The 233,127-nt window shown below is 48.8% G+C and overlaps 32 protein-coding genes and 1 long non-coding RNA gene across 67 annotated transcripts in view; 16 read left to right on the forward strand and 17 right to left on the reverse strand.

Moving 5' to 3' along the window:
- Positions 1-11,467, reverse strand: part of vipr2 (vasoactive intestinal peptide receptor 2) — a 13,937-nt gene extending 2,470 nt beyond the window's left edge. Inside the window, exons 1-12 of one of the 2 annotated variants that reach the window (XM_077623982.1) lie at positions 11,196-11,467; positions 9,513-9,612; positions 9,331-9,438; positions 9,157-9,254; positions 7,334-7,431; positions 6,951-7,243; positions 6,821-6,881; positions 6,685-6,754; positions 5,764-5,855; positions 5,552-5,690; positions 3,355-3,396; positions 3,087-3,282 (exon numbers count right to left, since the gene is read on the reverse strand). In XM_077623982.1, the coding sequence (XP_077480108.1) occupies positions 3,106-3,282; positions 3,355-3,396; positions 5,552-5,690; positions 5,764-5,855; positions 6,685-6,754; positions 6,821-6,881; positions 6,951-7,243; positions 7,334-7,431; positions 9,157-9,254; positions 9,331-9,438; positions 9,513-9,612; positions 11,196-11,243 (1,326 nt within the window). In that variant the 5' untranslated portion in view covers positions 11,244-11,467 and the 3' untranslated portion in view covers positions 3,087-3,105. Of the gene's footprint in view, positions 1-2,273; positions 3,283-3,354; positions 3,397-5,551; positions 5,691-5,763; positions 5,856-6,684; positions 6,755-6,820; positions 6,882-6,950; positions 7,244-7,333; positions 7,432-9,156; positions 9,255-9,330; positions 9,439-9,512; positions 9,613-11,195 lie in introns of those variants that run through there. The other variant, XM_077623981.1, reaches the window with a different exon arrangement.
- Positions 1,310-2,275, forward strand: LOC144091551 (uncharacterized). 2 transcript variants are annotated; one of them, XM_077623984.1, is made up of 4 exons: positions 1,310-1,430; positions 1,500-1,608; positions 1,695-1,769; positions 1,861-2,275. In XM_077623984.1, exons 1-4 carry the CDS (start codon positions 1,349-1,351, stop codon positions 1,958-1,960), a joined length of 366 nt encoding a protein of 121 aa, XP_077480110.1. In that variant the 5' UTR covers positions 1,310-1,348; the 3' UTR covers positions 1,961-2,275. The 2 variants fall into 2 exon arrangements, with proteins under 2 accessions (XP_077480110.1, XP_077480111.1); XM_077623985.1 differs by having other exon boundaries at positions 1,318-1,430; positions 1,503-1,608.
- A 1,384-nt stretch (positions 11,468-12,851) lies between the features above and the next one.
- LOC144091552 (disco-interacting protein 2 homolog C-like) lies at positions 12,852-30,488 on the reverse strand. Its single transcript, XM_077623986.1, has 37 exons — positions 30,088-30,488; positions 27,445-27,516; positions 26,992-27,096; positions 25,940-26,065; positions 25,612-25,893; positions 24,966-25,088; positions 24,748-24,894; positions 24,455-24,574; positions 24,143-24,340; positions 23,984-24,075; positions 23,145-23,255; positions 22,823-23,056; positions 22,642-22,744; positions 22,502-22,566; positions 21,532-21,625; positions 21,333-21,452; positions 20,286-20,400; positions 20,078-20,217; positions 19,872-20,008; positions 19,588-19,796; positions 18,703-18,817; positions 18,417-18,618; positions 18,238-18,338; positions 18,093-18,173; positions 17,883-18,006; positions 17,683-17,804; positions 17,506-17,617; positions 16,966-17,075; positions 16,763-16,893; positions 16,519-16,687; positions 16,280-16,450; positions 16,060-16,121; positions 15,625-15,682; positions 15,375-15,449; positions 15,121-15,295; positions 14,125-14,248; positions 12,852-14,047 (listed from the first exon to the last, which is right to left on the reverse strand). The coding sequence occupies exons 1-37, from the start codon at positions 30,164-30,166 to the stop codon at positions 13,795-13,797; spliced, it is 4,857 nt and encodes a 1,618-aa protein (XP_077480112.1). The 5' UTR covers positions 30,167-30,488; the 3' UTR covers positions 12,852-13,794.
- Positions 30,489-30,660: 172 nt separating this feature from the next.
- On the reverse strand, positions 30,661-38,816 carry LOC144091553 (uncharacterized). 2 transcript variants are annotated; one of them, XM_077623988.1, is made up of 13 exons: positions 38,584-38,816; positions 38,329-38,356; positions 34,614-36,008; positions 34,303-34,552; positions 34,183-34,231; positions 33,987-34,123; positions 33,761-33,866; positions 33,574-33,682; positions 33,272-33,502; positions 32,955-33,205; positions 32,441-32,510; positions 32,247-32,375; positions 30,661-32,176 (listed from the first exon to the last, which is right to left on the reverse strand). In XM_077623988.1, exons 3-13 carry the CDS (start codon positions 35,952-35,954, stop codon positions 32,117-32,119), a joined length of 2,733 nt encoding a protein of 910 aa, XP_077480114.1. In that variant the 5' UTR covers positions 35,955-36,008; positions 38,329-38,356; positions 38,584-38,816; the 3' UTR covers positions 30,661-32,116. The 2 variants fall into 2 exon arrangements, with proteins under 2 accessions (XP_077480114.1, XP_077480113.1); XM_077623987.1 differs by lacking the exons at positions 38,329-38,356; positions 38,584-38,816 and having other exon boundaries at positions 34,614-36,737.
- Positions 38,817-39,099: 283 nt separating this feature from the next.
- Positions 39,100-57,146, reverse strand: LOC144091621 (gamma-aminobutyric acid receptor subunit rho-3-like). Of its 4 annotated transcripts, none has more exons than XM_077624104.1 (14): positions 56,781-57,146; positions 56,629-56,688; positions 50,303-50,594; positions 46,401-46,521; positions 45,023-45,300; positions 44,506-44,618; positions 42,545-42,612; positions 42,249-42,472; positions 41,416-41,498; positions 41,185-41,322; positions 40,958-41,045; positions 40,030-40,091; positions 39,828-39,959; positions 39,100-39,756 (listed from the first exon to the last, which is right to left on the reverse strand). In XM_077624104.1, the coding sequence occupies exons 4-14, from the start codon at positions 46,467-46,469 to the stop codon at positions 39,155-39,157; spliced, it is 1,857 nt and encodes a 618-aa protein (XP_077480230.1). In that variant the 5' UTR covers positions 46,470-46,521; positions 50,303-50,594; positions 56,629-56,688; positions 56,781-57,146; the 3' UTR covers positions 39,100-39,154. The 4 variants fall into 4 exon arrangements, with proteins under 4 accessions (XP_077480230.1, XP_077480232.1, XP_077480231.1 ...); XM_077624107.1 differs by having other exon boundaries at positions 39,335-39,756; positions 40,958-41,110; positions 56,781-56,842; XM_077624106.1 differs by lacking the exons at positions 50,303-50,594; positions 56,629-56,688; positions 56,781-57,146 and having other exon boundaries at positions 45,023-45,398; positions 46,401-46,519.
- Positions 46,660-52,960, forward strand: LOC144091624 (cell adhesion molecule DSCAML1-like). Of its 4 annotated transcripts, XM_077624112.1 has the most exons (9): positions 46,660-46,798; positions 48,180-48,281; positions 48,435-48,593; positions 50,321-50,572; positions 50,638-50,949; positions 51,174-51,500; positions 51,565-51,669; positions 51,740-51,802; positions 52,249-52,958. In XM_077624112.1, the coding sequence occupies exons 3-9, from the start codon at positions 48,524-48,526 to the stop codon at positions 52,302-52,304; spliced, it is 1,185 nt and encodes a 394-aa protein (XP_077480238.1). In that variant the 5' UTR covers positions 46,660-46,798; positions 48,180-48,281; positions 48,435-48,523; the 3' UTR covers positions 52,305-52,958. The 4 variants fall into 4 exon arrangements, with proteins under 4 accessions (XP_077480238.1, XP_077480237.1, XP_077480235.1 ...); XM_077624111.1 differs by lacking the exon at positions 48,180-48,281; XM_077624109.1 differs by lacking the exons at positions 46,660-46,798; positions 48,180-48,281; positions 48,435-48,593 and adding an exon at positions 49,485-49,799 and having other exon boundaries at positions 52,249-52,960.
- On the forward strand, positions 53,532-57,636 carry LOC144091626 (uncharacterized). The gene is made up of 6 exons (XM_077624113.1): positions 53,532-54,108; positions 54,455-54,772; positions 55,033-55,296; positions 55,586-55,870; positions 57,066-57,207; positions 57,281-57,636. The coding sequence occupies exons 1-6, from the start codon at positions 54,036-54,038 to the stop codon at positions 57,312-57,314; spliced, it is 1,116 nt and encodes a 371-aa protein (XP_077480239.1). The 5' UTR covers positions 53,532-54,035; the 3' UTR covers positions 57,315-57,636.
- Positions 57,637-60,630: 2,994 nt separating this feature from the next.
- LOC144091623 (uncharacterized) lies at positions 60,631-65,012 on the forward strand. The gene is made up of 6 exons (XM_077624108.1): positions 60,631-60,745; positions 61,519-61,830; positions 62,452-62,715; positions 62,822-63,103; positions 63,181-63,311; positions 63,397-65,012. The coding sequence occupies exons 1-6, from the start codon at positions 60,685-60,687 to the stop codon at positions 63,655-63,657; spliced, it is 1,311 nt and encodes a 436-aa protein (XP_077480234.1). The 5' UTR covers positions 60,631-60,684; the 3' UTR covers positions 63,658-65,012.
- An 11,095-nt stretch (positions 65,013-76,107) lies between these two features.
- On the reverse strand, positions 76,108-81,874 carry LOC144092019 (uncharacterized). Of its 3 annotated transcripts, XM_077624773.1 has the most exons (9): positions 81,733-81,874; positions 80,681-80,792; positions 80,505-80,611; positions 79,573-80,441; positions 79,344-79,503; positions 78,235-78,413; positions 78,059-78,151; positions 77,871-77,996; positions 76,108-76,882 (listed from the first exon to the last, which is right to left on the reverse strand). In XM_077624773.1, exons 1-9 carry the CDS (start codon positions 81,840-81,842, stop codon positions 76,464-76,466), a joined length of 2,175 nt encoding a protein of 724 aa, XP_077480899.1. In that variant the 5' UTR covers positions 81,843-81,874; the 3' UTR covers positions 76,108-76,463. The 3 variants fall into 3 exon arrangements, with proteins under 3 accessions (XP_077480899.1, XP_077480898.1, XP_077480900.1); XM_077624772.1 differs by having other exon boundaries at positions 80,505-80,792; XM_077624774.1 differs by having other exon boundaries at positions 80,505-80,858; positions 81,733-81,761.
- Positions 81,875-82,015: 141 nt separating this feature from the next.
- On the forward strand, positions 82,016-87,672 carry pdha1b (pyruvate dehydrogenase E1 subunit alpha 1b). Of its 4 annotated transcripts, XM_077624754.1 has the most exons (13): positions 82,016-82,182; positions 82,659-82,679; positions 83,042-83,218; positions 83,657-83,722; positions 84,257-84,430; positions 84,535-84,661; positions 84,726-84,817; positions 84,882-84,974; positions 85,544-85,699; positions 85,961-86,032; positions 86,119-86,186; positions 86,303-86,411; positions 87,055-87,672. In XM_077624754.1, the coding sequence occupies exons 1-13, from the start codon at positions 82,123-82,125 to the stop codon at positions 87,217-87,219; spliced, it is 1,380 nt and encodes a 459-aa protein (XP_077480880.1). In that variant the 5' UTR covers positions 82,016-82,122; the 3' UTR covers positions 87,220-87,672. The 4 variants fall into 4 exon arrangements, with proteins under 4 accessions (XP_077480880.1, XP_077480882.1, XP_077480881.1 ...); XM_077624756.1 differs by lacking the exon at positions 83,042-83,218; XM_077624755.1 differs by lacking the exon at positions 82,659-82,679.
- A 603-nt stretch (positions 87,673-88,275) lies between these two features.
- rps6ka3b (ribosomal protein S6 kinase, polypeptide 3b) lies at positions 88,276-109,426 on the forward strand. The gene is made up of 22 exons (XM_077624094.1): positions 88,276-88,740; positions 93,571-93,633; positions 99,531-99,647; positions 100,993-101,074; positions 101,146-101,226; positions 102,247-102,326; positions 102,411-102,517; positions 103,241-103,278; positions 103,349-103,491; positions 103,888-103,958; positions 104,034-104,122; positions 104,192-104,256; positions 104,322-104,424; positions 104,490-104,599; positions 105,121-105,246; positions 105,314-105,403; positions 105,466-105,624; positions 105,688-105,849; positions 106,484-106,560; positions 106,638-106,755; positions 108,247-108,387; positions 108,445-109,426. Exons 1-22 carry the CDS (start codon positions 88,678-88,680, stop codon positions 108,565-108,567), a joined length of 2,208 nt encoding a protein of 735 aa, XP_077480220.1. The 5' UTR covers positions 88,276-88,677; the 3' UTR covers positions 108,568-109,426.
- Positions 109,427-110,040: 614 nt separating this feature from the next.
- Positions 110,041-112,320, forward strand: eif1axb (eukaryotic translation initiation factor 1A X-linked b). The gene is made up of 7 exons (XM_077624093.1): positions 110,041-110,239; positions 110,669-110,752; positions 110,823-110,926; positions 111,002-111,052; positions 111,125-111,206; positions 111,366-111,457; positions 111,532-112,320. The coding sequence occupies exons 1-7, from the start codon at positions 110,224-110,226 to the stop codon at positions 111,535-111,537; spliced, it is 435 nt and encodes a 144-aa protein (XP_077480219.1). The 5' UTR covers positions 110,041-110,223; the 3' UTR covers positions 111,538-112,320.
- A 239-nt stretch (positions 112,321-112,559) lies between these two features.
- map7d2b (MAP7 domain containing 2b) lies at positions 112,560-121,675 on the forward strand. Of its 3 annotated transcripts, XM_077624603.1 has the most exons (17): positions 112,560-112,631; positions 112,721-112,795; positions 112,906-113,132; positions 113,840-113,923; positions 114,068-114,228; positions 115,860-115,986; positions 117,192-117,281; positions 117,501-117,676; positions 118,404-118,477; positions 118,560-118,726; positions 118,786-118,924; positions 119,080-119,239; positions 119,312-119,416; positions 119,494-119,557; positions 120,335-120,533; positions 120,611-120,843; positions 120,918-121,675. In XM_077624603.1, exons 3-16 carry the CDS (start codon positions 113,093-113,095, stop codon positions 120,819-120,821), a joined length of 1,797 nt encoding a protein of 598 aa, XP_077480729.1. In that variant the 5' UTR covers positions 112,560-112,631; positions 112,721-112,795; positions 112,906-113,092; the 3' UTR covers positions 120,822-120,843; positions 120,918-121,675. The 3 variants fall into 3 exon arrangements, with proteins under 3 accessions (XP_077480729.1, XP_077480730.1, XP_077480731.1); XM_077624604.1 differs by lacking the exon at positions 117,192-117,281 and having other exon boundaries at positions 112,566-112,795; XM_077624605.1 differs by lacking the exons at positions 112,560-112,631; positions 112,721-112,795; positions 112,906-113,132; ... (1 more) ...; positions 114,068-114,228; positions 117,192-117,281 and having other exon boundaries at positions 115,642-115,986.
- A 466-nt stretch (positions 121,676-122,141) lies between these two features.
- LOC144091742 (uncharacterized) lies at positions 122,142-129,309 on the forward strand. The gene is made up of 10 exons (XM_077624346.1): positions 122,142-122,337; positions 122,553-122,596; positions 122,935-123,549; positions 123,677-124,378; positions 126,947-127,101; positions 127,164-127,284; positions 127,353-127,398; positions 127,471-127,632; positions 128,586-128,697; positions 129,009-129,309. Exons 2-10 carry the CDS (start codon positions 122,562-122,564, stop codon positions 129,020-129,022), a joined length of 1,962 nt encoding a protein of 653 aa, XP_077480472.1. The 5' UTR covers positions 122,142-122,337; positions 122,553-122,561; the 3' UTR covers positions 129,023-129,309.
- Positions 129,247-132,711, reverse strand: lipib (lipase, member Ib). 2 transcript variants are annotated; one of them, XM_077624348.1, is made up of 10 exons: positions 132,634-132,711; positions 131,350-131,756; positions 130,955-131,063; positions 130,790-130,891; positions 130,537-130,626; positions 130,306-130,473; positions 130,129-130,218; positions 129,931-130,039; positions 129,656-129,829; positions 129,247-129,584 (listed from the first exon to the last, which is right to left on the reverse strand). In XM_077624348.1, the coding sequence occupies exons 1-10, from the start codon at positions 132,683-132,685 to the stop codon at positions 129,500-129,502; spliced, it is 1,386 nt and encodes a 461-aa protein (XP_077480474.1). In that variant the 5' UTR covers positions 132,686-132,711; the 3' UTR covers positions 129,247-129,499. The 2 variants fall into 2 exon arrangements, with proteins under 2 accessions (XP_077480474.1, XP_077480473.1); XM_077624347.1 differs by having other exon boundaries at positions 130,306-130,626.
- Positions 132,712-135,212: 2,501 nt separating this feature from the next.
- LOC144091943 (uncharacterized) lies at positions 135,213-137,695 on the forward strand. 2 transcript variants are annotated; one of them, XR_013305933.1, is made up of 4 exons: positions 135,213-135,731; positions 136,905-136,977; positions 137,098-137,198; positions 137,277-137,695. It is a non-coding gene; the product is annotated as an uncharacterized LOC144091943 (long non-coding RNA). The 2 variants fall into 2 exon arrangements; XR_013305932.1 differs by having other exon boundaries at positions 135,216-135,731; positions 137,259-137,695.
- Positions 137,696-139,349: 1,654 nt separating this feature from the next.
- Positions 139,350-141,729, reverse strand: LOC144092141 (uncharacterized). Its single transcript, XM_077624928.1, has 4 exons — positions 141,608-141,729; positions 139,738-139,868; positions 139,591-139,664; positions 139,350-139,489 (listed from the first exon to the last, which is right to left on the reverse strand). The coding sequence occupies exons 1-4, from the start codon at positions 141,650-141,652 to the stop codon at positions 139,350-139,352; spliced, it is 390 nt and encodes a 129-aa protein (XP_077481054.1). The 5' UTR covers positions 141,653-141,729.
- Positions 141,730-143,212: 1,483 nt separating this feature from the next.
- LOC144091800 (putative cationic amino acid transporter) lies at positions 143,213-147,307 on the reverse strand. The gene is made up of 8 exons (XM_077624444.1): positions 147,197-147,307; positions 146,020-146,584; positions 145,725-145,945; positions 145,515-145,661; positions 144,814-145,022; positions 144,538-144,746; positions 144,060-144,473; positions 143,213-143,920 (listed from the first exon to the last, which is right to left on the reverse strand). The coding sequence occupies exons 2-8, from the start codon at positions 146,525-146,527 to the stop codon at positions 143,622-143,624; spliced, it is 2,007 nt and encodes a 668-aa protein (XP_077480570.1). The 5' UTR covers positions 146,528-146,584; positions 147,197-147,307; the 3' UTR covers positions 143,213-143,621.
- A 919-nt stretch (positions 147,308-148,226) lies between these two features.
- Positions 148,227-149,536, reverse strand: rpl22l1 (ribosomal protein L22-like 1). Its single transcript, XM_077624429.1, has 4 exons — positions 149,451-149,536; positions 148,784-148,897; positions 148,511-148,629; positions 148,227-148,420 (listed from the first exon to the last, which is right to left on the reverse strand). The coding sequence occupies exons 1-4, from the start codon at positions 149,457-149,459 to the stop codon at positions 148,276-148,278; spliced, it is 387 nt and encodes a 128-aa protein (XP_077480555.1). The 5' UTR covers positions 149,460-149,536; the 3' UTR covers positions 148,227-148,275.
- A 716-nt stretch (positions 149,537-150,252) lies between these two features.
- LOC144091911 (eukaryotic translation initiation factor 5A-1-like) lies at positions 150,253-153,629 on the reverse strand. 4 transcript variants are annotated; one of them, XM_077624601.1, is made up of 5 exons: positions 153,512-153,629; positions 151,976-152,163; positions 151,535-151,639; positions 151,234-151,365; positions 150,253-151,153 (listed from the first exon to the last, which is right to left on the reverse strand). In XM_077624601.1, the coding sequence occupies exons 2-5, from the start codon at positions 152,141-152,143 to the stop codon at positions 151,088-151,090; spliced, it is 471 nt and encodes a 156-aa protein (XP_077480727.1). In that variant the 5' UTR covers positions 152,144-152,163; positions 153,512-153,629; the 3' UTR covers positions 150,253-151,087. The 4 variants fall into 4 exon arrangements, with proteins under 4 accessions (XP_077480727.1, XP_077480725.1, XP_077480726.1 ...); XM_077624599.1 differs by lacking the exon at positions 153,512-153,629 and adding an exon at positions 152,441-153,490; XM_077624600.1 differs by lacking the exon at positions 153,512-153,629 and adding an exon at positions 152,236-152,383.
- A 495-nt stretch (positions 153,630-154,124) lies between these two features.
- On the reverse strand, positions 154,125-166,919 carry LOC144091937 (TRAF2 and NCK-interacting protein kinase-like). 6 transcript variants are annotated; one of them, XM_077624645.1, is made up of 31 exons: positions 166,544-166,919; positions 165,557-165,622; positions 164,532-164,588; positions 164,326-164,451; positions 164,127-164,237; positions 163,961-164,051; positions 163,746-163,876; positions 163,633-163,687; positions 163,484-163,562; positions 162,734-162,909; positions 162,604-162,670; positions 162,311-162,509; positions 162,097-162,213; positions 161,835-161,921; positions 161,332-161,541; positions 160,362-160,607; positions 159,798-159,914; positions 158,917-159,156; positions 157,823-158,030; positions 157,665-157,750; positions 157,383-157,570; positions 157,232-157,322; positions 157,042-157,144; positions 156,806-156,970; positions 156,122-156,265; positions 155,891-156,025; positions 155,719-155,819; positions 155,497-155,646; positions 155,247-155,406; positions 155,025-155,164; positions 154,125-154,954 (listed from the first exon to the last, which is right to left on the reverse strand). In XM_077624645.1, exons 1-31 carry the CDS (start codon positions 166,598-166,600, stop codon positions 154,871-154,873), a joined length of 3,987 nt encoding a protein of 1,328 aa, XP_077480771.1. In that variant the 5' UTR covers positions 166,601-166,919; the 3' UTR covers positions 154,125-154,870. The 6 variants fall into 6 exon arrangements, with proteins under 6 accessions (XP_077480771.1, XP_077480766.1, XP_077480768.1 ...); XM_077624640.1 differs by lacking the exon at positions 160,362-160,607 and having other exon boundaries at positions 155,247-155,646; positions 166,544-166,916; XM_077624642.1 differs by lacking the exon at positions 160,362-160,607 and having other exon boundaries at positions 157,665-158,030; positions 166,544-166,915.
- A 153-nt stretch (positions 166,920-167,072) lies between these two features.
- LOC144091938 (phospholipase D1-like) lies at positions 167,073-175,657 on the reverse strand. The gene is made up of 25 exons (XM_077624646.1): positions 175,514-175,657; positions 173,169-173,319; positions 172,911-173,071; positions 172,679-172,821; positions 172,509-172,617; positions 172,344-172,409; positions 171,782-171,840; positions 171,614-171,706; positions 171,385-171,537; positions 171,159-171,308; positions 171,006-171,089; positions 170,843-170,924; positions 170,672-170,782; positions 170,236-170,602; positions 169,942-170,082; positions 169,744-169,862; positions 169,570-169,683; positions 169,398-169,508; positions 169,246-169,334; positions 169,054-169,167; positions 168,721-168,770; positions 168,519-168,653; positions 168,291-168,444; positions 168,082-168,199; positions 167,073-168,015 (listed from the first exon to the last, which is right to left on the reverse strand). Exons 2-25 carry the CDS (start codon positions 173,296-173,298, stop codon positions 167,791-167,793), a joined length of 3,078 nt encoding a protein of 1,025 aa, XP_077480772.1. The 5' UTR covers positions 173,299-173,319; positions 175,514-175,657; the 3' UTR covers positions 167,073-167,790.
- Positions 175,658-176,399: 742 nt separating this feature from the next.
- LOC144091939 (acyl-coenzyme A thioesterase 9, mitochondrial-like) lies at positions 176,400-181,731 on the reverse strand. Of its 2 annotated transcripts, XM_077624647.1 has the most exons (16): positions 181,555-181,731; positions 180,954-181,048; positions 180,805-180,831; positions 180,090-180,135; positions 179,570-179,740; positions 179,455-179,492; positions 179,302-179,385; positions 179,126-179,229; positions 178,304-178,377; positions 178,165-178,232; positions 177,989-178,100; positions 177,847-177,937; positions 177,165-177,250; positions 176,994-177,081; positions 176,772-176,922; positions 176,400-176,677 (listed from the first exon to the last, which is right to left on the reverse strand). In XM_077624647.1, the coding sequence occupies exons 1-16, from the start codon at positions 181,566-181,568 to the stop codon at positions 176,622-176,624; spliced, it is 1,305 nt and encodes a 434-aa protein (XP_077480773.1). In that variant the 5' UTR covers positions 181,569-181,731; the 3' UTR covers positions 176,400-176,621. The 2 variants fall into 2 exon arrangements, with proteins under 2 accessions (XP_077480773.1, XP_077480774.1); XM_077624648.1 differs by lacking the exon at positions 180,805-180,831.
- A 723-nt stretch (positions 181,732-182,454) lies between these two features.
- LOC144091940 (diamine acetyltransferase 1-like) lies at positions 182,455-183,993 on the forward strand. Its single transcript, XM_077624650.1, has 6 exons — positions 182,455-182,732; positions 183,175-183,226; positions 183,313-183,393; positions 183,465-183,566; positions 183,632-183,672; positions 183,749-183,993. The coding sequence occupies exons 1-6, from the start codon at positions 182,670-182,672 to the stop codon at positions 183,923-183,925; spliced, it is 516 nt and encodes a 171-aa protein (XP_077480776.1). The 5' UTR covers positions 182,455-182,669; the 3' UTR covers positions 183,926-183,993.
- Positions 183,994-184,845: 852 nt separating this feature from the next.
- On the reverse strand, positions 184,846-186,873 carry apoob (apolipoprotein O, b). The gene is made up of 8 exons (XM_077624563.1): positions 186,749-186,873; positions 186,333-186,398; positions 185,961-186,092; positions 185,701-185,788; positions 185,505-185,600; positions 185,326-185,417; positions 185,145-185,234; positions 184,846-185,080 (listed from the first exon to the last, which is right to left on the reverse strand). The coding sequence occupies exons 1-8, from the start codon at positions 186,764-186,766 to the stop codon at positions 185,027-185,029; spliced, it is 636 nt and encodes a 211-aa protein (XP_077480689.1). The 5' UTR covers positions 186,767-186,873; the 3' UTR covers positions 184,846-185,026.
- Positions 186,874-187,565: 692 nt separating this feature from the next.
- Positions 187,566-191,463, reverse strand: klhl15 (kelch-like family member 15). Of its 3 annotated transcripts, XM_077624508.1 has the most exons (9): positions 191,233-191,463; positions 190,699-190,857; positions 190,438-190,576; positions 190,187-190,375; positions 189,885-190,109; positions 189,601-189,762; positions 189,127-189,527; positions 188,248-188,467; positions 187,566-188,076 (listed from the first exon to the last, which is right to left on the reverse strand). In XM_077624508.1, exons 2-9 carry the CDS (start codon positions 190,716-190,718, stop codon positions 187,708-187,710), a joined length of 1,725 nt encoding a protein of 574 aa, XP_077480634.1. In that variant the 5' UTR covers positions 190,719-190,857; positions 191,233-191,463; the 3' UTR covers positions 187,566-187,707. The 3 variants fall into 3 exon arrangements, with proteins under 3 accessions (XP_077480634.1, XP_077480631.1, XP_077480633.1); XM_077624505.1 differs by having other exon boundaries at positions 187,566-188,467; XM_077624507.1 differs by having other exon boundaries at positions 187,566-188,467; positions 190,699-190,860.
- Positions 191,322-194,877, forward strand: eif2s3 (eukaryotic translation initiation factor 2, subunit 3 gamma). Its single transcript, XM_077624509.1, has 12 exons — positions 191,322-191,887; positions 192,048-192,121; positions 192,419-192,482; positions 192,551-192,678; positions 192,738-192,859; positions 192,930-193,024; positions 193,382-193,540; positions 193,631-193,765; positions 193,839-194,078; positions 194,167-194,336; positions 194,420-194,592; positions 194,667-194,877. Exons 2-12 carry the CDS (start codon positions 192,053-192,055, stop codon positions 194,728-194,730), a joined length of 1,419 nt encoding a protein of 472 aa, XP_077480635.1. The 5' UTR covers positions 191,322-191,887; positions 192,048-192,052; the 3' UTR covers positions 194,731-194,877.
- A 1,979-nt stretch (positions 194,878-196,856) lies between these two features.
- ezh2 (enhancer of zeste 2 polycomb repressive complex 2 subunit) lies at positions 196,857-203,549 on the forward strand. The gene is made up of 20 exons (XM_077624720.1): positions 196,857-196,989; positions 197,069-197,189; positions 197,743-197,866; positions 197,953-198,081; positions 198,151-198,270; positions 198,788-198,908; positions 198,966-199,124; positions 199,193-199,298; positions 199,455-199,618; positions 199,690-199,787; positions 199,846-200,026; positions 200,529-200,695; positions 200,762-200,897; positions 201,028-201,153; positions 201,222-201,400; positions 201,489-201,584; positions 202,217-202,298; positions 202,367-202,447; positions 202,523-202,607; positions 202,937-203,549. The coding sequence occupies exons 3-20, from the start codon at positions 197,750-197,752 to the stop codon at positions 202,995-202,997; spliced, it is 2,208 nt and encodes a 735-aa protein (XP_077480846.1). The 5' UTR covers positions 196,857-196,989; positions 197,069-197,189; positions 197,743-197,749; the 3' UTR covers positions 202,998-203,549.
- Positions 203,550-204,278: 729 nt separating this feature from the next.
- Positions 204,279-210,171, forward strand: LOC144091998 (cullin-1). The gene is made up of 22 exons (XM_077624729.1): positions 204,279-204,465; positions 205,642-206,029; positions 206,122-206,296; positions 206,363-206,530; positions 206,605-206,655; positions 206,715-206,805; positions 206,885-207,048; positions 207,129-207,291; positions 207,364-207,494; positions 207,561-207,668; positions 207,751-207,857; positions 207,990-208,038; positions 208,101-208,232; positions 208,319-208,436; positions 208,514-208,590; positions 208,665-208,783; positions 208,843-208,948; positions 209,039-209,086; positions 209,162-209,244; positions 209,317-209,422; positions 209,500-209,613; positions 209,683-210,171. Exons 2-22 carry the CDS (start codon positions 205,890-205,892, stop codon positions 209,761-209,763), a joined length of 2,331 nt encoding a protein of 776 aa, XP_077480855.1. The 5' UTR covers positions 204,279-204,465; positions 205,642-205,889; the 3' UTR covers positions 209,764-210,171.
- Positions 210,172-210,294: 123 nt separating this feature from the next.
- Positions 210,295-214,621, forward strand: LOC144091999 (uncharacterized). 2 transcript variants are annotated; one of them, XM_077624730.1, is made up of 12 exons: positions 210,295-210,557; positions 211,134-211,555; positions 211,642-211,764; positions 211,955-212,032; positions 212,118-212,286; positions 212,413-212,982; positions 213,061-213,254; positions 213,318-213,462; positions 213,535-213,646; positions 213,712-213,829; positions 213,924-214,131; positions 214,205-214,621. In XM_077624730.1, the coding sequence occupies exons 2-12, from the start codon at positions 211,160-211,162 to the stop codon at positions 214,357-214,359; spliced, it is 2,268 nt and encodes a 755-aa protein (XP_077480856.1). In that variant the 5' UTR covers positions 210,295-210,557; positions 211,134-211,159; the 3' UTR covers positions 214,360-214,621. The 2 variants fall into 2 exon arrangements, with proteins under 2 accessions (XP_077480856.1, XP_077480857.1); XM_077624731.1 differs by lacking the exon at positions 211,955-212,032 and having other exon boundaries at positions 210,296-210,557.
- Positions 214,622-214,661: 40 nt separating this feature from the next.
- riok3 (RIO kinase 3 (yeast)) lies at positions 214,662-218,257 on the reverse strand. The gene is made up of 13 exons (XM_077624738.1): positions 217,886-218,257; positions 217,430-217,557; positions 217,251-217,366; positions 217,083-217,190; positions 216,473-216,582; positions 216,255-216,398; positions 216,068-216,195; positions 215,830-216,012; positions 215,594-215,753; positions 215,447-215,527; positions 215,297-215,386; positions 215,103-215,216; positions 214,662-215,039 (listed from the first exon to the last, which is right to left on the reverse strand). Exons 1-13 carry the CDS (start codon positions 217,919-217,921, stop codon positions 214,890-214,892), a joined length of 1,548 nt encoding a protein of 515 aa, XP_077480864.1. The 5' UTR covers positions 217,922-218,257; the 3' UTR covers positions 214,662-214,889.
- Positions 218,258-219,415: 1,158 nt separating this feature from the next.
- On the forward strand, positions 219,416-229,264 carry unm_hu7910 (un-named hu7910). Of its 5 annotated transcripts, XM_077624733.1 has the most exons (23): positions 220,441-220,639; positions 221,070-221,255; positions 221,371-221,415; positions 221,692-221,760; positions 225,742-225,789; positions 226,029-226,118; positions 226,278-226,316; positions 226,393-226,470; positions 226,537-226,569; positions 226,635-226,673; positions 226,754-226,801; positions 226,861-226,911; positions 227,052-227,194; positions 227,284-227,370; positions 227,442-227,592; positions 227,658-227,794; positions 227,858-227,956; positions 228,034-228,123; positions 228,219-228,356; positions 228,449-228,584; positions 228,656-228,747; positions 228,815-228,948; positions 229,021-229,264. In XM_077624733.1, the coding sequence occupies exons 1-23, from the start codon at positions 220,501-220,503 to the stop codon at positions 229,169-229,171; spliced, it is 2,223 nt and encodes a 740-aa protein (XP_077480859.1). In that variant the 5' UTR covers positions 220,441-220,500; the 3' UTR covers positions 229,172-229,264. The 5 variants fall into 5 exon arrangements, with proteins under 5 accessions (XP_077480860.1, XP_077480862.1, XP_077480863.1 ...); XM_077624734.1 differs by lacking the exons at positions 225,742-225,789; positions 226,029-226,118; positions 226,278-226,316; ... (14 more) ...; positions 228,815-228,948; positions 229,021-229,264 and adding exons at positions 223,416-223,463; positions 224,027-224,074; positions 224,141-224,185; positions 224,442-225,560 and having other exon boundaries at positions 219,416-220,639; XM_077624736.1 differs by lacking the exons at positions 225,742-225,789; positions 226,029-226,118; positions 226,278-226,316; ... (14 more) ...; positions 228,815-228,948; positions 229,021-229,264 and adding exons at positions 223,416-223,463; positions 224,141-224,185; positions 224,442-225,560 and having other exon boundaries at positions 220,374-220,639.
- Positions 229,265-229,442: 178 nt separating this feature from the next.
- On the reverse strand, positions 229,443-232,437 carry LOC144092002 (clavesin-1-like). Its single transcript, XM_077624739.1, has 8 exons — positions 232,142-232,437; positions 231,284-231,535; positions 231,031-231,201; positions 230,837-230,955; positions 230,585-230,759; positions 230,345-230,455; positions 230,040-230,260; positions 229,443-229,950 (listed from the first exon to the last, which is right to left on the reverse strand). The coding sequence occupies exons 2-8, from the start codon at positions 231,422-231,424 to the stop codon at positions 229,872-229,874; spliced, it is 1,017 nt and encodes a 338-aa protein (XP_077480865.1). The 5' UTR covers positions 231,425-231,535; positions 232,142-232,437; the 3' UTR covers positions 229,443-229,871.
- Positions 232,438-233,127: the final 690 nt, after the last annotated feature.

Genomic DNA, 233,127 nt, shown 5'->3' on the forward strand with positions numbered 1-233,127 from the left:
TTGTTTTCAAGACAATCAATGTAATATATTAGCAATTACATATTCAATACTATATTACTAGGACTATACTATGACTATAGTATACTACTACGGCTAAAAAGCTACATAAAATGAGCTATACTTCCTTAAAAATGAACAGGAAGTAACCTCAAAATGCCCCAAAAAACGGAGGTGAATGCTCCAATTTCAGCAAAGAGTTAACATGCCCTTTTCAAGTAAAAACCTTTTTTTGATACAGTGACACCGTTTTAAAATGATATAGCGTTTTTTGGGCGACAACACATTCGGGGAAATAAAATATGGCGATATATTGTCAATCATTGTATTGTGTTGTAATAAAGTTAAAAAAAATGATGCAAGAGTAAACAATAAATGGTAAAAACACATTTTTTTTGCAGTAAGAGGTGATGACAAATGCGGCTTTGACATTGTTTCCGTGCGACGTGTCCGGAAGAAAACGATGATAAGGTGTTAAAAAAAAAAAAGGCGATAAATGACGCATAGCGAATGTGCCTTATCGAGCAAACAAACCCTTTCGCAAGCGCGTGAGTCTTTGTGACTGGACGGCTGAGTAAAGTGACATTTTGACTCAAATTCACAAGTTATTGCCAAGTCATTCCAACGCTTTGGTGGGGTTAAAAACCTTTTTACCGGAAAACCATTTATCTCCTTAAAATGATGAACTTTTTAAGGTTTATTTGAGAAATTTGTGTGCGCCGTGGACGATAGACGTTCAAATTCCTTGAAGCAAATCGACAAACGTTGGCCTGGTTGTCCTCATTTATTGGGTCAAAACTCGTATTTTTTTTAAGCTAAGATGATATTGGGTGAAAAAAGACCTATACAATTGTATTTAATCATATATCCTGTACATAAATTAGCCACAAGCTACGTTTAGCGTAAACAATTGTATTTGATCATATATCCTGTACATAAATTAGCCACAAGCTACGTTTAGCGTAAACAATTGTATTTAATCATATATCCTGTACATAAATTAGCCACAAGCTATGTTTAGCGTAAACAATTGTATTTAATCATATATCCTGTACATAAATTAGCCACGAGCTACGTTTAGCGTAAAAAAAAAAAGAGCTACGAGCTAGCTTCTCTGACTCAAGGCATCTAAAAAAAGAAACCAAAGCGCAACGTGACGTTGGGAAAACCTGATTTGCTACTTCACTTTTAGTCACTGGTCATTTTTGCCGTTCCCCGGAAAAGAAAGCGCCTGACTCAACGTTTTTAACTTCCGCTTTTGGACGCTTTAAAAGCGTCGTGGCGAGCGCTCACTTCTTCACACTTCTTCAACGAGGAACCTACTCTGACCTTCCGAGCGACTCTGAGCGAGATGAACCCTACGGGAATCCTGATGAAGACCTTTTGGGCGGCCGCCGTCTTGGCGGCGCTGTTTCACGGCGCCCTCGGGCAAGGTGAGCGAACCTCTCCGGCGTCCGGCTTGGTCTCGGGGGTTCGGCGTTGACGCCTTTCCCGCGCTTCAGTAGGCAAACCCACCGACTGCTGCAAGACGGTGAACTACAATGAGATCCAAGAGACGGTGATTGGCTACCGAGTGCAGAGGCCATTCCCTCCTTGCGTGGCTGCCATCATGTAAGTGCACCGATGAAAAAAAAAGGGGAGAAACGGCGCCCCCTGGCGAACAGGCGCTCTTATAATCCCATCCGATCCAACGACAGATTCTTAACGGAAAAGGACTTTTACTGCAAGGCGTTGGACGCTCCTTGGATCCTCCCTAAAATCGCGGAAATCAAGTGAGTTCCGCTTCTTCATCTTGGTCAAATCCTCATCCTCATCCTCTTTTTTTTCATCTAATTCTTTCTTTCTTCTTCTTTTTTTGCGCAGCAAAGCCGCTATGCGCCGATCCAGCGCCAAACCCTCGCTGCTTTCCGCCATCACTTCCGGCGCCAAGCCTTCATCATCAACACCTTCATCTTCATCATAATAATCCCTTTGTGGAGAATCTTCATTTTCATTCCTTCCTTTAAATGGAAATGTCGACCCTACCAAGATGGCCGCCCAGTTTGGTCAATCCAATCCTTCTATCGGACCCCACCCTCCCGCTTCAAACGGATTGGACGTCCACGGCGGCCCACCCCGTTAAGATTAAGATAATGAAATTATTTATTGCTTTATTTATCTAAAGGAGATTATATTATTTATTGGTAATTTATTTCGGCGCGCTAACAACGGCGGATTTTATTTATTGACGATGGCGTGCGAAATGCTGGGAAAAAATAAAGAATTGTTCTAAAGTGTTAAAAAATAGAGTGAGTGTTTTTATTCACATTTTTATCTTTGCTCATAATGTTCCTGATATCACAAATATTACAATATTTCAGTACAAACCAGTTCATCCTGGATGCCAACTTCATAGTTCGCTTTTTATACCATATTTTCTTTTTTATAAACAGCAAGCCTATTTTTAAAAATGAATAAAAATTCCTTTTAATGATACTCGTGGAATAGGAAGCATATATTATTCCCTCGATATATTATTACATGTATAAAGTTTTCCAGTATAAGAATGCGTAACATAATAATTCATAGGAAAACATTAAATTGATGTTTTTTTAAATATTTTTTTTTGTTAAATTTTGATGTAATTCCAGTATTAATCACCAGATAGAATTTGGATTAAAGTAGGGGTGTCCAAACTTTAGAAAATTCAAAATTTCATGTCTTAAATCGATGATTGGAATCAAGGGAAAAAAGAAAAATGCTGTTTTTTGACATGTATTTTTTAAATATTGACTCATTGGTTGACACTGAGGACACCAGATGTCCAATCCCCTTTGCCTGGGAGGGTTGGCAGCGATCAGTGCCGACGCTGAGAAATGCAGACTGCATTTAAGCTTCTTGTGCGAGCCCAATTCCGAATTTGGACACCCCGCACTAAAGAAAAATAATTTTATTTTTTATTTTTCTTCAGTTTTGCTGTCTATTTTTGACGAAACCCAAATTAGTTTTTAAAAGTGCCATAAATGTTCGTCACGTGCAAGAATAATTCCCCTAGTGGGCTAATTACGATGTGTTAAAATAGCGCAAAACGTCAAGAAATAAAAGAGTACTTGGAGTAGAAAAATCTTGTCACAGCATAAAGGTCTCCGTCTGCAAGATGGACGCCGCCCGGGAGTTCCTGTGGAACGGGGCCTGGTCCACGGCACCCTCGTGGGCCGGCGGGGCGGCGCCGGGCCGGCACGGGCCGCCATTGGCGTAACGCTTGAGGGAAAAGCTCTTCCAGATCCGGCGGAATTCGCTTTGGACCTGGAGAAGAACAAAAAAATGAATAATAATATCATCTTTACGGTTATTAAATAACTTCCAAATTTGGCTTACCTCGCAATTAAGGAAGCAGTAAAGCACCGCCACGATGAAACCCTGAAAATCATCCAAAATATTAATAAACATTTCATGTGGGCCGGGCCATTTTAGATATCATATTTAGATTTTTTTTTTTAAATTGGATTATAAGAACTGGATCAAAATCCCTAAATATTCAGTTTTTTTATAGATATAAAACTGTTTATTTGAACTTTTTTTTTCTTAGTAAGGGAAAACATCTAATAATCATTTGTTTTTCATTTCAAATGGAAACAATTTTAAAAAAAACATGTTCAATATTAAAGTGGAAAACCGAAAATATTTGTATACATTTATTTTTAGATTTTACAAAATGCTTTTGAACCTAAAAACACCAAAAGAAAAAAAAGAGAAGCACCTGACTGCAATCCACTGATTGCACTCGTAGGACACTAGTATTGTGCAAAGCTTTCCTCTTTAGAAGTTGAAACCAAAGCCTTTTTTTTTTACATTTTGCCCAGCCCTGTTAAATAAATGCCTAGTCTTATGGGATGCTACATCTTCCCTCATATGTCCAATGCTTCAATTTCTTCGAGGCACTCACTCACTCACTCATCAATGGTCAAAAGTTTGCACTTTGATGGCCCATGTTTGAAATAGGTCCCAACAAAAAAGTCTTGAACTGGCTGCTTTGTGTTTTCCAAACCATCCAGCAAAGACACAGCTGACAAAGTTAAATCAACGGGGGTTGGGCAGTTTTTCCTTCAAACTATCCAGCATCGAGCGAGCTGACAATGTTGAACCAGCGGGGGTTGTGCTGCGACAAGCACCTGATTGCAATCCACTGATTGCACTTGCAGGACACTAGTATTGTGGAAAGATTTGCTCTGTCGAGGTTGAAAACAAAGCACTCACTTTTGCATACCTGTCAACCTCTGCCGATAACTGCCCTTATAAATGATTATGATTCCCCTTACAAACAGTTTGTAAGTTTTTTGGGGGGTTTGTAAGGGGAATCATAATCATTTATAAGGGCAGTTATCAGCAGAGGTTGACAGGCATGCTTTTGCCCCTTTTTTTAGTTTGCCTAGTCCTGTTAAATAAATGAGTACAGTATTTTCACGACTATAAGGCGCACTTAAAAGTCTTAATTTTTCTCCAAAATAGACTGGGTGCCTTATAATCCAGTGCGCTTTATATATGGACCAATACTAAAATTGTTATCACGATAAAATCAAATAAATCAGGCGATAGGGTACACTAAAGGTGTCAGACTCGGGTTGGTTCGTGGGCCGCTTTAACGTCAACTTGATTTCACGTGGGCCGGACCATTTTAGATAGAATATTTAGATTTTTTTATTTTTATAAATGGATTAAAAGCCCTGAATGTTCAGTTTTTTTATAAATCTAAAACAATGTTTATTTTAGCTTTTTTTAAAATATATTTTTAGATTTTAATAAATGATTTTTGAACTAAAAACAGAAAAAATGATTAAAAAATTACAATTATTGATTTAAAAAGGGGAAATCAGGAAATTAATCTACATCAGAATCATACAGAATATTCATTTTTTATAGATCTAAAACAATGTTTATTTTAGCTTTTTTAAAAATATATATATTAGATTTTAAAAAATGCTTTTTGAACTAAAAACAGAAAAAATGGATGAAAAAATGACAATGATTGATTTAAAAGGGGGAAAATCAGGAAATGTAATATACATCTATACTCTTCATTTTAATTTGGTCCTAAAACAGAAAGTCGGCACTCATAATTGACTTTCCTGGGCCGCACAAAATGATGCGGCGGGCCAGATTTGGCCCCCGGGCCGCCACTTTGACACCTGTTTTAGATGATGACCTTTTTGGGTTTATTTTAGCTTTTCCTTCCCAAAAAAAACGTTAAAGTGTCAGAAAAAAAATGAAAAAAGTCGACTATTACCTCGACTCATGATGTGTATATTTATTCTGATTTCTACCTATTGATTAAAATAGTGACATACCTGTCAACCTCTGCCAATAACTGCCCTTATAAATGATTATGATTCCCCTTACAAACCCCCCAAAAACCTTACAAACACCGTACGAGTCGTACGGTGTTTGTAAGGTTTTTGGGGGGGTTTGTAAGGGGAATCATAATCATTTATAAGGGCAGTTATCGGCAGAGGTTGACAGGTATGTAGTGAGTAGACATTTTTTGTTGTTGTTGTTGTAAAAATGTAAGTTTCCAGACCTGGAAAGATCCGAGTCCCAGCTCAAAGAAGATCTTGAGCCGCCGCATGGTCTCGTCGCTGGGCTCCATCAGGTAGACGAAGACCACGTGGTGGATCCCGAACAAGGGGATGAGGAGGAGGGTGGACTTGGCCAGACGCCTGCGGCCCAAAAAGAAACCCCGCCCACCGTCAACCGCGGGCCCAAAAAGAGCCAATCAATGGGCCGGCTTACTTGTACTGCGAGCCGTCGTTGCCGCCCACGTCGGCGCAGCGCAGCTTCTGCACCAGGACCCGGATGATGCTGATGAACAGGACAAAGTTCACCTGACAAAAAAAATAAAAATTAGATATACAGTCTTTGCATAGATGACATTATTCTATTCAAATTGTTTCCATCTGTGTACTTTTTTAATGATATATATCTAGTGGACTTTCAGCTATTTCATTTGAGATATATTTATTTCAATTGTTTTTTAACTTGAACTCAAACGATTCATTACCGTATTTTCTCGCATATTAGCCGCACCCTTAAAATTGCCTTCAAATGGTTGAATTTGACAATTTCTCGCATATAAGCCGCCCCCTGATTGACAATTTTCACCCACCTCCATATTCATGGTTTTAAAAGGGAGTACGGATGTGTAACTTTGAAGGGAAACTCTTTTATTTCTGAGATACTGTATACATGGATTTAAAATTCAACATTCCTAAAAGGGTATTGCCTGCATGTAGAAAACTTCAAAATGGAAGTCATGTGAGCAGGACAACCAGGAAGTGTGTCCGTAGCGCTCTAGTTTGTCATCCCGAGGCAAGATGGCGGGCAAAAGTGACTTTTTCCGAAATTTATGCAAGATACGGTTTATATTTTTTTCTTCAATTTCATTCATAGACGTCAAAATAAATGTTGTTTAGCGTTCAAAATCAATGGCAGTGCCGACATGACGTTCCTATTGATGCGTTCGGGACTCGGCTCTCTCACCACCGCTTTCCATATTTTAGCTGAGAGCCATATGCACCCATCAAAAGAGCCACATGTGGCTCCCGAGCCCTGATCTACATCTAATGTAAGGTGACATCTAATGTAAGGTGAATGGAAGCCATTTTTTTTTCAGTTTGGACCCCCGTATTGTAATTCCTTATTTGTTGTACTCACAAGAACGCAGGCCAAAATGGGCCAATCCAGCACCCTCGCAGGGACGGGATTGTCGTTCCTCTCCCAGCACCTGAAATCCACAAAAAGCGCCGGTTCCCGCAAGCTCGGGAAATTCCCAACGCCTCGTCTCGCTCACCACGCGTCGTCCAAGCGAATCCGACACAAGATCCACGCCAGCGTGAAGACGGCCGGGATTCCTGCGGGGGTGGCGAACGGAGGCGTCGTTAACGCCCGAGCGCGACGGGCGCGCCGGCGGCCTGGCTCACCCCAGCCCACCAGCGCGAAGACGGACAGCCTGTCGCGCCCCGGGCGGACCACCAGCAGCAGCGTGTGAAGGTAGAGCGCCTCGGCCAGCAGCCAGAAGAAGTTGGCCATGATGGAGTAGTTGAGGAAGACCAGGCTGCTCCGACAGCCCACCAGCGAAGGTCTGGCGCTGCAGTCCAGCTCGTGGTCCTCGCCGGAGAAGAGCAGGAGATCTTTGGTGAGGACGGCCACGGCCCGAAGCATGAAGGACGCGAACAGGTTGACGTGGATGGAGTTCCTCATGCAGTGAAGCCTCCTACATGGAAAGGAATTGGGGATTGTGTTAAAGGACAACACAGTCCTGCCATAAAAGTGAAAAATTCATTCATGGAGAAAATGTGTGTACCTGAAGAATGCGATGATGACGGTGCTGCTGAGAAGACTGATGAGGGATAAGCTGTGACCCAGCGTGGACACCACCTTCACCACCCTGTAGAACACCAGCTGAACACGTACGCCGTAAATTGGCATCCAAACATCCATCCCATAAAAAGAAACAAAAAAAAATGTCTTCACTCAGTAAAATTAGCACGTTAGCCGAGATGCTCACGACTAGTATCATTGACGCAGATATAGGAAAACATTCATTTTTTTTATGTACCGCTTATCCCAAGGGTGTCAGAGTCGAGTTGGGTCGCGGGCCGCTTTAACGTCAACTTGATTTCACGTGGGCCGGACCATTTTAGATATAATATTTTGATTTTTTTTCTCTCTAAATGGATTAAAAGAACTCGATTAAAAGCCCTGAATATTCAGTTTTTTATAGATCTAAAACAATGTTTATTTTAGCTTTTTTAAAATATATTTTTAGATTTTACAAAATGATTTTTGAACTAAAAACACAGAAAAAAATGACAATTATTGATTTAAAAGTGGGAAAATCAGGAAATTGAATATACATCTATACTCTTCATTTTAATTTGATCCTAAAACAGAAAGTCGGCACTAGTCATTGACTTTCCCGGGCCACACAAAATGATGCGGCGGGCCAGATTTGGCCCCCGGGCCGCCACTTTGACACGTGTGGCTTATCCTCACAAGGTTCGCAAGGGGTGCTGGAGCCTATCCCAGCTGTGGGAGGAAAGTGGAGTACCCGGAGAAAAGCCACGCAGGCAATCCCGGGGAGAAAATGCAAACACAGCACAGTGAGGACCGACCTGGATCTGAAGCATCGACCCCAGAACCGTGAGGGCGATGCGCTGACCACAAAAAGAGCGTTAGCAAAAATCTCTCTAATCCGAGAAGGAAGCAAAATGAGGCGCGGCGCCACGTGAGCTCTCGACCAAGTGTCGCCCGCCTAAGATGCCTCCTTTTTACGAGCCACTTGGCTCCGAGATGTCCATTTTTGGAGACGCCTTGTCTTTTTTTTTGTTTTGGCACGCGGGCCCCGAAGCCACTCGACACGCAGACAAAGTCGCCAGGTCCACCAAACGCTCTCCAGACAGAAAAGGGCCATCGGTGGGTCCGACGGGAAATAAACACGAACTTCCACGGGGATGAAGTCAGGCGCACTTCTGGACAAGATCGCATGCCCGCGTGCGCTGCCGGCACATTGTTTATCGGCGCGGACACCGCAAAGTCGTCTTTCATGTCTTCTTCCTCCTGACGTAAACACCGGGCGGGAAGTGGGCTTTGCTCGCAGATGTGTTGGAACGCACCCAAAACCCGGCCTCGTCACCGCCGCTCTCGTCCACAGACTCCAATTTGCAACGCCATAATACTTCCATATTACCGCGGTACGGTGGTGTCGTGGTTAGCGCGCCAGCCTCGCAGTTCTGAAGTCGAGGGTTCGATCCCAGATCAGTCCTCACTCACTGTGTGGCGTTTTCATTTTCTCCCCAGGCTTTTTTCCAGATACACCATTTTCCACCCAAAAACCATGCATGCTAAGCTAATTGTATGCTAAATTCCCCCGACATGGGTTGTTTGTGTCCTTGTGCCCTACGATTGGCTGGCCGCCGATTCAGGGTATCCCACGCCTGGTGCCCAAAGTCGGCTGGGATAGGCTCCAGCACCCCCGCGACCCTTGTGAGGATGATTGGTACAGAAAATGAATGAAATATATTTTTTAAATTTACTCGGTGCTCATTGGTGATCTAAAAACGTCCTCAAAATGAAGAGAAAGTGAAGAATGTCCTCTAATGAGGCCAAATAATAAAAAGTACCGACCTCGTTGGGTTGCCCGGTGTCGTTGGACGAGCAGGCGGCGGCGATGACCGGGTAGACGTCCGACCAACCTTCCCGCGTGCACTTCCTGCTTAAGTTACCTAAAGGCGCAGAGCATTGAGCTAAAGTTGTGCGAAAGAAGGAGATCGCCGTGCTAGCGGCGTGCTAGCAACTCACCTTTCTTCCCGAACAGGTGCAAGAGGGGGGCGGGGCAAGGCTGGGTGACCACCTCCCCTACCGCCGCGCTTCGCCAACACGAAGCGTTGTCCCACTCGCCGACACACCCTGGAAAAGTATTTTATCTTTCACAGTTTTGACGTCTACGGCCGTCATCGGCGGCGAGCGTGTACGCGTGGCACCTGCGGGGGGTGCCGTGAGCCGCTCCAAACCGTCTCGACACTCCTGGCTGGCTTTTTTCATCTCCCAGGTGAAGTGGCAGAGTGGAAATCGGCCCGACGCCTGACAATCACGGGAGGGAGAAGTCACAAGTTTTAGCATGTTTTTGGGATGTGGGAGGAGAGCAGAGTACCCAGAGAAAACCCACAAAGGCAAGCCGGAGAGCGCCAACCTGGAATCGAACCCTCCACCCCAGAACTACGAGGCGGACACGCTAACCCAAGGGTGTCAAACTCGGGTTGGTTCGCGGGCCACATTAACGTCAACGCCATTTCATGTGGGCCGGACCATTTTAGATATCATATCTAGTTTTTTATTTTTTTTAATTGGATTAAAAGATCTAAAACAATGTTTATTTGAGCTTTTTTTTTCTTAGTAATGCAAAATGTTTTTTAATCATGTTTTTTTTATTTCAAATGGAAACAAAATATTTTTTTGAAGTGGAAAATGGAAAATATTTGTGTATTTATTTTTAGATTTTACAAAATGCTTTTTGAACTAAAAACACAAAAGAAAAAAATGTGATTAGAAATTGCAATGATTGATTATAAAAAGGGGAAAATCAGTAAATTTACTCTTCATTTGAATTTGATCCTAAAACAGAAAGTCGGCACTCATCATTTACTCTCTCGGGCCGCACAAAATGATGCGGCGGGCCAGATTTGGCCCCCGGGCCGCCACTTTGACAGCTATGCGCTAACCACTTTTTTTTTTTTTTAATCTCAGAATGAATTCTTCTTATTAATTAATTATTGATATAAAGCCCGATGACTGACTCGACCAGAATTCCTCAAGATGGAGAGTACAAAAATAAAAGCCCCCATTTACAATGTACCCCTCTTAAAAGAAAATTGTCAAACACAGCTGGGCTATGGAAAAAAAAAAAAAAAAAAAATACCTCCCTCATATTTCCCAGCATTTATCTCCACGCACTTACACACAATGTGCAAAAAAAATGAACAACACTTGAACTGATAAAGTACGTCTGTCAAACCAACTTCACCGATCGCGACCGCATGCTCGTTTGGGAAGGGGTCTGGGGGGGGGGGGGGGGGGGGGGGGAGTATTTACACTAACACTCGCGAGCATTCGACAGCCGTCCGTGTGTTTACCGCCAGCGTAAACACACGCTAGCGCACGTGTGTCAACAAAAACAACTTAAGGGCTAGCAATTTTAACCGCCATTTTTGTGTGCTTTTTGTCCGGAAAGATAACGCGGATGAAATATTAACCACGACATGCTAACACAACTCTGCGTGGGATTGAAAACTTTGGCCTACTTTGGCGTCCAATCTGTTTGAACTGGGAGGGTCTGGCAGCTGCCAAATGAGCTTTTAGCTTAAAATTGTTACAATAAAAGTGTCTGTTTTAGCAAAAACTCACTTTGAAATGTGAAAAAAGTTATTTATCTTTTGTGAAACAGCAAAAAAAATCTTATCAAACGATCGCTGCCATCCCTCCTCGTCCAAATGGATTGGACGTCAATTGCCGGCAACAGTACAAACACATGATCATATTCTGCTAGCCCCCCGCTCTCGATTAAGTGGATTAATTATGATTGTAGTGTGTTTTGCATGAATACGACTCAATTATGAAAATATTTGAGTATATTAATATAATTGCATGAAATAAAAGGCTTTGCTTACCTCATGCAGGAATGGGATGAGCACCAAGATGATGATCTTCATGATCATCTCATCCGTCAACTTCTTTCAATCCAGGCATGTGCTACCACCAAAAACCATAAAAGTCAGTCAAAAATGATTTTCATTAAGAAAAAAAATGTTTTTAGCGGTTTTTGTGGGTGCAGGGGCGCACTGAAGTGGGTACACACGTGAAGAAGGAAAGTAATGAACGACGAGGACTTTTCTGGTCACGCCCATAACAGCCAAGGATACCGCGGCGACCTCTGGTGGATAAAGATGGAACTGTATTTATTTTTCTTTTCACAAAAAACATGAAAAAGCTGAAAGACCCTCGTTCAACTGTTCATAAAAAGTAATAATGTTTAAAATGGGAACAATTATTTTCTTTTTTTCTTGCTTTTGTGAATCAATTTGTAGATTTTAGCCCTTGTAAAAGTATTGAAGTTTATAAGACGATTATTGTATTTTTTTGGAATAAATCCACATTTCCGCAGATTTTAGAAGCAATAAATCAAGTTGAAAATAAAGTTGATTTATGCAAATATTTATGTTTGAATGCATTTCTTAAATACGCCACATTAGCAACATAGCTAAAAAAAGAGCCATATCTTTGAATATACATGATTTGCCATCTTCAAATGTATTCAAACCAATTATGTGACATTGTTGTTTGACCTTTTTAATTAAAAATGTTAAAATATAGCATGTACTTACCCCCAAAGGTCTTGAATTGTTGGAATTTGTATTTCTGGAAACAATTATAATTACTTTCACTCTTTGCCACATCCGCTTGCCTACTTTTAGAACAAACAACAACAACAACAACAACAATCAAGTATGACTTGAAAACAGCGTGTCTTTAGCCAATCAAAGCACTTTATTGCACTTGTATAGTGTGACGAGTGAGCCAATAGGAGACTCTTATAAAAGTGTCATTTTTGTCTTTTGAAGTCATGTGTACAAAACAAGTCACACACATTTGTACCGTACAAAATCAACACTATTTACATACAATACACGCGCAAGCTAGCACACAGACACACACGCGCACCTGATGGGACGTCCCTTTTTGTGGCGCTTTTTCGCCAGCGCGGCCGCTAAACTAGCTGATATGCATAAACAACTCCCCGCCCCCTTTTCCCATAAAGACTCGAGTATGACACATATTGAAAATATTCTACATAATCTGCGTCACAGTCTGCTAACGGCCTCCCGCTAACGGCGCTAAGCGCGCTAACGCCGCCTGTTTCCGGATGGACGGACAATATTCAAGTTCATCTGTAATAAATATTCCTCTTTCATCTGTTGTAGAGTCCAAATAAAATATCTGAGTTAGTGCACATACGACGGCGTAAAGTGTTTCGCAGTGAGATTTCGGAGATTTCTCTGCCGGCGTGATTAGCGAAAATAACAAAAGTGAAAAAAGAAAATTGGGTTTCCGTGATGCGGTACGACATTTTCAAGGTGGCTTTTTTTTCTTTCTTTTTTCTTGTTTTAAAGTCATGCAAAGCGAAATGTTACGATGCTTTTGAAATGGATCAAATGTTGCGCTGAAAACTTTGGCTCTTCTATTGCTACACTTTTAGCTTGGCGGTATCAAACGAGCGCTTCTCAAACTTGAGTTTTTTGGGGGGAAATGACGGCCCACAGTTGAGAAGCACTCACCAAAAAATGGACGGCGCCCTGACCTTTATGGTACCCTGACCTGGGCATCACTCTCGCAACTCCGACCGCTTGTCCTTTTTTTTTCTCTCCCTCTCTGTCTTTGTCTCTGTCTTTGTCCACGGCAAAATCTGGTGGGTAAAACAGTAAAATGGGCGAAATTAATTCCAGTAAATTTCCATGAGAATTGAACGGCGGGAAATTTTCAAAGTTGGAAAACTTCAAACTGGGATTTTGTGCGGTCATTGTTAGACACCCATGCAAAAAAAACGGAAAGAAAAAAAACATAGCTCTCATTACCCGCATGCGAGGGCAGTACAGGACTTGAATTGTTGGCGACGCAAACCCGAAAAAGCACAAAACTGCGGACTTAAAAAAATAGAACGACTTATTAATCCCTTGCTTGAAATGTTTTTGAACTATCTGTCCTCATCTTCAAATTTCTGAAGTCCTATTTTGATCCCGTGGACTGTTTCCAAGTTTGAGATTTCCCGAAATGTGGCACTCTGTGTTCGGATCGGTCGCCATTTTTTTCCCGCGAGTTTTTTTGGGGCTATAAACACAAAATACTAGAAAGGGTCAAAATGACCAGGTTTAAAGTATGACTAATTTTTACGGACATGAAATTTTGGGCGTCAGCCTGAACGCAAAAGACCGTTCGGCGACCCCTCCGAACGCATCACCACGGGTTAAATTCCCACCCAAGCGACGCCGGGTGTCCCTTTTTCACGGATTCAGGCCTTTCACGCATACGTGGGTTTTTTTGAGGGGCGGGGCTGGGGAGAGGGCTGCATATAGGGGCTACTAGACACCTCCTTGCTCTTTTACTTTCCTCTCCATATAGTTTGTTATGTCAATGTACAATATTTATATACCTATATAGTTTTTTTAGTTTAGTTTTGTTTGTTTTTTTACAAGAAGATCCTTCCTCACTGCACTACATGTTGTAGGCCACGTAGATGGGGTCCAGTTGGTCCTGCAGGAATCCGTCGCGCAGGTGCATGCGTTGCTTCTCGCCGCGAGAGTTGATGGGGATGACGCCGATGTCGGTCACCACCACCACGCCCACGATCAGGTAGTGCTCTTCCAGCACCGCCTTGGTCACCATGGGAACCAGGTCCAAGGCCTCCTGCTCGGAGCCCTCCAGCTCCACCACCACCACCAGGAGGTTGGTCCAAGGGAACACGGCGCTGGGGAGGGGGTGGAGTCGGGGTTAGAGCGGCGAGACGGACGGTATGATACGGGACGTGACGGGATTGGACGGTACCACTCCATGATGCTCTTGTGGGCGCGGATGACCGACGTCTCGATGTCGATGGGGTGGTAGCGCATGCCTCGGAGCTCCATGGCTTCCTCCAAGGCGCCCACCACGAACAGGGCGTCGTGCCGCTCTGCGAGAAAAGGAGATTTTATAAACCCGGCAGGCCATTGAGATAAAGATACAAATGAAACTCGAACCAACAGGTGTCAAAGTGGCGGCCCGGGGGCCAAATCTGGCCCATCGCATCATTTTGTGCGGACCGAGTAAGTAAATCATGAGTGCCGACTTTCTATTTTAGGATCAAATTCAAATGAAGATTATAGATGTATATTATATTTCCTGATTTTCCCCTTTTTAGATCAATCATTGCAATTTTTTTATCCATTTTTTGGGGTGTTTTTAGGTCAAAAAGCATTTTGTAAAATCTATAAATAAATATATACAAATATTTTCGGTTTTCCACTTTAATATTGAATATAATTTTTAAAAAAAATGTTTCCAATTGAAATGAAAAACAAATGATTATTAGATATTTTCCCTTACTAAGAAAAAAAAGTTCAAATAAACAGTTTTATATCTATTAAAAAACGGAATATTTAGGGCTTTTGATCCAGTTCTTATAATCCAATTACAAAAAAAAATCGAAATATTATATCTAAAATGGTCCGGCCCACATGAAATCGAGTTGATGTTATTGCGGCCCGTGAACAAACCCGAGTTTGACACCCTTGCTCTAACCGGTGATACGTTTGGAAGCGCTATGGGGACATCTCACAGTGGTTTATGGGGACATCCCATCAGTTAAAGCCTCTACCTTTTTGTGTCGCTATTGTATTATTTGTATTTTGTATTACAGGTGAGGCCTCTTTCTTGGTAGGAGCTAATGAGGGGGGGCAACATAGGGCGCCCATCTTATCTGGCAACTAACTAACTACGATCAGGGGAGCGCGAGTGGGTTCGTTCGTTAAACGGTACAGTTACTCGGAGAGAAAAAAGGCTGACCTCCGTTGGCGTCGGTGAGCTCGGTGCGTTTGAGGAATCCCAGGTAGCCGGTGCGGGCCCAAATGGTCTGCGTGTCCCCGAAGCTGAGGCGCGAATTGAAGTGGTCCGACTGCAGGACCTCTTCGCCGTAGCCGCTGTAGTAGCCGCTGCCGTTGTGGGCGCTGTGCACCCAGATCTGAAAGTGGGGGGAAAAAAACGGAAAAGCCGTTAGCGCGCTGAAAGAAAAAGGAAAATGGCGGTGGATGGAGGAGGACCTCTCCCAGGTGCGAGTCGCCCAGGGGGCCTTTGGTCTCGGGGTTGGCGATGATGATGCGTACTCCAGGGAGGATCTAAAACACACCGATCATCTTCATTTCTACTACAATACTCCTTGAAATGAATAAGGACTAAAAAAATATATGTAATCTGGCTTTATCTTCAATTTTTTTTATCATGATAACATTTTTTTGTCATATCGCCCAGCCTCTAATTCTAAAATAGGATTTCACCCGGGTGTCTTCTCACCTTTCCGGACTCCATCATAGGCAGGCTGTGAGGAGAACCTCTTTCCACCAGACGCACCCTGAAAAAAAAACCATCGGGGTTAGCAGATGTAAAAGGAAACCCTCAGAGAAACGGCCATGCTTCTGTTACACCCTGCATTTAATCTTAAAACCCACGGAGAAATAATCACAACAGTGATACGTTGTTGTTGTTTCTTCAATCCAACTTTACTGTAATCTTATCAACACAAAAACCTGACTACAAAACTCCCGTGCCTCAAGCTATGTGCTAAGACATCAATAATCGAATACAGATATTCTTTAACATGCCACACACTTGCCATATGGATCAAAGGATCAACAATGGAACACCGATACACACATCCAATCCAAACTAGTTGTACATTCTCACCATGCAATCGTTAATAAATCAAACACTCTAGCATGTCACACTGACCTATCGTGGCGGAGAGCCCTCATGTCCACGTAAACCGTGGTGGGGTCCGGTCCTGACGTACCCTGCGCACAATTTAGAAAACAGTCAAGGTGGACAAGTAGATTGAAAAAAGAGAAGATCTTTTTAACTAATTGGCTGCTATTAGACGATTAATAAGGGGAGCCTTGTTCCAACAACGAAAAGCAACCGAATCTGATTATTATTATTTTTTTTTTTTTACCTGCAAGCAGATGGCCAGGTTGACCCTGCATCCAAACGCGGTGCTAACCGAACGCGGGTGCAGTCCCAGATCTTTGAAGAGCTTGGAAAAGGACAGCGTGAGGGACATCCGGGGCCTCTCCTCGGCCACCACCACGCACGCCCGCACCCGAGACAAATCCAGCCCGCGAGCCTGCGCGGGAACACGCGGCGTTGAACCATGCTCGCAACTGGCGCGGAACCGGCGCGGCCGGGACCCACCTTGAGGGTTTCCGTCTGGAGGCCGAGACCTTTGGTGCAGAGCTCCATGACGCTGTAGGAGCAGAAGGTGTCTCGCACCCTCAGCTGGCTGACGGCCAGCAGCCACAGCGCCGGGTTGGACTCCAGCTCCACCGGTGGGATCAGGATGGACTGGTGGCCCGAGTAGACGCTGCGCACGGGTTTGGCGAAAAGGGACGGTTGTTACATCGTACATTGTAGAGTACCTAAAAACTAGAGGTCCGACCTGCAGAGACACCAGAGGACAAATCCGAGACCGCAGTACGGGTCCAGGCAGATGGCGACCTCTCTGGACGGGTACAACTCGCACTGCAGCTTCACCGACCGGCAGAAGGCTCCCACGGCATTGTGGGACATCTGCGAACAGGACGCGGGTGATGCTAGCCGAAACCGGGATCGACGGCGTCCATTACGGTGTCGGTAGCTGACCTGAACGCCGGCGAGCATGCCGGTGGTAGACACGCTGAAGTCCAAATACGCCAAACCGTCCGGATTGGTGGGTTTGTATAAAACCGGGGGCTTCTTCTTTGGCAGGTCGTCTGCGAACACGTACGCGCCATGACCCAAAGGTTTTGCCTATCTATTTACGTACACATACAAAGCTAAAACAAGCTAACTGTGAGTAGGCTAGCCACACATTTGCTAACACAAGGCTGCTATGCTAGCACAATGCTAGCCAAATTCCTTACGTAACCAGCAAATTAAATTATGTTTGATAGATTTGCCCAAATCTGCTACCAATCAGATGCTATGCTAGGCTTAGCGCTGACTTACTTTTTGTGAAATACATCCATTTTTCATCTCTCAAAATTTTCTGCCTCAATTTTCAACAAAAATATTCCATATAAAATAATGTATGGGGACTTTACTAGCTATAAGTGGCTTTTAAGTGTATTCATTTCTAAAACTTGATGAATCGCGGTTGCATCTCGCCACTTTCTGGTGCGAAATTGGCGGCGTTTGGGTTACCGGTGTCGAGGACGGGCGGCCAGTTTCTGATGTCCACGGTGGCCGTGGCCTCTTTGGAGCGCAGCAGCTTGCAAATGACGGCCGTGGTCATGACGCAGGCCGAGTGGCTGACCTGGTGGAGGGCGAATACAGGTTTGAAAGTGCCCCGCAAATGGGAAGGAGCCATACCGCTCGTACCTCGACGATCATCTTGACGGTGGGCAGCGTGGTGGAGATGTTCTGCGGGTGTGGCGGTCGCACCGTGATGGGCACACATCCGGCGTACAAGGAGCCGTAGAAGGCGGCGATGAGGTCGATACCTAAGCGGGGGGGATTTGGGTGTTCAGGGTTTCATTCGGCGGAGGAACAAAAACTGGGTTCGAGGGGGTGACGTGGACCTGGCGGGTAGACCAGAGCCACATGGTCTCCTTCCTGGAGACCGCCTCGTTCCATTAGCAGGGTCGCTACGCGTTCTGCCCGCTTGTGGAGTTGCAGACAAGTCAGGGAGCTGGAGACTGCCCCCTAGTGAACAAAGAGGGAAGAGCAGCTTGTCAACAATAACAAAAAAAAAAAAAAAAAACGGGTCAAGAAAAAACAGATGCTCTCACCCGCGAACTGAGCAGCGTGTAGAGAACGTGATCCGGCGTGGTCTGGGCTCGCCACTGCAGGACCTCCGACAGGAAGAGGAACTGCGAGGAGACCAGTCGTCGGCCAAAAGGTGAAATTCCCGCCCGGCCGGCCTGCGGCGCTTACCTGGTCGTTGTCGTCCGTCTGCCCCAGATCTCGCCCGCTGGCCTGAGCGATGCGTTTCCCCGACACCAAATTTCCCACCATCACGGAGGCGGGGCCGATCTCTGCGGGACACACGGGGGTGAGGCGTGATGTGGAAAACGGCGGCGGCGGCGGCGGGCGACCTGCGATGGTCCCCTAACCTGGTTGCTTCTGGCGCGGTTTGGGCAGATTGGTGACGCAGGTGTGGGGGCACATGAGGACGTTGCAGGGGTGCAGTCCGCCTTCCAGGTACAACTGCTTGATCTCGGACAGGTGGATGCCGCCCAGCGGGGTCTTGGGGAGGGTGTTGGCCGGAACCAGGGATAAGCAGAACACGCCCACGCCGTGGATGCTGTCGATGGCCTGAAATCCGGGACCCGTCGACGGTCGGACCGTATTAGTCTTTTTCTGGATTTGAAATGGATTGCCGTTCATTTATGTGCCTACCTGCAGAACCCGACTCATCCACTGGAAGCTGTCCTCCTCCGTGGAGTCGGGCCGTTGCTCGGCAACCACCACGATCCTCTCGTCCCTCAAGACGGTGACGGAGAAGACGGCTATCCTGGAAGCGAGGAAATACAGAGGACGGCGTTTGTGGCTCCTGTGTGTATTATTTTTCTCAAGTTTGAAGTCTGATCTGCGCCGTACAGGCTGATTTAAAAAAGAATGTCCCTACTCGATGATAAAATATTTGATGAAGGAAAAAGAGCAAATCAATAAAACTAGTATTCTACTAACAGACCACTGGGAAATGTTATCTTTCCTCCTTTGATATGTGATCATAGCCATTTGTCCCATTTTTTAATGGTACCTGAACCCACCACCCTTTGAATTCACAATTGGTTAGATTAGATCACAAGTGTCAAACTGGCGGCCCGGGGGCCAAATCTGGCATCATTTTGTGTGGCCCAGGAAAGTAAATGATGAGTGCCGACTTTCTGTTTTAGGATCAAATTAGAATGAAGAGTATAGATGTATATTAAATTTCCCGATTTTCCCCCTTTTAAATCAATCATTGTCATTTTTTAATCCAATTTTTTCTGTGTTTTTAGTTCAAAAATCATTTTGTAAAACCTAAAAATATATTTAAAAAAAGCTAAAATAAACATTGTTTTAGATCTATAAAAAACGGACTATTCAGGGCTTTTAAACCATTCATAAAAATAAAAAAAGTAAATATTTTATCTAAAATGGTCAGGCCCACATGAAATCAAGTTGACGTTAAAGGGGCCCGCGAACCAACCCGAGTCTGACACCATTGGATTAGATGAAACTATTCATCTTGAGGTCCCATTTTTTGGAATGCTAAGCCCCTCAGGATTAGTAGCTCACCTCCCCCTGTAGACAAACTTCATGGGCTCCACCGCCAAAGCCGTGGCCACGATATCATCGGCGTTGTGCCGGCGCCCGCTGACCATGATGAGTCCATCCATCTTGCCCGTGATGAAGATCAGCCCGCCTGGGCCGATGAAGCCCAGCAGGCCCGTCCGGGCGAAGGCGTACTCGCTCACCAGCCCGCCGCTCCCGCTCACCGGATACACCTGCGAGGGGGGCGGGACCTGTTAAAATAAGCCAACCATGCGCTTTCTCTGCATTTCCTGCCACCGAGGACTCGCCTCGAAGGTGTTCTTGGTCATGCCGGCGAGGCCGTAGTAGGACGTGCCGGTGGCCACGGCGCACACGCACATCTCGCCGATCTCGTCCGTCTGGCACAGCTGGGGGACGCCTTCGGGTTTCACCACGCACACCAGGCCTGGACCAGAAGACTTTCAGAGGGGGCGGGGCGAAATACGGCGGTAGAGCGTCCGCGACGGAAACCGACCTCCCGGCGCCACCGTGCCCACGTCCTGCACGGTCAGGACGGAGAGGCGTTCCTCGGTGTCCACGCGGACCACCCCGTAGCTGAGGCCCTGCATGGAGAGCACGCCGCGGCCCGGCGGTTGACTGCTGTCCTCCACCGGCCTGGGGAGACGCGGGGGTTTTGGGATTTAGTTTTTTTATGGTAAGAGGCTTCTGGGGATGGGCGTTACCTCCTGATGGCGACCGTCAGGGCCTCGGGGGAGCTGGCGCAAGGGCAGATGACCTCCGCTCGCAAGCCCTTGGTCTGAAAGACGTTGAGGAAGGCGTCGCACGACGAGATGGACCCTGGCGAGAGGGAGTTGTCACAAAAGGGAATACTTGATCGTCACGCTGCCGCCGAGGCGGCGAGATGGATGACGGCGTGGAGCGCTTTTGTTCAAATGGAGAATAAATGAGACGGAGCTGTGGTGTTGTAATGGGATAAAAGTTGAAAAAGAGACGGGCTATTTATAGAGCGCAATTATAGCTGGGGGATTGGACTATGACGTTCCATTATGTTAGCTAAAACTAAAGAGTGTCTGGATTTTTTATCACTTTTTATATTCTGCATTTCGTTTTGTTTTTTCTTTAAAGCAAAATGGAAACGACTTAAACCTTTTGATCCTGTTTTTAAGATATCATTTTATTTATTTTCTAAATTTGAGTCTAAACTGTGTTTATCATAAGTTGAGAATGATTTAAAGAATCTAAATGTAAATTTATGGGGAATTGCACATTTTTCATCCTTTTTTTAAATTCTGCATTTTTTAAAAGCAAAATAGATACGACTCAAACATTTTGATGTTTTTAAGATGTAATTTTATTTATTTTCGAAATTACAGTCTCAAATAAGAGATCATTAGAAAATTTCTAATTATTAGAAAACACATTTATGAGGAATTTCAAAATGGTTTTTGCATGATTTTTTTGTTGTCGCAATTTTCAGTCACATTTTACTTAAAAAAGCCTAACAATAACTTGGTAGTTGCATTATTTTGATGAAAAATAACAATGAAACCATTCTGAGCTACATAAAAAACTATTAATTTTTGTGTTCTGATTTCCTTCTAATTAAAAGAAGACTCGATCTAATCTTGATTTTTGGGTCCGATCTTTAAATTGTCACAATTTCATAAACAAAACCGCCTAACCACGTAATTTTTTTGGGGGTATCCTATTTTTTTTTTAAAAGCCAGGGTGGCCTCGATACTTTGGAAGAAGGAGTCGGTCGGTCTTACAAGGATTGGAGCCGTCGGCCACCAGCAGCATTCGCAGGGAGCTCAGGTTGATGTCCTTCTGGTCCTTGTGGGCCACCAGAGCCCAGTGCATGTCCCTGGACTTGACACAAGACACCTTGGCTGCCGGCGGGGGACGGACAAACAGACGGCCAGACGTGAGCGTTTGATTCGCCGGGGTCGAGCGCCTTCCCGAGCTCACCTTTGTACTGGCAGACCTTCTGGATCCACGACAGCGGGTTGACCTTCATCAACGAGTACGGCACGCTGATCACGTGCATCATGTTCATCACGCTCTGCGCACAGCGGCAGATGGAAATCAAATACGGCGGAAAATCACAGCGGACCGGCTTTTTGGGAATCGGATACGTACAACTAAGTGGATGGGAAAGCTTTGTTGAAACCAGATCCCAATTACCGTATTTTCCGTGTGCGGTCGATTGGTCACCGGTCTTTTGGTCGCCGGTCTTTTGGTCACCCCGACCGCGACAACGGGCGACCAAAAGACCGACGACCAAAAGACCGGCGACAAAACAAGGTAAAACAAGACGGTCTACGCATGAATAAAAGCCAACAATGGCCATGAGCAGTTTCACTGAGCGGACGTGTGAGTGTAGAAGAGTTTGTATGTACATGCGTTGTCCCTTTAAGAAGCGACGTCAGTCAGTCGGTCTTCTTAACAAGTTCTCCAACAAAAAACAATAAAAGTCGGGGAAATTTGGAGCTTTTCTTTAGCCTAATAATTACTAGGGCATTAAGTATGACTAAATAGTCATTCGCAGTTTGTATTTAGGGAATTTGAGCAACAATTTAAATGGTAATTATCAATAACCTTCCGGGCGACCAAAAGACCGGCGACGAATCGACCGTGTACCGTATTTTCGGACATATGAGCCGCCTCCGCTTAAAATACATTTTGTTCAGCGTTTTATCTGGTTACATTTTCTCTATTTTGAAATAAATGAACATATCGGCCGGATTTAGTTGCGTTACAGCGTTTGGCCTTTGTCACCTTGCAGTTTCGTGCATGTCAAGTCAAATTTATGCGCATATAAGCCAAGCCGTACCCTCGATTCAGTCATCATATACGGCGTATATGCGAGAAAATACGGTAGTTTTCTGCACGTACAAATTCCCAAGGGCGCTCCTTAGCGTTTTTTTTTTCGCCTTACCGTCAAAATTCCGTGCCACAGGCCCACGTCCTTCTTAAAGTCCAAAACGTTGACGATGGTCTCAGCTGGGGACGGAGAGACGTGTTTTTAGAAACAGTTTTTGCCGCGCTTACGTACGTACGTCGGCACGCGGGTCTCACCCTCGGTGTAGCAGCAGGACTGCGTGAGGGCCTGGCAGTGCGTTAAAAGCGCGATCCGGGTCACCGTCACCCCCAGCACGCTTCCGTCTTTGCAGGTTTTGTACTGGACAAAGGAGACGAAAGTGAGTCCACATTAAAATGATGATCCGGCGGCCTCGCGGTTCGGTTTCCCACGACTCACCTCGATGTAAGCCGTGTCGTTGTTGGCGTCTTTGATGTGAGGGAACCAATCCCTGGGCGGCTTGGACAGGTGCTTGGACTCGGTGACGAACCACAGCAGTTTGGGCCAGCCTTTGAACTGCGGGATCTCCCCCGTGGCGCTCTTGGGGAGCCCCTTGTGACAGGCGTCGCTGGTCAGCGCCACCGTCACGCCGCAGCTACCCAATAGGAATCCGATCTGTTGGCTTCCCGCGTCCTGCGAGACAAGAAAAAAATGATTCACCGTCACTTTCCTGACAGTAAAAATGGCGACGGGCGCTTTTGGAAGCGGCGCGTTTTATTACCTTGCGGCTGAGGGGCACCTCGATGGGAACCGGGACCACCTCGGCCAGCAGGCAGCCGTAGAACGCCACCACGAAGGCCACGGGGTCGTTGTTGGGGAACACCAGCGCCACCTACGGGTAGGACAAGGGTGAAAAACCACCACGAATTGGGGGACGTCATTCATTTTTTTGGCCTACCCGTGTGAATGTGCAAATTGGTTCATTTTTATCATTAGTTTTAATTTAGTCCTTTTTTTCATGAAAAAAAAAACCATTTATTTATTTGTAAATTTGAATTGGGGATTGACAATAATACGTTGGGATGGTGATTTAAAAAATGCATTGAATTGAATGTCTTTATGGTCATTATACAAGTCCAATGAGATTTAAAGGGCACATAATGACGATATGATGTAGAAAAAGGGTGTCAGACTCGGGTTGGTTCGCGGGCCGCATTAACGTCAACTCGATTTTATGTGGGCCGGACCATTTTAGATATATTTAAAAATAATAATAATAAATGGATTAAATAACTGGATTAAAAGCCCGAATATTCAGTTTTTTATAGATCTAAAACAATGTTTATTTTAGCTTTTTAAATATATTTTTAGATTTAAAAAAATATGAATTAAAAACAGAAAAAAATGATTAAAAAATGACAATTATTGATTTAAAAGGGGGAAAATCAGGAAATTTAATATACTTCTATACTCTTCATTTTAATTGGATCCTAAAACAGAAAGTCGGCACTCATAATTATCTTTCTCGGGCCGCACAAAATGATGCGGCGGGCCAGATTTGGCCCCGGGCCGCCACTTTGACACCTGTGATGTAGAATAAAAACGAAACGCGCCACTTACCCTGTCTCCGGGTCGCACCATGGGCTCCTGTTTGCTCCCCAGTTTGTGGAGAATGTTGTAGGCCAGTTTGATACTGCGTGACCAAAGCTTTCCTGGAGGGGGGAAAAAACGGGCACGCAGTGAGCCTCCCGGCCACAAGGGGGAAGCGGGCGCGCCTACCGTAAGTCAGGACGTAAAGGGGCTTGCCCGCCGTGTCCAGGCTGGTGAGGCAGGGGGCTTTCGGGGAGATGGTCCCCCAGCGTTGGAGGGCGGCCTCCAGCGACGGGGGCCAGTTGGTGACCACGCCCAGGGCGTCGCCTCGCACCGGCATCATCTCCGCCCCCTCCGGACGAGGCTGATTGGGGTCCGGCTGTTGGACTGGACGAGACGGGACGGGAAAAGGCATCGTTAGGCAGTCGTTGAGTTAAGGACGCGATTGGACAATTTTGACTCCGGATCCCAAAAGGAATTGTGGGATATCCAACTTGTCACCTTCCAGGAGTTCGTCAAAGTCGTCGACGAAAAACTCCCGCAGCGGCGGCCGGCGAGGTTGCTTGAGCGTGTTGACCAGCTGCTGGATCTTGGCCGACACGCGACTGCTGACCGGTACGCCTGCAAGTGCGGTAAGTCACAAACGAAATACTCAAACGGAGAAGCGAGGTTGAGCTCCATCTAGTGTTCAAGTGGCGAAATGTGACAGAATGTAAGCCGTTTTGCAGCTTCTTTCGGGGGGACATATTGGAATATGTCGTGAGAACGGATGATTTCGACGAGACGAGACGTACCGTCGCCGGTCTCCATGCGCTCGGCGTTTCCGTACTTCTGCGTGTTGCGGGCGATGGTGCCCATGTTGGACATGGGATGGCGCTCCGTGTGGGAGTGGGGCGAGTCCGACGAGTAGCCCCTCACGTCCGGCAGGCCCGAGTGGTTTTCTGCGGGCCGGCGAGGTGGCGTTTGAGTGGGTTTTTTTGTTTGGGTGGGGGCTTTTCGAGCGGCGACATACCGTCAGACTCCAGCGGCGGCGGCCAAAGCATGTCGGAACCGAACTCGCACGAGCGCCGCAGAGATCCTCCGTTCTCGGCTACGCTCAGGGCGCCTTTCCTCTTTAAAGATAGGTGACCGATGCCTGAAATTAAAATAAAATAAAAATTAAAATGTACGTACTAGTTATTGTGACCATATTTGAAAATTGCGCGGTGCTGAAAATGAGAAAATTGTAGCCGTCTTTCTAACTAAGGTACGTACTGGGGTACTCGGATGATTCGCCTAAAGACGTTTCGCCGACGGACGTTTGACAGACGGACAGGTCGCCGAATGGACGTTCCGCCGAACGGAGGTTTCGCCGAAACGGGATTCGCGCGCTCGCACAACGCCGGCGGCGGGCCGGATTAAAAATCCTAACGGGCCGTATATGGCCCGCGGGCCGAGGTTGCAAAACTTGTACACACACGATCCGGGGCAAGCGCGCGAAACCTCAGTTCGGCGGAACGTCCATTCGGCGACCTGTCCGTCTGTCAAACGTCCGTCGGCGAAACGTCTTTAGGCGAATCATCCGGTCACGACGTACTCGAGTGACTTTTACTCAAGTCATGTTATTTCTAAGCAACACTGGCGACCGCCATTTTGTCGGGGGGGGGGGGGGGTCCTACCGTGATGCGAGGGCACCAGGTGCGCCGGCCCCACGTGCGCCAGGTGGGCAAAGTGCGAGATGTGCGCGTGGGCCAGCGAGTCGGCCAACCGCCCGGCGTTGCCGCTGCCGCCGCTCTGCGTGGACGAGGAGGACGAGGACGTGGATCCCGGGTGGGCGGGGCCCAGACCCAGGTGGGACGGGCGCCCCATCCAGTCGTCGCAGGGGCCCGCCTCCTCTTCCTCCTCCTCCTCGTCCTCCCGCTCCGAGCCCGACGAGGAGTCTGAGCACAGGGGCGACAGGCCTAGTGAGGGTCAGCCGGGCGTCGGCCGCCGAGGCCGCGCGCTCACCTGGCGGCGTGTAGGCGTCCACCGAGGTCTGGACCACCAGGGAGCGCCGCTTGGACGGCATGGGGACCGCCACTTTGCGCTCCACGTGGCGGGCCAAAACGGCTTGGACGGCTTCCGTGTGGACGTCTGTCGTGGGGGGAAAAAAACAAGTAAAAAAAATAATAAAACACATAAACGTTCACGTTAAAAAGGGACATGACTCCAAATTAGCGCCAACTTTCAGCTTCCAGTTTAACGTTAAAAAGTGACAATTTTGACCTAAAAAAAAGAGACTACTTTTAAGTTGAAATTTAAGAGCATTCCCGTTAAATAGTGACAACTTTTAGAGGAAAAAATATCAAGTTTAACGTTAAAAAGTGACAACTTTTACCTTTAAAAAAAGACTACTTTTAAGTTGAAATGTAAGAGCATTCCCGTTAAATAGTGACAACTTTCAGATGAAACAAATAGTAAGTTTAATGTTTAAAAGTGACAATTTTGACCTTAAAAAATACTACTTTTAAGTTGAAATGCAACAGGATTCCCATTAAATAGCGACAAATCTCAGATGAAAAAATAGTACGTTTAACGTTAAAAAATGACAAATTTGACCTTAAAAAAAAAGACTATTTTTAAGTTGAAATGCCACAGGTTTCATGTTACATAGCGCCAACTTTTAGGTGAAAAAAAGCAAGTTTAACGTTAAAAAGTGACAACTTTTATCTTTAAAAAAGACTACTTTTAAGTTGAAATGCAACAGGATTCCCATTAAATAGCGACAAAGTTTAACGTAAAAAAATGACAATTTTGACCTTAAAAAAGACTATTTTTAAGTTGAAATGCCACAGGATTCCCGTTAAATAGCGACAACTTTCAGCTACAAAAAAGCCAGTTTATCGTTAAAAAGTGACAAGTTTTAAGCCGAAATGCAAACACTGAGGTTAAAACAAAACAAGTTTCACATAGATGACTGTATTTTGACAATGCTAACATCAAAAGCAACCCGTTTCTGCCAATTTTTACCTACAAAACAATAAAGGAGAAATTGGCTAGAACGTCAACGGCAGCCTTACCTGAGCGGTAGCGTTCGTCTCTGGTTCCCGACGTCCGCCGGCGGTGGAAACGGGCGGCGGAGGGCGGGCCCATGGGAACCCGGTGGGACATGGGACCTTCCATCCCTGCGAAGAGCGCCACCAAAATGGACACGCAAAACACACACCGGGGCACAAACCGCGTGGAATTGGCCAACACCAACACCAACACCAGGAGAGCGCCACGCCAAAACGGAGAAGAAAACAAAAGCAAAATGAAGATGAGGAGTCAGAAAAATGTCATTTTTCTGTTTGCGACGGCTAACGTAAAAAGGTGATCGGCGGTGGAGTAGGCCCAAGCTGAGCTCCGACGTGAGCTTTTTTTTTTTTTTTTTTTAAATGTCTTTTTTTTTGCCGGCGATTGCCAATGGATCGCTCGGAAATTTAGCCCGCCGCTGGCTTTTCAGAGTTTGCTGTGCGAAGCGGCTAAATTACCTCCAGCGTGCGCAACAAACGCTCGGATCAGCTTGGACCTCTTCTTCTCATAACCCTTTTGAGTGATGTCGCCTGCAAACACATACAGAGCGCCTCAGCCCATCAAAGGTGACGATGAAGCATGGAGTTGTAGCCAGAGTATGTTAATGATGTCTCCCCGTTTTGATTAAAGTGTATTAATAATAAACCTATCATACGTTATATCTATTTCAATGTATACAGGCTGATTCAAAAGTGACTCCCTATTTTTAAAATTCTCATATTTGGTATTTATATCTGTTAGCTTCAAATTTGAAAGCCCTGAAACACGAGATTACAAAAAAAATATTCCAATTAAAAGCCAGTATTTTAAAACAGGAGACTTTTAAACCCGCCTGTATACGACTTTTGACCCCAGGGTCCGACTCACGGCGCTAACACGGCTAATTTCCCCCGCTCGTACTCCATTAAACCCGGCGCTCGTCTAATTATCGATCGTCCGACTCCGGCACGACGCAAAAAAGCGCGGCTAATCGCTCAACGGGAGCGGCGCCGACCACGCCACATCCTTCTCGCGTTCCGCGGGGAGAAGCCATCTTCTACCGACGGCGCGGCGGAACGGGGAGGGAGTTGCCTAGCAACGCTCCCGAGATCGGACCACCATCTTGGACGGGAGAAGCGGGCTAATGAGACCTACGAGATGAGACGGGAATGGTCGCCGACCGCCTGTTTAAGCTAGGAGCAAATTGTCGGCTAGCTAAAGATGGACATCTTAATACAAAAATGATGCTGCAAACGATCACAGCAAATATTTTGGCAATTGGTCGCCTCGTGGCTTTCAAGATGAATTTTTAAAGCGGCAACGTCAACGACCACCAACGGACCCCATCAAACTATATCTTTGCGGCCCCCCGGAGCTAACGCGGCGTCACAACAAGCGAGAAGAAGCGTTCTTCCTCTCCATCTTGTTCCGCATCCTCTTTTATTTGATCTCCCCCGATCGCAAAAGGCACGCACACACCCTTAAAGCTCCATGGAAACAAGATCGGCGAGCACGAACTAGCATGCGTCACGCGTCGGGACCTTGGGCCGTCACGCTCACATGCGGGGACCGTTGCGGTCGGACGAGCCATTAGCCGCCGCCGCGTGCGAGCGCTAGATCGGCGTCGGCAGAAAAGCGAGCGGGTCTCGCTGGTGATTCAGTGGGTCAAGACGTGGAGGAGGGTAAAAATAGAACCAGACTTTAGGGGGGGGGGGTGAAAATAATACGGGCGATGGGACGGCGAGGAGGGAAAGGCGGCGCTGACGACGGCGGCGGATGAGGAAGCGGAGAGTGGCGGATGGACGGGGGTGGGCGTCCAATCCGTTTGGAGCGGGAGGGTTTTTGGGGATGGACAGAAGGCCGAATTGTTTACAGTCTTGGAACGGATTGGACGGCTACGAGGAATGGTCGGCGGGATCGAAGGTGTTTAGAAGTTGAGTTGATAGCGAAGGATTGGGAATTGGTTTGGGAGGGGAATTGTCACCGTCGAGAGTTAAGAGAATTAAAAAATATGGCTTTTTATGCCCAATAAAACATTTGAACGGTTAGAAAAATCAGCCAAAAATAGACCTAATATTATGTTAGGGACTATAAACGCCGCCATACTTACTACACTACACGGAATGGACGTCTATAAGCCAATAAGTTGTTATTACATACGTTAAGGCCAATTTATTTCAAGAACTGACCGCCAATCCTCCCAACTCAAACCGATTGGACGCCTCTGGTCCAATCCCAGTCCCCGTGCAACAGGTGATCCAAACTGTGATTTAAACAACTTCCCGACTAAGTCTGAGCCATTTGTTCCAAATCCACCTTCTGGAACGCCTCAAAAGCGGATCCGAACGTGCCCTCCCGGCAACCGGACCGACCGCGAGTGGGCTTAGCGGGCGGCGTGCTTAAGACGCGCACACTTCAAGCGTGAGCTGGATCATCTCCAGCGTTTCTAGGCCGGGATGGGCGCCTATGAATAAAAGATGTCGCTTCCATTATATAAGGCACAAATGTTCCAATGTGAGGCGCTTGCTATGTGTTCGAGCAGCTGTGACTGAGCTCCACATGCATGGGCGCGGAAGGGGGGAGGCATATGGGGGGTGGGTTGAAAAAAAATCTCTCCCCCCCCAGCAGGCCTGGAACGTGGGAAGGCCGAAAAGCTTGCTGCATCGCCGTGGCGTCGAAGCGCGCTCCCGCGCCCGGCGTGCACGCGCGCAGGTACCAGTGTCAACATCTCAAGGTCAAAGCGGAAACGGAAAAGGCGGCCGGGGGGAGATCTGGCGTTAGGATAACAAAAGAGAAGGGGTGGGTGGGTTGTAGTGGGGGGGTTCGATCGCTCTCGGCGGCCGCCCGGCCGAGGCTCGCCGCCTCCGGCTGCTCGGAGCTCGTCGGCCCGGCCTGACAAAACATCTGGGATGGGAGGAGCGGTTTGGGGCGAGGGGGGCGGTTGAGCGAGCGGGAGGGGGGGGTGGGAGGACGGAGGAGCGGGGCGGGGGTGCTAACAATTAAATTCCGTTAGTGTCGGCGTGGATGGCGATGAGATAACAGAGCACTCGAGGTTTGGTCGCGGGTGGGGTTGGCCACGGAGGAAAAGGGGGTGGGGGGGTCGGTCGGTCGTACGCTCTTACCCTCTGACAGCTCCAGCTCCAGCTCGGCCAGGCGGGCTCGAATCTCCAACGGTATCGGCGACGCCTCGCGGTCCGCCATTCCGCCGAAAACACCTTCAGCCTGCCTTTGCCTCCTCTTCGTCGCTTCTTCCTCTCGGTGAAAGGCGCGCGACGACGAGAACAAAAGAAAGAAAGAAGGGGTGGTGCTGGGGTGGGGGGGGAGAGAAGAGTGTCGCCTCTTAGCGGGGGTCGGCCATGGCGTCCGCCCACCTGGAAAGGCTCGGAGGTCCCTCAAGGCTCGCTGGACGGGGGGCCGGTCGCGGTGGCGCTTAACTCGGCGGCGGGGATGGGGAGGATGAGGAGGAAGAGGAGGAGGAGGAGGAGGAGGAGGAGGACGCGGCGGCTGAGCTGAGCTCGCCGAGCTTCGCTGCCGCTTTGCTTTGCTTGGCTCGGCGCTCGGGTCACGTGACGAGGAGCAGGCGTAGGGCGGGGCTGCAGGTACGCGAGGAGCCACAAGAGGGCGCTGCTTCCCACCGCACCTATGCGTAGCAGTGACGTGCGTGGAATGGGCTCGTTCCAAATGGAGACGTATTTGGTCAGCTGTTTGCAACAAACATATGGTTAGTTTTCGCAATAAACCACGGAGAGCACTTATTTTTACTTTCCTAATCGTCGTTTTTCTGCCATGGACGGTGAGAAAGGAGCCAAAAAAAAAGGATTGTTTGTGTCAAAACATTCAAAAAATGATCTGCAGTTTCCTCCAAAATGACACAATTGCCCTTATTGGCTTTAAAGCGTCTATTGCCGTTAGTTGAAACCAAAAAACAAATTGATTATCTGAAAATGTTTGTCAATTCTTAAAAGAAATCAACAAAATTATAGATTTGACATCCATTTCCGTCAATGACAGCCAAATTAGTTCAAGTTATAAACGTAGAGAACCTGGAGAATATTGTCAAAATAATTAAACAACTAGGATAAAAAAAACAGTGTTTATATTTCGAGATGGAACTTACCTGCCCCCTAGTGGACGCTCAGTCAAACTGCAACATTCCTGTTCTGACCCAAATAATAAAGCACACATTTTAAATACGTCACATTTTAGCTCGCAGTTGGGACTGAATAGAGACGAGACGTTTTCCCATCAAAAAGGCACTTATTTAATATTTTTTTTAGCATTAGTATATACAACTTTATAAACTGGCACATACCTGTATTACATTTAAAAAAAAAACAACCCACAACAATCCAAATAGAACAAATTCAAGTAAAACGTAACGAATAAGTGCTCTTTTAAGATCACTTAAATGTTTACAACATCTCAGAACTTTGATTTCAGTGGAAGAAAATGAGTTAAAGTGTCAAATTCCTGCCATGAATTAAACAACCACCTCAAATGGATCGGACGCCTATTGTCGTCAGTCAGCGGCACTTTTTGTACGCCGTATGTATTCGACAAAAAAAGACGTAATCAAAGGGAAAATATACATCTTTGGCTGATTTCATAACCTAAAACCAAAAAAGGGGAAAGTGGAAAAAAGAAAATGGCCCCCACCGTGATGCCTGATTTTACATTCAACAAGTATACATAGCCTGTTGACATAAAAATAAAAACAACAAAATGCCAAATTATTCCAAAGGAATAAAATACAGGCAAAGACAATGTAACTAAATTAAAAATGAAATTAAAGGAAGCATTGAATCGTGTTTGTGTTGATTTGGAAAGCATCTCTAACTATAATTCTTCTCATTCCAATTTTGTCATATCATGAAATTCTTTTGATGCTGTCATTTTCCTAAAAATTTAATATGGATTCCTCCAATGCTTGATACATTTTAAATGTAAATTCAGGGTTTCGAAAGATGAACGCGGTTGAAGAATGAACCGAAATCCCCATTTTGTCCCCTCGCCGAGTTTAACAGCGGGAAAATCAGAACCCCGAAGAAAACCAAACCCCAAAACCCTATAAAAAGGTGAAACCCGACACCAGGTCTACACTAAACCCCACCCACCTCCAGGTGCAAGTTCAGGTGTTACCGTCTTTTCCCTTTACTTCTCTTTAACGGGCGTCTTCTGGCAGATGGCGGCGTAGCTCAGCTTCTGGGAGGCCTGACCAATCAGAAACCGGCATCAAACCGGGCTCGCGAAACCGCCACGGTCAATTCGGAAACGTGTTTACCTCGCCGTCGTGGTCTTCGGCGGCGTCGGGCGAGGATTCGGCGGGCGGAGACGTCTTCTTGGCGTCCAGGGGAGGAAAATTGGACACTCCCAGCTCGATGGGCGTCGGCGGACGAGGCGGCGGTCTCTTCTGTGGGCGGAGCCGATTTGAAGTTAAGGGGGGGGCGGTGGGATGGAGGGTCAGCGGTGACTTACGTTAAGACCTTCGCCGGCATTGGCGGCGGGGTACGGGTTCTCTCGTCTCCTGGGGCCGCCGTTGACAAATCTGCGGTGACATTTTAAAAGCGTGATTTAGCGGGGAGGAAAAAAAACGATTTGATCATTTAGGGGCGGGGTAGGTCAGGGGTGAGAATTGAATGTTTTTTTTGGGTTTATACTGATCAAAGTGGTCCTGATGATGGGTTCTAACTGGGAATTGAACCGAGGCCGGCGGCAGTCGAGCGCACTGACTACCGAGCTACTTTGCTTTTATAGTTTAAATATGTAAATATTGTCACAAATTGGTGACATACCAGATTAAAGCAGCCTCATTGCATTGTTGTTCATTACCAAAACAATTATTTTCTTAATCGTTTTCATTTTATGTTATCATTATTACAAATTAATGAACAAATCGGATGTTTAGCGCCATCAATGAGTTCAATGAGTGCCCGATAAAGGGACTAACATTTGAATGACATCAGAATACTTTCTACCGTGCTTTCGCTACCTTCCTCCCGGCGAATGGGGTGCCGGAGCCGACTTGCCGCCTCGCCTGTGATTCGCCCCCACGCCTCTGGAACCGGACCACGCTCGGCCGGGCCTCCAGTTAGCGCCGACCGCCTCCAAAACGTCCTCCGCCGAATTCTTGTGACTCCTGAATTGATCGGCGCCGCCCGGAGGCCTGGAGGTCCTCCATCTCCGGCGCGGGATCGGAGGTCGGAAGTAAGCCGCCGTCGTCACGCCGTCGGGCTCTAGCGACTGCGGGTGAGATCGGACGGACCGGTTGGGGAAAACATTCCCCGACGGGGAAGGGGCGCGACTCACCTCGCCGCGGTCCGAGTACCCCGATCCGGACCAAGCGGGGTAGGCGAATTCGTAAAGCGGCGGGTAGGCGTCGGGAGGCAAAAAGGAAGTCTGGTAATCGGCGAGGACGTTGGGCGGGCCGAAGCCGTTTGGGGTCACGTGGGACGTGAAGGTGGTGGATTTGGCTTTCATCCTGACCATGATGGGCTTCCCCTGGAACACCCGGACCTCCTCTCGCAGGTACTTGTAGGCCTGTGGCGATAATACGCTATCGGCATCGGGAGCCGAGAACGAGCACGAGCTTCTCGATTCGGCGAGATCACCTGGTAGGCGTCGGCCTCCGACGCGAAGGTGACGAACCAGTTGTCGCTGCTGACGAACTCGCAGCTCAAAAAGTCGGGGAGCTTCTCGACGCTGAGGAGCGCCTCCACCTCCTGTGTGGCCAACTGTTACTTTTCGGGCGGGTAAAGAGCGGCGGGGGAACGGCGAAGCGCTCGGGTGCGGCGGCTTTCCTGGCGAGGGGTGCTGCTGGGGATCTCCCGTAGGATGAGGAGGTATTGGCTGTGGTTGGGACGCACTTTCTGCTGGCACGGTGACATCTGGACCCATGGTAGAGCTGAGGATGAGACAAATTTATCGGGATGAATTGGAACCTGAGATCAAACCCTCGACGCCAGGACACGGCAGAATAAAACATTGTGGGAATCTAGCACACGAGGAAACCAAAGACACCAACTTTGAACGACATCGGCGACCAGCTGCGAATCGGCGCCGAGGACCTTGACGGCGTGGAGGTCGGCCAGCGTCGCTATGGGAACGTACTGCTCATCGTCCATCTGAGACTGCAGGTACGAGTCCTTGGCCAGGTGCTCCCTGCGACGGAAAACGCAAGCTCGCGCCGACGCTCGGTCGAGGAGAAGCGAGAAGCTCACCTGCTCAGGCAAATCTCCAGAACGGACCTCAACTGCTCCACGGCGACACCTGAAATCACAACGGGGTCGTGAGCTCGCACCCAAACCAGGTGAAGAAAACGGGGCGGCCCGGGCGCTGACCGGCGTCCGGTTCCGACGGGGCCGAGTCCCCCGCTGCCAGGTGCTGAGCTTCGCCCTCGGTTGCCAGGTCCGGGCCTACCGGCAGACCTGGGTCTGGAGGGGAACCGCCGCATTCGGGCGAAGGGCGTGGGAAAAAAAGCGAGGGTATTTCAGTGGGCTCATGTTGCAGCTCGTTCGGGATGTGCAGCCACGTGTGTTGCGGGTAGTCGTAGCCGCATCCGGTCCAGACCTCCGCGTCCGGATTCAGGGTCTGCGCAGAAGGGTGTCAATGAGAGGCGGGCTTCTCCGCGGCATAAACGGGCCTTACTTACCACCTGAGGGGGCCCCGCGTGCCAGGCCCACTCGCAGGGACCAGGAGGAGGCAGGACGGTACTGTACGGGAAGGCCCCCAGCAGAACCGCGTCGGGCCGCAGGGCCACCACGGCCGTCTCGTCGGGGGTCGGGAGCCACGCCCGGGGGCCATCCTCAACGCCGGAGACCGCCCAGGCGCGGTACGCCGAGGGGTCGGCGTCTTGTCGCAGAGGATCCGACGCCGTTTCGCCGTCTTCGCCCGCCGTGAAGTGGATCTCGTAGGACGGCATCAGCGCGTGGACGTCCAGCTGGTCCGCTTCCGACGAGACGTCATCAAAAGTTTTGGAATCCTCTTCTGGAGCAGCGGGGGCCATTTGCGCTCGGTCGATCGGAGGTCCGCCCACCGAAGTCCCCGTCCCTTCCATTGGACATTTCGGGCCATCAAAGTCCGTCCCCTCGAACGTTAAGATGTTGGAATCGAGAAGATTTATCAGCGCCGCCTCCGAGTCCGACTCAGGACACCATCCGGGACTCGAATGGTGCGCGGAGACGACCGGCGGACTGACCTCTGTGCTCGGATCTTCAACCTCTAGAGGAGGTTCTAAACTTTCGCCTTCACGGGGGTCGCTCGAGAGGACGGGAGGCGGGGACACTTGTGAAAGAGTCGCGCCGGTGTGGGCTTCTTCGGGATTGCGGCTCGAATGGGAACGAGGGACGTGGTTGAGATGGTCACCGGCCGACCGCGAACTTTGGACGTCTTCGGATCGGTTCTCCTGGAAGGGGGCAAGAGTTTCCTTTGAGGTTTGGATATCTGAAGAGTCGTCTTCGTCCTCCGGTCGAGGAACTTGGACTTCCCCGCACGCCTTTGCGTTCCCGTCACGTCTCGGCCGTGAAGGCTGGTCTTCGGCCTTGTCGGGGTGCTCCCTGACATCTGGTTTTTGAGGTTCTGGAAAGGAATGGATTTCTTTGGGACTTGGATTAACTGCGGTTGAATACTGGAGGTGGTCCAACTGGTTTTCCTGGAAGCTGCCAGGTGTTTCTTTGAAGCTTTGGGCTTCTGGAGATGCACTTGACTCTGTCAGATTTAAATGGGCATCGAGTTGAGAAGAAGAAGACTTCTTCCACGGGATGGGCGAAGTGGACTGTTTTGGCTTTGGCTGGAAGACCTGGTCTTCGGGAAGGCCGCCATTTTCTGTCACTAGGGAACACGTTTCTCCATCCTCGTTCTTCTGCTCGGCCAGGTCCGCTTCGGAACAGAAACGGACTTCTTTGGGACTTTGAAAAACCGGCGAGGACATCGAGTCGTCGTCTTCCGCGTTCGTCAGCGACGGCACGCTGACTTGCGAGCTTCCTCTCGCCATCTGCGCGTCGACCCGAGCGTCGGTCGGTGGCGGCGGCGGCGGCGTGTTGAGAAGCTGCCGAGATAGAAAAGTTAGAGGTGAAGCTGTCCCCGATAGGCCGGGACACGCAGATGTTCCGCCCTGACTGCCTTGGTCGCGTTCAAGGTCGTTGGTGTCAATAGCGCAGATGCTATAAAACCTCCGAGTACGCGCTTGGAAGTCCTGACTCGGCGTTGTGGCGACAATCGACTTTCCGCTTTGGAAGGGAACCCCATCCTGCCCCGAGCTGGATGACAACTCGGAACGGGGGGACGCCTCGGGGGCCCAACAACTCTCCGGCTGAAGAATCTTCTGCGTGAACCACTGCGCTCGGCGCGTGGCGTTCTCCGCGATGTTCTGACGGGCCGGGCTCTGGCTGAGCACCTCCATATAGGGCGCCGGCTCGCCGCTCACGACTGGGCCCGAGGGCGCCGCGGCGTGGCGGATGACAGCCTTCTCCTCCTGGTGAGAACCCCCCACCCGGACATTCTTCTGACCGACGTCCTCTTCTTCTTCTTCTTCATCTTCCAGGCGCACGTGTTGCGCCACGGCGACGGCCTGCCGGCGGACTTCTTCCACGCTGTCGCCGATGAGGTCGGCGCCGGGGTCGCGAAGTAGGCCGCTCCTCTCGCCGGTCCGGGCCGGCGAGGCCTCCTTGCTGAAGCAGCAACCCATCGGGGGACGATTGGACGCAAGAACACGCGGTCTCGCTGGCAGGCGGAAAGGCAAGAGGCTCCGGCGCCACCCCCCGCCCCCGGACCTCACGCCCCAAGCCCCCTCCCTTACCCAGAATAGCACCCGCGAAAGGGCTCATATGTCCCTGCCACTCAACACAACACTCAACGTGTGTGTGTGCACACGGTCCAGTGGGCCCCAATCACAGTGCCGGAATCCCCCTCCCGCTCTTCCCATTATTGGGCTCTCCCCCCCGCTCCCTTTCCCTTCCAGCAAGTCCCACGTCCCCCCCCCCCCCCCCCCCGCTGCGCGTGTGTACATTAGATGTTGGCGGCCGCCGTGTGGAAGTGACCGCCTCCCCAAGTCACGTGACCCGCACGTTTAAAGGTCAAATTGAGTTCGGCTCTAAAAGTTACAAGGTTTCACGAGGGTTTTATCACATTAATTCTCAAATGACACAGAATAATCTTTTTTTTTTCCCTCCCTTCTAAATTTTAATCTAAATTTTGTGCTTGCAGCGTTCGCCTTTCGTCTTTAGTTTTTTTGAGTCAACTGTACAGTTATTAAACTGTAAAGCAGGGGCGGCCAAGTCCAGTCCTCGAGAGCCCTTATCCAGTCTGTTTTCTAGATCTTCCTCCTCCAGCACACCTGAATCAAATGATCAACTCATCAGCAAGCTGTCCAGAAGCTTGATGCCGATCCAGAATATTTGATTCGGGTCTGTTGGTGGCGTGTGCGGTCAATTGGTCGCGGTCTTTTGGTTGCCCCGACCGCAACACCGGGCGACCAAAAGACCGACGACCAAACAAGGTAAAACAACACGGTCTACGCATCGATAAAAGCCAACAATGGCCATGAGCAGTTTCACTGAGCCCACGTGTGAGTGTATAAGAGTTTGTATGTACATGCGTTGTCCCTTTAAGAAGCGACGTCAGTCAGGGTCTTAACAAGTTCTCCAACAAAAAACAATAAAAGTCGGGGAAATTTGGAGCTTTTCTTTAGCCTAATAATGACTAGGGCATTAAGTATGACTAAATAGTCATTCACAGTTTGTATTTAGGGAATTTGAGCAACAATTTAAATGGTAATTATCAATAACCTTTCAGGCGACCAAAAGACCGGCGACCAATCGACCGTGTACCGTTGGTGGAGGGGGATATGCAAAACAGACCGGATAGGGGCTCTCGAGGACCGGACTCGGCCACCCCTGCTGTAAAGCTATCATCTTATTTACCACAAATTGATAACCATGACATGTTCATACTGTACAAACTTGGACAAGTAGACTACTGAGATAAAGACATGCATCTTATGCAACATAATCATGACTACTACTTGTGTACATTCGGGTTAATGTGCATTTTCTTGCCTTGTACTTATGCGTGTGGCCGCCATTTACATTAAATCCATATAATTTCATGTTAATTTCAGTTCTACATAATTAGCACACCGGGCACCAAAGCCCAGTGTTTAGGTTAGTCTAATAGTGACATACATAGGAAAAATGACCTTTTTAAAATTATTTTGGTAAGTCCAAATAAATTATTTGTTTACATGTCAGCAGAAAAAAAAGAGTTCCTTTTTAACCCGACATCATAGATGGTTGAAGTACTCACACTTTGTACTTAGTTGGAGGTACACATTTTCGTGTATAATAAGAGGTTAGTTAAAGAGTACTTACAATTGGCAGGAGTCGAACTTGTAGATATCTTCTCGGATAGAAATGAAGGAAAAACATAAATACATATAAGTACATACACGTAAAAGCTGAATTAAGTACAAAAAACTGTCCTGTGTAGTATGTAATTATATGGTCTTACAAAAAGTTTTTTTCCACAACTATGGGTTGAATTTTGAATAAAAACGTCTTTAGTAGTGCTAGTAGGCTGACAATTTTATGTCGGCAACATGAAAAGGGAAAACTAATTTAGCTCACCTTCGTCTTGCTAGTTAGCCTCGGGAGTTAGCTATCGTCTATTCCGAAAATTAACAACCAACTAAAGTAACGGGAAGCGTTAACTATGTAAACTCAACTTTAACTTTGACATAAACTAGAAATAAACAATTATATGTGGCTATGAAGAAAAGTAGAATAGCGAACTTTTGGCGGTAACGTTACGCGCCTGTGAACTTGCAGTTGGTAATCGACAATGGCGCGCAGGCCCGCGCATGCGCATTAGAGATCGGGTATTGCCATGGCAACAATGCAATTGCCACTTCACGTGCCTGACGAAAAATTGGCAAACATACAAATACAGGTTGGAGTTGAAAAAACATTGAAAATCACTGAATAATTAGAATGTTTCTTTCAGCTTCTTTAAATAAATGACATTTAATACAATTAGTAAGATTGTATACGTTTTGTGGTGCTAAATAATTAAAAAATTGTGACTGTATACATTTATCTTTAATTAATTGTGTCTTATGGGTAATCAAAACAATACGCAATGGGTGACTTATGGAATTGTTTATTTTTATTTTTGTAGCGGCTGTTCACAAAAAAAACATCACATCCAGTTGCAAGAAAAAGTACGAATTACTGCAATTAACTCAATCAGTGAAGGAAGGGAATGAATAAAGCCATCTTTTAAATAGATTGGACGTCTATTGCGTTCAATGGCAGCCAAAAACTTGCAAATAAAATCATTATGAGGGTTATCATACAAATTATTGCAACTGTAAATGACTTGAATCCATTTAAATTCATATATATACAATGAAAAACAAATTGCGGAGATTAGAGCGAGTTTGTGCGCCAGCGGCCTCTTGTGGCGACTGAAAGAATCGCCAAATTCCAAGTTTCCCAGTGGAACCATTTCCATATATCTCAGGAGTAGAAACTCCAGTAGATGGTGTTGAAAAGGAGGTAGGAAAGCGGAAAGGCCAGGCGGGAGTACGAGTCGATCATGTAGCTGTTGCTCAGCAGGAGGTCCACGTTCTCGCGCAGCGACCGCTGCCGCCGCAGCCGCAGCCCCTCCGGGGGGCGGGGCTCCGGGGGCGGGCGCTCCGAGGCCACGCCCTGGCGGGAGAACGGCGTCAGCTCCACGTCGTTGTCGTGGAAGCAGCCGTCGAAGGCCATGGCCCGGCTGGCATCGAACGTGGACGGGAGCTGGGAAAAGCCGCGGAGAGGTTTGCTCGTTTGCCCGCTGGGGGGCGCTATCGTCGGTTCTCGCTCTTCACCTTCCCTCTCCTCATCTTCCTCATCTCCTCCAGAGTGGTGCAGTAGTTGACCGCCGCGTACTCGATGACGGAGAGGAAGACGAAGAGGAAGCTGGTCCACAGGTAGACGTCCACCGCCTTGACGTAGGACACCTGCGAAGGCGGGCGCACGCACGTGATTGACGGCAAGCGGGATGGCGAGAGGGGGGGCGGAGTCGGTCACCTGCGGCATGGACGACGACACGCCGGTGATGATGGTGGACATGGTGAGCACCGTGGTGATACCTGCGCAAAAAACAACACGTCGTACCCATATACCGACATGTTAGCTAGTTTCCAAACGTCGGTTGCCCCACCCAAGATGGCCGCCAGCTAGGCCACATATCCAAGTCAACTTTTAGTTGTCAAAGTGGCAGCCCGGGGGCCAAATCTGGCCCGCCGCATCATTTTGTGTGGCCCGGGAAAGTAAATGATGAGTGCCGACTTTCTGTTTTAGGATCAAATTCAAATGAAGAGTAAGATGTATATTAAATTTCCTGATTTTCCCCCTTTTAAATCAATAATTGTCATTTTTTAATCCATTTTTTCTGTGTTTTTAGTTCAAAAATCATTTTGTAAAATCTAAAAATATATTTTAAAAAAGCTCAAATACACATTGTTTTAGATCTATAAAAAACTGAACATTCAGGGCTTTTAATCTAGTTCTTTTAATCCATTAATATAAAAAAATCTAAATATTATATCTAAAATGGTCCGGCCCACGTGAAATCAAGTTGACGTTAAAGCGACCTGCCAACCAACCCGAGTCTAACACCGCTGGTATAGATGTATATTAAATTTCCTGATTTTCCCCCTTTTAAATCAATCATTGTCATTTTTTAATCCATTTTTTCTGTGTTTTTAGTTCAAAAATCATTTTGTAAAATCAAAAAATATATTTAAAAAAAAGCTCAAATAAACATTGTTTCAGATCTATAAAAACGGAATATTCAGTTCTTTTAATCCATTTATTTAAAAAAAATCGATATATTATATCTAAAATGGTCCGGCCCACGTGAAATCAAGTTCACGTTAAAGCGGCCCGCGAACCACTTGAGCTAGGGTAACCGCTCTAAAAAAAAATTTTGTTTTTGTTTTTAGTCCCCGCCTACCGAGAGAGACGCGGGCCGGCACGGCCCGTCGGTCGATCCAGAAGGAGACCCAAGAGAGGACCACCATCAACATGGTGGGGAAGTAGGTCTGCAGCATGAAGAAGAAGATGTGCCGCCGCAGGAGGAAGTTGATGAAGAGACGGTTGTACCAACCTGACAAAGTCAACGATCAACAATGAAAAAAAGCACATTCCCCTCCCTTTAGGCAATTTTTGGCGGCGGCAGACCTGTGCTGCTGTAGAAAGCCAATCCGCTGGAGGGATGAAAGTGCTCCACGAAGAACTGAGACAAAACCATCTCGTCGGTCCTCAGCGACTCGTTGCCGTTTTTCCAGTAGAGCATCAGGTCGTTCTCGTTGTAGGCATCTGTGAAGCGCAAGGCGCTTTGACGTATTTACCCGGCGAGCGGCGTGGAGGATGGCTTATTTTCATTTTTTTCCGTTTTGCCGCGCATCTCACAGCTTTCCAACTCCAGCGAGCAGTTCTGCGTGTCCAGCGGGAAGCTGCTGAAGTCCATGGAGCACAGAGACGTCACCGTGACCCTGAAAGCACCACGGGTAAAAAGCATTCAGCCGCCGGACCCCGTCCGTCTCGCACCGGGGTGACCTTTACGCGGGGGTTGCCGGGGCGACCGGGAAGCAAATTTTGTTGGGGAAGGATGGGGATTTTGGGGGGGGTCGTGAACTTTAGCTGTCGAGGGTTCGATCCCAGGTTCCGACTTTCCTGCCTAGAGTTTGCGTGTTCTGCATGGGTTTTCTCTGGGAAAACATCTATGCTAGGCTAGCTGTTAGCACACTTTTAAGTATACAAGAGAACATTTGCTAACCTAGCTGTGATTGGTTGTCCTCTGTCTCCCCCATTTCTTAAAATTATATTTATTTTTAAATTTAAGTATACAACCGAACAATTGCTAACGCTAGCTGTGATTGTTTGTGTTCTGTCTCCCCCGTTTTTTTTAAATTATATTTATTTTTACATTCAAGTATACAAGAAAACAATTGCTAACCCTATCTCTGATTGGTTGTCTTGTCTCCCCCATTTTTTAAATTGTATTTATTTTTAAATTTAAGTATACAAGCGAACAATTGCTAACGCTCGCTGTGATTGTTTGTGTTCTGTCTCCCCCATCTTTTTAAATTATATTAATTTTTAAATTTAGGTAGACAAGAGAACAATTGCTAACCCTAGCTCTGATTGGTTGTCCTCTGTCTCCCCCGTTTTTTAAAATGTAGGTGTACAACAGAACATTTGAGGCTCAGAAAGAGCGTTTTTTTTTTGCGGGTACGGCTGACCTGACACTGTAAAGGATATTCCCGTCTGGGTAGACGCGCAGCATGATGTTCTCCATGGTGGTGTCGTGGATGAAGGAACGCTTGGAGTGGGCGAAGAAAACGTCGGGCACCCAAATCTTCTTGACCAGCCGCGAGTCGAAGGTGCGGCTGCGGTTGTTGCGGGACGGGAAGGCCAGACGCTCGTCCTTCCAGTAGTGGCGCAGGTAGAGCGTCATGGTAAAATCCTGGACACACACAAAATAAAAAAGATGGATTGGCTTAAGTTTTGAGGGCCACGCCACGCTTCGGGAACCCACCATGTTGACTTCGGAGATGCTGTCGATGCTCTCCACCTGCACGTCGATGCCCACGGGGATAGCGGCTCCTGGCAATTGGAAAATAAATTCATAACTCCATTATTTGGATTTTTTTTTTTAAATCTACTTTTTAAATTGTCAATTGTCTATTACAAGGGTGTCAGACTCGGCTTGGTTCGCGGGCCGCGTTAACGTCAACTCCATTTCATGTGGGCCGGACCATTTTAGATATAATATTTAGATATTTTTTTTATAAATGGATTAAAAGAACTGGATTAAAAGCCCTGAATATTCCGTTTTTTATAGATCTAAAACAATGTTTATTTGAGCTTTTTTAAAATATATTTCTAGATTTTACAAAATGATTTTTGAACTAAAAACACAGAAAAAATTGATTAAAAAATGACAATGATTGATTTAAAAGGCGGAAAATCTGGAAATTTAATAAACATATATACTCTTCATTTTAATTTAATCCTAAAACAGAAAGTCGGCACTCATCATTGACTTTCCCGGGCCACACAAAATGATGCGGCGGGCCAGATTTGGCCCACGCGCCGCCACTTTGACACATGTGGTCTATTACATTCATTGAATTCAATCAAGGACTTTTACATATTTTTCTTTATATTGACTGACTACTATATAATAGCATTATTGTGCTTATCTGTTGATTGATTTTCAATTTGCTTTCATCATGATACCTTTGTATCAATTGATGCATTTGAGTTTCCTACGGCGAGATTTAATTCCACCTGAGCGTTAGCGTGGCAGCCGCTCGATAAACACTTTGTTTAATGAGGCTGCGAAAAGCTCCCACGGAGGGCGTCGTCACGACGACGGCTACCGGGAAGCGCTGACTCATGCGCTCTTTTCAATGTCGCGTTATTTAGCCAAACAAACTTCCTTCAATATGTATCATTTCTTTGCTTTTTTTAGTAGCAACTTCGACTCGTTAGCTAGCATTGACAACTTTCTTCCAACATGCGGCCTCCTTCATTCATTTTCTGAACCGTTTATCCTCACGAGGCTCACGGGGTGGGGGTGCCGGAGCCTGGCAGGGGACCCCCCAGCCAATCGCAGGGCATGAGTAGACAAACAAGCAATCATTCATTGCTAAATTTAGCCAATTTGTTCAATTAGCTAGCCTAGCATGCATGTTTTTTGGCATCTGGGAGGAAAGTGGAGCACCCGGAGAAAACCCACGCAAGTGAGGACAAACCCTTCCACCTGCAAGCAATCATTCACTGCTACATTTAGCCAATTTGTTCAATTAGCTAGCCTAGCATGCATGTTTTTTGGCATCTGGGAGGAAACTGGAGCACCCGGAGAAAACCCACGCAAGTGAGGACAAACCCTTCCACCTGGAAGCAATCATTCATTGCTAAATTTAGCCAATTTCTTCAATTAGCTAGCCTAGCATGCATGTTTTTTGGCATCTGGGAGGAAAGTGGAGCACCCGGAGAAAACCCACGCAAGTGAGGACCAACCCTTCCACCTGCAAGCAATCATTCATTGCTACATTTAGCCAATTTGTTCAATTAGCTAGCCTAGCATGCATGTTTTTTGGCATCTGGGAGGAAACTGGAGCACCCGGAGAAAACCCGCGCAAGTGAGGACCAACCCTCGACACCAGAATTGCGAGGTTGACTCACTATGCCGTCCAAAAATTCAAGACCAACAACGTTGCAGGGTTTTTTTGGTTTTTTTTTCTCGTAGAATCTTTGTTTAAACGCGGGTGATGCAGGCAGGTGACCCGCGCGTATTTGGTCACGCTTTCCCACGTCACCACTTTTGTTTCCATCTGTTCCGTAGCGGGAATATAATCCAGATTAGGGCGCACGACCCCCCGACTCGCACAATAGCCACACGCGAGAACACGCTATCCTCAAGTGGACGCACGCGCCGCAATCTGGGTCAACGGCGAGCGCTTCGATGCGGCTTTTTTGAGGGTGCGTTACCTCCGAAGCCGGGTCGCATGGCAAAGTCGTGCTCTTCGATGCGGAGGAGCTGCTCGCTTTTGATCAGCAGCGTTTTGGTGCTGTCTTGCCTCTTCAGTTTGTAGTCGATACGTCTGGAAAACAAACGGAGAAAAATCATACTTGGCCTTGGTTGAAAAGTCCCTTTATTATGATTTTTTTAATGAAAAAATGTCGCAAGAGACTAAATATAGATTTGAAAAAAATATGGAGTCCCCAAAAATAGATGCATAATATCCAATTTGAGAGTTTTGCTTACATTTAAAACAATGGGAAGACTATTTTAACTGTTCTACTGGATTAGAGCAGGCAGGGCTATGGCTCCCGAGCCACATCTGGCTACCCATTAACCAGTAAATGAAAATGTCTTCTTTTTGTGAACGCATCCATACATTTGTGAGACTATTCAAGTGTTAAATGAACCCCCAAAAGCAGACATTTGTACATATTTTGACCTGTAAATTGCAAATCTATCTCTCAAGGAATGACCGTGGCTCACCCGCCAAACTTGAACTTGCTCTTCTCGCCCAGGAAGACCTCCTTCTGCCTCCGACGTCCCGAGCCGCGTCCTCCTCCGACCACGGCAGCGACCAGGGCGGCGGCCGTCAAGCAGGTCAAAAGGGCCACCTTCATCTCTCGGTGCGTGGGCCCGCTCCTCTTCCTCTTCCTCTTCCTCTTCTTCTCCTCCTCCTCCTCCTTCTTCTCATCTCCGCCGCATGGTCGCCGTTCCGGTGGCGCCGGTCCGTGGCGGCCTTCCTCTTCTCTCTGGTCCTCTCTCTGATTAAAATCGATATCAAAACGTTTCTCCCCACGATAGAGGAATGACACTAATTCCGCTGAGATAATCCTCTTAAAGCCAGCAATCTTTGGCTAACCTACAAACACACACACACACACATATACACACACACACACATATATATATATATATATACACACATGGGGATTTTGCGCCCAAAAAAATCTAGCACCTGTTCGCACGGCGCCTTCCGCTTTTTCTCGGGCGAAAATGAAAAATTGCGTCCTCGCCGCTAATCCCGCCGATACCTCGGGAGAAATCTAATCCCAAAGGCACGTGCGAATCGGGAGGTGTCATCTCGCCCTGATGGGATGATTAATCTCCATTTTCAATCGGCAAAAGTAATTTTTGGGAAAATGGGAATTGAGCTTGTAGTTGCTGCGTTTGGCCACTAGGAGGACTCCCTAGGAGAGTCATAAAAAGGCAATTTTGCCTGGTTTTCGGGTTTTTCTGGTTTTCGGTGCTGGGTGGGCGTGGCTTGTAAAAATAACATCATTTGGAGAAAAAAAAATTCAATCATTTTAAAATATTGAATTGAAAGTTTGGGCGGTCTGGTGGTTAAGTGGATAATGCATCGGTCTCACAGTTCTGGGGTCCTGGGTTCAAATCCAGGTTGGTCTACCTGTGTGGAGTTCACATGTTGTCCCCGTGGGTTTTCTCCGGTTACTCCGGTTTCCTCCCACATTCCAAAGACATGCATGATGGGCTGATTGGACACTCTAAATTGCCCCTAGCTATGAGTGATTGGTTGCTTGTCTCCTTGTGCCCTGTGATTGGCTGGCTACCAATTCAGGGTCTCCCCCACCTCTGGGCCCAAGTCAGCTGGGATGGGCTCCAGCACCACCTAGTGAAGGTCAGAAAAAAACTGATGCCTTTTTTTAAATTACAGTAATCCCTCGATTATCACGTCTTCACTGTTTCACATTTCTTTCTGCTATTAATTATTAAAAACATTTTTAAAAGTTCATAAAAATATGAAAATTCATGCTGAAACTCGTACGCCACTCTCGCTACTAGGACTAGCAAAAAAAAAGTTATAATAGGGGTGAGCCTACTTTGCGATTTTTGGATTATGTACCTCATTTATTGCTGATCCATCCCAGCCAATAGCATCAAACGTCATCCTCAGAACTCCATCCTTCCCCATTCAAACAGATTGGACGTCCACGGCCGTCAATGGCGGCCACCCGGTTAAAAACCTGAATGAATAAAACGCATTCAAGTTGAATGGGTTAAGCTAACAAGCTCTTTGAAAACAACCCCCCCCCCCCTTGACATTTTAACAAAGTGTTGGCGGGTGCGTCCGCCCGAGCAAGCTCCGCCCATTGGACGTGTGTGCGTGTGCATGTGTGTGCGTGCGAGTGCGGCCGTAGTGAGCAGCCGTGTCATTCTCGAAATAACCTGTTCAGCTAGACAAGCTCCGTCCGTCCGCCGTACTTTTCTTTTTGGGAGCCGGCAACTTCACCTCAACTCTGCGTAAGTTCCCATCATTGTTCATCATCTTCTTCATGTTCTTCTTCTTCTCAGTCAGTCATCTGAGAAGGATGGATGGATGGATTGGTCTTTTTTTTGTTTTTTTGAGAGGCCTCACTCACAAGACTTGTTGAAATAGAATTTGATGCTAATTCAAGATGGCTAACCTGCTAAATGTTGGAAAAGTTGGTTCTTCCGCTTCACTGGATTTACAAGATAAAGATCTGGTCACTCTCTGGTTATAAGAGGTCTGATGACAACGTTGGAATATTTAGTCCTAATCCTTTTTGAGGAACGGGACTAACTGAGGTTCTGTTCTCATCTCAGACTCGATTTGGGTCTTGATTTCATGTAATGAATTGGGGTAAACTCTAGTTGGGGTTATATCCTAGGTTGGACTCCCTAAATTAAGGGTGTCAGACTCGGGTTGGTTCGCGGGCCGCATTAACGTCAACTCGGTTTCATGTGGGCCGGACCATTTTAGATATAATATTCAGATTTTTTTTAAATAAATGGATTAAAAGAACTGGATTAAAATCCCTGAATATTCAGTTTTTTATAGAACTAAAGCAATGTTTATTTTAGCTTTTTTTTAAATATATTTATAGATTTTACAAAATGATTTTTGAACTAAAAACACAGAAAAAATGGATTAAAAAATGACAATGATTGATTTAAAAGGGGGAAATCTGGAAATTTAATATACATCTATACTCTTCATTTGAATTTGATCCTAAAACAGAAAGTCGGCACTCATCATTTACTTCCTCGGGCCGCACAAAATGATGCGTCGGGCCAGATTCGGCCCCCGGGCCGCCACTTTGACACCTGTGCCCTAAAGTCTTCATTCTGAATTCATTATAGTCTTGGCTGCTTTCCTCATTTGAGTGCCGAAAAACCTGGTATATTGGTCTTGTGGCAGTTTCGGTCTTCCCTACTAAAACGAAGCCAGTATCTTGGTGCTGTCTTGGACTGGATTCTCCAAAGACCGGCCATTCCCTTTTTGGAGCAAGTCTCTGTCGGCCCTTGGACTTGGTCCCCCAAACATTCGGTCTCGTTTCCGTTTAAATCTCGATACCGTTCTTGGTTCCCACCCCCCAAAAATGTCTCCATTTAGCACAAGTCTTGGACTGGATTCTTGGTCTGTGATCCCCAATTTCTGGCAATGGGGTCTGGATTGTGGTCACCGTACTACAACATATACTACTCTCAATTCTTAAAAACAATAGCACTCCCGCTCGTACTTGACTTTTTGTCCTCACTCGATTACTCCTGTCAATCAAGAGGACTCGGGGTCGCCAATGTTATCACGTCGGCAGCTGCAAAGTTTACACTTACACTTTCTTTTAACGGATCATCAATCATCGCGCTTAATCTATTTTAGCGTCGGCGCGTGACGGGCTGTCGGCCGGCCGGCGGAGAAACGTCAAAACCGAGAGCGTTTGAAGGAATTCGGCGAGAGGGGCCTCAGATTCTGGGATTTGAGGTGATGAAAAGAAGCCAAATGTCCCCGCTTTCAAACCCGCACGACCACATGTCCCGTCACGTTTACGTCTCCCCGAGTCCGCATCCGCCAGAACCGCTCTGTAATTACGCCTTCCTGCTCTTTTTTTTTCTGGTTTTGTGGGGGACGGAACAGCGCGCAGATCCAAAGGGAAAACCTGAAGAAGGGGAGACCGACCGGTCCGCTAAGAACATGGACTGAAGCTGCCGAGGGAGGGAAAAACCATGTCGGCGTGCTTTTGGATCTGGGCCTGCTTGGCGCTGGGGATCATCGGCGCCGTGGCTATCGTGGCAGGTAGGACACAAAAAGGTCTTTGTCTTTGTCCCCTCGAGGGAAGTGAGCCGATTGGATCACATTTCTGGGTAGAACCTCTTAAAGTTGAGGCCGGTTTAAGAAAAATGGTGACTTTCTGAAGCCATTCTGTACACTTTAGGGTCTTTCATTTAGAATCTGCCATCCGTTTTTTTTCCAGAAGGATTTAGTTTTCATGTAATTAGCACATTTTATAGCATAACCGCTAGTATTTTTCTCCATATTGTTACTTTTCAGCTAAATGATGGTATTTTCATCATCCTAACTCAAGGGTGTCAGACTGGTTCGCGGGCCGCTTTAGTTGATTTCACGTGGGCCGGACCATTTTAGATATAATATTTAGATATATTTTTTTATAATTGGATTAAAAGAACTGGATTAAAAGCCCTGAATATTCCGTTTTTTATAGATCTAAAACAATGTTTATTTGAGCTTTTTTTTATATATTTTTTAGGTTTTACAAAATGATTTTTAAACTAAAAACACAGAAAAAATGGATTAAAAAGTAACAATTATCGATTTAAAAGGGGGAAAATCAGGAAATTCAATATAAATCTATACACTTCATTTGAATTTGATCCTAAAACAGAAAGTCGGCACTCATGATTTACTTTCTCGGGCCACACAAATTAATGCGGCGGGCCAGATTTGGCCCCCGGGCCGCCACTTTGACACCTGTGCCCTAACTGAAATGGAATTATGTTCATTCTTGTTAGTTTTTTAAGAGTTGATCTTCGTTCTTTCAAAATGTAAGTCTAGACTTCCCCAGTTTTCAATATCCACGTCACTTTTTTTTTACCATGACACGTTCAATTTGAAATGTCCAAAATTGTACGTGGCTCCATTTGGTGTCTTGGCTAGCAAATGTCCCAGTCAGGCAGCTGGAACCTGCTGGGACAGGTCACCGGCTCCAAAAAAATGCGCCGGGGGGCTCACGCTGACCCCTTCTTGCTCCGTAAGAGCATGTCGACTCATTAGAGGGTTATTTTTGTTTTGTTTTGGTTTTGCTAACGTGAGCCGCAAGCGAGCCAAGTGAGTCAGCGCTTTGCTAGCGTCTATTCTGCGGAATGACGGGAACGTCCGTGCCGTCCGCTAGCGTGCGACGCCCCGGGATTGGTCGGGGGAGTCGGTTCCTGATTTTACGGCCTCGGGGAGGGCGGACAAAAAGAGGAGTCGTTCGTATGCAAGGTACGCCTTCGCTCTGCTACCGGAAAATATGAGTATGTGCTCCACTTCCTCTTATTGGGGCCAAAGAAATCCCTGGTTATTGTTTGAAAGAAATGTGACGAAGCAAACTGCGATGAGGAAGTCAGGCCCGGAATGCGTGTCACTAACAACTGGGTTGTGAAATTTACAATATCATTGCGTCATGAGTTCGGAAGTCGTAAATCAAGGCAAACAATTACTGTGGTGACGTTCAATGAGACCAAAGGGTGATGCATGTCTCCCTCTTGTGGACAAGAAAATATCGCAGCTGAAATGTGCTCTCTTAAGAGTTGCTAGTGAGGTCCCACTTTGTAGTAGACCATAAAAAAGGTCTCAAATATTAAATATAGAGTCAAATTCAACATTGGTGACCCTTGACCTCTTATTGTACTTGTCTAATGACAATAAAAGGCATTCAGTTCAATTACAGATAGAGGGTGGGGGAAAAAGATAACGTATAATGCTAACTAAACTTTGTTTTGTACCTTGACTTCCCGCTCCAGATGAAACAGTCACCTGCGTGGTGTCGGAGCAGTGCCACCTCCCCTGCACGTTCCCGCCGGCGCCAAACTCCAGCGTCCGCTGGTTCCGACAGGACGTGCTGATGCCGGCCGGGGCGTTCCCGGCCACGGTCGAGGACGGCAACGCCACGCTGGTCCTCGGGGAGGCGGGACTCAAGGACCGCGGCACGTACAGGTGCCACGTGCGCTCGGCGCGGGGGGAGCACGACGCCAGGGTGGTCTTAAAAGTGGAGGGTAGGTTCCAGGTCCTGCGTGTCTACAACAAGAGAGACAAAAGTCAATTCTCAAACCAAAACAAGCGGTATTTTGTCCCGATACTTTTGTAGCGCCAGTCCGAGGTCTGACCCTGGAAGTGTCACGGCTAAGCGGTTACGAGGAGATGAAGTGCACGGTGCGGGACGTGTTTCCGCCGCCCAGAGTCACCTGGGCCACGGAACCGCCCACTTTTGAGGACCTGCGACCGGTCACGCGCATGCTAGCCGACAAACGGGGGCTCTACACGGCCGACAGCAAGCTGAGGGTTCTGAAAGGACAGCCGGAGATCATCTACATCTGCAAAGTCAGCACCTCCTACGGGGGGCCCACGTGGACGTCCTCCTTGCGGCAGAGGGGTAAGAACCAACAAAAACGGTACTTTACTATTTTGGCTGATTGGACGGTAGGAAAGACGCTTCTTGAAATTACCTTATTTTCTCACATATAAGCGTTTCAGCCCATTGCGATCTTCTTCAAATAACACGACCCGGCCCCAGTTCGGATCACGTGATTGGATGGGGGACAACGGGGTCAAGTCTTCCCGTGGTTTTGGCGCTCACTTCTAATCCATCTTTGGCAGCAATAACAGGAAAGGAGGGTCGCGACCTGACCATCCCCTGCTTCGCCCCGCCCTACCTGAACGGCCCCACCCTCCGCTGGAGCTTCTCCAACGGCGAGGACCCGACCTACATCCTGACCTACGACAGCCGCTCGGGCCGGACCGTGTCGGCGCCCTCTTGGGACCGCCACGTGGAGCTAGACGGCTTCCGGGTCCCGTTCGGGGACGGCTCCCTACGCCTGATGGCGCCCCAGCGCGCCCGCCACGAGGGCACCTACAGCTGCGTCTTCGCCATGCCGTACAACACGCACACGGAACGCAGCGACGTGGCCATCCACGCGCCCGACGGTGAGCCACCGGGGGGCGCCAGAGGCCCGGCCCCGGGTCTGACCTTTTGACCCGAACTCCGCAGCCAGTCGTGGCGTGTCGCAGACGTCCCATTGGTGGATCGTGGGCCTGGTGGCGGCCGTGGCGGCCCTGGCGTTAGTGGCCATGGTGGTCTACTTGAAGCTGAGAGGTGGGTCTCGCGTGGGTGGGCGCGTGGGTGGGCGTTCACCTCACAAACTAAGTGTTCAAGTCTGTCGCAGGAAACACGGCCAAGGGTTCGTCGCGTGACGTCGAGGAAGAGACGGAGCTGAATTCGGTCAAAGGTACAAAAACTACGAGAATGCTAAGGTCATACATTTCGCGGCCACTAGATGGTGCTATCGTGTTGAAACTGCCGCAGTTCTAAAGAAGAAATCTAATCTTTTTTTTCAATCAAACTATCTGAATTGAAAAATAATAAACACAACATTGGCAGTGTTAATTATTTTTTTTGTTTTAGCTATTTGATCATAAGAAGCAAAATAAAAATAACAATAGAGAAAATAATATGGATAGTATATCATTAAAAATAAAGTAAGACATTAAAAAATATGATAATTTTTTTGCTATTGTTTTTTTACAAATTAAAATTATGAAAAAATGTAAAATGACTATAGTCGTCCAATCTATTTTGACTGTCAAAACTATAAATTAAGATCATGTGTACTGCATTATTACACCAGAATAATCATACATAATGTATTTTTTAAAATATTTCATGTCTTTTCAGACCCGCCCAGTACGCATTTTCCCGTCAGATGCAACAGCCAATCGGCGCTCTCCTGACTCCACCCCCCCATCACCACACACACACACACACACTGGACTATGTACACACAATTTGTAAAACATAAAGAACTGTAATTGAAGGAATTTGGATTGAAATTCCAGGATAAGAACCTTCTGAACTTTTGGACACAGCTGTTGAATGTTTCCATGTTTTTAGTTTGTTTTTTTAAAACAAATTCCCGTATGAAAAAGTCCCCTTTCGTCACCGTGTTTTCAGCTGTTACCACACAAGGGAGAAATTCAATCCAGATGTTTTTGCGAAAGGAGGCCAAAGTGGAAGGCGTGCCGAGTGGATGCCTTAACTAGGCTCGGAATGTTTTCTTTATGGTCTCTGCCTACGTCACGTGCTCCCTAAGCGTCATCCAGTAGACGAGGCCAGAGACAACAGCAACATTTTCAACTCGTGACGGCTGACCTCGTGTCTTCTCCGTGGGGGACGGCGGGGGCCGGGGAGGGGGGATCCGTCAATGTCAACATCTGACTTTGAGAAGGCCACATTAGCGGCAGAGACAATTGCACTCAGCAAAAACTAAATGGTGTGTCTATAAAATGAGTTGTGCTAGTCATAATATTTGCTACAAAAAATTGCTGCACAAATTTGCTACACAAAATTGCGCACAAATTTGCTACACAAAATTGCAGCACAAATTTGCTACACAAAATTGTGCACCAATTTGCTACAAAAAAATTGCAGCACAAATTTGCTACACAAAATTGCGCACAAATTTGCTACAAAAAATGCCAGACAAATTGGCTACAAAAAATTGCCGCACAAATTTGCTTCACGAAATCGTGCACAAATTTGCTACATAAAATCGTGCACAAATTTGCTGCACAAAATCGTGCACAAGCTTGCTACAAAAAAATTGCTGCAAAAATTTGCTACACAAAATTGCGCACAAATTTGCTACAAAAAATTGCCGCACAAATTTGCTTCACGAAATCGTGCACAAATTTGCTACACAAAATCGTGCCAAAATTTGCTACACAAAATTGCGCACAAATTTGCTACACAAAATCGTGCACAAATTTGCTACACAAAATCGTCCACAAGTTTGCTACAAAAAATTGCTGCACAAATTTGCTACAAAAAAATTGCTGCACAAATTTGCTACAAAATTGCTGCACAAATTTGCTACAAAAAAGTGCTGCACAAATGTGCTACACAAAATTGCGCACAAATTAGGATTTACAATCTCAAATGATCGTTACCATCAGAATGTGTTGGAGTGGAAACAAGAGTTGTCTCTGGCACTAATCTGACTCAATCATTCCCGGAAACGCCAGCTTGCTAATGAAGGAGACGGACAGGTCGAACAAGTCCCCAGATTGAAAGGGAGCCCGACGGGATCTCGAAATATCGCATACTAACAAACGAGCACTCCGGATTCCAATATCCAATAAGAATAAAAATGTTGACACCATTTTTGAGGGAGGATTTGAAAAATCGAGGATCGATTCCAAAAGAAAATGGCCAGCCGGCTTGACGTCCTCAATGAATATTCCTGGGCGCCTTGGAGCAGAGATAACATACATGCGTGCTTGCGTGGGCGGAGTCTAAGGAGAATGCAAGAAGTCCCTCCCCGAAGCAGCTTTCCTGGGCGCTCGCGGACGAGACGGATCCGAGGAAGGTAGAAGCGAGGATTTCCAAACTGGACTCGTTCCGAGTCAAGCGCACGGAACGCGGCTTGACCTGGCGGACTTTTGCTTCTGCTACGACTCGACCGCATGGTGATGAAATCTAGGATGCCTGCGCTGGGCGTGGTGCTCGCCACCTTCTTGTGGAATCTGGCCAATGGAGGTAGGGAACAATTCTTCTTTGTTGTTGTTGTTTTATCCAGATCGGAGTAATATAACTTTTGATAAGTACTCCTTCCATTTGAAAACTGATTTCTACTCCTTGGACTAACGTTCAACTTGTCCCACCTAAGCAACCAAATTCAAAGCACCGCCCATTTTTGGTCGAGTGGTGGACACTCCCTTGAAGTTCTTAAAAAAATCCTTTAAGCCAATAAATGTCTTCACATCCTCCATCTCAAATGACAAAAATCTTCTGCAAATGAGAATGCCATTGATCTCTGACCTCTTGACCTCTTGAAATGGTAAATTACAATTTTTACTCCGGTTTTCATGATTTTTTCTTTTAGATCTTGACGTTTGGTGTCGCTGGAATAGCAGCTGCGTTTTAGAGGTGACCTATCCCGCGGGAGATGATTTGCTGGTTCGCTGGTTGTGGCTGTCCGAGGAGGAAGCGCCGGTTCACGCCTTCTACGCCGAGGCCGACCAGCTGGCCAATCAGGACGGGCGCTTCAGGGGTAGAACCTCCCTGTTCGGGGAGAAGCTACGAGAGGGCAACGCATCTCTGCTGTTGAAGAACGTCGTGGTCGGAGATGAGGGAAGGTACAAGTGCGCCGTGGCCACCTTGGCGGGCCAATCAGAGTTCTTCTTCCAACTCCACGTGGAAGGTGAGTGTCCATTTTGAATTGAATCCGACTAGACTGGGATTTAACTGTGTCTTTTATTTAGAACATTAGCTGAAAAAACTTTCACAAAACATGCAAAATACTACAATACTCCAATAGTACTTTAAATATTTTTGTGACCTGATTCCATTGGCACAATGTATACGGTCAATGGAGAAACAAAATGTCACTGTTAAAACAATGTTTCTATAAATTAAACACATTTTTGTTTGACTTGACTTCCAAGAATTTCCACTTTCCAGCTCCAGTCACCATCCAGATTGAAGAATTTAACGAGGAACTGGTCTGCAGCTCAAGGGAGTCCTTCCCCGAACCCCAACTGACGTGGACCACGCGACCCACGTTGCCCCACGCCCTCCGCGGGAACTTCAAGGTCCTCCAAAACGATAGCACGCTGCTATACGGCGTGGTCGGCAACGTGGCGATCCACGCCGAACGCGACGTGGAATACGTCTGCGACGTCGGCAGTTCCAGGAGCGTCGGCAGGGGGACGTGGAGGAGAACAAGTGAGATGTTCTACTCGCCACACCGGGGGTCCGGGGGTGGTTTGCGTCACAACGGGGGTAAAAGGGACGTTCGAAGAGAGCCCAATCATCGACATGGGGTTTTGGGCGGCTGAAATTGCTCAAATTTGAACGCAAAAAACTCCGCCCAATCCTTTCGGTTGGCGTCAGACTTCCGTACTCCGGAACAGTAGGTGGCGCCAATGCTTATAAACAGCAACACGCTCGCCATTTTGCTTCGGATCGTCGTCGTGTAAACATGGCCTGAATCTGAATTAAATTCCATTTCCAGCTTTGAACATCTCCGACACGTCGAAGAGGATCAGGTGTGCGTCCGTGACCGACGAAAGCGGCCTCGCGTGGACCTTCAACACCAGCGAGCTTATCGCTAGCAGGCGCGCCGGGCAGAAATACGCCGTGGCGGACGCCTGGGCGAAGTACGTGGAGGACCTGTCGGAGGACGGGGGGCTCCACCTGCGTGACCTGACGCCCGACCGTAGCGGAGAATACACGTGCGTTCGGCGTAACGCGTCGCAAACGCGCGTTAACGTCGTTTTCTTAAGGCTGGCGGAGAACGGTGAGATCCAATTAGAGCTGCAGCGATCAATTATTTAATTATTTCAGTCATCTATTAATTCGTTGAGGGATCTAATCACAAATATTTAATGTGTTGACAAAAAAATTTAGGAGATGAAAGGCAAAGAAACAAGTGTTTATGCTTGCAATACCTATTTTTGACCAGCACATTTTGTGGCGCACTTACAAAAAAAGGCTAAATCTACTCAAATCCCAAAATTGGATTAAATCTTGTATATTACAAGAAATACAATTTGTAAATCCCATAAACATATATACTCATCTCACATACACATTCATCTCGCTATATAATGTAGCTAACAGCCAAAAATATAATCAAAAATTCACATTGTGTAATACTAAATGCTTAAACACTACTTACATTTGATACTGCTTTTAACTTATTCTCAAACATATATTTTAAAAGTGTTTTATATAAACTAATTTACTTGTACAACATCTTAAAACTAAGCACATTAACCAGCACTACCTACATTAAGTAGTACGTACTCAAATTCAATCTGCTAGCATTGATAACAATTAGCTAGTCGTAACTAGCGCTAGCTTCGTGCTAATCGCTCATTAGCATGACACGAAAACGTTATTATAACCTTTATAATACTAATAGTCAACACTTCTAGAAACCCAATTGGCTGTCGTGAATTCTAAAACAACAAATAGCTTAGCAAATCAACATATTAGAGCACAATTTTAAATTGTTTAGCATTGAAGCTTCATTTCACAACATGTCATGCTTACCGGAGCCATTATTCGACGACCGAAGCTCTTCACGTCGACATAAAAGCACGCTTCTTTCACCTAGAAAGTTAAAAAATCGTTAGACATCGATATAAATTAAAAACGTATTGATTTATATGATTTTCGGGTTATTATTCGTCCCGGTAGCTTACGTTGCTCATCCAAAATGCTCACGGGAGAAAGCTGGTAAAGGAGTTGTAATACTCCGCGCTGCCACCAGGCGACAGTGTATCTTCCCCTCATAAAAAAATAGATAGTAAAGGCCTTGAGATTACCATCACAACGTCCCTTTAATTAGACAATTAATCCAACAAAATTAAATTGAAATTGGATGGCTCATTTACTCGATCGATTGCTGCAGCTCTGCTTCCAGTGTCACAAAAAAAGAAAAATACTATTTGTCAAAACTGTCATTTCAATGCAATCTTCATTTTCAGGTCATCCCAGAGCGGTGCGCATTGAATTGTGGGTGGTGATAGCGCTGTTAGCGGTGTTTTTACCCTGCATTATTTATTGCGTCCTGAAGAAATGCAAGCGCTGCCAACGTGATCGAAAGCCAAGACGAAGCAGACGAGTCTTGTAAGACTCCATTGTCAAACGTAGACACAAGAAGAACAAGAAGACTTCATTTTCTACCGCTTTACCCCACTAGGTTCACGGGGGGTGCTGGAGCCCATCACACCTGACTTCGGGCCAGAGGCGGTCGGAGGACACCCTGAATTGGTGCCCAGCCAAAGCCAATCGCAGGGCACAAGGAGACAAACAACCAATCACTCGTAGCTAAGGACAATATAAAATCCAATTAGCCTAGCATGCATGTCTTCGTAATGTGGGAGAAAACCAGAGTACCCGTTGAAAACCCAGGCAGGCCCGGGAAGAACATACAAACTCCACACGGGTGGACCGACCTGGATTTGGACCCAGGACCCCAGAGCCGTGAGGCCGACGCGCTAACCGCTCGCTCAAGAGTTTATTTTATTTCCTGCAAATAAATCAAAACAACCCACATGTCTCCAATACGTTGATACGAGTGACGAAGCTGTGCTTCTTGTTGACATTTTAAGTGCTGTCATAAGCCAATACCATCTCAAGTATGTTAAGGAGTGTTTTTAGTGGGCGGAATCTGAGGACGATTAGAGCTGTTTGTCGAGTTTGGGTGCTCGTTTGACACATAAAGAAGATCATGGGGATGTTTTCGGTGGCTTCGCTGCTGGTCGTCTTCTTCTGGCAAACGGTGGTCGCGGGTAAGAAGGAATCCGGCTTTCCTTTCTTCATTGGCCCAAATTCAATTCTTTGTCATTTCTATTTCTTCCTGTTCAACTTTACTCTTTATATTACCTAGGACACTCAGGATTTTAAACTTCTAATGAGATGAGAGGCGGAACAAATCAATGATTGAGACATATGTTGGAAAGACATACATTTCATTTGACTCTTCTTTCATTGGGTGTATTCTACAAACCTGTTTTTAATTGTCACTATGAAAATATGATGAAATTGCAACAAGACTTTTTCCTTATTGAAATGCAGTTTTTTTCAAATATCAAATGTAGTCCATAAGAGTACTCAAAATATGATTTTGAAACACAATAACATTAGAAATAATGTTTAAAAATCTACTTGTATCGTTTGATTTTTTTCACTACGAAATTTCAGCATACTCGAAACAAAAGTATTGTATTATCTGGACTATAAATAGCACATTTATTGACTATCCCGGCTGAAACCGACTTAACTCGTCTGCCATTGACGTGGCTATACGCCCACTCCAATGGAATGAACGTTCCTTCGCCTCCGCCCTCCTACTCCAAATGGATTGGACGTCCGAGTCGTTTTCGGAAGGAATAATACGTCCATGTTTTGCAGACGACCCCGTTTGGTGCCGTTGGAACTCGAACTGCGTCTTAGAGGCAAGCTTCCCTGTGGGAGAAGACGTGGTGGTCCACTGGCGCCACATGTCAGCGGGCGAAGTTTACGTTCACTCGTTCTACGAAAACGCCAACCAGCTGGCCCACCAAAACCAACGCTTCCGGGGGAGAACCTCGCTGTTCAAGGAAAAACTCAAAGAGGGGAACGCGTCTTTGCTACTGAGGAACGTCGTCGTCGGAGATAGCGGGACGTACCAGAGCTACGTGGGAACCGACAGCGAAACCACCTGGTCTACCCTCGAAGTCCACGTTGAAGGTAAACCTGGTCTCACCCCACGTTGGCAGGAAAACTACCTAAAAGCTACCAAAAGGTACCGCAACGCTGTTGTTTCGGTTCCACCAAAACGCAAAAATGCGCTCTAAATGACTCTCTATGATGAGCCTTGTAGCAGTAGCACGTAGCATCATCGTTGTCAAGATTCCTCACCGCGAAGACCCTTCATATAGTTTTTGTCTTTGTGTTATGTTTGCCGTGAAGCTCCAGTCACCGCGATCCAGATCCGACGAGTTAAAGACAACCAACTGCTCTGCAGCTCGGAGGGAATCTACCCTCGACCCCAAATCCGCTGGTTCTTCGGGCCCACGTTGGCACCAGCTCCGGACAGCATCCCCAACGTCTCCCAGCAGGCGGAGACAAAACTTTTCAGCATCAACAGCTTGCTACCCCTGATGGGCGACGGCGAATACGTCTGCGAAGTCAGCGCCTCCAACAGCAGCCAAAGAACCACATGGAGGAAGACAGGTGAGACCATCTCAAGTGGGCTAGTTGATGTATCTGGAAGAAAACCATAAGAATCTAATAGTGAGTCCAAGCTGTGGTTTTTGATCTTCGTTTGCAGTGTGTCCCAAAGAGTGGGTCATCGTTTTAGGGGTGCTGGCATTCGTGCTTGTGGTGTTCATCATCTGTTACGAGCTGAAGGATCGGTGTTGCTGCTGTCGCCGTGAACCGAAGACACGTCAAGGTGAGGGGTGTTCTCAAAGAACCGTTGATAGTGGGACTGGAATGTGAAATACTGAAAAACCAATCATCTTTGAATGGTTGTCTAGAGAGAACGGATGGGGAACAAGCGGAGAAGGATCTTCTGAGAGAAAGGGGGCGACGTCACTCGAGGTGAGTTTTCCAGAGTGCATGGAGAAGTTTGGAACGGGAGATGATGCGGACAACTGGACTGGATGCTACCAGGCCTCAAACAATGGACAGGTCTCCACTCTGTCGGAGAAAAATCCAGCTTCGCTAGCAGAATCTGTTGGAAAAAGGCTTGCCAGTCAGTCACAAAGTGGCGTACGGGAAAAACAATCACAGACCATGCGATGGTCATTTCCATCACGCTAACTTGCACCAGTACGAAGTGAGATGCGAACCGCCGAGCGTGAGCTGTCCAAGGATTGTCAAATTGAAAGGACCTGAAAATGGCTGCAGAGGATCCGGATCGCTTTTTAAAATGACATTATTTGGACTTGTTGTCAGAACTACAAAGATGTTTTCTATGGAAACGGTAATACGCGGTCTCGACTCAATTTATTTTTCAATTCCACAGAACAAAACAAATCAAGGGTGCGTCAATCAAATGACTTTAAAAGAGAAAACGAAAGAAAATCTGAGACGTAAAACCAGTCCGTCCCGTTTATTCGAGGCAAAAAGTGGCGTCCGCATTTTTTGTTCTTAAATACCCGAAAATAGCAACAAAGTTTATATTTAAATTTTCCAATAATTGAAAGACAACACCTTTAATTGTGAACTTGAAGATGATATGCTGCGTAGAATATTAAAAAAAAAAGATATAAAATGACCAGGCACATAAAAACCACAACAATGTCCATCAATAAAATCCAACAAAAAGAAGGACAATCATCACATATAGTTCTATTGGATGACTTTTTATTTTCTGGTTAGTTAGTTTTTCTTGTCTATTTATCAGGGAATGAATAGTTTTGTACATGTATTCAACAAAATCAAATAAAAACATTACGGGTGACAAAGCCGTAATTCATGTTGACATTTTCAGTGCTGTCATAAGACAATGCCATCTCAAATATGTTAAGGAGTGTTTTAGTGGGCGGAGTCTGAGGACAATTACAGCTGATATCTGCTTGACTTTGGGTGCTCGTTTGACACATAAAGAAGATCATGGGGATGTTTTCGGTGGCTTCGCTGCTGGTCGTCTTCTTCTGGCAAACGGTGGTCGCGGGTAAGAAGGAATCTGGCTTTCCTTTCTTCATTGGCCAAATTCAATTCTTTGTCATTTTTATTTCTTCCTCTTCAACTTTACTCTTTATATTACCTAGGACACTTAGGATTTTAAACTTCTAATGAGATGAGAGGCGGAACAAATCAATGATTGAGAGATGTTTGGCATTATGGGAAAAGAAAAAGTGGGGCCTAAAATCAAATACATTTATTTGCATCATTCCTTTTTTAAGTCGGATTCAGAGTGGCTCAAAGACATGCTACTGGAGTAGTACAAGAAATGAGAAAATTCTTCTTTGAGAATCAACTTTGGATTTTTTTAAATAAATCCATACATTTCATTTGACTCTTCTTTCATTGGGTGTATTCTACAAACCTGTTTTTAATTGTCACTATGGAAATATGATGAAATTGAAACAAAACATTTTCCTTATTGAAACGCAGTTTTTCAAATATCTTTTGTAGTATAAGAGTACTCAAAATATGACTTTGAAACACAATAACATTAGAAATAATGTTTAAAAATCTACTTGTATCGTTTGATTTTTTTCACTACGAAATTTCAGCATACTCGAAACAAAAGTATTGTATTATCTGGACTATAAATAGCACATTTATTGACTATCCCAAACCGACTTAACTGGTTGTCCGCCATTGACGTGGCTATACGCCCAGTTCATTTGAATGAACGTTCCTTCGCCGCCGCCCTCCTACTCCAAATGGATTGGACGTCCGAGTCATTTTCGGAAGGAATAATACGTCCATGTTTTGCAGACGTTTGGTGCCGTTGGAACTCGAGCTGCGTCTTAGAGGCAATCTTCCCCGCGGGAGAGCACGTGGTGGTCCAATGGCACCACATGTCAGCGGGGAAAGCCCACGTTCATACGTTCTACGACAACGCCGATCAACTGGCCGACCAGACCCAACGCTTCCGGGGGAGAACCTCGCTGCTCAAGGAAAAACTCAAAGAGGGGAAGGCGTCTTTGCTACTGAGGAACGTCGTCGTCGGAGATAACGGGACGTACGAGTGCTACGTGGCAACCGTCAGCAAAACCACCGAGTCTACCCTCGAAGTCCACGTTGAAGGTAAACCTGGTCTCACCCTACGTTTGCACGAAAACTACCTTAAAGCTGCTGTTGGATCTAATCAATAAACATTCAATAACTTCGAATTAGAGGAAGCACACAGAGTCGGCCATGATGAGTTTTATCTAGCTTCAGCTGAAGGAGGGAGTCAGAGCAGCTAGCGCCAGGAGCGCGTCTATCCTCCAGCCTGACTAGTTTGAACTCCCTGAATCCCCCCAACAGGTCGACCAGTTTTATTGACAAAGGTCATGTGACATAGGTACAAACTTTAGGCGGGAAACTGTGAACAAAGAAATGGGTGTGTCATGGTAGATGACGCGCCCCTAACTCATAGGTGTCACGGACGGAAATTTCCGCTAGCCCATGCAAAATTCTATCCTAGTGACTACACTAAATAAACCTATTGACTAGTAAAAAGCATAAGAATACATTCCATACTCCACAGCTGCCAAAAGGTCGGCGACGCTGTTGTTTCTGGTCCACCGAAACGCAAAAATGCACTCTAAATGACTCGCTATGATGAGCCTCGTAGCAATAGCATGTAGCATCATCGTTGTCAAGATTCCTCACCGCGAAGACCCTTCATATAGTTTTTGTCTTTGTGTTATGTTTGCCGTGAAGCTCCAGTCACCGCGATCCAGATCCGACAAGTTAAAGACAACCAACTGCTCTGCAGCTCGGAGGGAATCTACCCTCGACCCCAAATCCGCTGGTTCTTCGGGCCCGCGTTGGCGCCAGCACCGGACAGCACCACCAACGTCTCCCAGCAGGCGGAGACAAAACTTTTCAGCATCAAAAGCTCGCTCCGCCTGATGGGCAACGGCGAATACGTCTGCGAAGTCAGCGCCTCCAACAGCAGCCGAAGAACCACATGGAGGAAGACAGGTGAGACTTTTTACCTGCTTGCAGACCATCTCAAGCGGGCTAGTTGATGTATCTGGAAGATAGCCATAAAGATCTAATAGTAAGTCCAACGGTTATCTCCTACCAGCTTTGAACATCTCTGACACGTCAAAGAGGATCGAGTGCGCGCCGGTGATCAACGAAAGCGGCCTCGCGTGGACCTTCTACACCAGCGAGGTTATCGCTAGCAGGGACGCCGGGAAGAAATACGTGGCGGACGCCTGGGCGAAGTACGTGGAGGACCTGTCGGAGGACGGGGGGCTCCACCTGCGAGACCTGACGCCTGACCGAAGCGGAGAGTACACTTGCGCTCGGAGCAACGCCACGCAAACGCGCGTGAATTTGGTTTTCTTGCGGGTGACGGAGCACGGTGAGGTGGCGGGGAAGCCGAAAGACTCGGGCACAGATTCGGAATGACGAGCTGTGGTTTTTGATCTTCGTTTGCAGGGTATCCAAAAGCACGGGACTTCCTTTTAGGGGTGCTGGGAGTGCTGGTATGCGTGGCTGTGGTGGTCATCATCAATCGCGCCAAGAAGAATCTTGTCGTCGCTGCCGCCGTGCACCGAAGACATGTCGAGGTGAGGGGTGTTCTCAAAGAACCGTTGATAGTGGGACTTGAATGTGAAATACTGAAAAATCAATCGTCTTTGAATGGTTGTCTAGAGAGAACGGGTGAGGAAAAAGCGGAGATTATTCCTCTGGAGAACTCACCTCGAGTTGAGTTGTCCAGAGAGCACGAAGAAGTTTGGAACGGGAGATGACGCGGACAACCGGACTGGACGCTACCAGGCCTCAAACAATGGACAGTCGTTACCTGTCGGAAAGAAATCCAGCTTCGCTAGCAGAACCTGGTGGGAAAGTGCTTGCCAGTCAATCACAGAGTGCCGTCCGCATTCTTTGTTCTTAAATACCAGAAAGTTGTAACAAAGTTGAAATTTAAATTTTCCAGGTGTGCATGATTTTTAGTCAAAATGCCATCATGACTTTGGAACTTGTGTAAGATAAGATTGTAAGATAAGATGACATAGTCTCTTAGCAATTGCTTGTTCATAGAAGTTCCCCATCTTGTGGAAGGAAGTCTTCTATTAATTCACTTTTTATTTTCTGGTTAGTTTTTCTTGTCTATTTATCAGGGAATGAATAGTTTTGTACAGGTATTCTTATCAAAGCTCCAGCTGTCATAAACCAATGCTATCTCATCTAAGTCAAGGAGTGTTTATAGCGGGGTTGAGTCTGACTCTTGACTCTGACTATAGCTGTGCGTCACTTGAGTATGTGTAGTCATTTAAGGCGTGAAGAAAAAGATCATGAGGACGTCTGCGGTGGCTTCGCTTCTGGTGGTCTTCTTCTTGCAAACGGTGGTCGCGGGTAAGAAGGAATCCGGCTTTCCTTTCTTCATTGGCCCAAATTCAATTCTTTGTCATTTCTATTTCTTCCTGTTCAAGTTTACTCTTTATATTATCAAAATATGACTTAGGACTTTCAACTTGTACTGAGGTGAGAGGCGGAACAAACCAATGATTGAGAGATGTATTGGAAAAAGGGAAAAGATAGAGCGGGGCCTAAAATCAAATAGATTTTTGTATCATTCCATTTCAAGTCGGATTCAAGTGGGACAAAGACATGGTAGTAGAGTATAGTACAAGAAATGAGAAAATTCTTCTTTGAGAATCAACCTTGGATTTTTTAAAATAAATCCATACATTTCATTTGACTCTTCTTTCATTGGGTGTATTCTACAAACCTGTTTTTAATTGTCACTATTGTTAGACGTAAAGTTTTAGCTTCTGACTCCAATTCCTAAAATCTGTCTTATCCCGTCTAACAATTGTGCGTGTTCAGCATCGAAGGAAGACACCAGGGCTTCTCGAATTACTCCACAGATGATTTATTCCTAATAAATTGTTCCATACGGAGCTCCGGGTCTCCCTCCCAAGTAATAAGCCCGCTGAATTTCTCTGGCCCCAGCGAAGGATGAGAGAGACGAATCTCTAAACCCGAGTTTGCCCAGTTATAATAAAACAAAAATGAATGTTCATTTGCTGACAACTGACTATTTTCAACTGTGCATTGTTCCTTATCTCTTTCCTAGCCTCCTTATCTCTGCTGGTTGTAATTCAACCTCTCATGGATCTTTGGACAGACATTGTTGTTTATTGTACAAGCATTATTATAGGGGAACCTTCCGTTTGCGTGGTAATCGAGTTAAAAACAATTGTTTAATCATACAATAATAATATATAAAGATGAAGTAGCTGTAATAAAATATATGAGTACAATATGTCATAGTCTTCATTGGATTATATGGTTAAAATATGTTATAGTCTTCACTATGGAAAAATGATGACATTGCAACAAGACTTTTTCCTTATGTATAATAAATTTCTTTTGGAGTCCATAAGAGTAGTACTCAAAATATGACTTTGAAACACAATAACATTAGAAATAATGTTTAAAAATCTACTTGTATCATTTGATTTTTTTCACTACTAAATTTCAGCATACTCGGAACAAAAGTACCGTATTATCCGGACTATAAATAGGACATTTATTGACTATCCGAAACCGACATAACTGGTTGTCTGCCATTGACGTAGCTACACGTCCAGTCCATTGGAATGAACGTTCCTTTGCCACCGGCCTACCGCTCCAAATGGATTGGACGTTCGAGTCATTTTCGGAAGGAATAATACATCCATGTTTTGCAGACGGCCCCGTTTGGTGCCGTTGGAACTCGAGCTGCGTCTTAGAGGCAAGCTTCCCCGTGGGAGAGGACGTGGTGGTCCACTGGCGCCACATGTCAGCGGGCAAAGTTTACGTTCACTCGTTCTACGAAAACGCCGACCGACTGGACCTCCAGAACCAACGCTTCCGGGGGAGAACCTCGCTGTTCAAGGAAAAACTCAAAGAGGGGAACGCGTCTTTGCTACTGAGGAACGTCGTCGTCGGAGATAGCGGGACGTACCAGTGCTACGTGGGAACCCACATCGAAACCACCTGGTCTAGCTTCGAAGTCCATGTTGAAGGTAAACCTGGTCTCACCCCACGTTGGCAGGAAAACTACCTAAAAGCTACCAAAAGGTACCGCAACGCTGTTGTTTCGGTTCCACCAAAACGCAAAAATGCGCTCTAAATGACTCGCTATGATGAGCCTTGTAGCAGTAGCATGTAGCATCATCGTTGTCAAGATTCCTCACCGGGAAGACCTTCCCTATAGTTTTTGTCTTTGTGTTATGTTTGCCGTGAAGCTCCAGTCACCGCGATCCAGATCCGACAAGTTGAAGACAACCAACTGCTCTGCAGCTCGGAGGGAATCTACCCTCGACCCCAAATCCGCTGGTTCTTCGGGCCCGCGTTGGTGCAAACTCCAGACAGCATCCCCAACGTCTCCCAGCAGGCGGAGACAAAACTTTTCAGCATCAAAAGCTCGCTCCCCCTGATGGGCGGCGGCGAATACGTCTGCGAAGTCAGCGCCTCCAACAGCAGCCAAAGAACCACATGGAGGAAGACAGGTGAGACCATCTCAAGCGGGCTAGTTGATGTATCTGGAAGAAAACCATAAGAATCTAATAGTGAGTCCTAGCTGTGGTTTTTGATCTTTGTTTGCAGGGTCTCCCAAAGTGTGGGAGATCGTTTTTGGGGTGCTGGGAGCACTGGTATCCATGGGTGTGGCAATGATCATCTATTACGCCGTGAAGGATCGGTGTCGCCGCTGCCGCCGTGAACGGAGGACACGTCAAGGTGAGGGGTGTTCTCAAAGAACCGTTGATAGTGGGACTTGAATGCGAATTACTGAAAAATCAATCGTCTTTGAATGGTTGTCTAAATAGAACGGATGAGGGACTTGCAGAGAACGCTCCGCTATGAGAAAAGGCGACGTCACCTCGAGTTGAGTTGTCCAGAGAGCACGAAGAAGTTTGGAATGGGAGATGACGCGGACAACCGGACTGGACGCTACCAGGCCTCAAACAATGGACAGTCGTTACCTGTCGGAAAGAAATCCAGCTTCGCTAGCAGAACCTGGTGGGAAATCGCTTGCCAGTCAATCACAAAGTGGCGTCCGCATTCTTTGTTCTTAAATACCAGAAAGTTGTAACAAAGTTGAAATTCAAATTTTCCAGGTGTGCATGATTTTTAGTCAAAATGCCATCATGACTTTGGAACTTGTGTAAGATAAGATTGTCAGATAAGATGACATAGTCTCTTAGCAATTGCTTGTTCATATTATATCAGTTTTTGTAAGAATAAAAGCATTGTTGTCATGCAAACTTTACCTTGTGAATGGTTGACATGTCAGCATAAACACTTAACTGACTGACACTGATTAATCAATCTTTTCTATCAATTTTTCCCCCTTAGTCAAAATGCATTCGTGACTTTGGAACTTGTTCTTGATCCTCTTCTTGTCAAGCTGTCCAAGCATTGTCAAATTAAAAGGACTTGAAAATGGCTGCAGAGGATCCGGATCGCTTTTTAAAATGACATTATTTGGACTTGTTGTCAAAACTATAAAGATGTTTTCTATGGAAACGCTCATACGCGGTCTCGACTCAATTTTTTTTTCAATTCCCCCCAAAACAAATCAAGGGTGCATCAATCAAATGACTTTAGAAGAGAAAACCAAAGAAAATCTGACACGTAAAACCAGTACGTCCCGTTTATTTGAGGCAAAAAGTGGCGTTCGCATTCTTTGAAATTAAAAAACAGAAAGTAGTAACAAAGTTGAAATTATTATTTTTTCAGGTGTGTGTGATTTTTCTATTTTAGTCAAAATGCTCTAGTGACTTTGGAACTTGTTCTTATCAAATGCTCCAGATGTCATAAACCAATGTTTATAGCGGGGTTGAGTGTGACTCTTGACTCTGACACTATAACTGTGCGTCACTTCAGTTTGGGTTGTCATTTGACAGGTGAAGAAGATCATGGGGATGTTTTCGGTGGCTTCGCTGCTGGTCGTCTTCTTCTGGCAAACGGTGGTCACAGGTAAGAAGGAATCCGGCTTTCCTTTCTTCATTGGCCCAAATTCAATTCTTTGTCATTTCTATTTCTTCCTGTTCAACGTTACTCTTTATATTATCAAAATATGACTCAGGACTTTCAACTTGTACTGAGGTTAGAGGCGGAAAACAAACCAATGATTGAGAGATATATTGCAATATGAGAAAAGACAGACCGGGGCCTAAAATCAAATACATTTTTGTATCATTCCATTTCAAGTCGGATTTATTTTTTTATTGCTTGGAAATAAATCCATAAATTTCATGTGATTCTTCTTTCATTGGGTGTATTCTACAAACCTGTTTTAAATTGTCACTATGGAAATATGATGAAATTCCAACAAGACTCTTTCTTTATTGAAATGCAGTTTTTTTCAAATATCATATGTAGTCCATAAGAGTAATCAAAATATGATTTTGATACACAATAACATTAGAAATATTGTTTAAAAATCTACTTGTATCATTTGATTTTTTTCACTACTAAATTTCAGCATACTCGAAACAAAAGTACCGTATTATCTGGACTATAAATAGCACATTTATTGACTATCCGAACCCGACTTAACTCGTTGTCCGCCATTGACGTGGCTACACGCCCAGTCCATTGGAATGAACGTTCCTTCGCCGCCGCCCTCCTACTCCAAATGGATTGGACGTCCGAGTCATTTCCGGAAAGAATAATACGTCCATGTTTTGCAGACGTTTGGTGCCGTTGGAACTCGAGCTGCGTCTTAGAGGCAAGCTTCCCCGTGGGAGAGGACGTGGTGGTCCACTGGCGCCACATGTCAGCGGGCCAAGTTTACGTTCACTCGTTCTACGACAACGCCGACCAACTGGCCTACCAGAACCAACGCTTCCGGGGGAGAACCTCGCTGTTCAAGGAAAAACTCAGAGAGGGGAAGGCGTCTTTGCAACTGAGGAACGTCGTCGTCGGAGATAACGGGACGTACCAGTGCTACGCGGCAACCGTCAGCAAAACCACCGAGTCTACCTTTGAAGTCCACGTTGAAGGTAAACCTGGTCTCACCCTACGTTGGCAGGAAAACTACCTTAAAGCTACCAAAATGTCGGCTACGTTGTTGTTTCGGTTGCAACGAAACGCAAAAATGCGCTCTAAATGACTCGCTATGATGAGCCTCGTAGCAGTAGTGTTCCGACTCCCCCTTGGTGGTAAGATGTACCAGGGAGTCGCAACTACCACAGCAGAAAAACCCGGCCAATGAGGAGACAGACACACAAGGCAATTGGCATGAAATGATAATTTATTAACAACAAAGTCCACAGAAAACCGGGACTACGGGACAACATAGGGGAAGCAAAAGATACAAATGAACACCCTCAAAATACAGGAAATAAGGCCTAAGGGTGCCACTGTCAGAACTGATGGAATAAAAGTCTAGACACAGAAATAAGCTACATGTATAAGTGCAACAAACTATATGTATACCACGGGTGTCTAAACTTATCTTAAGTCCCCCTATCCAGCCCAAAATAATTAACTTTATCAACATAAATACTCAATATAACAATGAATATCGTACTCACAAATCAGGTGCAGCTGGGGAAAACAAAAATTACTTAACTTTAGACAATTGCTGCCTTCTAAAGAAAAGTAAGGACTCCACTGCCTTAACACCTACATGCAGACAGTTGAGCCCAGAATTGCACAATAGGAGGGTTTAAATAAGGGCAGGATGTGGACCTTGATTGGAGGAGGGATGAGTGGGTAGTCGTTACTGCTGTCTTGGCCTGGGCAGGGCTCTGCAACAGGGGTGGAGCCAGGCAACTGCAAAACAAAACCAAACACACACAAAAAAAACACAACCTACAACATAGTGTATACCCAGGCTGACAGCCGTAACAAGTAGCCTTTAGCATCATCGTTGTCAAGAGTTCCTACCCGGGAAGACCTTTGTTATTGTGGCATTTTTAGCCGTCGCCATGTCAACGACGAGTTTTTATCTTTGTGTTATGTTTGCCGTGAAGCTCCAATCACCGCGATCCAGATCCGACAAGTTGAAGACAACCAACTGCTCTGCAGCTCAGAGGCAATCTACCCTCGACCCCAAATCCGCTGGTTCTCCGGGCCCGCGTTGGCGCCAGCTCCGGACAGCACCACCAACGTCCTCCAGCAGACAGAGACAAAACTTTTCAGCATCAACAGCTTGCTACGCCTGATGGGTGACGGCGAATACGTCTGCAAAGTCAACGCCTCCAACAGCAGCCGAAGAACCGCGTGGAGGAAGACAGGTGAGACCATCTCAAGCGGGCTACTTGATGTATCTGGAAGATAATCATAAGGATCTAATAGTAAGTCCAACGGTTATCTCCTACCAGCTTTGAACATCTCCGACACGTCAAAGAGGATCGAGTGCGCGCCGGTGATCAACGAAAGCGGCCTCGCGTGGACCTTCTACACCAGCGAGGTTATCGCTAGCAGGGACACCGGGAAGAAATACGTGGCGGACGCCTGGGCGACATACGTGGAGGACCTGTCGGAGGATGGGGGGCTCCACCTGCGAGACCTGACACCCGACCGAAGCGGAGAGTACACTTGCGCTCGAAGCAACGCCACGCAAACGCGCATGAATGTGGTTTTCTTGCGGGTGACGGAGCACGGTGAGGTGGCGGGGAAGCCGAAAGACTCGGGCACAGTTTCCGAATGACTAGCTGTGGTTTTTGATCTTCGTTTGCAGGGTATCCCAAAGCGCGGGACATCGTTTTAGGGGTGCTGGGAGCAGTGGGAGCGCTGGGAGCGCTGGTATCCGTGGCTGTGGTGGTCATCATCTATTACAGCCGGACTGGACGCTACCAGGCCTCAAACAATGGACAGGTCTCCACTCTGTTGGAAAAAAATCCAGCTTTGATAGCAGAATTCGGTGGAAAAGAGGAATCGCCCCTGCGTTCACGCGCTCCACGCTCTCCCCCCCGCGCTCTCGCCTCTCTGCCTGACTAGTAATAAACTTATTTCCTTTAAATTGGTCTCTCTCTCTTTCTGTGCCTGCTCCCGAAGCTGTCTTACAGACCTAACACTTGTTCTTGAACCTCCTCTTGTCAAAGACAATCATCGCGGTGTTATGTAAATACTCGGTTTAGCCACAAGACGGCAGTATTTCGCCAAAGCTTGCTTTCAGCACTCGTCCCATCAAAAACGATGTCAATAATTGAAAGACAACACCTTTAATTGTGGACTTAAAGATGTTATGCCGCGTAGAATATTTTAAAAAAAAAAGGAAAGATATAAAAACAATGTCCATCAATGAAATCCAACAAAAAGAAGGAAAATCATCACATATAGTTCTATTGGATCAAATTATGACTGTATTGAATTGCAATAAGAATCATATTAACTATATTTTTGGAAACGTGTGTTTTCTCTTACCAGATGATCCTAATGTCCAGTACTCTGCTGTGAGCAGCTTTGTGTTCTTGCGGTTCTTTGCTGTCGCCGTTCTTTATCCACACTCTTTCCGGCTGCGCTCACATCATCCTGTAAATTCTCATAATTGTAAGCAAGCATCTATCGCAGGGGTGGGGAACCTGTGGCTCGCGAGCAAGACATGTCTATTTTGGTGGGTACATTTGGCCCTCTCCTGACCTGTAAGTTAAGATATGAAACCCGCTGGGGGGGATTCATTAATGACACCCCCTAGAGGGCAGGGCTGTCAAAGCGGTCCTCAAAGGGCCGCAGTGGGTGCAGGTTTTCATTCCAACTCATCAAGAGGATACCTTTTGCAAGTGTAATCAGTTCATTAAAGTCAGGTGTTACTTATTTTGGAAGACACCTGATTGGTTCAAATGTCGGCACTGGATCGATCGGTTGGAACAAAGAGCGGCGGGACCCACTGCGGCCCTCGGCGGAATCGGTTTGAGACCCATGAACTAGGCCCTAGATCAGGGGTTTCGGGAACCTTTTTGAAAGAGAGAGCCATAAACAATTCCTATTTTCCAATGTTATTCCTTGAGAGCCATACTCACAATTTAAAAGTCAAAATACATGAAAATGTGCCCATTTTTTAGTCATTTTACCACTTTTCAAGTACAAAAAGTCTTTGAATTCTTTTGACAACATTGTTACACTGTTGCTAATCAATGAATATCAATGAGTATCAATGAGAGAATAGATGCAGAAGACTCTAATGCAGGGGTCGGGAACCTTTTTGATGGAAAGAGCCATAAACAATTCCTATTTTTTAAATGTTAATCCTTGAGAGCCCTGCTCCGAATTTAAAAGTCAACATACATGAAAATGTGTGCCTTTTTTAGTCACGTCGCCACTTTTAAAGTACAAAATGTCTCTGAATTCTTTTGACAACATTGTTACGTTGTTGCTAATCAATGAGTATCAATGAGAAAATCCATGCAAAAGAGTGTCATGAAGAAAAAAAATGATTATAAGGCGCTGGCTGGGGTAGTGTCAATGCCATAATACCAACGTAACGCTCCTATTCCCGCGCTTTGCCCGTTTAGCCGTGAAGCCGATCACTCCGCCCATGCATGCACAGCTTTTTTTTTCTATGCTGATGAAAGCGCGTCACTGCGGCGGGGGCGTGGCGCTCTGTTCCTATTGGTAGAATGATACGAGGTTAAGAGAGTCCTGAAAAAGTCCATCTTTAAACAGACATTTGAGTTTGGTTTGAATACTTGAACGCGTGTGTGCAGTAGAAGATCATGGGGATGTTTTCGGTGGCTTCGGTGCTGGTCGTCGTCTTCTTGCAAACGGTTGTCGCGGGTAAGAAGGAATCTGGCTTTCCTTTCTTCATTGAGCCAAATTCAATTCTTTGTCATTTCTATTTCTTCCTGTTCAACTTTACTCTTTATATTACCTAGGACACTTAGGATTTTAAACTTCTAATGAAATGAGATGAGAGGCGGAACAAATCAATGATTGAGAGATGTTTGGCATTATAGGAAAAGACAAAGCAGGTACTCGTGTAAAACATGTTTTATCTCTTCTAATTCGACATGTATTGACAAAGTAATGAATAATGAGTGGTTTAATAGTAATAAAATGTGTTTAATAGATTCTATTCTAGTTTTAATAAAGAGCATTTTCATCTTCAGATTACATGCTCTAGCAGCTACTCATCTTTTGAGGATACTAAAGTTGTCTCACATATGACGTCAGCACGTTATTGTACCAATAGGAACAGAGCGCCCCCCCCCCCCCCCCCCCCCTCCTTCCTTTCATCGCAAACTCGTCGGCTTGGAGTGGGTCCACATTGACTTGACCAATTGGGGCGCGTTACTGCGGAAGGGTCTGTTCCTATTGGTAGAATTTCCGTCTCGGTGTGGAACGTGCTGTAATACATCCGTTAACAGTTTGTGTTATTAACACAAAGATGAGTTCGTATGAGTTTGTAGTTTAACGCGTGAAGAAAAAGATCTTGAGGACGTCTGCGGTAACTTCGCTGCTGCTGGTCGTCGTCTTCTTGCAAACGGTGATCGCGGGTAAGAAGGAATCCGGCTTTCCTTTCTTCATACCTGTCAACCTCTGCCGATAACTGCCCTTATAAATGATTATTGATTCCCCTTACAAACCCCCAAAAAACCTTACAAACACCGTACGGTATGTTTCTTCATTGAGCCAAATTCAATTCTTTGTCATTTCTATTTCTTCCTCTTCAACTTTACTCTTTATATTACCTAGGACACTTAGGACGGTTATCTTCTTTATTTCTTCTAATTCGCCATATATTGACAAAGTAATAAATAACGAGTGGTTTAATAGTAATAAAATGTGTTTAATAGAAGTAAAATTAGACGCACTTCGCGGAGGGGAAGGGAACGACATACACACGGAAGCGGGGGCGAGGGTGGCTGTTCGGGGGGACTTTATCCACGGCAGCGCCGCACTCGTGTATCGTCCCGCCATAACTCCCGGGGAAAAAAACCCTGAAAAATGCAACGCTCCGCCCATTCGCCGACATGAAACTCCGCCCAATTTTTGCATTGAACTTCCTGAGAGGGAGTGGCGACCAGAAAGATATTGCCCTTGATATTTCTATGAGCAGCCTCTTGCGTCCGCTGTCTGCCCGTAAATAAAAAAAATGGTCTTGTATCTCAAGATAAATATTTGCCCGAAATTTTACTCGTATGTCAAATTTCTCGTATGTCGGGCCACTCGTATGTCGAGGTACCACTGCACTTGAAATTATGACTTTGAAACACAATAATATTAGACATCATTTTAAAAAATCTTCTTGTATCGTTTGATTTTTTTCACTACTAAATTTCAGCATACTCGAAACGAAAGTACCGTATTATCCGGACTATAAATAGCACATTTATTGACTATCCCGGCTGAAAACGACTTAACTCGTTGTCCGCCATTGACGTGGCTACACGTCCAGTCCATTGGAATGAACGCCGCCCTCCCGCTCCAAATGGATTGGACGTCCGAGTCGTTTTCAGAAGGAATAATACGTCCATGTTTTGCAGACGTTTGGTGCCGTTGGAACTCGAGCTGCGTCTTAGAGGCAAGCTTCCCCGTGGGAGAGGACGTGATGGTCCGATGGCGCCACATGTCAGCGGGCAAACTTTACGTTCACACGTTCTACAACAACGCCGACCAACTGGCCACCCAGACCCAACGCTTCTGGGGGAGAACCTCGCTGTTCAAGGAAAAACTCAAAGAGGGGAACGCGTCTTTGTTACTGAGGAACGTCGTCGTCGGAGATAGCGGGACGTACGAGTGCTATGTGCGAACCGACAGCGAAACCACCTGGTCTACCTTTGAAGTCCACGTTGAAGGTGAGTATGGTCTCACCCTACGTTTGCACGAAAACTACCTTAAAGCTACCAGAAAGTCGGCGACGCTGTTGTTTCTGGTCCACTGAAACGCAAAAATGCGCTCTAAATGACTCGCTATGATGAGCCTCGTAGCAGTAGCATGTAGCATTATTGTTGTCAAGATTCCTCACCGGGAAGACCTTCCCTATAGATTTTGTCTTTGTGTTATGTTTGCCGTGAAGCTCCAGTCACCATGATCCAGATCCGGCAAGTTGAAGACAACAAACTGCTCTGCAGCTCAGAGGGAATCTACCCTCGACCCCAAATCCGCTGGTTCTTCGGGCCCCCATTGGCGCCAGCTCCGGACAGCACCACCAACGTCCTCCAGCAGACAGAGACAAAACTTTTCAGCATCAACAGCTTGCTACGCCTGATGGGTGACGGCGAATACGTCTGCGAAGTCAGCGCCTCCAATAGCAGCCGAAGAACCACGTGGAGGAAGACAGGTGAGACCTTCACCTGCTTGCAGACCGTCTCAAGCGGGCTAGTTGATGTATCTGGAAGATAGCCATAAGAATCTAATAGTGAGTCCTAGCTGTGGTTTTTTATCTTCGTTTGCAGAGTATCCAAAAGCACGGGACATCGTTTTAGGGGTGCTGGGAGTGCTGGTATCCTTGGCTGTGGTGGTCATCATCTATCGCGTCGAGAAGGATCGGTGTCACCGCTGCCGCCGTGAACTGAGGACATGTCAAGGTGAGGGGTGTTCTCAAAGAACCGTTGATAGTGGGACTCGAATGCGAAATACTGAAAAATAAATCATCTTTAGATGGTTGCCTAGAGAGAACGGTTGAGGAACAAGCGGAGAAGATTCCGCTAGGAGAAAAGGCAACGTCACCTCCAGATGAGTTGTCCAGAGAGCACGAAGAAGTTTGGAACGGGAGATGACGCGGACAACCGGACTGGACGCGACCAGGCCTCAAACAATGGACAGTCGTTACCTGTCGGAAAGAAATCCAGCTTCGCTAGCAGAACCTGGTGGGAAATTGTAACAAAAAGAAAGTTGTAACAAAGTTTAAATTCAAAATTTTCAGGTGTGAATGATTATCATTCAAAATGCCATCGTGACTTTGGAACTTGTGTAAGATAAGATTGTAAGATAAGATGACAAAGTCTTTTAGCAATTGCTTGTTCATATAATATATATTATTATTATATTATTCATCAGTTTTTGTGAGAATAAAATAATTGTTGTCATACAAACTTGACGCTGTGAATGGTTGACATGTCAGCATAAACACTTAACTGTCTGACACTGATTAATCAATCTTTTCTATCAATTTTTCCCCCTTAGTCAAAATGCATTCGTGACTTTGAAACTTGTTCTTGAACCTCTTCTTGTCAGACACTCATCGCGGTTCTATGTCAATACTCAGTTTAGCCACAGGGCGGCAGTATTTCACCAAAGCTTGCTTTCAGCACTCTTCCCATCAAAAACTATGTCAATAATTGAAAGACAACCCGTTTAATTGTGGACTTGAAGATTTGTTATGCTGCGTAGAATATAAAAAAAGAAAGATATAAAAAACAACAACAATGTCCATCAATGAAATCCAACAAAAAGAAGGACAATCATCACATGTAGTACTATTGGATCACTTTATTTTCTGGTTAGTTTTTCTTGTCTATTTATCAGGGAATGAATAGTTTTGTACATGTATTCAGCAAAATAAAATAAAAACATCAAGTGTCCGCAAAGGGGGAGGAGCACAAGAACGCCACGTTTAAAAAGAGCCACGCCGTCATTCAACCGAAAAAGCGTCCGAGCACACGTGAAAAGACCGTTTGCTGTCGGTTAGATTTTGGCGTACGTACTAGTATGCTTTTTTTTGTGTCCTCGCTAGTACGACGCTAAGGAAGTAAAAAGTAGTCAGTCGTTAGAAGTAAGACAAACAAATGAGTGGAGCTTTTTTTTTTTTTTTCTATGGCGATGAAAGCGCGTCACTGCGGCGGCGGGGGCGGGGCGCTCTGTTCCGTGTTGTCCACGGTGCGGATGATGACGATCTGCTCCAGACTTTGCGCCGGCGAGGGCGGCGGCCTCAGCTGCTCCACCAGCGCGTGCAGCGTTTCCGAGTTGATGGTGGACACGGCGTCCGCCTCGAAGGCTCCCGCGTCGCCTCGGTCCACGGGGGTGTGGCTCGGCTCCACTTTCAACTCCTGTAGCGTGTCGCTCAGGCCGGCGCCGGCGGCGGCGGCGGCGGCGGCCGAGGCGGACGGACCGCCCCCTTCGCCGTCGACCTGGGGCTCGGCCGGTTCCGGCTCGGAAGGCTCGGCGTCGGGGATGGAGCTCAGGCTTTTGCCGTCTTTGCTCAGCTTGCTCTGCACGAAGGCCACCGGGTGACTGGACGCCAGCATCACCACTGCCAAGAAAAGGCGGTTATCAAAAGCCCAATCACGGTCTTGGCTTCTCCTTGTTGGCTTTATTCTGGGATGTTACTATATGTTCATTAAGCATTTAATAGGTAATGAAGCTATAATTTAATTTGTGCTATACAGACGCTCCCCTACTTACGAACGAAGGAGTTAGGTTCCGAGTGATTGTTCATAAGTTGAATTTGTTTGTAAGTTGATTCAGTGCTATATTTTGTATTATAGTTTATGTTTAAGGCCTATATAAGTATATTGAAAATACTGTCGCTCTGTTTACCTTATAAAGAAATTATTATGCTTACTTGTGCAAATTCTTACGCAGGTGTTTTTGGTTTCCGATCTAATATGAGATTGTTGTGGCAGTTGTTTTTTGACCTTAATGGTGTTATTCGGTTACCGTTAGCTTATGCAATTGTTCGAATCAGATGACCTTAAATGTTTTGATTATGCGCCGACTAAATTGACAGAGGAGGATGCCGTTTCTTTAGAATCATCTTGGACGAGGACGAGTCGGGAGTGATTTTCCTTGCAAGCTGTAGCCAGAGTATGTTAATGATGCCTCCCTGTTTTGATTAAAGTGTATTAATAATAAACCTATCACTCCTACTTTGAGGACAAATTTGTCGACAAAAAAACACCCTAAAAAAGGAGGACGCCTGACAGACATTTATCCAAATTTACGCCACGCTACCAATAAACAAAGTCAGATTTAAATCTGTTCAAAAATGACATTTTGCGCTCGTTTGGTACAAGTTAGAATTCCAGCTTTGTCGCCCTCTTCTGGGACTATCAGCACACTGCAATTACTTAGAACTTTGAAGATTTTAGGCCTGTTAAATATGCCAGCAAATGGATACAATTTTTTTTTACGTAGACCTGGCGTAAAGACTAAACTATAGCAGAGGTTGAAAGATAAACCAAGCAAACTTTAAGTATAAATAAATAGATTTATAGATGAGATAACTGGGGTTAGCTCACCGGCGCGCGCTCTTTCTTTGTGTTGTCGAACTTCTTCGGCGTGCGCCTTCTCCTGGTGTTTGATCATGTTCTTCACGCTGGCGAAGCGATTGCCGCAAAGCAGGCACTGGACGCCGTTGGTTCCGTCTGCGAGGGCAAAAAAAATAAATACATAAAATAAAAAACGGACGTCCGCCCGCCCGACTCACCCGGGTGAAGTCGGCGCATGTGCTTCTTCAGTTCGGACGACGTGACGAAGCTGCTCTCGCACTGCGGCTGGCTGCACTTGTACGGCGTTTCGCCTGGAACGCCAAACGGGGGGCGGGGGGGAACGAATCAGAGGAAGGGGCGGTCCCGTTTCAAGCGTTTGGACGCCACGGCTTACCCGTGTGCTTGCGGGCGTGAGCGATGAGCGAAGACGAGACGGAGAAGGACATGCCGCAGAGGTCGCACTGGTACGGCTTCTCGCCCGTGTGTCGCCGCTTGTGATAGGTCAGCGTGCTGGACTGGGCGAAGGCCTGGCCGCACACGTCGCAAACGTACGGCTTCTCGCCGCTGTGGAGTCTGGAGGGAAACGGGGGAAAAAAAAAAATCAGCGCCGACATTCATATCCTATCAAATGTGTGAGTAACACTACTGTTAGCTTCATGCTAACATGCATTGGGAGACCCATTGTCGCGCTACTGAAAATTAGCTTGAATGGCTTTCTACACATTAACACATTGGGAAGATAAATAAACAAGAAATAGGAGACTACTGTCAACATTCATTGGCAAAAAATAAAATTGAAAAATGTGGGCCGGACCATTTTAGATATATTTAGATTTTTTTAAAAAAATAAATGGATTAACTGAACTGGATTAAAGTCCCTGAATATTCCGTTTTTTTATAGATCTAAAACAATGTCTATTTTAGCTTTTTTAAATATATTTTTAGATTTTACCAAATGATTTTTGAATTAAAAACACAGAAAAAAATGATTAAAAAATGACAATGATTGATTTAAAAGTGGGAAAATCATGAAATTTAATATACATCTATACTTTTCATTTTAATTTGATCCTAAAACAGAAAGTCGGCACTCATGATTGACTTTCCCGGGCCACACAAAATGATGCGGCGGGCCAGATTTTGCCCCCGGGCCGCCACTTTGACACCTGTGCTCTAAGGTGTCCTTTTATTCCTGAAGGGGCAGTTGAATTAATATTTTTTTTAATCTTGTACGTTGCATATTAAAAAAAGACCCTAATTTGTTTTATTACTATGGAACTATGTTTATTTACCTTTTCAAATATTGATTAACATTTGTCATTTTGAATCTGCCATTTAGAAAATTGACCGTAGCGAGGAAGGCTAATTTGAAGCTAATATTTACTTCATATGGGAATAAAAAGTAGTTTTTAGTTTCTACTAGTTGTAAGAAAAAAAATAGTTGAAGAAAAAACAAAGATTGAGCAGCCCTATTGTCAACACCAACGCGGTTGGGCGTCCTACCTGACGTGGATCTTGTAATTGGAAGAGGTGGCGAATTTGAAGCCGCAGCGCTCGCACGTGTACGGCTTCTCCTCGCCGTGGTGCATGCGGCGGTGCGCCACCAGCTGGCACTTCTGCGCAAAACACTTTTCGCAGTCGCCGCAGCTGAACGGCTTCTCTCCTGCGAGGAAGGCGGGTCCGAGGTCAGCGGCGAGAGAGGAGAGCGTGCGGGAACCGGATCCACTCTTACCCGTGTGCGTGCGCAGGTGGGTCTTGAGCTGCGTGGCCTGCCTGAACGTCTTGGAGCAGAAGATGCAGACGAAGGGTTTGAGGCCGGCGTGGATTTGCTCGTGGCGCCGCAGGCTGGCGGCGTCTTTGAACACGCGGTTGCACTCGATGCAGGAGCGCGAGTTGTCCTCGGAGCCGGGCTCCTTCTCCCCGCCCTCCTCCGGGTCCTCGCCGCTCAAGTCGTCCTCGTCGATGTCGTCCTCGGCTTTGCTCCTGCCCCGCCCCCTGCCCCGGCCCCTCCCCCGGCCCCGCCCACGTCCCGCGAAGCGGAGCCGCTTGGCGGGCGGTTCGTCCCGCGAGGGGCTCCAGTCGGCCGACGTGTCGCCGACGTCCCTGGCGCTGGCGTCGGAATCCTCGTGGGGGTCTTCTTCGGTCTTGATGGCGGTCCTACTACCGCCTCGGCCCCCCCGCCCCCTGCCCCGACCTCGCCGACGACCCCGGCCCCTCGCCACGTGGACCGCCGGGAGGGCGGTCTCTCCCGCCGAGTTCCCGGGCTCGGGGAGATCGCAGCCCGGGGTGGCCGAGTCCAAGTCCAAGTCTGGGGTCTGGCTCTCCGGGTCCTCCGGGTTTTCCGGTCCGTCACGCTTTTCCTGATCTTCGGGGGCCTCGTCCACCCATGCGCCCGACACCGAGACGATGGACAACGAGACGGGGGAATGATTGCTGACGGGGGAGTTGGGACTGGGCGAGGAGACGGCCGCTTCTTCTTTCTCCAACTCGGACTGGGACGCCTCGCCGACTTCGGGAAAGTGAGAAATTTCTTCCAGGTACTTGGTGGCGTCCGACATCCCCAGGTAAATGGCGGCTCGGCGGACGGCGCCTTGTCTGGTGCTGAAAACAACAAGGATTTGCCACGTCTTCTCTTGCCGTACGACGACGACAAAAGATTTATACCTGCTCAGGTTCATCTGTCCCGTGTAGACGAATTCCAGGAGCTTCTCCAAGGCGTAGCGGCTGACTTTGTCGGGGTCCAAGGTGGTGACCTCCTGACCCTTCTCGGCCTGCGAGGAGAAGTACTTGCTGAACGCCGCCAGGATGTTGCGGTGCGCCCGGAATTCCACGTCTCGCACCATGATGGTGACGTCGCACAGGAAGTCCATTTCCCGCTGCTGATGCAAACGTTGCAGGAGGAGCTTGCCGTGGTTGGCGCCGTGAGACATTCTTACGATCTGCAATATGTCACTGAGGAAATGTTCAAAACAGCTTTTAGGGGGTTTGACCTCACTACTAGAAGTCCAGTGTATATTTCTGTCAATGGCAGAGAGCAAAATGCGTTAAAATGTTAATTTGGAATAAGCATTTTAATGTAAAGACCACCATATTTGTGACCAAAACATAAACAAGAGTGCAAGACATGACCAAGATAACAGTAAGACCAGGAAGTACGATTTATTTGGTTGAATGTTAGCAACAACGCAATAAACAATCATGTTTTTTTCCCACCCGTTTATTATGTAAATTCACATTAATGAAGCTGAAGTTCTGGTTCTTGACTGCTAGTCCAAGCCTTGAGCAAGACAAAGACCGGTCTTAATGTTAGGTTATACGTATGTATGAAAAAAGTCCCCCTTTTTTAAATAAAGGTTTGTTTATTTTTTTCATGTTATAAGAGTGCACTTATCATTTACGTACACAGTACTACACGTGAACGGTGTTTTGGTTGGGAGTTGACAGCTTATAAGGAGTTTTTGAAAATAAAAGCTAGCGCTTGCTTCCTGAGTAGGCCTCAGACCGAAGCTAATGCTAATAGCCGTGTCGTTGCTCGCTTTTAAAAAAGGCAGTTTTCGATGTAGGACGCTGTGTTGATTTCTTATAATAAAACGTCTCCAGTTCTCAAGTTCCGAGGAAGTTGTACTGCTCGGTGGTCTTGTCGGGCGGCTAAAGTCCAGACGCGGAGGCTAAGCCAGCTCAGACGACAGCAAAAGGCGCGGATAACATTGTGCTCTTATTGCGAAGGATTCACCGATTGTGCCGGCGGTGTCGTGATAAGTTGGTCTAAAATGGATCAAACGATCAAATCGGGGGAAAATTGTGAAATTTCGCATCGTTTATTTGGAGTTGTGGAACTCGCGAGTTGTATTTATAAAAAAGAAAGGAAATAAAAGCAGTAAAGTAGCTGTACCTTGTAGTATTCGTGATGCTCGGCCGTAATCTCGGGATTGTAAAAGATCTCGCGAGACTGGGGTGGCCGTGGAGCATAGTCCAGTTGATGACAAAACAAGTCATGCTCATTTTTAATTGTATTGTAATGATTATTTTATTATTTTACTAAACTAACCAATTCTAAATAAAAAAAACGTTTTTTTTTAACTTCAGGAATGTTAAAAATATAAAGTTATTGTGTTGTTGTTGTTTTTTACTCCTTATGTAGTGTCGCATAAACTCCACACAGCAGGTGGCGGTATGGCACCTTACAAATGCCACCCGAAGAAGAAGACTATTTCCCGCCTCCTCTCAGCAACCAAAAAGTCGCCTTAAATCCTCTTAAAAACTCCCCACGCCGTTTACTATCATGCAGAACATGTTGACTCTCCTCTCCAACGCCCTTCGTCGGATCACCGGCAGGACTGCGGTAAGTTTTCCGACCAGTGTGCTCTCCAAGGGAAGCCTTTTTCGGCTCCAGACGAGCTAATTGTGCTAACTATGCTTGCTGCTGACCTTGTGGGCGCCTAGCTTGAACTCTGCTTATTCCTTGTTTTCCTCCTCATTTCATCAGTTACTGACTTTAATTAGACGTCAATCAAACAGCAACATGACTTTATACTCATTTTTTATCTGGTCAGTTTTGTCGTTAAGATTAACATTCACAATAAGGTACCATAAGCAAGTACTACACATTCCCACGTAAAATAATGACGCTTTCTTGTGGCCTAACTGCGTCTTTCACAACCTCTTTCTCAATAGCTGCGGTATTTCTGGAACTATAGTATAAAATGCTTTGAAAGTAACTTCTCACGTTTGACCAATGTCTTCCCTTCCTTTGTAATGCTCTATTTCTCACAAATTTGTCTCGCTTTTTGTTTGCTTTCACCTTCAACTGCACTCCAGGGAGCCCAAACCGTATCTGAGGTAAGAAGCACCTTCTTTTTGTCACTAATCTTTCCTTTTGGAACATTTTATACTCTCCATTCTAATTATTTTCACTGAAATATTCAACTTTACTGCCGTGAAAGGCTCCCACTGCGATCAGTTGAAAGAAAATGGCCCTGTTTCTTAACTTGGCGATGGAATTTTTTTCTACCTCTCCCCAGGAATTTCCAAGCATTCCAAGAAGCGTACTTGTCTAAATCAGGCCACATCGGTGTAAACACTGGGTCACTGTTCAAATGTTAAATTCTACACGCAGCAGACCTGCCTCCGTTTTTTCCCCTCCCATTTTTGGAAGCTTGGTCTTAAGCGCCCCCTCATTAGTTGGGTCCTCTGCTTCCCAGTTGCTGATCGATCTGTCCGAGTACGTCAGTCTAACCTCGCCGGCGGCCCCCGACTTGGCACGGATGCGGCGGCTGCCCCGCAAACCCCCGCCGCTAGTCGGCGCTACGTCTGGCGTGGCGCCTTTAGCTAGCACGTCGTCCGACACGCCAGTAAGCAGCGGCGATGCCGGCCTCCAGGTCTGCCTCCCCGTTACTAACGTTTTCTGGTGTAAACAAAAAAAAAAAAACTCCTAATCGGGCCCCCCGTGCTTTCCACCGATAATTTACATACCTGTCAACCTCTGCCGATAACTGCCCTTATAAATGATGATTGATTCCCCTTACAAACTCCCCAAAAACCTTACAAACACCGTACGACTCGTACGGTGTTTGTAAGGTTTTTGGGGGGTTTGGAAGGGGAATCAATCATCATTTATAAGGGCAGTTATCGGCAGAGGTTGACGGGTATGAATTTACTAAATCGTCTCATTGGCGTCGACCAGATCTTTGGGATTCGTTTTGGCATGGTCCGTCTCTTAGCGTGACCGGTAACGCTCGTCTTCAATGTGTGGAGCTCGCTAGCTGACCCGTTGGCTTTGTTTACTGGGCTTAGCGTGCTAATTTGTGTCTTCTCAGGCTGCCCGTGTCAGCGTGGCCCGATCTTTCGCCGACTTTACGCCTCAGGTGACCTTGGACGTCAAGGTGAGGTTGAAAACATCTTGATTGTGAATCCGCAAAACTGACCAATCTCTTGTAATCGGCTCTTGCGCAAGGGCGACCAATCATTATCGGGTTGGTTCGCGGGCCGCTTTAATGTCGACTCGATTTCACGTGGGCCGGACCATTTTAGATATAATATTTAGATTTTTTTTAATAAATAGATTAAAAGAACTGGATTAAAATCCCTGAATATTCAGTTTTTTTTATAGATCTAATACAATGTTTATTTTAGCTTTTTATATATATATTTTTAGATTTTACAAAATGATTTTTGAACTAAAAACACAGAAGATTGATTTAAAAGGGAGAAAATCAGGAAATTTAATATACATCTATACTCCATTTTAATTTGATCATAAAACAGAAAGTCGGCACTCATGATTGACTTTCCCGGGCCACACAAAATGATGCGGCGGCCCAGATTTGGCCCCCGGGCCTCCACTTTGACACCTGTAGCAGGTCGCTAGTCGATCTGTAAAATGCTGACAACCTTTTTTTTTTCCTCCCTGCCGCTAGAAATGCGATTTGCACCGATTGGAGGAGGGGCCTCCCGTAAAGGCGGAGCTAACGCGTGAGCAGGGCATGCGGTATTACCGTACCATGCAGACGGTGCGGCGCATGGAACTGAAGGCCGATCAGCTGTACAAGCAGAAGATCATCAGGGGCTTCTGTCACTTATATGACGGACAGGTACTTTTAATTTCCGCTAACTACCACAGCACACCGTCCGTGAATACTGCGCATCATCATTCGACGACCCGTAAAAAAAATTAAATCATTTTCTTGTTGCGCAGGAAGCGTGCGCCGCCGGGATCGAGGCCGCCATCCAACCGAGCGACCACCTGATCACGGCGTACCGCGCGCACGCCTACACGTACACCCGCGGCGTGGCCGTCAGGGAGATCCTGTGCGAGCTGACGGGTAAGGTCCCCCGGTAAAGAAGGCGACCGGTTCGACGCCGCGCCTCAGCCGTGTCGCTGCCCAGGTCGGAGGGGCGGCGTCTCCAAAGGGAAGGGAGGCTCCATGCACATGTACGCGCCGCATTTTTACGGAGGGAACGGCATTGTGGGAGCGCAGGTGAGTGCGCCGGCGTGGCCGTACGGTCGGACGGTTTGGGTTTATTCTGTCTTGTCGCGTTCAGGTTCCGCTCGGTGCGGGAATCGCTTTGGCATGTCAGTACCGAGGCAACAGGCAGTTGTGCGTGACGTTGTACGGCGACGGCGCCGCCAATCAGGTAACGGAACGACGGCTAATCCGTCCCCTCTTTTACTAACCGCCACAACGCTTTACGTTATCTTTTACCTGGGCTAGCGGTGAACGAGTTAAGCCAGGGGTGTCAGACTCGGGTTGGTTGGCGGGCCGCGTTAACGTCAACTCGATTTCATGTGGGCTGTACCATTTTAGATATAATATTTAGATTTTTTTATATATATGGATTAAAAGAAGTGGATTAAAAACCCTGAATATTCAGTTTTTTATAGATCTAAAACAATGTTTATTTTAGCTTTTTTAAAATATATTTTTAGATTTTACAAAATGATTTTTGAACTTAAAACACAGAAAAAATGGATTAAAAAATGACAATTTTTGATTTAAAAGGGGGAAAATCAGGAAATTTAATATACATCTATACTCTTTATTTTAATTTGATCCTAAAACAGAAAGTCGCCACTCATGATTTACTTTCTCGGGCCGCAAAAACTGATGCGGCGGGCCAGATTTGGCCCCCGGGCCGCCACTTTGACACATGTGAGTTAAGCTAATGTTGCCTTTTCATTACACTTTTTTTTTCCCTCCGAACAGGGGCAGCTCTTCGAAGCATTCAACATGGCCGCCCTCTGGAAGCTCCCGTGCATTTTCATCTGCGAGAACAACCAGTACGGCATGGGCACGTCGGCGGAGAGGGCGTCGGCTTGCACCGACTACTACAAACGAGGAGACTACGTACCGGGCATTAGAGTGAGAAACGCGGCAACGTCGTCGTGACATTGTTCGGGGGTCCCGGGGTCGCGGTTCCAGCGAGACCGTGCGCTGGGACCGCCCCCTTGTGGACCCAGAGTAGAACACGACGCCTTCCGTGCGTCCTGGCAGTTACAGGTGTGAGCATTTACCTAGTCGCCTAGTGTTCATGTATGATACTGCGCACAAAATGTAAATAGGATAGAAGAGGCGGCCATTTTGCCCTCGCAACTTCAGCTCTGTTTTTTTTTTTCCGCACAGGTCGACGGGATGGATGTCCTCTGCGTGAGAGAGGCCGTCAAGTTCGCGGCGGACCTCTGCCGAGCCGGGAAGGTAAGCAAGGCCAAATGCCTGATTGAAAAGAAGAAGAAAAAAAGATCCTGTCCTCTGATTGGTTCCTGTAAAACTTTGTCTGAAAGGGTCCAATTGTGATAGAGCTGAAGACGTATCGTTACCACGGGCACAGCATGAGTGACCCTGGTGTCAGGTGAGTCTTTTATTTATTTATTTCAATTTAACTGTAAACTCATGCTTTTCTGTCAATGGCCAAATTTATCATGTACAAGTCTTATTTACCTCTCTGTTATGATGTTTTGTTTGTAGCTACCGTACTCGCCAGGAGATCCAGGAAGTACGAAGCAAGAACGATCCCATCGCATCGTTAAAAGAGCAAATGTTAAACAACAACATGGCGTCCGTGGAGGAATTCAAGGTACGAGCGATTACGTGGTGGTAGATTTCCTTAAATGGACCTAGATCAGGGGTAGGGAACCTGTGGCTCGGGAGCCACATATGGCTCTTTTGATGGGTGCATATGGCTCTCCGCTAACCTGTGGGGTAAAATATGGAAACTATGGAATTATTTTTTTCATTGCACTCTTCTGCATCTCATTGATTAGCAACAACGTAACAATGTTGTCAAAATAATTCAGAGACTTTTTGTACTTTAAAAGTGGTGAAGTGACTAAAAGAGGCACACATTTTCATTTATGTTGACTTTTAAATTCGGAGCATGGCTCTCAAGGATTAACATTTAAAAATATGAATTGTTTATGGCCTATTTCATCAAAAAGGTTCCCGACCCCTGACCTAGATAATGATAAAGCAAATATAAACGATGCTGTTGTAGCGCCAAGATTCCACAAGATGACGCCAGAGTGCACATCCCCTCCAAAGAGGTTTTCCCAAATGCCCACTAGGCAGATTTCAATTGATTTAGAAAGGGAATTGGAAAAAGAACATAACCATTTTGAACTATAACTTTAAATTGGAACGACGAGTGGTCATTGTTTACAAACATTCCAAAATGGCGTTCTCTTCTGAGCTGTGTTATTGACGCATATGGTTCTGATTAGGAAATGGACGTCGCCATCCGTAAGGAAGTGGAGGAGGCGGCGCAGTTCGCCACGGCTGACCCCGAACCACCGTTGGGGGATTTGTGCAACCACATCTTCAAAAATGAGCCCTCGCTAGAGATCCGTGGGACCAATCCCTGGTCAAAGCTCATCTCAGTAGGCTAAAACCGCAACGCAAAATCAGATTCTGACCAGAACTCTTCATGGGACCGAGTCTTGGATCATTTTGACACATTTTTAGTAGCTTTTATTTATTAATATAATTTAATATATTATGATCTTGTTTTCTACTTGAGGTGTGTGCCAGCAAAACGTTTTAACAAGACAAATTATTTAAAGTTTGATGAGACTATTGTGCCGACTGCTGAATACATTGAGGACTGAACTGACTTTATGGAAATAGTACAATATTTTTTCCTCAGATTGTAAGCAATATTTATAATTTTCACCCATGCACCAAAACTTTCTAATGTTTACCAGTTTTCAAACATATTTCAAAATAAGCACTTTATCTTAATGTTGTCGGCTCACTTATCTGTTACAGTAATAGTCTGCTGTACCAGTTTTGTTGTTGTTGTTATGTATGAGATGAAATAAAAGAAAAAGAAAAGATGCGAATGTTTTGAGTGTTTCTTGCTAATTTCTGCTAGCTTGGATATGTTTGGACAGTTGTTCAAGCATTTATCAAATATGATTGATACCCATCTTAAGGTAAGTAGGAAGCTGTGTAATGGTATTATACGTAATTTAAATCCAACATTTTCTTTTTACTAAAATAAGGATTTCGAAATTGCTTCCGCGTGTGCTGTCACCTGACAGCTTGGCTGCTTTTGATTGGACAAATGGAGTGCAACGTCACTATTAGAACGTGACAAGTCACGGGAATAACACGTCATGCGAATCAATAAAAATGTGCCAAATATAAATCTATATTTTAAAAATATCACAAGTACAAAGTAGAAATCATGTTAAAATGTAAATAAAACTACAAGAAGTAAAAAAAAAATCCCCAAAAAGTAACTTTTACTGCACGGGAGCAAATGTAGTTTGGAAAGTTTCAGAGAGATAACAGGAACAAGACCGTTATTAATGTGGTTTAATGAAAGATTAGGAGTTCGACTGTCATTTACAAAGCAGGACAGGTAAGGCGACACCGGCCGCCATATTGGGAAGTACAGGAAGTGAACGTGAGGGCGGGAGCAAGAGAGAGAAAGAGGAAGAGACGACGAGACGAGACCAAAAGGGGGGGGGACGGCGGATAGACAACAGGAGTTGGACGACTATTTCATGTGTCTGTCTTCTCGGAAAAGGAAAAAAAGGGCGTCCTCTTCGCCTTTTCTAAATGTTCGTTCGTCCGTCCGTCCGGTCGCAGGGAGGACGAGAGGGGCGGACTCAGCGCTAGTGCACACCCCCGCGTAGGTCGCCTTCGGTCGGCTCTCGAGCTCCGTGGCGGGTCGGCGCAAAGCGGCAAAGCCAGCCGGAACTAGCTTAACATTTTTTGTTGTTGCCGAGAAGCGAACGAAGGTTGGAAGAGAAAAAGAAGTCGGCCAAGAAGGACGGGACGTTCCGGGACGTTCCGGGTGACCATAAAAGAGAGACAAGTCGAGGCAGAAGGAGGACAAGATGCCGCTGGCTCAGCTGGCGGATCCCTGGCAGAAGATGCCGATAGGGGGGACGACGGGGGAGGTGAGTGAGTCCCCTCAGTGCGCCGGCTTTTAAATCAAAGTTGAGCAACAACGCAAATATAAGCATGAAAATTATTCCCACTTTTCTACACGGGTTAAAAAAGACGGTTTTCATGACAAACTTGGGTCTAATAGTAGGAAAAAAAGACGAATTAGGGCTGGGCGAGTTCACTCATTACGAATTAAGACATTCATTTTTGTGACAGGTCACTTAAAAAGTGTACTAAATACTACTTTTGAATGAAATACTTTACGGAATGCAGTTCATTTTTTTAAAACTATGTATTGAGTAGCTTCTCCAATTGACGGTAATGAACGTCTAATCCATTTGAATTGGGAAATACCTTTTTTTCTATCTCATTATTCAACAGAATGCGATTAATCACCGTTTATCCAATGAAGACGACCATTGCCCAGCCCTAAAAATAACTTTTTTTTGTACTCAATTACTTCCCACAAGCGACCTTGATGACTCACCTGACGAGTGTGTCACTAACACTCTCGCTATTAACCACAATGTCATAACTAGCATGCTACACACTTCCTGATAACCAGTTCGAACAAAGAAAATCATCGGATCCGCGTCGAGACAACAACCCAAAAAAAATGGCCTGGAATTTCTGATGTTGGCGCGAGATCTAAAAAAAAATATTCTGAAAGAACGCCGAGACCTCAAATAATGAGGAACTTATTGCACGACATGGTCAAGATTTATGGTTTTTACATTTTTAATGAGCCTTCTTTTCATGCTTTAACCCTGTCTAGTGGGAGTGACTATTGCTTTCATGCGGAAATTATGATTTATGTTTTTTTTTTTTTGCTGTTACAGGCCACTCCACTCGTCCCAGTTGAAATAAATTGGACGTCTCTGGCCATCAATCGCGTGCGTTTGTTAAAAAAAATCGGGTTTTATAGCATAAAAGCGAAGAAAATCGCAAACAAGCTAGCTCAGGTTGGACTATTTTTTTTAATGAGTTCGTTTACTACAACTAAATATTTCAACATCATTTGTTCGCCAGCTTATTTTGTGGCGTACAATTTGTGGCGCCAAAAATGTTGACGCGAATAACCCGTTCATGTTGGATAACTTTATTTAAATTGGTAAAAAAAAAAAACGACATTTTGGGTATGCCCTTTTTCCCTTCTTGGAATCGGATCTGCAAATTCAGGTTCTCGTCTTCGAATAAGAATCGCCGTTGGTTTGACTAATGGCGTCCGGCGGCCTTAATGGACGCCGGACGTCAATAGAAGCTCACCTCTCTTTTCTATTCCGGGTAATTGCGGCGTTGCGCTCGGGAGCAAAGTGTGGGATGGCTGGGGCGTCTGAGTCAGCGGCTTCCAGTTCTTCAAGTTCTTCAAAAATCTCAGTAACGAGCAGAAGGCGTCTCCGACGCGTGAGTCAGGAAGGAGCTTGCGTAAGCGCCTCCACTTCCTGCGTGGCGGCGTCGCCATCGGGGACCCCCTCGCGCGACCGCTTCCTGCGAGTGGCAGTCGGCAATTTGAGAGAAATTGCGCGGGGGGTGCTTCGGTCTTTGTCCCAGGGGCTCGTTTCCTTCCTGGCGTTTATTCACTTCTTATTACCGTATTGTCCGCACTATAAGGCGCCAGGAAAAAAAAACTATGTTCTCAAAATGCGCATTATACGTGAATCAATACTGGTTAATTATCATATGGAATTCCCTTTAGCACAGCTCCATTTAGTGCACAGGTGTCAAAGTGGCGGCCCGGGGGCCGAATCTGGCCCGCCGCATCATTTTGTGTGGCCCGGGAAAGTCAATGATGAGTGCCGACTTTCTGTTTTAGGATCAAATTCAAATGGAGAGTATAGATGTATGTTAAATTTCCTGATTTTTCCACTTTTAAATCAATAATTGTCATTTTTTAATCCATTTTTTTCTGTGTTTATAGTTCAAAAATAATTTTGTAAAATCTAAAAATATATATAAAAAAACTCAAATAAACATTGTTTTAGATTTATAAAAAAATATATATGAAACAAATTTAAAAATGGGCCGTACATTGACAGTGCGCCTTATAGTGCGGAAAATACCAGTCACTTGTTCAAACTGGCTACCATTGACGGCACGAGACGTCCAATCCCTTTCAATCCCGCAGAAATATGAGCATTTTAATGAGATAAAGCACAACCAATCATCGCTAAGCGCAATTTTGTGTTCAACCAGCTAGCCTAGCATACATGTTTTGGGATGTGGGAAAAAAAACTGAGTACCCGGAAAAAAACCCACACCAGCCTGTGGAGAACGTGTAAACTCCACACTGTGAGTACCCACCTGTGATCGAGCACAGTACCCACCTGGGATCGAACACAGGACCCTAGCACGTCGAGCCGACGCCCTAACCACTTAACCACCGTGCCACTATTGAAACTTTTGCTCATATTTGGGTTGTTTTTATAGCCTGTTGATTTCCTGAATATGTCAGTGTGTCATTGCTTGGAATTGGATTTCCCCCCAAAAAATCGGACAGGATTCATTTAGATATTGAAAGTGTTTTTTGCACAAGACGCAAGCAAGAATGCAGTGAGTCACGTGGACGAGCTCGTACCTGCTCGCGAGTTTCCCACCCGCGTTTCTCTCCACGCCGACTTGGCGGCGGGGAAGGCGCGGTGAACTTTGAGCCCGGCGTCGCCTCCAGGAATCTTGCGCGTTCGTTTTTTTTTATGTTACATGGAGAAAAGGTGACCGTTGGTGTCGGGCCACGTGGAGATAAAAAATCTGAAACAAAATGGCCGTTGAATAGCATGATACGTAGAAGTATAAAAGGGTTGTTTTGCTTAGATGAATCAAAAATATTGATTTTTTTCCCATTGTAACTTTTTAAATTGTGAGATCACCATGAAAAAAGTATTAAAATGCTCAAAATAAAATTAAAAAGCAGCAAATTGTTGATTCATTTGCTAACCATTTAGCTTTCGATTAATCCTGGCAACCCAATCGCTATCATTGATTAAGTTTCACCAACATTTTTTTATTTAGTACACTGATAAATTAATTTCCCTTGTACTGAGACATCTAGTGGCCGTTCTGTGCCATTGCAGCGTCTCCATTCAAAACGCATGTGTAGTAAATGTAAAAATATGTCCTCCTTTTAGTGCTAACTTGTTAGCCTTGATTTTTGGATCAAACGTGGCACGTCCTGAGTCAAAGCGCTGTCGCCATTCTTGGAATTTTTCAGCGTGCCGCGGCCTGCCGCGGGTGTCGTCAACCGGGCCGCCATCTTTGGTGCGTCGCCGTCCGATCCGCCGTGTCGACCTGCTTCTTTTTAAGCGTGATGTCAGCGCGCTTGGCCCACGCGGATTTCTAAGCCGTCATGCTAACGCTTGGATGTCGTCGGAGAGGCCTAGCGGTGTTGTGCTAACAGCTGTTGCCGCCTTATTTCCTTTTACAAAATGATATAATAATAATAATAATAATGCCCAAATGAGTGCCCTGTGGATGAGTGGTTAGTGCCTTGGGCTCACAGGTGTGGGGTCGAGGGCTCGATACCCAAGGTTGGTCCTTATTGTGTGGAGTTTGCATGGGTTTTCTCCAGGTACTCTGCTTTTCTCCCACATTCCAAAACATGCATGCTAGGCTAGAAGGTTGAAGACTATAAAACAAGGGTGTCAGACTTGGGTTGGTTCACGGGTCGCTTTAACGTCAACTTGATTTCACGTGGGCTGGACCATTTTAGATATAATATTTAGATTTTTTTTTTTAAATAAATTGATTAAAAGAATTGGATTAAAAGCCCTGAATATTCTGTTTTTTATAGATCTAAAACAATGTTTATTTGAGCTTTTTTTAAAATATATTTTTAGATTTTACAAAATGATTTTTGAACTAAAAACACAAAAAAAATGATTAAAAAATGACAATGATTGATTTAAAAGGGAGAAAATCGGGAAATTTAATATACATCTATACTCTTCATTTTAATTTGATCCCAAAACAGAAAGTCGGCACTCATGATTTACTTTCCCGGGCCACACAAAATGATGCGGTGGGCCAGATTTGGCCCCCGGGCCGCCACTTTGACACGCGTGCTCTAAATGACGTATGGTTGTCCTTTGTCTTCTTCTGTCCTGCCATTGGCTGCCCAGCAATTCATGGTGTCCGCCCCCTGGTGCCCAAAGTCAGCTGGGATTGGCTACCCCAACCCCCCCCAACCCATTTGAGGATAAAAGTTTAAAAAAAATGGATGAATGAAAAAAAATGAGTTGAATGACTTTTTTGTTTTTTTTTCGGCGGTGGGCTAATTTTTGCATGCTTTTAAAAATATATTTTTAATTTTTTTAAATCATTTTAAAATATTTATATTTATTTTATTTTGTAAATGAACTTAAAAAATCAAATCACACAATCAAAGGGTGACGGATCACGCATTCGACGTGACAAAACGCGGACGATCCGACAAGGGCCGACATACAACCGGGGTTCGAATATTGACTGACGCGGGTTCGACGCGACAATTGGAAACACCTGGGCGGGCAAACGAGACGTCGGGGGTGGGGAAACGACAAGTGAACTCCACGGCTCGGTCGGTCAGTCACGCAGGGTTGAAAAAAACCACAACAAAACCAATCCCTAATAGCAGCATTCAATGTGTACTTATTCTTAATTGCTGTTTTTTTAAAATCCAGAATAAATCACAGGACTCTTTGTATTCAAAACTAAGCCTAAATTCTTATTCTGTATTTCAAATGAAATCAATAAAAGCATATATTCACTATTTTCAGCAAATAAGACAATATTTACCGTTAACAACCCCAAAAATTAGCATAACGCTCATTTGACTAGCGTTAACCTTTGACCTCTGCCTTCCCTCCCAGGATTCCCACAACGACCCCGAGGACTCGGCGGGCGACGACGACGGCGGCGTGACGTCCTGCAACGTGAGTTTGCCGCCCCGGCTTCTTTTTTTCCGTTTCCATTTCAATGCCGAGAAAGGTTCGAGTTGCGTTTGTACGTATTAGTACCCGCGTTTTTTTTTTTTGTCGGCAGCTGCAGGTATGGATTTTTTTGAAAGGCAGAGGAGATGGCTTTATGGATTGGAAGTCTGAGACGAGCTGAGTAGTCATTACGGCGCTCTCTTGGGTCCTTAGCGCTCGCGCAAACGCACTTAGCTACCGGGCCGGCGTGGCGGCTCCGACGGGGGTACGGTTACACCGTTAAATGCTTCGGGTGTGCGCCGCTATCTCTCTTCATGTTTTTCAAGTCACCTTGCGCAGGGAGAATATACGAGGATATAAATAAATACGGGGAGATTTCAAATAGATTGTCTTCCATTGGCGCTGTCCAATCGTCTATGGCACCCAGGCTCCAGCACCCCCACCCCTTCCCACGATCAGAGGAAGGATTGATTAATTATTCAACGGTGGCCTCTTTGCACTCCTAATATGAACGCCTCTCATTTTTCACATTCCGCATTTTTTTTATTTCTAATGGAGGATGTCGCAACTTCCTTTGTGTGTGCGTGCGTGAGTGTCAAGAGGCAAAAACCGCAAAAAATATGTCCAGATGGTCCCACCAGATTAAAACCCATCTGTCACTCACTGCAAAAACACACACACACACACACAACTGGTTCAGGTGTGTACATTGACGCGTATTTCTGTCTTTGGGACGGACGAATAGACTGGTCATTCGACTCAGTGGCGGCCATTCATGGAGCTAGGCGTCCGATCCATTCGGGGTGGGAGGTTGCCAGATAAAATGCAGCGAAATGATTGGACGCCGTTGGAAAGGAACGGGGAAGTTTTGGGTTAAAAGTAATGATTTAGGAGGGAATTATTCCGGTCTCGCTAGCGTGTGTGTGTGTGTGTGTGTGTGCGTGTGTGTGCATTGGTGGTGCCAGGCGGGGAGCGGTGCATTGTGGGCGTAGCCATTGCGAGAGGTCGCGGGGGCGATGATGTAATGCGTTCGACCCCTTTTTCCTCAGCGCGGCGCTCTCCAGGAAGCGACCAATCACAGCCCGCCTACGCAATATCTTTGTCTCTAATCTGCACTCTAAAGTTACACATGCGTGCGCAGGAAGTTGATTTCAAAATATCTAACATTATTATTTATTTTTGGGGAATAACTTTAAAAATTAATAATGACTTTTAAAGGCAGTTTACATTTTGTAACTTTATTTTTAAAAAAAAAATACAGACAAGTAATACATTTTTCAGAGGATTACACTAATTTATCAGCATTCAGACGTTTAGATTTGTTTGAAACATTATGCTTGAAAAAATCTATGATAATTAATAAATAATTCCGGTTAACGATCAATCTCATGGATTTTTTTCCCCCAAGCTTGCTTTTTTTTTAAACTCCAATCCATTTTGAGTGAGCGACCGCGTGAGGCGTGCAGCTGTCCGTCAGTCCGTCCGTCCGCCTTCCTGCGCGGATGTTGTTGCCACGGAAACAATGACAGGACGTGATGAACAGCTGGCACGGGCGCGCGCCAACTCCAAAGCCGGCGCCAGACTTTTCGAATCGGCTCGGTCGGCGTCACGTCGGCGGTCATGAAGACGCTTTTGCTGCACGCTAGGAGACGCCAGGTACAAAGTCCGGTCGTCGTTACGTCTCGTACCGAGGGGGGGCGGGGCCAAGTTGTCGTTTTTTCCCCACCCACTTTTGTAGAACTCGCCGTCGGGACAGATCACTTTATTTTGGACCCCGAAAAGTTAGCGCGTCTATTCCTTCATTTTCTGAACCGCTCATCTTCGCAAAGGTCGCGGGGGGTGCTGGAGTGTATCCTAGCTCAATGGCAGGCAGTTTGAACAAGTGGCTGGTATTTTCCGCACTATAAGGCGCACCTTCAATGTATGGCCCATTTTTAAATTTGTTTCATATATAAGGCGTACCGGACTATACAATGCAGTAGTAGTAGTAGGGGGTATGTTACACGTCCACTAGGTGGCGCTGTAGTCGTAGTGGTTAGAAGTTGTGTTACGCATCCACTAAATCAAGGGTGTCAGACTCGGGTTGGTTCGCGGGCCGCTTTAACGTCAAATTGATTTCACGTGGGCCGGACCATTTTAGATATAATATTGAGATTATTTTTTATAAATGGATTAAAAGAACTGGATTAAAAGCCCTGAATATTCTGTTTCTTTATAGATCTAAAAATATGTTTATTTTAGCTTTTTTATATATATTTTTAGATTTTACAAAATGATTTTTGAACTAAAAACACAGAAAAAATGGATTAAAAAATGACAATGATTGATTTAAAAGGGGGAAAATCAGGAAATTTAATATACATCTATACTCTTCATTTGAATTTGATCCTAAAACAGAAAGTCGGCACTCATCATTGACTTTCCCGGGCCACACAAAATGATGCGGCGGGCCAGATTTGGCCCCCGGGCCGCTACTTTGACACGTGTCCTAGCTAATATCGGACAGTATATGGGGGACACCCTGAACGAATGGCCAGTCAATGGCAGGCCACAATGAGACAAACAACTGATCACTAGGATCAATTTACCATACAATTAGCTTAGCATGCTTATGGGAGGAAAGCAGAGTACCTGGAGAAAACCCACCCAAGCTGGGGAGATCATACCCTAACTCCCACAGATCCACTTTCCCACTTGATGGGGTCTATTCTAATAATAATAGTGACATATTTGAAAAAGAATCATGGAAAATATCATCAAAACCGAAGAAAAAGGACGCCACCTGAGCTTGACCGGTCTCGGGCGCACTTTGCCAAACGCGGGCAGGTCGGCAGGCCGCCGTAATGAGGACAGAGACGATAGGAAAGGCATTGTTGGATTTCCCGTCTGTCCGTCCGTCCGCCATTTTGAATTATTGGACACAATGAAGAGGCCGAAAGAGGCGCAACTAATGAAGTGCTTTGATTGCGCTAACGAGGCGATTCCAAATTACGGCGCCTCGTACGCCGTCCTACGGTCCGTACGCCTTTTGGCGGGTTACCGTGGCGACGCACACCCCCTGACCTCAGATCAGAAAAACCAAAAGGCTCTTTTTTAGTGACAATGCATATTTTCAATTCAGTCTCATCTAAAGCTTTTTTTCAAAATATATTTTCAAATGAATAAACAACAACGTGCCAGCCTCCCCTCCTCCAAAATGGATTGGACAGTGTGTTTTATCACTCTGCAAGTGAGTATTATTTTCCACAGGGGAGGGTGTCTGTTATTTGATCCGCCATGTCCAAGCGAGCGGAAACGCATTAACCTGGCAAATCCCAAATGTGTGCGTGTTAATTTGATTGCGTAAGAGCATTAGAGGTCGCGGATTGTGTGGAATGAATCCGCTCGATCGCCGGGTTTCGCCGCGCCACGCTACGCCATGCGCGCCCGTGCTTTCTTTTTAGCCGATGGAAAGACATTTTTCACTCTGACCGTTTGCGCATTGTTTGGCCGTTCTTTCTCTCCTCGCGCTGGACGGACGCGCAGATTTGCAGGGTGACGACAGGTGCGGGTAATCTAAGAAATGTCACCCAGGGTGCGCGTTTATATTGCGACAGGTGGGAATGGGGAGGTTTCAAACTGGGGCCAAGGTAAAGAGAGAGGCTGCTCATCCAATCACAATAGAGTTGTACATTGACAAGAAATGCCATTGAATTTGACTCTACTCCACTTTTTATTGCTCTACTTGACTCTATTCTACTTTTGTAGTAGTTTACTCTATTCTCCTTAATTATACAGTACTTTATTTTGATCTCAGTTTTGCTCTACTCTCTTTTACTATACAAAACTTCATTTTGTTCTATTTTACGCGACTCTACTTTACTATACCTTACTTCATTTTTCTCTATTTTACTGTACTGTACTATATATTACTTTATTTTGCTCTATTTTACTCGACTCTACTTTACTATATCTTACTTCATTTTTCTCTATTTTACTGTACTCTACTATATATTACTTTATTTAGCTCTATTTTACTCGACTACTATACAGTAATCCCTCGCCAATTCACGGTTCAACTATCGCGGCTTCACTACATTGCAGAGTTTTGTCTGGGCATTCTTATTTTTTATTTTATATTTTATTATTTATTGTTTTAATTTATATATATATATATTATTTTTTTAAGTTCATAAAACTGAAAATTCACGCTGAATGTCGTAACCAGAAGCCACTCTTGCTAATAGGACTCAGCACTGAAGTAAAATAATAATATTTTTTTTTTTTTAATAGGGGGTGACCTTACTTTGCTTTTTTTTCGATTATGGCGGCCATGTCTGATCCACATTAACCGCGATATTCAAGGGATTACTGTACGTTACTTCATTTTGCTCTATTTTACTCCACTCTATGTACTTTACACAACTTTGTGTAACTGTCCTTGACTCTACTCTATTTAACTTTAACCTTACTTTTACTCATTTTACTCTGATCTTAAGTGTCCTATCTGCTCCTATTTGTTGTTGTTGTTGTTGTATTCTGGATATCAAAGGAGGGAGGGGGCTTCATGTACTGGTGGCGTTCACTCATTGGTCAGTCATTGGTCAGTATGTGTGTGTGTGTGTGTGTGTGTGTTAGGGGGAATCTCCAGAATACCTGATGGAAATTCTGGATGGAAGCTTCCAGCTGTGAGTCACAAGGGGAGGAGAGTGCGGGGAATCCCATATTTGGACCCCCCCACCGACCCCTAACACCCACACACACACCAGAACGCGGGCATCCCCTGGCGTAGCTCACACTCAGCCGTCGACCGTCGGCCATGACGCTTGGCGCCGAGCCGTCCCGCTGGCGCTTCTTGGCCGCTCTCCTCCGCCGGCTGAAAGCGCTCCGTCGCTTCCCCGGGGCGGCCGCCAAGAAGGGGGGCGCCGCGGGTGCTTTGGGATCGGCGCCCCGCAGCTGGACCGTGAGTCGGCGAGCACGGCGTGTGTGCGTTTGATTCAAAGCATGAAAAGGACGTCCTTTTTTCCCAGATTCAGATCATTTTATTTCATTTTTTAGTGCTGTATTGGTCCACAACGATCATTTTTGCTTGATTGGACGGCCGAGGGGGTCATTTCTGGGGTCGTGGGTTCGATTCCCGTTCCATCCCGGGCGGGTCCTCGCCGTGTGGAGTTGGCATGTTGTCCCTGGGGCTTGCCTTTGTGGGTTTTCTTGCGTGGGAAGGTGACTTCTTGAATGAGTCGCTCTCTACGGCATTGAACACAACGCTGGCTTTGCACTTTTAATCCCGTGATTAAGAGGTGCGACATGAGCCTCCTGCCCGCCGCCATCTGCGTTCCGACACGCGTGTTTCAAATGTCAACATTCCTCGGCGTTTCCGACGCAGATAAAGAATTCACCGCTGCGCAGACAATCACCGACCTACATGTCATCCACTTTAACAGCAAGGCATGTTCTTTTTAATGATCAGAGCAAAAGAACACATAAATTCAGCTAATTCCACTTCCCCAGAAAACCAAATATTACTTTCTCAGAAGAAAATCGGCATAAGTGTCCAAATCTCAAATAAAGACGCCGAGTGTGAGGGAAGAAGGCGGGAGGAGCGGCGGCAGAAAGACGAGCGAGCGAGAGAGCGAGTCACTGAAAAGAATAGCGCCAAGTGTTCAAAAAGAATCAGTAGCCGGTGCCGCTCCATCCCGTCGCCATGTCGTCGTCGTCGCCGCGCGCCCGGGGTCGCGCCCCCAAACTCCCGAACCCAACGTTCACCCTGAAAATCCAGGTAGGCGCCGTTTAGCGTCTCCGTGACGACCGTCCGTCGTCGAGGCCACGTTTCTTAACTCGCCGCGCTAATGTCAGTGACGGCGATGGACGTCCAATCCGTCTTCCCTCCCTCACGTGACGCTTTTTTCTGTCTTTTTCAGGACGACGTCCCCATCAAGGAGATAAGCATCACTCACCACGTGAAGGAGGGCTGCGACAAGGCCGACCCCCGCCAGTTCGAGCTGCGCAAAGTCCTGGGACAGGGTTCCTTTGGCAAGGTGAGCCCACAAAATAACCCGCAAAATCAACAGGGACTGTCCAGCTATTGGAAAATGGCCGCAAAATGACATAAAACCTTTGTCAAAGTGGCGGCCCGGGGGCCAAATCTGGCCCGCCGCATCATTTTGTGTGGCCCGGGAAAGTCAATGATGAGGGCCGACTTTCTGTTTTAGGATCAAATTCAAATGAAGAGTATGGATGTATATTAAATTTCCTGATTTTTTTCCCCCTTTTAAATCAATAATGGTCATTTTTAATCCATTTTTTCTCTTTTTTTAGTTCAAAAATCATTTTGTAAAATCTAAAAATATATAAAAAAGCTAAAATAAACAGTTTTAGATCTATAAAAAAAACGGAATATTCAGGGCTTTTAATCCAGTTATTTTAATCCTTTTATAAAAAATAATCTAAATATTAAATCTAAAATGGTCCGGCCCACATGAAATCGAGTTGAGTTTCTGTTTTAGGATCAAATTAAAATGAAGAGTATAGATGTATATTACATTTCCTGATTTTCCCTCTTTTACATCAATAATTGCAATTTTTAATCCATTTTTTTCTGTGTTTTTAGTTCAAAAATCATTTTAGAAAATCTAAAAATATATTAAAAAAAAGCTCAAATAAACAGTTTTAGATCTAAAAAAAACCTGAATATTCAGGGCTTTTAATACAGTTCTTTTTAATCCATTTATAAAAAATAATCTAAATATTATATCTAAAATGGTCCGGCCCACATAAAATCGAGTTGATGTTAATGCGGCCCGCAAACCAACCAGAGTCTGACACCCTTGATTTGACATGTGTCAAAGTGGCGGCCCGGGGACCAAATCTGGCCCGCCGCATCATTTTGTGTGGCCCGGGAAAGTAAATCAGGAGGGTCGACTTTTTGTTTTAGGATCAAATTAAAATAAAGAGTATAGATGTATATTAAATTTCCTGGTTTTCCCCCTTTTAAATCAATCATTGTCATTTTTTAATCCATTTTTTTCTGTCTAATCTAAAAATATATTAAAATATTTTCTATTTTCCACTTTAATACGGAACATAATGATTAAAAGAGATTTTCCCTTACTGAGAAAAAAAGCTAAAATAAACACTTTTTTAAATCTATAAAAAAATGGAATATTCAGGACTTTTGATCCAGTTCTAAAAAAAAAATTATCAATAATATATTGGATAAACCTAACATTATATCTAAAATGGTCCGGCCCACATGAAATGGAGTTGACGTTAATGCGGCCCGCCGACCAACCCGAGTCTGACACCCTTGCCATAAAACATGCAATTTATTGGCTTCAATTGTTCATGTCCAGTCCATTTTTTGGAATGACGTGTGTGCTTTAGGTGTTCCTGGTGCGGAAAGTGAGCGGGCCCGATGCCGGACAACTGTACGCCATGAAAGTCCTCAAGAAAGCCACGTTGAAAGGTACGTACGTGGACCAGCGTCCCCCCTGGTTTTGAAGAAAATGCAATTATTTGACCTGAACTGTCTTCCAGTGCGCGACCGAGTCCGGACCAAAATGGAGAGGGACATCCTGGTGGAGGTCAATCACCCCTTCATCGTCAAACTGCACTACGGTACGGATCAAATTCACTTTGATTTCTTCACCGAAAAATAAAATTCAGACAAAAAAACAGTTATCTTAACTTAACGACTCACCGCCATTTCCTCAGCAATATTAAAAAACGAACTTTCAGGTAAATGATTTATTTTCACTTTAATCCAAGGGCACTCACACTTTTTTTTTAGTAATAATAAAAGGTAATGATTAATATCTATGAATGGGCGACCTGGCGGATGAGTGGTTCGCGCATCGGTCGCACGGCTAAAAAAAATGGGGATTTTATTTTGTGCGCTCCATATGATTTGGAGTTTTTTGCTCCAAGATCTACTTTATTTATGTAATCATATACCTAGCATTAGCTTTTTCAGCTTTTTGTGGACATGTCCAATTCATAAGAGCTAAGGAAATCCAAATAGAGGGCGGGATCAAAATCTTATCAACTTGCCATCTACCAATAATATTTTGCCGATCATAGGATAAAATGAGGATAAAATGAATGATTGACTAGCGCACAGGTGTCAAAGTGGCGGCCCGGGGGCCGAATCTGGCCCGCCGCATCATTTTATGCGGCCCGAGAAAGTAAATGATGAGTGCCGACTTTCTGTTTTAGGATCAAATTCAAATGATTATAGATGTACATTACATTTCCTGATTTTCCCCTTAAAAAAAAAAAAAATCCATTTTTTTCTTTTGTCTTTTTAGTTCAAAATGCATGTTGTAAAATCTAAAAATAAATATACAAATATTTTCCGTTTTCCACTTTAAAACAATATTTTGTTTCCATTTGGAAAAAAAAAAAAACATGATTAAAAGACATTTTCCATTACTAAGAAAAAAAACTCAAATAAACATTGTTTTAGTGCTATAAAAACGGACTATTTAGGGCTTTTGATCCAGTTCTTTTAATCAATTTTTAAAAAAATCAAAAAAAATCTAAATATTAGATCTAAAATAGTCCGGCCCACATGAAATGGAGTTAACGTTAATGCGGCCCGCCAACCAACCCGAGTTTGACACCCTCTTTCATCCCCAGCCTTCCAGACGGAGGGGAAGCTCTACTTGATCCTGGACTTCCTGAGGGGCGGAGACCTCTTCACCCGCCTTTCCAAAGAGGTAACCCCCCCCCCAAAAAAATCCTGTCGCTAACATGACTAGCACACGCTGAACAAATGGTCACACTCTCGCTTTTGGCGCCAGGTGATGTTCACCGAGGAGGACGTGAAGTTCTACCTGGCCGAACTGGCGCTGGCTCTGGATCATCTTCACAGTCTGGGCATTATTTACAGAGACCTCAAGCCTGAAAAGTAAGTTTTAGTTTGATTTATTTTAAAAGGCAGCACTTACTCATCAACATATTGATATTCATATTAATGAACATATAAATGTAAATATGGGAGATTGTAGCCAAGGGCTAATTTCCAACTTTAGTCCCTTGTTGAGGTTGAAGATAAACAATGACACATACTAGACACACACACACACACACGCACACTATTTTAGACAGCGTCGTCATGGTAATTTTGTTGGTTAACACCCAAGCTTTAAGATGATTGGCCAAGAAGTTCACGGTATTGTTCACGTATTGCTATTGAGTTCCAGGTATTGGCTAATTTAGCACTCTTTTTGAAGGGAACTACACAGTCACCTCTAGAGCCAGCCCTTGAATTTTTTAATGTTTATTAAAAAAAATATATATATATATATATATTATATTATATTTTATATATTTCTTATTTTATTATATTATATTTTATATATATTTTTTTTATTATATTATATTTTATTTCGTTATTATATTATATTTTATATATATATTATTATATTATATTTTTATTTTTTATTATATTATATTTTATATATTTATATTCATATCAAATATATAATATATTTCTTTTTCTCTTTTATATTATATTTTGATTTTTACCTTTTTTTTACCATATTTTTTTCATGATATTTTTACGTGCACATATTTAAGGGGACAACATATTTTAAAGTATTAAAGGCAAATGCTGATGTCTTGCTTTCAGCATCCTTCTGGACGATGAGGGACACATCAAACTGACAGGTGATTTGCCGCCGTCGGGTGGGCGGATCCGGTGGGCGTGGCTCCAAACTTTGCTTCCGCGTGTGTGAAGACTTCGGCTTGAGCAAGGAGTCCATCGACCACCAGAATAAGGCCTATTCCTTCTGCGGGACGGTGGAGTACATGGCCCCGGAGGTGGTCAACCGGAGGGGGCACACGCACAGCGCCGACTGGTGGTCGTACGGCGTACTGATGGTGAGAGCCCAATAGAACTTTTTTTTTTTCATGGCACGGCTTGAGCCTCCAAATTATTCTTCCGTGTCATTAATACACTTTTTGCACTCCCCAAAAAGAGGTCACTATTTTAATTTCCTTAATTAGATTTTTTTAATTTTGGGGGATAAAAGAACTAAACAATTTGGACACACTTGGTGTCAACAATCCATTTTAGTTCAGATAAGAATGACTCTTTTGATCTCTAAGCCTGGAGGTATGTCATTGTATAACATGGAATTAGATGTTTACTATTGTTATTTTACCATATTTTTTTGGCTATAAGTCGCAGTTATCAAAAAAAAAGTAGCACTTCTGTTCTTGAAAATACGGCGGCTAACGCCACGTCGCCCCCGTCCGCCCTTGTCGTCCTCGTAGTTCGAGATGCTGACGGGAACGCTGCCGTTTCAAGGCAAAGACCGCAAAGAGACCATGACCATGATCCTCAAGTGAGTCCACCACGCCCACCTGCAAGATGGCCGACGTCTCGCTACCGTTCGCGCCACATCCGCGTGTTTTTGCAGGGCCAAGCTGGGGATGCCGCAGTTTTTGAGTTCGGAAGCCCAGAGTCTCCTCAGGAACCTCTTCAAGCGCAACCCCAGCAACAGATTAGGTCAGCGACCGATCCTTTCCTCCGCCGGAGCCCCGTCGCTCATTTTTTTCCTCTCTCGCGTGTGGAAAGGCGCCGGTCCGGACAGCGTGGAGGAGATCAAACGCCATCCGTTCTTCAGCACCATCGACTGGAATGTGCGTTCTCGCCTTGACCTTTTCCATCCGCCGTCGTGACTCATTGGCCGACTTCCTCCCCGCAGAAACTCTTCCGCAGGGAGCTCCCGCCTCCCTTCAAACCGGCGGCGGGACGACCCGACGACACCTTCTACTTTGACCCGGAGTTCACCGCCAAAACGCCTCGCGGTCAGTGCGCCCGCCCCCTCCGGCCGTGACGCATCCGACTCACGGGTTTCATTTCCGCGAGTCAGATTCTCCGGGAGTCCCGCCGAGTGCCAACGCCCATCAGCTCTTCAGAGGATTCAGTTTTGTGGCCATAACGGAAGAAGAAACGCAACCGGCGCCTAATACCATTGTTCAGGTACGCCCAAACTGACTTAGCCGCTGTGAAAATGGCCAACTGTTCCCAAAACATAGCCGTAAAATTAGCGAGATTGAAAAAATAAATCAATTCAACCTCTTTAAATTCCTATGAACGCTAAGCTAACGGCTCGCGGCGCTCTCACTAGCGTAGCGGCATCGTCGACTTTAAAAGTCGGCTTGAGAAATATAAAAGATCTTTAGAAAGTCCCATAATTCGAATAAACTCAAAGCTAACGGCTAGCTAGCATCACACTAAATGTCTGTATTTAGCCTAGCCCACAAGTGTCAAAGTGGCGGCCCGGGGGCCAAATCTGGCCCGCCGCATCATTTTGTGCGGCCCGAGAAAGTAAATGATGAGTGCCGATTTTCTGTTTTCGGATCAAATTAAAATGAAGAGTATAGATGTGCATGCTAGCATCATAGCTTGGCCTCGGCACTGGCGACTCTGAACGAATCCATAATTTGGACAGAAAAATGACTTTTTCAGCTATCCTGACCCATCAAATTTGTGCCCTGCAGCAACTCCACAGAAGTTCGTCCCATTTTGGCGACGCCTACGACGTAAAAGAAGAAATCGGCGTGGGTTCCTACTCCATCTGCAAGCGCTGCGTCCACAAGGGCACCGGCATGGACTACGCCGTAAAGGTGGGAGCGCCGGAGCCCCGTTTTGGCCACGCCTCTCAACATGTCGCGCCCTCCATTTTTCGTCCAGATCATCAACAAAGCCAAACGGGACCCCACGGAGGAGGTGGAGATCCTGCTCCGATACGGCCAGCACCCCAACATCATCACCCTCAAAGACGTGAGTGACGACGGGCGGGCGCGGTCGCCATCAACGTCCTCTCATGGCCACGCCCGCCCCAGGTGTACGACGACGGCCGCTCGGTATTCCTGGTCACGGAGTTGATGAACGGCGGAGAGCTGCTGGATAAAATCCTCCGCCAGAAGTTCTTCTCCGAGCGAGAAGCCAGCGCCGTCCTCTTCACCGTCACCAAGACCTTGGAGTACCTCCACGTGCAGGGGGTGCGTAGGGCGAGAAAGGCGGGGCCAAAATGAAGTCCATTCGAGTCATTGTTTTTGCGGCAGGTGGTCCACCGAGACCTGAAGCCCAGCAACATCCTCTACGTGGACGAGAGCGGGAACGCCGAATCCATCCGGGTTTGCGACTTCGGCTTCGCCAAACAGCTGAGAGCGGAGAACGGCTTGCTCATGACGCCGTGCTACACGGCTAACTTTGTCGCTCCCGAGGTAAGTGGTAAGCAGGTGAAAATGGAAAATATCTCATCTGTTTAGTGGTCCTTCCACAAGCGCTACATCAGGGGTGTCAAACTTGGGTTGGTTCGCGGCCCGCATTAACGTCAACTCCATTTCATGTGGGCCGGACCATTTTAGATATTATATTTAGATTTTTTTAAATTAGATTAAAAGCCCTAAAAAGTCAGTTTTTATAGATCTAAAGCAATGTTTATTTGAGCTTTTTTTTCTTTGTAATGGAAAAATTATTTTAATAATTTTTCATTTCAAATTGATTTTTTTTTTAATTATGTTCAATATTAAAGTGGAAAACGGAAAATATCTATATATTTATTTTTAGATTTTACAAAATGCTTTTTGAACTAAAAACACAAAAGAAAAAAATGGATTAAAAAATTGCAATGATTGATTTAAAAGGGGGAAATCAGGAAATGTAATGTACATCTATAACCATTTTAATTTGATCCTAAAACAGAAAGTCGGCACTCATCATTTACTTTCTCGGGCCGCACAAAATGATGCCGTGGGCCAGATTTGGCCCCCGGGCTGCCACTTTGACACCCCTGCGCTACATCAAACAGCACGTTGCCGTCAGACAATTGATATTTCTGGCATTTCACCCTCGCAGGTTCTAAAGAAGCAAGGTTACGACGCCGCCTGCGACATCTGGAGCCTCGGGGTGCTCCTCTACACCATGCTGACGGGGTAAGCTAACGGCGACGCGCTCTTTGGGCGGGTTTCGGCCAAATCGTTCATCTCTTTGTCCCTTTTTTTTTGGACAGTTTCACTCCATTCGCCAACGGCCCCGAAGACACGCCGGAAGAGATCTTGGCCCGAATCGGTAGCGGCAAATTCTCACTCTCCGGCGGATATTGGAACTCGGTGTCCGCGGAGGCTAAGGTGCGTTAAGCTAACAGGCATACTTATACTTAGTCAGTCTACGCGAGGATGGATAAGTATGGGACAATCCAATGATTGCATGTGTAGGACACTAGTATTGTGGAAAGGCTTGCTCTTTATGAAATCTTACATTTTGTGGAATCGTTTGGAAGGAAAGCCTAGTCTTATGGGATGTTATGCCTTTATATCAAATCAAAAGCCTTTATTGTCATCATACACAGCTGCGTATATAACCAAATGGGTGAAATATCATTCATCAGGGCGCTCTTAAATGGGTGAAAATTGTCAAAAGTTTGCACTTTGATGGCCCACGTTTGAAATAGGTCCAAAAAAAAGTCTTGAATTGGCTCTTAACAGTTTAGATTTGCAAAGGTGACAAAGGCACATACATAGGTGAAAAAGTTGAATGGACAGGGGTTGGGCCACTGTAGGAGGGAGGGAGGGAGGGAGGCAGGGAGGCAGGGAGGGAGGGAGGCAGGGAGGCAGGGAGGGAGGCAGGGAGGGAGGGGGGGAGGTAGGGGAGAGAGCAGCTTTCCGTTCAAGTCATCCAGCAGCGACAGGGCTGACAAACTTTGAAGCGACGGGGGTTGGGCCCAAACAAGAAGCACCTGACGCCAATCCACTGATTGCACTTGTGACACACTAGTATTGTGGAAAGCTTGCTCTTTAGGAAAAGCTACATTTTGTGGAATCGTTTGAAATGAAAGCCTAGTCTTATGGGATGTTATGCCTTTATATCAAATCAAAAGCCTTTATTGTCATCATACACAGCTGTGTATAACGAAATGAGTGAAATATCATTCATGAGGGCGCTCTTAAATGAGTCAAAATGGTCAAAAGTTTGCACTTTGATGGCCCACGTTTGAAATAGGTCCAAAAAAGTCTTGGACTGGCTCTTGACAGTTTATACCAGGCAAAGTTGAATCGACGGGGGTTGGGCCGGTGTCGGTGGGGGTAGCGTTTGGTTCAAGCCATCCAGCACCGACTGAGCTGACAAACTTGAACCACACTTGTGTCCAAGTGGCGGCCCGGGGGCCAAATCTGGCCCGCCGCATCATTTTGTGCGGCCCAGGAAAGTCAATGATGAGTGCCAACTTTCTGTTTTAAGATCAAATTAAAATGAAGAGTATATATGTATATTAAATGTCCTGATTTTCCCTGATTAAATCAATCATTGTCATTTTTTAATCCATTTTTTTCTGTGTTTTTAGTTCAAAAATCATTTTGTAAAAATCTAAAAAATATATTTTAAAAAAGCTAAAATAAACATTGTTTTAGATCTATAAAAAACGGAATATTCAGGGCTTTTAATCCAGTTCTTTTAATCCATTTATATTAAAAAAAAAATCTAAGTATTATATCTAAAATGGTCTGGCGCCCACGTGAAATCAAGTTGACGTTAAAACGGCCCGCGAACCAACCCGAGTCTGACACCCTTGGTATAGGACGTAGCCTAATGCTAGCACGTTGCTATTTGTGGCCCCCATTTAGGACCTGGTCTCAAAAATGCTCCACGTGGACCCTCACCAGCGACTGACGGCGGGCCAGGTCCTGCGCCACCCATGGGTGACGCACCGAGACCAGCTGCCAAAATACACGCTCAACAGACACGACGCGCCACACCTGGTTAAGGTGGGTAACGGGTTTTGACCCTTGACCTCTCGTCTTGATTGTAATAATCTTCCCCAGGGAGCCATGGCGGCCACGTACTCGGCCCTCAACAGGAACGTGCCGCCCGTCCTGGAGCCGGTGGGGTGCTCGACGTTGGCGCAGCGGAGGGGGGTGAAGAAGCTAACTTCCACGGCCCTGTGACCTCACGCCCCGCCCCGAACCCTCGCCTCCCGTCAACTCTGACCTCTCTCTGACCTTAGACAGACTACTGATGAAATCTAGGAAGCGCTGACCCCCCAAAAAAGGAGCACACGGGGACCGCCCGCCCCACGCCGTCCCTCCCGCGCAGTTGATGGACCGTTGATGGCGCAACTTGTGCATTTTTTGCTTTGGACAATCAAAACGGGAAGCGTGTACATAAAGCTATCCGTAGGATATTTGATCGTAAAAACACGACAAAACCGGCAGAAGCATTTAAGCACATAGTCTTCGATTTTGACGGCCGCGTATGAAAAATACGCAGAAAATATACGTTTAGGCCGCCAGGTGCGCTGTTTGTCCTGTTTTATTACTGATGGACTCCAGTTTAAGAACACTGATTTATGCAAAAAAACAATAGTCGGCACAAGGTGACGTCGTCGTAATGATTAACTTCCATTCATAACTGGCAAAAAAAAAATAACGTACTTCCTCGCCGTCACAAAGGAATTTCGTCCGCGAACGGGAATTGTAAATAAAAACAGCTCAGGTTTATACTCGTCCAGCACGAGGCACTGGGAAATGTCAGCTACGTTAGCATGTAGCATGAAAATAAAAAGTAAGAGAGCCGCTTGGTTTGCGCTTAGCTTTTAGCGACCGCTTTGATTGGAAATGTGTCGGGTGGGAATTTGTGGTCGTACAGCTTTTGGGAACAAGGAATGTAAAAGAAATGCTTTTTTTTTCTGTATTTTTTCCCTTTTTTCTTCTGCTCTTCCTCAGTCCGTCACATGTGACACAACCTCTTGTTTCGTTTTATACCTGCAGGGAGACTTTTTATGAAAATAAAATGATATTAAGTTAATGCTTTTCTCCAATTGTCATATTTTACACGAAAGGAAGTATCATGTTTCAATCTTTGACATGAATGTACGTACATTGGACTGGTTTAAATCTGGCAAGCAATACCGTGTCTTACCGCTAGAGGGCAGTCGCACCGGTGTATACCAATAGCTCAACTTTTGATGTTTCGAAAAACAAAATATTTTGACATAAATTCTGCATAATTATATTACAACTGAGATCATTTTATAGCCATAAGAGATTGTAATAAAATATTTTGTTGATTATTTATTTAATACATTTTGTCATCACTGAATTATTATAGAGAATCGCATTTTCAATCGAAAATTCTTTAATTTTCAAAATTTAAAAATGTCTTTCTTTTAAACCATATATAAATGGGATTTGTAGTTAAAAACTATATTTGACCTAATTTACATACACTGTTGTGACATTATTTTAGTCAGTCTTCAAATGTTATATATTTTTACTCGTATTATTTAAAATTTAAAGCTTTTGTATTCGTGAACCGCTTTTATTTTGGAACTACGTGACGCACTTTGTGAGTCATCACTGAAAGGTCGCATTAAATGTGTCACGACTGTAAACAAAAATGTTTAAATAAAGTTATTTGAAAACCTTTCTACGCATGTGCAGAATCTAGCTAGTTACTCGGTAATCGTGCTAACAGCCAGCTCACAGCTTTCACTTCTCTCACTCTAGTTAACCTCTAAACGTCTTTTTTTTCTGACAATTATAAATAACTTGTGAATTCCGTTTTTACTCAACGGGATTATCGTCACAGAAACTTGAGGGAATATGCCCAAAAATAAAGGTAAGTACGTGTTTTTGTGTCGAAGCCCGCCGCCGGAGCAAACACTGAAACGTGACGAGAGGTGCTAAAGCTAGCTAGCTTTGCGCAATTTCAGTATTGTTTTGTCGATGGCTGGCCATCACCAACTAATGTCACTTTTAAAGAAAGACTGACTAGCGGTTAGAGGCCAATTTTAACGCCGATTTGGGAACGGTGCCGCTCGATTTCGGCTTTGGGAGTTCCACCACACCCGCTTTGGCCCAGCTTGACTTGTTTTATTTTAAGCCCCAACTTGGTGATTTGCTACGTGTATAGTGAATTGAAATGATGTTATCACTAGTAAACGTCCAATTCATCGGAAGTGGGAGACTTCATTGAAATGAATTGGTCGTTTGGCGCCGTCAATGGAAGACAATCAGCTAACATCGGACTTTGTTCTCATGTTTCCAGGTAAGGGAGGAAAGAATCGGCGGCGTGGAAAGAATGAGAACGAATCTGAGAAGAGAGAATTGGTCTTTAAAGAGGACGGCCAGGGTGAGATCCAGGTTCTACGGCGGTACCGAGCCAAAATGGACCCCCGTGACATTTTTTGTGTTTCCCGCAGAATACGCGCAGGTGCTGAAAATGCTGGGGAACGGACGCCTGGAGGCCTTGTGCTTTGACGGCTCCAAGCGGCTCTGCCACATCCGAGGAAAGCTCCGGAAAAAGGTAGCGAGATAGCTAGCGCCGAGTCGGCGGGTCGGCCAGTTCAACGCTTCTTTTTTTTTTTTTTTGCTCCTGCAGGTGTGGATAAACGCGTCGGACATTATCTTGGTCGGGCTGAGAGATTACCAGGTGAGCGAGGAAGCCCTTTTTTCTGTTGTCGTCAGAGATTTTGCCTGACTTTTTGTTTTTGTCTGGTCGTAGGACAACAAGGCCGACGTTATCCTCAAGTACAACGCGGACGAAGCTCGCAGCCTGAAAGCTTACGGCGAGCTGCCCGAGCACGGTGAGAAGATACGCGGCGGCAAAGCGGCCCGCATTTGTTGTTGTTGTTCATTTTTGTCACTAAAATAGCCATGTTTTACTCTCAATTCAACCCATTCAAACGCTCCAAAAATGATGCTGCGTGGGTTTGTATTTTTATTTGTCTTTTTTTTTGTCCTAGCCAAAATCAACGAGACTGACACTTTCGGAAACGGAGATGAGGACGAGATCCTGTTCGATGATATTGGAGATGATGATGAAGATATTGATGAAGTAAGTTTATTTTTTTTATTTTTTATGTAATTGTCATCGCCTTAAATTTGCTCTTTTTTTTACCCCCCTTTCAGATTTGAAGACCCGCCACACATCCACACACGTTTACCCAACGGGGATATTTTGAGCCGACATTTTATAAAATCCCATATCTTCATTTTCAGTCCGTAGACGTGTCTGTCAAATGCGACCACGCGCTCGCAAAATAATGAGGAAAAAAAACAACCTCTTTTGTTCCCACAGAAAAGTTGATTCAACATTTTTCTTCCTACGTTTAAGTGGAAGCGGGCGTGACTCCAGAAACATTAAGTCCTTTTAAAAAAAGTGTATTTATATTGATTTCACGTCGGGTGGCTTTTGAGGACTTCAGAATCTTTGGATTCTCCAATAAACAAATGAATCATTTTTTTTTTAAATTACTTTGCTTTTGATGTGCAAATGTGGTGACCAGTTATCTTTCTGCTGTGAATTTAAATGGTTTTATTGCTAATAGACATTACATTAGACATCTATCCAAGTCAATTCAACTTATTTTTAGGTCTGTTAAGTTTATGATGCAGTAGAAATGTATTCTTAGAAAATACAAATATATGGAACTAGCGATAAAAAATATTTTACACTAGAAATGGTATCTAAAACCAAATTTAATAAATTGCATTCTTTTGTTACATACAAATAAAACCTAAACAGAATGTACATCTGATATACCTATTTTTAGGTCTCCTATTCTTTTGCTTGTTTTGCCCTGTTGGGAAGTCTGCACTGCTTTCAAATCAGTTTCGAAAGTAGCTGTAATTGACGATTAAAATGTACAATATGTGACGGCTGCTTGTCTAATAATAAATAAAAAAAACTACCATCAACGAGTTTGTTTTTCAGTTTAAAATAGCAGAGAGGTGCACAGATTTCTTACTGTCTATAAATAGACGTTTATTTTTATTTTCGTTGACCATCTTTCAAATCACGTCGAAATCTTGCCAAGTCACGCCCCACGTGACCTGACGTCATCAATGCGCCGCCAGGCTCATTGTTTGCTGGCCGACGTCGTCACGCCCCACATGGCCTGACGTCATCAATCCGCCGCCAGGCTCATTGTTTGCTGGCGGACGTCGTCACGTGCGCGACGGCCGGAGCAGGACCGAAACACGTGAACAGCTAAATAAATAAATAAAACGTGTGTTGTCATTCATACGACAATATTTTTGCCGTTTTATTATTATTCATAATGTTATGTTTGATATTGTCAAATATAAATATATTTAGGGTCGGGTGACCGGTGATATAATTGTCGAACGAATATGCAAAAGATACAGCAACAATGACGTCTGAATAATTAAGGTAGGGAATAAGACGTTTTGTGGGGGCGGTAAAGATCAATTTGTGATACTATGGTGTTTCGCGTATTGTTATTTTGACCTATTTCTGTCTTGTTTTTGTCGTGTGTTTAGTATGGGATGCTAGGCTTAATTGGAGCTAGCAAGGTGATGAGTGAACAGACCGGAAGTCTCTCGCTCCGCCTCCCTCCCTTTCCCTCGCTCTCATCCTCCTTCTCCTCCTCCTCCTCATCATCATCAGTCTTACATCCTGAGTCATCTACTACCGAAGTGACTTGGATTGGTTCGGTCTCACCTCATCATGACCCAAGTGGTTCCGACTCATCCTTCACCTTTGACAGGTTATTTTTTTCCTTCATTTTCCTTCATTTTAGCTGAATTTCAAATTAAATTATGGACATTTGTTTGAGCATTCATTCAATATGTACTATTAAACCCATTGTCATCACTACTATGGCAATTTTAGTCTACCGGAAGGACTACAACATGATACTTGTGAGGCAAAACTGTGCACTTGGTAAACATGTGTATAACCATATTGGATTTTGTGTACACTACATATGAATTTGCAATACTGTATGTATTTTTTTGCATGTTTAATAAGCGTTTGTGGAAAGAATATAGCGATCGATTGGCTGAGTGCCATCGGACCTCTTAGGAGAACCAGTATCATCTAATGGGGCTAGCTTAAATTGCAGAAGAAATGAGCTAAAAATACATCCCACTGACCAGAAATTCAGATGATACGGTGCCAAACTCATTTTTGTCTCATCCAATGTCGTAGTTGATGAACTCATTTAAATCCACACCAGACAGATTTAAACAAACCAAGATTGGGCACTCATTTCATTTTTTCAATGCTACCCAATGCGCTAACTTTGATTGACAGGTGAATAATTTCATATTTTGTAAGCAATGACGGTAGCGACTAAAGCGGTGGTCACGTTTTCCTCTCCAGCTTATGTTCTATATTTACACCCCCCCCCCCCTTTCTATCCTTCCCGCCAAGTGAATCACGTTCTGTTCTTCCGCCCCAAAAATCATACAGCTCTGGCCCCGCCTCCCTCGGCCCCGTCGACCAATAGGAAGGCGTCTCCTTGCCGGTCGCCGTCCAGTCAAAGGAATCTCACAGGTCAGTTTTTGACACTTTCAAATAGGGATGTCAAACGTATTTTTTGTAGTAATGAAAGTTTGCATTGGAAGTTATTTCATATCATTTGATGCACAGCGTTAATGAACGCAAATATGACATAACAACGAACACGTGTTGCGGCAGAGCTGTCCGAAGCGGTAAAGGACAAAGATCGTCGCGTTGAGCAACGGCTGGAGCGTCATGGCGAGGAACGGGGGCGCAAAATGGCGGCGCATAAGCGAAAGGAGCAACAGCGCCGCCTAGCTGCAGAGGAAAAGCGACGGCAGCATAAGGAAGCCGACAAGGTCAGAGGTCATTCTGAATTTTCCTTTATTCATTTATTTATTTCTTATCAGTCACCCTTAACTGTTTGATTACCGTTGACGGCGATAGACGTCCAATCTATTTTGACTGACAGGTTAATTCTAGTTTAAATATGTTCAAAAGCATGCATCCTGAAAAAAGTCTCAAAATACAAAAAAAAACAATTATATTGAATAAGGTAACCAAAAAATATTACAATTATTTAAAAATAGAAAACAAATGGACGTCTAGAATCCTCAACGGTGACGAAAGAGTTACATTTTGCGGGTCAATGAAAATGAGGGCGTCGACATGGTTCATCAATGAGAATTTAATTGCGGCGAGGAAGCCATCAATGATTGGGGCGGAGCTTCTTCTTGACTCTAAAATGTCTGTTTGCGTTTGGCCGTGCAGTTAACAACGCCCCCAGGGCAGTCTGGCTCCCCGGGTAGCGTCTGTTATTGATTTAGCGCCTCCGTTCGCAAGCTAACATCCCCCCCCCCCCAAGTCATTGACGTAATGATCGGTCACCGGGGCGAGCGATGACATCAGCGTGTCGCGTGGGGTTTACGGGAAATGCGAGGGTTAATGGTGAGTGCTTCTTATTTATTTTGTGTTGCAATGTTGGTTCATCTGATCCCACTTTGAAGGGATTGGACGTCTAGGCCCGTCAATGGCAGACAATGAGTTAATTACAGGTGCTTTGTCATTGAACAAATCATGTTTTTAAAATCAGTTGAGGAATAAGGTAGCTAGGACATTATTTTCGACTTTGTCTGTTCCAACATGGCCGCCCTGGGCCAATTTGTTACCGTATTACTGCTAGAAATGGACTTGTCTGTATTCACGATAACTCGAGAAGAAAGAAAGGATGGTCAAATTTGCAGATTATTTTTGTTATAGGAAACTTAAGAGGCTTCTGGATTTAAGGGTAATGGGGTCAAAGGTCATAGGGATTTTGTAATTAGCTGATAGTTAGAATTTGCTGGACGATGAGAAGGTCAAAAGTCGCCGAGGTCAAAATAGGGCTTTGAGTTTGACAGCTTAGGATGCGTGCTCCTTTAATTTGTTGAATTGTTTTTTTATTGTTCTAAATAATTGTGAAAAATAGGGTTTTATTGGAATTGAAATTGATGATTGACTTTAAATTTAATTCAATTTGTACATTCAGTTGTAAAAAAAATTGTTGTTTGACATTTTGGGTTCTGAAGCAAGGGAGTGGTCACTTTACCAAATATGGTCATGCTTTACATTTGGCTGCTTAGGCCAAAGTCTTCGTTTTAATGTGAGTTAGGGTCACATGACCAAACGCCTCCATAGGAGGATGTTGCTTGAATATCAGCTGAAGGGAGGAAGGTAAGGTGGGGGGAGGGGCGAGGCAAAAAAAAGGAGGAGGGGAGAGAAAGACGGCGAGCGAGCGAGCGAGGGAGGGAGGGAGCGAGGTGTGTCGTGGCGCTCTCTTACCCCCCCGCCAAATCGGAGCAGCGAGAAGGCGGCGAAAGGGCGAGGCCGCAGCTCGGATGCGGTTACCATGGCGCGGCCGTATCCCTGCGCATCGCCGGGCGTGCGACGCCGTAGCGACGGATCAGTGAGGGAGTGTCTTTTCTTCCCCGTGTCCGAACGCAACGAGCAGGAACGGCTGGAGGCTTCGGTCCGGCGGAGAGGCGGCGGCGAGCGAGGCGGCGGAGGAGAGGCGCGGGACCGCCGCGACGGCAGGCCCAAGCGATGGACCTGGGGGGGGCCGCCCGACGGAGCCGAAGGTGAGCCGAGGGGGGAGACAAAGACTTTGAATCCGCGTCCTTTTAGCCACAGGTGTGCGCGCAGGCCCGAAACAAACCCAAATCTTTTGACATTCGATCCGTCTGGACCGGTCCAACGGATTGAACGTCCATCGCCGTCAATGGCGGCCGCCGTTCATTCGGGGGAATTCTATTCGAGCCGAATGGATAGTAGGATGGGTGTCGACGCGTGTGCCGAGTCGGGGTGCCGGAAACCCGATTGTGCTAAAATGACGTGTATTTATGGCAAAAAAACAGCACGTTTTTTAAAGTAACTGCACCCGCGCGTCACCTTGAACGCGGCACGCGGCGATCTGCCTTGGTTTTTTTTCGCGTGGCGTCCCGCCGCCGCAGTGTCAATAATTGATCGGCGGGCCGTCCCGGCCGGGGCTGACCTGGGATCGGACCCACCCAAACGTTAGCTTCACTGCGGCGCCGCTGCGGTCGCCATTACGGGAGGGGGACGGACGGGGGGCACAGAAAGAATTGCGTCGCAGGCTTCCCGTTTCCATTTGCCGTTGGCCTAGGGGACCGAAGCGGACGTTTTTTGAGCCACGTAAACAACGCGGCCTTTCGGGAAAGGGAGTTGTGACGTCAAGGTGTGGCGACGATGTCATCGTCACAGCCGCCATTTTGAAAAACTCATTCAGTGTTCCCCATTGAAATGAATTGGACATCTATCACTGTCAATATCACTTCAATAGACTTAAATTCTATGATATATATATATATATATATATATATATATATATATATGTGTTTATATGTATATATATGTATATATATATATGTATGTATATATATGTGTATATATATATATATATATATATATATATATATTCATTTAGATATAGACTAAAATTCTAAACTGTTTTAAAACATCCATCTCATAAAATATTTCATAGATGATGACAATTGAATTTGACTTTATCACCAGCCCTTGACTTTTTCTTAAATCATTTTTTAAATCCTTTATATTTTCTAAATGTCATGCTTTAACATGCCAAGTTTCTCTCATTAGAGCGTTTGTTCATTATCTTCAACTTTATTGACCACGACCCGAACGAGGAAAATGGCTGACTTGCACGCTGAAGGCGGAAGCGCTTCCCTTTTCCCATTTCCCCCGAACGCTTCAGCAGCTAACCACGCCCCCGTAACGCTTTTTTTGCTTCCTACCCGTCGACCAGGTAACAATAAGACCCCGCCTTGCCACGCCCTCGGCTCCGCTCCGCCCAACCATCTCCCCGCTGCTCCCGGCGCCGGCCAATCCCGTGACGGTACAGATCACCTGACTTTGTGTGCCCCGCCCCGCCCCGCCCCGCCGCTGCCAGCTTTGCATGTTTTTCACCACGTGTGTGTTTGCACGTCCTCGTAAACCGCTTTGAAGCAAATGTTCCACCATCCCATAATGAAGCGAACCTGTGGTAACGTGGTGACGCCGCGACGTCTTTACGTCCCCTCGCTGACGCTCTCTTGGCTTTTTTTCTCCGGCTCAGCACGCGAGTTCCTGGCCCCGCCCAACCCGTCGGACGAACCAATGAGCAAGCAGCTTTCCAGCTCCTCCTCCGACCTGCACTCCGCCTCCCACCGGGATAGACCCCACCCGACTGCGTCCAATCGCAGGAGCATCGCCGCCTTCCCTGACGAGACGTCTCCGGCCAAAACGCCGACGGTTAGCAAGCACGCAAATTTCATATTTCTCTATTTGTTACCAAAATTGACCAACAAAAAAAATCCCACCGCCACATTCAATGGGACATATTCGCTTCACATTTTCTCAGCCAAAATAGACCAAAAAAAATCTCTTTACCTCAATTTTTATATACTTCCTCTAAATATTTGACTCAGTCATTCATAAGTGCTTTCCCATTTTAACCAAAATAACCAATTTTGACCGCCATTGACATATTTAATGTCAATCGTTCATATAATGTATTCACGTTCCATTCAAACCACACGTTCCCATTTGACCATACTCCCAAAGTCGTCCACATTATTTCACATTTTGTTGCAAAGCGGGACTATTTTTGCAGAAAAACACCTCATATTTTTCAACATTTGACTCAAATAATTGCCACTTTTTGGAAGAAACCCATTTCTAGGTTTCCACATAGTATCAAAAAAAACAATTGTCAGTATTTTTGAAGAAAACTACTCATACTCATACACAATGTTCCCTCTAAGCTGCGCGCGTGCGCAATTGCGCACTACTCTCGTCTTCTCAAATCATATGGAGCGCACAAAATAAAATAATTTTTTTTTAGCTGTGAGACCGACGCGCGAACCACTCATCCGCCAGGCCGCCCATTCATATATATGAATCATTACATTTAATTATGACTAAATCATTTATGTGTAGTAGACATGCATATGACTAAATTGGCCACCACCACCACCAGGGCGAGGTTCCCCGCACGCCTGTTCGCAGTTCGTCCTTCCGAGCCAACGGGAAAGGTCCGGCTACACCCAAAAGGTACCCACGCACAAATCCAGCCGTTTGCCCGCTCTTCGACGCCCAAAAAAATCCCCCCAAATGACGTGAGATTCTGCATCAGAATGCGAGCCAGCCGGAGTCGCGCCCAGTCGCCGTGCTCGCCCGGTCAGTACCCGCCTTCCCCGATCCGGCAGAGGGCCGGCACGCCGGGCGACGAGAAGAAGCCCGCCAGATCGGAGGCCCCCGACAAGAAGATGTCCAAGTCCGCCAGCCGGGAGTTGTGCGCAGGTGAGAGCCGGAAAACCGATCCAAGTTGACGTCACCAGGCGGACCAACGCCCGTTTCAGAGTCTCCGGGGACGCCCACCGGCCGCAGCCCGGGGGGCACCACGGACGCCGAGGAGGCGTCGCGTCTGCTCGCCGAGCGCCGGCGTCTGGCTCGGCTACAGAAGGAGCAGGAGGAGCGGCGACGGCAGGAGGAAGAATTGTGAGTAGTGTGGAGGGTTATTTCAAAATAATCTTAGGCCAGGAAAAGTAATCTGTTCTAGACCGACCCCTGATTGGTCCAATGGGGTCACATGATTATAGTGGCGACTTCTCAGTGTCCCCCAAAAACTCTACCGTTGCCTCCCCCTCCTCCAGGCTGAGGGCCGAGGAGGAGCGCGAGCGACAGCGGGAGGCCCGGGAGCTGCAGGAGAGAGCGGCCCGCCAAGCCGAGGAGGAGAAGAAGAGCCGAGAGGAGGAGGAACGCCGGCAGAAGGAGCAGCGATGGAAGGACATGCAGGATCAGCTGGACAAGGATGTCCGTCTCCTCTCGGCGATCGTCCAAAAGGAGGCCGGCCGTCCACTTGACTTGACTTTTCTGCCCCCGCAGAGAGAGGAGGCCTTCCAGCGAGCTCAGAAAGAAGCCGAGAGAAAGAGGAGGGAGCGCGAGCGCCTCCACATCCAGGAGGAGCAGGAGAGGAGGGAGAGGAAGAAGGTGAGCAACAGCCGACAGCCGCTTTCTTCTTCTTCTTCTTTTTCTTCCTCCTGCAACCTTTTTTCTTGCCTTTGCAGAGGATCGAAGAAATCATGAGAAGGACCCGCAAGAGTGACGTGGAAGCCCCACTCGGCGCAGCAGGTACCGCCGCCGCCGCCATGTTCGGCTTTTGCGGGTAAATGTTGGGCGCGTAATTCAATTCAAATCCAAGAATATTGGCGCTTTTCTACCTTAGTCAAATGAATATTTTCTTTGCTTAGATACACACACACATTCACTATTTTTCTATAGATCTTTTCCATTTGACCATTCATTTAATTCCACGCAAATCTGAACATACAATCATGAACATCCAGAATAAAAAGATCTACTAAAAAATAATTAAGGATGGAAATCAAATATTTGCTATTAAGAGGCAAAAAAAAGAGGATTTGGACAACTCCGGTCAACAAAGTAACCAAAGCATTCCTCGACCACCAAAATAATCGTCATTTGGTCGATGATCTGACCGGCAATCGATGAATTGTCCTAGCTAACACATACCTGTCAACCTCTGCCGATAACTGCCCTTATAAATGATTATTGATTCCCCTTACAACCCCCCAAAAAACCTTACAAACACCGTACGACTCGTACGGTGTTTGTAAGGTTTTTTGGGGGGTTTGTAAGGGGAATCATAATCATTTATAAGGGCAGTTATCGGCAGAGGTTGACAGGTATGCTAACATCACGTAACCCCAAATGAAGAAGATGGCCTTAGCTAGCGAGAGAAGGTCCTTCCTTCCTTCCTTCCTTCCCCGCAGTGTGACTCAGCAGACTTGCGAAATGTTTGAAACAGCGCCCTCTACTAGCCTGCAACAGTACTATCTCAGGGAAAACCGTCTGAAAACCGACCCTCGCGGGCACTGCCGTTGTCAGCGTGCGACGGTGGCCCCGAGATGGTGGCGCTAGCCCCGGAGGAGGACGTGGAGGATGAGGAGGAGGAGGAGGAAGAGGAGGTGGTGGACACCGTGGACACCCCCGCTCCGTCCGAACCCCCCGCCATCCTGCTGGGACCGCTGGACAACAGAGGCTGCGTGGACGAACTGTCGGACGGCGTCCAGTCCATGGACGTCAGGTGAGAACCTCGCTCGACCCAAGACGGTCCCGTCCCCCCAGACCGTCCCGCCTTCCCGTAAGTCCCGCGTCCGTCAGTCCCGTGTCCAGGGACGAGCCGGCCAGCGCTCAGGAGTTCTCGCCGGTGGCGGACGGGCCCGAAGGACCGGGCGGGCCGGAGCCGGCGACTCGGGCCTTCCCCAAATTGCCGGCGGGAAGCGGCTTGGGCGACCTCAACGAGAACCTCCTCATCCAAGCGTACGACGGCGTCGAGTCCACCGCGCTTATTCGCGGACAGGTGGACGTGTGACGCCGCCTTTTGAGAGACGCGGGTACGACGGCCTGTCGATCGATCACGTCTCGCTTCACCTATCTTGACGGCTCATTTTCTCTCTTTTTTTTTTAGGAAACTCGCATCCTCGGCTCGTCGACCGTCGGCGGCAGTCCGAAACCAGCTGAACCGCTCACCGCGCTCCAACTTGATCGACACCCTTAAGACATGTCAAAATAGCCACGCCTCATCTCCACATTGACGCCACACTCACTCTAATCTCGACGGGCGGAATTAGCGATTCCGTCAGCGCACGTAACGAGCTCCGGGTTCCGATTAGCGACGGGTCACCCGAGGCTCTCCGAGGGGTCGCGGAAGCTTCCCACGCTAAAGAAGAGGGAGTGGCTTCCCGCCACCGTGTAAATAGCTTAAATGGACGCAAAACGGACACGCTAGCGGTCGCGCCCGTAGTTTGGTCACCCCGTGGTTTCCGCGCCTTGGTTTTCTTGATTCGTAGCCCGTAGCATACGTTTTGCCGAAGAGCGCGAGGCACTCGCTTTCCAGCCAGCCGCAAAAAAAACGTCTGTTTTGGCCGAGCGTCAATGCGTGTAGTTGTAAGACACTGACTAACCATGCTAGCCGCGCTGTGTAGTCGTGCGCACTATTATTACTCCGTAGCCCACGTTCACTCTGGTTCTGTCACCCGCGGGCACCCCCGAGGCCGAGGCCTTCCACCTCGACCGGTCACGTCACGTCACGTCCTCCGCAGCGGCGACGGTCTTTAGCTGGGAGTCAACATTAAGGCCACTCGCAGCCTGGTTGAATATATCATTATAAATGTGATGCATGGATTACTGCTGAATAAGATCAATAAAGTTCATGAAAATATTCAATGCGTGCCTGCGTGTCTGTTTACGACGCCATTTCATCTCGGGTTCCAAATCCCTTATTGTCGCCGCCCACGTTGTGGTTACGGTTTCATTGTAAAGGCAATTTTTTTTGGGCAATTCTAAAGATATTTAACTCATGCGGCTGCCATGGACGGAGTCAGACGTCTAATGCATTTCAATGAAATGACACGTGGGCCAGCGGTACTGCTAATCTGTCTATTTATGTCCAAACAAATTGATAATCTATCGTAGTGTCAACGAGATCAATCATAGTATAAAAGTTTATTTTTTAAAAGGGAAGGAAAAACTCTAAAATCACCAAAGAACAGCCCAATTGTTTTGTTTTGAGCTGACGTTACAAGTGTGGAACTTTCCCACTCCATACCAGATGGTGGCGCTAACGTATGTGTCCATAAAAAAAGGCGAAGAAGAAGATTGCTAATAGAAGAAGAAGAAGTGATTATTTTTTTTTTCCCCCTCGTCGAAGCTAAAGCGCGTTTTCGGCCATTCGCGAATAGCATCAACAAAACCGACTTTAGCGTGTACTTGTGTGCGTGTGTTAATAAATAGGACTTTCAGTTCAATTCCTCGAGTCTTATATTGTGATTTTTGTGTGTTTGTTGTACTTTAACCGCTCTAAACGGTGGACGTCGCGGAAGACGCAGGTGAGTGGCTCTGATGCTAGTTAGCTTTAGCTAGCGCATCTTTTCAATGTTTTTTTTAGCGATTTCGACGGATTTCTTTTCAACGCAATGCAAATGCTCAAGCGACCCACGACTTTGCACAACCATTAAAAGCGTTTGATTCAATTCAGCAGTTGTAACAATTTCATCTTTACGGAATCGATTCGTCTGACTTAACTTGTTCTGACTTTTCGAAGGGTGCCGAAATGTCGAGACAGACGTCTCCGTCGCCTCAAAACAGGTAAAAACACACTTTTGGAAACATTTATACTAGTCCTTCCAGGTTGTCTTTGTATTTTTTATATCTTATATATGTATTTCTTGTGTATTCTGTACGTTTTGAGTCGTTGTTTGGAAATTAATTAATTCAAAGTAGACCGACGTTGCTGCAAAGTTATATACATATATATATTTTTATTCTGGTATAAAATGCAGATTTTTGACGCATTTTTACAAGCTTGCGTGAATATATTGAACGTATATATTTTCTTTACTATTAATTGAAATGGAAACTAAATGTGGTTTGTTTGTTTTCCCCAAATATTCCACGTTCTCACCGATGCCGTTTTTGTTGTCCAGGAGAATCCCGTGGAATGAATTTGGACCCTACAGACCCAAGCCAGGACCGGACACGACCGCCCAGGACTGGAAGCTCAACTCCCGAGACGATCATCGCGGGTTTGGTGAGGACGCGGTCTCGGAAGGTCAGAGAAGACCCTCGACACACAATAACGATTGGCGTCAGTGCGATCGGGAGGGCGCTTCTCGTCGGCGCCCGTCGCCTCAACGCGACGCGTCCAACCACCGCGTCCCGAGAGGCTCCCCCCACCGGGACGGCGGATTTGACGGCGCGGGACCCCGGAAAGGATTCCTCCAAGATTTCCAGAGTTTCAACAGTCGAGCCAGGCAGCCAAGTTCTCCCCTGAGGTTCCCCAGGGAGGAGCTCACCTTGGCCCCCGACCATCTCCCGCGGGAGGCGCAGGGCCGGGGGCGGGACGGGGACGGGTGGGGCCGAGGGAGGTCCCGGGACGCCAGCCCCGCCGTCAGGTACGGCGAGCAAAAAGGAAGCAGGAGAGAAAGGAACCCGACGGGCCCGGACAGAAGCAGACACAGAGAAGATGTCCAGCAAAGAGACGACGTTCGGCCCCTCTTAAAGAGCTCCAGAAGAGAAACGGACGCCCACCGTCACAGCGGGTAAATTCGGGGCAGGCCGCAAACCTCCGGAAGTCTCCGGAAAACTCATTTTCTTTCTGCTGACCTTTTTTTCTTTCCTCCTTTTCCCGCATTTTGACGCTGACGACATGTCCTCTTGCCGTCGCAGGTTCAGACGGGACGGCAAGGACTACGGAGATCCGCGCTTCTCCACGGCGGACGGAAACGGCGGACCCCCTCGCCCCTTTGAGCGCGCTAAGGGGATAGCCGAAGACCGCAAAGGGCCGCCCCCGCTCTTGCCCGAGCGCGACAACGGAGAAATGCGGGGCCCGGAACCGCGGCGGCGACCCGATCATTTCTGGACGTCCGAGAACAGGCGGGATTCCCGCGAAGATTCCAGAAAGCGGCGTTTTCCAAATCACTGGGGGGACGGCCCCGAGCGCAAGAGGAGCCCACCGCCGCCGCGAGAACCGCCGGATGGCGCCAGATTGGAACGGCGAGACGGCGGCCCCAGGGGAAAGGGCGGTCCTCCGGCGAGCGGAGGCGGGGTCGAGCGCCACGGGATCTTCGCCAAGAACCGCCCCGACTTTCAGCAATCCTCTCGAGGATACCCCAACGTTCCCCGCGAGGCGCCCGCGGCGGCGTACGGAAGCCAAAGGGAAGCTCGCTACGGGGAAGAAGCCCGTTGGCGAGACGGCAATCGACGCGTGGAGCGGGCCGGGCCCGCCGCGTCTGACGGGCGCCAGTCGCCGCAAAAGGACGGCACCCGGCTGCGCCCGTGGGAGGAGCCAAGCCCCGAAAACATGACCGTGGTGGCCAAGGAAAAGCTCACCATCAAAGTGGACAGGAGCCGGCCCATCCGGAACGCAAGGTAAGGTATTCCCATTGGTCAGGAGAAAAGTCGCCGCCTCCTTTTCCCAAGACCGGCTAGCGAGCGGAGAAGAAGGGCCGTTAGCGCTTTAGGAAAAGTTAGGAGCCCAAGAGACCCCATGGCAACACCTCAATAATCTTCTCCGGGAGACAACGGGTGGAAGATTCACTTCTCGTACCCATCTCGATTTTCTGCATTTTTGCACCGATTTCCAGAGCTCCTCCCCCTGGACGGGATGGGAATTCCATTGGCGCGCTTGCTAGCAGGGGGCGGGGTTTTTAGCTTACGGTTTCGGGCCGTTTAGAATTGTTCCCGTCTTCTGTGGAATGGAATTTCGACCACAGTGGAAGAAGAAGAAATGGAAGCCTGCCAGTGGAAAATGAAGAAGACATGTCCGGTAAAGGAGATCAACTTCCCGGATCAAGTGGCATCCTCGTCAAGGTCATCCTTTGTGGCTAGAATTTTCCACGGGACGAAAGGCCGAGAAAGGCCGAGAAGCAGAATACGAAGGTTGTCGCACGACCATGTGGAGGAGGAGGAGCTAAATTGAAGAGTGGGAAGGAACATCTCTTGATCATCGGAAGCAACGCTGGGGATGTTCAGCCATGCTCAGGAACCCGGACGCAGTCACAGATGGAACCGTCCTGCTCTGAAAAATGGGTGCTAAGCCACATCATGGAGATCATTTCTCCGAGGGACTTGCAAGCCTCCCCAAATCCACATTTTGCAAAAGAGCACGGAAGGCCCGCCAAAGCACCCATCCGTCGACGTCATCCATTCGACCGCCCGATTGAGCCAAGTGGATGGGAAAAAAATCGATTGAAGAAGAAACGGTTCACAACGTCAAAGACACCACTCAAACCCAACACTCACTTTCCCAGCTTTTCTTCATTTCAACGTACGCTATCAAACATCTGAAGATGCCATCCCCAACTGGTCCTTGAGCAAGAAAATAGGAGGTGGACGTGAACGGTGGGACCACGCTTCGAGCGTTGAAGATGATTCCGGGAGGACGCATCATCGCCGCCGTTGACGTGACCAAAATGGCGGACGGCGACCTCCACAGACCAAGACCACTTAATGGAAGACCCGAGATGTCGTAGGAGTTGAGAAGTCTTGACCCAACGTCACGTTGTCGACGTCCGTCACCGCCATGGACACCGTCAAGAGGCGGGAAAGTTGGAGGAAGCGACCTCGCTGCCGTTCGACGTTCCCTAATCGCGCCAAAGACTGGAAGTGACGTCCAAATAGTTTCACGACGGCATTTCTATTCCCCTCCAGGAAAAAGTGACATCGCCATCACCACCAAAATCAGAAAGAGTAGGAGGGGCTTGGAAGAAGTTGGACGAAACAGGGCGTGACAACGCCACCATTGGAGTGTGTTGACTCCGGAAGATGAGACGATAGAAGGAAGTTGGCGTCGGCCCAGAGCGGCCATTTTACCTCAGATGTGGATGTTCCATCTTGGGCCACGATCAACGGGAATAACTCGCGAGACGAGACGCCACTGTCACGGCAGACGCCACCGTCTCGGGCGAGCATCCCTCGAGTGTTACTTGACCCCAATGATTTTTTTTTTCCCCTGCTTGAGAAAACCCCCATGACACCCACCCAGTGTGTGGTTTTTCAGGAGGCCCGACTTCATTTCATCTTCATCCTGGTGGCTCCAGAAATGACCTGAAATGACCTCGACCAGGCGGAAACATTGTCAAATCGCAACGCTCTTTCTAAGGAAACGCAACCCCGACATTTTTGCGGCTTTTTTGTGTCATTTGCTCCATTAACGTTGACTGCGATAGACGTCTAATTCATTTGGACTGGGAGGGCCTGGCAACTTTTTTTTAAAAAACAAAGCTGGCCATAGTCATTCATTTGCATCGTAGATAATAATGTCGGTATTTTATGTACCGTATTTTCACGACTATAAAGCGCACTTAAAAGTCTTAAATTTTCTCCAAACTAGACGGCGCCTTATAATCCAGTGTGCTTTATATAGGGGGGAAAAAATTAAAATGTGTCATTCATTGAGGGTGCGCCTTATAATGCAGTGCGCCTTATAGTCGTGAAAATACGGTATTTAAACTTTCCCAATATGATTTACCATCGACAAAAAGCAAACATTTTGGCTTGATTTAATTAAAATTCCTTAATTTTTTTTCAAACAAACCAATTAAAATCTTTTTTTTTTCTATTCAATAAATATTATAGTATTTCTGCCTTAATTGTTACATCTCATTTAAAAATATATCCATAGGAAAAAAACACCTAAATATTCTGTTTACATTTTTAAACCTTGATTTAAAGTAGACCTGATCCTTTACGACTTTTTTAGCAAAACATTTTAATAAAATTCTCTTTGGATTTCAATGTAAATCTGAAAGAAAAACAAGGCCGAATTCAGTACATTTTCAACGCCATCCCTCCCAGGTCAAATTGTCGGTCCCCTTCGCCGGCACTGAACGACTACAAGTTTGTTTTGAACGTCTTTACTTAAAAGCTGTGGAAATGTTTTATTTTGAGTGCTTCCTCCAGGCTTGACCCGCCCTCACCCGCCGTCTTCCCCCTCAGCCCGCCGTGTTACTCGGCCGCCCGCCAGCTGTCCCTGGACCTGGTCAACGTGGGCCGCCGCCCGGATGCCCCGCCTCCCCCGACCTCCGGGAGCCACGCGGAGGGGAGCGCCGTCTTTGCGCAGGAAATCATCACGCTGGTGCACGGCGTCAAAGGTTGGCACCGGTCCTCGTACCCCTTGACGGGAAATGTGACTGGTCCTCGGTTCTTCCCGCAGGCCTCTACTTTAAAGGCCAAGATTTGACGTTGGACCGACGCTTCTCGGAGCTGACGCCGGGAGGGCGACGTCCCGAAGAAGGGGCGGCGCTCACGCTGGACCAGAGGTTCTCGTCCCACCGGTACGTCCCGTCTCGTCCCGTCCCGGCGCCGCTTCCCTCCCCTCTCTAAGCTTCCCGCTCGCTCTCAGCACGCAAGCGGACTCGACCTCCAACAAAATCCCGTCGCTCCTGGAGGTAAGCGCCACTTCCCGCCGTGTCGACCGGCCGGGCACGCTCCCCCTTGACGCCATTTTGTCGGGGTTCCAGCTGACCCACGGCCCCGGCGACCTGCGACACGACCTGGAGAGGCGGCGGCAGAAACGGCTGGAGGGGGTGACCATCACCATCGTGGCCGGCGGCCCCGTCGACGCCCAACGGGTCTCTGGCGTCTTCCGGGACAAGCGGGACTACTGTCACGACGGAAATACGGTGAGCAGGGGGATGGGGGCCGCTTCCAATGGAGGGTTTGGTTGTGCCATCCAAAAATATTTACAATTTGGTCCAGTTTCATACCACGGTAAAGGGCAATATGTATTTTAAAACCCACTAAAACACGGGTGTCAAAGTGGCGGCCCGGGGGCCAAATCTGGCCCGCCACATCATTTTGTGTGGCCCGGGAATGATGAGTGCCGACTTTCTGTTTTAGGATCAAATTAAAATGAAGAGAGATATAGATGTATATTAAATTTTCTGATTTTCCCCCTTTTAAATCGATAATTGCTATTTTTTTTATCCATATTTTCTTTGTTTTTAGTTCAAAAATCATTTTGTAAAATCTAAAAATATATTGGTACAAAAAATAACCCACAAAATCAACAGGGAGTGTCCAGCTATTGGAAAGTGGCCGCAAAATGACATAAAACACATGTCAAAGTGGCGGCCCGGGGGCCAAATCTGGCCCGCCACATCATTTTGTGTGGCCCGGGAAAGTCAATGATGAGTGCCGACTTTCTGTTTTAGGATCAAATTCAAATGAAGAGTATCGATGTATATAAAATTTCCTGATTTTCCCCCTTTAAATCAATCATTGTCATTTTTTAATCCATTTTTTCTGGGTTTTTAGTTCAAAAATCATTTTGTAAAATCTAAAAATATATTTAAAAAGCTAAAATAAACAGTTTTAGATCTATAAAAAACTGAATATTCAGGGCCTTTAATCCATTTCATTGAATCCATTTGTAAAAAAAAACAATATCTAAATATATCTAAAATGGTCCGGCCCACGTGAAATGGAGTTGACGTTAAAGCGGCCCGCCAACCAACCCGAGTCTGACACTCTTGCACTAAAACATGCAAAAATGTATCCTTCCCCTGTCAATCAAAGACTAGCATCTTTCAGTCTGAAATCCCAGATGTAAATAGTGGTCATGACGTAACTGCAGGTTCCCAGGGGAGGAGGAGGACCCTTCAGGATGACCAGAAACCTGGGCCAAAGGTTCAAGAGCCAGCAGCAGAGCGGCAGGACGCCCAGGCGCTACGACGACAACCACGCAGGTACCGTCCCAAAGATCCAAAGATCCAAAGTCGTCCCCGAGCGCATACGTTGAACTCTCCCCGCTCCAAAGTGCTCAATAATCCCCTGACGAGGCTCAGCCAATCTTTTTTAGACCTTTCTTTATTTTGGCTCTGCTTGCCTCTTGTGTAACCGCCGTCCGTTCGAACCTTCCCCCGCGTCGCCCAATCCCAATTCCATTTAGCCCCGCCCCCCCCCGGTTAAAAAAAATCCCCCGCCGAGATCCGCATTAGCAATGCCGCCTCCTGACTTAACCTCGTTTTCTTCTCCCTCTCCGCTTTCCTTGTCGCAGGTCCGAGTTGGTGACTCCGCCCCCCCACCGAGATGACCCCGCCCCCAGGTTTTCCCACTGTCCCCCTTTTTTTAAGTGAGTCCTACGCGTTTCAAGGCGTTTGCGTCGTCACGTCGATCCAATCTGTTGTTCTTTGGAGCACGTTTTCGATATTTGACGATGTTATCAATGTGCTTCATTCGAAACCAAGCGCTCGTTCATTTCCATTCCTGTGACACATTGAACGATAACTATGCTGTGATGAGAGAAACTTTATTTAGGCGTGGCCCGATGGTATAATAAAAAAAAATGAATAACTCGACCTCCGCTTTTGTGTTTATTTTTTTTTTACTATGAACAGCGTAAAAACGGAAGAAATGTGAGGGGGGAAAAGGCACCAAAACTGATACATGTATCCAAAATGGCCGTCTTAGTCGCAGAGAGGTAAAAAGTCTTCACAGTAGCTTGCTAACTTCCGGATCGAGTCTTAAAAATGGTCGCCACGCGCGCCATCAGGGGCGGGAATCGCACGGCGAAGGCCGGAACGCCGACTCTCGGTTCTCCTCCATGATGAGGTCGAAGCGGCACAGCAGCGGCCTGTCGGCGGGGCGAGAGGTCGAGAGGTCACGTTCGCGTCCTAAGGCGGCGCGACCTAGCGAGCCACCGACCTTTCGGGGCGCTCCAGCGGCGTCAGACGTATCCGCAGAAGTCGGATCTTGTAGCGTGGCCCGATGACGTTGCCCGTGTTGATGCGCAGGGTGACCTTGTTCACGGGCGCCAGGTCGTCGTCGAACTGCGCCAAAAGACGCGTCGACGTGAACTGCTCGAAGCGAAGGAGCTTGCTAGCGTCGAGGACGGGGGGGACGAGATCGTCGTCAGTACGTTCTTGGCAACAACAAAAAAAGCTCAAAATGGAGAATATAGGAGCACGCTTTCCACTCACTGGTCGATCCGGGCCTCGGTGACGTTCCTGCCGCTGTGCAGTCGGATGTAGACCACGCCCCAGCGCAGGTACTGGTTCCACGTCACCATGTCCACCCTGTAGTTGAGCTCTAACACAGCACCCTTCTCCTTTTTAACTTTTCTTCTATTTTTGAATAGAAGAGCCAACGAGGCCCAGCGAGCGAGGGATCGCACTCACTCTTGTAGGGTGGCGAGGCGCTGGTGGCGAAGAAGGCTTTGGTCTGACCCAATCGGAGGAGGCTTTCCCGCCACCGCACCACGTCGTATCCTGCCAGCGAACGCCAGGTTAGTAGGACGATGGGTGGGTGGGATGTTCCCCGGTTGGCTCCCCCCTTATGGTTCCCTGGTTACTCACCCAGTTGCGGGCAGGAAGCCGGCTTGAAGGCCTCACACTGAAGACACTTGCCGTCCAGGAAGTCGGCGTAGGACGCGCACGGGTACGCCGTCAGGTGGCACGTGCCCTCCAGGGCGCACAGGTACAGCCACGTGGCCCGTTGGTGGTCGCACACAAAGTAAGACTTTCCTGGAGAAGTTGGGGCCGCTTCAGGAATTTGCGGCGAGCCGGCGAGACGGGGGCGGGGCTTACCGGCAAAGATGGTCTTGGGGCAGCCGGGTTGGTCCACGCCCCCGTTGGCGTAGAAGTCAATGTGGCCGTGAGCCCCCCGCAGGCCAAACGCTGCAATATAGAAGATGGGGTTTTATTCATTCTCATTAAAAAGTGGTCACCATCCGGCTCAAGGTGTTGCTTTTGTCAGACGATCCCTTGGAATCTTTTTATCACAAAAATCGGATTCCTAGAAGGAGCAGCCACCGAGAAGAGAAGAAAAAGTAGAGCTCACAGTCCATGTCGGTGTGCAGAACGTCCACGAAAAGGGCGTCCGTCGGGTCCAGCCGCTCGTCCGGGGTGGCGCTGGCGAAGAGCGGACCGGCCGGGTCCAAACCTGCCAAAACGTGGGACCGGGTGAGTTGGTCTTTCAAGGGTTTTTGAAAATTTGAAAACTTACCTGTGATCCGCCCCACTTTTCCCTTCAGGTTGGCGCCCACAAAACCGGCCAGGTGCGCCCCCAGACTCACACCGATGAGGTGCACCGACTCCAGCGAGGCGCCTTTTTCCTACGCCGGCAAATTTTAGCCCGTGAGTATACTCCTAACTTCAAGCTAAGGATAAAATTCCGACCCAAGTGGTTTAAAAAAATGATAATCCATCAAATCATCTTGAATTTAAAATACAAAATGAAAGCCACAGCGCTAGCAAATAGAATAACGTCGATGTTGGATTTGACGTCAAATATCGTCAGCCAACTTAAACTGATTGAACTTGATCCTTCCACAATTTTTTGGAACGGATAAAATCTAAACGGGAAGCCCCCCACCCCCATAAAAAAACGGTATGGCGCACCTGCATGACCCTAATGAAGGCGGTCAGGTTGTGGGCCGCCTCCCTGGCGTAGGCCACGGCGCTCAGGTAGTTGAGGTTGGCGGCCCCCCGGTTCCAGTCCACCACCACCACGTTGAGCTGGGGCTCCCGGGCCAGCAGCGCCCGGGCCAGGCCGCCCATCCAGGCGGGGGGCGCGCCGGTGGGCCGGTAGCCGTGCACCACGAAGACGGTGGGCCGCGTGGGCCGGAAGAGCGGTTCGGACCACGGCCGCCGGGGGTCCAGCTCGCGGCCACACCCCGGGTTGCCGCCCGTGTACAGTATCAGGCGTACGGACAGTCGGGTTCCCAGCAGGCAGTGCGACAGGTTCAGGTCCGTGAAGTTGGCGCACGACTCGTCCTCGCCGCCATCTGCTCCTCCCCCTTTTACAACTGACGGGGTCACATTTTGATTAATCAGATAACATTCCATCAAAATGAGTTCATTTCTGTTTTCTTGTCAAAAGCATTTTCAAAGAATAAATACAACGGAATGTTTGCTCTTATTTTTTCACAAAGAAAAATATAAATTTACTGGCATTTAAAAATAATAATAATAATAATGATAAAAAGATCAATCAGGACATACATGGTGTGCCCGCACGCTGCAAAAAGTGAGGTTTGAAAGAAAAGAGTCTTACTATATATACTGTCGTTTTTTTAAAACATTTTCTTAAAATAAATAAAACAGAATTATTTTTTAACAAAGAAAAATATATATTTACTGGAATTTTAAAAAATAATAATAATGATGAAAAGATCAACCAGGACATACATAGGGCGCCCGCACGCTGCAAAAAGTGTGACGTTTGAAAGAAAAAAGCCTTACTATATGTACTATGTCGTTTAAAAAAAAAAAAAGCCTTACTATACATGGTCATATCTTAAGAATATTTCAGTTTTCTTGTCAAAAACATTTTCTAAAAATAAATACAATGGAATTATATTTTAACAAAGAAACATAAATATTTACTGGCATTTAAAAATAATAATAATAATGATGAAAAAGATCAACATTGGGACATGCATAGGACATGCGCACGCTGCAAAAAGTGTGACGTTTGATTCAATTGGATCAGGCTGCTCTAAAAAAAAAATCCTCTCCGTTCGGACAGTATGTGCCGGCGCCGTCAATCCCGCGTGGCGTGGAGGCGGAGCAACAAAAACAACGGCAGCACGTCGCTTTGAATTAAAAAGGGGAGCTCTTAGTTTGAAATATTACAGCAGATAAGAGTTCAACCTAAATGCTAATTGTTGTTGTGGTTGTTACCTTGGCAGAGCACCAGCAGCGCCAACGCGGCAAGACGTTCCCACGCCGTCATCGTCCCGGAATGAAGAAGACGGCGGACGGCGGTCGGGATCTTTGGAGTGGGAGGAGTCCCGGGGCGTGGCTCAAGTAAGTCAGGCTGACCAATCGCGCGCGACGGCGTTAGCGTGTCTGCTTGCCAGATGACTGGATTGAAAACACCGTAGTAGTCGTCTATTTGCGTCAATAATTTATATTCATAAAGAGGAATAGTTTGAAGTCAACTTCATTTAAACATGGTGACTTTTATTTCATTAACTCCACGCATATCAATGAATTCATTGGAAGAAAACAAACAAAAAATAAAATTCTATTCAAAGAAAACATCAGTTATATTCGTACGTTTTTAGTCTTATCGATTCACCATAATTAAATTAAGAATTATTTTTTAACACCAGCTGTTTATGGATTGATTTACTATCCAATCTCTCTCCCAAAATGAGCGTTTTTGTGGCGTTTAAGAGGGAAAAAAAAACCGGTAATAAGCGGGTGGGCATGCTGGCTATGCTATTGATAGCTTCAAAGTCTTTTCGCGATCGCCACCGCAACCAAAGCTTGTCATTTAAAGCCGCCGGACGTCGCAGGTATCAAAGTGGCGTCCCGGATGGAATGCCGTTGATGATTGACGGCTGTTCCGCTCGCCGTCGGGCCGCCGCGTTCCCCTTAATTAGCTTACAAGAAGCCGAGGGAGCCCGCAGATGGCGTCGGGTCACCAGACGTAAACAAACAAACGGACGCAACGTACAAATAGCAACTAGATGTACTAATAGCAACTTCTGTGAGTGGAATTAGTCTGGGATAATTAAAAAAAAGTAGAGCAAGTTTTATTGGTTAAATCAGTTGAAAAAGACACTTGACTAGAGTACAAAAAAAAGACCACGCCAAACTCCAAAACAGTCGTCGGGTCACAAAATGTTCCGTTTTCTTTGAATTTTAAGTCCACGATGAATATTAGTTTGGATTGGATGCTAAATACGGTGATTGTTTGCAAAAAAAACAATGCCCATGAGCTGTTTCACTGAGTCGACGTGTGAGTGTAGAAGAGTTTGTATGTACATGCGCTGTCCCTTTAAGAAGCGACGTCTGTCAGGGTCTTAACAAGTTCTCCAACAAAACAATAAAAGTCCGGGAAATGTGGAGCTTTTTTTATCCTAATAATGACTAGGGCATTAAGTAGGACTAAATAGTCATTGGCAGTTTGTATTTAGGGAATTTGAGCAACCATTTAAATGGTAATTATCAATAACCTTCTGGGCGACCAAATGACCGAGTACCTCCTAGCAGAAGGGGTTGACCAGCACCACGCCGTAGTCGCTGTCGTGCTCCTGAAATGGCGTTTTGTCATTTACTTTCAAAGCCTTAATACATAAATGGTTGTTTTTATTTAAGGAAAAGATTTGGTCTTTCTTTCTTTTTAAATAGCAAATTATTTTTTTCCTATATTGCCCATCCTTGCTTGCAGGTAAAGTGAGGACACTGTGGTGTAGAGGTTCGTTGCCTGACTCCCACGCAGGCAAGTGCGTTTCAATTCCTGATGTGGTGTCATTTTCCCTTAAATTGAAGTAACCGTGTGTACTCAAGGCTTTCCAATTATGACAAGGTCAAGTGTGGCTACTTCATGGTGTAGAGGTTTGTTCACCTGACTGCCATGCAGGCAGGTGTGGTTCAAATCCCAGTTGGCAAACATTTTCCCTTAGTTATTTCTATGTATGTGTAGTCAAGACTTTCCAATAATGACAAAGTAAAGTGTGGCTTCTTCATGGTGTAGAGGTTCACTCACCTGACTCCCATGTAGGCAGTTGGGGTTCGAATCCCAGTTGGGAATCATATCATTTTTCCCTTAAATAGAAACAACCGTGTGTAGTCAAGACTTTCCAATAAAAACAAAATGAAGTGTGGCCAATTGTTGGCGTAGAGGTTTGCTCACCTGACTGCCATGTGGGCAGCTGGGGTTCGAATCCTGGTGTCGTTTGACTGATCACTACACTATGTAGTTCAGTATATGGATTAACTTTTTTTCATTAAAATAAAGACTTAGTCATTTTTTTCAGCAAAACAACTTTTCCAGTTAGCCTTCGACACTATGTGCGCCATCGGGACGTGAACCCTCGCCTGCCACATGGTAGGAAGGTGACTGACCCACTACACCATGAGGTAGCACACATGGTCATTTGATGCTTTTATTTAAGGAAAGACTTAGTCTTTTTTAATGTCAAAATGGTTTATCCACCAGTCTGTCTTAAATCAGCGGCCACCGGGGTTCGAACCCCGCCTGCCCTCACGGCAGTCCGGTGAGCAAACCTCTACACCATGAAGTCACCATACTTTATGTTGTCATTATTGGAAAGTCTTGACTACACATGGCTGTTTCTATTTAAGGAAAAAATGTTTCCTAACCGGGATTCGAACCACACCTGCCCACATGGCAGTCAATGAACAAACCTCCACGCCATGTAATGGCCACATTTTTACTTAGTGATTATTTGAAAGTCTTGACTACACATGGTTGTTTTTATTTAAGGGAAAAATGATTCCCAACTGGGATGCGAACCCTGCCTGCCCACATGGAAGGCAGGTGAGTGAACCACTACACCATGAAATAGCCATCAAAGTGCAAACTTTTGACCATTTTGACCCATTTAAGAGCACCTTTGTTGAATGATATCTCACCCATTTCATTATACACAACAGTGTATGATGACAATAAAGGCTTTTGATATGATATAAAGGCATAGCATCCCATAAGACTAGGCATTCATTTCAAACTATTATATTAAAAAAAAGAAAAAAGTCGAGGGCGTTCCCTGAAATGACGTCACATTGGTGAGCCGGAAGTGAAACGGACCGGAAGAGACAATGGGGAAAAAAGGCTTTTCGTTGACCTGTATGCCTTGTTTTGTTTGTAAACGTCTTTTCAGCTTTTTAATCGCATGATCTAAACGGCCTCATTTGGGTCAGCTCCAACCAAGACACGTTTGTTAAAGGACATGAACAGAAATCCACCAAGAAGTTGTTGTTTTCGACGTTGGCTGATTTTTGTGTACTCGACGCATGGCGAAAAGGTAAGAAATGCTCCCGTTTTCTCCATTGCAAGCTTCTCTAAAGATAGAGTTCCACTTGCAGTCATAATATCTCCAAATCGAATTGCGTTGAGTGGTTTTTAATCGTTTCAAAGATCGCACAAGGACAGAATAGAAGACGACTTTTCCAATTCGAAATTCCTTTATAGACCATTTGTCATAAAACGAAAATCCGAATTGTGGAAAGACACCCTCCAGTAATATTGGTGATATCCGACGACTTGATTTATCTATTTATTTTTGGTAATGACCATGTATAGAAAGGCTTTTTTTTTAAATAAAAAACGACCATGTATAGTAAGGCGTTTTTTAAAAATAAAAACGACCATGAATAGTAAGGCTTGTTTTCTTAAAAAACGACCATGTATATATAGTAAGACTTTTTTGAATAAAAACGACCTTTTATAGTAAGGCTTTATTTCTTTAAAAAACGACATACTATAGTAAGGCTTTTTTTTCTTAAAAACGACGTAGTATAGTAAGGCTTTTTTCGTAAAAAAACGACACAATGTATAACAAGGCCTTAATTATAAAAACCGACATAGTATAGTAAGGCTTTTTTCTTAAAAAAAACGACATAGTATAGTAAGGCTTTTTTCTTAAAAAACGACATAGTATAGTAAGGCTTTTTTTCCCGTAAAAGAACGACATAGTATAGTAAGGCTTTTTTCCCGTAAAAAAACGACACAATGAATAACAAGGCTTTATTTATTAAAAACGACATAGTATAGTAAGGCTTTTTTTTCTTTAAAAAACGACACAATGTATAACAAGGCTTTATTTATAAAAAACGACATAGTATAGTAAGGCTTTTTTTTCTTAAAAAAACCACCATGTATAGTAAGGCTTTTTTTTCGTAAAAAAACGACACAATGTATAACAAGGCTTTATTTCTTAAAAAACGACAGTATAGTAAGGCTTTTTTTCCTTAAAAAACGACAGTATAGTAAGGCTTTTTTCGTTAAAAAAAACGACAATGTATAACAAGGCTTTATTTATAAAAAAACGACATAGTATAGTAAGGCTGTTTTCTTTAAAAAAACGACATAGTATAGTAAGGCTTTTTCTTTAAAAAATGACATAGTATAGTAAGGCGTTTTTCTTCAAAAAATGACCATGTATAGTAAGGCTTTTTTCTTGTGGTCTCTCTGACAGGATGGAGTAGGTTTGGGAGCAGATTGCGGATGAAGCGCCGCCCTGACCGGTCGGTCGCCTTCGTATTGGCTCGGTATGTGATGTCTCGCCTTGTGTCAGCGATCATAGTGTGTGTGCATAGCCAAATCAAAGTCAAGGTCACATCATAGAACAAGAGATACTTTGCTGTCAACTTTTATTTTTATTTTTTCAGATGAGTGACAAAGGCAAAAATGGATGACTTGTGGGATGGACAGTCTTCCAACAAAAAGGTTTCCCAAACTGTGGAGCGCGAGGACACCTGAAGACAAAAAAGTAAGTTTAAAAGAGACATTCATGTTGCTGTGCAGAAAATATTTCTTTTCTTTTTCTTAGACTCACCTGCGGATGTAGGATCTCTATCAAACTGGATCCCGTTTCCACCGCACGCAGGATTTCTTCATTTTGACCCAAAAATCAGGTATAGTGCCCACTTAGCATACAAACGTTGCCTGGATTGATTCCCACTTCCTTCAAGTTTTCACTCTTCCGCTCAAACGGATACTTGGCCTCAATAGTAGAGCACCAACTTACCATACAAAAGGTCATGTGTTGGATACCCCGCCTCCTCCAATTTGTCACTTTTCAGGTCAAATAAAAACCGAGTGGGCAGGACCATACTTTTTCCGCAGGTGCCTTACACACTTATACTTTTTCGCGAGGTGCCTTACACACTTATACTTTTTCCGCAGGTGCCTTACACACTTATACTTTTTCCGCAGGTGCCTTACACACTTATACTTTTTCCGCAGGTGCCTTACACACTTATACTTTTTCCGCAGGTGCCTTACACACTTATACTTTTTCCGCAGGTGCCTTACACACTTATACTTTTTCCGCAGGTGCCTTACACACTTATACTTTTTCCGCAGGTGCCTTACACACTTATACTTTTTCCGCAGGTGCCTTACACACTTATACTTTTTCCGCAGGTGCCTTACACACTTATACTTTTTCCGCAGGTGCCTTACACACTTATACTTTTTCCGCAGGTGCCTTACACACTTATACTTTTTCCGCAGGTGCCTTACACACTTATACTTTTTCCGCAGGTGCCTTACACACTTATACTTTTTCCGCAGGTGCCTTACACACTTATACTTTTTCCGCAGGTGCCTTACACACTTATACTTTTTCCGCAGGTGCCTTACACACTTATACTTTTTCCGCAGGTGCCTTACACACTTATACTTTTTCCGCAGGTGCCTTACACACTTATACTTTTTCCGCAGGTGCCTTACACACTTATACTTTTTCCGCAGGTGCCTTACACACTTATACTTTTTCCGCAGGTGCCTTACACACTTATACTTTTTCCGCAGGTGCCTTACACACTTATACTTTTTCCGCAGGTGCCTTACACACTTATACTTTTTCCGCAGGTGCCTTACACACTTATACTTTTTCCGCAGGTGCCTTACACACTTATACTTTTTCCGCAGGTGCCTTACACACTTATACTTTTTCCGCAGGTGCCTTACACACTTATACTTTTTCCGCAGGTGCCTTACACACTTATACTTTTTCCGCAGGTGCCTTACACACTTATACTTTTTCCGCAGGTGCCTTACACACTTATACTTTTTCCGCAGGTGCCTTACACACTTATACTTTTTCCGCAGGTGCCTTACACACTTATACTTTTTCCGCAGGTGCCTTACACACTTATACTTTTTCCGCAGGTGCCTTACACACTTATACTTTTTCGCGAGGTGGCTTATACACTTAGTTAAATGAGTCGAGCGCCCTCTCAGCGAAAAGACTTAGGCGGCCGAAGTTTAGTGGGACGGTGGGAGGGCCCTTTAGCGCGACCGGTGAGTATGCGCACAGTGGAGTTTGTGCCGACCGAGTGGAAGCCGGTTCGCGTCCCGCAGACGTACTCTTGGTGCCTCTCCCGCCTTCGGCGGGAGAGGCACCTGCGACATGAGAATAATTACCTTTTACTAAAATAAACTTTAAAAATTAAATTTTACATTTAAACATTACATCAAAATTAGTTAAAAGAATTGGCGTAAAAAAACAAAAGACACTGGCTATTAGCTAGGATTTCAAATAAGCCACCCAAACACTTTTATTGGACAGGAACCGGCTGAGTAGGGAGGCGGCTTGCACACTTAGCCAAATTACTCGAGCGCCCTCTTACCAAAAAATACTTGGCCGGTCGAAGTTTAGTGGGTGTGTGGGTGGGCCCCTTGGCGCACACAGTAGAGTATGCGCCTACCACCGAGTGGAAGCCGGTTCGCGTCCCGCAGACGTACTCTTGGTGACTCTCCCCGCCTTCGGCGGGGAGAGCCACCTGCGACATGAGAATAATTACCTTTTACTAAAAAAAACTTTCAAAATTAAATTTTACATTTAAACATTACATCAACATTAGTTAAAAGAATTGGCCTAAAAAACAAAAGACACGGACTATTAGCTAGGATTTCAAATAAGCCACCCAAACACTTTTATTGGTTGGCATTCCCACCACAACCGCATGATGGCGTTGTTCTGCCAGTAGCACTTGTGGGTCGGCTGCACCCCGTTCTTCTCCTCCCGCTCCTCTTCCACGTTGTCCAATGCATCTTTCATGACACAAAGACAATTATTTCTCAACACTGCCCAAGATGACAACATTTTTGTCCTACGACGCTAATATCTTTACAGTGGCGACACGGTTTTCAACCTGGCATGCCGAAGGCGGTGGCGACGTGCATCTGTCCCAACTGCTCCCGCAGCCGGTCAGCGAGCTCTTCCCGACTGGACGCCGTGAATGACATAAAGGTCACGTGACCAAAGTGCTGATGTCAACGACGACGACAATCGGACTTACAGATCAGTGAGGATTTGTCGTCCGCCTGCATTTGCGGGAGCCGTCCAAAAGCATGACCGTGTCAGCCTCCGCTCACTGGGGCGCCGGAGACTCCTGGATGAAGGCGCAATCCGGGGTGCGCCGGTACGAGTCTGTCAACAAACAAGGCAGGGCGTTAGGTAACTTGTGGGGGAACATTTCCTCCATGCTGTAGCTTACATTCAACAAATATCTTGTATGCACACGAGCCTTGTGAGGATGAGCCAGAAGCCAAGATTCATTCATTATGTATACAATAAAGTGAAATGTGACTATTATTGCCACACAATGTGTTTTCTTTACAAGAAAAAGCCATACTAAACATGGTCATTTTTTAAGAAAATAGCCTTACTATACCATGTCGTTTTTTAAAGAAAAAAGCCTTACAATACTGTCGTTTAAAAAAAATAAAAATAAACTTACCATACTATGTCGTTTAAGGAAAAAAAGCCTTACCATACTATGTCGTTTTTTTTAAAGAAAAAAAGCCTTACTATATACTATGTTGTTTTTTTAAGAGAAAAAAAGCCTTACTATACTATGTCGTTTTTTAAGAAAAAAAAAATTACTATACTATTTTTTTAAGAAAAAAACTACTATACTATGTCGTTTTTTAAGAAAAAAGCCTTACTTTACTATATCGTTTTTTAAGGAAAAAAGCCTTACTATATACTGTCGTTTTTTTTTTTTTAAAGCCTTACTATACTATGTCAGTTTTTTATAAAAAGCCTTACTATACTATGTCGTTTTTTACGAAATAAAGCCTTACTATACATTGTCATTTTTTATGAATAAAGCCTTACTATACTATGTTGTTTTTTAAAAGAAAAAAAGCCTTACTGTACTGTCGTTTTTTTCAACAACAAAAAGGCCTTACTATACCATGTCATTTTTTAAGAAAAAAAGCCTTACTATACTATGTCATTTTCAAAGGGGAAAAAAGCCTGACTATACTATGTCGTTTTTTAAGAAAAAAAAAATTACTATACTATTTTTTTAAGAAAAAAACTACTATACTATGTCTTTTTTAAGAAAAAAAGCCTTACTATATACTATGTCGTTTTTTTTTTTTTTTTTAAAGCCTTACTATACTATGTCAGTTTTTTATAAAAAGCCTTACTATACTATGTCGTTTTTTACGAAATAAAGCCTTACTATACATTGTCATTTTTTATGAATAAAGCCTTACTATACTATGTTGTTTTTTTAAAAGAAAAAAAGCCTTACTGTACTGTCGTTTTTTTCAACAACAAAAAGGCCTTACTATACCATGTCATTTTTTAAGAAAAAAAAGCCTTACTATACTATGTCATTTTTAAAGGGGAAAAAAGCCTGACTATACTATGTCGTTTTTTAAGAAAAAAAAAATTACTATACTATTTTTTTAAGAAAAAAACTACTATACTATGTCGTTTTTTAAGAAAAAAGCCTTACTATACTATATCGTTTTTAAGAAAAAAAGCCTTACTATATACTATGTCGTTTTTTTTTTTTTAAGCCTTACTATACTATGTCAGTTTTTTATAAAAAGCCTTACTATACTATGTCGTTTTTTACGAAATAAAGCCTTACTATACATTGTCATTTTTTATGAATAAAGCCTTACTATACTATGTTGTTTTTTTTTTTAAAGAAAAAAAGCCTTACCGTACTGTCGTTTTTTTCAACAACAAAAAGGCCTTACTATACTATGTCATTTTTTAAGAAAAAAAGCCTTACTATACTATGTCATTTTTAAAGAAAAAAAGCCTTACTATACATGGTCGTTTTTAAGAAAAAAATAGACTTACTATACATTTTTAAGGGAAAGAAACTTACTATACATGGTCGTTTTTAAGGAAAAAAGACTTACTATACAGTGTGCGTGGTTGTCCGTGTCCTTGTACCCTAAGATCATCTGGCCACCGATTCAGGATGTCCGCCGCCTCTGGCCTGGAGACAGCTGGGATTGGTTCCAGCATCCCCCGCTACCCTAATGAGGATAAAGCGGTTCAGAAAATGAGATGAGATGAGGTTTACTATACATGGTCTTTTTTTTTTTTTAAGCCTAACTATACATGGTCATTTTTTTTAAAGAAAAAGTCTTACGATACTATAGTGTTTTTTAAGAAAAAAAGCCTTACTATACTATATCGTTTTTTAAGAAAAAAAAGCCTTACTATACTATATCGTTTTTTAAGAAAAAAAAAAGCCTTACTATACTATGTCGTTTTTTAAGAAAAAAAGCCTAACTATACTATGTCGTGTTTTATGAATAAAGCCTTGTTATACATTGTGTCATGTTTTTACGAAAAAAAAGCCTTACTATACTATGTCGTTTTTTAAGAAAAAAAGCCTTACTCTACATGGTCATTTTTTAAGAAAAAAGGCTTACTATACTAAGTCGTTTTTTTTTTAAAAGAAAAAAGCCTTACTATACTATGTTGTTTTTTTAAAGAAATAAAGCCTTACTATACAAGGTCAACGTTTGAACCACAGCTGAAAAGCCACATAGGGACAGAGTTTAGTCTGCTTTCTAAACAAACTTTTATAGCCTTAATTCCATCATGTACATACACTACAACAAGTGGAGGCCATACAATGTGTGTCAAACAATCACATTTGCATTTAACATCATTAAGCAAAACGTTTAGCCCATTCGCACCGACAAATAAGTGTATTTTTACAAACAAAATCATAGGAGTAAGAACATTAGCTTAATTAACGCTCATTTAGCATCCACAATAAAGTACAGTTAGACGCCCTCCGTGGACTCCCTGCTAGAATAGCGATTAGCCACTCGCGGTTAGCGCTAGCCTCGTGCTAATTGCTCATAAGCGTGATATTTCCACAACAAAGACAGTTGGAATCCCGTAACAATAACCACCGCGTTAAGAACACCGTTCGGTTCGTATGAATACTTGCACAATACATCATTCAGCAAAATAACATTAGAAATTAAGCTTTAAGGTTTAACCTTAACCCTAGCTTGTTTAGCGGAGCTCAAAATGGCGATCTTCAGCTCAAAATAAACACACACTTGTTCACCATAATAAGTAAGCAACTCGTAAGACATCAAAATAAACGCATACTTGTTCATTATAACAAGCAACTAACTCGTAAGGCATTAAAATAAATGGTATAATCATTGTTTACCTGACTGGCGTGCAATAGTTCTGAGATACAGTGTGCCTAGTCCCACCACCTGAAGTCATTTGAAGTTAATCAGCGTGTTGTTGTCTCCGAGCCCTGCGATTGGCTGGCAAGCCATAGTTGGCCGGGATTGGCTCCAGCATCCCTGCAACCCCTGCGAAGTAAAGCGCTACGGAAAATGATTGAATCCATCAATATTTTATTTTGAAAAATGGAATTATATTGGCACCATAAGATAGACCAGAGCTATTTTGTATGGCTACCAAAGAAATGTGTATAAAGCTTTTTTCTTAGAAACATTTTTAAAGTTGTTTAGTCAGGATATCATTAAAAAATAAATAAAAAAAGTGATGCATATAAGACTCATCTTTGTGTGACTCACTTTTACTGTTTTTTACAAAATCAAATGGCGTCAAAAAAACACCAGAAGCTCTGGGATCCTGGGTTCAAATCCCAGTTGGTGCATCACGGTGGCATTTGCAAGTTTTATATGAATAAGTATTCACTTTTTGACATTAACAGAGTGACCTGAAAAGCTGAATGCTAACCACTCAAACTACAGGTCGGCCTTCATAGGTATATCCAAAAGTGAAATCATAGTTTCAGTCAATTTTATTTTAACACGTGTGCTTGTGGGCTGATTGACATGATTCAAATGAATGACAATGACACATTTATTAAAATTATTGTCTGGGCTCTGAGGTGTGGAGGATCGTTGTTTTTTTATGTTTCTCTCAATTTTTGCTCTCCTCCATACAGTAGCTACCATCTTCGTTCTCCCGGCTTCCTCCTCTTTGGTAGCCAACGTCGTCGTCGTCGCCGTTCCGCTCGTACGCCCCGTTTTGGTAGCCGGGGCGCCCGTCGCCGTCCTCCGGGTCGTACGCGCCGTCCCGGTAGCTGGAGGGCCGACGGGGGTCGTCGTCGTCCAGGTGCTCGTCGAAGCGTCGGTAGGAGCTGGCCCCGGCCTCCTCTTGCCGGGCGCTCATTTCCAGCGAGCTGTGCCACGCGCCGTAGCCGCCATAGATCAGCAGGCCTTGGAAACAAAAGCAAAGGGTCGACGGAATCCGGCTTGGAGTCGGCCTACCTTCTCACCGGGGCGCCACAAAAAAGCATGTGGACCTCCTTCCAATCTCTACGCAAAGTGCCAGGAGCGCACATCCGTGGGTTCGTACCTAGCGCGCACCAGACGGCGAAGCGGGCCCACGTGAGCGCTGACAACTTGAGCATGAAGTAGCTGTTGACCAAGATGGCGGCGGCCGGAAGGAAGGGCACGCACGGCGCGGCGTAGGCCAGGCGCCGCCCGCTCCGCGGCTGCCGCAGCAGCGTCAGCAGGAGCGCCGCCAGGCCGGCCGCCGCCGGGGCCCACAGGGCGGCGCCGGCGGCCCCCCCCGGGCCCAGGACCACGGCGCCCCACAGGACGAAGGAGAGCGCGAAGAAGGCCAGCGTGCAGCGGGCGGCCGTGCGAGCGCTGGCCTCCGTGGGCCGGGCCCCCGGCGGGGGGACGCCCAGACCGGCCCGCAGGCGAGCTACCGGGGCCGGGCCCTCGTGGAAGTCGGGCGCATCGTCGTCTTGGCCGTCGGCGGAGTCTGAGGGCAAAAGAGCGGTAAGGGGGGGGCGACCTTTTTGACCTTTCGGCGAGAAGGGACTCACGGTGGAGGTCGTCGTCATCGTCGTCGGGTCGGTGGCGCAGCAGCAGCACGCAAACGCTGACCAGCGAGTACGCCAGCAGCGTGCCGATGGACATCATCTGGATCAGCTCGCGCAGACTCACCACCAGCGCCAGGACGGAGGCCAAAAGGCCGGAAATCGCGCAGGCCGCCGCCGGCGTTCGCGTGCGAGCCCACACGTGAGACAGGCACCTTGACCGGGGGTCAAGTCAGTCAGATGGGACGGGGCAAAACGGACCGGGGGTCAGACGGCCCTCACCTGAACAAGAGCCCGTCGGAGGCCATGGCGTAGATGATGCGCGGCATGGGGAAGAGCGAGCCCAGCAGGGAGACGCCCAGGCCGGCCACCGAGCCCGCCGCCGCCGCGTACTCGCCCCAGCGGAAGCCGTGCGCCGCGAACATGCCCATCAGGGGCGCCGAGCCGTCGATGCGCCGGTACGGCACGGCCAGGGTCAGGACCACGCTCACCTGCGGGGGACAAAAGAAAATAAGCAGTAATATACATGGTCATTTTGAAAAACCTTACTACTTAGTCATTTTTGTCAAAGATAAAAAGCCTTACTATACATTGTCGTTTTTAATGCTCATTTTTAAAGAAAAAAAAGCCTTACTATCAATGTTCCCTCTAATTTTTTGTTTGTCTGGGCAGAAAGACAACCTCCCTGAGCACACTGAGTACCAAATTATTTAGTAATAATAAAATGTCATGATTAATATCTATGAATGGGCGGCCCGGCGGATGAGTGGTTCGCGCGTCGGCCTCACAGCTAAAAATTTAAATAAATAAATAAAAAAAAGTTTTTTGTGCGCTCCATATGATTTGCTGTGCGCAGAGAAAACGAGACTAGTGTCAATTGCGCACGCACACAGCTTAGAGGGAACATTGCTTACTATACATTGTCGCTTTTAATGGTCATTTTTTAAAGAAAAAAAGCCTTACTATACATATACTTTACCCACCGAAACGTAGGCGAGCAGACATGTGGCCAGCGAGGCGGCGATGGCGTACGGGATGGAGGCGGCCGGGTCCTGCGCTTCTTCTCCGGTGGTGGCGATGATGTCAAAACCGATGAAGGCGTAGAAACAGGTGGCGGCGCCCTGCATCACCTAGTGGGCGGAGTGAGTCTCCAGACGGTTTTGGCGGCGGCGGCATCGGCGATGACGACTCACCCCCGACCAGCCGAAGGGCAGAAAGCCACCGTCCTCCTCCCAGTTGCGGGCCGAGACGAAGAAAAGGCCGGCCAGGACCACGAAAGCCCAGGCCGCCGCGTTGACGGCGTTCAGGACGTTGTTGAGGACCGCAGAGTTGCGCACGCCCAGGGCCACCACCAGCGCCGTCAGCAGCACGATGAGCGCGGCTAGCGGGTCGGGGGGGTCGCCCGGGCCCCCGCCTGCCAGAGCGGGGTGGGGCGTCAGGCCGGCCCAGGGGAGGAGGAGGAGGAGGAGGCGCGAGGCCGGTACTCACCTAGCGCCGAGAGCCCGCCCAGCCGCGCGGCGGCGTAGCGCCGGACGGCGCCGCCGGACAGCGAGTCCAAGGCGGCGCTGAGCGCCGAGGCCCCGGCGGCCGTGCCGATCAGGTACTCCAGGATCAGGTTCCAGCCGATGAGGAAGGCGGCCAACTCGCCCACCGTCACGTAGCTGTAGGCGTAGGCCGAGCCGGACGTGCGGGGCACGCGCACCCCCAGCTCGGCGTAGCAGGCGCCCGACAGGAGGGAGGCGGCGGCCGCCGCCGCGAAGGACAGGACCACGCCCGGGCCGGCCAGCGTCTTGGCCACCAGGCCGGCCACCACGTACATGCCGGTGCCCGCGCAGCTGCCGGCCCCCAGCGACACCAGGTCCGGGGTGCTCAGCACCTTGGCCAGCCTGGCCTCCCCGTCCGGGGCGGAACCCCCCGCCGCCGTCGCCACGGGCGCCGGCTTGGTGCGCAGGAGCCGCCGGCGCGCGGCGTGCCAGGCCTCGGCCAGGGACGCCATACGGCGGGCGGCGAAACGAGGACGTCCGGCAAAAAGTATCGGCGACGCGCTGCCAAACTAAACGGGAAGAGAAGAGCGGATCAGCTTCATTTTCATGACTCGAGTCTTGAATATTGGGTACACGGTCGATTGGTCACCGGTCTTTTGGTCGACCGGAAGGTTATTGATAATTACCATTTAAATTGTTGCTCAAATTCGATAAATACAAACGGTGAATGACGATTTAGTCATAGTTAATGCCCCTGTAATTATTAGGCTAAAGAAAAGCTCAAAATTTCCCTGACTTTTATTATTTTTTGTTGGAGAACTTGTTAAGACCCTGACTGGACTGACGTCGCTTCTTAAAGGGACAGCGCATGTACATACAAACTCTTCTACACTCACACGTCGGCTCAGTGAAACTGCTCATGGCCATTGTTGGCTTTTATTCATGCGTAGACCGTCTTGTTTTACCTTGTTTTGTCGCCGGTCTTTTGGTCGCCCCGACCGCGACAACGGGCGACCAAAAGACCGGCGACCAATCGACCGCACACGTGAATATTGATACATGATTTGGTCATTGATTAAAGACGACTCGTGGATCAAATGGTGAGACATTTTAAACAGGCGAGATTAAGGACAGAAAAATGGGGGAGCCATAAATGGAGATAAATGGGAGGACACTTTTACCTGTTGCCGCGCGCTGAAAGGAAGGCGTCCGGAATGAAGGTCAGCGTAACGAACGTCCTCTCTTTTCCTAGGGCAGCCGAGCGAGACTCTCCTCTCAAATATTCATGAAGAGCTTTGGAGTCAACGTGGACAAAATGTAGAGCTGCCACCAAGAAGAAGAAGAGTTACTTTTGGAAACACAAAAGACTCAAGCTCACCTGATGACGCCACGTAGAGAACGCCCGTCGTGGTCACGCCACCGCCGCTCGTACTCCGAGTATATTCGCCTTCTGCCGGTAATCGGAGCCAAAGCGTCAGGTGACAGGATGATGATGATGATCATTGGCGTTCAGCCCTTTTCCACCTGACTTCACCTTTCTGTCCAAATCTGCTGCTTTTCATGTGTTTTGAGCAACTTGATAAGTTGTAAAAACGGTCCTGAATTCAACTTTTTTCCAGATCCAATCCACGTTCATCCGCCCCTCCCACTCAAAAGCGACTGGACGTCAAGAACTGAAACATGAGCACCCAAAGACTCAAATGTATCGTATTTTTTTGCTTTAGTTTAGTGGCTGTTCATTAAAAAAAAGATCCATAAAAACACCTATGACACTTTGTGTTAACTTTCCTGTGTTTGCAGTCCAATTTTAGTCAAAGTGACTTTTTTTGAAAAGTAGAATGCGCAACCATTGTTTTTTGTACCATTCTTTTTCACCTTGCTGCAGCTCCACCATAAATTTTGCCAATAGGAATTAGCACCGTGATCAAAGTTAATTAGTAGCCCGACTTTGTCGCCCTCTAGCGGTTGTTTTGGGCAAAGCAGAACCGTAGACTAACTCTTGGTCCTTTTCTTTGGCTCCCATTAAATAAAATTGAAACTTAATACTGGTACTAACAAAAATGTCAATACTACTAAAAAAAATTGGAAACTAAATATTTCTTTTTAGTAGCTCTTTCAAAGCCATTGACGATAACAAATCTCCCCCAACCGTTTGATTTGTGAAAGTATCAATAAGACAACCGTTCAAATTGAAATAAAAACAGTCAACTGTTGTTGTTATGAAGCCAAATTTATTATGAGGCTAAACAATGAGAATATTCTAGTCTTCTGCTTCTGACTCCGAATCATCCTGGCTAATCTGGAAGTAGCGCAACTCGTACGTCTCCTTGTCGGAGGCGACCACTCTCAACCAATCGCGCAGGTTGTTCTTCTTCAGGTACTTTTTGGTCAGGTACTTTAAATACCTGCGGAACGGGGTGGCGGCGTGTCGTTAAGCCACGGAAAGGGGGGCACGCCGGGTAGCGGAATTGGCGGCGCCGGGGCCATGTCCTCACCTTTTGGAGAACTGCTTCTCGGACGCGACGTTGATTTTGTTCTTGACGCGGCCGACGGACACGCCGACGAGGTTGCCGGTCTTGCCGTTAACCTTGATGCGCTCTTTCAGGAATTTTTCCTATTGGACACAGTGCAGTGACACACTAGGGAAGGGGACCCTAGCGCGGTCGGGGCTAGGGAAGGGCACCCTAGTCCGTCAACCAGGTTAGCCGGTGAACCTTCCCGACCGACGACGACGTTTAAAAGGAGCGACGGAGGGGGTTTCTGCTTACAAAGCTGGCCGAGTCCAGGATGCCGTCCTCAACGGGGTGGGTCAGGTCCAGGCTGAACTTCCAGCCGGGGGGCTTTTTGCTCTTCTTGCTGACCGACGGCTTCTTCTGACGGATCTGTGGAGTAACGTAAAAACATCCCTATGTTATTCGTCGGCCTCCTTCCTCGACCGCAAAACTGTGGGGGGGGGTTTACTCTTTTGAAATGTTTCATCAATTAGTACTTGAATGAATCCATTGTATTCAAAATGATTGATGGTTTACTTCCCTCAGTCCTAGGTCAATTTGAACGCACGATATACGCATGCGCAGAACTGTCCGATTGTACGAACATTAGAGCGCTAACATAAACAGCCTGGTGTTGTTAATGTTACTTATATCTAAACGTGAAAACAAAAGTGAAGTACACTAAGGGCTATCTTAATTGTAAGACATGGCAACGCAGCGTTTATTGCGAATACTGAAGCCGTACGTATTCTAGGCAAGAAACACGTGTCGGCTAACCTTGCTAGCTAACGTCTTTTTGAAGGATAAAAAATGCTCAAGTGGGCACAAAACGAACCCACGGCTTTTTAGCTTGTTAATAGAAAAAGTGTGCCGCGTATTCGTGTGTGAAAATATGCGGAAAGAGGTATATTAACTTGAACGTAAAAGCACAGACAGCACTTACCGGTGCCATTTTGGAGCGAAGGAACCGGAAAGGAAGATGAGGGAGTGACGCAATGGAGGCGTGGCCTTCATGGCCATACCAAATAAAGTCAGCGTAACTAGGGCAAAAAAAGACTTTAACGAAGTGGTTGGTTTAAAAACTTTTGAGGCGCTAAAACATCTAATTTGAAACAAGCTCGGAAAAAGTACACAGACTGATGGCTGTCAACTATTTATGTAGCTCTTCTGATTGATGGACGAGGGATCCCACCATTGTGGCCATTGTGACTCACAACGACACCTAATGGCGGCCTGCTAGCTTGTTTCCTGGACAAGCGAGATTTTCCAAGGCGGCTTTCATATGAAAATGAGTCATCGGGGCGCTGATGAAACAATGCTTGACAAAGTGTAACAATGTCGAATTTGTTTTTTATATAAAATGCTTATTGAAGATAACATTCAAACAGTGTTCTCAATGTGGTAAAGTACAAGGAGTGAATTTCCTACAATGGGTAAATTTGGATAGGAAAAAAAATCTATCTCATGTTTACAAACAACATATTCCAGGTTCAGTTTAAGTAACATCAACTTTGCTGATGTTTGGGACTAGGTATTTGAATAGCAGTTTCATTGACAACTATTTTAATAATTCCAATCATACTTTTGATAAGTCATTTAAAAAAAATAGCATTTCCATTCATTTAATATATTTTAAATTGTAAATAGTGTACCTACTGATGACTCCATTTTGATGGAGATGTTTGCAATGATTGATAGCAGGAGAATATGTGATGTGGCGACAGAAGACAAGTTTGGACCTGGTGTTAGTTTCAACATTTTATTTTCAGCCATCTCCAGTCAGGTGACAAAGGCCTCGAGTGAACAAAAAGTTTGCGGCCACCACCCTCCCCAAGCCGATTTGAGTTCCTCAAACAGAAAGCTCACTGCAAAGCGCCTCCCACTTGTCTGAAGCTCACACTGCATTTCACTCGCACCTCTTGGCTAATACAAAGAAGAAGAGAAGACGAAGAAGAAGAAGAAAAAGAGCACTGGTTTGTTTAGCATCGGGCCCGATGACGGACTGCCCGCGAGTGCGCCCAGGCCGGCCGGCCGTTCGTTCGGAGGAGGGGGGAGGAAAGGGAAGGTGGGGCGGGCGGGGGCGTAGTGGAGAGGGGGGGCTCCAGCGAGCGCACTTAACGGGAGGGGGTGCCGGGAACAAATGGTTACGGGAGGTGGAGTTTAAGCCACCCGAGAACTCGCCGCCGCTAAACGACGAGCTCGGTGAAGCCGGCGGATCTACCCTACGGAAGACCCCTCCCCCCCAAGAAAAAAAGATTACAAATGCAAAGAATAATTCAAAAAAAAAAAAGACGTGATAAAAGCTTAATCCCGCTGCTGCTATTACATCAATCGGGACAGCGAGCAATACTGCGAGGGCAAAACTAAGCGACGGATGCGTTTCTACAAAGTGGCCAAAATGCCCCCAAATTTTCCAGACGGCGTTGGAGCGTGAGCCAAAACACGGAAGGGAGGGTGGGAGGTGGAGAGGGGAGATGCTGTCGGAGAGGCTTTGGTGACAGAAGAACCAATGAGAATGCAAAGAGGCTGGTTGCGGGCGGCATCGCTCGCCGGGCGGGCGGGGCTGCACAGTCCGTCTCCTTATTTGTTGGTCAGGACCTTGGTGGCCACGGCGCACTCCTCCCCCATGGCGGACATCACCGTCACCTGGCGTGCGGGCGGCGGCGGGACGACCGTTAGGGACGGCGTCGTGGGGCAGAGACCACGACGGACGGCGGAGGGCTCACCATAAACTCGTCGCCCGCCTCAAACTTGCTCTCGATTTCCTTGCCCACTTCGCTATCGGGAACGCGCAGGTCCTCCCGGACGTCGCCGTTGTCGGCCATCAGGGACATGAAGTTCTCGTTGATGTTGACCAACTGCCGGGACGACCGCCGACGTGTTACAATTCAGCCGACACTTTTTGTTTAAACCCCCACCGCCCCTGTTTAGTTTTTGCGTCATCGTCAGACAATTTGCATTTCGGCTTCCCGGCGGGGGAAAAAAAATATGGATATCTTTGGCATGGAAATGGCATCTTTACTTTACCTGATAGTCTATCCTCTTGATGGAGGGGACATCCATGTTGTGGGTGGAGGGGCACATGTCTTCATACTTCTTCTGGGTGAAAATGTCAATCCCAGTAAGGTTGACCTATGTGAAGAAAACAACAAATCATCAAGGGTGACACAAATCCAAATGTTTAAATCACTTCATAAAATATCAATATGGCATCCTTTCTACCACGTAAGAAAATAATTACCTTTAATCAGGTTATACATTTTACCTTAAAGGTCTAAAATAATTAGGATTTAAAAACAGTCCAGAATCTATAAATACTCATGATTATTTCCCTTTTTTGGTGCTCGGGGATACGCCTACATTTTTAAAGCTTTTTTGTCAAGTGTACATTTAGAAATGAAGGGGTTGCATTGGAAACGAAAACGTTGAGGTCAACCGCATATGACAGCGTTTTTGCAGGTGTGTTACCTTGGCGTGGCCGTGCTTGCCGGTCTTGGAAGTGGACATCTCCACAATCTTGCAGGGGCGGCCCTTGAGCACCACAAAACCATTTTTGCGCAGGGACGAGCACTGCATGGGGTACGTGGCCGAGGCGCCGGACTCAACGGCCCCGAACTCCAGCTCAGGATCTGACATGCTGCAAATCTTCTGGGCTGCTGCAAAACCAAAGGAAAAACTTCAGTTTGGGCGCAAACCAGTACACAGAACCATTATACACACACCCCCACCTTTTGAATTAACCGCCATGGAACTTATGAGTTCCATCTATGGCTGCCAATAAGTCGCAACTAATCAATTACTCGGATCGAGTGCTTATTTATTTACATTTGTACTCCCGAGTTATGATTTGAAAACTTAACATTTCTGTGCAAAATACATCTTTCACATATTGATAACTCTTAAAATTTGAGTCAACTATTGTGACTAAATCACCTGACATTGTCAGCTGTCTTTCTTCCACTTTAAAAAGGTTGTGCAAAATGAGCGGATTAAACCAATAGCGGTTAAGGGAGTAAATACATCCTTCGACGCCAAAAGATGACGTCGACATTAACGCCAAGCTTTGAATAAATCGGCCTAGAGAGGACAAAAGTGTCCAAAAGTCTTTTTAGTGACAGTGAAACGTGGACGCGCTGACGACGCGCTGGCGTCAACACGAGGCTTCTCGCTCGTTACACCCTTTTTTGGGCTAAATCTTATTTCTTACTTTAATCCTCTACGTGAATGACGTCGAGGCATAAACATTCATTCGCGAGTGCTGGGAAAACGGCCCATTATTTTTATAACAAATGTGAAGTTTAGGTCGAATGCCAACACGTTCCGTTAGCACATGCTAACTTGCGTTAGCCGGCCTGTGTTTTTTCGCCAATTTAAAATTCTTAATTCGTCCAATTTTCGAGACGTTGCAAGACACCTATTGAATCCGGACGCGTTACTCGAACGTCTTTTGACGGCGCGTGCGGTTGTCTCGGTGTCGCTCGGTGGAAATAAACCAAGTGTTGGACTCGATGTGCGGAAAAACGCAAACGACGCGAGGAGCTAGAGTCCCGTTATGTCAGTTAGCGACGCCATGCTAAGTGCGGCTAGCCGCCTTATCCGTTCATTCAATTACGTCGCCGCCCGAAAGACGACGGCGGCGGCGCCCTTCGCAAAGTCGGCCCGGTCTACGAGGCGTCCGAAGGCCGAGCCGTGCGGGAGTCGTTCGGAGGTCGGAGAACCGGCGAGTAACGAGATGGAAGCGTGGCCGTTAGCCGCGACGATGACAAGCGACTTCTGGCGACAGAAGGCCTCGTTGCCGCTCGACTCCCATTGAGTTCCGAGTTCGCAGCCGCCGCCGAGCTGGGCCGAGTGCCGACCGAGACGAGCGGCGAGGCGGCTCGCGACGCGCGCAAGCGGGCTAAGGCTTCTTCGGTAGTCTGCCCAGGCGCCACTATCTACGCCCGGCACCGTTATTCGCCTTCTTTTTCCCCCCCGAGGCACAAACACGCGCCATGCCACACTTACCTTCCTAGGAAAAGAGGAACGAAAGTGCGCAGGCGCGGACAACTTACTGCAGCATCCGCCGAGGAGCGCGTGAGGGAGGGGCACTTTATGTGCCCGCGCCGGGATGCCAGGTTGGACATCGACATGGCAACCCGTTAGTCGCAAACTTCACGTTGACGCCGAAAGGACCGTTTTTCCCCCTGCCATAAAGAAAAACCCTCCCCAGAAAAAATGAAATTGAGGAAAATGCCACGTTCTCAAATGCACCCCATGCATTACTTTTGACTCAAAAATAAAATAAATGTAGGGGTTTCCTCTAGTGGTATGCGTCACTGCGTGACTAGTTGATTTGTGTTCAATGGAATGCCTTTGCCATTATACACGTTCAATGAGATTTGAAGATTCGTCTTTTATTCATGCAGCAATTGTCTTGAAACTCAGTAGCATTTTATCAATCCTCGATTGTTTATACGTATTGCCCAATTAGTTTCCCAGTGGAGGGCAGTAGGTTTAGAACTTGCCAGTAGGGGGCGTGCGCGCACAGCTCGTGGACTGTTGCTGGTTTACGACATGGTCCCAAAACTCATCTCTTTGACCATTTCCGTGTCATTTTTAGAACAAAAACGAGATACTGTTGCTGTACAAGAAGAGGAGGTTTATTTTCAAATGGTAACATCACAGATGCGCATCCTTAGATGAAGTCGGTCATTTCAATTCCAGATGATGAGGTGAAAACACACGCACATGCATGGCACTCATCAGTGACAGCCGTTCACAGTCTCGTTACAAAAATTCAAATACAAATATCACAATAAAAACAGTGTGGACTTTTTTTCAATGTTTTTCTTTAGAAAGTGTTATAGCTATTTTCTTCTAATGGGTAGAAAGACTCCTAAACTTTGATGGACATGGTCTTTTTTTGTCTTTCTCTAGAACTCAAGAGTCAGATATACATGGTAAATACAGAACGAGTGAGGCCGAAATGGCGGAAATAAAACGAAATCCGGGCCAAAGTTGAACAAAATCAAAAAAGAATGAAAAAAATCCATGAGGAATAAAAGGTGGGCGTGTGACTTTTTTTAAAAACAAATCAATTCCCCACCATGAAGTCGTCATTGGCTCATTTGTGACCGCATTTTCTTTGGATGGTATGTTCAAAATAGGGCACCCGTTTGACGGCCGGCTCCTTTGACCATCCCACCGCCGGCCCACGGGCTAACCAGGCAAAGGCACAAATCCGTGACGACCATTTTGGGGCGGCCCGTGCAAAAAAAAACAAAGAAGTGAGTGGTCAAGCATACTTTAGCGTGGACTTGGTCAGGTTCTCTATTGGGTCAGCTCGACTCCAATCTGTTTTAACGCCACGCCCCCCGGCCGGGGTTACCAGTTCATCATGGAGCTTCTGTTGAGGGTCATGAAAAAGACTTGGCTGCTGCCACCGGATCGCACCGAGGCGAAGAAGACCTGTCGTGGGCGGGGTCAGAAGTCAACGGGTGTCGAAACCGGACCCGAGACGGCCGGCCGTCCGGCTCACCTTGTCGTTCCTCTCGGACAGGAACTTCAAGCGCTGGGCTCGCTTGTGCATGAAGACGCCGTCCAGGTGGCCCGTCTCCACCGAACGGATCTCGATGGCCTTCTCGCCCCAGCCCATGATTTGATTGGAGTGGATGTAGGCTGCGGGCGGGGAAAAAGCAAAGCTGGTGTCTGGCTTTGGTTTATTGGATTGAAGCTTTTTTTTTTGGTCTGGGTCTCATACCCACGGACGTGGGCATCTCGCCCCACTGCAGCACCACGTCTTTGGTGATGCGGCCGTACGTGTTGACGTAGACGCCCTCGTCCTCGTAGCACAGCAGCATCTCCATGCCGTCCGTCTTGGGCAGGACCACGATGGCGTGCGGCGTCACCTGACCTTGAATCTGCCGGCAAACGCCCAAAAAAGAGAGAACATTTGAAAAAGCCTCCCTCCCGAGGCCGCCTCCCACCCACCGCCGCCATTCGCCGCTCACGTGCGAGGGGATGTAGATGTCGTAGGGGCTCCCCGAGTCCACGTCCACCACGTGGAAGCCGGCGTTGGAGCCGTAGATGACTTTTAACCTCTGGCCCTCCTCCACCGTCAGGTCCACCAGCAGGGGGCGGTGTTGCAGCTCTGTGAAAGACTGACAAAGACTTGATTTTCTCGCCGTCCTCGCCGAATCGGGATCCAGGCTCCGTTTCGAAAGCGGGCGCACCTTGAAGGCCATGAACTTATGGTAAGGCTTGGGAGCCCAGGCGTAGATCTCCACCGCGTTCTTCAAGGCGATCACCAAGAACTTGATCCTTTCGTATTTGACTGCGGTGCGAGACGGGAGGTCAAGGCCGACCGGGGGACCCCGCCCCAACCCAATCGCTCCCTCTCCTTACCGACTTTGTAGTGGACGCATCCCTCCAGTTCCCCCACCGTGATCCAGCCCTGCTTCTTCTCCACCTCGGGGTCGTTGTGGAGGATTCTGTTCCTCAGCCAGGACAGGTAGTAGACGCGCAGCTTGTTCTTCTTGCCTGAAACGCACTCGCCGTCATTTCCGCTTTCGGCCAAAGGCGCCCCCGTCTTAATCCTCCTTAAAAAGATTTGGGCATCTCTTTTAATTTTCCCACCGGAGATGGTGACCAGCACGTTGAGACCTTCCAGGACGTCCATCTGCTGGAAGCGTCGGCGGTTGATCAGGTTGTAAACTTTGCCCTGCCCGCTGCGGTCCAGCAGCATCAGGCCGTTCTCCGTGCCCACCAGGAGGTTGACCCCTGGCGGCGACAAAATAAAAACATCAAGGTCGGACGGCGGTCGGGACAGACGTGTGCGGTCGATTGGTTGCCGTCTTTTGGTCGCCGGTCTTTTGGTCGCGGTCTTTTGGTCGCCCCGACCGCAACAACGGGCGACCAAAAGACCGACGACCAAAAGACCGATGGCGACCAAACAAGGTAAAAGAACACGGTCTACGCATGAATAAAAGCCAACAATGGCCATGAGCAGTTTCACTGAGCCGACGTGTGAGTGTAGAAGAGTTTGTATGTACGTGCGCTGTCCCTTTAAGAAGCGACGTCAGTCAGTGTCTTAACAAGCTATCCAACAAAAAACAATAAAAGTCCGGGAAATTTGGAGCTTTTCTTTTGCCTAATAATTAATAGAGCATTAAGTATGACTAAATAGTCATTCGCAGTTTGTATTTAGGGAATTTGAGCAACAATCGAAATGGTAATTATCAATAACCTTCCGGGCGACCAATCGACCGTGTACCGGGACAGACGGCGGCTGGCGGCCCATGGCCATTCCATCCTCCTCACCCCAGAGCGCGGCGCACAAGATCTCCGAGTTGAAGCGCTTCTTGTACTTGCGGATCTCGGGCGTGTCGCTGTGCGGGCGGATGTTGGTGGGGTTGACGTTGACCACCGAGATCTTGCGGGCCTCGTTCAGCCGCGCTTGCTTCAGCAGCTCGTCGGCGAACAGCACTGAGAGAGCGCGTCCGCCGTCATGGCCCCGCCCCCTTAACCACCGCCCACGGCGAGACGGCCGTCCTCACCCGAAGCCGACACCTCCTCGTCCTCGTCCGTGGGGGACGTCCCGTACACCCGCGGGTCCACGAACGGCGTGAAGGAGGCCTTGGAGCCGCCGCCCATCCCGAACTGCCCGCAACCGCCAAAAATAAGCTCGGCGAGACATTCAAAAGACCACGCCGTCTACCGTCAAAATAGGACAACGGCGGCGCTCACCTCACGCATCGTCAGGGTGCCGTCGTCGTCGTCGTCCACGCGGTCACGCGTCATCCCAGGCGACTCGCGGGATCCCCGGCCGGCCGCCGGCCTTAAAGACGACGACCGGCGTTTGGTCCCGTTTTTTCACGGGGCGAGGCGGTCGACTCACATGATGCGCGGGATGTCGCTGACGGCCACGGTCCCGTCGCTGGCCCCGCCCTCGCCGTCTCCCTCCTCGTCGTCGCTGCTGCGTGACTCCTCGCTGGACGAAGAGTAGTCGGTGACCTTGACGGGCGGCCGGGCGCTTTCTTCGCCCTGGCGCAATTCTCGGAGCTCCTTGGCCAACGCCGTCAGATCCTGACGGGGACGGCCAGACCGGGGCGCCTTTTAGCACGTCGGGGGACGGAACCCAAACGCAACAAACGTCCACCACCCTTGACGGCAAACTCACCGCGGGCCGTCCCGGTCGTGAGGCGTCCCCGCCGTCGTCTCTGGACTCGTCGGACGGCGAGCCTTCGGGCTTCCCGGTCGCGTTGGCTGCGGGCCCCCAAAAAATAGGAAGGGAGAGTTTGCCGCGGACGGGATCGGGGCGACGCCGGCGGGTGGTACCTCGCTCGGCGGAGCCCCCCTGCGAGCTGGGGGTGCTGGAGCCGGAAGAGCTGCCGGTCCTCTTGAGAGGGGCGTCGGCCCAGACGTCCATCCTGCGCAGGTCGGGGTTGCTGGCCCGGACGGGATGCGCGCCGGAACGCCCGGGACCGTTGCCCGGAGAGTTCTTCCTCACCAGAGCGGGCGAGATGGACGTGGTCCTCTGAGGGACCTGGACGGCCGGGGAAACCACAAAGGCAGTCGGTGGAAGAGAGGGGCGGAGCTTTAGGGTTACTTGTAGTACTTGGCTAGCAATTTGTTTGAGATGAGGGCAAATTGGTTTGAATGAGGCGGAAAGTGGGCCAAGGCGGCCATTTGTAAATGAAGCGCAAGTGCCCCAAAAGCAATAAGAAGCCACACAGAGGACTAAGAGAGCTATGCGTAGTCTGCCTAACACTTTTGCATTCATTTCAATCAGGGCTGCCCACAACATAAATGGCCCAGGAACTACCGCTTAGATGGCCAAGGTACGATTATTGGTAGATAATATCACATTTTCCCGGGCTAGGTTCTTACAAATTTCCCATGAATGGAAAGTTAGAACACCCCTGCTGCAGTAAGTCACGGTGCGATACCTTTCTACCACTCTGCTATGTTACATGTGCAATCAGTGGATTGCAATCAGGTGGTGCTGATTGGCCCAACCCCCGCTGCTTCAACTGGGTCTTGTCGAGCCAAAAGCTTTAGCCAGCCGCAGCGTAGCCGCCTAGCCACCTAGCCGCCCGTGAGCAACGCTTGGGCCAGCCCTGATTTGTAACCATGACAACCAAGTAGAAGGCCGGGGGAGGTTGCCTCATGATAGTCTTGTATGCCAATATGAGTCCACTTTGGAATAGCTGTCCTGCTATGCTAACGGACTAATTTCACAGTTTAGCTGGACTCGTACTCAAGTGGAAAGAATGTTTCGGTGACCCACGCTGCCTCTTATCCATTTAAAAGTTAAGCCTGACACTTTGGAGGATGATTTATGATTATTGTTATGATTATCATGGAGGATTTTCCAGACTATTTGAAGGAGCGGCGAGGAATTAGGGGACAAAAGGTGGCGGGACAGAGACCTTGGGGGGCATCTCGTCGTCCTGCCGCAGCCAGGAGCCGCGGTCCAGCTTGTCCAGGGGGGGCGCCAGACGCGCCAGAGGCAGGGGAGGAGGAGGAGGGGTGTCGGAGGTGGGGTCCGAGTTTTGCCGGGGCACGGGGGGGCGCGAGGGCGACGGGGCGGAGGACGACACCCCGTGCGGCTCGTACAGCGACTGAGAGCCCGACAGGCCCGGGCTCTTCACCTGCACCAGGTGCGCCGTCTGCGCCCCGCCCAGAGGGGGCGTGGTATGGGGGTGGTGGGAAAAGATGCAAAGCCGAGTGGTGACAGGAAGAAGGAGAAGGGAAAAAAAAAAGCAAAGGAGAAGAACATGCGTGACAAGCACCTCTGGTCCAGATACAAATCAATGTGTTGCCCTTAATCCAGGGGTCGGGAACCTTTTTGACACAAAGAGCCATAAACAATTCCTATTTTCTAATTGTATTTCTTTGAGAGCCATACTCAGAATTTAAGTGTAAAAATGTGAAAATGAGATGTGACTTTTTTGGGGGTCATTTTACCACTTTTAAAGTACTAAATGAATTATTTTGACAGCACTGTTGCGCAGTTGCTAACCAATGAAAATATGCATGCAGAAAAGTCTAATAAAAATATAAATTTAAAAAAGATGATTAAAGTTAGAGGTACCGTCAGCGCCATAGTGCCGACGTGACGCTCCTATTGGTGCATTCGGGACTCGGCTCTGTCACCAGCGGTTTAAAAAACATATTTGACCTCACAGGTTAGCGAAGAGCCACATGCACCCATCAGAAGAGCCACGTATGGCTCCCGAGCCATAGGTTCCCTACCCCTGCCTTAATCCAACAAGAAAAACGAAAAATACAGACGGGCGGCGAGACGCACCTGCGGATCCAAGGCGCGCTGCGTCGGCGGCGTGCGGGCCTGCTGGATGGCGCCCCCGCCGAAGGACTCGGAGCGGGGGGGCAGCGACGGGTCCGAGATCCGGTTGGACGCTTTGTGCTGAAACGTGGAAGAACGGCGTCAGGGGAACGTCCGAGGCCACGTGGGGCGCCGGCCCACTCAGTCACTCCCCGCCGAAAACGTTTGGCCCACGTGGAAAGTCAAGTGACTCTTTTTGGTCAATCATTAACTCTAATCCAAACGTTTGGCAGGGTCCAAGAAGTCCTAGAAAGGGTTAACGTGGCCGCGCGTGCCAATCCGCGGGGAGTGTCTGATTTGAGCGGCGACCGGTCGCCGCGTGTAGCGAGTTGTGCCGGTGTCCAAGCGAGTCTGGCAAGAAAGAAGCCCGCTGGAGGAGGGAGAGGAGTTAGAGGTCAGTGGAGTTAGAGTGGAGAGCGCCGCCCGACCGCCACCTGCCCCAAGCGTTAGCCAGTCCCGCCGCCCGCCGAAAGCGTTAGCCGGTTAGCCAGGTCCCGCCGGAAGCGTTAGCCAGGTGCCGCCACTGACCCGCCGGCCGGGACTGCGGCCTCGAGGGTCCGCCCCCGGCGGGGTGAAGGTGATCCGGATGCGCGGCGTGCGGAGCGGATCCCGGGAGGGGCTGTTGTGGGCGGGGAAGGAGGGCGGGCGGCGCCGGTTGGGCTTGTAGCCCGGGAGCAGGAGGAGGGGGTCCAGCTGAGGGTCTCGCACGTGCCTAAAGGAGTGGTACTTCTTGGGGGGGACGCGAGGGGAGTTGCTCTGCGCCCGACGCATCACCTGCAGGGGTGGAGTCGGGGCACCCGGTAGGCGGGGCCAACTTTACATCACAACAACAGCACACGTCTACGCGGAGTCTTACTTGGGCTGGGCCGCTGAATTCAAAATGTTAGCAAATCCGTTAGCAAATGCTTCAGGCTAATGCACAGGTGTCAAAGTGGCGGCCCGGGGGCCAAATCTGGCCCGCCGCATCATTTTGTGCGGCCCGAGAAAGTAAATGATGAGTGCCGACTTTCTGTTTTAGGATCAAATTCAAATGAAGAGTATAGATGTCTATTAAATTTCCTGATTTCCCCCTTTTAAAACAATAACTGCAATTTTTTAATCATTATTTTCTGTGTTTTTAGTTCAAAAATCATTTAGTAAAATCTAAAAATATATTTAAAAAACGCTCAAATAAACATTGTTTTAGATCTATAAAAAACGGAATATTCAGGGGTTTTAATCCAGTTCTTTTAATCCATTTATATATAAAAAAATCTAAATATTATATCTGAAATGGTCCGGCCCACATGAAACCGAGTGGATGTTAATGCGGCCCCCGAACCAACCTGAGTCTGACACCCTTGTGCTAATGCATCAGATGCCTGCTAGCGCTCAACTTTAAAATGTCTCCATGGCCCAGCACAAGTAAACCGCCAAACACAATGTAAACACACAAACTGACGGTATATTAGCATATAAATGGACAAAGATTGAAAGCCGCCGTCACCGCTCGCCATACCTCCTTGGCCCAGGCAGGCTTGTCGTTGAGGGCGCTGGGCGCCTGGTCCTTGTAATGGTAGAGCTGCTTCTTGTCCTGCGGGGGGCGCTGCTGGGGGTCCTGCTGCTGTTGCTGCTGCTGGAGCGACACCAAGTACGCTCGCTCCTGCTGCAGCTGCCTCTGCAAACGCTCGGCCTGACGTTGCTCCTCGATTTGCTTCCTCTTGTACTCCTGGACACCAAACATCTCTTTTGACTTTTTGGGTTAAACGTCGCAGTACCCCGCGGCGCCACGTCGCACCCGGCGGCAGCACCGAGCTCCACCGAAAGAATTGCAGCCAGAATAAGAGGAAGAGAAAGCCATTCGTACGACGGTCCTATTTCCGGAACTTGGTGCGTCATGGATACGGCGAGCCAATCGCTGCTCGCTCCATTTGATACGTCCAAATTAGCATTAAGGCGAGCACCATACCGGCTAATGTCTAGTACACGGCACCCCCACCCGTCCCAGCTAATTTACTGTACCAGCAGCAAAGCCTGTTCCTGCAGGAGCTGCTGCTGCAGGATCTCCAGCTGCCTCTGTTCCTCCTCCAGTTGTCTACGGATGTACTCCTAACGCAGGTGCCCAGAAGAAGAAGAAGAAGAAGAAGAGGAAGAAGAGGAAGGCGGCGTATCAGAAAGACGTCAAGTGACGTCGAAGAGACAGGAGGAAGAGCTCTTTCGGGTGACAAAGTTCATTTTGGGACTAGATAGAAGGAGGTTGTGGTCTTTCTCTGGCCAGAGGTACCTGCTCCCTCTCGGCGTGGCGCCTCTCCTCCTCTCGGCGAATCTGCTCCATCTCCTCGTACCTCCTCCTCTGCTCTCGCTCCTGCTGCTTGCGCATTTCGCGCTCGCGGCGTTGTTGCTGGCGTTGGGGAAAAATGGGGGACGATGAGGTCAGGTCTGAGAAAAAAAAAAGGAGGCCGGGTGGCCGGGTGGCCGAGTGGCGTGGTCGTACACACCTCCTCCAGGCGTCGGCGCTGCTCCTTCTGCTCCTCGATGCGCTTCTGCCTCTCGGCCAGCAGTTGGCGCTTGTGCTCCTCGTTCTGCTGCTGCTCCAGCTGCTGCCGGCGAATCAGCTCCGAGCGCTCCTTATTGGCCAGCTGCAGGCGCAGGAAGTCCCGCCTCAGCGTGGACTCGCCCGGGATGTTGATGATGGAGCTAAGGGGAGGAAAGGGGGAGGGGCCGGCTCAAAGACGGGCCACCGGGGGCGGGGAGGAAGGGGAGGGGCTCAAAGACAGGCGGTGGGTCGTACCTGGGCTCCCCGACATCCCGCTCTTCCTCTTCCTCCTCGCTGCCGCTGTACTCGTACTCGGTCTCGTCTGGGGGTCAGAGGTCACATGTCGCACGGCGCCTTACTTTTTATCAGGCAATTGCCGACTCACCCCTCTCCCCGCGGCGCTTCTTGGTGCGGTCGATGTGGTCCTTGAGCTGGATGCGCACCTGCCGCTCGTTGGGTAGCTCGCGGATGAAGGGGTGCTTGAGCAGCTGCTCCGTCCCGGGCCGCTGCCCGTGGCTCTTCACCAGGCAGCTCTCGATGAACGACTGGAACTTCTTGGACCTTCCGCGTCAACGGCCAAAATCTCACGTAAGTGACGTAGTGCGCTACGCGTGCATGTAGCATTGGGCAATACTATACGCCAGTTGTGTCAAAGTGGCGGCCCGGGGGGCCAAATCTGGCCCGCCGCATCATTTTGTGTGGCCCGGGAAAGTCAATGATGAGTGCCGACTTTCTGTTTTAGGATCAAATTCAAATGAAGAGTATAGATGTATATTACATTTCCTGATTTTCCCCCTTTTAAAACAATAACTGCAATTTTCTAATCATTATTTTCTGTGTTTTTAGTTCAAAAATCATTTTGTAAAATCTGAAAATATATTTTAAAAAAGCTAAAATAAACATTGTTTTAGATCTATAAAAAACTAAATATTCAAGGATTTTAATCCAGTTCTTTAAATCCATTTATAAAAAAATATATCTAAATATTCTATCTAAAATGGTCCGGCCCACATAAAATCGAGTTAAAGTTAATGCGGGCCGCGAACCAACCCGAGTCTGACACCCTTGGCGTACGCCCTCGCCGTACGCGAGGTTGCAACGATAAAAGCGGGTGGAAAATGGCTGTGCGACTCACCACTTCTTGGACTTGAGTCTGGGGGCAGGATTTCGGGGAATGAGGAAGAGAGCTCTCATGGGATGCATGTCGCACAAAGCTGCCAGGTGAGCAACAGAACAGTTAGCTTAGCATCCCACCCCCGGCGTGGGCCGGGCCGGAACACTTACGCGGCGCTCCCTCGGCCATCTCGATGGCCGTGATGCCCAGCGACCACAAATCGCTCTGCGGGAAGGGGAGAGGAGTTGGGGTTGGGGAGTCGAACTCGGGCGCGGGCCCGTACCTTAAAGTCGTAGGTGGCGTCCGGGTTCTCGTCGCAGGCGATGACCTCGGGGGCCATCCAGTACGGCGTCCCGATGAAGGTGTTGCGCCGGCCCACCGTGCGATCCAGCTGAGCGCTCACGCCAAAGTCCACTGAAAGGGCGGGAACGGGTGAACGCGCCGGCCCCCCAAAGCCGTCGCCGCCGCCCCCCAAAGCCGTCGCCGCCGCGGCCTCACCTAGTTTGACTTCGGCGTTCTCGGTCAGGAGCACGTTTTGACCTTTGATGTCGCGGTGGATGACCTTGTGCTGGTGAAGGTGAGTGAGACCCTGCGGGAAGAACGGGCGGGGGGGGCACGGCACGCTTTGAAACGAGTCCGCCGGAACCAACGGACGGACGCTCACCCTCAGGATCTCCCGGCACACGTAGGCGATCCACTCCTCCTTCAGCGTATTGCCTTTGGTGTTCTTGATGAGATCCGTCACCGATCCGGCGCCGCAGAACTCCATCACCAGCTTGTGGGGGGGAGGGGCACAAAAAGAGGATTTCCACCGCCCGATTGGTCGGCCGCGGAGCAGAATTGTCCAAGGCGAGCGTACGCACCCACAGGTGGTCGTCCACGCCGGGAGGATTCTTCTTGATGAAGGCGCCGTAATAAGTGGCGATGTTCCTGTGGTGGCTGTACTTCTTCAGCATGTTGATCTCGGCTTTAATCTCCTCCTCCTCGTCCTGCGGCGCGGACCAAACGCCCCGTCGGCGTCAACGTGCGTCGGGCGAGCGACGCCGGAGTGCGCGTGTGGTATACGTACTCCCGTGACGTCCATGACCTTGATGGCCGCCAGCTGACCCGTCTTGACATGGCGACCCTGATGGAAAGAAAGCCAGACGCCGATAAACGCGAGCGCTGGCGACGTCGGAAATAAACGGCTGGCTTTAAACACCGGCGCTAAAAGCAAAGGCGGAGCGGAGCGCTTTGCCCAAACAAGCCGGCGGACTAGCCAAGCACTTCTTGCGAGAAACAACTGCAAACCTCTACAACTAAAACTCACTTTTACAATCTGGCAACCTTCCTTTTCATGGAAATCCTGGTCTGATCCATTTCTCCCAAGACTAGATCTTGCTCTCAATCCTCTTCCTGACTCCCAAGAGTCTCGAGCTCGACATCCCCAAACACTAAGACGGTCCCTAGCTCCCGAGCAAACAAACCCAAACCGCCTCGTTACCTCAGCAGGGCCAGGAACATCATCGGGGACCCATACCACCCTGGTCACAATCTGTTCCACCTGCTGCCCTCTGGCAGACGCTATAGGTCCCACAAAGTACTGACAAATAGACTTAAGGACAGTTTTTTCCCCACATCCATCAGAACTCTAAACTTGCGGTAACACAACACACAATCCCTTCTGTGTACTAACTTCGGGTTGAGGTAATATGAAAAGATGTTTGGGTGGTGGTGATCTGGCTCCTACTGGCTGACTAAAGGTAAGTGAAAGACAGTGAGAGGTAAGTGATCCGCTCGGGGGGGCGATGCGATGTATCCATAACGGCAGAATGCCAAATTACGAGTCCGAAACCATCACTTATTTAGGTCTTTTGCCGAGAAAACGCACCTTATGGAGAAGCACTACCAATTTCGTCATACGCAGTTTCTGGGTGTGATGACAATTAGGCTTTTGTTGTTGATGATGACGACAGCAGGGCCTATGTCCGATTATTATTATTATCCCAGTGATTCCCCAAGTCTCAGTTTTGGCCCCAAGTGCAACACGGTGTCCCGATCCCCAGCGGAACCTCTCGCAAAACCCGTCCACCGGTTGAAAAAACGGGGTCTTACCTTGTAAACCTGTCCGTAGGTCCCATTACCGACCAGTTCCACCAGCTCAAAGATTCCCGCCGGGTCCTGGAAAACACACAAATGTCAACAGTGCTGCAAAATCCTTTGGACAGGTGAGGTTGATGTCAGTTTTGGCGCCACTGAGGGCGCTAGACCCCCAATCTGTTTGGATTGGGGAGTCCAGCGGGCAGCCCCACTGCCCGGTACCAACGTCTATGCCCGTCCATGCGGTGAGTTAGCATGGAGCTAGCAGCTAGCTTTGCGAAAGACGCGAAGATGGAGCAACAAAGGGAAGTGTGGAATGAGAAAAAGAGCAGGAAGTGGGTGAGTGTGTACGTGCGTGTGTCTGTGTGTGAGTGTGTGTCATCCGTGACCTAATTTCTCCTCACTGATGGAGACGCGCGTGCGTGTCGCTATTCCTCACACGCACGCACGCGTCAGTCAGTCAGTCGCACCCTCCTGCGCGTCCGGACTCGTCGTCGCCGCCACCTGCGGGCGTTGTGCAATTTGCGATCAAGAGAGTCACGAGCACGCGCAAGAAGGTGCCGTTCTTCCTGGCGCGCGCACACGCGCTCGCCCACACATTCCTCAGCTCGAGGAGTGCGCGTGCGCGTCGCCGCGCCGTCGCTGTGACCACAACATCGCGAAATGGCGGAACTGGATGGCCGGCGCACGCGCGCGCGCCCGTGCGAGCGTGCGCGTAGGGCCAAGTCAAGCATTTTGGAGGTGTGACGACGCGCACGCGCGAGGCCCGGATTGAGGAGAAAAGTGTCACGCGCGAGATAGATGTAGCACCGGTTGTGGGAGAGGGGAAGCTAGGATGGAATGATGTAGGGTAGGATGGGATGGGATGGGATGGGGGGGGTTGGTAGGTTGGGGTGGGGGGTCAGATTGAGGGAGGATAGATGTATGGATAGGAAAGGAAGGCTTCAAGGCAGGACAGGACATGACAGAACAGGTGGACATGGGCGGTTCGGGCAGACCTACCCGAAGAGCAGACAGGTCGATCTCGTCCAGGCTCCTCGCGGGGGAGTCGCTCGCCATGGCGGCGGAACCGCAACCGCCGAATCCTCCTCCTCCTCCTTCCTCCTCCTCCTCCTCCTCCGCCGCCGCCGCCGTTCAAGATGGAAGGAAGCGTCCTCACGTCCTCTACTCCTTCCTTACTTCCTTCCTTCCTTCTCGTCCTTCTCCTCCTCTTCCGCTCGTTCGGCCGAAGAAGAAGAAGAAGAAGGCGCGACGACGTGCTGCCTTCAGGTACTGCTACATGCCTCCACCTGCACGGACGGACACGCGCGCGCTCCTCGCACAACGCGTCACTCACTCGCGCGCGTGCCTTTGCCGCTTTGCCGGGAGTGGCCAGACGCACGCCTACGTCACGCGGACACGCCCACCCACCGCGACGCCACCACCCAGAAATCTCCTTCCTCCCGCAGATTGGACGATTTTTGCCGTCCCTGTCAACCAATGGCTTCGTTTCCAATTCACTTTGGCTTTCATGAACGTTCAGAGCAGGAGATTTGCTTGGATTTGCTGTTTATTATCATTCATAGCCATGGACTAGCATTCGCGTCAGTCATGTAGGCAACCGTTGTGTCGACAGAGGGCAGCAAAGCACCATTTTGCGGCTGATATTGTGTTTAAATACAGATATTTAACTACTGAAATCAAACATTTTTGCATTTAGGAGACCTCACATTGAGGGTGATTTGTTTGGCACGCTCTACATGAATAAAGAACGATCTTTAAATGAATCTTTAAATACAAGCGTGTGTCACTTGTCTTACATTTACTTCAATAACTTGGTTTCAGTGAGGAATAACACTACTATAGGCGAGGTTTTAGTTTCTCCGGCATCCTTCGGTGGCAAAAGGGGTGACGCGAGGTCGCTTTACCAGGTTTTCTAAGGACGCCGTGCATTTTTTCATCGTTGCCGCCAACCGAGAGGACGCCGGTGAGGATGCTGACTCGTTCCGCGTGCAGGAAGGGGGACCGGGCGCCTAACAAACTTGACCACCAGTTTGTTTGAAGGAGAGAAAGGCCACGACCGGATGGACGCAAAATCTGTGCAAATAGTGCGTTTGGAGAAGGACGTGGGCAGACGGACGCAAACAAGTGGACGGCGACGGAACGTTTACACGTTTGGAGACGAACAAGACGAAACAGAGGGTTTTTTTGGCATTCGGGGGGGGAGGGTCTTCCGGTTTCGGGCCGGGAAGAGGCGATGGTGGGGCGGCTCAGGTCCAAACCTCCATGGGCACCATGGCCTCTCTGGAGCCGATGGGAGGGAGGAGGTTCTGCTCGGCCAGGAACTGCAGCGGGAACTGCACGGCGAAGCCTCGGATCTTGCTCAGCTCCTCGCGGGCACGCGCCGGGTCTTCGCTTTCCAATCCCGGCTTGCCCAGGTAGCCCTCCAGCTCCGAGATGTTGCGCACGTCGCTGGACGGGAGGCATCGGAAAACCTGGGGCCAGGTGAGGTCAGGTCAGGTAAGGTGCCCGGAGATATGCCCATCCGCGCTTAGCGCTACCTTCTGGTAGATGGTGGCGTTGCGAGCGCAGGTGCTCATCCACACTTCCTTGTAGAAGCGGTCGCTGACGGGGTCCGACACGTCGACGCTGGGGTCGCCGTGGCCGCCCAAAATTGTCCTGAATGAGCGACAACAAGCGGGAAACAAGTCCTCTGCAATTGCAGGAAAAGAAAAGAAAATGGCGGCGTTGTCGGCGAGCCGGCTCTTACTTGAAGCACTCCAGGCGGAGCGGCAGGACGAAACGTCCGGCCCGGTAGGCGACGCCGTCCATGACCGACGGCACGGTCTGGGAGTCCTCCACGATGACGGCCACCTCGCTGTCCCGCTTTCCCAGCATGCTGCGGTCGTTGATGTTGGCCGAGCCTGCGGGGCGAGACGCTTTTGGGATGCCCGGTCTGTCGGCGCTCACCGGGAGGCGGGGAGGATGGACAGCTCACCCACGATGACGACGTTGTCGTCGGCGATGAGCATCTTGCTGTGCACGTAGATGAGCTCGCTGACCAGCTTGCCCCCCAGCTCGCCGTGCGTCCTCAGCCCGGCGAAGGAGATGTAGTTGATCCACTGGTCGTCCACTGCACCACAGCGTGTGGGGCCAGGTTAGCCACTCCGCCCGACGTCGCCGCCCGTCGCCGCACTCACTTTCTTTCCTCAGCTGCGAGATGATGGAGTGGTCGCCTCTGTTCATCGTCCTGAGAGAAAGAGACGCGGTCAAGTCCATTATTTTGGATGCATTTCAATATGGAGGGAAAAGGGGGAAATGGACCGTATTTTCACGACTATAAGGCGCATATAAAAGTCTTAAATTTTCTCCAAAATAGACAGGGCGCCTTATAATCCTTATAATTACTGACACTGCGGCTAAAAATACGATGCGCCATATAGTCGTGAAAATACGGTGGTTTCCCCTCAAAAAGAACATCTCTTTTACGTTTAATAATATATTTAAAGGGGGGAAATCATGCTTTTTCCAACCTGTAGTTAAAGTGCATGATGGCCTGGATGGCGCTCCCCCCTCCGGTGCTGATGTCCCCTTCGAAGCCCGGCAGCAGAGGCGTCACCACGTACACGCGGTACTTCTGGCCTTCCCTGAAAGCCGGCGTGCCCACAAGGCGTCAACTCGGTACGGACGGCGGCGGGCGAGCGGGTGGGCGTGGCCGCCCTCACTTGTGGGCTTTGATCACGCGCTCGGCGATGGCGTCTCCGATCTTGTTGAAGACGTGCCTGTTGTCCGCGCAGCTGATGAAGAACTGATTCTGTGGGGGTGGAAGGTTTGGACGCGGCGTCACACGGGACGGGGCGGAGCCAAGCGCTTGTACCTCGATGTAGACGAAATGCCGGCTGTTCTGGATGACGCTGACGTAGGCGTTGTGGATGGACTCTTCGTGGTATTTGATGCCGGCCGACCAGTCGCACGCCGAGCGCAGTACCTGGAACGGACACCAGGTTAGCGTCTCCCTCCGTCTGTCAGTCGGTCGGCGGCGCTCTCACCTGAACTTTGGCTTCCACGCATCCCGGCACTCGGTAGCGTTGGCGTCCGGCACCCACGTGCGACTTGGGCAGGAGGGACGGGAAGGACAGCACCCGGTATTTGGGCTTCATTATCTGCCCGCAGAAAAGCAAAAATCAGCGCCTGGAGTGGCCGGGGCAACGGCGCCGACGAACCTTGGTGAAATTCCAGCGCTGGATAAAGTGTCGGGCCACGTCGCGCGCCGCAGCGCCGTGAACCACCGAGGAAATGTCGTGCCAGGGCATCCGCGGCGTCACGTGGCGGTCGATGAAATCTCAAAAGAGCGAACGAGACGGCGTCAACCGGCGAACGCCGTCGGGGGAAGCGGCGAGCGAGCGACGGGTGGGCGCTACCGTCAAAAGGTTTGTCCAGTTCGATCCAGTCCTTGTGCACAAAGTTGCAGTAATCTTTCCCGTGCCAGAAGCGGGTGTGGCCGGACAAGTCGGCGGCATGGTCCTCGCCGTGCGCCGCCGCCTCGGGCTCCGCCTCGTTTTCTGAAAGACGCACGTTGGTGTTCGGGTCAAAAATACCAGAAAGCCTGGTCAAAGCTTAGAAGCCATTTAAGTGAGTGAAAAAATACAATATATATTTACAGATTTTTTCCTATTGATAAATACGATACTTAGCGTGCGGCGTATTTTGCGTACCCGACGAGTCGAGGTCTTCGTCGCTGTCGGCGTGCTTCAGTCCGTGCTTCTGCAAGTGTCGCTTGATGCTCAACTTGGCCCTTCTCATCCGGCCCTGACCTTTGACCTTGGGCAGCACGGCGGCGGAGTCGTCGGCCGAGAAGGCGGGGTTGCCGTAGCCGCCGCCGTTGCCGTCGTCGTCGCCGCCCTCGGGCCTCGAGTAAGTGACGCTCCCCACGTCGGTGAGCCGGTGCTCCCGGTCGTCCCAGCGACCGTACGCCAGGTCGATCCCGCCCACGAAGGCCACCGACTGGTCCACCACCACCACCTTCTCGTGATGCGCCCACAGGTAGACGGCCGACGACACGTGGTTGGGGTGGCGCATCACCTGGCGGGGGGTGGGTGACGGTTTTGGCGTCAGCCCGCGAGCGCCCGGAGACGGCGTCCGCTCCCTCACCTTGATGTTGTTGTGAAGGTGGCGTAACGTTTTCTTGCTGTAGCCCGAGTTGATGCCCAGCGCCAACTCCACTTCCTTGTAGAGCATGACGAAGATGCGCACGCCTTGTTGCTGGGGGGCGGGGCAGAGTGTTACGAGTCGCAGAAGCGTCGGTCCGGCGTCCGTACTCACCGCTTTCCGCCGCAGCACGTGGTCCAGACGCCAGCGGTTGCCCTCCACGATGGGCCGCTTGAGGAAGATCTCGGGACTCAACCTGGCAACCCAGACGCAGGCAGATAAGCTAGCTCGCCGCCACTAAGCCCTCTGTCTTCCCCCCCGCCCGCTCGCCACCGACCACCAGTCCGTGATGAAGATTTCTTCCTTGGCCTCTTCCAGCGCGTCGGCCAGGTCTTCCATGTAGCTCCTCCCATTCACGTACCTGCACGCGCCGACAGACGACGTCACCGACGGGGATTTCCACGGGAACGGGCGGGGGGCGTGGCCTCACCACTTGGCGGGGACGTTCTCCTCCTCCCGGGCGAAGGATCCGAAGCGGTGGTCCCCCAGGAAGGCGGCGCCGTGTTCCTGCACGAAGCCCTCCATGGCCTGGCCCCACCAGCGAGCGTGGCGGTAGCTGCTGCACTTCAGGAACAGAGACCTGCCCAGAAACGGCGCCCACGGATCGGGCGTCTGGTTCAATTTCCCCGACACCCGGCCATTCCGGAGGGACTCACCTGGACAGGCTGTCCACGCGCAGGCCGTGCTTGGCGCCCGTGTCCTTGGAGTCCATCTTGACGGCGAACTCCTTGTCGAAGAGCATGACGAAGGAGACGGCGCCCGAATCGGGCTTCATGTAGAGCAGGAAGGAGTCCTTCACCACCAGCCACCTGCGCGGCGACGCGGGCCGGGGGATAAATGTCAGGTCCGTCATCCATTGGACGATTCCAAACTTGAGCATCTGACCGTTTGGACCAGTGGTAGCACATATTGCCCTGATCGCAGCAGTTGAGGCCCGGGATCCGATGGCCGCCGGAACGCTTGAGAACCATGCCTTCCCTGCGGGCAAAGGACTTTTGGGAATCCAGAGGCCATTGGCGCGCCCCCCCCGCCCAGACCGACGCCGGTTCTTACAGGCCTTTGGGTCCCAGGTCGCGGATGAACGACAGCTGGCTGACGTCGATGAATTCCATCTGATGGGGAGAAAAGCGCATGCTATGGAAACGTCTCGCAGCGTCCACGCCTAAACTATTTGATGGCGAAAGCGCGGACGCTCATCGACTAATTCACATGTGTCAAAGTGGCGGCCCGCGGGCCAAATCTGGCCCACCGCATCATTTTGTGTGGCCCGAGAAAGTCAATGATGAGTGCCAACTTTCTGTTTTAGGATGAAATTCAAATGAAGATTGTAGATGATTTCCTGTGTTTCCTCATTTTAAATCAATAATTGCAAACAATTTCTACTCATTTAAATGTCCAAAAATGATCTATCGATGAGCACGATTGAGAAAGCTGTCAATTTATTCATCGATTAATTTTGGCAGCCTAGTTGGAAGACATAACGGCCCTCTGGATTTAATCGAAACGACCACGTGGCCCGCCACAAAAAATGAGTTTGACACCCCTGGACTAATTGGACCGCCGGCTTGCCCATCCACACACACTGGGACAGTCAATTGCGTTTGGACTTACTCACCATGGCGTGGTAGTTCCGGTAGGTGGGCAGCTGGAGAAGCTTGTTGAGGTAATCTTCCAGTTGTTTCTGGGAAGAAGAAGAAGAAGAAGACGGCGCCATGACACCGACGTAGAAAATGATGGACATTTCGAGACAAATCTCCACAGAGTGGATTTCGGCGAGGACCTTTCGGCTGGACACTTGCTCCTCCCGGACCAGCTCGTCTCCGCCGGCCCGCGGAAGGTTAGGGAGGCCGCGACCCAAAGCGCCGGCCGTCTGTCGCCGGATGGTGTGACTGCGACAAAAAGTCCAGCGCGTCAGAGCGAGGGGACAAGTGGTCCGCCCTTCAGACCCACCTGCGGGTGGGCAGCGGCAAGTTGAGCACGGCTTTGTAGGTCTTCAGGTCTCGGTGGAGGTCCTGGAAGTGCTTCTCCTTCCTCTTCACCAACCAGGTGAAGTGGCCGTGCTTCATCTCGAACTTGAAGACGGCCGGCATGGACTGGACGGGAAGCGGCGCTCGGTCGGTCGGTCGGTCGGTCAAAGATGGCGGGCGGCGCTCTTTTTCCTTGACCCGCCCACTGGCCTCACCTTGCTGACGCTCCTCTGCTGGCTGACGTTGAAGCGGTCCTGCGCCGACGTGAAGCGCTCCACCTCCAGGATCCTGGCGGTGACGGGTTGCGGCAGGAAGACCGAGCGGCACTCCTTGAAGCCCACCGTCTTGTAGACCTTCAGGAAGGGCAGCCCGTCGGCTGAAAGCGCGTAAAAAGCTTTAACTTATCCACACGGAGTTTCAAAAATGTCAGCGCACGGTGACCAGGGAGGGGAGCAAGGACGAGGACCACCCACTTGGCGATCCGCCGTCGCCGCCGTCGTCGTCGGCGTGGGGCTGGCGGGCCTCCAGCGTCGCCATGATGCTGCTCACGTCGCTGGCGACCAGTCGCAGCGTGCTGGAGGTGGGCTGGCCTTCGCCCAGCATGGCCGGGAGAGCCAGGCTGGCCTGGGGACAAAGGTCAAAGGTCAAAAGGGAACTTTGTACCGTTAACATCACTTGGGCTGCCTTTCTTGGCCTGTTCCTAGCGTGGTGGACACGCAAGTTTAGCCTTCGATAATAAGAGACGACTACCGCAGACACAACTTGAGAGCTGCCACTTTAGCACTTAAGATAATTGGACACACACACACACACACACACACACACACACTGGCACTGAGCTAAGGTTTCTCCAAAAGTCCACCGTCATCACCAGCCACACGTCCCTCATCATTGTCGTCACGCCAACGGCATCCACTGACCTGAGGCCCTGGTTGGGTGGTTAGGTTAGCTTAGCTTTAGGGTTAGATCACATGTGTCAAAGTGGCAGCCCGGGGGCCAAATCTGGCCCGCCGCATCATTTTGGGTGGCCCGGGAAAGTCAATGATGAGTGCCCACTTTCTGTTTTAGGATCAAATTCAAATGAAGAGTATAGATGTATATTACATTTGCGGATTTTCGCCCTTTTAAATCAATCATTGTCATTTTTTAATCCACTTTTTCTGTGTTTTTAGTTCAAAAATCATTTTGTAAAATCTAAAAATATATAAAAAAGCTAAAATAAACATTGTTTTAGATCTATAAAAAACGGAATATTCAGGGCTTTTAATCCAGTTCTTTTAATCCATTTATTAAAAAAATATATCTAATTATTGTATCTAAAATGGTCCGGCCCACATGAAATCGAGTTGATGTTAAAGCGGCCCGCCAACCAACCCGACCGAGTCTGACACCCCTGGGTTAGGTGGTTTTAAGCAATCTTGAAGAGAAAAAAAACAGACAGCCCTCAAACGGGGTCCTGAAAACTGCTCTTGAAACAGGCATCAAAAAAACCTGACAGATTGACTTTGCGCAAGCCTATTTAAAACGTCCGTTCTAGACGGGAATCGGCACGAAGGGACACGTCTCGGGTTCGGCTCCGAGGAAATGTTTTGATCGGCGTCCCTTCACAGAAGGAGCGCAGAGGAGGCCAAGATGGAGGATTTTGTGTCCCAAAGGCCGACACGCGACTCGCAAATAGTTCCGGGCAAACGAGAAGAACGGGATTCGGCGCGGCTCCTTTTTCTTCTCCGAGATTTCACCCGCCGAACGACCGAGTCGGCGCCGTTTAAGGGCACGTCGAGATCGATAAAGCGTTTAACGAGTAACGAGACCGACGGCGAGGAAAGAATGCGACCTTTGACGAGAGATCAATAAAGCCCCCTGGCCGTCCTTGACCTGGTCGATACGTCAAACCCGAGAGCGGGAATGAAGAAAGACGGAATGGGACGGCCCATCACTTGCGGGCAATCCCACTTGAAATGGACAAACGGTTTGGACAAGCCAAATGTTCTTTTGGAATGCCATCAAGTCACCCGTTGCATGCTGGGAGTGACAGCCAACTCTTTTCATTTGAACACTGACAAACAAACAGGGCAACAGATTTTCGACTTTGGTGACACTGGCTCTTTTCCAAATGACGACACGGGCCGTTTGCTGTCGAAAGGTAGGAAGGAAACAAACAGGAAGCGTGAAGAAAGACCGAAGACCACGACGCCTTCTCCGCCAGGGTCGGACCAAAAAAAGTCAGTCGTGGCTATCTCCGGTCGCCGTGAAATACTTTGCGGAAACGTGCCCGACTAGAAATTCCGGTCGCCGGAGGATTTGCGCAACCATCGTTCTTTCAAAGCGACGAAAGAACGAGTGGATCCATTGGAATCTTCGTTAAATGTTTGGAGAGTTTTTGTTTTGGTTTTTCAATCCCATATTTGGTTCTTCCTCTGGCCAAGACGCACCGCAACGCCGAGATGCTTTTGCTGAAGTGCCGACCGGTCACTTCAAAATTTGATTAACGGTCGTCTTGGCAACCAGGCCCAAATATCTCAGTTCCTTAATTGATGACGGGACCACGTGTGTACGCGGCGATGGGGTGTTTATATCTCCTCCCAATCCGGACGGATTGGACGCGTCTTTTGCCGTCAACGACCGGGTCAAACGGATTGGACGTCCGTGGCCGTCAATGGCAGCGTTTCCAAAATGCCCTGTCCGTTTCCAGTCATAGGCTGGGGCTTTTGGCCCCGCCCATGGCGGAAGAGAGGGTCCACGCCGCGAGGATGCTCACGCGCGCAAAACCGGCAAACTAGTGTCATATCGAGGGGAGTGGGGAGGGGGTTTCACGTACCGGAAGTAAGCGGGGGGCGTCAATCCGGCTCCGATTGAGTCAGGCGACCAGTCGAGATTGTCAAAGAGCGAGCGACTGTCTGACTGAGTGAGTGAGCGAGTGAACGGGTGTTTTTGACCAATTGATTGAGAGAGCGACAGCGACACGCCCACTCGCAAGACTTGCCACACCGGCGCTTCCTTTCTTTTCAAAATAAGATGACGCAGAGGAGAGGACGCGCCATTGCGGACAATGGCTTTTATTTTGATAGCAAACGAAGCGCAGTCGTAAATTGCGAGGGCGCAACTTCTTTTGGGGAGGATTTGAATGATTTAACATCGTTTATGGCTTTTTTTGTAGACAACAAAACCGTTTTTTGGGGTCATGAGAACGAGGAGTATAAAGATACGTTTTGGTTCACTCGATTTTTTAAAGATTATTCTGCTTTTGTCATTCAAGTGCATTAAATCGACCTTTGGTGGCCTTTTTTGTCAGTGCTCCAATAAAAGCGACATTTTTTGCGGTTTAAAGAACAGGAGCGGATTGCTTAAGATGCGTCGATATAACTACTTTTAAAGCAGGTGAAATTACGCCGACAGAGTAGAAAGGTGAAAAGAAAATACCTTGTTGAAGCGTGGGGATTTCAGATTGGCCAGGCACTCGTGCTGATCCTGGTCCTGGTCCTGGTCCTCTGGGTGGCCTCCCTCAAAGCAAACAGGTGGGTGTCACTGGAAACCACCGCATTCCGTCTTCCGGATTTCCACCTTTGACAAACCAGGGGGAAAAAAAGAAGAGAAAAAGCAATGTGGCGAAGGTTCACTTCAAGTCATGTCTGCAAAAATAAAATAAAAAGGAACAAAACAAAAGCAGCACAGTTGACAGCAGTTCAAAAATTGATTGACCAGAGTAACAGAAGCAAGCTCATATTTATTTTTATTTTTTTAATGAAGTCACAATGTTTGTCGTGGGTGGCTAACAGCAGCGGAGAGGAAGTCCAAAAAGAAATGAAGCTAGCCAAAACAAAACATCTTCCCCTTTGGAAATACTCTGTAACTTTTGGCTGGCGGTGGATGGCACTTGGGCGCCGTGGATTGGGCGCCGCAGACGACCGGTCGCTCGGAAGGCGGGGTCAGTGCTCCACGGCTTGGTCGAAGTGACGCTTCCCATCCAAATACAACATGGACTCTGCATGGGGGGCAGGCATCTCATTATAGTATCTCTGGGCCTTGACGGAGACGGACAGATGGATGGATTGATTGATTGACGGACGGACGGCTACCTCCGTAAGTCTGCGGGACCACGCTGGGGACGTCGCGGTCGGACGCAAAGGTGAAGTGGAAGACGTTGGTGGTGTCGTGCTGCCGGCTCATGGGGTCAAAGACTTCGCTGTGAACTCTCACCTGGATGCGCTTGCCCTCCGTGTAACACACCTGAGGGCGCAAAGGCGGCAGCAAGGTCAGCCCGCGGGTCACGCCCCTTATTTCCCCGACCGCCCGCCCACCTGCGAGGAGAGCAGCAACAAGGATCCGATCTCCACGGGCTTGCGGAAGAGAATGTCGTCCACGGCCACCAGAGCGGGTCGGCACCCCCTGAGGCGGAAAGCGGGAGTGGTGAGGGCGGAGAGCGCGCTTTGGGCCATCGCCGATTTTGGGCGCGTGCCGCCGACGCTGACCCGAAGGCGCAGGCGTTGGCCCAGCCCAGCTCGTACGCTTTCCTCATCAGGAAGCCGCCGAAGATCCGGTTGAAGATGTTCCTCTCCTGAAAATACAAAACATCTTCTTCATCCGAGACCTTATACCTAGTGGACGTCCATTCCGAGCGGGAGGGCGGCGGCGGGCCGACCTCCGCCGTTGGCCGCCGACACCCATCCGCTTGGAACGCCGTCCATCTACCTACTAGTGCATATGTGTCAAAGTGGCGGCCCGGGGGCCAAATCTGGCCCACTGCATCATTTTGTGTGGCCCGGGAAAGTCAATGATGAGTGCTGACTTTCTGTTTTAGGATCAAATTCAAATTCAAATGAAGAGTATAGATGTATATTAAATTTCCTGATTTCCCCCCTTTTAAATCAATTATTGTCCTTTTTTAATCCATTTTTTCTGTGTTTTTAGTTCAAAAATCATTTTGTAAAATCTAAAAATATATTTTAAAAAGCTAAAATAAACCTTGTTTTAGATCTATAAAAAAACTGAATATTCAGGGCTTTTAATCCAGTTCTTTTAATCCATTTATATATATATAAAAAATCTAATTATTCTATCTAAAATGGTCCGGCCCACGTGAAATCAAGTTGACGTTAAAGCGGCCCGCCAACCAACCCGAGTCTGACAGCCTTGTACTAGTGAGTGGCTCACCTGCGGGTGGCAGATCTCCAAGCCTTTGAGTTTGGCGTCTTCCATCCACACCGAGCCGGGAGGCAAAAGTCGGCTCCGGAAGCTCACCGTCCTGCCCGAAATGCGGTCAAAAGAGCTCCGAGAAACCTCTCCTCGTACTCACTTCTTATCCAGCGTGTTGAGGAAGAGGCTGTGGACGATCGTGCGCTCGTCGGCGGTGGGCGCCACCTTCAGGAGGGACGCCGTGCTGAGCTCCACCCGCCGCGATTTGTTGGCTGCCCGATGGACAATGGCAAAGGTCAGTCGGCATGGGCCAAGCGGGGCGTCCGCTTTTCCTACCTTCGCCCCGCCGGAAGAGTTCCTCCTCCTCTGGACCCTCGGGACGCAGCGGGTTGACAAACGCCGCCCTGGAAAGCAAAATGAAGCGGCGTCAATGACGGAGGAAGATCCGAAAGCCCACGGAGGTAGACTCGCTCGCCTCTTGTTCTGCGGATCGCGAGCCACCATGACGAAGGTGGCGTCCAGCACGGGAGAATATTGGCCTTGGCGATACTGAAACGACAATATTTCACAATTGTTCTTAAATAGATGCATTTTCAAAGAAGAGTCAATATGTCTATCAAATTTATTCATTGCAATTGGGTCAGGTAACGCTCTAAATTGCACATTTATCGGGGAAATCAACCACCATTGAGAGCATTTTGAGCCGTTTGGCGAATGGACGTATATAGACGTTTTTTTGCCTCCATCGCGACATCATCGCGACATTTTACCGAGGAATTCACTTCCCTGGGCTCGGTTCTAGCTCCAGTATTTGTATTTAATCATTAAATGCCGTTTTCGGCTGGATTTGACCCGATTGCTGTCATTTTACGGTTCGGTTCTGCTATATCTGCCCGCCCAAGAGTGCTTATTCCCGGGCTGACATTGACGCTAGACTAATAAATTGAGAGTGATGAGCGACAAAGGGAAATCAATCATTGATTTTTACTATCATTTGGACAACGCCGGCGGCGGGCCGGATTAAAAATCCTAACGGGCCGTATATGGCCCGTGGGCCGAGGTTGAAAAACTTGTACACACAATCCGGGGGCGGGGCAAGCGCGAATCCCATTTCGGCGAAACCTCCGTTCAGCCAAACGTTCATTCGGCCGAATGAACGTTCGGTGGAACGTCCATTTGGCGACCTGTCCGTCTGTCAAACGTCCGTCGGCGAATCGTCTTTCGGCGAATCATCCGGTCACCGTTTAGACATGTGATTTTTAGAAAGAGTCAAGATTTTTGGGGTTGGTGGACGCACCTGGGTCATGTGCATGGTGGCCTCGATGGACGTGCTCCCAACCCAGGTCACGTGACCCGTAAACTTGATGTCGCAGTCGGGATAGATTTCGTGCTGCCTCATGTCTGCGTTCCATCAACGAGGCCACGCCGTCACGCCAGCATTACGCCGGAAAGGCGGCGGCAACGGCGCCTCACCTATTTTGTCCACCAGGGCGGTGACGATGGACAGCGGCGACCTCTTCAGGGCGGGGTTGTGAGTGTGCGAGTACGAAATCAGCACTGAAAAAAAACAAAAGGAGGCATCATCGTCGTCCGGTCCACTTTAAAAAAACGGATTTTGGAGGCTACCTGCCAAACTGTCCAAGTCCTCCAGGATGCGTCCGAACCTGCCGAAAACCCGGCGGACGTGAGCGCCGACGGCGAGGGAGGCGGGGCCCGTTGATTTGGTGCGGCTGGCCCTTACCTGACGGTGTTGTGGAAGGTCAGGTACTTCTCGCGCAGCAGCGGCTGCGAGCCCAGTGGCAGGTGGACCTCCAGCAGGCTCTCCTTCATGCCCTTGGCCGGAAGCTCGCTCTGCGACTTAGTCAACATGGACGACAGCGAGGCTCGCTCCGCCATGGCCTGCCGGTGGTCGCTTTACCCCAGCGAGAACACAACAAAGGAAAAAGAAAATCACTCTGGGGTGGGAACAAAAAAAATGAGAGTTCTGCGTTTAGAAAGGGATAACAATTTCTTTTGTGGATGTTTTTTTTCCACTTTTATGATTGAATCAGTTCTCCCTTGTAAATACCAATTTCGACATTGCAACATTGAGCATCAAAATGCAGTTTGGAGTTGACGCCACTAGAGGGAGTCATTGTAACGAGACTTTTGTACCACCTGCTTTTCTATCCTTTTTTTGTATCATTTCATCATGACAACGGTCTTACAAAAATATGTCATGTAAGGAAAGCATTTTTTTTTAAATTTTGCTGGTGACTTACCTCCAGTTGGTGGAAGCGCCCACAATTTCTCTCAGCCTGTTTCGCACTGGAACACATAGGCAAGTCACAAAAATCATCATCATCATCATACACAGGAAGGCACTTTCACCTCATTCATTTTGGTTAATATTACATTTGACCTTTTTTTTAATGACGCAACATTAGAGAAATATGAGAAGACCCATATTGTGGCTCCATGAACTAATGCAATGCAATATTGACAAAAGTGAAGAATAGTGAGAGAGAGGACAGGTGGGCGTGCTCATCGTCGACGCGTCATTCGGGGGAAAAAAGCCTTTCCTGCCCGGAAAAACACAGAAGAGAAAGTAAAAGGCCATCCCAGCGTGCCGGGAAGGTTGGCACCGTGCTGCGGAAGGAACAGGAAGTGACAAAAGCGTCCCCGGAAGGCAGGCCAGAGACATGCCGCGGATTAGAAACGTGCTACAAAGTTAGCCTGCGCAGGACTGGGCAATACCACCTTCAACTAAAAATCACACTGCCACTTTTCCTGAATTTTATGGATTCGCTGCCACTGACAGCAATACAAGTCCAAACCATTTGGACCCTCCTTTTTCCTCTCATTCATTAAATATCAAGCACAAATCAATGGATAAAAGGGTGAATGGCCCAGCCCTGGCATTGCTAATCTTGCCGTTATTTGGATTACAATGATGATTTTGTTATGCTAATTCTATTTTTGGGATTACCCACACACCGTTTGACACGTGCAACAGAGGATTTCCTGCAAAGAAACAAAAGATCAGACACACGGGACATCTGGGAGCGTCGTGTCAGCTGGGGGGGGGCGACCAACGTTATTCATCCCTTCCATCATTATGACAAATATGATAACCGGAGTCTCACCTTCCGCCATGTCCGGCGCTCTCCCTTCCGTGGCGGCCACGCACGCTCGTCTTTGGCTCGTCAATGACGCCGAAGGTCGCAGACATTTCATCAACCTGCACGTAAACACACACACACACACACACACACGTAAAGCATTTCTAATGTCCAATGTAACCCTTGGACGTCTATTGCCGTCATTGGCAGCCCAATAGTTGACATTTTTTTAATTTACAAAACAGAAACTAATAAAAATGCTAAGATTCCCAGAGAAAAATATGAGGGCCAATTTTTATTTGGTGACAGGTTTGATACCCAATTCAAGAAAAGTTGATCACTAGCTCAGTAGTCATTAGCATACAAATATTTGAAATGTGAATATGAAAACAATCCAATATTAAGGTCTGGCCAAAATTGGCAAAGTAGAAAAGAATTCTACCATCAGATTTGCCTTCAATTGGAGCTAAGGAGTCGTCTCTTAGTATAGTTTGCTTTCCGGACACACCCAGCCAATGTGGTCGTCCATCAACAACTATTTCTTTTTCCACTTGTGTTGGCAAGGAGCCCAAACCAAGCTACCAAAAGGCAGCTTCTCGTCTAACGCCAAAAGAACATGACCAACCTCTGGGCGAACATGGCAACCACCAGGACCAACGCAGACCAGACTCCAGGAGAAAGGGAAAAGAAAAATACTCTTTTTTTTTCTTCTCACTCCGATGTAACGATGAAGAAAAAGAACTGAGGAATTGGACAGGCACTTCCGCCTTGGGTTTAGCCACGCCTAGCTTCTAGTGACGTGATAACTATCGAAACATTTTCTTTTTTAAATGTTAATTTTACGTTGTATACGTTATGGAATATGGTGTCCACTTTTTGTTTTGAATAAATTCCGTAAAAAAAAGAAAGAAAGGAAAACATTTCAGACGAACTACTAAATTAATTAAGTCATAAAAAAAGACTACTTTTTGGAGAAAACATTTGGAGTTGTTAGGAAAGGTACGGGTCACGTGGAAAAAGTCTCGATGCCAATTGGATGAAAACCAGGGATAGGCGGGATAAAAGTGCTGAGATAAACTATACGAACAAAATACGACGAATAAATCATTAATTCTTCTTGTTATGATTATTTTTCATGACATTGGTACGCAAGCAACCCCAAATTAATAAAAGTACGACTTACTTTCAGTGGGAGAAACAATTGAAGAAGCTCATTTGGAAAAGTGATTATCACGTGAACAAAGCCTCGACGGCGATTGGATGAAACGAAGCTGTCTGCCTGGTGACACATTGGGAGGAAACGGCGCTTGTAAAAATAAAATAAAATCAGACACAACGACTCAGTTCGACAAACAAGTCGTAAAGTATTATTTATATGACGCGTTTTCCTGTGAACAAACTCATAAAATAATAAACGGGGAGAAGCAGATTAGAGAGGTACCAGTCACGTGGACAAAACCTGGATGTGGATTGGCTGAAAACGAGTGTCAAGGCCGGGCTGCGCGACGACCAATCACGAAGCGAAGAAGCCCTTACAAAAGACGAAAGTAAACAAAGCGTCCAAGCAGTACTCGTTGGCATCGACCCGGCCGGTTGGCATGTTCTTGCGGCGACCCACTCGTCCGGACCAGCGGCTGACTGCGAGGGGAAAGCGTCTGTCACGCGAATGAAGAAACTTCTCATCTTTCACTTCACTTACAGAGGACTACGCACGAAAGGCAAAAAGAGTAAACGCAGAAAATGGAGTATCACTTGCGAAAGGCCGAACCAAAGGACGTGCCTGATATACTACGACTGGTGAAGGTACTTGAACGCACCGTGCCGTTATTAAAACCTCCATTTTTAATCCCCCCCCCCTCTCAACACTGCCGACGGAAGTGGGTCACGTCGAACGGTCGCGCACAAAGGGAGACTCTACCGAAAACCGTTTAAAAAACACTTGTCATCCAATGCGAGAAAATACATTTTTTTTAAAAGCTTCAGGTCGAGGGATAAAGTGGCAAGAGTGTGTCGTCACCGTCGTTATTCTTTGTTCCGACCCGATGACTCACTTCCGCTTTGCTTCTGTAAACAACAGCCGGGGGCCATCCGTGGAAAAATACCTGTGTTGAGCACTTCCTCCCCTTTTAATATTCTGAGCAGTCAGGTTTTTAAAAAGCACGTTGACTCACCTCTTTATCGGAAAGTCCTAAATGGAGTCCCAGTATTTTGGGGTGACACATCAAAGACTTTGTTCTTCCTCTAGGAACTTGCCAAGTATGAAGACATGGAGCACCAGGTGACCCTGACGGAACAAGGTGGGTGAATAATGACATTTCACTGCCATTATGGCTTCCAAAATGAGTATATTGAGTTGATTTCTTTTTCAATTTTAACCCGACAGAGCTCCTGGAGGACGGCTTTGGTGACACGCCGTTCTACCATTGCATCATCGCTGAAATCCCAGAAGCGGGCGACGACCAAGGTCAGGAGGTCAAAAAGTCGAGCAGAGCCGAGCGTTCCTTGTTTGTATCAAACTGGAAGGTGTGCGTTTAGATTCCAAGGTGGTGGGTTTCGCCATGTACTACTTCACGTATGACCCCTGGGTGGGCAAGCAGCTCTACATGGAGGAGTTCTACGTCATGGATGACTTTCGAGGTAGGTCGCCCGCGAATAGCGCCCCCTCCGCCCCGCCGCCATCTCACGTCCGGACGTCCCGGCAGGCCTCGGCATCGGCTCGGAGATCCTGCGGCGCCTCAGCGACGTGAGCGGTCGCCCGATGACACCCGTCCGCCCGCGTTTCCTCCAAAAGCTAAAGGTTGTGCCACTTTTTTTTGTAGCTGGCGGTGAAGACGCGCTGCACGGGGATGATGTTCGTGGTGGCCGAGAACAACCAGGTGTCCATCCAGTATTACAAGCGGCGCGGCGCCGAGGACCTGTCGCAGGAGGAGGGCTGGAGGCTCTACCGCTTCGACAAGAGCAGCCTGGTCAAGATGGCCACGCCCACCGAGGAGTGACGCCGACCCAAAGTCGACTTGCGGTCGTCCTTGGTCGAGCAATAAAAATAAACTTATTGATGATGTTACCTGATGTGTGCTTGTCTCCCATTCTTCAATTTTTTAATGTGACACGGTAGGCGGGGCCTAAACTAATAATACAATTTGATGTCACATAAATGGTAAACACTGTCCATTTGGCCCCCGGGGCTTGTATTACAGACCCTCATTAAAAACCTACTTGGGCTAATTGAAATTGTACTCGTGCTATTGAGAAATCCATGTCCAAGATGGCCACCAGTCTACTAGCGCACAGGTGTCAAAGTGGCGGCCCGGGGGACAAATCTGGCCCGCCGCATCATTTTGTGCGGCCCGAGAAAGTAAATCACGAGTGCCGACTTTCTGTTTTAGGATCAAATTCAAATGAAGAGTATAGATGTATATTAAATTTCCTGATTTTTCCCCCCCTTTTAAATCAATAATTGTCATTTTTTAATCCATTTTTTCTGTGTTTTTAGTTCAAAAATCATTTTGTAAAATCTAAATATTAAAACAAAAAAAGCTCAAATAAACATTGTTTAAGATCTATAAAAAACAGAATATTCAGGGCTTTTAATCCAGTTCTTTTAATCCATTTATCCAAAAAATCTAAATATTATATCTAAAATGGTCCGGCCCACATGAAATCGAGTTGACGTTAACGCGGCCTGCGAACCAACCCGAGTCTGACACCCCTGGCCTAAACTAATAATACAATTTGATGTCACGTAAATGGAAAACACTGTCCAATTGGCCCCCGGCCGGGGCTTGTATGACAGACCCTCATTAAAAGCCTACTTAGGCTAATTGAAATTGTACTCAAGCTATTGAGAAATCCTTGTCCAAGATGGCCACCATTCTACTAGACAAAACTACTTACTAAAGACTGCTTGCACAGAGGATAGCTTATGTGTGTCCTTTAATCCATTCCAAAATTGCAGGATGTCCACAAGTCAAGTTGACACAACAGTGATGTACATATTTACTCATTGACGGCGCTAAACGTCCTATCCAACTGGACCGAAGCGGCCAATCCTTTGCCACTCCCGGCTAAAAATGAATTGGAGCGATATCTTGGTGACATCAGCCGGACTTGCCGCCGCCACCGCCGCTCTCTCGGCGCTCCGTCTCGTCCGACTTGACAGACGAGGAGCTTGTTATTTTTGAATCTGGACTCGTAGACGCGGGCGAGCCAACTCACCTTGTTTTTGCCAAACGGCGGCTCTTTCCACAGCATCTCCACGGCCACCCGGCCGCTCTGAAACCACTCAAACGCCGAGTCTTGACTCATCTGCGCAAAAACCACAGTATTAGACAAATTGTTGATTGGTCTCCAGTCGAGAAAGGGGAATAAAACTCAACTCAAATACATTCACGCAAACCTTGAAAATGGAGGCGGCCCGTTGCGGGTAGAAAAGGGAGGCGCTGAGCGCCATCAGGCCCAGCGGGAAGGCCACGCGCTTGACCTTCGACCCTGCGAATACCAGACAAGCCACGCCGCCGTCAAAATAGGAGCGTCTTATCTTATCGGACGTGGTGGGAAAGCGTACGAGTGGCTCACCTTTGGCCAAGTAGACTCCCAGGAAGCCCGAGAAGCCCACCGCCGCCACGCTGGGGTAAAGGTCGGGGGGTGGGTCGCTCAACCAGCGGTATGCGTCTGGACGCCCCACCCAAGCAAAAAAGCTCATTGGTTCCGTGTAAAATTTCCCGAATACGGGATGAATAAAGTTATCTCATCTAAAAAGAAATCTCCTCACCTGTGACTACGGCGGTGGAGGCGGAAATGGCGGGCTCCGCCCTTTTGTACACTTCCTCAACTTTGCCCGCTGCCGTCCTTTGGCTTTGCTGTCAGACAAACAAACAAACAAACAAACGAAGAAGTGAGTCCGGACGTTTCTGCGCCACTAACGGCGATGGACGTTGGACTGGGAGGGGTCAATAGATGCAGTCGGCGAGTTATCAGGGCTGCCCCAAAACAACGATCAAGTTTGGCTGCCAGCCAGCGAGTCGAACGCACCTGACATCGGTCTGCGTACGGCGCCGCCCATTTCCTCAGAGACGCCACGCTCTGCTCCAAGGGGCCGGCCGTCGCCGTGGCGGGGTCCGCTCGACGGCGCTCCTCTTCGGGTCGACTGTACAAAGACGGCAGCTGACAAAGAAAATCACAAATGACCCCTTTTTCTTCACTGTACATTTTCATAGACTTTTCTACTTCTTTTGTGTTCACTTTCATTTGTTTTTTGTGTTTTTCTCAAGCAGTACATCTTGGAAAGTCTCATCACAAACAATCCATTTTAAAATGAAAGTACTACCTAATAACGAGTTTCTATTTCCACTTTATAACGCACATACAATCAAAATGTGACTTCAACTTTTCGTCTTTTAGTACCTCGTCGATGCTCATAGTCGGCTTCGGGCTCCTTTTTGCGGCCTCGCAGGCGGCGAACAGCGACACCTACCGGAGAAACAAGCGCACACAACAAATACACGCCATTCGAAGAGGAGACATGTCACATTAGCAACGAAAATTGAATGAAAAGCTCGACGCGTCATGCAATGCAAAAGGAGTCAAGGCAACCGTTTCAAAAGGCACCATTTTGTTAGCTAAGCATTCTCCCATCTCTTTAAATAGCATCACACTAATATTAGCAGTTAGTTTGTCGTAGGACAGCATTTCCTCACGACTTTTTGCTAGCTAAAGACAACTGAGGTCACAACCGGAAACCAGAAGGTAATACTGACACCGAAATAGCCCTGCTAATTGTGTTAAAAATAGAAGAAATGCACAAGTAAATGATTACCTACCAGTTTAAAATCTGACATGATCTGACCTGGTCGCGTTCGCTTTCTACGGCAATTCGGAAGGTTATACGCATGCGCGTTGAAAGCACCGAGGCGCAGTGCAATAGATATCCTGTTATTAGGCGAGATGTTTTAAGGAGTGTCGGCTTCGTAACTCACCGGCAGCTTCTACTAGATATATAAATAGTATATTAAAAACAAATATTTGTACTACTATTACATAGATTTTGTTTTAAAAATGTTTACTAAGTTGAATTAAAGAGAAGCTATTGAAAAACGACAACTAATCAAGCAGCCCGGACACGAAAGAACAGTCAAAATTTGCTGTAATTCACATTGCGTTTAAAAAAAGATCTGTCACATCAAAATCAACCCATATGAACATTTATTAGTGGAAAGAAGCTACAAACGTTTCTAAAGAGAATTGACCGACGTTTCTAGATAACTTTCTCCACCCTCTGCTTCAATTTCAGTGCTGGCAAGGTAACGTAGTAAGATGTGACCGCAGGTGGACAGATGTATTTCTTTTTTTAAATAAGCTAAAAGGAACGCTTTGACACTTCTGTGGACATTAAAAAAACAGACCAGTAAAAAAGAAAAAAGTGCATAGTTAAAATAACAGTAGCAACAAGGTTGAAATGTTCTGGAACCCCCAACAACTTAAGAGATTGGATTGTGTAGCATTTAGCTTGAACAACATGGTTGTCTTTTTCCTTCTCAGCACAAAGTGGGAGAGAAAGAAGATGGTCTTGAAATGAGGCCATCTGTCCAAATTCACACTTTGACAACAGTGAGTTCCAAACAAACAAAGATGTCGGGTCTCGGTAATAAATAAAAAGACAATGTAATACTGCATAGCCGGCTAAATAAATAACATTTAAAGACGCCCTTGAGGCAAAAGCAAAGATGCAAGCTTTTGCACGAACAAAAAAAAGAAAAGAAAAGGGAAAAAAAAGCCTTCCTCAGCTGCAGCGCCTGACGTGCTCCAGCACGTACTCGGGGAAGCGCAAGGTGCACACCTGCAGCCCGTCCAGTTTGCAAGGCATCCGGGGGTACTCGTCCTCCTTCCACTTGTTGTCGTCGGGGTCGAAGGTCAGGATGGAGTCGCTGTAGTGGCCGTTGTAGCACAGGCCGCCCAGCACCACGATGCGGCGCTCCAGCGCCGCCACGCCGTGCCCGCTGCGCCCCACGGGCATGGAGGCCAGGATGGTCCACTCGTCGGCGTCCGGGTCGTAGACCTCGGTGGACGGGCAGCCCTGCGACTCGAAGGAGGCGCGCAGGACCACGCACACGCCGCCCAAGACGTACAGCTTCCCGTTGTGAGAGATCATCTTGTGGAAGCAGCGGGCGTAGTTCATCTTGGATTTGTTCTCCCAGCGGCAGGAGGCGGTGGTGGGGGCGGGGGCAGAGGCGGCGGCGGCGAGATGCCCGCGCCGCCCGTGCGGGGAGTCCGGCCCCCCGTCCGCCCCCGCCGCCTCCCGGCCCGGGTCGAAAACGCACACCTGCTTGGAGGTGGACGAGGACGTGATGCCGCCGGTGACGTAGAGCTTGCCCCCCAGGACCGTGCCCTCGTGTCCGTACTTGTTGACCGGGTACGGGTCGGCGAACTCCCAGCGGTCCTCGGTGATGTCGTAGCGCTCGGTGGAGTAGAAGGTTTCGTCCCGCGTGCGACCCGCCACCGCGTAGATGAACTTGCCGATCACGCCCACGGCGAATTCCGACCTGAAAGTCCACAGACGTCCCGCTTTTAGCCCAGCAAAGACCTTATCTTAGTGCAGGCTCCCTCTAGTGGTGGGGCAAATTTGCATTCGTCAAGCCAACCACTTGCTTTCAGCCTCAAAAGACACACATTCTTATAAGGAATTCATTTAAATTAAAAAAATATATATAAATAAATATACACACATATACACACGCATAGATACACGCATATATATACTTGTGTATATATATACACGTGTATATATATACACGTGTATATATATGTATATATATATATATATGTGTGTATATGTGTGTATATATATATATGTGTATATATATGTGTGTATATATATGTGTGTATATATGTGTGTATATATATGTGTGTATATATATGTGTGTATATATGTGTGTATATATATATGTGTGTATATGTGTGTATATATGTGTGTATATATGTGTGTATATATGTGTGTATATATATGTGTATATATATGTGTGTATATATATATATGTATATATGTATGTGTATATATATATATATACATACACACACACACACACACACACACACACACACACACACAAAATAAGGGGTCATGAAAAGTCTTAAAAAAAAGATTCATACTAATGTTATTCAAATGGACACTTTTTTTAAAAAAACAGAATAATTGCCTGACCTGGGCACGGACATGTCGGCCATGCGCAGCCACGAGTTCTGCCGGGGGTCGTAGCGGTAGACCTTGGAGGAGGCGTGGAACTCGCCGTCGGGGCCCAGCTCCTCGCCCCCCAGCAGGAAGGCAAAGTCGTCCACCACGGCCAGGCAGTCGGGCCGCAGGGGCACCTGGGGGCCCTCCAGTTCCCACCAGGCCCGGGGCCGCCGCAGCAGCAGGATCTTGCTGTTGACCATGCTGTGGCCGATCATGCCGCGGAAGACGGCCGTCTGCGGGCGCCGCGAGCGGACGCGGTTGGCCCGGGTCCCGGCCAGCGGCTGGCGGTGGACGTCGTGGAAGTAGCCCACGGCCCGCTCCACTTCCTGACGCAGCTGCCTGGAATAGCGGTAGAACTCCGACGTCTTCACCTGTTGGCGCCGGGAGAAAAAACAAAAATCACTAAATGGGATTCCACACCACGCCGAACGGGGTCTCCCCCACCTTCTCGAAAATGTCGGCGGGCGTCATGAGGCAGAAGCGGACCGAGCGGACCACGGCGTCGGCGTGTCTCCAGCGCCGCCGGTCGTGCCGCAGCCAAGACTGCGCCGCTTCGTACAGCTCGATTTCCGGGTAGCGACTGAGGGCGTCGCTGTTCAGGTAGGCCTGCGGCAAAAGTTAGCAAAAGTTAGCGTTCCAGACCACCCGGTTCGTGCCAAATTGGGCGCCATCTGGTGGCCAAGATGTGAGTCGCAAGCACAGCTCTTGGACGGCCTGGCCTGGCCCACCTGCAGTCGCTCCAGGCTGAGGTAGGACAGGAAGTCGGCTCGGCTCATGAGCGGGACAAAGTTGTCCAGGAGGAAGTCGTCCAGCCGCTCCTGGACGCCCTCGGCGCCCACGCTGAAGTCCTCCAGGAGCCGCATGACTTCTGCGCAGTTCTCCAGGCAGATCTTGGCCAGCAGGAAGGAGCAGCAGAACTCCACCGCCTCCGTCAGCTGCACATACATGGCCGCCTGCGCCCAGGCCGGCAAACGGTGGGCGGGCCGTCTCGCGCCGCCACCGTCCCACGGGCCGACGAAGGCTAGGTCACCTGGAGGATCTCCTGCACGGTCGGCATGCTGAGCTCCAGCGAGCCGTAGTACATGAAGCGCAGGATGTGGCCGAAGCCCGCCGCCGTCAGCCCCTTCAGGTGGATGTTGTCCTGGTCGCGCTCGCGCATGTCCGCCGTGAACATGACCCGGAAGTAGTCGCTCTGGGTGGCCAGCAGCGCCTTGTGAGCCTGAAAAAGGCGAGGACGATCAGGATGGATGACGGGGGGGGGCGGGGCTCCGCGCTCCCCACCTGGAAGTGGCGCTCCTCGACGGTCAGCGTGACGTCCAACAGCAGACGCTCCTCGTAGAGCGCCCGGAAGCCCGACGACACGCTGCCGTCGTGTACCTGGGAGAGGTACACCTCCGCGTCCGCCCCCGACATGACGCACCTGAGGAACGGCGAGATCCAGCCGGCCTTAAAAACGCCAACTCGGCGTTTTCCACTCCGCACAGAAACTTTAACAAATACTCCGTACCATCTTGGACACTTTGGGAAATCTTATCTACTCACCTCTTATTGGCCACGGGCATGTCAGAGGGCGTTGGTCCCAACCAATCAGAGGACAGCGCTCCACCGTGCCGGCCCGACGTTAGCAAAGACCCTCACTCGCGGCTTCCGGGGCGCCGGCTCCGAGCCGAGGCTCGCATTTCCCGTGTTTGCGTTTCCAGCCTGCTTGTAAACAAAGACAACGTGTGAATGAAAAGTGCAACAATACTTACATGCCACCAAAGTATGAGGGAATGAGCGAGAATATAAAGGAATCGAGCAAAGCATGGCCAAATGAGACTTCATATCGACCGATTAATCGCGGTTAGTTGCAGGCCTAGCGTGAATGTTGGAGACTTAGATTATCGGTCCCGATTTAAGACGAGGTGAGAGCCTCGTCGGGTCATTTCAAAGTAAACCTCCAGAAACGCTGGGGTGAAAGTTCACGGGAAGGACGCGACAATAGTTCGCCGGTGTCGGGGTTCCGAATGGACTGGTTCCGAGGGGGGCGGGACGGGCTTGACAACTTTAGCTTAGCGGCTAAATGAGTGCTCTCACCTCGTCGCCGAGAATCCACACGAGACGTCTTTGTCGAGCACATGAGGGTTGGCGGCTCGTCAGGTCCGGAAGGACCCCGCCATGCTGTCGGGCCGAAGGCCGGAGCCAAGAGCGCCAGAGCCCCAGAGCCCCGGAACCCCGGTTCGACTCGACTCAACAGCGGACGGCTAGCAAAGCAAAGCGATCAATGGGCTTTGTGGATGCCATCTTCTTCGTGATTCTTCGTGTGCGTCACTTCCTTTTTTCTCGGACGCGTGGATCCAACAAAAACATTACTCGGAATTCCAAATTCATCTTTAATATCGCCATGTAAGATCGGAAAGGAATCAAATACGAATTTATTCTATGAATATCGCATTATTATACAATTTGGAGTGGATGTTACACTTTCCTCTGTCGTCATCAATCCACGACAGAGTCAACACGCGGAAAGAATACAGACGGAGTTCGCTTCACCCCATATAGAGAGGAAAGTGTTAGTCGACATTATAGTTAACTATTCGGGGGAAACTCCTGATAAACAAATGTGAACGGCTCTCACCTAACGTCAGTGGTCGCAACATTTTATTGGCTTGAAGTTTTTAGACAGTACCTGCAAATTGCATCAGCCACAGTGAAAGGACCCCGATCCCGTTATTGTTTGGGAAAAGTCAGTGTAAGTTCCATCTTTTTTCATTGGCGTTAAATTTCCTGCTTTTCTAAAAAAAGATAAGTCACTTTTCAGAAAAGACAATACGTCTTCGGAGTGGAGACGTTTGAATTGAAGAATTGAATTCAGGCAACGTCCTCGGCTACCAATTTCCTTCCTTTTTCAGTCAAGATGGCGGGCGACGATTCGGGTACCACGTTAAGCCAGCCTCATTTGGCCAAACAAGACCTAAAAACGTTGGTAAGTGCTCCCATCGCGCAGCTGACACCTTCGCGTACATGTGTCCGGGACGTTTGTGGCATCTCGCGGATGTTTATCTTCCACAAGTGTCGCTTGTCAGGTGCTAAGCTACTGCCCGGCACACTGAGCGCCCAGCAAGCTGTTAGCCACCGTTAACTGCTGTACGAAAAACGTCCAAGCGGACTTGTGTAACATTGCACTTGGATTGGACGTGTATCGCCGTCAATGTGTTATTGATTGCATTTTTTTAAATTATTGCTCGCGAGCAGCTTTTCACACAGAGCCCTCTGTTTGCAGAATGTCTCCAAACTGACGACCCTCTCCCCCGAGATCATCAGTCGGCAGGCCACCATCAACATCGGTAAGTCTGCGCCGTCCGCCCCGCCAGTGGCGACGCCTCCGGTGACGTGTCGCGCTCTCGAAACGCAGGCACCATCGGTCACGTGGCGCACGGGAAGTCCACGGTGGTCAAGGCCATCTCCGGCGTTCACACCGTCCGCTTCAAAAATGAGCTGGAGCGGAACATCACCATCAAGCTGGGCTACGCCAACGCCAAAGTAAGTCGAGCTCTGTCGGTCGCCCCTTTCGCGTGCCGCGCTAACCTCAGCGCCGTCAGATCTACATGCTGGATGACCCCAGCTGTCCCCGGCCCGAGTGTTACCGCTCGTGCGGGAGCAGCACCCCCGACGAGTTCCCCACCGACATTCCCGGCACCAAGGGCGACTTCAAACTCGTCAGGTGGGCGCCCGGCGAGCCCACGTTCTACTTTTCCCGACCCGCCGACAAACCAAAAAAATCTCTCCCCCAGGCACGTGTCTTTTGTGGACTGTCCCGGCCACGACATTCTGATGGCGACCATGCTGAACGGGGCCGCCGTCATGGACGCCGCCCTCCTCCTCATCGGTGAGTGCACCGGTCGGTCCCGGTCCCGGTGGTACACGGTCGATTGGTCGCTGGTCTTTTGGTCGCCCAGAAGGTTATTGATAATTACCATTTAAATCGTTGCTCAAATTGACTGACGTCGCTTCTTAAAGGGACAACGCATGTACATACAAACACTTCTACGCTCACACGTGGGCTCAGTGAAACTGCTCATGGCCATTGTTGGCTTTTATTGACGGTGTTGTTTTACCTTGTTTTGTCGCTGGTCTTTTGGTCGTCGGTCTTTTGGTCGCCCGGACCGCGACAACGGGCAACCAAAAGACCGGCGACCAATCGACCGCACACGGCCCCGGTGACCTTGAGCCTCCTCCCTCCCAGCGGGAAACGAGTCGTGTCCGCAGCCGCAGACGTCGGAGCACCTGGCCGCCATCGAGATCATGAAGCTCAAGCACATCCTCATCCTGCAGAATAAGATCGACCTGGTGAAGGAGAGCCAGGCCAAAGAGCAGTACGAACAGATACTCACTTTTGTTCAAGGTGAGAGCCGGTGCCTTTGGGGAAGTTCACCCGGGGTCCGTGCGTTGCCGTCGCGGCCGGTCGTTCATCCAAAGTGGCCGTGTCGCTCAGGCACGGTGGCGGAGGGCGCGCCCATCATCCCCATCTCGGCTCAGCTCAAGTACAACATCGAGGTGGTGTGCGAGTACATCGTCAATAAGATCCCCGTCCCTGTGCGAGACTTCTCCTCCGAGCCCCGCCTTATCGGTGAGTGCGCCCGTCGATTGGGGGGGGGGTCAAAGGGGCGGAGAGAAGTAAGACCCGCTCGCCGCTCCCTCAGTCATCCGCTCGTTCGACGTCAACAAGCCCGGCTGCGAGGTGGAGGACCTGAAAGGCGGCGTGGCGGGAGGGAGCATCCTCAAGGGCGTCCTCAAGGTGGGCCAGGAGATCGAGGTGCGGCCGGGCATCGTCTCCAAGGACCACGAGGGCAAGCTCATGTGCAAGCCCATCTTCTCCAAGATCGTCTCGCTCTGCGCCGAGCACAACGACCTTCAGTACGCCGCGCCCGGGGGGCTCATCGGTTCGTCTTTCGCCTCGCGTGTTTTTTTTTGGCTCTGCTCCTCTTCGCCGGGGCTTCTGATCTCACGCCTTTCCCCGCCCGCCACCAGGCGTGGGCACCAAGATCGACCCCACGCTGTGCCGGGCCGACCGCATGGTGGGCCAGGTGCTGGGCGCCGTCGGGGAGCTGCCGGAGATCTTCACCGAGCTGGAGATCTCCTACTTCCTGCTGCGTAGGCTCCTGGGCGTGCGTACCGAGGGGGACAAGAAGGCCGCCAAGGTGAGCGCCGGCCGCAACCGGGGATGCTCCGACTCCCATTGAACGCCCATTGACGTTCTTCTTTTTTTTTTTTCTTCTTCCAGGTCCAGAAGCTGTCCAAGAACGAAGTGCTGATGGTCAACATCGGCTCGCTCTCCACGGGGGGCCGCGTCAGCGCCGTCAAAGCCGATCTGGCCAAGATCGTCCTCACCAATCCCGTCTGCACCGAAGTGGGCGAGAAGATCGCGCTCAGCCGCCGCGTGGAGAAGCATTGGCGGTGAGTGAGCGCGCGACGCCGACCGGGCGCCGACTGGGCGCTCTCCCATCTGACCCCCCTCTCCTTTTGAGCAGGCTGATCGGCTGGGGGCAGATCAGGAGGGGCGTGACCATCACGCCCACCGTGGACGACGACTAAGCGAGCGGCGACGCGCACCCCTCTCCAATAAAGAACATTTGGAACCCTTTGGCTTTCTTCTTTTTCAAACTCAGCGGAGAGGACCAAACGGCGGGCAAACGAGTGACTTGGCTCCAAACTGAAATAAATAGTAACATTTTACTTCCACATTGAATTGAGTGTTCATTTCATGGTCCTCTGTTGTTTACCTTTAAAATTGTCAACATTTTTGGGAGGGCAGCCTCTAAAAAAAGTCATTTGGGATTGAAGGGGAAAATTTGAGACAATAATATCGTCAATATTGCCATGGAGCCTCTTCAGATGTTGTTTTTCAGGAAACAATTATTATTTAGCATTAGTATAGTCTAGTGTAAGTTTTATTACACATCAACAACCACTGCAGAATCAGGTGTGTGGAAATGAGTTTGGCGTTTTCAGGAATCGGCTCAGTTTCAGAAAATTTGGACATATCTTTAAAAATAGGTTTGTTGAGTTTAAAATGTTTTAAAAGGGGAGGGGGATTTCTTATTTTGGGATTATTACACAAGGTAATCTCGAAGAAATAAAGGATTTGGCAGTCCTCAGAAAAGAGGACTTGAACCGACAATTTCAAAGCAAAAATAGTTGCGACGATGCGTCAAGAATTCATCCAAACTATTCGTAAAATGCTTTGAAAACGAAAACGTCTAATGACCGGTATGACACCCGGACCCACGTTCCACATTCCGAGTTTCAGGATGAAATCTGCTGCCACCATATCTCTATCATTGTGTTGTGGGTACACCAGGCGGTCGTTATCACATTTTTGCCTAGTGCATATGTTATGTTCGACTTGTGGACTTGTGCTGGTGCACAAACTTAACATTTTATGAAAAAATAACAACAGGAAAAGTCTTACAAACTCAAACTGCGGGGAAAAAAATTAACGGGGGAGACATATGTCGACGAAAGGCAATATACGCAGAAATTATTGTCATGTTTGGTTAGGGTTTTTAGTGGTTGAGTGTTTTCTTTTTCCTTGTGCGTCCTGTCTAGTGATTATTGATGAGCGTCACCTGGGATGTGTTCTTTTCTGCTTCTCCTTCCCGGACGTGACCCAAGTGTTTGCAATTGTCTCGTTAAGCAACCCCCGACCGACCGACCGACTCTGCAGTTCAACAGTCTCTCTTTCTCCGTGCCTGTGTCTATCGGGGGTTGGGTTGTTCCACCGTGAGCTCCGCTCACACTTGTCAAGAAATGTGCCAGAAAAGGCCCAAACGCAAGTGGTCACCCACAATCCTTTCTGTGCAATAACTTTGGGGTGTGTAATAACAATGTGCAATATCTTAGACCGTGCAATATTTTAGAATTCACCTAGCCGGGATGTGACTTTTTATACTTTTATATTACTATTTATGTTTTGTTGTTGTTGGGAAAACGCACTTTGTGGAATAGCACCACCAATTTCGTTATACGCAGCTGTGTATGATGACAATAAAGGCTTTTAATGGTGGAAATTATACTATACCTTTCCTAATAATTCACAAAGAGCTTCACGAGCTAACAGTAGGTCACCTGGGTGGACACAAATCATTTCCATAAGTAATATTTGACCACGACAACCTTCATTTATTGTTTTTCTTTAACTTTTATCACGTTTATTGTCATTACTATTAAGTGCCATCCACTCACGTGGAGCTGGTCAACTTATTTCCATGCTAAACTTATTATCTGCAAGGCATAGTATTTATTTTCATATGTTTGGGTTGTGTACAGTATTTCTTTCTCATTCTTGTCTTGGTGGTTGAATTAAAATGGTAACCGCCAATGAGCGTCCTCTGGGGGCGGGGTTTGAACGACTATTCGGCCGTCGGAATCTCATTTCTTTCACAGAATGTCGTCTAATTTAGCATCGACTAGGGTGACAAGTGACAGGTGTCACAGTCAACCACGTGAAGACATTCACTTTTCTTAAAGTTTGGCATCGAAACCATGTTATTTTCTGTCACGGGCGAACAAAGGGAACCTGTCCACATGTCCCCCGCCGAGGGCCCCGGGCCGCTCGTGATCTCCCATTGGCCGAGCACCTGATACCCACGACCTATTGAGTCGCGGGACACTAGCCTCGCCTAATGTCAATGCCTCTGATTGGCCCAAACGTTTGGCGCCTCTTGAATCCTCCGCTGCCGCCGAAAGCGAAGCTAGCTCCACGTCAATGCCGGCTACGGAAGACCAACAAAACAGTTCCAGGGCCGAAACGCGGGTACTGTTTATTTTTAAACGACAACCATCTTAAAAAAAGTAACAGAACGGCGGGCCAACGTGACGCCGAGTCCGTGTGACGCCAAAGTGAAAGGTTTATTTCCTCTTCGGCTACAAGCTGAGCTGCAAGCTAGCCGGAGGACGGAGAGACGAGAGCTCCTCGGCGGCGGCGCACAAAGGAGCAACTTTTGCCAGTTTGCCACTTCCAGCTTGAATGACGACGGAATATCGCAGCTCAGGTAAGGCCAATTGACGTTCCGGTCGTCCTGTGATATTTGTCGCTTTTCTCACGACCAGATAGACACGTTTAGTGAGGTCGGGGAACTTTGAAAAAGCTAGGCCGGGCGTCGTGCCCGGCTGTCAGGTGTTGGGAGTTATTGTTCTTCTCCCAAGTCTCAACTCGGTTGACTGTAATTGCGTGTAATGTGTTGTCTTTGGAGGTAAAGACACCCCAATTCTTGCTAACCTGTTGGTGTATAGTGTGCCTTGGATACCTCTTTTCTTAACTTGGGCGAGGCGTTTTCCTCTCAAAGTTACGTCGTCAACTCCAGCCAAGAAATAAGATAAAATTTGAAATGGACACGTCTGTCTGTACACTCATAGATGAGATGGAATGATTCATGACAACGTCACTTGGTATGTTAGCTCTGTTTTGAACGTTTCGGCAGTAGTTTCTTCTCGAGGTTGCCATGGACAAAATGGTGGACTTCCAGATCAGAATGTACCTGTTTACTACCCAAGTGTGTACGCCAAGGTCACATCGTGGAGACCTTTGTCACGGTTTGTTCTCAGCGTGATCATGGTGCTGACCGGCAAGCGTTCGGAGAAAGGTCCCGCCCGCTGGAAGAGGAGAGTCAAGTCCGAGTACATGCGGCTGCGCCAGCTCAAGCGCTTCCGGCGAGCCGACGAGGTCAAGGTTCGTTGGCACGCCTCGCTTTTGGGTCCCCGTATCGCTCCTTCCAAATCCTTGAGTCTAGCTTCCCTCCCCCCTCTTTTCCCCAGACCATGTTCAACAGCAACCGTCTGAAGATCTCGGAACGCACCGACATCTTGAACCAAGAATGGAAGACTCGGCGCATCCAGCCGGCTCACATCATGACATCGGTGGGCTCGCTCAGAGGCACGCGAGAGGTGGGTTTGTCGCCCGCGGGGATGTTCGCCGCTCCAGTCCTTGAGCCGCGTCTCCCCTTTTGTCCGCAGTGCACGGTGGACAGCGGTTTCTCCGAGTTCCCCCGCCAGGTCATTCCGCTGAAGACCCTCAACGCCGTGGCCTCCATCCCCGTCATGTACTCGTGGTCGCCGCTTCAGCAGAACTTCATGGTCAGAAATAAATTGTGTGCGGTCGTTTGGTCGCCGGTCTTTTGGTCGCCCGTTGTTTGGGTCCGGGCGACCAAAAGACCGGCGACAAAACAAGGTAAAACAACACGCTCTACGCATCAATTAAAGCCAACAATGGCCATGAGCAGTTTCACTGAGCCGACGTGTGAGTGTATGAGTTTGTATGTACATGCGCTGTCCCTTTTAAGAAGCGATGGCGTCGGTCAGGGTCTTAACAAGTTCTCCAACAAACAACAATAAAAGTCTGGGAAATTTGGAGCTTTTCTTTAGCCTAATCATTACTAGGGGATTAAGTATGACTAAATAGTCATTCGTAGTTTGTATTCAGGGAATTTGAGCAACCATTTAAATGGTAATTATCAATAACCTTCCAGGCGACCAAACGACCGAGTACCGAAATAAATAGTCTTGCGTCCATAAAAGCGTGGCTTTCACGTCAGACGGACGGCGGCCAAAGAGCGAACGAGAAAAATGGATGTCCGTGCTCCGTGTTTGACAGGTGGAGGACGAGACGGTGCTCTACAACATTCCCTACATGGGCGATGAGATCCTGGACCAGGACGGCACGTTCATCGAGGAGCTGATCAAGAACTACGACGGGAAAGTCCACGGAGACAGAGGTGAGCCCGGCCCGGTCCAGGCGGGCCCAGAAGTCCAAGACTTTGTGCCCTCCCCAGAGTGCGGCTTCATCAACGACGAGATCTTCGTGGAGCTGGTGGCTTCCCTGGCGCAGTACAGCGACAACGAGGAAGACGAGGAGGAAGAGCCGGACTTCAAGACGGAGAAGACGGAGAGTGCCTGCGACGGGCGGGACGAGGCGCGCGATGCCAGCAAGGGTAGGGTTCCGGCCGCCGCCATCGCCGCCTTTTGGACCACGTGATCTCAAAGGGTTTGCCCGCCGCAGGCCGAGGCGACGACGAGCGCAACAAGAAGTTCCCCTCGGACAAGATCTTTGAAGCCATCTCGGCCATGTTCCCCGACAAAGGCACCACGGAGGAGCTGAAAGAGAAGTATGGACGCCCCACACACGATTCACGCATTTCAAGAATTCTATCCGAGTATTTGTTGAGTTGCTGACTCATCGAGATGTTATCGGCCCATCGATAAGCCAGCGGCGCGGAATAGTGCTATTTTCCCGTTGATCCCAAGACGAGCGTGTGCGTCAGGTACAAGGAGCTGACCCAGCAGCAGCTCCCCGGCGCCCTCCCTCCGGAATGCACGCCCAACATCGACGGCCCCAACGCCCGCTCGGTCCAGCGCGAGCAGAGCCTGCACTCCTTCCACACGCTCTTCTGCAGACGCTGCTTCAAATACGACTGCTTCCTTCACCGTGAGTGGCTCGCCGTGGCCCGCCCGCTCGCTCGCCGTCGCCCCGCTGACGATCTGGCCCGCCCGGCGCAGCCTTCCACGCCACGCCCAACACGTACAAACGCAAGAACCTGGAGAACTTGGAGGACGGCAAGCCTTGCGGCGACGAATGCTACATGAACCTGCCGCGGGTGAGCACGTCCCAACGAACGGCCGCCCGGTCCCGAGCTCACGCCGGCCTCCCCTCAGGACGGCGAGGGCGCGGCGGAGCGGGCCAAGACGCCCTCCAAGCGCTCGGCGACGGGGCGACGGCGCCGACGGGCGGCCAACGGCGGCAGCCGGCCCGGCACGCCCACCGCCAAAGACACGGACAGCGAACGTGAGGGCGGCAAAGACGACGACGATGACGACAACAGCGGCAGCAGCTCAGGTTACTTCCTTTTTGCGTTCCAATTAACACGAGGTCCTGCTTTTATAATCTGAATAGTAAAAAAAGATCAACTGATAAATATATAGTGTTTTTTTTTAAATGGCAATTCAAATAATACCCATAAAATGCCAATTGAAATAAGATGTAGAAACTGTTCAATCAATGACAATAGAAATAAATGTAAAAAAAAATCAGTTAGTATGTCAACATGAAAATAAATTTCAGCAACACGCTTATTTATTTATATATTGATTCATGTATTTATTAATTAACTTACTTATTACCTATCTATTTATGTCTAAAATGTCTTTTGCTGTGTCTGTATTCTCACCCTCTTGCTACTGTGACAACAAAATTTCCCGAATACGGGATGTATAAAGTTATCCAATCAAAGTGCATGAAGTCAATCCCTGAGAAAATAAAAATGGATATGAATTGAAATATAAGACGGTAGAAATGCAAATGAATGAGACATTTGTTGTTCTTTTTGCACGCTTGGCAGAGGGCAACTCTCGCTGCCCGACGCCCATCAAGCTGAAGCTTCAGCTCGCCGCCCAGACGGTGGAGTGGAGCGGCGCCGACGCCTCGCTCTTCCGCGTCCTCATCGGGACCTACTACGACAACTACTGCGCCATCGCGCGCCTCATCGAAAGCAAGACGTGCCGACAGGTAAAAAGGAGTGGCTCGGCCCAAAATGGCCCCTCGCCCGCCGCTGACGCCCGTTGGTTGACTCAGGTCTACGAGTTCCGGGTCAAAGAGTCCAGCATCATCGCCCGCGCGCCCGCCGAGGATGAGGACACGCCCCCCAGGAAGAAGAAGAGGAAGCACCGACTTTGGGCCACGCATTGCCGCAAGATCCAGCTCAAGAAAGGTCGGCGCTCCGCTAGTATTGGTGCTCACGGTTTCGTGGCCAGAAATTCGCCATTTTGGAGCCCACTTGATTTTGCAGTACTCGAAGGAGGATATTTTTTCATTTTTGCATTTTTTTTCCCCCGAGGCAGACGGCTCGTCCAATCACGTGTACAACTACCAGCCGTGCGACCACCCCAGGCAGCCCTGCGACTCGTCTTGCCCGTGCGTCACCGCCCAGAATTTTTGCGAGAAATTCTGCCAGTGCAGCTCCGAGTGTAAGAAGGCCGCCCGCCGCCGCGACCGGCCACTCGCCCATGGCGTAACCCGCGGCGCCGTTGGGCAGGCCAGAACCGTTTCCCGGGATGCCGCTGCAAAGCTCAGTGTAACACCAAGCAGTGCCCGTGCTACCTGGCCGTCAGGGAGTGCGACCCGGACCTCTGCCTCACCTGCGGCGCCGCCGAACACTGGGACAGCAAGAACGTCTCTTGCAAGAACTGCTCCATACAGAGGGGCGCCAAGAAGGTTGACGGATGCTCGCCCCGGCCTTCCTTCCTTCCTAAATGTCGCCCGCTCATTTTGCTGACACGCTCTTTCTTCCTCTCCGTCTCAGCACCTCCTCCTGGCGCCGTCCGACGTGGCGGGGTGGGGCATATTCATCAAGGAGCCGGTCCAGAAGAACGAGTTCATCTCCGAGTATTGCGGCGAGGTAGGAACACCCTATTGCAGGGGTGTCAGACTCGGGTTTGTTCGCGGGCCGCGTTAACGTCAACTCGATTTCACGTGGGCCGGACCATTTTAGATATAATTAGATTTTATTTTAAATATATGGATTAAAAGAACTGAATTAAAAGCCCTGATTTTTCAGTTTTTATAGATCTAAAACAATGTTTATTTTAGCTTTTTTTAAAATATATTTTTAGATTTTACAAAATGATTTTTGAACTAAAAACACAGAGAAAATGGATTAAAAAATGACAATGATTGATTTAAAAGGGGGAAAATCAGGAAATTTAATATACAGCTATACTCTCCATTTTAATTTGATCCTAATTGTTTGTTCCATTTGCTATTTGGTGACACTCCCAATTTGCCCCCTAGTCCGTGCCAATAACATCCATTGCTACTTTAGCTTAGCTCACGTGCTCATCGCTTATGCTAGCGGAGGACCTAAGTCCACTTCCAGTTTTTTTCCTCCACCTCACAAAGTTAGCGTCTGTCAGTTTTGGTGAAACTTGAAATCCTGTTGGTTTGACATTTGTGTTATTCCAGCAGCGGGAAATGCAATCTCGAGAGAGGCGCGTTATTTCAACGCTTCGCTCTGACGTGCGTCCTTTTCAGATCATCTCCCAGGATGAAGCGGACCGCCGGGGCAAAGTTTACGACAAATACATGTGCAGCTTCCTCTTCAACCTCAACAACGGTAGGAAAGCGGCGCCGGGCGCTGCGACTTTTTGCTCACCGGATCATTTGACACCCTCTCGCTTCCAGACTTTGTGGTGGATGCCACCCGCAAAGGCAACAAGATTCGATTCGCCAACCACTCGGTCAACCCCAACTGCTACGCCAAAGGTACGCGGGCGGCTTTTGGCGCGTCAGAAACGCTGATGCTAACCTTAAACTCCCCCCCCCGGCGTGGGTCCACAGTGATGATGGTGAACGGAGACCACAGGATCGGCATCTTTGCCAAGCGCGCCATCCAGACAGGGGAAGAACTCTTCTTTGACTACAGGTGGGTCACTTTGAGTTCATAGGAGGATGTTTTTTTAATTTATTTATTTATTGAAGTCACGTCAGGGTTAGAAATCAATAGGAATGAATGGCAACATTTTTCTGCAATTAGAAATCAATAGGAATGAATGGCAACATTTTTCTGCAAGTTAAATGTGCCATTAAAATGCATGAGGGCGTTTTTTTTGTTTTGTTTTAAATTAAATTGGAGCACTTTGCAAAGCATCACGATGCTAAATTAAAATCATTACATGAGTTTTTTAAATTCAGGAGCAACTATTGTGTGTGTGTGTGTGCTTTTTGACTACATTTAATTGTCTCTGTCATCAGGTACAGTCAAGCAGACGCGCTCAAGTACGTGGGCATTGAGCGCGAGATGGAGATGGCGTGACCGCGTCCGTCGTTGACGGCGAGCCTTACACTCTCAACAGCACTCACACCAACTACCTTCAGGACGACGGTCGGCATGTCCCAAAAAAAGAAAACATTTCAGGAAGATTTCCTATTGTGTTTTTTTTTCCTTTTCTGTCCAAGGTGTAAAACAAGACTTTTTTTGCTTTCATTTGGCCGTTGGAACATTTTGTTGGTCGTCAGTGCTCCGACCTTCAGGGACTCAAAACTAGTGGGAGGCAAAATTGAAAAAAAATATTTTTCTAATAACTGTTTTTGTGCCATGGATGATAGATGTGCATTCAAATGAGTTTATCAAAGAGCCAATTGTTCATTGGCCTCCCTCCCACTTTTAAATGGATTGGATGCCTACTGCCGTTAATGGGGGCAAATGAGTTAACGAGGAAAATCCAGATATATTCTCTGACAAATTCCTTGAGTGAAAAAACAAAAAATCAACTGACTATCGATACTTACGCAGGGAAAATACATGGTGCTGACTTTGTTTACACAGATTTTGTTTGTAGAAATGCTCAATAAAGTCTTGAAAGCCCCTTGTTTATATTTTCTATTACACTCATTCCATTTGAACTGGGAGATGAGCCGGATGCGGCTCTGGAGCTGTCGCTCAGACGCCTCCGATTGGATAAAGTAAAGCAGGGGCAGCAATTGACGACGCTAACTAAACATTAGTCCACGAATCCCATCCAAGCCAAGCTACTGATGCAACCTGGGACATTGGAGAAGTTTGTCCTCCATTTCATAATCATTTGAAATATTTAAAACCCGAATACTTCAATGATTTTCATCAAATAAACGTCTTCAATTGACATGCCCACTGGAAGCCTCCAATGTGACGTCGTGGTGAGTTCAGGGCACCCTTCGACAAAGCAGCAGTTCAAGTCACGACTATTTAAACAAGTTAAGAAATAAGGTTTTAATAAACGCTACAGAGTTAACTGTTTCCAAGAATTTCAGACTTAACTTAATATTACGCCTGGTGAAATTTTGTCAGAGATGAATTGCTGTAGAATTCTTCAATTAGTAATGGAATTGCATTGAACTGTCACATTTCATTGTCATACCATTTTAGTTTCCCTAGGCACAGTCCAATGGCCAAACTGTTACGGGGGCTTGCCAGTCAAATTCTAAATATTATATTTCAGTACTTTTTAATCATTCTACACCAAGCACCGAAATTATGGAGTCAGGTCCAGCTGCTTTTCAAACGTGAGAAGTGACAGTAAGTCAGGCTGGAGCTGGCGAGGGAGGTAAATGTGGAAATTTCCGCGGCTACTCGAACGCATCACGAATCTCCGCTCGCTGAGCTCATCTTTGTGCCCAGCAAAGACACTTAGCAGCATTAGCCGAGTTAGCAGCATAGTAGCGGCGGGGCGTAAGGACGCGACCGCCGGCATTCACACGAGTTCCCACCGTAGACCCAGCGGCCGACACGGCCTATAAACATGGTAAGAAATCATTGGGGATTTTCTCTGCTTCTCCTCCTCGTGACATTTGCGTCAGTTACCAGCTAGCCGGCTACAGCTAGCGGCTAGCGGCGTGTTTTCCTGACTCATTATTGACGGTTCGGCTGCCATTTTAAACACTGACATAAGCTCCCCGAGCGACGTGTTTTCGCTCGTCTAAAGGTAGCCGTGGGGGTTTGAAGGCTGCGGTAAGTGTGCTTCGACACCGCAGGTGAGGATGTTTCCCCCCCTGAAGTCGTCCCAGAAGCGAGCTAACGTGACTCGTCCGAAATGCGGCTACGCGGCTCTGCTAACAGTACCAATGGCGTCGCAGTGAGAGACTCACGCAAACAGCCACGCACTTCCATTCTAACGAAACAATGTGTTTCTCTTCCAAAGAACGGTCGGGACGTCGGATGGACGAGTCGTCTATCCGACGGGAGCGATTGTGACGGGGCAACAGCGACAATGTCATTAGCGTCTTAACTAATCAATTGGCTTACTTAAGCAAGGTGCTCCGATTCAGTTGACGACGATACGCTTGCAAAGGAGGATTTGAAGGAAAGTAAATATGAATCATAATACTACACAGGGGTCCAAATCGTGGAGGGAAAATTTGCCTATCGAAAGACATGGATGACGGAGGTCTTCGTGGTAGTATTAGGTTGGGTCGTGATTTCAGCCAAGTGTATACAATATTACAACGTAATAACTCAAAGGGGTCAAAAGTTTGGAACCATAGGAGGCGGTAACTGGCTGTCCAAATGGGAGCTGACAGCTGTGAAAAATGTGTCAAAAATTAAGATTCCTTGGAGCCCGTTCGGCGAGTCATTCTCTAAAGGCTGGCTGCTTTTCGCGTATTTGGTTTCATTTACATGCGCCAGAGACTCAGCCGGACTCAGGCCGGGCCCGGTATCATATTTTCATCCCCAGATAATTATGGCTGAGTTTGTTGTCGCCAGGCCGCCACGGCGGCGTGGCGTTTGAGGCGTCGTCGTCGTCATTGAAAGCGTTGTGGTTGGTTTCATCGGGGGTCACCCGCGCGAAATCAGTAGCATGTTTTCTTTCATTGTGGAATTCAAAACTAATGTTTTTTTCTTTACCTCCCGGTCCAAAGTTGCCGGACGATGACGGCGATGGACGTCCGACATGATTTTCCATGTATTTATTTTCTGGCAGGTCACCTGGTGACGAGCGCGGAAGCTCTGGGGTGTAGGTGCGGCACACAGCGCCACCTGCACATCGCCAGCGGGAGCGCGTCCCCGTCCCGTCCTCCCCTCGCCGTCGCCGCTCCCCGATGGAGCGCGCCCTGTGAGAGCCGTGCGTCGTCGCCCCGACCGCACCGCCGCTCCCGCGTGGCCTCGCCGCCCGGCAACAGCGCCGGGGAACCGTCGGCCACCAGCTTGGGCAGCGCCGCCGCCGCGGCCATGTCGTCCAACCGCACGCAGAACCCGCACGGCCTGAAGCAGATCGGCTTGGACCAGATCTGGGATGACCTGCGGGCCGGCATCCAGCAGGTCTACACCAGGCAGAGCATGGCCAAGTCCAGATACATGGAACTCTACACGTATCCTCGACGGGGCGCGCGTTCTCCTCGGGTCGCCGGGGGGTTTTCGGCCCCTCTCGGCCGTTTTTTTTTTCCTCAACGCTTCTTTTCAGGCACGTGTACAACTACTGCACCAGCGTGCACCAGTCCAGCCAGGGCAGGGGCTCGGTGCCCCCCAGCAAGCCCTCCAAAAAAACCAACACTCCCGGCGGAGCCCAATTTGTGGGCCTGGAGCTCTACAAGAGGCTGAAGGAGTTCCTGAAGAACTACCTGACCAGCCTGCTCAAGGTGAGGCGGCGACGGGGGATGGCAATCGGGCGGGGCGCTTGACGCGCTGGCGTTGTGGTCTTCCAGGACGGCGAAGACCTGATGGACGAGTGCGTGCTCAAGTTCTACACGCAGCAGTGGGAGGACTACCGTTTCTCCAGCAAAGTCCTCAACGGCATCTGCGCCTACCTCAACCGTCACTGGGTCCGACGGGAGTGTGACGAGGGACGCAAGGGCATCTACGAAATTTACTCGGTCGGGAAAGAGGCCCCTCGGTCTGACGTCGGGCCCGGGGAATCGCTCGCTCACTCGCGCTTTCTTCTCTGCAGCTGGCCCTGGTCACCTGGAGGGAGTGCTTGTTCAGACCCCTCAACAAGCAGGTGAGGCGGCACCGGCGTCCTTTCTTTTTTGGCTCGTTTCTGAGCGCCACCCGCGGCAGGTGACCAACGCCGTGCTCAAGCTCATCGAGCGCGAGAGGAACGGCGAGACCATCAACACTCGGCTCATCAGCGGCGTGGTGCAGTCTTACGGTCAGTGCCAGAGTAATGCAAAAAAAGAGCTTCCCGGCGGCCTTTGGGCGACAATTGACCTTTTGCCCCCGCCGTACAGTGGAACTGGGCCTGAACGAGGAGGACGCCTTCGCCAAAGGCCCCACGCTGTCCGTCTACAAGGAGTACTTTGAGTGCCAGTTCCTGACGGACACGGAACGCTTCTACACGCGCGAGAGCACCGAGTTCCTCCAGCAGAACCCCGTCACCGAGTATATGAAGAAGGTAGTCGTTGTCGAGGGGAGGGGACCAATCACCCGACCGACCGCTCGCTCGACCGCTCACCTACCGCCGATGGCCGGCAGGCGGAGGCGCGGCTGCTGGAGGAGCAGCGGCGCGTGCAGGTCTACCTCCACGAGTCCACGCAGGACGAGCTGGCCAGGAAGTGCGAGCAGGTCCTCATCGAGAAGCACTTGGAGATCTTTCACACCGAGTTCCAGAACCTACTGGACGCCGACAAGAACGAAGGTGAGGTCCCCGGTCCTGTGGCTCTTCTAGATTTGATGATTGATTTATCGATTTCTTTTTGGTCACGCGCAGACTTGGGGCGCATGTACAACCTGGTGTCGCGCATCACGGACGGCCTGGGAGAGCTGAAGAAGCTCCTGCAGACCCACATCCACAACCAAGGCCTGGCCGCCATCGAAAAGTGCGGCGAAGCGGCGCTCAACGTAAGTGCGAACCCCCCGCCGCCGGCCGTCTCGCTCCCGCCCCCTCCTCACGCTCTGGCCTTTCAGGACCCCAAAGTGTACGTTCAGACCACGCTGGACGTGCACAAGAAGTACAACGCCTTGGTCATGTCGGCCTTCAACAACGACGCCGGCTTCGTGGCGGCGCTGGACAAGGTGAAGGCGTCGTCTCTGGCGGGCGGGGCCTGATTTTTTAAAAATGTATTTATTGATTGATTGACTTTTTTCGCCCGCTCAGGCGTGCGGCCGCTTCATCAACAACAACGCCGTCACCAGGATGGCGCAGTCGTCCAGCAAGTCGCCCGAACTGCTCGCCCGATACTGCGACTCTCTGCTTAAGAAGAGGTTGCTTTCCTCACCTTTCAGATTAGCATTGGCGCCAATTGCTTTGAACGGCTAGCAATCGGATGTGGGCATTTGAACTGATCCGTTTTTTGTGGGGTTTCCCGTCCCCATCCGTTTTTTGTCGCACTCCAGCTCCAAGAACCCCGAGGAGGCGGAGCTGGAGGACACGCTGAACCAAGTGGTAAGTCGACGGCGGAGGCCATTTCCTCGACCGGTCTCTGCAACCGCCCGTTTGTCTCCCAGATGGTGGTCTTCAAGTACATCGAGGACAAAGACGTTTTCCAGAAGTTTTACGCCAAGATGCTGGCCAAACGCCTGGTCCACCAAAACAGTGCCAGCGACGACGCCGAGGCCAGCATGATCTCCAAGCTCAAGGTGGGAGGAGCCGGCGCCGACGTCCCGCGTCCGGCCTGCCTTTTTCTGACCGCGCCCCCGTCCCACCCCCCTCGGATCTACGGCAGCAAGCGTGCGGCTTCGAGTACACGTCCAAACTGCAGAGGATGTTCCAGGACATCGGCGTCAGCAAGGACCTCAACGAGCAATTCAAGAAGCACCTCACCAACTCGGAACCCCTGGACCGTCAGTCGCCCGCTCAAACGGCCGCCGCTCCCGACCGAGCCTCGCCGCTGACCCCCCGCGTGACTTTGTCTTTCCAGTGGACTTCAGCATCCAGGTCCTGAGTTCCGGCTCGTGGCCTTTCCAGCAGTCCTGTACCTTTGCGCTCCCCTCCGAGGTAAAAGCGCTCGAGCCTCCGCCGCGGCGACGCCACGCGGCCTGATCGGCGCCTTCTTCCTTGCGCGCCCTCAGCTGGAGAGGAGCTACCAGCGCTTCACGGCGTTCTACGCCAGCAGACACAGCGGCCGGAAACTGACGTGGCTCTACCACCTGTCTAAAGGCGAGCTGGTGGCCAACTGCTTCAAGAACAGGTACGGGCAACGCTAGCTAGCCGTTCGGAAGGCCGCTGACCCCCCCCGCCTCGCCCCAGGTACACGCTGCAGGCGTCCACCTTCCAGATGGCCATCTTGCTGCAGTACAACACGGAGGACAGCTACACCGTGCAGCAGCTCTCGGACAGCACGCAGATCAAAACGGTACGAAAAGCGCACGGGTGTCAGTCGGCGTCACGGCCATTTTTCCCAGCGCCACCGTAGCTTTAGAACGTGTCACCTTCTTCCTCGCAGGACATCCTCATACAAGTTCTGCAGATCTTGCTCAAGTCCAAACTGCTGGTGAGTGGGCAGCCACCGGTCGCCCCCCCTGTCCGCCTTTTTTTTTCCACGACCGTCGACCGGTCTTCTCGCCAGGTTCTGGAGGACGAGAACGCCAACGTGGACGAAGTGGACTTCAAATCCGAGACGGTCATCAAACTCTTTCTGGGTTACAAAAAGTCAGCCGAGTTTATTTTCGCCCAACTCCTCCTTCGCCGCTCACCGCCGCTCTCCTCCTTCTCCGCCGGTAGTAAAAAGTTGCGCGTCAACATCAACGTGCCCATGAAGACGGAGCAGAAGCAAGAGCAGGAGACCACGCACAAGAACATCGAGGAGGACCGCAAGCTCCTCATCCAGGTGAGAAAGCGCTGGCGTGCGTGCGTGCGTGCGTGGGGGCGGACCGGCGGCCCTTTGGTGAAACGCTTTTCTTCCAGGCGGCCATTGTGAGGATCATGAAAATGAGGAAGGTCCTGAAGCATCAGCAGCTGCTGGCCGAGGTCCTCAACCAGCTGTCGTCTCGGTTCAAACCCCGCGTGCCCGTCATCAAGGTGATGTCCGCCCGTCCGCCAGCGGCGCCCGAGGTCCCCCGCTGACCGCCCTCTTTCGCCCTCTCCCAGAAATGCATCGACATCCTGATCGAGAAGGAGTACCTGGAGCGAGTGGACGGCGAGAAGGACACTTACAGCTACCTGGCATGAGGCCCGAAAACGCTCCGCCCCCTCCATCGCTCGTTTTATTTTTGCGTTTTCTTGATTTTATTTGATTATTTTGTCCCCCGTCTGCGTCGAAAAGTGTGGAGGATCGCGGCGGCGGCGGTGGCGCTCGCTCCCACGCTGGCCGGGTCTGAACTCTTGACCTCGGCGCTCTCCCGTCAGCGATGAAGGAAGCTGACGCACGTTGTAAATAGGGTCACATTTTAAGAGGAGGCGGCGGCGGCGGCAGTGGCCGGTCGCCGTAGCGACAAACTCACGATATTAGCCTTCAGCCAATCGGAGAGCCATATCCAAAGGTTTCTGCATGTTCCGCTTCTCTCTCGCCGGAGGACATTTGTATAGTGTGCTTCATTTTCTAAATGTGTGAGAAATAAACGAGAAAAGGTTTCCTAATCCCTCTCGGAGCGTTTTTTGTGGCCGCCAAAATGTTTGAATGTCTTTTGGGGTTGATCTGGACCGGTAAGACTCCTTAGGAGCGACCGCAGCGCCACATGCAATATGGCGGCCCCGTTGACGTCCCCACCCAGGCTGAAGGCGGAGTCGCCGCCTTCCTGCCGTTCTCGTTGCGCGCGGCAGTGACGACCAAGTCACTTCTGACAGCAGCGACTCTTGAGTCCACCGGAGTCGTGTGTGTCACCGGTACCGAGGCAGCCGGGCCGCCTGTCTCTCTCTCTCTATCTTCGCTCCGCTTCGAGAGCCCGGCGTCGCGGCGAAAATGCTCCGCGTAACGCGCAGAGCGGCGGATGGAGCGGGCCTCCGCGTTACGCCGACCAGGGGAGGTAAGAAGCCGCCGCCGAACGCAACGGGGCTGGCTGACACTTGCTTAGTTAGCATGCTTGCTTGGCGCGGCTAGCTTGACGTACGGCTAGCCGAGGCCTGCCTTGCCTCTCTTGGCTTTTTATTCCTTCATTCGCCTTTTTATTTGTCGCCGGTGGACGCGAGCGCGTATTTGTCACAGTGGCGTCCGAATCGGAACGTGGCGTTTGCGGGGGTTTACTTGGTGTGTTTGTGAATGGCCGCGCACCTGCTCGCTAAGTGTTTGGCGACATCCTATTTGACATCGGCTGCGAATGGCTCCAAAAAGTCCAGCGGCAGGTAGGGCAGGTTCCATCTGGACTTTTGCCACCTAGTGGAAGCATGTCGATACTGCACTGATAGTGCCCGTCACTCTAGATTTCTCGCCACGCACTGATGCCATCGACGTGGATAGTTGTTAAATCTATTTGGCTAGCTCGCATGGAATGTTCCCGTTTCGCCGCCGGCCAGCCTTCTTTGCTTCCTTCGGCCGTGCGTCGCGGCCAATGAGTTGAGTGGTCACTTTGTACAACCTTTTTTTTGTTTGTTTTTGGGTTCAGTCTGTTGAAGCGCCACAGGCCGAAGGATGGACAAGGAGACGGCGCCGTCCAGAGTCGCTCCGGGCTCCGGCCCGTCGGGAGTCGGCGCCTCCCCCCTGCCCCCGGCGCCTCCGCGACTCACGCCTCAGCCGGCGCTCTCGCCGGCTCCCCCGCCGACGCCCGTCACGGCCTCGCCGCCGCCCCCTCTGACCCCCGCGCCCAAGGCGGTGGCGTCCAGGACTTCGTCCGTTCCCGTCCCGGGAACACCCCCTAAGCTGAGTTCCCCGGCCCTTCACGCTTACGCCCGGCCCGTCCTGCCCGGCTCTCCCTCCTCCTCTTTGGCCACCGCCACGCTGACCAACGGGAGCGCGAGGAGCTTGCCCGTGCCCGGCTCCAACACCATCACGCCCTTCCACACGCCCGCTAGCCCACCCGGAAGACAGGTGAGCCGCCAAATGCCGCTAAAAAAGGAGTAAACGTGGTCCCTTTTCCCCCTCCGAATAAGGCTTCCTCCTTTTCCCCCGAGCAGGTGTCGCAACCCCAGCCGACCAATCGGAACCCTCAGAGTCAGAGCGCCTCCCAGCAGGCCTTGCTCCTGGGAAAAGTGCTCAAGGGGGCGGGCCAAGAGCAGGTGCTGCTCCGAGCTCAGATGGTAAACACACGCGGGCGTCCGTGGGGATGTCGGCGTCGCCACGGAGACGGCGCCGGTGGGACTTGGGGCTTCCGGCTCCCCCCCCCTTTCCCCCCTTCCTCCTCTCTCTCTCTCTTTTCTTTCTCGATTCATTTTTTGGGGCAGGTGGAAGCACGCTGGCACTTTGTTGACACCGCTTTTGCGCTTGCAGCTGATTCTCACCTCTGCTATGCGGAGCGGCCCCGCCTCCTCCTGCTCTCCCCCCTCCCCCCTTTCCGCCTCGGCTCAGGTGAGCCCCGCCCACTCTCTCGCTCGCCCGCCCGCCGTTTCTGGCCCGCAGACGCTCACGCGTGTTCTTTTTCCGCCCGTGGCAGAACGCGGCGCCAGCGGGCGGGGGCCCCCCCTCGCTGCGTCCGAAGCCCCCCGCCTCGGTCCCGCCCCAGCCGTGCCGCCCGCAGGCGGCGCTCTTCCCGCCGCTGCGACCCCGTCCCAGGGCCGAGATCCGCACGGCGCCGCTTCGCCACCTATCGGTGCCTCCCCCAAGTAAGTCCCGTTTGTATCTCATTTGACAAATTGACTAAGCGCTGGATACGGCGCTCTGTGCATTGACAGTACTGTAAATGTCCTCTTTGTTATTGAGCCAATGGTTGTCGTTGTTTTTGGCGACAGCGCTGTACTCGCCGGTGCGAGCGCTCCCCCTCCGACCCAAACTTCAGCCGGCGGCCCCGCGGGCGCCCCCGTGGGCGCCCGCCGTCCTCCGGCCCCCGGAGCCGTCGGCGTCGGCGCGGCCGAGGATCGTCGCGCCGGCCTCGAGCGTCCCGCCCCTCGGCGCGCGGGAAGCGCCTCCCCTCCTCCCCCCGGCTCCATCGGAAACCGGCGCCCGAAATGACGCCACGCGGGGAACTCTGCAGGCGGGCGCCGCCCTCCCGGAGCGGCGGCCCACGGACGCGGCGGAAGAAGGGCGGCGCGAGCCGCCGGACCGAGCGAGACACCCGGACGAGGTGACGTCCGGCGGCGGAGACGCAGAGGAGGTGGCGTCGGGCGCCGGAAGCGGGCCGGCGTGCCGTACGCTTTCCGGGGAGCCGCTCCCGGAAGCCCATCGAGCGCCGACCCCGGAGGTTTGCCGCGTGGTGCCGGAGGCTCCGGAACAAAAGACCATTCGGGAGGAAGAGGAGCCCCTTGGCCGCGACGTCCACGGCGTCCACGGCCCCGTGTCCGCGCTGTCCGACAACCACTCAGGTGGGTCCACCATTTTGTAGCGACAAAATCTCAAGTTTCAGTTCACCGGTGGAGTTGAGTAAGACCACTACTTTTCAGCCTCGTCCGGCCCGTCGTCTCCGCCCCCGTCCCCTTCCGCGGCCCTCAACCTCAGTCTACGGCGGGTATCCTCCGAGGACCAGGAGGGGCCGGCGGGCGGGTCTCGGGAGCCGCCGGCCTGGCCCCCTGGTGGCCGCGTCCTGACTCACCTGGTGGAAGGTTTCGTCATCCAGGAAGGACTGGCGCCCTTTCCCGTACGTAGGCGAACGCCACGGCCGACGCTAGATCGGCGTCCATTTTTTTTCTTTCCGTTTCAGGTCAACCGCTCGTCGCTGCTCTTGCCCCCCGAGGCGGCCGCGTCGCCGCCGCGAGTCAACGGGAGTCGCGGCCCGGCGACGGCGGGCCCCGAACCTTCGGAACATTCCCCCCGCTCGCGGGACAGCGCCGAGGACCCCGGACGACGTGAGATCTCGAGGGCGCCGTCGGGTTCTTCTGGCGCGTGCGGGCGGACTTTGCACGTGGTCTGACTTTCAGGCGGCGCCCGGCGAGGGCGAGGCGTCCTGCGCTGCCAGTTCTGCGGCAAGAGGGGCCACGCCCACAATTTCATGCGCTCCAAACGCTTCTGCTCCACCTCCTGCGCTCGCGGGTGAGAGACGCCTCTCCCGTCGGGACCCGGGGCGGGGCTTGACGGCGTGCGCTCGCCGCCGCCAGGTTCAACGTCCGCCTCACCAAGCGCCTGCGAGCGCTGAGCGCCGGGCGCGGGGACGAGACGGCGCCCGTCCTCCGCCGGGCGCGACCCGTGCCCGGGAAGCCGCTCCTGCTCCGACTGGTAAGCGGTCGGCGGGGACCGAAGACGGTGGCGTGGGATTGTTTTTTTTTTTGCAGCCGAGCCAAGCACGCCACTTTGTCGTTTGCCCGCTCAGCCCCGAGACCTCTGGAGCGCCGGACGTCGAGAGAAGCGGCAAAAGGCGGCGCCGCCGGGGGACGGGAACGGTGAGGAGGACCAAGCTGTGGAGGAGATGGAGGACCGAGCGGCGGTCACGGAGAGCCCGCCGTCCGCCGGCGCCGTGGAGACGGACCCCTCGCAGTGGAGCGTGGAGCAAGTGACGGCGTTCGTCCGGCAGCTGCCAGGCAGGCGTCTTTCCTCCTCGCCGAGTGAATGGCGAAACCAAACGGCGACCGACCGCCTCCTTTTGTCCCCCAGGCTGCGGCGAGGTGTCGTCGGCGTTCCGCCTCCAGGAGATTGACGGGCAGGCCTTGCTGCTGCTGACCGAGGAGCACCTGATGAGCGGCATGAACCTCAAACTGGGCCCCGCCCTCAAGATCTGCGCGCACATCAACGCGCTCAAGCACCCCTAGCTCGCGCCATCAGGAATTTCCATCTGTTCCATTGAAGGTTTTTTCTTTTTATCCCGTAGCTCACGTAACCACTGCGTTTGCGTCCGTGTATATACGTATATAGAGAGAGAGAGAGATTCGCCAAAAACAAATCCAAATCCTATTTGGTCAACTTTGTACGTGATTGATTGCAAATGTGACGTTTTCTATTCCCGCCCCCCAAAAAAAGGCTCACCGTGCAGGAAATCCTGCTCGGAAATATTTAATAAAGCGACCGATCTTACCCGGCGCCGTCTTGTCTATTCCCCAAAAAAAACACAACCTTTTAAAAGGATCTTTTATTTTGCTTGGCAAGGACAAGGACGGGCACTCGTCCCGTCTGGCAAAATGAGGTTCTCGCTCGTGGTTGGGCTCCGAGAGACGCGAGTGCGCGTCCAATTCGGGCGCCACGGCAGCGGGGAGCCGGCCTGGATCAAAGCGGGAGCGGGCGAGGCCGCTTCGCCGTCCGAGGGGCGACAGATCAGAAGCCAGGGCGGGTCTACGAGCGGACGCTAATCGTGAACGTCGGCTTGCAAGGGAGGGTCGGCGTCCTCCTCCTCCTCTTCGTCGTCGTCATCTTCCTCCTCCTCCTCGGCCGCCGCATAACTTTTCTTTCCCCGCCGCTGCACGTGGTCCTCGTTTCTCTTCTCCAAGGCCACGATCTGCAAATCCAGGCGCCAAGATTTGAACACCGGCTCGTCCACGGCCGTTCCGTTTTAAATTACCTGGGCGAAAAACTCGGCCTCGTCCTCGTCCCCCACGGGAAGGTCCAATCCCGTCACGGCGTTGAAAAGCTCAAAGGCGCCCGGCGCCTCGCTCACGCCTCGTTTCTGGAAGAACTACGACGACGACGACAACAAAAAGAGCGCTGAGCCGCCGGGTTCTCCGAGACCAGGGCGCCGACGCGCGCTTGCGTTACCGTGGAGACGTTCCGGCAGTCGCGGAAGAGGAACTCCAGGCCGTGGGGGTGAGTGGGCTCCACCGACTGGCTCACGTCGATCAACCACACCTGAAGAGAGAAGATGAGCCAAAGGGGGCGGGGCGGGGCCCCGAGCCCAACCTGGCTTACCTTTTGCCGGTGCCACAGCATGTTGTACTCGCTCAGGTCGGCGTGGACCAGATGGCACTCGCCAAACAGCGTCTTCATCAACTGCGCAAAAGCCAGAAAGTGAGCGAGCCAGCCAGCGCCGCGTCGACGCGCCACGTCATCACGTACGTGCAGAACCTGCCGGAAGGCGTCCCGGCTCTCCTCGTCGCTCAGGACGGCGTCTTTCAGTTTGGGGGCGGGGACGTGATCCCGTCCGATGAAAGACATGACCAGGATGTGCTTCCTCAGCAGAAGGACGTCGGGACACGGAAGACCCGCCTTCTTCATCCTAAACATTTTGGGGCCCAATTGTCGGAGATGGTCGGGGCTTCCCATTTTGTGGCGGCCACCGCGACGGCGCCCACCTGGCCAGGTTGTGCATCTCCTTCTCGGCCCACAAGCGGATGATCTTGCGCGGGTTGAGTTTGGTGAAGCGGTCCACGAAGCGGTAGTCGTCTTTGATGTAGCGGTCTCGGTTCTTGAACTCATTCAGGGTGGTCTTGAACACTTTCAGGACCACCTCGTCCGGGAGCGCCTTCTCGTCCAGGCTGCAGAGCGCCGAGCGGGTGGGCGGGCGTTTCGTCATTTCGGCGAGCCACTCACCTTCCTCCGTTGGCGTGGAAGACCACCGACTCTTTGCCGGTGCTGACGCAGCCGTTGATGCTCTCCAGCACGCCGGCGTTGACCATCTTGTACATGAGCAGACGCGTGCGGGGGTCCACCGCTTGCTCCTGGCGGGGCAGTCGGGTGAGCGCCATTTCACGCCGGCCGACGACGGCGAGGGACTCACGGCGGTGGAGTGCTCCTTCTTCTCGTGCAGCCGGGCGCTTCGCCGCTGCTCGCTGGCGCAGTGCCGCTTGAGCGAGTTGAAGACCGGATTGGACAGCTTGAGGTCCATCCCCAGCCCGTCGCCCACATGCACCTCGGGAGCGAACTGAAAGCGGGCGTCGCCGCTAAGGAGGCGCCCGGGAAAAAGACGGAGGCGGCGGCCGACGAGGGAGGGCTCACGTTTTCCATGCGCGCCGTGTTCTTCCGGCCGCACGTCTCCGGGTCGTGTTTGGTGGTGATGTTTTTGCCTTTCCCGGCGAAACCTCGCCTGGGCGTCGTCTGGGGCTTGGCTGGCGCCGCAAAACACGTTAGGGCAGGGGGGTCAGACTCGGGTTGGTTCGCGGGCCGCTTTAACGTCAACTTGATTTCACGTGGGCCGGACCATTTTAGATAGAATATTGAGATTTTTTTTAAATAAATGGATTAAAACCCCTGAATATTCCGTTTTTTATAGATCTTAAACAATGTTTAATTTACCTTTTTTAAATATTTTACAGGATTTAAAGAACTTTAGCTTTTTTAAATATATTTTTAGATTTTACAAAATGATTTTTGAACTAAAAACTGAAAAAAATTGATTAAAAAATGACAATGATTGATTTAAAAGGGGGAACATCAGGAAATTGAATACACATTTATACTCTTCATTTTAATTTGATCCTAAAACAGAAAGTCGGCGGTCATGATTGACTTTCCCGGGCCACAAAAAATGATGCGGCGGGCCAGATTTGGCCCCCAGGCCGCCACTTTGTTAGGGCATGGACAGACGGACGAACGGGAAAAGCCTTACCGGCCCTGTAGGGGTCACGCGGCGTGTCCTGCCAGTCCACTTCGTCCTCCGAGCTGTCACTGTCCTCGTAAGGGTGAACCGTGCGGTAGTTCTCAAACGAGATGGACACTACACGAGGGAGGGAAACTTTGTTTTTTTTTTAGGGGGGGGTTAAACACGCACACAGACCTTTGCTATCTCCATTGAACTTCCTCTCTTCTCGTCGCAGCTGATGGTCGAACTCTCGGTCGTACTGCATCTGGAGCACCTCGGCCAGCATCAGGTCGCTGGCCGTGTCGCCGGCCCTGAAAAAAAAAACACGTCGGCGGTTAACTGGTGTCCGAGCACGGGCGAGCGTGCGTACGTACATCCGAGCCACCGACTCGTCACCAAAGTCGTCGTGGTCTTCTTCCAGCAGCTGCCTGGCCAGCTGCTCGCTCATCACGTCCGCCAACGAGCACGTCGACGCGGCCGGCGCCGTCACGCCCCACGGGCTCTGAAGGGATGGAACATGGAATGGAATTCACAAAAAAAACCATTTCTAGGATTAAATATAGCTAATTAGGAGGGAAGAATATGTTCTCATTTTAAAATTATTATTAATATTGCCAACTATAATCTTTTAAAATCATGTTTTGGGAATGGTGATAGAAACAGGCCCTAACTGTTGGCTGAAGCAAACCTATAAATGACTTCTACGTCACAGGCCGGGTGCCATATTGGCTCCAGTTTGTTCAAGTCTAAATCAAGTTTTTCAGGCGATCAGACGAACGGATCTCTTTGACCTTAAGCAAAAACAAGAAAGTAGACATAGAAAGCCTCACCTTGGGCGTTTCGGCAGTCACTCCACTTTGATTCATGATTCAATGTGCGATTCGACTGCGAGCAAGGTGGCTAGCTTAGATGCGACGGGGCTAAGTGTGTGGCTAGCTCAGATGCTAAGCGGCTAAAGGGTGAAGCTAAAGTGGGCCGGCGACCAAAAGAGCAAGTCGGGAGACGGAGAAACGATCTTAGCGGAGCGTGACAAGCTAACCTAAGTTTAAAGGACGATTATTACGAGGTTACGAAGGCTAAAAGTGTCGTAAAGGAACGAGTAAAGTGTACTGGAGCCGTCCTTATGGAATCCGAATGGAATGAGGGCGAATGGAGCACAGAGGCGTGTCTAAACTGCGTCACAGACTTGTCGGCGAATCACCATTTCACCAGACCACAACAACACCGGCTCACTCGGTGGGAACGCAATCCAAAGTGGCACAGTACTTAATTAAAAAATATAGCACATTATTCTACCTCATCTGGTAAGAGCCACTTACGAGATGGTGTGGCATTGTCGTGTTACAAAAATGGGTTGGAAAACATATTCAGAGACCACAACACTGACGCAAGCTTCAATCGTCAACTTTAAGTGTGCAAGTCCTAGCTTTGTCCACCAGGGGAGCTATAGCACAGCGGCTCGGGGCAGTGATTCACTTCGGGGCAATTGTCTCGATCACGGTTCATTAAAGTCTTAACATGAGGAACTTTGTAATTGTTGACGCAAGTCTTCGTCTTTTTCAACATGTTGGCTAGCGACCAAGTGTCAAGGCGTGTCATTGGCTCAAATCTTGGCGGCTGCGCACTTACTTCCGCCTTTCCGGCTGTTCCGGGCCACGGATTGGTTGAGCGATTGGCAAACCGCAGTGACTGGTCGATGGAGCGTCGCTGGTACTCAAGCTAGCTCTCCTCATCCTTTCTCCTGTCCACGAGCAAAAATATCCACGCTATCCGTCAAATTCGCCGATAGCGTAGCTTGCCTGCTGCTGGTGCCAAGATAAAAGTCTCCGGGGGGAAATTACGACGCAATGGCTCCGAAGAAAAGTCCTAAAACGCATCCGAAAAAAGGTTCGTGTACCGTTTTACTAGCGTTTGAGTCTGAGCCCGGCCGGGAATGTCAGCCATGTCTTGTTTCCCATACCCTTCTCCTTTTCACTTTGTGGTCAATGTTGAAATACAAGTAGGAATAAGTATAATAAGACAATGTCGTTTGACGCTCGAGTCGTGATTTTTTTAATCGCTTTCACGTGTTTGCGGCGTTTTAAAGCCCCGTCCGGACTGAAAGCTCCATCCATCTCGACCGGAAACAAACATTCATCTTAAACTTAATAGCATCGGCACTTTTTTTGGCACGCATATTTCATTATTACTTTTATGAGACTTCAACACTTGGAACGCGGTGTTTAAGTTGCCTCTCTCTCTGTGAGAACAAGTTAAAAACGTCAACATTTTCCAATTGTATTTGATCAAATGAGCAAGTCACTCACAGGAGTGACGTGTATAATTTGCATGCTATAACCCCTATTTAAGCTAGCACAGTTACAAACGACATCCATGGGTCATATAAATATACATTCATGAACAGGAAACCATTCATTTATCCAAAGCTTTTAAAAAAATCAGTGTACCGAGTTTGGCCAAGTGTACTGTATTCATGTTAGATATTGAAACTGGGTTCTGATTGGCTGAGCATGAGAGTTGCCTCGACACGAATGGTAAAAAATGCAAGTCCTGTCAAAATTGAATATGTATGTCCGTCAATGGCGCAAGAACATGAGCATTCACAGCCATTCATTGCCAGTGGCGGGCGGGCGCTGCGTTCGTGACCCCTCGACCCCTTTCCCCGTTTATTCCACAGAAGTCAGTATGACTTGTTAAACATTAATAACAAACGCTAAGTTTACTCAATTGAGCACCATGCCAATGTCCACAAAAATTTGAAGAGCGACGGTCCTCGGAGAATCCAAGTCCGCCTGCCAGACAGGTAGATGCGAGTTGTTACCTTACTCGTGTCCTTTGTTCGTAAATCTCAATGTTCATTGGGTCACCCTGCTCTTCATCAAAATAAGGCAAACACGAGTGCTGTGCGATATGACGATATAAATCGCCAGAACAATATTTAACGATTGACATTTTGGATGTCTATGAGCATTCCACCAGTGGAAATGGAAATGACGCGGTTTACAGTTTGGCCGGCAGGGGGCGCTTTAATCAGCGTAAAGCTGTTGGCCAAGCATCCATAGGTCGCACTGGTGGTACCGTGGACCGGTCTGCAGTTGCGTCAAGACAACTGAAAATGACAAAAAATAAATTCGTAAAGAGCAGTCTCCAAAGCTGTTTCCTTATTTGCTTTGAGCTCACTTTTTGCCGTTTCAACTTCCGACAAAAGCGGGTCAAGGTTGACGGCCCGATGTCGCCCTTTGTGGCATTTGACAAAGGCCGCGGCGGCGGCGAGCGCCCCTATGTTTGTCGGCTCTAAGAATAGCGGGGATCGGGTTGCGGGCTTCGCAATTGGTCGGCGAGGAGGCGGCGCTCCGGGTCCCCTGGCTTTTGGCGCAATTCGCGCCGCTAGTTCGCTGGCGAGGTCGGCTGCGCCCGCCGCTAGTTTGCCAGTGAGATCGGCTCCATGCAGCGCTACCGTGCTTACGGCGCCTCCTCGGGGGAGGAGGAGGAGGAGTTCCAGGGCACCCAGGAGGCCCTAGAAACCCAGGAGGAGGAGCCCGTCGTCCACCTGGAGGCCATGGACGACGACCTCTGCCAGACAGGTAGACGGGACGTAAGCTTTGACCCCAAGCGACCTTCCTTGCGCCGCTTCCCCGGCTTGCTCGGAGGCGACGGAACGGAGGAGTTGGCTCCTGGAACGCCGGGAGCGCCGTGGCGTTTGCACGCTCACGGCCTCGGAAACTCTGGGCCGAGCGACAGCTGTCCCCCAAAGCGCCGTGCTAAAATGCGCTGGCTTTAGCTTGGACCTCTGAGGCTTGAAATAAAAACAACGTTAATGCGCAACATGACACCCGTGGACAAAGAGAAGCCGTACAATTCGCTTCTCACTGTTGCTAATAAGTGCTGGTTTCATTTGACTTATTGATTTTCAGGATATATATTGTTTTATTTGTAGTTTATTAAGGATACATATTATGAAGCAATGTTTTTTCTTTTAAAAAAGCTACTCATCATAAAAACTCTTGTCTTCAGATGGCAAGCCGTCTCCACCGCCGCCTTCGTCGGAAAGCAAGAGCGTGGGGAAGCCGCCAGGGGGCGCCGCGGGGACCGCCGTCAAGTATTCTCTCTTCACCTGGTTCGCCGTGCTGGCGCTTTTGGGCGTCTGGAGCTCCGTGGCCGTCGTCTATTTTGACATCGTGGACTACGACGGCGTCATGGGTGAGTGGGACGGACGTGGGACGCGCTCGGCCTCTTTGGCGGCCCGGGTGCGATGCTTTTTACCTGCGTCGGATAGGCCGGAAAATGTTCTTGTCGTTTTCTTGTCCGCACGCAGCCAGAGCTCGGGACTTTCGCGCAAACTTTACCCAAGTTTTACAAGGTACCACGTGTGTCAAATTCATTTTGCCACTCCCCCTTTGTTTTTTTTACTCCCTCTGAAGCCCCTCCCCATTTCCATTTTCATCTTCATTCACTCTGGCCACGCGTCAAAGGTCAGGCCAGAGCGCCGTCTGCCATTTTGTTTCCCCTTGGCCATTGTTGTGAGTTGGAAGTCCGTCAGCCCAATGGAATGAATGGTGGACATTTTCAGGGGAAAATGTAGGCCTTTGTGACACTTTGTTCGTTATTTTTTTTCTGTTCTGTGACCACGGCGCAGGAAAGCTGTCGGCGTACGACGCGGACGGAGACGGCGACTTTGACGCCGAGGATGCCAAAGTTCTGCTGGGCAAGTCTTTTCTCATTTCCTTTCGGTTGCTTTATGGCAGATGTGGCCTCCAAATAGTTAGCAAACGCACAATTCTTTGTTCTATAACAAGGGTGTCAAACTCGGGTTGGTTCGCGGGCCGCATTAACGTCAACTCGATTTCATGTGGGCCAGACCATTTTAGATATAATATTTAGATATTTTTTTAATAAGTGGATTAAAAGAACAGGATTAAAAGCCCTGAATATTCCGCTTTTTATAGATCTAAAACAATGTTTATTTGAGCTTTTTATATATATTTTTAGATTTTACAAAATGATTTTTGAACTAAAAACACAGAAAAAAATGATAAAAAATGACAATGATTGATTAAAAAGGGGGAAAATCAGGACATTTAATATACATCTATACTCTTCATTTGAATTTGATCCTAAAACAGAAAGTCGGCACTCATCATTTACTCTCCTGGGCCACACAAAATGATGCGCCGGGCCAGATTTGGCCCCCGGGCCGCCACTTTGACACATGTTTTCTATAAGATGAAAATCAATTGGAGTGAATTGACTTTTGAATCATTTGCAATGAAACTAGAGCGATGCTACATGGCCCGACCGGCCAGGCCTACTCTACGTTAGCATGGCGCGGAACAATCTCTGCTTGAAATGGTGAAACGAAAGAGTCCATCCGTCCGTCCGTCCGTCCGTTTTCTAGCATTGGCGTTGCTCCACTTTGAGTTGGCTTGTGGGCGGAGCCGCTCGTCGACGACGATCGGAAGTCCGATCGCTGGCTTTGAAGGTCGTGGGTGGACGACGTTAACCCTCTTGTCTTTCTCTTCCCTCCATCGTCACACCTTCCTTGTGTGGTGTCTTCTTTTCAAATGAAGTTGCATCCTTCCATCCATCCCTCCTTTGCCATCGTAACCCCACCCACCCTACCGCCTCCTCCTCCTCCTCCTCCTCCTCCTTCTTCTTCTTCTCCTCTCTTTCTCTCGCCAGGCTTGAGCAAAGGTGGCGACGCTAGCGAGCCAAGCCAGTCTCTTGAGGAGGTTGTAAATATTTTGGCAGAGGAAGGCTCTGATTGGATGTATGGCTTCTTCACCTTCCTCCATGACGTTGTCGGCGCGCCGCTAGAGCGAGAGCAGGATGTGGAGGAGGAGGAGGAGGAAGATGAAGAAGATGGCGAGCAAGAGGGAGGAGCCAGGACGCGCCAGCGCGATGGCGCTTCTTACCTGGATGACGTGGAGGTCAAAGGGGTCATACTGGACCTCCAGAACCAATAGAGGGACAAATGCGCTACTGAAGGCTGAAGGCTTCCCCCTACTGGCGCAGCCACCAATAGGTGGCGCCAAACCCTTAGCTCCAGAAGGCCGCCCTCTACGGGCTCGCTCGCGACGACGTTGGCGTCGTTCTGTCGTTGGTCAACTTCCTCCACCCGCCTCCAAAGGGGACGGAGTGAATAAAGGCTCTCCGTAAACGCTGGCTTCCTTTCGCTTTCGGCGAATCGGACTTTTGGCGACGTTTCGGCGAGTCCGCTTTGCTCCCGCCGCTCGTAAATGCCCAAGTGTTGCTTTGCGGGCACGCTTTTTACGCTAAATGCGACGCAGCTAGGGCTCCAAAATCCAAAAGGGCTTTGGTCGGCGCCCACTGATTGGGGCTCTCTGACATTTGTCGCCGCAGATGACGGGAAGTTCAAAGGTCCTCGCGGGAAACAAGCCTACAGGAGAGGTAGATGGCGGCGCACGTCGCCTGGCTTGAGTGGCTAGCCAACCTTAGCCTGTTTGGCGTTATTGTGTGCTAACGTGCGCTAACGTGCACTAACGTGGCCGCGTGCCCTGAGTGGAGTTGGACTGGTCTGATCTAATGCCTGCATGTTTTGACCTTTGCCCCTTGATTGAGCGGAGAACAAATCGGATTGGACAGCAGATGCGTCAATTGCCCAACGGCTAACATGTGCATGCTACGCCAACTCGGGTTTTGTCTTTTGTCCGTGTGGAACTAAAACGGAAAGCCACGACCCGTAGGAATGAACAAAAATATTCACCACCCCAATTCAGACGTCCACTAGCGATAGACGCATGTCAACGCGGTCCGTCGCAATAGTCGAGACAGAAAACGTTTCAGAGCTAATTTAGCCGCAACGGCACAGATTTGACGGCAACGTCCAAATCAATTGGTAAAAGCCAAGTTCCCCTGCGTGAGCCTGATGTTTGCTCTTTAAACCAGTGCTAACCATTAGCATGAGCTACCCGTGCGCTTTGAGTCTCTGAACATTGGCCGTGTGTGTCAAGCGCTCCGACGATTGGACCGAGACACCGAAGAGGCGGAGCTCCATGAAGGTAGAGTGGAGAAGTCCTCTTGAGCACATTTTGGACGTCTTTGTCTTATTTCCTCTCCCGTCTCAGAAGAGATTCCGGAAGAAGGCCTTTGGAGCAAGAACGCCACCCCAGGTACCAACGCGCATGTGCGGCGAACGCTAAGGCTAGAACTTAGCGGAAGCCCCGTGGCTGGTCGACTAACTGGCGTTGCACCAATACCCACGTCAATAGCGAGCTTTTGGAGCTCATGTTATTTCATTAGGGGAAACAAATGGATATTTTTGACCAAATTCTCATTGTGACGGTACGGGTGCAACGGTGCTAATAACTCTAGCTCCGGCCGAGCGAGCCACCCACCCGCCGACCGTCACCCTTCCCTCGACCGCAGGGGTTCCCGTCCGGGACGAGGTCTTGCGCTCCGTCCTGCGAGAAGAACTGGGCCACGCGCAGGAGTTGACGGAGGCCCGGAGGATCGCTCGCGTGGCGTTGTCCGAGATCCAGACCCTCCTGGCCCAGGACGAGCGAGGCCAGGAGGCGGCCCGGCGCGTCCAGGTGGAGAACCTGGAGCTCGCCCGGGAACGACTCCGGCTGGAAAAGGAGCGCCTCGGCCTGGAGAAGGAGCGCTTGGAGGTGGACAAGACCAAGGCGGAGGCCGAGAGAGAGAACTTGGCGTGGGAGAAGCTCCAGAGGGAGAAGTCCCAGGCCGAGAAGGAGAGGGCGGAGCGGGAGAAGGTCGCCAGGGAAAAGGAAAGGGCCGAGAGAGAGAGGGCGGAGGCCGAGAAGGTCGCCGCCGCCGAGAAGGCCGCCGCCGCCGCCCAAAAGGAAAGGGCCGAGAAAGAGAGGTTGGAGCGAGAGCGACTGGCTTTGGAAAGCAAAGCCGCCCAAGATCGGGAACGGCTGGAGAAGCTGGAGCGCGAACGCTCCGCCCAGGAACGGGACGAGGCCGACGGGGAAAGCCGGGAGGAGGAGGACGACAGGGAGGAGAGAAAGCGCCCCCCGGCCGCGAACGATAGCCTGGCGCAAAGGAAGGAGGCGGACGCTCGCTCGGAGGAGAGAAGAGCCGACATGGCACGGCGCGACGCGGCCGACAAAGAACGCCTGGCCAGAGAGAGAGCGCGACTGGCGCAGGAGAAGGCGGCCAGGGAAAAGGAGAAGGAAAAGGAGAGGGAGAAGGAGAGGGAGCTAGCGCTGCGGCTCTCCCGCGAAAAAGCCGCTCGCGAAAAGGCGCAGGCCGAGCGCGCCGAGGTTCGCCGGGAGAAGCTCGCCGACAAAACGCCGCCAGTTATGAGGAAGAAGTGAATGCGGCTGAGCCACGCGGTGGGCTTTTTGTCCCCGGACCGGCACAAAATGGCCGCCCTTTGTCTTCCCGACAATGGCCCTTCCCCAGGCAACTCGTTCCATTCTCGGATCGGGACCGCACTTGCGTCGCTTTTGACGTTTTCTGGTGTGAATTGTGCGCCGTTGCCTTTGATGTGACGAATGTCAAATAAAAGTGGAAATGACGGCAGCCCCGTGTCAAGTTATTATATCGCGGCAATACAAGACGGGGAAAAAAATGGACGGACGGATGGACAGATTGTAGTGTTCTTTTACACTGACTGTGAATGCTTCTTCCACACACACACGACAAATGAGGCGACAACTGTGGAACGCTCATGTGATCACTTTGTGTTTTGACCACTCGTTAGGCCTGAAAGAAGAGCCCGCCCCACCGAAGACGCCAGAAGAAAAAGCAGGTGAATTGAGTCGAAGTCGAGGTGGCAAGTGCAAAAATCTAACGTCCAATTGTGGCGGCGAGAGACCTCCAATCCATTTTGGTGGCCAATGGGAAATGTTCTAGCCCTCCCTGTATTTTCTTCATTAACAACTGATTCATTTTTGGCAATTATTTTGAGTGGGGGGGTCAGTCAAAGTGGATTGGAGGTCAACACCCACCAGTCGATCCAAACTCCATTCCGCACGTTCCACCTTGTAGAAACGCATGGAAAACAGGCCACCGATGGCGGAGCCGCGCAGCGTTCCCAGGGGGAGGAGTCAGCGGGGACAACAGAGGACTCGACAACAAGTGTGTCTTTCCGTCACTAGGCCCGGGCGATCGTTGATTGATTGAAACGTGGAGATTTTTCTAATTTAATATTGAAAAGAAATCGAGCAGTCAAACCATTCGTTAGATTCGGCCTGCGACCTTTTGCACTTGATTGTCATTCCGTTGAACTCTTGTCAGTGTCGGACGCGGAGTCGGACCTGGACTCAGAGATCCAAGGTAGATTCCGCCTCCTGAGATCTCGCCGTTTCTTCCCTCCGTCAAATGTGACCCCGCCCCCCCGGTCTTCCTCCAGCCGCCGTTCCCCTGCCCGCCTTTGTGGAAGAAGACTTTGTGGCCGACGATCCTCGGGAGGAGGTCGAGCATCTCCAAGGTATTTTCGACTTGTTTTTGTTGTTGTTGTTTTTCTACCCTCCGTCACCGATCGGCCTTCTTTCAGCCCGCGACGCCGACGCCATCGACACGAGCGGAGGTGAGAGAGAAGGCGGGAGGAGAGCGTAAGGTGGTGGGCACGTTTCAAATGTTTTGGCCCGGCAGTTTCGGTGGAGGCGGAGTCTTCGTCTCGGAGCTCCGTGGGTAAGACGTCCGGAGAATGCGGCGGCCACGTGGCCTTTCTCCAATGTTGACCTCCGCTCGCGTCTTTCTTGCCGTCCAAGTGGAATCTGCAAGAGAAGTCACCAGCTCCAAGTTGACCCGAGAACAAGGTACACTTTGTTTCTAATACGGCTTTTTTCGTTGCCTGAACGTGCGTTTAATGTGTTAGAATCCCAAATGGAGGTGGAGCGTCCATCTGAAGCTGAAACCGGATCCGCGGGTGAGTGCTCGGACCACCACGTGACCCATGACCTCACTTCATTTGGACCAAGAGAACACACTAAAAGCGAGCTGCCTGGTCAACATCACAAAGCATTCCATGGCGTTCAATGAACAAAAGATCTCTCTTGGTTGCGCTAGCGTCACAAACCACGGCGGAGAAGCGCTCCGAAGCCGTTGAAGCGCAGACAAAGACCCCGAAGAAGAAGAAAGCCAAGCTGCTCAACAAGTTGGACAGAAGCATCAAGGCGGACCTGGACGCCGCCGAGAAGCTTCGCAAGAAAGTGCGGGAGGCTTAGCGGCTAACGTGCTAGCGCGGGCCGGATTCCTTTCCTGCCTTCCTCGGCACTTAGAATTTGCCGTCACCTTTCAGGGCAAACTGGAGGCGGCCCTGAAGAGCTTCGAGGCCCTGGTCCGCCAGCATCCACTGAGCCCCCGCGCTCGCTACGGCCAAGCGCAGGTGCGCAGGTGCGCCGTCCGCGCAGTCGTGGAGGATCCGCCGCCGCTCCTCCGTCTTTTATCTCTCCGTAGGCGGAAGACGACCTGGCCGAGAAGCGGCGCAGCAACGACATGCTGCTGAAGGCCGTCGCCAGCTACCGGGACGCCGCCGAGCTTCCCGACGCCGCCCCCGACCTGGTCAGAGCGGCGCTGGCGAGGAGAGCCGAGCGTCAGCAGTTCCTGGGTAAGTGCGTCGGCGAACGCCGGCGCCCCAGCTCCGCCAATTTTCCCCACGTGGACGCGCGTCAGGCCGCACGCGGGGCGCCGTGACCACGCTGGAGCGCTTGGTGCAAATCTTCCCGGATGACGTGAGCCCGAAGAACGATTTGGGGGTGGCCTTCCTGCTGCTGGGGGACAACAAAAGCGCCAAGAAGGTCTACGAGGAGGTGAGGCCCGACCGCCCGCCCTCGGCCGTCGGTTCTCCACCGTCTCAACGGCGCCATCCGCAGGTCCTGGCGGCGGCCCCCGCCAACGGCTTTGCCAAAGTCCACTACGGCTTCATCCTCAAGTCGGAGAACAAGATCGCGGAGAGCATCCCGTACCTGAAGGTAAGCCAGCCATGGACGCAATCGTGGCCTCCACCGGACGCAATCGCCCAACATGGCCGACCCGTGGGCCCCACCAGGAAGGGCTGGAGTCCGGAGAACCCGGCACGGACGACGGCCGCTTCTACTTCCACCTGGGAGACGCCCTGCAGAGAATGGGGGATCAGAGCGTGAGTCCTCCCACCTCCTGGTGGCGATGGCTACCGCCTAGCCTAACCCCGCCCCCGTCGCGTTAACCGCTCACCGCCCGTCCCCGTCTTTCCAGGCGTACCACTGGTACCGGCTAGGCCACGAGCGAGGCCACTTTGCGTCCGTGTGGCAACGCTCGCTCTACAACGTGGACGGGCTCAAGGCGCAGCCCTGGTGGACCCCCGAAGAGACGGGCTACACCCTTCTGGTGGAGGTACGGGCCGGCCCGGATCCCAAATCCCGCCCGGGAACCCGACGGCGTGTGTGTGTGTGTGTGTGTGTGTGTGTGTGTGTGTGTGCGTCCAGGCGCTGGAGAGGAACTGGGAGAGCATCCGGGACGAGGCCCTGGCCGTGATGGACCGCCAGACGGGTCACTTTGTCCCCGAGGAGGAGAACCTGAGGGAGAAGGGAGAGTGGGGGCAGTACACGCTCTGGCAGCAAGGTCTTGGCTCCTCCTCCTCCTCCTCCTCCCCTCCCGCCGCGCTCCACCCAAAAAAATGCATCTCTCCACAGGCAAGAAATCCAGCACTTCCTGCCAGGCGGTTCCAAAGACTTGCGCGCTGCTGGAAAAATTCCCCGAAGCCACGGGTTGCAAGAGAGGCCAGGTGGGTGCCTAACAGGGGGGGCGACCCCGTGGTTTTTCCCAATCCTAACCCCATGGCCACTCCACAGATCAAGTTCTCGGCGATGCAGCCCGGCACCCACGTGTGGCCCCACACGGGGCCCACCAACTGCCGCCTGAGGATGCACCTGGGCCTGGTGGTCCCCCGAGAAGGATGCCGAATCAGATGCACCGACAGCAGCAGGTACGCTCGACGTCCGAGGGCGGGGCCAGAGAAAGCAAAGAGTTGATGGGGGGCGGGGCTTTGGCTCGGCAGGACGTGGGAGGAGGGCAAAGTGTTGATCTTCGACGACTCCTTCGAGCACGAGGTGTGGCAGGACGCCGCTTCCTTCCGTCTCGTCTTCATCGTGGACGTGTGGCACCCGCAGCTGACGGCCCAGCAGCGCCGCACGCTCGGCGCCATCTAGTGGGACGGAGGCCGACACTTTCTCACCTTTTGTACAATCGCCCCAATCTTCTTTTAAGAGTCTATTTTTATTAAAAACCACCGTGGAAAATCACCGGGCTTTTCTTGGAAGCCTCTCTGGCTGATTTTGGCCACGGGAACGCAAGAAATGGCTTTGTTCTTCCTCTGGCCAAGACGCCCCCCCACCGAAGCCGCCGGACCCCCGGGAAGACGAGAGTGAGCCGATTCTATTGGCGGACAAAGCCTAGAATGAAGAGAGACGGATTGCCATCGAAGGAGGTGTATGTGTTTACTGCTTTACATTCTGACGCAAATACGTGAAAAGAGTGTAGCCCTGATGCGGACGGCGCCGCAAAAGGAGCGGGGAAAATCCAATCTTCCCGCCTCCTTGCGGCGCGACAATACATGAACTTTACAATCTTAGAGTAGCTGGGATTCCAGAAAAACAATCGTTCTCTTCAGTGGCATTCGGCGTGTGTCGACAGCACAATACTACGTGGAAAAAAATGCAACAGAAAAAGAGTGGCACCAAGGTAGAACTTTTTTTGGGCCCAGACGGATGCGCGTGGACGATGGGACGAAGAGTTCCACTTCCTGGGACCTGGGCAAAAGCGCAAAGGAGGCGTGTTGATGACGGGCTCAGAAACAGAAATTGCGGGTCAAAGTTCAGCCCTGCTAGCCACCGCAAGGAGCGAGCGCCTTCAGTCCAGGGCCAATAGCGGCGTGCTGGTGTCCCGCTCCGTCTGCCGCAGCGTGCCGGGATGGACCGCCGACTGGGACCTGAGGGGCGGAAGCCGCCGTCACCGACGACAGCTCGGACCTTCCGTTCCGTGTCGGACGGCAAAGAGTGCCACGGCGAGAGCCCGCACCTTTTCATCAGCTCCTTGTCGTCGGCGCTGCCGTTGTCCCGCACTCGCAGCGCATCGTAGGTCAGCGTGTACTCGGCCTCGTCCATGTAGTCGGGGCCCAGCAGCGTGCGCGCCCACGTGCCCATGTCGTACGGAGGCAGCGTGCCCCCGAACTCGGACGGCAGGCACTCGGGCCCGATCAGCTGGTGCAGCGAGTTCAGGTTGTTGCCGTGGAGGAAGATCTGAGGAAAGGAAAGGAAAGGAAAGGAGGGAATCGCTCAGCCGGCTGGTGGCCCGTGGCCCGTGGCCACGCCCCTCGGCCTCACCCGCTTCCTGGTCTTGTCTTTGAGGAAGGGCTTGATGATGGTGAACATGGCGTGAATGTACCACGGCTGGTTGACGAAATGGATGCCGCCGAAGCGCGCCGGGAAACTGTCCTGAGGAAAGAGACGACCTTTAGGGGACGTCAGACGGAGCCAAAATGGCTCCCCGACGCAGGATTCTCCTCGGAGAGCTCTGGAGTTTGCCGTGACATTGGGCAAGGACGGAAACTCCTCGATTCGGACCTGCAGGCCCTCGATGGCCAACTTGAGGATGTTGGGCGTGAGCTTGGAGGCCTGCTTGAAGGAGAAGTCGCTCCAGTCGATGATCAGCACGAAGCCGTGGATCTGAGACTCGGGTTTCTCGATCAGGACCTCCAGAGAGAGCAGGATGGCCCGCAGGATGTCCGTGAAGGAGTTCCTGCACGCCCAGCCAAAGTTTTTAGGTATTGCCGTCCTGGCGGCGGCGGCGGCCTCGCCCGACCGACTCCACGCTACCTGGTCTGGTCCCAGTTGGAGGCAAAGAGGATGAGGATCTTGCGCCCGTGCTGGTCCGGCGTCTCCAGGACGCCCGGGAAGCCGTCCGTCAGGGCCCGCTTGATGCCCGGGTCGTCCACCTGCGCCCACAATGCATCTGGCTACTAAGTCCAGTTGCCCCTTGGGTTTGTTTTGGAAGGGGCCATCCCACCCACCTTGAAGCTTTGGAACATGTCCAGGTTCTGCTGGCGGAACTGGAAGTACTGGGCCAGCAGGCGGAAGGTCTCCGGCGGGTCGAACTTGCGCGCTCGCAGGAAGCGCAGGATGAAGTCGTCGTCCGTTCGCAGGAAGCCGACGTCCGGTCGCGTCACGATCATGTCGCGCACCTGTGGCGCAAGAGAAGACGCGTGAGGCGGGGCCCGTCCCGGACCGGCCCGGACCGGCCCGGACCAGCTCGCCCACCCGTACCTGCTGGATGTCGCGGTGTAGCGTGTCAGGATTTTCGTTGAGTTCCAGCCGGGCCTTCTCCAGGGCGTCGGCGCCCAGCCGCGACATCCCGTTAGTGTCGCCATGGCGGCCACAGGTGTCGCCGGCCTCGTCCGACATCATCCGCGCGGGTCAAGGTGGCCCCTCCCTCCGGCGCGCTGTCACGCCGGTGAGCGTTTTGACATCTCGTCACGCGATTGGCGGATGGTGCTGAAAGGTTAAAGGTCGCTCTCCCTGAAGAAAGCAGGCAATTTTTTTAAGCTTTATTTACATACCATACCAAGACTATAAAACTAAAACATTGCTTATATATATATATATATATATATATATGTATATATATGAAATGTGTGTAGTATATGATTTTATTTATTTATATATATTTATATTTTTATATATATATATATATATATATATATATATATATATATATAAATATAAATATAAATATAAATATATATAAATAAATACAATCATATACTACACACATTTCATAACCTCTACTCACACTATTCATTTTTATTTAATTTAAACTGAATATAAAAACAAACAAAGAAAAACACGATTCCATTTTTTAAATAAAAATTCTAATTCAGTATCACTAAATATGACTGTTAATACTTCAACTTTTTCTAAACCATATTATTTGTTGTCTACCAGAGCGAGCTTCTACTGGTCGGACGGAATGCTTCGACCATCCTTTTACAACAACGTCTTTCTGCTTACGTAAGCCCCTTCGCTAAAGTGCCTTCAGAAAAATGATTGGATGCTTTGAATGTATGGATGGATGGATGGAAATATGAAACCATTTTCCTTTTCATTTTTCTCTTGTTATCTAACCTCCTTGTTCAATGGCGTTGCACTGACGTCGCTGGTCCGAGCGCTCTCGGCCCTCCCAATCTGGTCCTGATGCTGAGGATGCCGTCGGCCATCACACGCCGCGCAGCAAGAAGAACAATAAGCGCCGGTTAAATGTCCAGAAAGAGCAAACCACACCCAAAAAATAAATGTAAGGGAAGATGGGGAAGATTTAACGTCGTCTCCTGGTCACATTCGGAAGCTCGACGACGAAAGGCCAAATGGTGCGGACAAGAGACGTCAGCTCAGGGATGCTCCCGTGTGGCCTCCTGCCAGCACGCTCTTCATAAGCGCAGCGTTTCCGCCGCGACCTTTCAAAGTAAAAGCCAATCGGCCACCAAGCGTGTTAAACGTGCTTGGTGCTTTTCGACGAAATCAACTCACATGACTGCCTTATTTATTAGTTTAGTTATTCCGTGTAAAAAGGCTTCATTTGAAATGTTTTGTTGTGAGAAAATATGGTGATGATGCACTTCCTCCTGCTTTTGAAACAATGATTTACGCCGAGCACTTCCGCCAAAATGAAGTTAATCTATACATGTAAAAAAAACAATTGCGAATTTGTTTACAGGAAATCCAAACAGAGCGAACCATTCGAGTCACGTGTCAAAACAAAGGCCCTGCTCTGTCGCTCACGTGATTGGACGCTAGGGGGAGCCTGTGCCGCACGCCGGCTTTGTCGCAGCAGTGTGACGGAGACAACTAATTAGAACACTTTTGTTTTGACCTTCGCCAATTTGGTAAGACTTTTTTTGTGCTCTTTTCACTCGCAAACACGTCTTTGCTCATTAAAACTCACTTTTAGCTCGCTATGTACAAACTTGTAACGACTTTGTTTGTTAATTTATCGCTATTCCGACCTGTTTCAGGTGTTCAACACGTTAGCACGGCCGTAATAACAGTTGGGACGTTACGCTAACTCTTAAAAAGTCGGTTTATGTAAATGTTTGGTACTTATTGCGCAGTTA

This window comes from Stigmatopora argus, chromosome 17, assembly GCF_051989625.1.
Source record: "Stigmatopora argus isolate UIUO_Sarg chromosome 17, RoL_Sarg_1.0, whole genome shotgun sequence".
NCBI classification, from domain to species: domain Eukaryota; kingdom Metazoa; phylum Chordata; class Actinopteri; order Syngnathiformes; family Syngnathidae; genus Stigmatopora; species Stigmatopora argus.

What these genes read in the sequence shown, in the direction of transcription:
- LOC144091551 (XM_077623984.1), top strand. Translation starts at nt 1,349, where the DNA reads ATGAACCCTACGGGAATCCTGATGAAGACCTTTTGGGCGGCCGCCGTC. An exon ending in CCTTGCGTGGCTGCCATCAT is followed by an intron (nt 1,609 to 1,694) that starts GTAAGTGCACCG and finishes ATCCAACGACAG; the next exon opens with ATTCTTAACGGAAAAGGACT. An exon ending in CCTAAAATCGCGGAAATCAA is followed by an intron (nt 1,770 to 1,860) that starts GTGAGTTCCGCT and finishes TTTTTTGCGCAG; the next exon opens with CAAAGCCGCTATGCGCCGAT.
- LOC144091552 (XM_077623986.1), bottom strand. Translation starts at nt 30,166, where the DNA reads ATGGCGGACCGCGAGGCGTCGCCGATACCGTTGGAGATTCGAGCCCGC. An exon ending in ACGACACGGCTTACATCGAG is followed by an intron (nt 22,745 to 22,822) that starts GTGAGTCGTGGG and finishes TCCTTTGTCCAG; the next exon opens with TACAAAACCTGCAAAGACGG. An exon ending in ACACGCTGCTCAGTTCGCGG is followed by an intron (nt 18,007 to 18,092) that starts GTGAGAGCATCT and finishes TTTGTTCACTAG; the next exon opens with GGGGCAGTCTCCAGCTCCCT.
- LOC144091553 (XM_077623987.1), bottom strand. Translation starts at nt 36,647, where the DNA reads ATGGGTTGCTGCTTCAGCAAGGAGGCCTCGCCGGCCCGGACCGGCGAG. An exon ending in CTGGAGATTTGCCTGAGCAG is followed by an intron (nt 34,124 to 34,182) that starts GTGAGCTTCTCG and finishes TTTCCGTCGCAG; the next exon opens with GGAGCACCTGGCCAAGGACT. An exon ending in CCGAAGACCACGACGGCGAG is followed by an intron (nt 32,177 to 32,246) that starts GTAAACACGTTT and finishes CTGATTGGTCAG; the next exon opens with GCCTCCCAGAAGCTGAGCTA.
- LOC144091621 (XM_077624104.1), bottom strand. Translation starts at nt 46,469, where the DNA reads ATGGGGAAGGATGGAGTTCTGAGGATGACGTTTGATGCTATTGGCTGG. An exon ending in ATGGATCAGCAATAAATGAG is followed by an intron (nt 45,301 to 46,400) that starts GTACATAATCCA and finishes GATTTTAATCAG; the next exon opens with AGAGAGGACCAGAGAGAAGA. An exon ending in GCCGGCCCGCGTCTCTCTCG is followed by an intron (nt 40,092 to 40,957) that starts GTAGGCGGGGAC and finishes TTTTTTGCGCAG; the next exon opens with GTATCACCACGGTGCTCACC.
- LOC144091624 (XM_077624109.1), top strand. Translation starts at nt 49,679, where the DNA reads ATGACGGGAACGTCCGTGCCGTCCGCTAGCGTGCGACGCCCCGGGATT. An exon ending in GTCCTCCTTGCGGCAGAGGG is followed by an intron (nt 50,950 to 51,173) that starts GTAAGAACCAAC and finishes CATCTTTGGCAG; the next exon opens with CAATAACAGGAAAGGAGGGT. An exon ending in GGTCTACTTGAAGCTGAGAG is followed by an intron (nt 51,670 to 51,739) that starts GTGGGTCTCGCG and finishes AGTCTGTCGCAG; the next exon opens with GAAACACGGCCAAGGGTTCG.
- LOC144091626 (XM_077624113.1), top strand. Translation starts at nt 54,036, where the DNA reads ATGGTGATGAAATCTAGGATGCCTGCGCTGGGCGTGGTGCTCGCCACC. An exon ending in GTGGAATCTGGCCAATGGAG is followed by an intron (nt 54,109 to 54,454) that starts GTAGGGAACAAT and finishes TTTTTCTTTTAG; the next exon opens with ATCTTGACGTTTGGTGTCGC. An exon ending in AGACGAAGCAGACGAGTCTT is followed by an intron (nt 57,208 to 57,280) that starts GTAAGACTCCAT and finishes TTACCCCACTAG; the next exon opens with GTTCACGGGGGGTGCTGGAG.
- LOC144091623 (XM_077624108.1), top strand. Translation starts at nt 60,685, where the DNA reads ATGGGGATGTTTTCGGTGGCTTCGCTGCTGGTCGTCTTCTTCTGGCAA. An exon ending in AACCACATGGAGGAAGACAG is followed by an intron (nt 62,716 to 62,821) that starts GTGAGACTTTTT and finishes ATCTCCTACCAG; the next exon opens with CTTTGAACATCTCTGACACG. An exon ending in TGCACCGAAGACATGTCGAG is followed by an intron (nt 63,312 to 63,396) that starts GTGAGGGGTGTT and finishes ATGGTTGTCTAG; the next exon opens with AGAGAACGGGTGAGGAAAAA.
- LOC144092019 (XM_077624772.1), bottom strand. Translation starts at nt 81,842, where the DNA reads ATGAGCATGACTTGTTTTGTCATCAACTGGACTATGCTCCACGGCCAC. An exon ending in TCACGCCCGCAAGCACACGG is followed by an intron (nt 78,152 to 78,234) that starts GTAAGCCGTGGC and finishes TTGGCGTTCCAG; the next exon opens with GCGAAACGCCGTACAAGTGC. An exon ending in CAAAGAAAGAGCGCGCGCCG is followed by an intron (nt 76,883 to 77,870) that starts GTGAGCTAACCC and finishes TTTTCTTGGCAG; the next exon opens with TGGTGATGCTGGCGTCCAGT.
- pdha1b (XM_077624754.1), top strand. Translation starts at nt 82,123, where the DNA reads ATGCAGAACATGTTGACTCTCCTCTCCAACGCCCTTCGTCGGATCACC. An exon ending in ACCTCTGCCGAGCCGGGAAG is followed by an intron (nt 86,033 to 86,118) that starts GTAAGCAAGGCC and finishes TTTGTCTGAAAG; the next exon opens with GGTCCAATTGTGATAGAGCT. An exon ending in ATGAGTGACCCTGGTGTCAG is followed by an intron (nt 86,187 to 86,302) that starts GTGAGTCTTTTA and finishes TTTTGTTTGTAG; the next exon opens with CTACCGTACTCGCCAGGAGA.
- rps6ka3b (XM_077624094.1), top strand. Translation starts at nt 88,678, where the DNA reads ATGCCGCTGGCTCAGCTGGCGGATCCCTGGCAGAAGATGCCGATAGGG. An exon ending in AGAGACCTCAAGCCTGAAAA is followed by an intron (nt 102,518 to 103,240) that starts GTAAGTTTTAGT and finishes TCTTGCTTTCAG; the next exon opens with CATCCTTCTGGACGATGAGG. An exon ending in CTAACTTTGTCGCTCCCGAG is followed by an intron (nt 105,850 to 106,483) that starts GTAAGTGGTAAG and finishes TCACCCTCGCAG; the next exon opens with GTTCTAAAGAAGCAAGGTTA.
- eif1axb (XM_077624093.1), top strand. An exon ending in TCGGGCTGAGAGATTACCAG is followed by an intron (nt 111,053 to 111,124) that starts GTGAGCGAGGAA and finishes GTCTGGTCGTAG; the next exon opens with GACAACAAGGCCGACGTTAT. An exon ending in CGGCGAGCTGCCCGAGCACG is followed by an intron (nt 111,207 to 111,365) that starts GTGAGAAGATAC and finishes TTTTTGTCCTAG; the next exon opens with CCAAAATCAACGAGACTGAC.
- map7d2b (XM_077624603.1), top strand. Translation starts at nt 113,093, where the DNA reads ATGACCCAAGTGGTTCCGACTCATCCTTCACCTTTGACAG. An exon ending in GGTCCGGCTACACCCAAAAG is followed by an intron (nt 118,478 to 118,559) that starts GTACCCACGCAC and finishes ATTCTGCATCAG; the next exon opens with AATGCGAGCCAGCCGGAGTC. An exon ending in AGAGGAGGGAGAGGAAGAAG is followed by an intron (nt 119,417 to 119,493) that starts GTGAGCAACAGC and finishes TTGCCTTTGCAG; the next exon opens with AGGATCGAAGAAATCATGAG.
- LOC144091742 (XM_077624346.1), top strand. Translation starts at nt 122,562, where the DNA reads ATGTCGAGACAGACGTCTCCGTCGCCTCAAAACAG. An exon ending in CGGCCCATCCGGAACGCAAG is followed by an intron (nt 124,379 to 126,946) that starts GTAAGGTATTCC and finishes CTTCCCCCTCAG; the next exon opens with CCCGCCGTGTTACTCGGCCG. An exon ending in ACTGTCACGACGGAAATACG is followed by an intron (nt 127,633 to 128,585) that starts GTGAGCAGGGGG and finishes ACGTAACTGCAG; the next exon opens with GTTCCCAGGGGAGGAGGAGG.
- lipib (XM_077624347.1), bottom strand. Translation starts at nt 132,685, where the DNA reads ATGACGGCGTGGGAACGTCTTGCCGCGTTGGCGCTGCTGGTGCTCTGC. An exon ending in TCTGCACACCGACATGGACT is followed by an intron (nt 130,627 to 130,789) that starts GTGAGCTCTACT and finishes TCTATATTGCAG; the next exon opens with CGTTTGGCCTGCGGGGGGCT. An exon ending in GGCTTCCTGCCCGCAACTGG is followed by an intron (nt 130,219 to 130,305) that starts GTGAGTAACCAG and finishes GTTCGCTGGCAG; the next exon opens with GATACGACGTGGTGCGGTGG.
- LOC144092141 (XM_077624928.1), bottom strand. Translation starts at nt 141,652, where the DNA reads ATGATCTTAGGGTACAAGGACACGGACAACCACGCACACTGTATA. An exon ending in ACAACCACGCACACTGTATA is followed by an intron (nt 139,869 to 141,607) that starts GTAAGTCTTTTT and finishes GTTTGTTGACAG; the next exon opens with ACTCGTACCGGCGCACCCCG. An exon ending in CACCGCCTTCGGCATGCCAG is followed by an intron (nt 139,490 to 139,590) that starts GTTGAAAACCGT and finishes GTGTCATGAAAG; the next exon opens with ATGCATTGGACAACGTGGAA.
- LOC144091800 (XM_077624444.1), bottom strand. Translation starts at nt 146,527, where the DNA reads ATGGCGTCCCTGGCCGAGGCCTGGCACGCCGCGCGCCGGCGGCTCCTG. An exon ending in GTCTGCTCGCCTACGTTTCG is followed by an intron (nt 145,023 to 145,514) that starts GTGGGTAAAGTA and finishes TGTCCCCCGCAG; the next exon opens with GTGAGCGTGGTCCTGACCCT. An exon ending in TCCGACGGGCTCTTGTTCAG is followed by an intron (nt 144,747 to 144,813) that starts GTGAGGGCCGTC and finishes CCCCCGGTCAAG; the next exon opens with GTGCCTGTCTCACGTGTGGG.
- rpl22l1 (XM_077624429.1), bottom strand. An exon ending in TCCTGGACTCGGCCAGCTTT is followed by an intron (nt 148,630 to 148,783) that starts GTAAGCAGAAAC and finishes TGTGTCCAATAG; the next exon opens with GAAAAATTCCTGAAAGAGCG. An exon ending in GAGAAGCAGTTCTCCAAAAG is followed by an intron (nt 148,421 to 148,510) that starts GTGAGGACATGG and finishes CCCGTTCCGCAG; the next exon opens with GTATTTAAAGTACCTGACCA.
- LOC144091911 (XM_077624599.1), bottom strand. Translation starts at nt 152,558, where the DNA reads ATGTCGACGTCATCTTTTGGCGTCGAAGGATGTATTTACTCCCTTAAC. An exon ending in GCAAGCACGGCCACGCCAAG is followed by an intron (nt 151,640 to 151,975) that starts GTAACACACCTG and finishes TTCTTCACATAG; the next exon opens with GTCAACCTTACTGGGATTGA. An exon ending in AGGCGGGCGACGAGTTTATG is followed by an intron (nt 151,154 to 151,233) that starts GTGAGCCCTCCG and finishes CCCGCACGCCAG; the next exon opens with GTGACGGTGATGTCCGCCAT.
- LOC144091937 (XM_077624645.1), bottom strand. Translation starts at nt 166,600, where the DNA reads ATGGCGAGCGACTCCCCCGCGAGGAGCCTGGACGAGATCGACCTGTCT. An exon ending in GCCGCAGTCCCGGCCGGCGG is followed by an intron (nt 159,915 to 160,361) that starts GTCAGTGGCGGC and finishes TCCACGTTTCAG; the next exon opens with CACAAAGCGTCCAACCGGAT. An exon ending in CGAGATGCCCACGTCCGTGG is followed by an intron (nt 155,165 to 155,246) that starts GTATGAGACCCA and finishes CCCCGCCCGCAG; the next exon opens with CCTACATCCACTCCAATCAA.
- LOC144091938 (XM_077624646.1), bottom strand. Translation starts at nt 173,298, where the DNA reads ATGCTGGGCGAAGGCCAGCCCACCTCCAGCACGCTGCGACTGGTCGCC. An exon ending in ACCGGAACTACCACGCCATG is followed by an intron (nt 171,841 to 172,343) that starts GTGAGTAAGTCC and finishes TCTCCCCATCAG; the next exon opens with ATGGAATTCATCGACGTCAG. An exon ending in ACGCCACCATCTACCAGAAG is followed by an intron (nt 168,016 to 168,081) that starts GTAGCGCTAAGC and finishes ACCTGGCCCCAG; the next exon opens with GTTTTCCGATGCCTCCCGTC.
- LOC144091939 (XM_077624647.1), bottom strand. An exon ending in TGGAGATCTGCCACCCGCAG is followed by an intron (nt 177,251 to 177,846) that starts GTGAGCCACTCA and finishes TTGTATTTTCAG; the next exon opens with GAGAGGAACATCTTCAACCG. An exon ending in GCCAACGCCTGCGCCTTCGG is followed by an intron (nt 177,082 to 177,164) that starts GTCAGCGTCGGC and finishes TTTCCGCCTCAG; the next exon opens with GGGGTGCCGACCCGCTCTGG.
- LOC144091940 (XM_077624650.1), top strand. Translation starts at nt 182,670, where the DNA reads ATGGAGTATCACTTGCGAAAGGCCGAACCAAAGGACGTGCCTGATATA. An exon ending in GGTGACCCTGACGGAACAAG is followed by an intron (nt 183,227 to 183,312) that starts GTGGGTGAATAA and finishes TTAACCCGACAG; the next exon opens with AGCTCCTGGAGGACGGCTTT. An exon ending in CGTCATGGATGACTTTCGAG is followed by an intron (nt 183,567 to 183,631) that starts GTAGGTCGCCCG and finishes ACGTCCCGGCAG; the next exon opens with GCCTCGGCATCGGCTCGGAG.
- apoob (XM_077624563.1), bottom strand. An exon ending in CGACTATGAGCATCGACGAG is followed by an intron (nt 186,093 to 186,332) that starts GTACTAAAAGAC and finishes TTTCTTTGTCAG; the next exon opens with CTGCCGTCTTTGTACAGTCG. An exon ending in GGGCCGCCTCCATTTTCAAG is followed by an intron (nt 185,235 to 185,325) that starts GTTTGCGTGAAT and finishes GTTTTTGCGCAG; the next exon opens with ATGAGTCAAGACTCGGCGTT.
- klhl15 (XM_077624505.1), bottom strand. Translation starts at nt 190,718, where the DNA reads ATGCCCGTGGCCAATAAGAG. An exon ending in TCGAGGAGCGCCACTTCCAG is followed by an intron (nt 190,376 to 190,437) that starts GTGGGGAGCGCG and finishes CGCCTTTTTCAG; the next exon opens with GCTCACAAGGCGCTGCTGGC. An exon ending in GCCGACATGTCCGTGCCCAG is followed by an intron (nt 188,468 to 189,126) that starts GTCAGGCAATTA and finishes GTGGACTTTCAG; the next exon opens with GTCGGAATTCGCCGTGGGCG.
- eif2s3 (XM_077624509.1), top strand. Translation starts at nt 192,053, where the DNA reads ATGGCGGGCGACGATTCGGGTACCACGTTAAGCCAGCCTCATTTGGCC. An exon ending in GGGACAAGAAGGCCGCCAAG is followed by an intron (nt 194,337 to 194,419) that starts GTGAGCGCCGGC and finishes TTCTTCTTCCAG; the next exon opens with GTCCAGAAGCTGTCCAAGAA. An exon ending in CGCGTGGAGAAGCATTGGCG is followed by an intron (nt 194,593 to 194,666) that starts GTGAGTGAGCGC and finishes CCTTTTGAGCAG; the next exon opens with GCTGATCGGCTGGGGGCAGA.
- ezh2 (XM_077624720.1), top strand. Translation starts at nt 197,750, where the DNA reads ATGGTGCTGACCGGCAAGCGTTCGGAGAAAGGTCCCGCCCGCTGGAAG. An exon ending in GCTACATGAACCTGCCGCGG is followed by an intron (nt 199,788 to 199,845) that starts GTGAGCACGTCC and finishes GCCTCCCCTCAG; the next exon opens with GACGGCGAGGGCGCGGCGGA. An exon ending in TCTCCGAGTATTGCGGCGAG is followed by an intron (nt 201,585 to 202,216) that starts GTAGGAACACCC and finishes CGTCCTTTTCAG; the next exon opens with ATCATCTCCCAGGATGAAGC.
- LOC144091998 (XM_077624729.1), top strand. Translation starts at nt 205,890, where the DNA reads ATGTCGTCCAACCGCACGCAGAACCCGCACGGCCTGAAGCAGATCGGC. An exon ending in TCAGACCCCTCAACAAGCAG is followed by an intron (nt 206,656 to 206,714) that starts GTGAGGCGGCAC and finishes CACCCGCGGCAG; the next exon opens with GTGACCAACGCCGTGCTCAA. An exon ending in ACAGCACGCAGATCAAAACG is followed by an intron (nt 208,949 to 209,038) that starts GTACGAAAAGCG and finishes TCTTCCTCGCAG; the next exon opens with GACATCCTCATACAAGTTCT.
- LOC144091999 (XM_077624730.1), top strand. Translation starts at nt 211,160, where the DNA reads ATGGACAAGGAGACGGCGCCGTCCAGAGTCGCTCCGGGCTCCGGCCCG. An exon ending in CCCTTTCCGCCTCGGCTCAG is followed by an intron (nt 212,033 to 212,117) that starts GTGAGCCCCGCC and finishes CGCCCGTGGCAG; the next exon opens with AACGCGGCGCCAGCGGGCGG. An exon ending in AAGGACTGGCGCCCTTTCCC is followed by an intron (nt 213,255 to 213,317) that starts GTACGTAGGCGA and finishes TTTCCGTTTCAG; the next exon opens with GTCAACCGCTCGTCGCTGCT.
- riok3 (XM_077624738.1), bottom strand. Translation starts at nt 217,921, where the DNA reads ATGAATCAAAGTGGAGTGACTGCCGAAACGCCCAAG. An exon ending in ACACGGCGCGCATGGAAAAC is followed by an intron (nt 216,399 to 216,472) that starts GTGAGCCCTCCC and finishes GCCCGCTTTCAG; the next exon opens with TTCGCTCCCGAGGTGCATGT. An exon ending in GAGATGCACAACCTGGCCAG is followed by an intron (nt 215,754 to 215,829) that starts GTGGGCGCCGTC and finishes CAAAATGTTTAG; the next exon opens with GATGAAGAAGGCGGGTCTTC.
- unm_hu7910 (XM_077624733.1), top strand. Translation starts at nt 220,501, where the DNA reads ATGCAGCGCTACCGTGCTTACGGCGCCTCCTCGGGGGAGGAGGAGGAG. An exon ending in GGATGCCAAAGTTCTGCTGG is followed by an intron (nt 221,761 to 225,741) that starts GCAAGTCTTTTC and finishes ACCACTCGTTAG; the next exon opens with GCCTGAAAGAAGAGCCCGCC. An exon ending in CGAGCGTCAGCAGTTCCTGG is followed by an intron (nt 227,593 to 227,657) that starts GTAAGTGCGTCG and finishes GACGCGCGTCAG; the next exon opens with GCCGCACGCGGGGCGCCGTG.
- LOC144092002 (XM_077624739.1), bottom strand. Translation starts at nt 231,424, where the DNA reads ATGATGTCGGACGAGGCCGGCGACACCTGTGGCCGCCATGGCGACACT. An exon ending in TGGCCATCGAGGGCCTGCAG is followed by an intron (nt 230,456 to 230,584) that starts GTCCGAATCGAG and finishes CTCTTTCCTCAG; the next exon opens with GACAGTTTCCCGGCGCGCTT. An exon ending in AAGACAAGACCAGGAAGCGG is followed by an intron (nt 230,261 to 230,344) that starts GTGAGGCCGAGG and finishes TCCTTTCCTCAG; the next exon opens with ATCTTCCTCCACGGCAACAA.